Source organism: Acomys russatus, chromosome 9 (assembly GCF_903995435.1).
Source record: "Acomys russatus chromosome 9, mAcoRus1.1, whole genome shotgun sequence".
Taxonomy (NCBI): domain Eukaryota; kingdom Metazoa; phylum Chordata; class Mammalia; order Rodentia; family Muridae; genus Acomys; species Acomys russatus.
The window spans coordinates 2,477,087-2,699,352 of record NC_067145.1 but is presented as its reverse complement, the minus strand read 5'-3'; the positions used below and the strand labels follow the sequence as shown (position 1 = coordinate 2,699,352).

Below are 222,266 nucleotides of genomic sequence, written 5' to 3'. Positions count from 1 at the left end.
CTTGAGTTTGAGGCCAGCCTTGTCTACAAAGTAAGTCTAAGACAGCCAAGGCTACACAGAGAAACTCTATCTTAACAAAACAAAACAAAAACAAAACGAAAAAAAAAAAAAAAGTAGATTCTGTCAAGAAATATAATAATACTCCAAGAATATTTGAACAAAAGTATGCAGATATTAGCATGACTGTACAGTAGTTAAGGAAATGACCAGTTTTTAAGAAATGGAAATCAAAAGTTTGTTGTTGCTGTGATGACTCGATACAGGGTTAAAACTGGACACAGATAAGGTGAGGGAAACCCTCATCTGATGGAGCCGAGGCTCCACGGCCTTGTGATGCCAGTGATTAAACTGTGTCCTGGCTAGTTTTATGTCAACTTAACACAAGGTAGAGGCATCTGGATGCAAGCAGAGTTGATGGCTAAACTCTGTCAAGACAGGGTAAGCAAGTCCTCAACAGTTCCTGCCTCACAAATATGTCTGTTAGATACGTTGGGCCAGAAGGCTGAAGAAGATGCTCCAACATAATAGTGTTTGGTGACTATTCAGGTAGCAAACTGTCTCTGTCATCATCACATTGGAAAGCTACTAGCCTGCCCTCCATATACTCAGGTAATCAAGTTTATTCCTTCTCAAGTCTCTGTTGGAGTTGAAGACCAGGTAGCTTAGTTTTACAATGAAGCTTATTGTTTAGGGATTAAGATGTATTTAGGTCTAGATAGATGTTTTAAGTTGATAATGGCAAGTTGTGATGGAGATTGATTTACACTCAGAATTTTAGACGCACCAAGATAGGAAAGATGTTTTCTTCAAGGCTGTCAAATACAAATAGCCAAAACACTAAGAATGTAGCATTTATTTAATCCCTGATTGTTTCATGGTTATTCTTGCTATAGGTAGTTATTGTATATATGGGTAATATAAATGTACATGTAAAAAATAAAAATAAAATAAAAAAGAAACCAAAATCACAACAAAGAAGGAAAGAAAGAAAGATCCATCGGTAAGGCATTTTCTTAATTAGTGATTGATGCGAGGGCCTAGCCCAATGTGAGTGGAGCCATGGCTGGGATGGTGGTCCTGGATTCTATAAGAAAGCAGGATGAGCAAGCCATGGGGAGCAAGCCAGTAAGCAGCACCCCTACATGACCTCTGCATCAGCTCTTGCCTCCAGGTTCCTGCCCTGCTTGAGTTCCTGTCCTGACTTCCTTCAGTGATGACAGTGCTGTGGAAGGGTGAGCAAGCCGTTTCCTCTCCAAGTTGATTTGGTCATGGCATCTCCTCACAGCAGCAGTAGTAACCCTGACTAAGACACTGAGAAAGTCCTGGAAAACTGAGAATTCTGGTCACCCTAGAAAAACAGCTGGGGGAAGAATGATGAGTGAATTAGAAGATGAAGCTGGTAAGTCAACTTAGGATCCATCCAGAGAGATGAAGGAGAACAAAATTTGAAGGGGCCATTGAGGATAAGTTGGGACATAGTGTTTCTGTAGAAGAACTCTGGGCAAGGAAGATTAAAATAATTTGGAAATTTAAAATAATGGCAAGAAATGAAACTTTGATAGATGGATGAATTGTAACTGGACTCTACAGCAGTTCAAAGGATGGAGCTACTGCCTCAAAGTGAAATATGTATTAAGACAGTGCACAGTGAAATGAGAAAAACCAAACCCTTAGATGCTATTAAAAGCCCCTAAACAGTATTATATTAATATTATATAAGCTATATAGCTATTAGATGATGTTTCTTAAGTACCCATAGATGAAACAAAAGTATAAAAATATGACTATGAAGGCTGGAGGTTACTTTCAAAACAGGCATTTCTCTGAAGAGGGAAGGAGAGACACAACCAAAAAGGAACAAAATGCAGATTTAAGGTTTTTTTTTTTCATTTACTAAGCAAGTGTTGGAGTGCTAGTATGTATTAAGTATAGGAGATGGGAATGGGAAAATCTTATTGTTAAATTAAGTATATATTTAATTTTTATTTATCTATTTTTGAGATAAAGTCTCACTATAAGGCTCCAGGAGACCTGGGACTCAGTTAATCCCCCTTCCACCTTCTCATTACTGGGATAACGGACATGGACTACTTTATTTTGTGGTGTTATATTTAACAGAAGGACACAGAGGCGACAAAGGCCAGGTAGAATTCACATCTGAGAACTAGGGAAGTGATATTGAAGTTACCAAACCAAGAACAAATTCACTTCAGAGCAAATTTAGTGTGTTTCAACCTATGCTCTGAGAGGTAGCCCTTGTTTCACTCCCCCCCCACCGGAAAATACATGAGTGAAAGACACCACTCAAAAATGGAAATGCTCATCCTTGGCTTCAAACTTGCTTCATGCTGCACAGGAATTTCTACTTTTTCACATACTTGGCTTCCTGTAAAATGTAGAGAGTTTGGAGTTCAGTCCTTATGGGAGCCTTCCAGCTCTGATTTGGAACATCATCTTCCAACTGGGCCTCCATTGTAGTTCCTCACGTCACCTGCTGCACTGTCCTAGGAGACATCGCACCTCAGATCCTGTATACTTATCCTGTAACTTGCTGGTATCCAAAATTGGGGGTGGGGGGCATCATTTTGAGAACTGTGAGGAAAAACTGATGATATTTAAACATTAAGTCTATCAAGAAAATTGTCCTTTTGTTTAGGTTTTCAAATTTTGTGGCATATGGGCTTTTGAAGTACGACGTAATGATTCTTTGGATTCCCTCACTGTCTACTGTTACGTCTCTCTTATCATTTCTGATTTTGTTGATTTGAGTACTCTCCCTTTGCCTTTTAGTTAGTTTGGCCAAGGGTTTGTCTATCTTGTGGATTTTCTCCAAGAACCAGGTCTTGGTTTTGTTGATCCTTTGAGTTGTTCTCTTGTTTTAATTGATTGATGTCATCCTTGAGTTTGATGATTTCCAGTCATCTATTCCTCGTTGATGAGTTTGCTTCTTTTTGCTCTAGAACTTTCAGGTGTGTTTTAAGTTTGTAATATGGGATCTCTCCAATTTCTTTTCTTTTCTTTCTTTTTCTTTTCTTTTTTTTTATTTCTTTTTTTTTGTTGTTTTGTTTTTTGTTTTTTTGAGACAAGGTTTCTCTGTGTAGCCTTGGCTGACCTAGACTCGCTTTGTAGACCAGGGTGGTCTAGAACTCACAGCGGTCTACCTTCCTCTGCCTCCTGAGTTCTGGGATTAAAGGCGTGTGCCACCACTCCCGGCTTCCAGTTTCTTTATATAGGAGCTTAGTGCTATGAACTTTCTTCTTAACAGTGCTTTCATTGTGTCCCATAAGTTTGGGTATGTTGTGCCTTCAGTTTCATTGAATTCTAGTAAGTTTTTAATTTCTTTTTTTTTATTTTGTTCCTTACCCAGATATCATTGAGTAGGGAGTATGACTTGGCCCCCAGCACTCACTCTTCAGTGATTCTTGTGGTGCACAATAATAAGAGTAATTTCCATGACCTGAATGATTGTGTTCTTCTAAATCTCATTTGCAGATAGTCTACCTCAAAGCAGTGGTTCTCAACCTGTGGATCTTAGCCCCTCTGCAGGTTGCTTATCAGATCTCCTGCATATCAAATTTACATTACGATTCATAGCAGTGGCCAAATTATAGTTATGAAGTAGCAATGAAATAATTTTATGGCTGGGGTTCACCACAGTATGAAGAACTGTATTAAATGGATGCAGCATCAGGAAGTTTGAGAACTAGCCCTAAAACATGGTATTAAGGGGTAGGGCCTTTGCAAAGTGTTTACATTCCATGACTCCACTCTCATGCATAGGATTATCATGAATAGGTCAAGTGAACTTGTTTGCCTCTTCTATCACATGAGCACACAGTAGGAAGTCAACAGTCTGTGAACTTCATGGGTGCTCTCACCAGAACCCAGTCGTGCTAGCACAACCTCCAGAACCATGAGGTGCAGATTTCTGTGGTTTATAACCATGCTGTAAAAGCATTTTATTAGTGTAGTCAAAATAAACTAGGCAGCCATCAAGGCCCAGTAATCATGGGACTGTGGCCTGTTCCTTAACCACAGCTTGTCAGTCTCCTTTTTCCATCAACCTGGTCTTTGAGTTCAATCCTGCTTTGCATCTTTTTCATCTGTTTTTTTTTTCTTTAACTGGATATCTTTAGCTTGCTTCCCATGCCAAGATCTTTTCACTAAGCCACACCTCATGTTTCTATTTTATGGATTTGGAGCTTTAGAGACTGTTGCAAAGGTTCCAGGGTACAGTCAGAGTAGAGAACCAGCCCTGTCTTAGACCTCAGCTCCAGCTATCTGTCTAAAGAGGCCATCTCCCAGGGGCTGGAGAGATGGCTCAGTGGTTAGGAGCACCGACTGCTCTTCCAAAGGATCTGGGTTTAATTCCCAGAACTCACAGCTGTCTGTAACTCTAGTTCCAAGGGATCTGATACCCCCACCCAGACATATATGTAGGCAAAACAGCAATGCCCATAAAATATAAATAAAATAAATAAATAAATAAATGAGACAGAAAGAGAGACCAGCTCCCTCTGTTTTCTAATTCAGCTCTTGATAGTCTCCTTTAGAGAGTAGAGTGTGGTATGTTGCTGGTTTCTTTCCTTTGTAATTGTTTAATTACAAAGAGCAATGGCTCTCTAGGCATGGTCAGTGAGTTGCCTCTTCAGAGGCAGCAGACCCTACTCTTGGCCTTCCTGGGGATCCTGAGGTGAACCGAAGTCTGAGAGCCAATCAGTGAATGGAGGCTTTGGGAATACAAGACTCAATCTGCATTGTTCACACATTTTTCACTGGCTAGCAGAGCCCAGATGTGGTGACAGGGCCTACCAAGCCTTTGATGGATGGATGAGTGCTAACATACCTCCAACACATGTCTTTAGTTGACACTCACAAGAAGCCAGAAGGCTGAATGCAAAGAGTACAAGAAACCAAGCACCTACCTTTACTTCATTTCTCAAAATCTTCAAAATTTATTCATAAGACATCTTTCTGTGTGCGGTGAGCATTGGAAAAGCTGTGTGCATTATTAGAACATCTGCCTCTATATTTTCCTGTACATTTTATAAATTTGTCATGCCTAAAAATACTTGTCAGGTGAAAAGGTACCATTCTATTATTTCTATTTAGAACTATAAAATTACCTACCCTGTCTAGGGCCAGCTGTTTGAGATCCTTTGCTTCCTCCATTTTCTTTAAAATTCTAGAATCACATTCTGAGGGGCAGCATCAGAGAACACTTTTAGCCTAGCTCTGTAGCTTCACTGAGCTGCTGGAGAGGGTTTGGGCCAAGGGCTTTTGTGAAGCAATGGGGAGACTGAGCCTGCATCCTAGTGCCCCTTGCTAGGTGGGACATAAGCTCAGCCATCGGAAACCCTGACGTACTCACTCTTACCTAGCACTGAGTGCTTCCCTTGTACAATAGTCTGCAGGTCCCTTACCAATAAGTCACTGAGAGAGGACAATGAGAGCTGATGTCCCAGTCACCACTTGGGTCATCATATGTGGTAATATAGCCAAAGAGCTTGGGGAGGGGAGGGATGAGGATAGGAGGTATTTAACTAGTTCATCTCCACTTCTGAATTCTGAGGCAAAGGAACGCAAAGCCAGGAACTCACCCTTTCACTACTCCATCCCAGGGACACCTGAAATGTTTTCCTTGGAGCTAGCACTCTGAAAGCAGGGAAATTCATGGCGGTCATGACTGAAATAAATGTGGCTACTGATTTCTTGTTCAGATAAGAATGATCACCTTTGTAAAGAATGCTCCTTAGCTCAAGGAGACAGACCTGGGCTCAGAAACTCCCCCTGCCCCCAATGGAACTGATTTCTAGAGTATTGCAACATGTAGGAAACCCCAGGCTTTGAAAAGAGGCAGATTTGTGTTCATATCCCAGTTCTAAAACTTAGTGAGCCGTGTGGAGCAAGTCAGTTATTTACTCTCTGAGACTTAGTTCTCTTAGCTATCAAATGCTCAATGGCTGTATTATGGTTAGAGTGAAAACTGTCTCCTATAGCTTATAGGCTTGAACACGTGGTTCTCACTGGTGGAGTGGTTCTGGGCAGTTGTGGCACTTTTAGGAGGTAGGGCCTAGCTAGAGGAAGTGGCTTGCTGGTGTGTTTGTGGGTAGGCCTTATGAGTTATACACCAGTCCCTATTCCAGCCAGGGTTTGCTTCCTGATCAACTGAGTGTGAGCAACAACCACACACTGCTGTTGCCAGTGACAAGAGCTGGTCTTACCACCAAACCCTCTCTACCATAATGGACTACGTCCCTTTAAATGACTGTCCAAAATAAGCCCTTTTCCCCTTAAGTTGTTTCTTAGGACAGTGACAAGGGAAGCAACTAGTGCAGGCAGTCAATGTCTCTAAGAGTTATTACACGGTTTAATAACAGCAACCCTGTCTTACCAGTGTTAACTACCAGTATCACTCTTTCCTTGGGATCCTAGGAAGTGCCTATGTCTTCTTAAGAAACTATGTATTGGGGGTTGCACTGAAGGAGACCAACTTTCGCCAGTGTCTGGTATGTGCCTATGTCATGAGAGCTGCTTTATAATTAATTGCACCTTTCTGTGCTCATCAGTAGGAAAATCCCTGCCAGTGCTGGCATCAGATTGAGAAACAGCCTGGAACTTAAAGATTTTCAAAAAAGCATAAGAATGGAAAACAAAGTTAACCTATAAGGAGTGGTAAATTCACAGTGTGTGTGTGTGTGTGTGTGTGTGTGTGTGTGTGTGTGTGTGTTGGATTATACTATTGCATCTTCAAAGAGAAATTAGAGTCTTCCTGTTATAGTCTGTCAAAGATAATGCTGTGGAGAGATAAAAACGTATAATCTTGATAATCTGCAAAGACATGTGTGTGTGTGTGTGTGTTGTGTGGTGTGTGTGTGTATAGGCATGCACATACAATGTTGTATAGGTGTTACTTGTTATGCCACTGTCAAGAGGCAAACTTTAACTGTATCCTCAAAAAGAAAAAAAGAATTGGTACTGGAAGTCTTAAATAAATGTGTTGTTTTTTCCCCCCACTTGGTCATTTTTTTCTGATAGTTTTGTCCATGGAAAATCATCAATGATATAATGATCTTTTCTGTATCACAGTAAGGCAAAGGGGGAAAATGAAACAAAAACAACTGAAATATCTAATTGTGCTATCTTAAAGGAAGAGAGAGGAAAATAGAAATAAGAGAAAAAAGTAATCTCCATCTCTATGAAAATGATTAAGACAAATTAGGGAATAACACATAAAATGACACTATAACTTGCATAGTAGTCAAATTATTTTAAATGAAAACACAGTGAGGAATAGCTTTATACAGAAAAATATTTATAAAATATGTTTTAAAATTGATGAAATTCTAGAAGAATGTATATACATTTACAGATTGTCCCTTAGGACTATAGACTTCTTTATTGTTTCATTTATATAGATCCCTATATATTTCCAAGGAGCTCTTCAATTAAGAGGTATTACTTTTACAGTGAGCAAATAGCAATTCTGGAGAAACAGCTAGTCAGATAAGTTTCTTTTCCTTCTCCTAACTGTCGCTTTAGACATCTACACCCTGTAGCTCCTTGTAAACCATTGTGTCCTCTTTCAGTTTTGAAGAAGGTATCAGTAGCTAAGAAAAGCTAGTTCGTAAGAATCCTGGGCCCAAACAGCTCGGTGTGGAGACCTGAAGGGTTGGTAAGTGACACCGCAGACATAGCTGCTGGGAGGGCTGTGTGCCACCATTTCCTCAGCCGAGCACTCCCCTCCCCACTGCTGTGACTCTGCAACTCTCACCCTGTCTACCTTCCTGCTCACCCTCTTCTCGGGTGCAAGGTTATGCTCTCTGACCCCTCTACACTCTCTGCTGCAAACACTACCGGATGAATCCTGTACTTTCTTTCCTCCTTACAGCAAATATGGACATTGTAGTATCAGATCCTGTATTCCCAGTGGGCACACCACCAAAGGAAGTAACTGTATCCAGATGAAGGACAGCACATGCCCAGTCTTTGGGCGGTAGGTGGGTATCCAGGCATGGTTATGAGAGTTAGAAAAAAAAAAGTCTTTCTTCCTGAGTCGGGAGCAAAATCCTATCCAGTTTGGGGAGTTGATTTTTTATGGGTAAATAACGGGGAAATCGTGAAGCAGGGTGTTGGTGTTATAGCCTGGCTACATTTTAGGTTAAACTAGTTTTTTGGTACAGCTGGGAACCCTCTCTCTTTTACTGTGCTGCAAATAATGACTTTCAATTAACTTTGGGAGCACAGCCTGTCCCTGAGGTCTGAATATTTGATTTTTGTTTTCTTTGCTTAATGAAAATAGTAAAATGCATTTTCTAACAAAATAATTCCTTCACCAAAATCCCCTATGTTGCCAAATGGCACCCCTAGCCGGTAATGTAACCTAAGGCCGATCACTGGGATCTCTGTCTGACACTAAAGCGCTCACCCAGGAACCGAGACTATGGTACTGTTGTCACGTAGCTCTCTTCAGGGTCAAAGAATTCAACTTTTCTTTCTGTGAGACGGATACCTTCCGCTCTTATGACAGCTAGAATCAGAAAGGGAACTCCTGAAGCCTTGATCGCAAAGGGCATAACAGACAAAGCAGCTTCCTCCAGACAAGGACAGCAGTAGGCAAGTGGCGACTTCACAGGCAGTGAGAACGCGGCTATAAGCCCCCTCTTCCCCAGTACGGAAGATCAGCATGTTTTCTAGAAGACCGGAGAGAGTCATAAAATCTATGACTTACCATGTTTATTGGAAAGAGGTGACCGCCTGGCACTCTGTGACTCTGCAGATGCTGTGACTCCGGCAGCAGTGAGTGTGCAAGTTAGCTGTGAAGAGTGTACTTCCTTCTCTGAGCAGTGCGGTCTAACCAGCCTTCACACTTTGATATGGAAGGCTCTATTTGCATTTTATCTCAGTCCAGGAACAGTGTAGGACTGGCCACAACACAAGAGAAGGAGCAGACGAAGCTTCCAGGTCTCAATCATTAACGCCATGTTTAAAAAGTGTCTCGATACTGAACTCTCAGTGTTACTAACCCGATTTTATTTAAAAGCGTCTATTTTTAACATATGTGCATGTATGTATCTGTTTCTATCTATCTATCTATCTATCTATCTCTATCTATCTATCCATCTATCTATCCATCTATGTATCATCTATCTATCTATCTCTCTATCTCTCTATCGTCTCTTTCTGTCTTCTGCCTACTGATATCCATCTTGTCATCCATATCTATCAATTATCTATCCATATCCATGCACACGAAAATGTTAGTAGTGATAGATTTGATTGGAGGTATAACAAGTCATTCTTGTTTTGTTATACACTCTGTCTTTCAGGTTTTTAAACTTGAATACATACCACTTTAGTGAAAACAACAACAGCAACTATAAAGTTAAAAAGAAGAAAGGGATACAGAACATTTAATCAACAACTTTAACTATATTAGAACCCATGCTGTGGATTTAAATGGCAGCGATAGTCCCTAAACTTATCCTAGACTGTCATTTTTTTTTTTTTCATCCAGAAAGCACAGTAAATGCTAGGCTAAGTGATGGGTTTGGTAATTGTGGAGTTAGTGCCAAACGCTCGCATCTCTCACATTGCGAAGTACAAGCATTCTGAACTAGCTGTAGTTGAGGAGGGTTTAATCTCCATCCCAGTCAGCCACTCTAAATACACGCTGAATTAGCTCTCTTATTTTTGAGTGTAGAGCTTGCTACCAAACTGAGTTCAAGGGCAAAGGCCATTTTGGTGCCACAGCAGAAGAAAGGCGGCTGACTCCTGAGCTCCGGGCTATAGGCTTGTGCTCTTCCGTTAGCTTTTAGGGTGTTGATTTACCCTAGGGTCACCAAGTTTCTTCCCTGGACATTGGGCCAACTTTAGTCACTAACATGTCCATACAAAATAAAGCCTTAAATAGCAATATGTTCCCTGTTATCTCTTTCTTAATGTGGAAATACTTCTAAGGACCAATGAGTGGAAGTATAGATAGCATCACTTCTGGGGCAAGGGAGCAAGGTATGCAGGGACTCCAGGTCCAGGGATGGAGTGGAGGCCGGATCTGCCCTAACATCTTTAGGCATTATAAGGTGGGTGGAGCTTAAGGCGTGCTCCTCATCTAGGAGGGTGGACCGCAACTGGAAACTGCATGGTTTCTTACACCCCATAAAGGGCCAATGGATTTGGGAAGACACTAGGCAGAAAGCAGGCTTTTAGATATGAGACATTTGGCCCCCAAGGACGCTGGGATGGAACCACTGGAAATAATTTGATGGAATGGAGACTACCAGAGGGCAGGCTCTGGTCCTTAGCTAGGCTGCACACCAGGGTCATGTGGAAAGCTTTTAAAACATGTCACTATGCAAACTTCACCTCAGCCTCTTCTAAACCAGGCCCTCATGGGGCGAAACCTGGGCGTCAGGAGTCGTTCAAGGTTCCCAGGGAGGTATTTTCACCACATGGTACAGGATGGCCTAACTCTTAGTCCCACTGTCATCTTTATACCACAAACTGAACAAAAAATCATCTGCTGGCCAGAAATTTAGCAATCACTTGTTTAAAGGGTAGTTAGCTAGACAAGCCTTTGGGTGTGGAACTTTCAGTGCCATTTTAGTCATCTAAATTTTGTTCGGTGCTTATCTCTAAGTGCAGGTTGAGGCAAATTTTTGTTGCTACTGAGGTTTTAAGGAAGGCACTTTGGTGGAGTCAGGAAAGGCAAAGCATTGTATTTTCCAGCTCTAAAAATTTAATGTTTTTATTTTTTTGGAACTTCAGAAGACAATGTGAAGCATTATGCCCTGCAATGATGGTAAATGCAATGATTGTATTTCCTGTGAAGTTAGTTAAATCCATCAGACCCTGAGTGATGTGAGGAATCAGGAAATGCACCAGGGATGTGTGTCAGTGTCATGGTGTCATCTTCAAAAGATAAAGCTGTGTGTTCTCAGCCCGAGCTCTGAAATGATTCCTTTTCCCCCTCAGGGAGGAGTCGGCCAGAGAATGCAAAGTGCTGATAATTTTTCAGACAGTTGGGTGTGTGCTCTCTTTTCCTATTTGCATTGCAGGAAGTAATGTTTTTGCTCAGGCAAAGGGAAAATTAACCAGCCTCTCCAGTGGTCGCCATAGTGACTATGGGGAAATGGTGGGGCACAGAAAGGAAACCAACTGAATGTTAAAGAAAAAGTCAACACACAAGTAGAAGAAAGAGGTGGCAGCGACAAAATTTAATGTTTCACCAATAATGTCATCACAGGAGCAGGGGTGACTGTGCACAGAAGATTGGGGAAGGTTGTAGTTTCTGATAGGGTCTCATCTTTATGACCCTAGGGACTTAAAAATAAACATGAGCATCCAGCTATTCTATGTGCCCAACACCCAACACTAATATGCCTGGATGGAAGATGTGGGTGAGGAGAACAGAGGACGGTGGTTATCACCTCCTCCTGGAAGCCACTGGGTTCTCTCCCTCCCTCCCTCTGTCTCTCGCTGCTACAGTCCAGATAATGCATCTTCAGTGTGTTTATCTTCCTGGCGCTCCAATTGTGTCGTGTGCGCTGGGTTAGGCCGCTCACTAGTTTCTCACCTCCTTCAGTGAGAATTAATTTTCACATGTCTCCTACCCCACCCTCAGATCATAAATTGGTTTTTGTGTTTAAAAGACCTGTTTGAGCTCATAGGTTCTTTTTTGAATCTGATTAAGCAACATACGGCTTTTGCATGTTTGGTTTTTTCTTTTTAAGTTTCTATCTTTTCTTCTTCTTTTTCTTTTCTTTCTTTTTTGTTTTGTTTTTGTTGTTGTTGTTGTTGTTTTGAGACAGAATTTCTCTGTGTAGCCTTGGCTGTCCTGGACTTGCTTTGTAGACCAGGCTTACCTCGAACTCATAGCCATCTACCTGCCTCTGCCTCCTGAGTGCTGGGATCAAGACATGCACGACCACGACCAGTGGCTTTTATATGTTAATAATGCATTCATATACCACCTCAGAAAGCCCATTGTGGGAGATCGCTCAGTTAAAACCGACCTGTACACTGAGATGGTTGCTGCTCTTTGACGATGATTCAAGCCCAGCTGCTGTTAGCTACTGTCTCCTCACCTGCACCCCACGGGCAAGGTCAGCCCAAACCATTAGCTTCTAAGCTTGTGCCTTTTTATTCGCACACATTTTAACTGTGTCAGCAAAGGGCAACTCAGACACTGGAGGTAGATCCATAGAAATTCAAGGGAATTCTAATGCTACCGCTTGACCAGATAGGAAGAGCAAGGAAGAGAGAAAGCCCAAAGAGGTGTGGCTAAGGAGTGGTTAAGGAAGCTGAGGAAGGAAAAGTGGGCACTTCCTTAATTAGGACTATTCTCTTTCACTTTTAGTTTTTAAGATGTGAATTTTTTTTTTCTTTTTTCTTTTTTTAGGAAAGCAAATTGTGTTTGAGAACATTAAGATTCAGGCAACTTGAGAAAATGCAGAGCAGTTAAGAGCGAGTATTGTTTTTTCACAGGACCTGAGTTTGGTTTCCAGTGCCCATGTAGGGGGACTTTTCTGTAGCTAGGTCTTCAGGGGAATCTGGAGCCTCCGACCTACACAGGCACGTACAGTCATGTGCACACACCCACATGTGCACGCATATGTTAATAATTGAAAAAATAAAAAGAAATCTGTTACGGGGCTGGAGATGTGGCTCAGCTGCTAAGGGCAATTGTCTCCCTCTTGCAGAGGACCTGGATTTAGTTCTCAGCTTTCACATGGCCACCCACAACCATCAGCAGCTCCAGCAAGGGGGTCTGGTGCCCTCTTCTGGTCTCCAAGGCACCAGGCATACATGTGGTCCACAGACATACATGCAGACAAAACTCCCATATGCTTAAAATTAAAATGAATAGCTCTAAAAAATCTACTAAGAAAACCAAGGAACTGGAAAAAAGAGCTTTAATGACTTTCAGTGACAAATGAACTCACCCTTTGGTTGAAGCAGTGTTCTTGATATGTTTCAATAGAAAGAGGTAGCTATACTTAAACTGCAGAGGCAGATGGGACAGCTGCCATGCTCACGCAAACCCAGGGGACTGCTACCAAGCTAACGCAGGACTATGGAAAAGCAACCCAGGCTCTAGGGAGCCTTCCGTGTGACCCCAACTAAAGTGGAGAGAAAGACAGAGGTCGCATTCCCACATTCTGCGTTTCCGCCCTTTTATTTCTGATCCATGTCTTTCCCTTTCCTTGTGTAGTTGGGGACTTGAATCTCTGCAGGTCTGTGTGTCCTTTGTTTCTTCCTTCTTCTGACCTTGCTTATATTTCTCAGAAACACAGTCTAAGAGCAATCTCTCTGCCATCATTTGTGTCCTTTACCCAGGTAACGAAAGGAAAGAACCGATAGACACCCTTTGAGCGCTTAGATTCTGTGGTTGCTGACCTGGGAATGGTGATCCGCCCTTCAGTGGGCAGAAGAAAGAAAGGGTGCCCCACAAAGAGTGGATCTTTGCCTTCTTATCCTTTGTCCCTCTTTCCTCCCCCTCTCCTCCCTCCACCCTCCTTCCTCTCTCCGCTCTCGCCATCTTCCTTCTTCTTACTGTCTTTTCTTCTCAAGTTTCTTTGCAACAGGAAGGGTCAGCTACACGAGTTGGAAAATAAGCAGCTATGCCTTGCAATATTTGTTCTCTTAGTCTTATCTTAAAATTTGAAAATGGGAATTTTTAAACATAGCATAAATACCAGAGCTCATATCTTGTGCACTTTTAAAAGAATGTCATTACAAGTTTGTTTAAAATAGTAAATTTTTTAAAAGTCTAGATTTTACTTTTTTTTCCTTAAGACCCCCCACCCCCTCTGTCCCATACACACTGCTGTATCTTGGAGACACTCCATTTCTCCATGTAGGCTCCACCAGACAGAAAGCATCTCTGCATACAGAACCATTCAACCTGCTGGTAATGTACCCATTCATGGGTGGAACCTGCTGACACTCTTCCTGGTGATCAGAAGGGGAATATTTCTAGAATTAATCAGGTGGTGCATTTTGGAAGGCAGCTGTGTTTACCTCTATACCACCAAGGCATTCTCTTTAAGACATTTTAAAGTTATTTATGTGTATCAGTGTTCTGTCCTCATGTATGCCCATGTACCATGTGTGGTCAGTGCCCACAGAGGCTAGAAAAGGGCATCGGAACCCTGTACCTGGAGTTTCAAACATGTGGCCCCTAGGAATCCAACCCAGTTCCTCCGGAAGGGAGGGCAGTGTTCTTGGTTGCTGAGCGATGTCTTTACCCCTAACACTACTGCGTTCTCATAGAGTGTTTGGGAAGTCAGTGGTTTTATGTACTATTACTAGGGGAAGCTATAGTGTGTCTTTGGAAACAAGTTTATTAGAACCTGATTTTCAAGCAATTCAATGTCATGCTGACTGTCTTTTCTTTAGTCAGCTATTGAGTTACTAACTTTAGTATGTTAAATGTTTTGGGGGAAAATCATTAAATCAATGAAAGATAATGGGAAGATTTGATATCTCTATGCAAAAGAGAGGCCTGGAGCCTGATATTATATCTGATAAAACTAAATTATACAAATATCTAAATATCATAACTAATAAAGCTATAAACTTAGGATAGTGTGATAACACTGACTTTTGGGTCTCATAATTTCTTGGATCTTTGGGTCTAATTTCTTGGATATGACATCATATCTCAGTCAACTAAAGAAGAAATATATAAAACTAATTTGTTGGTATTAGAGGCATTTTGTCCATCAGAGGACGTGATCAAGAGATTAAAAGGAGAACTCCAGAATGGGAGATAACATTTGTAAATCAAATTCCCAACAAGGGATTAGTATCCATACTATATAAAGAACTTCTATAAGAAACCAATACAACAAACTACCAGATTCAAAATAGGCACAGGAGATAAATGTATTTTTGTCCAGTAATACACATGAAAAGATGCTCAGTACCACTAATAGTTAGGAAAATTCAAATTAATACCACTGTGAGATAATACTTCCTACTCATGAGGATGCCTATTATTTTAAAAGAACAGAAAGTAACAAGAGTTGATAAGATATTGAGAAATTGAAACAAGTGGTCATTTACCAAGACTGTAAAATGACTATCTTTCATTTTATATTTTACATTTACATTCATATTACCAATACTATAAAATACAACTATTATGGAACAGCCTATGCATTCCTCAGCAAACATAATGTAGATTGACCTATGATCCAGGAACAACACTTCTCCTGGATATACAAGAGGAATTGATTGTTTATATAGGCTTGGAGACAGGTCTCATATATTATGGATTAGTCACTTATTACATAGGTGAAGATGACCTTGAATTCTAATCCTCTTGCCTCCACTCCCTATTTCTGGTTTTTCAGGGGGATGCTACCACAGCTGGTTTTATGAAGTACTGGGGATTGAACTCAGGGCCTCATTCATGCTAGGCAAGCACTTTACCAACTGAGCTATTATCTCAGCCCCTAAAAGTGGAGTTAAAAGCAGAGACTTAATGAGATAATTATACACTCAAAGGCCAGAGGAGTATTGTTGAACTGTGAAAGCAATCCAGGCGTCCATCATGAAGGAATGGAGAAATAAAGTGCATATATATCATATTATCTCACCCCAAATACATTTACAAGCGTGAGTGTTATGACACGGATCTATAGTCATAGCCCTTGACAGGGTAAAGGCAGAAGGATTGAGAATTCATGGTAAGCACTGGCTGGGTGACACTGTCACAAAACCAAAATAAACCCAGTTACAAGCTGACACAGAGATGAACCTTGACACATTATGCTAAGTGAAATAAGCCACATGCAAAAGAACCAATGTTCTGATGTCCCATCTATAAGCGATGCCTAACATAGGCAAATTCCTAGAAACAGAAAAGAGAAGAGTGGGAACCAGAGCTGGCAAAGTGAAGGTTGGAGTCATTGCTTAACAGGTATATGGCTTCAGCTAGAGATGAAAACAAAACAAAACAAAACAAAACAAACAAAAACGTTCAGGAGATGTTGTACTTTGGCGTAAATGTACTTAATGCCATTGAACTGCACACTTACAAATACTTAAAATAGATTTACTTTAAATTTCTGGACATCTAAAAATCCATTTAATTTTAGACAGCATCTTTGAATGTAACCCAGGCTGCCCTCAAACACGTGTTCCCTCTTCCTATAATTTTTCTTGGATTATAGGTATGTGCCACCATGCACAGGCAAAAAAACTGAATGCTATCTATATTTGGCCACAAATATTATTTATTTATTTTTAACTAAAACATCTACTTGCTATGAATGCTTGTTTGACACAAATTCATAAAATGAGAACTAATTCTGAATGTGAAAATAATACCAGGTGGTGGGGGGATGTGGGAGATGGTGGGAGACGAGGACAGAGGCTTTGTGGGATGGATAGGAGCACCACAGAGAGGGGCAGAGGGAGCTTGTTTTCTCTTTCTACCACTTGAGGCCAGAGTACGCTCCGCTGTCACCAGCCATGGCATCTGCCTATCCCTTGATCTTGTCACCAGCCTCCCATACAAGCAAGAAGCAAAGCACATTTCTATTATCATAAGCAAACACTGGTTAGTGTTTGTTGTTACAGAAGCCAAAAGAGACTAAGACAGTGGTGACAAAAGAAACACAGTCACCAAACCTATTGTTTAGAGGGAAGTTACTAAGGTGTTCTGCCATGTACTACTTTTCCAATTTCCAGATTGAATCTTTTTGTTTGTCTAATATCTGAAATGCTACGTTTATAAGGGTTTTGACTGATAGCCTTGCATAATGACAATAGAAACATTATTGTAGGCTGCCTTTCTATTAGGTGCAAAGATCTTAAGTGTGTGACCTCAATGAACTTGCACATCAATTCCGTGAAGGATGTATTATTGTTCCTGAGAATTCTTAGGGCTTACAGACTTAGCAATTTGTCCGTTGTCAAGCAGCCACACTATTCCTTTCTCTTAGAGCATTTTTGCTGTTCCTACCTGGATAATATGTATTTGGTATAAGATTTGGGGGCTGGGGAGTGGAGAGATAGACGTTAACTACCCTGTGGAAATATGCGTGCATGAAAAAAAATCATTAAAAACAAATGGAAACATGTTTGACTCACCATTTTAAGTTCTCTCTCATAGGTAGCTAATTAGGACAAACTCGGGAGCGTATGGTATTAGGAAATGCCTGTGGAGGACAATGGTACAAGATGGGGGTGCACATACTTTCCCAAATCCAGACTCTTGATAGTCAACAGGCTTCTCATAATTCTCAGTGATAAGAAATGAATAAACAGCGTGAAAGGGGCAAAGCGTAAAGACTCAAGAAGGCTCTGGTCTGTCCTCAGCCCGCCAAGCCCAGGAAACATGATCACTCATCTAATTTCCTTGAGTCCTTTTGCTAAGGCCTCCTTCAATGGTGATTCAGAGTGAGGGGTTTTACTGTGCAGTGTGAACTCCAGAGGGCAATGATCCTCACAAATGTCTTTCCCAGAATGATGGTGTATCCCTTCCGTGGGCAAGCGGGATGATGCAGCCACATTGCTCTCCATTGCATGGACAAAGGGAAAACTGGTTTTCCTAAACAGACCAACGAAGAGACTGCTTCTTGCCCAGCAGGTCATTCTCACTCTACTATCTGGCTGTCCTCCCTCCTTTAGATTTAGAGACTTCCTGCTTTGCTTGCATCACTGTTGGCTTGTTTCTGATGTCTCAAGAGTGCACCCTGCTGGAAAAGTACCTTGCCAGACAGTCCACAGTTGAATTTGAGGTTAGAGGATTGGGCCATCAATAATGAAACTGGGGGTGAGTGTGTAGCTCAGCAGAGGGTACTTGCTAAGTATATAGATAGCTCTAGGGGGAGACAGACAGAGAGAAGGAGGGAAGAGAGAATGTGTGAGGAGAGGAGAGGAGGGGAGAGAAAGCACGAATATGAACGTGAATGAGAGTGGAACAGACCTAGACAATCCCCATAGTTACCATTTCTTTCTGGACTGTGCGAGGTTGGATCAAGTTTCCTTCTTTTCTGTTTGTGACAGGTGAGAGCTTGTCGGAGGCTCTAGCAGGAATGGGACCTCAGCTGCTCCCATCCAGTCCTCCTCTATCTTGGCAAAGTGGTCCCCCTTCCTCCCTTTTGACTAAACTTCAGAGGGTCACACATGGCGCGGTGAGGGGTCAACGGACACCCAGCCAGCCAGATATCTGAATCCACTGTGATGATAGTGGAGTGACAGAGATGGCAGCCAGACCATCCTTACACTCTCAGTTTGACATTTACAATTCAGACTCATTAAAAGAGGTCATAGCAGTTCCTCTAGTTACTTCCCTCTGCCCAGAGGGTCTGAACCTAAAGAACAGAGATCAGAATTTATGTGATTCAGAAAATTAAATTCTTTTTGATTAACACAGAGTCTGGCTACAAAATACAGGACCTCTTTTGAGCTCACTGAACAAACTTAAGTACCAAGGAGCCTGGTAGGTTGACTATTGTCCCTACGTCAAACTTAGTATTTTGTATTACAATGCGTCTCACAGCCAGTGTTACTTTTGTTTACTGTTAAACATCTTGAGAATTAATTTTAAATTTCACATTTGAAATTATTCGCCTGTGAATAATTTATGCACTCAGTAATCATATACATTTTTGAGAATTTCTATGACCTGAAAGAAATCTAAACTTATGTTTCCCTTTTCATTTCTGATTTTGTAATTAAAACAGCATGATACTGGCACAGCAACAGGATGATTGATCAATGGAATCAAATCAAAGACCCAGAAATAAATCCACACACATATGGACACTTGATCTTTTATAAAGAAGTAAAATCCATTCAGTGGGAAAAGGATAGCATCTTCAACAAATGATGCTGGCCTAACTGGATGTCTACATGTAGAAAAATGCAAGTAGACACTTATTTACACCATGCACAAAACTCAAGTCCAAGTGGATTGAAGACCTCAACATAAAACCAGAGACACTAAATCTGTTAGAAGAAAAAGTAGGGAAGAGCCCTGGACTCATTGGCACAGAAGACAACTTCCTGAACAGAACTCCAACAGCCCAGGCCTTAAGGTCAACAATTAATAAATGGGATCTCATGAGGCTGAGAAACTTCTGTAAGGCAGAAAATACTGTCAACAGAACAAAGCAACAGCCTACAGACTGGGAAAAGATCTTCACCAACCCTACATCTGACAAAGGTCAAATATCCAAAATATATAAAGAGCTCAAGAAATTAAACACCACCAAACCAAATAACCCAATTAAGAAATGGGGATCAGAATTAAACAGAGAATTCTCAACAGAGGATTATCGAATGGCTGAGAAACACTTAAAGAAATGCTTAACGTCTTTAGTCATCAGAGAAATACAAATCAAAACAACTCTGAGATTCCACCTTACACCAATCAGAATGGCTAAGATCACAAACTCAAGTGATAGCACATGCTGGCGAGGATGTAGAGAAAGGGAACACTCCTTCATTGCTGGTGGGAGTGCAAACTTGTACAACTACTATGGAAATCAGTCTGGTGCTTTCTCAGAAAACTGGGAATGGGGCTTCCTCAAGACCCAGCTATTGCACTCCTTGGAATATACCCAAAAGATACTCCACCACACAACAAGGTGATATGCTCCACCATGTTCTTAGCAGCCTTGTTCATAATAGCCAGAACCTGGAAACAACCTAAATGTCCTTCAGTGGAAGACTGGATAAAGTAACTGTGGTACATTTACACTATGAAATACTACTCAGCTATTAAAAACAAGGAAATCCTGAAATTTATGGGCAAAAGAATGGAACTAGAAATGATCATCCTCAGCGAGTTAACCCAGACCCAGAAACACTCAAATGGTATATACTTACTTATAGTTGGACACTAGGCCAAAAGGGATGTTCCATGAATGTCTTCACTTACCAGGAGATTGAGATAGATGCAGAGACTTCCTATTAGACTCTAAGTGAGGGGAATATAGGAGAATGGGGAAATAGAAGGATCTAGAGGGCCCTAGAAACCCATAAGAAGAACATCATGATGGGCAGATATGAAGCCAGGGGGGTCTGCTCAACATATGCATAAACCAAGGACAATTCATACAGTAAACATTGAACCTCTATTCAGATCTAGCCAATGGACAGGACATTCCCCACAGTTGCATGAGAGCGGGGAGTGACTCTGACATGAACTCTGGTACCCCATATTTGACTACTTCCCCTTGGTGGGGAGGCATGGTGGCACTCAGAGAAAGGATAAGCAGGCTACCAGGATGAGACTTGATAGGCTGCGACCATATGGTGAGGGAGGAGGTCCCCTTCTGTCACAGACCTAGGGGAGGGGAATAGGATGAAAGATGGAGGGAGGGAGGAATGGGAGGATAAAAGTGAGGGGATAACAATTGAGATGTAATCTGAATAAATTAATAAAAAATAAATCTAAACATAAATGAATGAAGTATTTAATAGTAAGAATAGTAGTGAAATGGCACACTATATGATATTTATATTTAATTGTGTTATAACTAATTTGGATTTTTGCATTTTCCTTTTAGTACTTTGGACATCCCTTCTCTATATCTTTATTGTCTCCCATTCTTTCTATCTCTTTCTGGCTCCCCTTTCTTTCCCCACATTACCTTTTTTAAAAATTTCTTTTAGACACATTCAAAATCAAAAGTTCTCAGGGCTGAGGAGATGGTTCAGCTTATAAAAGCATTTTTTTGTGTAAGCACAAGGACCTGAGTTTGAACCTCTGGAGGCCATGTGAAAGCTTGGTGTGCGTGTCTATGGTTCCAGAGCTCTTATGGAGATATGAGGAGGCAGACACAGAAGAATCCCTGAAACTCCAGGACCAGCTAGCCTGGTGCATGAATAGAAACCAACAAAGTAGCACAACAGCAAAGTGACCCTAGGTTAAGTGGAAGGCAAGAACCAGCACTATGGTTGTTTCCTGCCTTCTGCAACTGTGTGTACACGTGCATGTTCAGTTTCTCTCCCTTTCTCCCATCCTCCTTTCCTCCCTCCCTTCTTCCTTTCCTTTTTCTCCCCCTCTCTCTGTCAGTCTCTTTTACACACACACACACACACACACACACACACACACACACACACACACACTCACTCACACACACCTAAGACCCCACTGCCATCTAATGGGAAGACTACAGGCAATTTTAATCGGCTCCTTCTGCAGGCAGCCTTACCTTTCACAGCTCAGAAGTCTCACCAACTCAAAATTAAAACTGGATGAAATTCCTGGAGTTTGTGCAAAACAGAGGCCATTTGACAAGATTTAACTTAACAGTATTTGGTATTCATACTGCAGCCCTTCTTCCCAGACACGTAGAGTTACGTTGGACATCAAAGCCTACTAAGAGCAAACACTGTGCATGTGGTAGGTGTTTGGCATCTGCCAAATGAGTGCATGCTCATATAAACGAACAAGCAAATGAAACAACTACGTAAATAAGAGCTAAATTACATGGTACAGACTTGGTAATGCGACTGGTGGAATATATTAATCATATGAAGCCACTTGGCAATTACTTAAAGCCCTTTAGAACAACATTCTGTTTTTAATTTAATGTTGTTTTATTAGCAAGAGATTGGCATTGCCTGTGGGAAAAAGCAGTCCTGGCATGTCTCACTGCTGACTCTTCATTAGAGAATAAAAAATGGAAGCATTATAGGCATTAAAGAAGGGGGAAAGTCACTGTAGACCTAAAAGAGGGAGAACTTCAGAGGTTGGTAGGATTTCCATGAAGCAAGCTTCTTTCCACTTGGCGGTGAGGATTTCCTCCAGGGTAGGATGCTAAGTTGGAAAGTCCTGGGATTTTGTCCTTTTTTTTCCTTCCATGTGAACTTGGGTCTGATTTATTTCCTAAGGAAAACAGAAGGATGTCAAGTCTTCATGTTGACTAGGAGTCCATCTTTGCACCCGTATTCTCATGCGTATGTTCTTCCCCTGTTATCTGTGTCAGAATGAAGTACGGGGTCCATGCACTGGGCTATAGCATCGTCTGAGACACAAGTATGAGGCACGTTTACAGACAAGAAGAAGATGTTTGTGTTGTGTTGGGAGAATCAAGGTAATGGATGCTCAAATGACCAAGGGAAAGTGTAGAGTGTGCATATGCAGCGAACTCATTCCTAAGGAAATTAGAAAGCTTTCACCAGAGAGGTTAAGTGGCTTGGAGTCAGAATTGAATGTTTATATCCCACCTATAGATTAGAATGACTAGGAGACTAAAAGAAGAAAGGGGACAATAAAAGCACAAAGGAAGGTAAGGGAGAGGGAGGGAAGGAGAAAAACAGTAACTAGAATTTGCTTTTGTAATATTTCTGTTTGAATAATATATAGAGATAGATGATGTTAAAATGACACATGATGGCTGATTTGTTAGCTTTCAGTACTCAGTAAATAGTAGTTGTATTTAGACCACATGTGGAGTTTGCTAGAAAGTTCCATATGAACTAATCAAGGAATATTTTTGCCTTTAGTAATAGTAAAATAAGTTCATCTCACCTTAAAGATACCGTTTACTGATTTCACAGGCGATTCCCTTAAATGTGAGTGGGCAGGAACAGAGGCACTGCCCATCCAGAAGAACCGCTGTTCCTCCATTTTGACAAGGATGGCATTTTCTAACACTGAATTCATTGATATAGTCTTCAACAGCTCTTTCCAAATTCTGTTTCTTTACGTATGCATCTTTTATTTTTAAAGGAACCAGATTATATATAGGGGATAGCTGCAAGAAAGAAAATGTTCAGTCTTAGGTCTTTTCTACAGAGGAATTTGTGGAACACCCATCACTCAATCACTGGCTCACCAATTTATTTGTTAAGGGGAAGCTTATTGAATGGTTGTTGCCAGATACAGTGTTAGCCTTTGAGGTTACACTAGTGATCAGAAGTATTCATGATGCATGCTGTCATGCAGGTTACAGTTAAAAATAAAAAGAACAAAAGAGGGCATATGTTATCAAAAATACCATCAAGCAAGTAAAAAGCCTAAAGTGGGAGAAGGTATTTGCAATACCTTTAAGAAAGAATGGCATTCTTCACAGTTGAGTGGAGAGTGGGGTCTGACTTTCACACGTACTCTGGTGCCCCATATTTGACCACGTCCCCTGGATGGAGAGGCCTGGTGGCACTCAGAGGAAGGATAGCAGGCTGCCAAGAAGAGACTTGATTCCCTATGAGCATATACAGGGGGAAGAGGTCCCCCTCAGTCACAGTCATAGGGGAGGGGAGTAAGGGGAAAATGGGAGGGAGGGAGGAATGGGAGGATACAAGGGATGGGATAACCATTGAGATGTAATGTGAATAAATTAATAACATATATTTTTCTAAAAAAGAAAGAAAGAATGGACTCACATCTGGAATGTGTCAGGAACTACTAAGGCATAACAAGTTTGTACTAAGATAGTTTTGGCTAAGTAGTACCTTAACTCTTATTTCAGCTCTGATCTGTTTATTTAGAAGAAAGAGTCCTCTTTCCAGTGCTGCCACACTAGCACAAGCAGTGTAAGCATATGGTAGAGTTATTTTGGATTTTGAGAAAAGATATTTATCTTGTTTTGCCTTCAAAAGAAAGTCAAGGCCAGATCATCTAAGATACAAGAATAGAGGGCCATAGAAGAAACAGTTTGGATAAAACTATCTAAACAGTGTTCAAAGAGATAAAGATGAAGGACGCACAGGTGGTGACAGTTTCAACGAAGCCTAAATCCTGGCATCACAACTACCACAGGCAGACAGAGGAGAGCTCCAGTGTACCCGCCTCAAGCCTTCTTGCACAGCTCATCTGTTTATGACCAACTTTGTCTTCTATTAAGTAAGAAAAAGTTTTGAGTCTTTCTCCTATATTCACTAGCTTTCTTGTCATTGTAGATATATTTAAGTGGACACAGTTTATCAGGAAACTTTCTAAAATACCAATCTTAATATTCATCACATTTATATCTTTTCCAAACATACAAAATAACAGTGTGTACCAAATGTGGTTTCGTAATAGAATGATAATTACTTTTTGCCCCTATACAAGAGAGTTAGACACAACTTACACTCAGTCACTATGGCTATAGCCTACAGAGTACTAACATCTGTCAGTAACATCCAGGGCGTGTCTGCTAAGAATTACATAGCAGAACAAAATGGCAGATTTGTTCACCACTCATTATTACCTCAGGGCACTCAAGAAAGTCTGAATGTAGATTATTCATTTACTCAGTGTTAAGTGATTAAGAGTGGTGGTAGGAAATGAAAAAGGGAAAAAGAAAAGCCGAGAACAGAAAAGGTGAGGAGGCACAAGTGATACCAGGGAATAAAGTTCAAGCTAGAAGAAGAATGCGTCTATTTGCTCAAGGTGTACCACAAGCCTGGCTACATCTCTTAGTTCATTAAATAGCACACGAAGGAATTTATCAATCCCAGGCATATGAGAAAATACACCTGATTTCCAGGAGAAACAAAATGAGATTAAAGACTAATATCCCCCCAGGAGTTCCCATAAAGGGAACATTGTATTACATAACATCCTTTTGGAAAATGAAGCAGGCTTACGTAACCTTGCTTCTTATAATGTCAAAGCAAAACCTTACAGGAAGCAAGTGCATTAAATTACAGCTTTACTCCTCTAGCTGCTGTTGCCTCGCCAGAGGTTGTAAGCTTCATCTCTCTCTCTAATAAACTGCAGTAGATGTAGCTTCTCTCTGCTGACATTTTAAGGATTTGGTTTTTAACAGTGGCTATAAGAGGGAGAAGCAAAGTTCAAGTGTTTTGTGGAGACAATATGTAGGATATTTGTGTCAGTATACACGCAAGCTGAAAGTGGAATTAACATCTTTTCCTGAAAATTGAAGACTAAGACCAAAGTAAATGCTCAGACAATAGGCCAGCCTATATCCTCTATATGGAGAAAGGCCAAGAGCAAGCTATTGGGCTATTGAAAGCCACAGGCTCTATGCAATATAGTTCTGCCATGGTCGCTGTAGTGTAGGAAACAAAGTTACATCTCTACCATCATAATCATAAATTGGTTTACTTAGTATAATGTGACATCATGGTTGGTCTTCCAAGATGAGCCTGGCAACTTAAGTATGTAGGCCACTGACTGATTTAATTTGCTGCAGAGGATTAAACACCAATGGGATGGAAGAGTATAGCGAGTCTTTGTATGGATACACACAACGATAACTATTTTAGTATTAAGAGCATCCCTATTGTTTGACATGTTGTCTACAGAGAATCAAATCCTCCTGCTCCTCACTAAAAGGACAACCAGTGATTACAGACTGTAATTAGTAACCAATGACCCAAAGGTCCATTTCCACAAAATTTATGAAAGCAAAACTACTTAGATTCTATTTCAAGGTCAAACTTGCTATTGTTTGTGTGTGTGTGTGTGTGTGTGTGTGCACGTGTGTGTGTGTGTGTGTGTGTGTGTGTGTGTTTTGTGGCACTGGATGTTGAACCTGCGTACTTCTCTATGCTAGGCAAATGAAGAGCCATTTTCTATCTTTGAGACATGATCTCATTACGTCGCTCAGACTGACTTTAAACTTGTCATCCTTCCACCAGGTGTGGTGGCACATGCCCTCAATCCCCGCCCTTGTGAGGCAAAGGCAGGTGGATCGCTGTGAGTTCAAGGCCAGCCTGGTCTACAAAGTGAGTCTAGGACAGCCAAGGCTACAGAGAAACTCTGTCTTGAAGAAAAAAAAAAAAAGACCAAAACAAAACAAAACAAAATAAAACAAAAAACAAAAAACAAAACTTGTCATCTTCCTGAACAGATGGGATTACAGGTAGGTGTTACTTTACTGTGCTTGAAGGTCAAATTTAACTGTATCTAATTTCTTTTTAGGGACTTAAAAACATGGAAAATAAATAAAAAATGAACCATTTCTTCTTCTTAAAATGTTCTCTATAAGAAAATATATTTACAAAGAGGTACTTGGCACAGTACAGCTGCCATTTCCTTAGGCAGGTAGGACATTGATGCAAATTAACTAGGCTTTCAATTTATGGACTATGAAATGTAGACAACTAGAGTGGACAGATTCTTTACTAATCGAAAGATCTGAACAGTGAACAGGATATGCTATGATGTGCTGGACTTAGCCAGATGGACTGTGCTGGCTGCTGATGAGTTCTTTGAGGATTCTAGTAAATGCCGTGGGGACATCGCACCAGAGCCTTTATTCCTGCGGATGTAAAATGACAGCTCTGAAACATGTCGCACTGTTTACAACCTCCCAGACACCAGCCTTGGATCCCTTTGTAAAGGGCAAACTGAACTTGGTTTACTGAGCTGAGAGAACAAGCCAGCTTAGATGTTGTCTGCCTGCGTTTTCAATTCTTTCTTTATTTAAAATCTTCAGACATAAATTTTATTTAAATAAAATTTATATTTAACAAATGGGCTTCCTTTGATTTTCTCTTCTTTTTCTTTTATTTATTTTGTTTGTTTGTTTTTTGAGACAGGGTTTCTCTGTGTAGCCTTGGCTATCTTGGACTTGCTTTGTAGACCAGGCTGGCCTCGGACTCACAGTGATCTGCCTGCCTCTGCCTCCTGAATGCTGGGATTAAAGGCATGCGCTACCACCACCTGGCGATTTTCACTTTCTTATACAAGCAATTTTTTTTTCACTTTTATTACATCTAATTTGGGGGAAATACCTTCACTTTTGTTTTTCTAGTTGGACCCAGGGATTAATACAAGGTAAGGTAATGCTCTGCCACTGACCTATATCATCTCTCTCTCTCTCATCTATCTATCTATCTATCTATCTATCTATCTATCTATCTATCTATATTCTTTCTTCCTCTTCCTCCCCTCCCTCCACCTCTATTTTCAACTTTGAGACAGAATTCCTCCAAGTTGCCCAGGCAAGCCTTGATCTTGAGGCCTTCCTACCTTAACCTTCCAAGCAGCTAGAGCTACAGTCTGGGCTACTACACCTTTTGTGAAGTTATGTGTGCATGTCTGCTAAAGGCTTTATTTCTATAACCAAAATGCAGAATTGGTTGCAATTTTCAGTTTCTGAGTTTTTCCTTCCTATAAAGAGATAGTTTGCCAGGTTTGAGTTTGGGTGGCTTTAATTAACTCTTTAAAGACAATAAAATAGAGCAAGGAAGTAGAATTCTACAAAAACTAGTACTATAAAAAGCATTTCTAAAATGTAATAGAGCTGACATTGTGAGCAAAGATAAATTTGACTGGAGAAAATAAACCATAAGACATGCATGGAAAGCTGCTAACTATACAAGCAATGGAATTAGTACTTTCTACTAATACTGGGGTGGGGGTGGGGTGGGGAAGCAATGAATAGCATACATCTTTTTGGTAAGTGGAAATGGTAATTACATCTTTATAATGGTAACACATAGTCTCCAACCCCTTCATGAGGAAACAGAAGATTGCAGACTCTCAGGGTTTCTTAGATTGAACATTATTATAATTACAGAAAAATAGGGGGCAGGCCAAGGGATCCACACCTGTATTCCTAGCACTTGGAAGGCTATGGCAGAAGTTTGCTGAGCTTTCAAGACCAGACCAGGCTACAGAGTTAGACCCAGACTACTCAGAAGGCTGAGGCAGGAAGATCATTGAAGTTTAGGAGTTAAAGATTAACTGTGCCATAAGGAAGAGAGAGGAGCTGGATTCTCAGAGGACAAGAATTACTTGTCTTTGTGTTTTATGTTTGTCAAGGCATTATGGACATCCTTTTCATAATGACTCTTGAATGAGGGTCTCCTGAGTGGTAGGTGATGCATGATACCCAGCCAAAGGCTGACCGAAGAGAAGTATTCTTGGTGCCTGCTTTGTGCCACCCTGCACTATACACTCTTTATGCACAATCTTAATACATCCTCAAGAGCACATGGAGCTCTGAAGAATTTAGTGTTGTAGAAATCACATGTTGTAGTGAGAGACAGACGGCAGCAGGAGCTTATTCAGCTTGTCTGAAACTACGCCATGCCTTTCTTTTATGCCATTCTTCTTTTTGAGAAAGCCATGAGAGAGTATTTAAATACTGACACCTCTCTCTTATAAAGGCAACAATTATCTGAACCTACTCAGATGTGTAATTAGAAAATGGCAGCATCTTCGATCTTAAAAGAAACATTCCTTACTTTTTGACTAATGAGAGCTGGAGCATCATTCAAGGATGTTGCCCAGTTGACAAAGTCATCCACATCAATTGTCTTGGCTCCTCTGAGAAGCTTTTCTTTCAGGAGAATTGCGTGTTTACTGGTTCCTCCTCTTATGAATGAAATGACGTCATCTATGATGTTATCACTGGTGATGTTTACTGGAAAAACAAGGAAGACTTGAAGAAAAAAGCATTTGCAACTCTGTGGTCAGTTATTTGGATGGCATTTGATAAATGTGTTCTAATCTTTTTAGGATAGCTTGGTGTATTTGTTGAACTTTAATTGTAAATATTACAAAAATCTCTGCGCCATAATCTATGAGGGCAATTTTTCTCAATAGTCAGTTATAGAGTTCTATTTCTTTAAAAAAAAAATAACGATGGTAGATAGATTGATAACTTATATCTCATCATATAAGTTCAAGTACATATAGGGAAATTAACATGACTTTGAAGGAATTATATACATTTTTATAAACTTAATTTCATTATTATACTGTGTATAATGAGCTTGAAATTGTCTTGATAGTGAACTGTTGTTTATCCTTCATCATTTATACAAATGAAAAATCTTAAATGGTGTGGTGGAATAGCCGCCTGTGGTGGTGCAGTGAACCTAATGGTATAAGACTGTGCTCCTTCATTAGTTGCGGTCATATCTACAAGTGAACAGAACTCAAACAGCGTCCAGCTCCTGCTTCTACAGCTCCTTTCCTATCAGTTGGCTCTTTGCAGATGATCAGAGGCATTTTTTTAAAATTTAAAATAAAAAGCTTAATCAAAATTTAAATAAAAATAATTTCAAGTGTTTCTACTTAGAAGAAGATATGATGTCTCCAGCAGACCTTAATTCTTGTAAAACTGCTAGACATTAACGAGACAAGGTTATGCTTGTAACAGGCATCTTATGTTCCAAAAAGGCATTGCAGTGGTTGGGCACTAAAGGAAGATTTGCTGATGAGCCCATGCTGAAAATAGAGCTGAGAAGACAATTTAGGTATTATTCATTGTCATGGACACAAGAGCCTACATTAGCTTATATCAAACCTTGTGAAAATTAAGGAGAAAAAGAAATTGGTGCTGAAGACAATTTTTCATGGGTGACTGGTTTTCTATCATTCCCACAAAATATACACAGACAAGTGTGGTAATGCCAGCAGCCCCTAGAGCCATGTGCCTCCCTTGCACAGCAGTGGCACTGACAGGTATGTGTCTGTGGGCTGCTCTTGCTCATAGTGGCCAAAGGAAAGAATAGTTCTTAATAAGTGATTTTGACATTTCTAATTGGAGATGGTAACAGGGTATGAGAAGCAATACTCTTAGCTATTGGCTAGTAGCTCTGCCTTCCTCCATCTAACCAATCATCCCACACTTACCAGTTTTACCACCACCGGTCTTTGTGCAATCATTTTTATTAACATTTGCTGTGAGTGATGGTCCATCTAAGATGCTTTGTATAGGGGTGGTTAGAGATACATCCAGTTTAAAGCCAAGACAATGCTTTACATCATTCAGGTCAATACCTGTGTTATAGATTCATATGAAGATTATTTGATATTATCTGTTAATATCACAAATTCTAACCTTGCCATGTACATTCCTAGACATCATTATTGACTCAAAGGTAACGTCATGTCTTCCCTGTCTTGTCTTTTTATTGGAATCTAGTGGCATCCTTTTACTTGGCTTGTCAACTTGGTAGCAAAGGACATATTACATTTACCAGTTGCTTGAAAAGGATGCAGGTCAGCCTAGGTGGTTATAGTAAAATCCTTTGTGATACACAAGGAAGACAGCAGCAGCTAACATGCACGGAATGTTATATGCCTGAAATCATTCTAAACATCTTGTATGATTTAGCTAATTTAATTCATACATTAATCTTATGAAGTATCACTCATTTTCATTTGAGTCTACACAAACACAAACTAACATCCAATTTTTTTGGACAGATGGTTTGAATATATAGCAACTTCATTTCCCCTGATACTATGAATGCTTACAAATAAGAATTTTGGAAGTCAACTAACTCTGGCATATGCCTACCTAAACAGTTATATCCTGAAATTTCTTGAATGTCTATATTATTGTATATATATTACATATGCAACATATTTAATATTTCTCAACAGTTCCTTTGTTTTAAAGGTAAACAGACCTGACTTTACTGAGTCCTTTAGCTTTTGTTCATACTTCTTTTTGATGTTACCTCATACATACACACATATACATGCTATTATTTGTTATGAATTCCACCATGTTTTGTTTCTAACAGAAAGGAAAACCATGTTTAATGTAGAATTTAATTCATCCAACATGTATTTCTTGCACACTTGTGGGAACAACAGAATAATTATCTGCTGCCATTTCCAGTGAGAAGGGAAGTGAGAGGATTTAAAGAATAAAATAAAATGAAAAAGAAGACAATGACAGAAAGAATTCTAGAATCTTACACCCACCCTTAAGAAGTAAAAGGTCTAGAATTCTAAAATTGAGGTGGAAAATGGATGACTCCAATGAGCCTATTTTCTACCTCAGGGGTGGACACTTCCATATGTAAATGACCTAAAATGAGGTACAGAGATGCAGTTTTCTCTTCAAAGGCACTGGGACTAGCCCCAGGACTATTATCTAAGGCCAGAAGGTATATTGGTTTAAGTAGGTAGCTCTGAGTTTCTCAGAACCGAGGATCTCCTTTGTAGAGCTTTGATTCAAAGACACATCTGGGCTGATGGCTTCTCTGTGTTCTGATCACCCTGGCTGAGCCTTCCCTCAGGTGGTTCCTTTCATGTTCCTCATTCTGTGATTCGCTTTGACTCAGCCTACCAAGTGGAGCTCACAGAGACCTCCCTGTGCTGTGAGTACAGCCCTGAGCAACACAGTGGGCCAAACACCTCCATATTGCATGCCCCTAGGGAGGCCTGTATATGCTCAATACCAGACTGAGGTAGCAAGAGCAGTTGGCTCTGGCCATGTCATCTGTTCATACAGGAAATGTTTATTAATACAGGGAGAGTGTTGAGTTTAGGATCACCATTACTTCCCACTCTCCATTTGAAACTGAGGCCTTGACACACACAGGAGCCATGAAAGTGTATCTTAGCAATACATTCCTGTCCAACAGGGAGACCCAAGTATTGTGAGGATGGAGAGGAGATATGCTGGCATCTGTGACATATTGTAACTAGTCATAATCACTCAATGGACCACATGGTTATTTTTAATTATTTAATTGTTTAATTTATTAATGTTTTTGTTCTTTGAGATGAGTTGCTCTACATAGTCCTGACTGTCCTGGAACTCTCTTTGTAGACCAGTCTGGCTTAGAACTCATAGAGATCTTCCTGCCTCTCTATCTCACAAGTGCTGAAACCAAAGGCATGCACCACCATGTCCGACTATAGTTATGATTTATTAACACAGTCATTTTGAGTTTACTTTATTATTTTTATAAAACACAGTCTTTCTGTGATATCCAGGCTGGCCTCAAACCCCTGGTCTTTAGCAAGCCTTTTACCTTAGCTTTTTAAGTAGCTGAAATTACAGGCACATATTGCTGTACCTGACTGCTCTGCTTTATTCCTAAAAGGACTCGATGAATCTTTTGGCCCAAAGCATCTCTTAACTTGAGAGGATGCCTGGATGAATCACTATGTTACCTTTGACGCATGGTTTTGGTTGTAACAAAGTCTTATTCAATATGGTCTCAACTGAACTATCCTCATAATATTTGAATGATGACCGCATGAGACAAAATTAATTTTTCAATCTTGTTTTAACACATTGTATTTATACTAAAATACTGATTCTTCCTTTCTCTCAAAGACAACATTTAGAACAATTCGTTCCCACCAACACTGAAGAATACTTTGAAAGATAGTCATCATACATAAATTGAACTAGTCTGAGGAGTAAGAGGCAGGTTATGTAAATTATTTCTTATACCTTATTCTACATCTTAAATAAAAATGTCTTAGAAGCTGTATTCCCATTACCAGCCATTCCATTATAATATGATGGTACATTTCTTTGTAATACTATTGGGTAGTTTGGGAGCAAATGAGCTTATTCAAAGTGTAAATCAATGAACTGTTTGATAGACTGTTAGATGCCAAAGTGCAAAACAGAATTATCTCAAGAGAGCAGATTATTAGGTTATTTCATTCTAAGAGTTTACTAAAAGAGGGGAATAAAAGCAGCAGTACTCAATCATAACCACATTTGTAGCTAGAATTCATTTTCAGGCATACCTTTCTCTTTCATGGAAGCTTTATCCAAGACATAGATAATTTCGTAGAGTCCTCCCAGAGACCCAGAGCTACTGTAGTGAGTCCCATACGTTTCCAAAAATCCAAAATATTCTCCCTTTTCATAGGAAACTGGCAGAGCTTTTATGTCATCCAGGAAAGTTGTTGTCACTACAACGTCTCGATTTCTCATCACAAATCTACCTAGATGAACCATGCCTTTCACATGCAGAAACACTTTTTCCTTTGTGGAAGAAGAGAAACATGACTTTTATCACTAATCCATTTCTAAAGACTAGATAGCTGTCTTTATTTGCTGTTATATTTATTGTTTTTGGCAGACACCCTCTGCTGAGCTTTCAGCTGCACAAAAGATTTTTTTGTTGGCTTGATTCTAGAAAGTACTCTAAGTATCTAGGAAGATGACTAGCCATATGGTCAGTATACAACTAAGAAAGCAAGGAGTGAGCTAAAAGGTTCCAACTCTGTGGGGATGTGTATATCACGGCAATGTGTGGACTCATACAAACTAACTGTACAGTTGAGTACAATATAAATATTGAGAGTGGATTGTTACTTTTATTAATGCAGATGAAGCATCTAAGCAGATGATGATGTATCAGGAAAGGAAGAGTAAGTAAGCATTTGATCAATATCCTACCAATGCCTAAAATAATATTTATTTAAAGGTGGTGAAATGAACTCTGAAATCCACATTAAACATTAAAAACAAATGGAATTCTTTAAAGTCTCAGTCTGAAAATGCAATTCCAAAGTAAGCAAACCAATTTTGTGTGCAACGTGTATAAGCACACAGCACCATTGCTTCAGAGACAGGCTCTACTGTGAGCACATAGACATCGCCCTGAGGGGCCATTCAATAAATAAGCAAAATCCCCCAGATTAATTCTTCATTGAATTAATAATCATGGTGACTGTTAAATGGGATGCTCTGACATAAAAGTCAAGTAGGATGCTCTGAACCCTTAGAACACATAGTTCTAGCCAGTAAAACCCAATGTCGGACTCACTGACTACTGCCAGCATCTGAGAATTCCCTGTCCTTGGCAGTCTGCTTCCTGTTCACAATATCTCTGTGAAATTTTGCTGTGTTTTACTTTCATTTCCTATTACCTCAGAGAGAGGCTTGGGTAGTTTGAAATAGTCCCATCATACTCTTTATATGAATTATCCTGTTCTTACCGTCTTTGAAAAGTATGTCGACAATCGTTGAAAATTTTCATTCTTGAAATATGAAAATTGAAACTTAGCTGAAGTGTCCCTAGGCTTTGAAGAGTTTTTGTCTGGGAAAATGTCATTAGCTCCTTTTACAGGTGTTTCAGTGACTGTAAGTTTTAGAGATAAATCTGCATTAAAATTTGAGGTCTTCTCCTTGATGATGCTTTTGAATATTTGAATCTGTTCTTCATAATTCTCAGTTCTGAAACTTTTATCAGCCTTGGTCTAAAAGGGCATAGTAAAAAGAAGAGCTGTTAAAAACAAACCAAAATCATGCAGCGATTTGAAAAGCAGCAGAAGCAAGGAGTTTAAGATAAAGGTGCTGGAGTCGGATTTCTTGGGTTCAAGCACAGTGTCTGTATTTTAATGTCATTTCCACTGCTGTGATAAAATATCCTAACAAAAGCAACTTTAGGGGAGAAAAGATGCATTCGGCTCAGGACTCAATCACTTTGGAGAAGTGAAGGCAGGAATCTGAAGTAGCTGACCTCATCACTTCCATAGTTAAGAGCAGAGAGAGGGAGAGAGAGAGAGAGAGAGAGAGAGAGAGAGAGAGAGAGAGAGAGAGAGAGAGAGAGAGAGAGAGAGAGAGAGAAGGAGGGAGAGGGAGAGGGAGAGGGAGACCCAATGTATACTTGTGCTCAGTTTTCGTCCTCTACTATAACATAGTTTAGGCCCTAAGCCCTGGGAATGGTGCTACCTGATTTTAGGCTGTGTCTTTCCACATCAGTTAACACAGTCCAGGCAATCCCCTGCAGACATGCTTGGGGGAGATTCTAGATTGTGTCAAGTGAACAATTAATTACAACTGAGCATCACAACCCCTCCTATTTTAACAGGTCACATGGACAGATCAAATTTAAGCTATAGCCTTCTAGCTCTTGTCTGCAAAATTTATGTTTATATAGTAACATAAGATACAGTCTAACTTTATAAAAATCCTTAGCCTTTAAAAATTCAGACATCTTAAGGGGTCTGACTTTCACACGTACTCTGGTGCCTCATATTTGACCACGTCCCCTAAATGGGGAAACCTGGGGCCACTCAGAGGAAGGATAGCAGGCTACCAAGAAGAGACTTGATACCTTATGAGCATATACAGGGGGAGGAAGTCCCCCTCAGTCACAGTCATAGGGGAGGGGAGTAAGGGAAAAATGGGAAGGAGGGAGGAATGGGAGGATACAAGTGAGGGGATAACCATTGAGATGTAATATGAATAAATTAATTTAAAAATGTTTAAAAAGAGTTCAAAATCTCTTAACTCTAAGTGCCTATGGGGAGGAAAAACAAGCCACATTCTTCCAACATATAATGGCACAGAACAAACGAACTGGGATGCAAAACAATCACATCCAAATCTGTTCCTCAAAGATTCAACAGGGAAAAGTAGCAATTCCTCTACCTCTGTATTCAGCATCTGAGATCTGTGATATAATCAGGGCCCTAATAGGCTTTAGAAGCCCTATTCCTCCATACCTGTAGCATTACGGTTTGTCTCCTAGGCTTAGATTATATCCATTTCACATCTGCAGCTTTTCTTAGGAGATGCCCTATGGTACCAGATTTTAAATATCCTGCTGTCTCTATTGCAATAGAGGTTTCACTTTTCTAATCTCTTCCAGTGGTGTGTCAGGGCCTCTCTGCAGGACTCTAACCCTGCCACACAGTACCTGCTCTTCATGACTCCCTCAGTTTTGCATGGCTCATGGATCAAAACCACTACCATGTAAATGGTATTTACAACACTGCCCAGTTAGGGGCCAGCCCTTTAGATCTACCCTGGCTCCTCTTGGACCACAGCTCTATGCATTTTTGAGTGCTGACCAGATGGAAACACTCTTCTGTTGTTCCGGTGTAGCGCCGAGGGCCTCTCCTCAATGGCAGTACCAATCTGAATACTCTAGTACCTTGATGGCTCCACCATCAAACGAATCAGTCCATTATTTTTATAGTCATTTTCACTCAGGATCTCAAGTCACAATGAGAATGAAGATCTATTTTTGGTCAAAATACCAGACAACTGGCCTCTAGCTCAGTTCCCAAGAGAGTCTTTTTTCTCAAAAACATCACATCATGCCTCTCCTGCCCACACTCTTAGCATTACTGTCTTCCCAGCTCCCATCAGAGTGACCCACTATTCTCCACTACCAGCTTTTCTACCAAACTCTTCCACATAATCCAGTCATAAAATAGTTCAGGTAGCATAAGAAGTGCATATGTTCATCACAACAATGATCTCACTTCTTCAGAACCAATGTTATTTTTAGAATAGTAATAATAAAATATAAGACAAATACATTATAAATAAATAATACATTTAAAACATATTATTTAGTACTAATATACTTATAATATAATGTTTATAATTAAAAATTAACACATTTAAAGAGATGGTGAATAATTTTATATATTATAGAATACTTTCATATATTATAAATAAATATAGAATAATAGAAAAGAATAAAATCTACTTTTATTTCTATTGCTGTGATAAAATACACAGACAAAACCAACTTTAAGGTTGTAGTTTAGCATTGCAAGGAGGCTAAGGCAGGCATTTGAAGCAGCTTGCCATATCCACAGTCAAGAGTGAAGAGAGAGTGAATATGAAAGTATGTATGCTTACTGCTCATTTTATTTTCGGTGCTGATAAACAGTTCAGCATCCAAACCCAGGAGCAGATAAAACTCACTTTTAGGTTGGGGTACCATAATTAACATAATTATGACAGTCTCCCACAGACATGCCAAAGACCAGCTTGTTCTAGACAATCCCTCATTGGGACTCTTTGTCAGATGGTTCTACATTGTGTGAAGTTCATTATTTTTTTTAAAACTTTTTTATTATTAATTTATTCTGATTACATCTCAATTGTAATCCCCTTAATTTTCTCCTCCCATTCCTCCCTCCCTCCCTCCCTTTTTCATACTATTCCCCTCCCCTAGGTCTGTGACAGAAGGGGACCTCCTCTGCCTCCATGTGGTCACAGCCTATGAAGTCTCATCTTGGTAGCTGGCCTATTCTTTCTCTGAGTACCACTAGGCCTTCCTACCATGGGGAAGGGGTCAAAGATGGGACACCAGAGTTCATGTCAGAGTCTATCTTTGCTCTCTACACAATTATGGAGAAGACACTGTTCATTGGCTAGATCTAAGTAGGGGTTCAATGTTTACTGCATGTATTGTCCTTAGTCAGTGCAGTAGTTTGAGCAGATGCCCCTGGGCCCAGATCCACCCATCATGATGTTCTTCTTGTAGGTTTCTAGGACCCTCTGGATCCTTCTCTTCCCCATTCTCCCATACTTCTTTCACCTAGAGTCCCAAGAGGAGGTCCCCAAATCTATCCCCATCTCCTGGTAAGTGGAGACTTTCATGGGACATCCCTTTTGGGCTAGTATCCAACTATAAGTAAATATATACCATGTGATTCTTTCTGAGTCTGGGTTAACTCACTCAGTATGATTATTTTTAGATCCATCCATTTGCCCATAAATTTCAGGAACTCCTTGTTTTTTTTTAATAGCTGAGTAGTATTCCATAGTGTAAATATACCACAGTTTCTTTATCCATTCTTCAACTGAGGGGCATTTAGCTTGTTTCCAGGTCCTGACTATTAGGAATAAGGCTGCTATGAACATGGTTGAGCAAATTTTCTTGTTGTGTGCTGGAGCATCTTCTGGGTATATTCCAAGGAGTGGAATAGCTGGGTCTTGAGGAAGTCCTATTCCCAGTTTTCTGAGAAAGTGCCAGATAGATTTCCAAAGCGATTGTACTAGTTTGCACTCCCACCAGCAATGAAAATGTGTCCCCTTTCTCCACATCCTTGCCAGCATGTGCTGTCACTTGAGCTATGATCTTAGCCATTCTGATGGGTCTAAGATGGAATCTCAGAGTTGTTTTGATTTGTATTTCTCTGATGATTAAAGATGTTGAGCATTTCTTTAAGTGTTTCTCAGCCATTCGATATTCCTCTGTTGAGAATTCTCTTTTTAATTCTGAGCCCCATTTCTTAATTGGGTTATTTGGTTTGGTGGTGTTTAATTTCTTGAGTTCTTTATATATTTTGGATATTAGACTCTTTGGACAATAGCATGAATTGGATCCAGTAGCTTATACTGTGTAGCTATTCTGAGCGGGGAACATAAAGTTATTATAACCACATAGAAAGAGTAAAATGGATATAGTTATCTTTAAAACAAGTCTTAATGGTAAAATGCTCAACACAAAGATATCTCATTGTTGAGTTATCCAACTGATTTAGGACAAAATTCACTGCACTCATTCTGAGTCATCCTAACAACCACCATCAAATCATTTTTCTCTTTTCCAAAACTCATGTTTCTTTTTTCTTAAAAAAAGAAAATTCTAGGAGGAGGATCCAAGATGGCGGCGAGCAGTGTGGACCATGTTTGGAAGCTCTAGTGAACAATTCAGGGAATTGCACAGATTTCTGAGCCAGGAACACCAAGGTCCCCACACCATGGCAGCAGGAGTGCTCTATGGTTCGGAGGGACCAGGGTGCGGAAGACCTGCGTGCCCCTGTACACAGGAGGAGCGTGGATTTTCTAGGATAGGAGCAGCAGCAGCGGCACCAGCGGCACCAGCATCAGCAGTGGTGGCGGCTGAGGTTTGCAGCTCAGAGCCTTCCAGTGGAGGCGATTGGTGTGGTGTCCAGTGGGAGTTGCTGCTGGAGAGGGGACTCTGGACAGGATTAGGGTCACGTGGTGCCGTGAGACCCAAACTGGACTTGGCGGACAGTTCAGCCCCAGAGTCCCGGGTTCAGCTCAGTGTGCCGTGCCATGGAGACGCTGGCTCAGCTCAGCAAGGAATTCTGCCCAAGGCACTAACTCTGCACAGCCACAGCTCCCCTGCTGTGATGCAGGCTGGGCGGAGCGCTCAGTTCCACCGGAGGCGCTAGCTCAGCTCAGCGAGCAGTTCTGCCCTAGAAACTAGCTCAGCTCAGCGGGCAGTTCTGGGGTGCTGATGCAGGCTGAGGTCAGCACACAGATTCAGCCCAGAGGCCCTAGCTGGACTTGCCAGGCAGATTGGGCCCAGAGACTCTAGCTGAGTTGTGTGCACAGGCTCAGCAGCCCCAAGACTCTGGCTGGACTATCCACGCAGATTAGGCCCGGGGTCCCGGGCTGATCTCAGCACGCAGTGTAAGTTCAGAGTCCCTGGCTGAGTTCGGTGCACAAATCCGACCTGGAGACTCTGGTGGAGCTCAGCGTGCAGTTTGGGGCCAGAGTCTCTAACTGTGCTTGGCAGACAGTTTGGGCCCAGAGACTCTAGCTGAGCTTTTGGCACAGTCCCAGCTCTAAGACTCTGGTTGGACACAGTGTGCAGTTTGAATCCAGAATTCCTGGCTGAGCTAGGCGGACGGTTCGGACCCTGAGTCAATAACTGACCACAGCACGCACTTTGGAACAAAAGCCCCTAGCTGAGCTTGGTGCGCAGTCCCAGCGCAAAAATTCTGGCAGGACCCGGTATGCATTTTGGTCCAGAATCCCTAGCTGAGCTCGGCAGACGGTTCAGGCCCTGAGAATCTAGCTGAGCTTGACGCGTGGTTCAGGCCCAGTATCCCTGGCTGGACTTGGCAGGGGACACAGAAGGCTGTGGACACCTTGGCCTGACCCAACGCTCATTCAGAGATCCAGAACGATTGCAGGACCCACAGCACAGGGGAGCTGAGGATCACTGGCTGTGAGAGCCCAAAACACACACAAAAAAACCAAAACAACATGGCATCTCCAGTTTCCAGCTATCCCAAAGAAAACAACCGAGAGAACTTGAACACAATGGAAACACAAGAAAATGACCTCAAATCCTTGGTAATGAGGATGATAATGGAGGAAATAATAAAATTCGTAATCAAATGCAGGAAGATGCAGGCAAACAAGTGAGAGACATAAAAGAAGCACAAAGAGTGGAACTGGAAAAATTGCAGGAAAATGCAAACAACCAGATGAAAGAAATAAATAAAATGGTTCAAGCTCTGAAGACCTATAAAGTGGCAATGGAAGAAACTAAGGAATGTACAAAAAATCAGATGAAAGAAATAAAAAAAATCACTTCAAGATCTTAAGATGAAAATGGATTCAATGATAAACACACAGACAGAAGAAAAATGAGAACATGAGACCTCAGAGAAGAAGGCGAGCAACACAGAGGTGAGCTTTTCTAACAGAATCCAAGAGATGGAAGAACGAATTTCAGGTCTAGAAGATACAATCACAGATCTTGAAGCAACCATTAAAGAAAATGCCAAATCTGGAAGACTCCTGACACAAAACATCCAAGAGATTAAGGACATCATGAAAAGAAGAATTCTGAGGATAATAGGCATTGAAGAAAGAGAAGATATCAGACTCCAAGGCCCAGAAACTATTCTCAACAAAATCATAGAAGAAAATTTCCCCAATCTAAAGAAAGAGATGCTTATAAACATACAAGAGGCCTACAGAACACCAAATAGAATTGACCAGAAAAGAAAAACTGCCCGTCAAATAATAATCAAAACACAAAACATACAGAACAAAGAAAAAATATTAAAAGCTGCAACGGAAATGGGCCAAATAACATTTAATGGCAAACCTATCAGAATTACACCTGACTTCTCAGCAGAGACCATAAAAGCCAGAAGGGCCTGGACAGAGATCCTGCAAACCCTAAGAGACCACAGATGCCAGGCCAGACTAATTTACCCAGCAAAACTATCAATAACCATTGATGGAAAAACAAAATATTCCATGACAAAAACAATTTCAAACAGTACCTATCCACAAATCCAGCTTTACAGAAGGTACTAGAAGGAAAATTCCATCCCAAAGGATCAAGCTACAACCAAAACTACCCAGTAAATAGATAACTATCCCATGGCAAAAACACAACTACACAAACGCTCGACTGGAAACAACATCAAAATTAAGACTCTTAACAGTCACTGGTCATTAATATCTCTCAACATCAATGGTCTCAATTCTCCAATAAAAAGACACAGACTAACTGAATGGGTGCATAAACAAGATCCAACATTCTTCTGCATTCAAGAAACACATCTCACCCATAATGATAGGCATTACCTCAGGGTAAAAGGTTGGAAAAAATATTCCAAGCAAATGGTCACAAGAAGCAAGCAGGCATAGCCATTTTAATATCGAACAAAATAGACTTTCAACCAAAATTAATAAAAAGGGATGAGGAAGGACACTTCATACTCATCAAAGGTAAAGTCAACCAAGATGACATCACAATTCTGAACATCTATGCTCCCAATACAAGGGCACCCACATTTGTAAAAGATCTGTTAAAAAAGCTTAAACCACACATCGATCCCCACACAATAATAGTGGGAGACTTCAACACCCCACTCTCACTGAAGGATAAGTCATTGAAACAGAAACTAAGCCGAGAAATAACATCATTAACCAATGCCATGGGTCAAATGGATCTAACAGATATCTATAGAACCTTTCACCCAAACAAGAAAGAATATACCTTCTTCTCTGCACCCCATGGAACCTTCTCAAAAATTGATCACATTGTAGGTCACAAAGCAAGCCTCAACAGATACAAGAGGATTGAAATAATACCTTGTAACCTATCAGATCACCATGCTCTTAGGCTGCAATTCAACAACAACAGAAATAACCAAAAGGCTACACATACGTGGAAACTAAACAACTCTCTGCTAAATGACACCTGGGTCAGGGAAGAAATAAAGAAAGAAATCAAGGAGTTTCTGAAATTCAATGAAAATGAAGGAACAACATACCCAAATTTGTGGGACACATTGAAAGCAGTGCTAAGAGGAAAATTCATAGCACTAAGGGCCTTTAACAAGAAATTGGAACCATCACACATAAGCATCTTAATGACACAACTGGAAGCCCTAGAAAAAAAAAAGAAGCAGAAACACCCAAAAGGAGTAGACTTCTGGAAATAATCAAACTCAGGGCTGAAATTAACAAATTAGAAACTAAGAACAGTCCAAAGAATCAACAAAACCAAGAGCTGGTTCTTTGAGAAAATCAACAAGATAGACAGACCATTAGCCAAACTAACTAAAAGGCAGAGAGACAGTATTGAAATCAATAAAATCAGAAATGAAAAGAGAGACATAACAACAGACGCTGAAGAAATACAAAGAATCATAAGATCCTACTTTGAAGGCATATATGCCACAAAATTTGAAAATCTAAGGGAAATGGACGATTTTCTTGATCAATTTAACTTGCCAAAGTTGAGTGAAGAACAGATAAACAAGCTAAACAGTCCCATTTCCCCTACAGAAATAGAAGCAATCATTGATCGTCTCCCAACTAAAAAAAGCCCAGGGCCAGATGGTTTCATTGCAGAATTCTACCAGACCTTCAAGGGTGAGCTAATACCGATACTCTTCAAGCTACTCCAAAAGATAGAAATGGATGGAACATTACCAAATTCATTCTATGAGGCCATAGTCTCATTGATACCTAATCCTCACAAAGACTCAACAAAGAAAGAGAATTTCAGACCAATTTCTCTTATGAACATCGAAACAAAAATACTAAATAAAATACTTGCAAAACGAATACAAGAACACATCAAAGATATCATCATAACCAAGTAGGCTTCACTCCAGGCATGCAGGGATGGCTTAATATATGGAAATCCATCCATGTAATCCACAATATAAACAAACTGAAAATAAAAAACCACATGATCATCTCTTTAGATGCAGAGAAAGCATTTGATAAAATCCAACACCCATTCATGTTTAAAGTTTTAGAGAGATCGGGGATACAAGGCACTTTCCTCAACATAATAAAGGCTATATATAGCAAGACAATAGCCAAAATCAAAGTAAATGGTGAGATACTCAAGGAAATTCCTCTAAAATCGGGAACAAGGCAAGGCTGCCCATTCTCTCCATATCTCTTCAATATAGTACTCGAAGTTCTAGCCAGAGCAATAAGACAACAAAAGGAGATCAAGGGTATCCAAATGGGAAAGGAGGAAGTCAAATTATCCCTATTTGCAGATGATATGATAGTGTACATAAGTGACCCTCAAAATTCCACCAGAGAACTCCTACAGCTCATAAACACCTTCCGCAAATTGGCTGGATACAAAATTAACTCAAAAAAGTCTGTAGCCTTCCTAAAACAAATGACAAGCTTGCAGAGGAAGAAATTAGGAAAGCCACAATCTTCACATTAGCCACAAGCAATATAAAATATTTAGGAGTTACTCTAACTAAGCAAGTGAAGGACTTGTTTGAAAAAATATTTCAAAACTCTGAAGAAAGAGATTGAAGATGACCTGAGAAGATGGAATGATCTTCCTTGCTCATGGATCGGGAGAATTAACATAGTAAAAATGGCCATCCTACCAAAAGCAATCTACAGATTCAATGCAATCCCTATCAAAATACCTACACAATTTTTTAAAGACATTGAAAGTTCAATTCTGAACTTCATATGGAAAAACAAAAAACCCAGAATAGCTAAAACAATCTTGTACAATAAAAGGTGCTCTGGAGGAATCTCCATACCTGATCTCAAACTGTACTATAAAGCAATAGTAATTAAAACAGCATGGTACTGGCACAGCAACAGGCTAGTTGATCAGTGGAATAGAATCGAAGACCCAGATATGAATCCACACACATATGGCCACTTGATTTTTGACAAAGAAGCCAAATCCATTCAATGGACAAAGGATAACATCTTCAACAAATGGTGCTGGTCTAACTGGAGGTCTATGTGTAAAAAAATGCAACTGGACCCATATTTGTCACCTTGCACAAAACTCAACTCCAAGTGGATTAAAGACCTCAACATAAAACCAGAGACACTAAGTCACTTAGAAGAAAAAGTGGGGAAGAGCCTGGAACATATTGGCACAGGAGACAACTTCCTGAACAGAACACCAATGGCCCAGGCCTCAATGTCAGCCATTAATGAATGGGACCTCATGAGGCTGAAAGCTTCTGTAAGGCAGGAGACACTGTCAAGAGAACAAAGTGACAGCCTACAGACTGGTCAAAGATCTTCACCAACCCTACATCTGACAAAAGTCTAATATCCAAAATATATAAAGAGCTCAAGAAATTAAACACCACCAAACCAAGTAACCCAATTGAGAAATGGGGCTTGGAACTAAACAGAATTCTCAACAGAGGAATATCAAATGGCTGAGAACTACTTAAAGAAATGCTCAACATCTCTGGTCATCAGAGAAATGCAAATCAAAACACCTCTGAGATTCCATCTTACACCCATCAGAATGGCTAAGATAAAAAATTCAAGGACACCACATGCTGGCAAGGATGTGGGGAGAGAGGAACACTCCTTCATTGCTGGTGGGAATGCAAACTAGTACAGCCACTTTGGAAATCTATCTGGTGCTATCTCAGAAACATGGGAATAGGGCTTCCTCAAGACCCAGCTATTCCACTCCTTGGAATATACCCAGAAGATGCTCCAGCACACAACAAGAAAATTTGCTCAACCATGTTCATAGCAGCCTTATTCATAATAGCCAGAACATGGAAATAGCCTAAGTGTCCCTCAGTAGAAGAATGGATAAAGAAACTATGGTACATATACACTATGGAATACTATTCAGCTATTAAAAACAAGGAATTCCCGAAATTTGTGGATAAATGGATTGAGCTAGAAATGATCATAATGAGTGAGTTAACCCAGAAGCAGAAAGAATCAAATGGTATATACTCACTTATATCTGCATACTAGCCCAAGGGGCATGTCCCACAAAAGCCTTCACTTACCAGGAAACTGGGACAGAGGGGAGGACATCCTACTGGGACTCTAGATGAGAGAAGCATGGAAGAATAGCAAAGTAGAAGGATCCAGAGGGTCCTAGAAACCTATAAGTAGAACATTATGATAGGCAGATTTCGGCCCAGGGGTCCCACTCAAACTAAGGCAGCAGCCAAGGACAATACAGGCGGTAAACTTTAAACCCCTACCCAGATCTAGCCAATGGTCAGAACATTCTCCACAGTTGAGTGGAGAGTGGGATATGACTTTCTCACATATTCTGGTGCCTCACATTTGACCATGTCCCCTGGAGGGGGAGACCTTCTGGCACTCAGAGGAAGGACAGCAGGTTGCCAAGAAGAGACTTGATACCCTATGAGCATATACAGTGGGAGGTAATCCCTCGCAGGAACAGTCATAGGGGAGGGGCGTAAGGGGAAAATGGGAGGGAGGGAAGAATGGGAGGACACAAGGGATGTGATAACCATTGAGACAAGAATAAATTAATAAAAAAATACCAAAAAAAAATTCTAATTTTTTTTGCCTGAACATAGTCCAAGGGAAACTTATATCAATAAAAATAGGAATGTAGCATTTTTTAATGTTTAGAAAGTATTGAAAAACTATTTTACTTTAATTTTAAATCACCCATGCATGTTTCTCCTGTTGTAATTGATGATGAAATAGAACCTCAGTGGAGAGCTATAAGAAGCCAGGGTCAACCTGCTTTATACTCTGACTACCACAGTTTCCATACTTAATAAACTGTCTGTGTATGGAAGGCACTCAAAGAAAATGGACTAAATTCAATATGTAGAAGTAATAATAGCTAAAGCTAATAACTGGCAATTATTGTTTATTCTGTGCCAGAGGTGGTTGAAAGTGTTTTTTGTACAAGTGCAGAGTGTTGGAGGTTGGTCTGATGTATTTTGATGCTAATTGCTGCTTGTTGTCTCTGTGACCCACATGTACCTTGCCTAAGAGCCTAACCTGTTTGACCAATAAAAGGCCATCACATCTGGCCAGCCCAAATGGGATAGGTGTGGCTAAGGTTCCATGGCTTGGGAAGACAGAAGGAATCTTGGGATGAGAGAGACTGGAGAGGAGAGGAGAAGAAGCTGTGTCATAGGTTAGATGGAGGAGAAGCACATGGCCTGTGTGGATGGGGATTTGGCCCAGATGAAGAACATTAACAAGCATATGGGATTATGGATGGGAGGTAGCTTGACAGAAATTGTTAGAAGCAGATGGCATGGGATACCTGCCCCACTATGGGAAGTAGTTTAGGGGATTAATCTCTGCCCTGTCCCAGGTAAACTAAGGCTATTTTACAATATAACAGGTGTCTGTGTCTTGATTGATTGCTACAGGTTAGAAAATACTGCCATAATAATAATCATAGATTATTAGGCCATGCTGGTGATTTAACCACAACAGCAGAGGAGTGATGTCAGGAAGATGGCGGAATAAAACACTCCAGCACTGGTCCCCTTGCAGAAACACTAATTTGAACAACTTTCCATGTGTATAAATACTTTCACAAGAGCTAAAAAAAACACCATGTGAGATATTTCCCTAGCTAAATGCAGCATATCAATAGGAAGATATGCATGGAAGGAGGACAGTGCTGCCACTCGCTCAAACTCTAGGAGCATACTATGGAGTGGCCCTCTGCAGCAAGGGAGAAGCATAAAGAGAGTGCTAGACTTTGCCTAGGACTGCTCAAGACATAGCAGAAATCAGAGGCCTAATACCCCAGACTCTTACTGAGTAATTGTGCACTGGGCCTCCAGGCAAATGCATGACTCTGGGTCCTAAACTGGATCCTCATAGCTCCAAATGCCAGCTCTTACCTAACAGCCCTACAACATAGATCTTTTCTTGGAAACCTAGCCTATTAGACTGTCCTGATGCTGATTCCTCTAGTCCCAGACTCCAGAGTGAATGTAAGGATCTAGATGGCAGACTTTCCTCATATAAAAGGCACCACTTATATAGCTCAGGTCCAGGTAAGTTACTTCTGATACAAGACCTGATATAACCTAACACAGCATGCATTGCAGCCTTGAACACAAGCACCAATTGGTTCCAGCTAATATAGGGCCCTACTTTGTATAGGCCAGACCACCAGATGGTGTCAGGATATTAACAAAACACTTTAAACTCAGACCCTGGGCTTTTGCCAGGTTTTAAGCAGTGGCACTGCCAGCTTGATTTATATGCCTTCAAACTTCATGCCCATCACTGTATCATGCTGGCCTCTGCAGCTTTATCTTTAGGCTGCCATCTATGGGCAAAGCAACCATCCATTTTCCATCACTATGTTTGTGCTCAGAGCTTCTAGATCCAAGCTCACCCCATGTCCTCAAGTATTAGGTCAGCACCATCAGACTGTCTTCAGTTTTGACCCTTGTGCACAGGGCGCTGATCCCTCCCAGAACTATACTGGACCTAGTCTGGCCCATATAGATTGAGGACCCAGATATACTTCTATGACCTAGGCTTCAGGTTTGTCTCAAAAACAAGCTTAATACAGTCTGAAAAAAAATCCATGATCAAAACTTGCAGTTTGACACATAAATAAAAACCATAAAAATGTTTACTTTTTATGAGATTGAGGCTAAATTATTAGCATTGTAAAGAAAACAAAGCTTGTTATAACTATAAGAGATTTTAGGAAGCAAGCCTCCTGGTGAGTGAGTCATGGTGATTACAAAGCAAAAATCTATAGCGAAAACACAAAATGTAAAATAAAGAGCCAAAATGTCACTATGAAACAAGCAAGCAAGCAAGCAAACAAACAAACCCATCTAATTCAAAAGAAAGCAAGAAAGGAAGAAAAGAATAAGGAATCTACAAAACAGTAAGAAAACAGTGACATGGCAGAGGTCAGTCCTTATCTACCAATAATTACCTTGAAAGTAAATGGATTGCATTGTCCAATTGAGAGACGGAGGGTGGCTGAATAGCTAAGAACCACAGGCCTGAGCACATGCTGATTGCGGGACACTCATCTCCCCTCTAAAGATGCCCACTGATTGAAAGAAAGGATGTACTGCGTACAAACGGAGACAAAAAAGGAACAAAGGTAGCCAAACTTGTATCAGATAAAATAGAGTTGAAAAGAACTGAACTGTGTGAAGAGATAAAGAAAGCCATTGTACGATGGTAAGATGATTAATTTTTTAACAAGATCCACATGCGTATGTGGCCAAACGTCAGAGAACCTAAAGACAGGAAGCAAGTGTTGGCATGTTCTGAAATCTCCTTTTCTCTTTCTTTGCCTTTGTTGTGTATTTCTCTGTGTGATCTCAGGCCCTTTTGAGAATTCAGTCATCATCTGAGTAAACACCACTTTCAGGGATCCTCCTTGCCTTCAGATGAATACTATCTACTCCTTGTGTGATAGCTATGTACCCATCACAGAAATTCTCGAACTCAAAACGACCAAAAGTCAATCGTTCTCCTTTTAGAACTCATTCCTGCTTTAATGGAGTTCTCATGTCTCTCATCCTCAGATCTGTTTTGATGCTGCACCGTTCACTGAGGAGGGATCTCCTAACTTTCTTCATGCAAAGGAATAATAGAATGATTAACAATAAGTTATCTTATTAATATGTATTAATATTTTTAAAAAGCTGGCATCTTTAATGAAGGCAAGAAGCTTTAATGAAATGAACATTTGTTAGATGAAAATAAATGTTTCATTTATTAGGTGTTGTTCCCTCATTTTACAATTTGTAGCACTTTTAGTCCCTCCAAAATATTATGATCACTTTATTTCATAAAAAATCACTGAGATTTAAGACGAGTTGCCCAGTAAGTGAAGGAATTTATCAACTTCTACCCAGGGTGTCTTAATTCATAATTAGGCAATCATCCTCACTCTTTCCTCAGTCCATGTACCATGATCTTAATGCTTATGCTGGGCTTTACCTCATCTGGTCATAGTCTGTGTCCATTGCAGACCCAGACACACCTTTTGTTTTCTGCTTCTTGGATCCTATCTTTCCATCTCTGTGCTCATCTCCCTTTGAAACTCAGCTTCATAAAGCATAAACATCTAAACCACTGTGCTGTCCCCCGTGGCTTCCTCACCATCTTTAGCATCAATTACCTCAACATACTCAAAATGGCATCCATTCCTTCACGATTTGACCCTGCTTCTAACTCCAAATTGGAACCCATAAGAGTTCATTTTTAGGTCATAATCTTATTAGAACAACTTTTTTATATGGAGAGTCTACATTACTTAGGAAATAGCAGTATAAAACAAAGAAATGAACACAAATGCAATTATTTACCAAAATTTCTGAATGGACTTAAATGACCAGTAGGAAATGTAACTGAAATGCTCATCAGGCCTCTGTTAGCTTGTCTCTCTCAACTATAAGGACAGTTTGTCATCTAACAAATGTTCATTTGATTAAAGTTTCTTGCCTTCATTAAAGATCCCAGCTTTTTAAAAATATTAATACATATTAATAAGATAACTTATTGTTAATCATTCCATTATCCATTTGCATGAAGAAACACTCCATGACACCTTTACCAGATTTCTGTGCCTTTTTATTTTGGGTTGCTCTTTAATACTCCCAAGTTGAGGAAAACTAGAGGCTGAAAGACAATAAGATTATCAATAGATAATTTAGATGAGACATCGAAATAGATAGCCTTTTCGATGATAAAAGCTGGAGTTATAACATTACAATTTGATGATTGATTAACTACTGTGCACTTTGAAGTGGGTCTATAAAGGAAGTCCTGGAAATACATTCAGGATTTAAGCTCAATGATAAGGAAGATGCTTCCTCCTCACCAACAGAGAGCCACAGCAGGTGTCACTTTTAGGTCTGTTGACTGTGTGATGACTGCAGACAATGGGAGTCCCAGTTATCTAGGTCAGAGGAAGATATGAACTAGAAACAGCATTTGTGGCCATCACAACTAAATGAATGGTGAACTTAGAGGACAGAAAGCCATTGGCCATTCAGGGACGGGGCAGGGGGTGGGAGTGTGAAATGAGAGTGCACTGAAGCAATCAGAAAACCTGGAACACCAAGAAGTAAAGATGGTCTGAAATAAAGATGGTTCCAAAGAAAACTGAGCTGGATTTGGAGAGGGTTGGGAGGTGACTGGCAACAAGATGGCAGAGAACTTCATGCAGGATTTCTAATGGTTCTGGGACAAAGGGATGGTAATAACCAGAGTGTGCTTTGTCGAAGCTTGTCTATCTCCCGAGTCATACATGTTCACAGAGACCCAGGTTTGCTCAGTACAAAACCTCATTTGGGTATACCAAGTATTCATTTCAACTACAAGGAGGGAGCCAAAGAAAAGCATGCTGAAAGGATCTGTCCTGCAACTACAATCACATACCACCTGCCTCATTTTCACAGATGCTCTTGCACCTCTTCTAAGTTATAAAAGAGGCCACTGCACACCATCAACCTATCATGTAACCACTAATGAAGTTTCCAGCTTTGGGTAGGTCTTTCACTAATTACGCTCTGAAAGTAATCAAAACAAGTGTGTGCCAATAACCCTCAGAGGGATTTACAAGTTAGGATTCCTTTATCACCATGAGGTAAGCAGTGTTATTTCTATTTTCTACATGAGGAAACTGAGCCACATAATAAGTACTTTACCAAAGATCTCATAGCTCTGGGGCCAAGGTAGGGTTGCTCCCCATGAGGCATGGGGTTTCGAACCACAGAAAATCTGAGACAAGAAATATCAAGTGAGGGAAGATGAATAGGAATAAGATGTTACAGCCAGAATAATTCTTTCAATAACAAAAGATAGTAATTTATTGACAAAATTAAAAAATTAAAAAAAATTAAAAAAAAAAACCTGAAAAGTTTTTAAAATGAACTCATATAGGTTTGTGAGACTCATCAGTAGTAATGGTGTTTGCTACCAAGGCAGATGACTTGAATTTCATCCCTGAGACCCACATGGTAGAAAAAGACAACTGACCCCTGAAAGTTGTCCTCTGAATTCAATATGAGTTCTACACTGCCACTCACAATAAATAAATAAAATGTCATTTAAAAAATCATTCATCAGACAGAAACCTGTAGGTATGCACTCTACACATACAGCTGGTAATGGGCAATAAGAAAACTTAGGTTTTGTACTGAATGTGGCAGATGTTTTATTTTACCGAGCATTTGAAACTGAAGAAAAAGTAAGTTAAACTAGAGATTTCCACTCATAAAAATTCATGTTTACTCATGTGCAAGACGGCAAGCTTGGCTACTTACTTTCTAAGACCATAACAGCTTTGTCTAAGGTGGCCACCAGCACTTACAGTACCCAGGTAACACTGGAGCTTAGTGAGACCTCAACTCTGAGCTCTCTTGCCTGATTGGTCCCAAATAAGAACTCATGCCTACATCTCTGCCTACTTTTTTGAGTTTGACGGAAAAACTCATTTGGAGGTACTAATCCCATGCAAACTAATAAAAAGTGATTTGTAGATTTTATTTATTCCACATTGTGTGAACACAGATTAGTCTTGCAACAGAAAACTTAATGTATTTAATTATGGGACACTGTTCCAAATATCCCAGTGGTGGAAGTAATTTACAGGGCAGAAACTGTGCTTTTCTCCTAAAGTCTAAAATGCACTGAAATGGCTCTCTTTCTTCCTCTCTCTCCCTATCTCTCTGTCAGTCTCTGTCTCTCTGTCTGTTTCTATGTCTCTGCCTGTCTATCTCTGTCAGTCTCTGTCTTTCTGTCTCTTTCTGTCTCTCTCTGTCTCTCTGTCTCTCTCTCTCTCTGTCCCTCTCTGTCTCTGTGGTACCCCCTCCCCCTTTCCTTCTTTCCCCATGCTCACTTAATTAATCTCATAGAATCTAAAGAAATATACTGAAATGTTGAGCCTTATATCTTTTTAGGGCATGACAGTAGTAGAAGGAACTCTCTAGAACTGAAGGAAGAAAACATAACAGACCAGTTCAAGGGACACCTGATAAGTGATAATTTTTTATCACTTTGATCACCCATAAAATCTGCTCTAATTTTAATTTTCTTAGTCATTTCAGCACTCTGGCTGATTCTTTTTATAGGATATAGATGTTTTTCCAATTTTTTTGGTCACTAACAGGTATATGCAGTTAGGACTGATGAGAGACACTGTGTGTTTCTGAAGAGCTCTAAGATCCATTTCTTCATAAGCGCCATGTTCACTGTAACTTTGTGCTACATTGACTCACTGACTCTACTATTAAATTCATCAAAGCATCTTTCAGGCAAAACAGAACGACACATTTTCTCCTGAGGTGACTTACTTCAAAGGCCAGAAAAGCTACATTCCAGGGTTTGCGATAGTATGTCAAAGTGTTTCCATCCCGTATCCGGTCACAGAGTCCATTGTAGAACTCATTGTCAAAAGGTGTGCTCAGGGGATCCATCCCTAGAACGTTGATCCTGAGAAGAAGCAGAATGGAGTCATGTGGGTAAATGCCATTGTTAATGCAAGGCAGTCTCCTGGAGTGGAGAGAGTGGGACAGCTTCGGTTCATGTCACTGTCATGCAACACTTGTGGGGTTTAATCAGGAGCAGAAGTGGGGACGTTTGCTTAGTCAGTGTTTTGGCAGAAAGCTTGCCTTAGGAGTGTCTTGTAAACCCTTTGGCACCTAGGGCACTGTTAAGAGCACAGAAAAGAAAGGAAGTAAGTGGGGCACATGGGACCATCTGGCTCCTGAAGTCTTAGTGCTAAGGCTGTACCTCTACCTCACGTCCATGAGTAAAACCAAATGCCAAGGCTGTAATACCAACTATTTGAATTATTTGAGAGCAGAACACCCAGGGGGCAGTATAATTACATGCATGCAATTTTTCATCTATGAATCAACATCCAGGGCTCTTTTTCTCTCTCATTCTCTTTCTTTCTTTTTTACTTTTATATTTATTAATTTCTTCCTATTACATCTCAATAGTTATCCCATCCCTTGTATCCTTCCATTCCTCTCTCATTTTCTTAAGCTTTCCTCCAGCTGTCTCACTGCTTGTCTAGAATCTCACTCCTCCCCCAGGATTATATTATTCTTGTTAGACTTTCCAAGATGAGCATACAAAAAAAAAAAAAAAAAAAAAAAAATCAGAGCCTAAGCAAGATATTCTCAAAAGTTCTATGCACCTCCACTGTCAGCAAGAAATTTTTATCTGACAAACTTTAATTCATAGACAGAAATACCCTTTAGCTGATACACAAAAGTTACATTCGACTTCCAGCCTTAAAAACAATGTCTACATTAGAAACCCTTAGCTCTTTGTGAGGTTCACCTTTGCTGGTCTGAGGAATGCGGTCATTGCTATGTAGGCGGTATGCACAATAGATGGCTCTGAGCCCAGGATGCCAACATGGAAATTTGTTCCATACACCTACAACTCCCCAAGCACAAACTCTGTCCATTGTTCTAGATCACATACCTAACTCCAATTAACAAGATTATAAATCTGTATTTTGGATTCAGGAGTAATTTGTTGGAGTGTGGATGGCTTACCATAAGCCTATTGCTGATGCAAAACAAAACAAAAATAAAATAAAACCAGGAATATTACCAACAGGTAGATTTTGAAAACTTAAAAATCATAGCATATTTTAACTCAATATGAAGCTCCCAAGAAAGCAACATCATGGCTCTGTAGTGGAAGGACAGCCCCAGCATTTCACCAAACCAAAGTGGAAAGCAGTGCCAACCCAGCCATTGCAGCTCAAAAGCAGAGCTGCCTGTCAAGCCCTGGCTTGTAATAGTCACTTCTTGTCTTCATTCACTGAAGGTTGGATACAATTCTTCCACCTTGAAATCTTGCAGCAGTGGAAAGAATGGATAATGTGTTTGTGTCTTAAACAGAGCTTCAACTACATGTTGTGTGATGGTGAACCTTTTCTTACAATGTAGATGCACCTGCATTAAAGAGACTCCTTCAGTGAATGATGAAATTGACCTTCCTTTCTAATGATTATCTTTTGGGGGACTAATTACTATATCTATATGTTTATAATAATCGGGGGTCATGTGATATGGATATAGTTAATACACAATTGACTTCCAGAAAAATTGCTTGGAAGTTGGGGGTAGGGCATATAATTATATATTTAAAATTTTGTTTGGAAAGAATGTATTGTGTCAAATAAGTAGTATAAATGAATGCTGTATAAGGCCCATGTTATACAAGGAAGAGATCATATGGGACAATTCTAAAAGGAGTTCAAGAAGAAAATGTTTGGTTTGGGTTTTGACAGGGTGTGCAAACTAGGGTGGTTCTGGAAGCACAGGAGGCATGGTGTGGGCAAGATCCTACACGTGGCACACTTTAGGGGTAGTGTTCTTACTTGTGAACCCTCTAAAGGAATTTGTTTAGCTATGCCCTCCTAAACATTTTTAGTGAGGCTTAAAAAGTTGCAAAAGATATAATTTCCCATCAGGCTATGAATAGTTATTAAAATATAATTACTGTCTACACTGAAAATTAACTCTATTATATATAAATGGCATAGTGATTGTACATATCATTTTCCTAAAGAATTTTAACTGAAAATAAAATACAGTTTAATTTATACTGAATAATCTTGTTGGTCACTTTTTCATGCTATGTTGCACCAAAAGATATTAACTGAATATTTTAAACATTAAATATCCTTGAGTATAGAGTGTAAGTATTAAAACTCATTGTAAGTGGTATATAAGTATGCAAAAAATTTTAAGTCGTTACCAAATCAAGCAAAATTGTCTTAGAAAGCTATTCCAGTGAAATTAACTCAGCTTCTTTCAAATTAATATATAAATGTCTTCATCTGTGGATAAATGTTACTTAGTGCTAATAAGATTCAGGGCTCAATGCTAATATTACTTTTACTTCTCATTTTATAAATGTAAATGATGATAAATTTATTCATATAAGTAGATAAGAGTCAAGGTGTTTTGATATTGTAATGTCACTCAATTGTTGGTCTTACCTATCAAAGAGATTGCACGTAAAATAGTCTTTTATTAAAAATTATTTATAGTTCATTAACTTGTTATTGATCATAGTTAGTTTAAAAATGGAGACTATTTTATTCCTAAGGCATCAGGGTATAACTGAGCCCTAAGATCTGGAATCGGATCTTGAGTTTTCCACCCTGTAGGATTAGTGAGGTGGATGAGAGGCTATTTGGCTTTTGGAAGATCCAGGTAGATAATAAGTGGTGTGGGAAAGCTTCTAGAAGCCTGGTGGCATGTACTCCAGTCGATAGATTATTTGCTTTACAAGAATGAAGCCATGCCAGTCTCTAGCATCACATACAGCCTGGCACAGTGGCACAAACAGTGATCTTAAGCTACATAGCAAGTTCATATCTTAAAACATAGTGCTGAACTTAAAAATGCAAAAAATAGTGGCCGGAGAGATGGCTCAGAGGTTAAGAGGTCCTGAGTTCAATTCCCAGCAACCATGTATTGGCTCATAACCATCTATCATGTGATCTGATGCCCTCCTCTGGCCTGCATGTGTGCATGCAGGCAGAGCACTGTGTACATAATAATAAATAAATCTAAATAAATGCAAGAAAGGATGAAGCAGTTGCATATTCACACTTACCAATTTTATAAAACAAAAAACAAACAACCAAGTACATAATGGAGGTTAAGTCTCATTGTTAGATAAGTTATATAATTAATATCAGAAGAACGTATTACCTTACAGCTTACTTGACACTCCCGTGGAAGGATCTTGTGTGCCCTTTGCTATACACAACCTACTTTGAAGGATACTGTTTAACAGAATATCACATTGACCAGTTGGCTGGACCCATCTGGAAAGCTACAGAAGCCAATAAAGTCTAAAGCACCACTAAGGAAGAAATGTTTCAAAACCTTTTGACTTGATTCCACTCCTACAGAGACAGCCAGTCTAGTCTAAAATGAGCCAATATTTTTCTGCCAAGAAACATAAAAAGTGCTCATGAATAGAAAAGTCATCACCTGGGAAATTTTAAGAAAAACGTGTTCTTTGGCAGTGTTTAGAGATGGCTACTTCCACAGCTGCCCCAGAGCCACAGGCAGCTCCAGTTCCCCAGGTGAACTGACAAGAAAGCTCCCTTCACAGAAGTGGAGTTATGCTTAGATCACAAAGAAGTAATTTCTTACATATTGTACATCATTTACAGCTGGGTTTGATTTGTGCTTTCTCAATGAATGCAAGATGGGTTGGAGGACTTCCCCGAACATTTGTGGAGGATCTCAGATGCCTACAAGACAAAAGTCTGAACCATTGGTAATACAATGGAATTCTGCCAGAGTAGCAACTTATATGAAAGAGTCCTTCAAATGTATAAAGATTAATTAATGACATCACGTCCCTGTGACTTGCCCACATAGAAAGTGTGAGTGTATAAAACAGTAGATTGGATCCATTGGGGTTTCCCAGACTGAACTGTGGAGAAGCAGTTCCTAAGCATGTTGCTCTGACTTGCGACTTTGTTCCTGTGGTTGTCTCAGTGAGGAACTCACCCGCAGGCTGAGGAGGCATGGCCTTGTTGGAGGAAGCATGACACTGGGGTCAGGGTTAGAGGTTATACAGCATCTCCTTATTTCCACCTCTCTCTGTGTGTGTTTCTTTCTTGAGGTCGATTATAATCTCTCAGCTTCCTGCTTCTCCCACTATACTCGCCTGATGCTATGTCTTCTCGCCTCTTACTGTGGAAGTGTAAACCCAAATAAATTCCTAATATTTTTATCATAGCTACAGAAAAGTAACTACTACAACCCCCGTCACCTTTATTTCACATATAGTCTGAATCTATGTGAGAATAATGGAGGCTTATTATAAATATCTAAAGTGCATAGAATTGAAGTTTATAATAATAGAACAGCATATTAGCTTAGAACTTCTAGATATTAATGGTTGATTAGCCAATTCAAAGCATTCTACTGTTTATATATCTGTAATCTTTCTACCTATACATATATAATATATAGATTTTATTATATTGTTATAACCTGTTTAAAATGTAGCTTCCCTATTAACACCAGCTTTTATCTTTAGCATAATATAAGCCATTTTGTGTTTTTGTTTTTTTGAGACAGGGTTTCTCTGTGTAACAGCCTTGGCTGTCCTGGAACAGGGCTGGCCTTGAACTCACAATGATATGCCTGCCTCTGCCTCCTGAGTGCTGAAGTTAAAGGTACATGAGCCACCACACCCAGCGCCATTTTGTTTTTAAGTCTCCATTTTGATCATAAAGTGAAATTAAGTTCAGGTTCTTGGGCTCTGCCTGCCTGGGAGCTTGAACAACCTTTTACTTACTGCTTACTTACAATATTGAACATTCCGGTTGAATTAATGATATTTTTCTACTTAAACAAAGCCACAATGCCCTACTATGTTCCTTTCCCCCAGAACAATGGGAAACTACAAAGTCCCCAACTCTATATCCTAGTAAATCAGCCTTAAATGCTTTGTCCAGCTATCTGGACGCAATGTATTTGGAACAAAATCAATTCTTCTTGTGGTTAGCTAATCAAAATTCTGTAATGCTGCCCTCCACCTGGTTACTTGATTATGGTTTTTCTTATAAGGGGCCTGCCTTAGAGACAGGCTGGTGTCACAGTCAAGCTCCTGAGTCCTTTCTGTGGCCATGATTGCAGTCAGCCTTGTCTTGTGGGTGTACATTAACTCAATAAACCATCAACATCTCACTGAGATTGGTACTGGAGTACCCTGTGTGGCAATTCTTATACTCCAAATATATTAATATATAACTTATAATAATATTATATAATATGATAGAATATATATACATAAACACACACACACACACACACACACACATATATATGAGAGGAGAGAGATGGAGTCTTGCTGCACAGTCAAGGTTGCCTTTGAACACATGATTCTCGTGCCTTAGCCTCCCAAGTATTAAATTTATAGGAATAATAATAAATAGCTACTTAAGGAGTTTCATCTTTTATTGCATTTATTTATTTATTTGTGTATGTGATACAGTTATCATGGAGCAAGCTTGGAGGTCAGAAGACAACCTGCAGAAGTTGAGTCCCAGGACTCACACCTAGGATGTCATCCATGGTGGCTAGTGTCTTTACCCACTGAGCCATCTGATTGGTCCACAGACTATCATTTTGCAAGCTTATTTTTCACCTTGCACACAGGAAATTGACTCTAGGGCTTGAAGAAGTGTAAGGAAGTGCAGGGGTGTTGGGAAGGAGAGGGTAAAGTGGCAGTGTGGAGAAAATATGGCCTTATGTGATACAGAGAAACTTGGGTTTAGTTCTCCAAAACACTCAACAAATGGCTTAAATTATTTCACTTAGTTCTTTTTTACAAAGTGAATATAGAATCTCCCCTGACAAGGTCAAAGGATCATTATGACAATCTCTAGGAACAGAATGTATGAAAAATTCAAGACATTATATAAATGACAGTAGTAGCTTTTATAAATAAAGACTAAATTTGTTAGGGGTTTTGCTTGTAATAGTAGGAAGTTCAATAAAACTGTCGATAGACTGATTCGGAAAGGCCCTGCCTTGCTTTCCATTCCTGCAGCTTGTCTTTCCTGTAGCTGGGCCCCTCCTCAGCCTCTATGGCTCAGCCTTGTGATGTTCCCCATGTCTGCAGCTGACCTTTTCCATAGCTGGGCCCCTCCTCAGCCTCCACAGCTCAGCGCTAGGATGTTCCCCAGCACCACCCCGCAGTGTAGGAAAGGCAAGTTCTCTAGGATGCTTTCTTAGGAGACTTGCTTGCAAATGCCAAGTTACAAATTTTTCTTTTCTCTGAACAAAGGAAACCAATAAATTATGAATGACTGTTTTTTTTTTTCAGTTAAGTAGGCCAACATTTCTGTATTCTTCCCCCTGTAGACAACTATAAATTTGCATTGAGTGAGAATAAATAACATATGTGATTCTCTGTTTCAAGTTCTTTCATTGAGATTAGATATAAAAAATTTTTCCCCCTGAGGAAAGATGCAGACAGGGCTTAGGATAATTTGAGCTCATAGCAATCTGGTTAGAAAGGTTTTGGACAGCCCTGTACTGTTAACTGCAATTTACTGAGATTCCTAGCCTAAGACAATCCATTTGATTCACAAAGAACACAGCTTTTAAGCTAAGGGCCAAAGGCACTATGGGTAATAATTGAAAGCCATTTGGGTAAGATTTTATGAAGTGAATAAATGGTGTGTGGAACATTTTTTCTTGTGCCTGACTCTTGCTTTCCTAGTAGTTTGCTCTTACATTCATTAAATGGATGTTGCCTCTGACCTCAGAGAGAAGACACCTTTACTTTCAGCCAGATCCAATATGGAGGAACCAGTCCTCAGTGCAGGGCTTTTTGGCCTCAGCACCACTGACAGTGTGGGGCTGTGAGCAGCAGGATACTCAACATCAACATTACTAGCCTCTAACAGCTAGTGGCAAAGCACCCTCCACCTTTGTCCTCTGCAAGTACTGACAATTCAGGTGTTCTTTAGAGATTCCTAAATATTTTCTATAAGAGAGTCACTGTAGCCAAGAAATTCTGTCCTTCTAGTTTCTCTATTAGCTTTGTTCTTACTGCTTCTGCTGTCTGTTTTCTTCTCTATGTCTTCAATCCAATTCTGGACTTCCGTTCCTAAATTTCATCCTAGCAACTTAGTTTCCACCTTACCTGGTATTACCTGTGTTTCAGAAGGCCCCTAGAAATAGTTTTTTTTACTCATTAAATAATTATCTTGTTTATCTACCTATGAAGAATTTATTGAGCATTGATTGTGAGTCTAGAATGAAACCATAAGAATAAAGAAACTCATCATACAATAGACGGTGAAATAGAACCATTTACTTCTGGCAGTGCTTTGCAAGATGTGAGAACAATTGTATCTCTGTCAGGGAAAAACTTACCCAGTTCAAGATAGTTAAATAAACTAAGCAGTGAATGTCCCTGGAATGCCTTGCAACTGGAATGGAACAGAACAGGACCTCTGATTTGTCATCTTCCCAATTCCTGGAGCACAGATATCCCCAGAATTCTCTATGCTTTCAATCGTTCTAAGTTCAAACTCCTAGACTGACTTCAGTGTTCCCAGTCCAAAGTCCCTTCATTTTGTGTGGAGGATGAGATGTCTGTTAGCTCTCTACAATGAGACCCCCAAACCCTTTCACCCTCTGGCATCATAACCTAGTTTTTTAATCTTATTTCTTCTAGCCCAACTCCAGAATTATTGAATCTCCTCAAAACTTATAATCAGGTATTGGTTCAAGAAACATTCTAGTGGAAGACAGCCATCCCAGGAATTCAGATGCTTTAGTGGAAATGACGCACCTGCTATGGGCCATTTAGTTCTAAACATTAATGTGTCACATCTGTTGCTGTGGTCTTCCTGACATTTGTACATGAGCTGCACTGTCCCCTACTGATGGCATTGAACATGCAACAGACCCTTGCTGAGGCCATCCATACATAATAACTTAATATTCCAAGGGCCTTAAATGTCACCCCCCCCAAAGAATACAAACCAAAGTTTCCATCATCTGTGCCCTTCACATAAGTCCTTCCATGTATCTTTGTCATGGTGACAGAGTTGGAGGCCATTTCCACCTGGAAAGATTCACGTGAAATACAAACCCAAAGCCTGCTGTCCTTCCCAGCTCAGATTCTTCAACCACTCGGCCACGGCATGGGGGTCGTGGATCACTGTCACAGTCATCCTCATCTGAAAAATCTCCACAGTCATTGTCACCATTACACAGGAGTCGCCTCTTTATGCATCTGCCTGCAGCCAAAACCAGGGAACACACTATGTGTAATTATAAGGTTTCTCTTTTGCTGAAGTCAGCAAAGGCACTTTAACATTGGAAATGAGTGCGAGGCAGCCTCAACTTCTTCCTAGAGACTATTTAGCTAGACCTTGTTGGGGAGCCGTTACACTTGGAATTATGTCTATCTATGGAGATGTGTTTATTTATTTTCACTCACAAGTCTACATAGAATACCACAGAGAGAAACTGGGATCTCAGATTACCTGTTCCACATTGGAAGTCACTCCCACAGCCTTCCTGTGCTTCCTTACACACCTCAGTGGGTTCACAATGTTGTCTCTCTCCCAGAGCATCAACACAGCTTTTCCCATGAAACTGTCCAAAGGCTTCAATGCTTCTGGAGCGAAACTGTAAACAATCAATCAATCAACCAATCAATCAATCAAACAACAACAAAAACATCTGAAAATATTATATTTCCCAATGCAAAAGTGGATTATGATCTTCCCAATGCTATGACCCCTTTAGTACAGTTCCTCATGCTGTGGTGAACCCCAAACATAAAATTATTTCTGTTGCTACTTCATAACTGTAATTTTGCTACTGCTATGAATCACAACGTAAGCATCTGTGCTTTCAGCTGACCTTAGGCGATCCCCCTGAAAGGGTTGTTTGACAACCCTCCCTGAAAGGGATTGCTACCCACAGGTTGAGAACTTCTGGAATAAGGCAACACTTACATCACTTCAGGCCTCATACCCAAAGGGTCCATGATTTTAAGAGGGAGATGGGAGAAACCGCCATTGACAGTATTATTGTACTTTGCTTTCTAGATTGTGGAGTCTTACACACATGAAGTAATACAAAACCTTACCCAGTCCACTGTTCAACATGCAGGTCTCCTGATCAGATCAGCCACATTCATTTCAATGATTACCTCTTTCTAGGTGGGAATTTGTTTCTGAGGGGTCCCCGCCTCATAGCCATTTCCCTGAAGATATCAGTTTTTAATTGAGAAGCTGGGGTGGATGGAGTCAAATACTTACGCTTTGTTTGAGGCAAGGATCACATTGTGACCATTCACTCCAGTGGCTCAATCTACAGTCTATGGGTAACACGGAGTCTGTTTTTTGTGTTGGCTCTTGGCTATAATGAAGATTAAAAGGTATCAGTTTAAAATGACCATCATGTACACTCTTTCCAAGAAGCCTTCCAAAACCAATTTTACATATTCACTACTTTTCCCTTCTTAAATCATACTGCTTATCCATATACATAACACATATATACATGCATACTTACATGTATATGTGTGTGTATGTTTGTGAATGTGTCTGGGTGTATATGCATATGCATGTGTGTGTGCATGTAGTTGAGGCAAGAAATCTTCAGATGTCTTCTTCAGTAATTCTCTATTTTATTATTTTGAGACAGGGTCTCTCGTCAGTTCTGGAACTCATAGACTTAGCTGAACTGGGTAGCCAGCCAACTCTGCAGATCTACTTGTTCTTATCCCCTCCCCTCCTCAAGTTGACTTACAGATGCACCCTACCATAACTCGCCATAAGTAGTAGCCTGGGGATTTGAACTCAGGTCTTCATGTATATATTTACTTTACCAATTGATTCATCTCTCCAGCCCACTCCATATTCTTTACTGTGTCTTCCATGTACACAGTGTCTTGTATTTCCAATTCATCCTTTTGTTTAATTCTAACTTCTCAACAATAGCAGTAATGATGTTGGTGAGAACGCCAACAAGGTGTCCTGACAAGCATTTCAGACTGACTCATCTTTTTTCCAAGTATGTGATGGACTCATTGGGCCAGGAACTCTTGTGTCACTTTCTTTGTGCCTCTCACCTCATGAGAGGCTGGCAAAGCCTGGAGTGGCCTGGCTCTCTTGCAAACTTAATCCATCCAGCCCAGCCACCCCTGCAGCAAACAACCCATAAATCACCCCTCCCCCATCGAATCCCATGCTTATGTTCTAAAATAGATGCTTTTCTGCTTCACAGTTCACTTCGAGAATTGTTCATGATCTTTTTGAGTCTTAGCATCATGTGTTTTAGCACTTACAGCTTCCCCTTCATGACCAGGCACAGTGCTTGGCCTTTTCTCAGGCACTCTAGTCTTGAACTGTTGCTGTTTCCTTGGTTTACTATTTGTGTCTCTTCTTGTCACAGCCCCACCTTGAGTACTTAACCCACTAAATGATAAGAAAGAGACACAGCAAAACAAACAGAAGCTATGCCGTAAGAGTCCTACAGACATTTTACCTCTGCTTTCCTACTCTGGCCTTCTATCAAGATTCTAACATTAGGAAGAGGTTCAGGTAGGGTCATTCTCTCCATAAGAGTGTTCTAGAGCTCAACTCCAAATCTGAAGCTGATTCCCTGGGGGTCTTTTCCATTTTAAAGTCCTCTTCATAGAGCCGGGCGTGGTGGCGCACGCCTTTAATCCCAGCACTCGGGAGGCAGAGGCAGGCAGATCACTGTGAGTTTGAGGCCAGCCTGGTCTACAAAACGAGTCTAGGACAACCAAGGCTACACAGAGAAACCCTGTCTCAAAAAACAAAACAAACAAACAAACAAACAAACAAAAGACAGATTCCTCTTCATAATCATTTACCTACAATTGTAATACAACATATTACATTAAATAAGCCAATGAACAGGCAAGCCACCCTCTCCACACTCCTCAGTTTCTGTCAGCTATTTCATCTCTCTCACACCCTTAATGCTAACTAACACATTTTTTAAGAGTGCAATAAATACCTTTTTCTCTCTCTCTCTCTTTCTCAATAAGTCTCGTATTCTTCAGACAACCATTCTTCTTGAGCCATTTCAAAATCTTTCATGTTTTCTCTCCCTGCAAATTTCTTGAAAGGTAGCCTGCACTCTCATCTATCTCCTTACCTCTCAACCATTTTCCAATTCACGTGCCCCATGCATCCTGGCCTTGCTCATCAGTGATGACTGTCATGTGGCTCACTCACTTCCAGTCCTTATCTTATTGGCTTCCTCTTGCCGTCTACTACAGTTGGCCTTGTTGCTTTTTAAGACAGTTATTCCTTTTATTCTATTTTTAATCCCTTGGCAGTCTCATAGTCATCCATGATGGTGTGTAGTCATCTCAACCCCATTCTTCTCTCTCTTATCCACCGCCCCACCGCAGAAACTCTGCTTCAGAACCAGCCCTCCTTCTGCTTTCGTGTCTTCTTTTGTGTGTGACCCACTCAGTTTAATTAAAGTTGCTTTCATGACTGTGGGTGGGAGGTTACTGTCTGGAATATGAGCAACTTATCACTGGCTACACCACTGAAAAAAATGAGTCTCTTTCCCTCAGAAGCCATTAACTGCCAATAGTCCCCCCAGAGAAGGGCCCTACTCGTCCATAATGATGGGCCCAGTTTTGTTCAGGGACTGTGCAGATAGCCACAGCTGCAGTGGTTCATGTCATGTCATGTCCAAAAGACATATTTTTGCTGGATATCTCCCCATCCTATGGCTCTTCTTCAATGTCCCACAGTCCAGGAAGGGGATGATACAGATGTCCCTTTTATGACCAAATATTCCACCATTTATTTTCCTAGGCTGAGCAGCACTAGACTCCTTTTCTCTGCTATTTTTAATTGCTTTCCTCTCCTCTATAGGATCCTCCTCCTCTGTCGTCCTTCACATGCTGGGTATTCATTGAAGTATTGCCACTGAGGTGCTCCTTCCTTCCCCTCCCCTTTCCTTCCCTCCCCTCCTCCTCCCCTTCCCTCTCTTGTCCTCCCAGATCCATGGTTTGCACATGTGTGCTAATGACACCCAGACAGAGATAAACGTGCTGTCCAGACATCTTTCCTGAAGTTTAAATTTTGGCATCCAATTCTCAATTCTATATCTGTACTTGGACATCTTCGAAGCCCATTGACCTCAATGTTTTCCCAAATGAACTCTTTATTTTTCCTTTTCTTTCAGGGCAGCTCTTTCATTTATGAGTTATCCTAGCCAGAGACTGGGTGTTACTTGTCGAATTCTCTGTTCTCCCTCCTCATCTCTGACATCTATTCGAGCACTGAAACCTGTTGTTGGCAGTCTTGTAAATAATTTTTCAATCCATCTTTACTTTCTAATGTCTTCCAGATGTTCTTCTGGTCTACACTAATATAACATCTCTTCTAGCTGACTTTGTTTGCCTACAGCATCCAGAGGGATCATTTAGAAAAGCAAATTTAATGTTATCCTGCCCCTACTGAAAATTCTTCAATAGTTAGAAAGCCTACATATGTGACGAGCCTCAAGTTTTCCAATATGGTGTGGAGAATGGCTCCCAGAGATGTTTAAAATCCTTGGACTCTATGAATATGTTATTTACACAGCAAAAGAAACTTTGCAGGCACAATTCTTTGCTTTTTAGTGGACTCCTTCTAATCACAGGATATCTTATAAGAAGACTTGTTCACTGAGGAATAAAGAAAAAAGAAATAGGAGAAACCCAAGGCTTAAAAGGAGACTCCATCCATTACTGCTGGCTCGGAAAAAAAATGGAAGAGTAGGGTAATAATTAACATTAAAGTACTTTTGAGAAAGTCATATGGAAATCTGGGCATGGTGGCGCACACCTTTAATCCCAGCACTAGGGAAGCAGAGGCAGGCAGATATCTATGAATTCGAGGCTAGCCTGGTCTACAAAATGAGTCCAGGATAGCCAAGGCTACACAGAGAAACCCTGTCTCAAAATCAAAAACAAAACAAAACAAAAGTCATATGGAAACCTACTACTGTAGGCACTTCCTAAAATATATGCATATATCAAAGGAGTTTAAGTGGAGCTACCCTATAATACAGAGACACTGTCTCAACTAGGGTATCATATACTCTCAAACGAAGCAGTCAGTACCAGAAGACTTACATCTTTTGATTTGTTACCCAATAGGATCTTGTAGGTGCCCCGCCTCAACAAATTACAGGCTATGTCTGAAACTCTTGGTCATGCTTTACAACTTGAAAGTAAGACCCTATGACAGAAAACATTACATGCTTATGTCATACAGCATGGAGGAATCTAGCTGGTACTCAACTGGTAGCTTCATCTTTAGTGGCTAGCTATGAATCCCTGGAAGGTGTTTTGTACACAACTGAAGGAGAAAAGTAATCCTCTGTATCACTAAGTTATGAACATTGTGAGCTACAATAATGACTCACCTGGTCAGATAGTGCAATAGTGGTATAAATGTTATGGGAGTAACCAGCCACTTTCAAAACTTGGATTTAAGGCCAACCCATACTATCTAGGATTAGCCCTCACTTTCAATATAGGTTAAAAAATATGTAACACATGTGCCAAAAACTCCTAGCAGAATGTCTTTTTCTATAAGCTGAAGTGTTAATGTATTTTTTTGTTTGTTTTTGTTTTTTGTTTGGTTTTCAAGACAGGGGTTCTCTGTGTAGCCTTGGATGTCAAAGACTCACTTTGTAGACCAGGTTCTGTCTCCAGAGTTCTGGGATTAAAGGCGTTCCCCACGCCCAGCGTGTTGGTGTATATTAAAGTTGCCTAGCTGAGGCATTCTCTGCTCGAAATTTTCCATTAAAGCATCTTTGGCATTGAAGGGTCTCAACAAGCCATTATAGATACACTCTGTGTTCTATACTGGTTACATTTCATAATCTTTAAATATTAAAAATAGTAATTTGGAGAGTTAATAGATGGTTTAGTGGTTATGAGCAGTTGTTGCTTTTCCAGATGACCTTAGTTCAATTTCCAGCACCCACACAAAGGCTTACAACCATTTGTAATTCCAGTTCCAGGGGATTGGATGCCCTCTTCTGGTCTTAGAGATCATCAGGCATGCATGTGGCACACAGACACACATGTAGGCAAAATAACAATACCTAAAATAAAAATAAATAAATAAATAAACAAATAAATAAATAAATAAATAAAAACTGTGGTGGAGATCTAAATCAATGGTAGAGTGCCCTACTAGCAAGTGCAAGCTTCTGAGTTCAGCTTCCCAACTAAATAAATAAATTTATGTACCTCTATTATATTATTGATTACATCAGTATCCCCAAGGATGAATTATAGCTAGACATGCTTTGAAAAGCTACTCAGGGGATTCTCATGTTCAAGTAATGTTTAAAAATTCTTAGTCATCAGGGAAATGCAAATCAAAACAACTCTGAGCTTCCATGTTACACCCATTAGAATGGCTAAGATCAAAAACTCAAGCGACACCACATGCTGACAAGGATGTAGAGTGAGAGGAACACTCCTTCATTGCTGGTGAGAATGCAAACTAGTACAGCCACTTTGGAAATCTATCTAGTGCTATCTCAGAAAACTGGGAATAGGGCTTCTTCAAGACCCAGCTATTCTACTCCTTGGAATATACCCAGAAGATGCTCCAGCTCACAACAGGGACATATGCTCAACCATGTTCATAGCAGCCTTATTCATAACATCCAGAACATGGAAACAGCCTAAGTGTCCCTCAGTTGAAGAATGGATAAAGAAACTGTGGTACATTTACACTATGGAATACTACTCAGCTATTAAAAACAAGGAATTCCCGAAATTTGTGGACAAATGGATTGAACTAGAAGTGATCATAATGAATGAGTTAACCCAGAAGCAGAAAGAGTCAAATGGTATACACTCACTTATATCTAGACACTAGCCTAAGGGCTTTGTCTCATGAAAGTCTTCACTTACCAGGAAAGTAGGACAGAGGGGAAGACTTCCTTTTGGGACTTTAGGTGAGAGAAGCAAGGGAGAATGGGAAAATAGAAGGATCCAGAGGGTCCTAGAAACCTACAAGAAGAACTTTATGACAGGCAGATCTGGGCCCAGAGGTCCTGCGCAAACTACGGCACCAGCCAAGAACACTAAGTCCAGTAAACTTCGAAGCCCTACCCAGATCTAGCCAATGGACAGGACATTCTCCACAGATGAGTGGAGAGTGGGGACTGACTTTCACATGAACTCTGGTGCCCCATATTTGACCACATCCCCTGGATATGGAGGCCTGGTGGCACTCAGAGGAGGGATAGCAGGCTACCAAGAAGAGACTTGATACCCTATGAACATATACATGGGGAGGAGATCCCCCTCAGTCACAGTCATAGGGAAGGGGAGGGGAGGGAGGGAGAAATGGGAGGATACAAGGGATGGGATAACCATTGAGATGTAATATGAATAAATTAATAAAATATATTAAAAAAAATAAAAATCCTTCTTGTCAATATCTGATGAAATCCATGGTAACAAGAGTGTGGAATAAATATAAGTGTGGGAGTGCTCATTGTTGTCAGCACAATCCAGACTTGGCTTAAACATGTCACTGAACTGATCATCACTGGTTTCAGAAATTATATTTTTACAACCCCATGATCCATTTCAATATCTTGTTGCCGGAAACTTGACAATAAGTTCCCATCTCTCCATTACTCACTTAGGTGACCATGTTGACACTTTGTTCAAGCATTTCCCCAAGGGTGATTCCTTCTTTGGTTTCTGAAACCACCTTATAGACCAGAGAGCCCTTTATCTCCTAACTGGAAATGTGGAATATTAGAGAGTCATGCTTAGGAGTTCAAACCCACTGAAATACTCCAAAGGGAGTATTAGCTCTTTACTGGGTAAAACTAGATCCTAAGCAACAACTGGGGGTGAGGAGAAGTTCTTTCATCTGCCCACACATTGGTGACTAAACCCTGCTGCAGTGATCCTGGCCTTGCTTGTATGCAGTCTCAAATGCTCTTTGCATTACTAGCCCCTTGTTAACTATGTCTGCACTTATTCATTTCCTTCTTAACATCTTCCTTAAGGACTCTTTCTGCTTTAACAGTTTAACTCACAGTTTGGACTTAGTACAAAACACTCAGTCTTTACATTTGATCTTTTATTGCCCTCCTGGACTGTGATTTGAATTCATTCCTTAAATAACATATCCTACCCTCAGAAGAAGACGTTTGAAGATCACATGCTTTTCCTGGGTACTGGCTTTACAGCCCTCTCTAGAGCTTAGACTCTGTGTACTAATTTGCTTGGGTCACTCAAACAGTAGAAACCTAATTTCCCCCCACAGTTCTAGATAGGGGAAATGTGAGAGCAGGTGTAGTAGGGCTGGTCTCTGAGGTATCATTCACTGTCTTGGAGATGGTCATATAATTTCCTTCTTCCCTTCCCTTTCTCCAAACTGTTCCATACATTCCTTCTTGCTCCCTTTTAAACTCATGGCCTCTTTTGGTAATTGTTAGATATACATATGTATATACATGTATATTCCTAAATACGGAAATACATGCAACCTTCTGAGTCTATGTAAGGTTACTTGTATGTATGTTTTCAGGGATGACCATTTGGTTTAGGGCAGACAGTGTGCTCTTCCCTGATGAAGAGTATTTCTCCCACTCTCAGCACTCTCTAGTTGCCCACAGTTCTTTGTGCAGGTTTAAGGTCTCACAAGCTCTCCCCCATGCACGTCAGCGTGTCTATTGGTGTCCTTGTTTAGGCAACCATGTTGGTGAGAGTGGATGGGTGTTGCTTCTGATGTCCTTTTTTTAAAAAATTATTTTGTTTTTGTACATATACATTTATATTATTACACATATACACTAGATTACCTATGGCAAGAAGAACCATGACACAATCAGGAATTATATAAATGTTACATTCTTAGTGTTTAGGCTATTTGTATTTGACAGCCTTGAAGAAGACATCTTTCTTATCTTGGTGCATCTAAAATTCTGAATGTAAATCAATCTCCACCACATATTGTCGTTATCAACTTAGAATGCCTATCTAGACCTAAAAACATCTTAACCCCTAGACAATTAAGCTTCATTGTAAAACTAAGGTACCTGGTCATGCTGGCGAGGATGTGGAGAAAAGGGAACACTCCTCCGTTGCTGGTGGGAGTGCAAATTTGTACAGCCACTTTGGAAATAAATCTGGTCATTTCTCAGGATATTGGTAATAACTCTACCTCAGGACCCAGCCATACCACTCTTGGGAATATATGCAAACGACGTTCCATCATACAACAAGGACATTTGCTCAACAATGTTCATAGCAGCTTCTGATGTTCTTAAGAGACACAGTATCTCAGCAAACTGTCAGTTTTGCTCTTACACTTTTTCTGCCCCTGGTATACAATGGTCCCTGAACCTAAAGTTTGAGAGTTGTATTGCAGTTGTATCCTTTGGGACTGGATTCCCTATATCTTTATGTGGTCTTCCCTCCATCTGTGTTCAAATTTACTCTTTTTATTTTGTTTCCTTTTGTTTTTTGAGACAAGGTTTCTCAGTGTGTAGTTCTGGCTGCCCTGAAATTCACTTTGTAGATCAGGCTGGCCTTGTAATTATATTTTAAAATGCAACATATATAGTCACATAGGGAAATTTTGAGCATTAATCAGGGCTTCAACATTTTGATTTTATGTTAACACAATTCAGCTTATAAGTGTCAAGTTGTTTTAATGAAACAACAACAACAAAAATATTTAAACTTCAAGTTATTGTTCTTACTTTTCATTTCTCATACATCAAGTTTTTAGACAAACATCTATTATTTATTTATTTATTTGCTTATAGAGAGAGTATTGCCACAGTGTGCATATGGAGGTCGGAGGATTCTGTGGTTGGGTCAGTTGTCTTCTTTCATCATGTGGATACTGGTGAACCCACTCAGGTTATCAAGTTTAGTGTCAAGTGCCTTTACCTGCTTATCCATGGCAGGCTTTATTTTGCTATTTTCTTAGCTCATTTTCACATAAGCATTTTATTTTGACTTTGAATAATAAGTGGCATTTATTATGATTTACAGAAGGGAAACAAATGAAGAACTGCACCACTTATTCCAAGCCAAACTCTCACTGGCTTAGAATGCACTTGGCTAGTGCCATTTGCTCTCGTCTCTTTGCTTGTTTCCTCTGACAACACAAATCATCTTTGAAATAAGCTGAGCAGTCACAGCTTGTTTCATCATTTCTGGATGGAACAGCTTCGTTTTTAGACATTTTGAAATAGTGAGCTAGTAAGAACACAATTTATTTTTTGCATAGCTACCCAGATAAAATACATCAATTGGACAACCTAATTCTTGCCTGAATCTACAGCAACTCAATGATGTCAAACGGGGCAAAAACAAACTGATTTTTGTCTTGGTCCCTGGTTATTTTGTCCTCACTGTGTCAGGTGTCTGGCTATCCCATTGCACAGTAAAAGCAGGATTCTGAGGAATTAGTCGGGGAGACTAAAAGGTTATGTAAACAGTGTTGTTGAATAAGCACGCTGCATAAATATTAGGACAGGCAACCAGTGACCTCAAATAACTCTGCCTCTTTTCAGCCCTCTGAGCCCAGCACTACCTCGGCAGCCCTTTTGACTGGCTCAGCAGATTATCCTTTGTAGCTTGAGCACTGAGTGTGCACAGCACTCACCACCTGCCTGTCATCCAGCTGAGCTATGAGGTTGAGCTCAGAGCCATGTTTGCCTAGAATTTTCTAGGCTCTCAAAAGAAATGTGCTTATCAAGGACAGCACATCTCCAAGTGTTTCAATCTCAGCTGGATCAAAGGAATGCCCATCAGCACAGCAGGGGATCTAACTGTGAGCCAGAAATGTATTTAAGGAAGATCTGCATTCTTTTCCCTCCAGGAAGAGACATTTCCAGAAAAAGAAAACCACTGTAAGCTGTTCACATTCCAAACAGTGTGCTTGCCCCAAGCAGGAAGAGATACGAGGAATTTTTAGCTGTGGTTGGTACCTGAGAATATGAATTTATTTGCAAATAGGATCTGGGTAATGGTGATTGAGTTAAAATGGAATCATCAAAGTGGGCCCTAATCCAGTATGCCTGGTGTCCATATAAAAAGAGAAATCTGGGCCGGGAGAGATGGCTCAGAGCTTAAGAGCACTGTCTGCTCTTCTAGAGGTCCTGAGTTCAATTCCCAGCAACCATGTGGTGGCTCACAACCATCTATAGTGATATCTGATGTCCCTCTCTGGTGTGCAGGTGTACATGTAGGAAGAACACAGTATGTGTAATAAATAAATAAGTCATAAATAATAATAAAAAAAAACAAGAGAAATCTGGAGGATGGGGAAATGACTTGTTGGTAAAATGCTTGTTGTGCAAACATGAAGACCTAAATTTGGCCCCCCAGAACTTATGTAAAAAGGCTTATTTGAATCCTGGCACAGTGGTGGTGCACACTTGTAATCCCAGCACTTGGGAGGCAGAGGAATGAGGATCTCTGTGAGTTCGAGGCCAGCCTGGTCTACAAATTGAGTCCAGGACAGTCAAGGCTACATAGAGAAACCCTGTTTTGAAAAACCAAAAAAGAGCCGGGTGTGGTGGCACACGCCTTTAATCCCAGCACTCGGGAGGCAGAGGCAGGCGGATCGCTGTGAGTTCGAGGCCAACCTGGTCTACAAAGTGAGTCCAGGATGGCCAAGGCTACACAGAGAAACCCTGTCTCGAAAAACCAAAAAAAGAAAAAAGAAAAAGGAAAAGAAAAACCAAAAAAGATGACTGGGTGGCATGTGTGGAGGGAGGGAAGAAGGGAAGGAGGGAAGGAGGAAGGGAGGGAGGGAGGGAGGGAGAGAGAGAAAGAGAGAGAGAGAGAGAGAGAGAGAGAGAGAGAGAGAGAGGTACGTTTTGGGGACCGACCATATATATAGCTCAGAGACAGAACTAGAAAGCCAAAATATGTGCAAGATTGGAGGCCACCACCAGAAACTAAGGCCCTAGAACAGTGGCAGAGTGATCTTGGCCACAAGAACCAACCACAACCAGTGTGTTATAGAACCAGGAACTAAGGCACAGAGGTGTTGAGCTATTCATTCCACCCTGCACAGCTGATAGACAATAGTGGCTTGATGTGCGCTGTGGATGTGTATGCTTAGAAACCCTTCCAAACATTACTGCTGTTGTTTAAGTAAATGGTCTCCTGTAGCTACTGAGGTCTCTGAAGCCTCCATCTGTCATATATAGTACAGAGTGTTCCAAGTGGGGGCATTCTGGCACAGGCTGAAGGGCACAGCTGCGAGAGTGCCTGGTACTCAGCAGAACTGGGGAGCGTAACTGCCAGATCTGGGGCCAGCCAGGGGTCTGCCTGTTCCTGCCTGGAACAACTGAGTATGGCCAGACCCAGGAAGGTATGAACTTCAAAGCAATTGTGGCTTTCCCATGCCTTTCAGTTTTAAGCCATGGTCCAGAAATGTAGTTGTTTAATTAAAAAAAAAAAAAAAAGCAAAAACAAAACAAACCTAAGAAAGGGTCAAGTTAAGTACAACTTAGAGGCACTGGACACAGGTCAAGGTTAATGCAGACAGAGGAGCAGTGTCGAGGCCTGTGTTGGCATTCGGGGTATTTCTCTTCTCATGCCTCATGCCGTCAGCATCTCTGGCAGTCCTAGGTGCTTTTATTGTCTTGTTGACTTATTTGCTGGATCTGTTTGGTGTCATTCTCTGTTCTGTACTGCTGTCACAGAATGCCTGATGCGTACAGGAGAGTCTCAGATTTGTAGGATCTGCCTGACTCTGCCTCCCAGAGTGCTGGGATTAAAGGCATGTGCTACTATACCCAGCTGGGAGTTTTACTCTAGTCACAATTCTGATGACTATAAATTGCAAGCAGCATGGCCCAGGCATCTGGAGAAGATTCCTGTGGTTGTATCATAACATGGTCACTAAAAGGAAAATGGGAAGTCCCTGTGTGCTGAGGGGCCACATGGGTGAGTAAGGAAACAAGGGCTGGCGGAAGAGCTTGGCTCGACAGGCCTGTTAGCAGCCACTCCCGCTAGGTTTGGCCATTCCTCAGAGATAGTCCATTCCGGACTGTGGAATCCGGAGACCTTGTGCTCCCTGAGGGCTTCACCACCTCCTTCTGCTGCCATGCATGGGGAGGAACTTCCAGCACACGGAGTCTCGAGCACACCCTCACATCATATGTAAGCCGCAGCTTAAGGTTTGGCAACCCCAAGTGGGATTAGGTGAGAAGGAAGTGAACGGCCGAGCAGGAAGCATAGGCATTGGATGTGCACTTGGCAATTCTCAGGTAGAACACTTAGACCCTAAGACCCGGGACACAAAATGTGGGGCACAACATGGGATGCCATAGAGGAGAAGGCAAATGATTAACCTTTGCTTAATGTGGGGGGGCCAAAGGGCCATACAACCAACAGTTAAAAAGTATTATGTGGAGGGACCAAAGGGCATACAGCCAACAGTTAAAAAGTATTAGGTTTTGAGATAAAGGACAGAAAGATTAACTTCCTTCACTGTAAACTTCTCAGACCCTAGACACTGATCAACACTGATCTACACAAACTGGCAACAACCAGTTTTGTTTCCTAGTTCTAAATATTTAAACAGAATATCTTAGTCCCAACATTTGAGTTCCATCTTTAGAACAAAGCCCGAGGAATATCAGCAGGCTTCTGTAGCAAACCAGCAGATAACAGCCTGGCTTTGTTTGATCGCTTCTATGGAAAGTTTAAATCCTGGGCGTTTTATATATCACCATTTAGCTTAAACTTTATTTTTCCTGCTTTGCTGTTAAGAACTAAACCCTAAAACAACAGATTCCACAGTACAATTGCAGAGATAAACAGCCAAGCCATGCACTCACCTGGGAGTGGGTCCTGGGCCCGCATTGATTTCCCAGGCAAAGACTGCAATTGCTAAGGTGATGATCCCACCTGGAGACATGCTGCTCCCCCAAGGCTGCCCCGGAGTCTTGCAAAGCATTTGTTTGCAGCCAGAGGACAGGGAACAGTTATTGCTTGCATATGCTCAGGGTTTTGTTTGTGTGTGATGGTTTGTGCTACCTACGTGTCAAAGTCCAACCAATGGAGTGTCATTTATTGTAATTCCTGACTACTATTTTTCCTTATTGACAAGGTGTCCTTGTGCAATAAACTAAAACAAAACAAAACAAAAAAATGTGAAAGTGGGTAAAAATTAGGAGCAGTGCTGTGTAAAGATAAAACAAACAAACAAACAAACAAACAAATCAATCAAACAAAATCCCAGCAGTAATTCTTTTGGGAGACTCTCCAAGGGAAGATAGCATAATTTGTGGATGAGGCTTATAAATTATTCTCATAAAGACAGGCTCAAAATAACTACAGAAATGGCATAATGAAAGATAAGGCTTACAGCTGGGCCGGGTGGTGCATGCCTGTAATCTCAGCACTTGGGGAGGTAGAGGCAGGTGGAACTCTGTGAGTTTGAGGCCAGCCAAAGCCAGCTTTTATTTATTTGTTTATTTATTTTGTAAATTTTACACACCTCTTTCTTATGTGCATAGTGGATGCTTCTGAAAAATACAATGTAAGCTCCACAAGACTAACAATAGCCACCAAAAGGATTTGGCCAGGCTGTATCAGAAGCATACACTAAAAGGATAGAATTTTCCTCTGCTACAAAAAAAAGATTGCTTGCTTGACATCTCCATATCCGGGGCTGTGGAGAGGGAGAGGTTTCCGAGAACGCTGGTTGCACAGAAGAGTGACCTGGGATGTTGCAAACATGTAAGTCCGTCAGTCTCTATGTTACTCAGATTTAACAAATATGGTGTCACAAATCTTTCTAATGTGTGGCCAGGGTTGGGACTGAGAATACACAATGAGAGAGAGAGAGAGAGAGAGAGAGAGAGAGAGAGAGAGAGAGAGAGAGAGATACAGAGACATACAGAGAGACAGAGACAGAGAGACAGAGAGAGACAGAAAGACAGAGAGAGAGACAGAGAGACAGAGAGACAGAGACAGAGACAGAGACCGAGATGGAGATGGAGACAGAGAGACAGACAGAGAGATCTGATAAGGTTTTGTGGGTAATGTGACTTTAAAAATGCCTCATGACACCATTCTTATCTTTTGTTTTGTTTGTTTGGGGAAGGGTGTGATAAGGCAGTCCAGACTGGTCTGAAACTTGCTGCAGCCCTTTTGCCTAAACCCAATTGCTAAAATTACAGGTACAAACCCATACCCAGCTGTTCCTAACACTTTTGTCTTCTTGAGACAGATTTGTCTCAAGCCTGCTCACTGCATAGCCGAGGGTGACCTTGAATTCCTGACTAGTCTATATCCTTTTCCAAGGGCTGCGATTGTGAGTGCACCACTGTGCGTGGCTTAAGAGACATTCGTAGATAAGTATTAATTGCAAATGAGCAAATCCTTTTTTTCCTAGACTCACTTTGTAGACCAGGCTGGCCTAGAACTCATAGGGATCCACCTGCCTCTGCCTTTCAAGTGCTGGGATTAAAGGCGTGCGCCGCCGCCACCATGCCAGCAATAATCTCCATGTTTCCTTGATACTTCATCCTTTTCACACGGAGAGCTTGAGAACTGATTCAACTAATTTCACTGATATATAAGCTTACCATGGAGCCCATGTGCTTGCCTGACTTGTAAGCCATGGAAAATTGTCAAGTAATAAGATGATTCTTACAGGTGCCATGCTTGCAGCCATGTCATTAAATGAATCCATGCCATAAACCTTATCTAATGACAGGTGGGTGGCATCTGGACTCAGTCCAGACCTGTCAGCTATGCCATAGTGCATGGGGGACCCTTGTGTGGTCTCTGTGGACACCCACAGGATGTCTTTAGACCTCAGGACATGAAATATGGTAGCATAGTATACTGTTTTATGCTAATGAGATGATGCTAGCTGATTAGACAGTGAGCCTTACATTTGGTCTTGGTTAATTTGGTTTGAATGGGAGGATATTCTAAGTTGCTATTTTATTTTATCATCAGCAATGTGAGTAAAATGTAGTAACAATCTATAAATGGATGATATATACTATATAATGTATACACTATATGAATAACATGGGTTTTTTCCCCCCGAGACAGGGTTCCTCTGTGTAGCCTTGACTGTCCTGAACTCACTTTGTGACCAGGCTGGCCTCAAACTCACAGAGATCCACCTGCCTCTGCCTCCCAAGTGCTGGAATTACAGGCATGAGATGCTATACCAGTAATAACATGACTTTTGTTTTTTACAGTACCTTTAACTCTGACATCTGTCATACACCAAACATATTTTGAAGTGAGGCATGTGCTTTGTGTGTATCTTGGAGAAAGGGAAGGTTAGGACGAATTAAACTGGAGGAGCAAAATTGCTATCTTTAATGGTATAACACGTAATAACAACCAGAGATGAAAATGGGAAGTTTATAATAAGCTGGCTTATCCGAATATGCACATAAATGTAATTCTCAATGGATCTATCGCAGAGCTGAAGAAATGCTGGATTTGGAGGTTCTACCATCTGCTCAGTCTCACCCTGGGATTTGCACTTAGTGTGTGAGGCTTTTCCACTACCCTACAAGTTCAATACTTTAAGTAGCTCACGCTATTCTCACAGACCATGGCACTGTGAAGATGCCTATACAGTCTGCTCCCTCTAGTACAAGGCTTCAGTGGGAAGGCAGCACACTGGCTTCCCTCTCCATTTCTAGGAGTTTTCGCCCTGAAGAAAGCCTCATGGTCTTCTATCAGCTCAGTGGGGGAGATTTCCTTTTCTTTTCTTTTCTCTTTTAAATCCCTTTATTCACATTTTCTTGGGAACTCTGTGTTACCTGAACTATACTTTCACATAACAGTATAACATTTTTCCCCATTTGGAATGCAAGAGCAACACGGATAGTCTCTGAGCTGCCTGAAGAGTTGGTTTTGTTTGTTTGTTTTTCTTAATATGATGTGTTCAGGATCATTTCCATTTGACCCTTTTAAAGGTATGGGACAGCTTTGTTTATTTTCCCCCTGAAGTCCTTTTCTTGGTAATCATGAGCTCGCTTGAGTGTCCTGGCATCTGACGTTGGAGGTCCCTAGTCCCTCCTATAGCTTCTCCCTGAGCTGCTCAGGACCACCACAGAATCTTTGCAGCACATGCCCTGGGGCGAGAGGACCTGAGGTTACCATCAAGTTCAGGTCTTAAGTGTGTGCCTGTGCACTGCCATTCTCAATACCTGACAAATGTAACGCACCTGTGAATGACATCAACAGATGACAGAATGACTAGAGAGCCACAGAGCTACATTTTGTATATTAACGTCCCTCAAGTGTGATGATCAAGAACTGTGTTTGGCTGTGCTGCCGCCAGCTCTTCCTCCCTGAGCATCACACAGATGTGCACACTTCAGTGAGCTGCTCTCTCTTCCCACTGCTTGCTTTATTTTCTCTTAAAACATCTATTCTTAAGACTAGGCCAACCTTCAGATGAAGGCTTCTCAGAGCGTGGCACGTTGAACCCCCATTACCAGAACCTGCTTCTCATTTTAAAGGTTTTTTTTTTTAAAGGTTCTTATTTTACATGTAGACTCCTAGAAGTGGCAAATTGACTATGCACATACACTGTGTGTGTGTGTGTGTGTGTGTGTGTGTGTGTGTGTGTAAATTACTTTCCTGCTTGATAATCCTGGCCCTGAGGTCAAGAAACCTATTACTCCTACTTTCTCTAAGTCTTTCCCTTCCTGTAGCCTGCTCATTCCCAATGCAGGCCATGAACTGACACCCAGATCCCAGGGTTTTTATCCTTTCATCAAAAACAGATATCCTCTCCAGCTTCTAGCTTGGTCATTTCCTAACATTTATGTCCTAAACCAATCTCTTGGTTCTGTGAAGGAAGCAGGCAGGAGGCAGATGGCATGTCGACCCTTCTGTTCTCTTCCTTCCCTTCCCTATCAGCTCCTGTGTCCAACACTCTCATTTCCCCTGACTGTAAATGGGAATTTCTGTGGTGCTCAGTAAATATAAGGGGCTGGGGTACTTAGGCATATTCTAAGCGTATCTGTGACTCTACTCCAGCCCAGCTGGGTCACCCTTTGCTCTATTCCTCTCTTTAAAACAGCAACAACAGCCGGGCATGGTGGCGCACGCCTTTAATCCTAGCAGTGGGGAGGCAGAGGCAGGCGGATCGCTGTGAGTTCGAGGCCAAGCTGGTCTACACAGTGAGTCCAGGATATCCAAGGCTTACACAGAGAGACCCTGTCTCAAAACAAAACACAAAAAAACCTAAAACAGCAACAACAACAAACTAGAATAATAACTGAAGTCAACCATTGTAAATATGACTAAAAAGAGGTCTGTTAGAAAGCTACACAAATACCACCACAAGGAAAACAGTCATGAAGAATTTTATAACTTGTGTTCTGTTTATTTATTGGGTCCCTTTAACTATTACAACCTTCTTAGGTTACTGAGAAGCCCACTTTGTGTATTCTGTAGACACCAGCCTAATGACCTCAGGATAAGGTAGTACTTTGTAATTAGGCATATTACTCCAGCAAAGCAAGGGAAAACAGGCTGGGGTACTCATGAAGTAAGATGACAAGTGGCTGGCCTTGGTCCATCGGCATCAATGTAATGAGAACATGTTAAAAGATCTATTGCGGATATGTAGCTTTGTTCACATCCATGTGTGTCATATAAACTTGGAACATACGTTCTAGTTATTTTGAGGAGAAAAGAGTTAGTTAAAAACATGCCATTTCCCAGAAAGCATTGGGTGCTTTGTTGTTAAGCAATCTCTTTAAATGGCGATAGCTTAAATATTTACCGGGGAATTCGTGGGCAATTCCCATCTTTCAGTAGAGGACTTTGTTTTGAACCAATTCCAGGCATGGAGGTCAGAGTCCTCACTCATCAGGTAATTCCAGGTCAACCACATTCCTGAGTTAGCTGTGTCCAGTTCCTTCCTGCCTTGCTTTCAGCACAGGAGGACAGAGCACTGCTGCTTGGTTTGATGAAGAGTCTGACATTGTGGGAGAAGAGTCCCCACTACAAGTTTTGCCACAAAATACCCATTAGAAAAAGTCCCTAAACTGGGCACATGCCTTTAATCTCAGCACTCAGGGAGGCAGAGGCAGGTGAATCTCTGTGAATTCGAGGCTAGCCTGGTCTACAAAGTAAGTCCAGGCCATCCAAGACTGCACAGAGAAACCCTATCTTGGGGGTAAAAAAGGAAAAGGAAAAGTCCCTAAGCCGCTAGAGCAACTGCAGCCATTTTAAAACCTGGTTGTCAATGTCATATGAGCTGTAACGGCTACAGATTCACCTCACTGGATTATGGACCAGCAGAAAGGAGCTATTTTTCATAACTAGTATAGCATTTCCCCAATGAAAAGTTATCATTTAAAAAAAGTCAGCAGATTCTTTTTTTGTGGCGACTTTATAGAAGAACTCTTAGGTTTTTCTGTTAATGCTCAACTCTTTGCTTAGACACATTTGATGCTTAAATGAAGCTCTTGGGTTTTTACAAAATATCAGACTCTTCAGCTAGGTCTAAACACCACGTCTACTAAAGAGTGTACGGATAGATTGCGCATCCCTTTTTGTCCGACAGTGGTTCTTACTGCATTGAACGAGTGTCTTCTTGTACAGAAGCAATGCTTAATCCCCAGCATGTGCTTACTTATCAAGCCACACGAAAAGAGTACGGGTTCAGATAACTCAACACACAGCAGGACACCCATGTACAGCAGATCACCTGGGCAGTGTGTCCTTGCCAGCAGCCTCCAGCTCCCGCCCCCCTCTTTCTCCACGTTCCACCTCTCTGTTGTCAGAAAGATACCAATTGTTTTCAGTTAAGGCTATGTGTTGGGGGGAGGGGGGCGGGGAAGGCATAAGAACCAAACATCCCATAATAGTAGGTACCAAAAGATGGTTCCTTCCCAGTGTCTCACTCTTCAGAGTTGTATTTCCCAAAATCTGCCTTAGGAGTTGCTCCAGGCCTTTGTGGAGATGAGAGCCTTGAAGTTGAACCAGGGCACCCTGAGTAAGAGTTTCTTCAGCTGATCACCGACCTGCCTGCCTGACACTGCAGGTCTTCTATATGGCTAGCACCCACCCAGGCTAACCCCTACATGTGTGGCTTGATGTGGCCAAAGATGACTTGGTAACAGAGAAGCAAAGAACAAAAGGCATGGACAAATACAGCACAGCGGACATCATGCATGGAGCATGTCAACCAACTCCATTAAATGCACAGGACGGGAACGCGTGTTGGTGTGGGAGGGGATGGCATTGAAAGAGACTGGATTGTTTGCTTGTGTGTCTACATCACAGATTTCTACTTTCTCTTATCGTTGTGACAACCCAAAATGTGGGTAACTGGCAGCTTCTCACCTTCTAACTGGTGTGCTTAGGGGTTAAATATAGAATAAGCTAACCGTGACAGGAGATTTTTGTCATTCCAGTTTATTGAGTGAGTAAATTCATAGCTTTATTCGCATACAGGAAAGTGTGCAGGAAGATGAACACGTACAAAACAGTCGTGTGGCTGATCATAACTTTCAAAAATTCCACTATCTAGAGATGGCTACCTCCATCTTAGCACATCTTTAGGTACTTGGAATTTTAAAGCGTGAGTTCAAGTCTGTGTTTACAGTGACTGAGTAGGAAATCAGACAGGAAAAAAAAAACCCAGACGTTATAGATATTAACTACCAGCATTAAACAGAAACCCACAGGACTTCAGCTTGGACTACTTGGGGCTAATAATCAATAGAGGCTCCCAGGACAGCTTCTTGTTTAAAACCTGAGCAGTCATCCCCTTCCAGTGAAAGGTCAGATTGTACCAACACCCACAAGAACCTGAGCATCAAGGGTCAAGAGAGAACATTTAAAACAACAACAACAACAACAACAACAAAGCCTCAGCATGAATCAACAAAAAGACTGGAAATGAAAATGCACTTCATAGGGGTCTAAGGTTCTGAGGAAAATATCGCAGGCAGACTTTCAATGATAACCCCAGACATTTGCCCCTCGTTCTCATGTATTATTGCCTTAATAACTGTGATTGTAGCTTCAAGAAAGTTTTCCAGTTACTTGATAAAGAGCTAGCATGACCTCTGGTAAGGGCCCAGTGTGTTTGGCACAGTCACATTTAGCTTCAGAATGTAGTCTTTCATTGCTGAGCCAAGTTCTGATCCTCTTGTGTTAAACTACTCTATGGAACTTCAGTTTACAAGAAGAGCCCTCTCATCCAGAGTGAAGATGAAGATGGCACACCTTCCGGCGTCTGGCCACTGGACTAACAGTGACTGGAGGAGGTGTGAGCACTTCAGATCTGTGAATCATTTAATGCTTCTTGCTCCCATGAAAATCTGTTCCTGGTACAAGAGAGGTTTTATTTACATTAACCCAGCAGCAAAAAGGACTGAAAGAGAATGAGAGGGAGAGATAAGCAATGCTTTCCTCTCATTTACAATAGCCAGCAGGAGATTAAAAATGGAATAGCCTAGGTTCTGGGAGAAATCATCAGAATGAAGAGAAATCATACCTTTTCAGTAATGCACAAATAATCATCTTTATTGAGAAAAAAAATCACATGAAATAAAATTAGGATCTTCAAGGAAAAATCAGGCGATAAGGTCACTAGGGTCAAACAGCTCCATAATGTCTGGAATGAAAGCAATTTGAGGTCCCAGGGAGAAATTAATTGTTTTATATTAGCTTTGAATAATGCCTCATGTTTTGAGTTAGAATTTTCTCCTCTTCAAGTCAAGTGTAAGTACCTCTCGGTGTAGGACTGGTAAATGATGCCATCAGCTAAGAAATGATCATCTTGAAATGGCCCTTGTGTGTATGTGAAAAGTCAGTCTTTGCTCTTTTTTTTTTTTTTCTGAGTGGGGCTGGGAAGCAAGGTGCCTTGCTTTCTTATTAATAGAATATTCATGTTTATGATGTACACCAGGAACCCCAGACAACATCGACCTATGAGGATTTGGACATTTACTCAGAGCAGTGTGATATGCAGGGTTAAAGTGACTGCACCTCCCTGCTGGAGGGTAGAAGGGAGAGTATTCCAGAGGATTCTAGGGGTACAGCAGACAAGGATTTGGTAGGGAAGCTACTTCATTTATATTTGGGCTAGAGAGTTTAGGAGCTTAATTTACGTAAAGCCATAGTTTCAGTTTAGTCTAGACAGAAAGTGAAAGGCATTTTACAAGTACAAGAGGCAAAGACAAGTAAGGCAACGGCTAATACGTCAAGGCTGGAACAAGGACAGAGGTCAGCATGTTTCTGGCTATCAGCTTGTCCTTGACTAAAGCCAGTCTTGTTGTTCATCTGGACAGTCAGCATTGCAACTTCCTAGGGAAACAAGAAGAAGAATGGTTAGAATATTTGGGTTGAGTATCAGTGCTTTACATACTAAAGCACTATTTTAAATGCTAGTGATAGTATATCATAGGACTAATGTGAAGATTGAACAAAACGGTAACGTACGCCAGATGTGGTAGAGCGCGCTGATGCCCTAAACATTCAGAAAGCCGAGGAAAGAGAAAAATGAGCTCAAAGCCGGCCAAAACTACATTATAAAACCAAGTTAGTGTGACCTACAGGGCAAGGCTCTGTACCAAACACACCTGTGTCTTTAAGGAATCATCTGCATCAGGGTAACCCACCCTAGATATGGGATGGGAAGCCTTGGGGTGGGATCCCAAATTAGCTAAAAAGGAGACAGCAAGCTGAGAGGCAACTCGTAACTCATAACTGGCTGAGGAAGCAATGCCACAAGCTGGTGTGTGCCATGGCTCTCTGCACCACGATGGGCTTGGAGCATGAGCCCTTCTCTTTGAGTTGCTGCACGTTGCTGCAGCAACATGGCAAGTAAATAACCCGGCACCCAATCTATTGATTTTACAGGTTATTGTTATTGGTTTTGGCTGCTAACCTCTGTGTTTAACGTAGCAATGACATTTCAGGAATTTCTGTCTAAGGGGAAAAAAAAGCTGGTTGGTACTAAGTTTTAATTCTTGGTTTCAGAAATCCTCAGGGAATTTTGAAATGCATTCTCCATGTGTAATGGGAAATAAATCTTATAATGTATTTATGTGAGGAATTTATCTACTATAGATGAATCAAGACAGAGATTAGCCATGCTTGGATGAGGGAATATTGGAATAAAATGGGTTTGGAATCATTTCTCTTCTTTTACTATTCTATCCCTTCCAGCTATGCCTTCTCTAACTAGAACACAATTGGTGTCATATTATTGTTGAAAATAACATATTACTTGACATTCTGGCAGAGATTCAGCTTTCCTAGAAAAAGCTGACTTCACCAGAGATGGAGCGTCCAAGCCTTTGACTCATTTTGAACTTTTGCTGCTTCTCAAGGTCACATTTACAGCTGTCACTGGTATGAGAGTTAACACATCCCACCACAGAGACCAACTTGAGACACCCTTGAAGATGACAGAGAAGTGTATTGTCATCTGCTTAGGTGATTATCTATGGACACTTCCCCTTCAACAGGAATCTTTTTGTTGTTGTTTAAGCATGTCTGGGAATGGAGCTGGGAGAGGGCTCCATTCATGAAGCCCTGGGTGTGATCTCCAGGACTTCAGAAACCTGGCTTTAATGGTGCATGCCTGTAATCTGGCACTGGCTGTGATCTCCAGGACTTCAGAAACCTGGCTTTAATGGTGCATGCCTGTAATCCAGCACTTAGAAGGTGGAGGCCAGAGGATCAGAACAAGGTCATTGTTCTCTACAGACAGTTTCAGGCCAACCAGAGACACATGAATCCTTGCCATAAAAGTGGAAAAACAAACAAAAAATCTAAAAGATTAAAAATACATGTTCTATTGAATTTATTTCCATATAGAACTGAAGTTTCAAATTGTTTGTAAAAATTATATTTCTAAATGCTCAGCTTCATTGTTATTAAATTGTCAGAGTATTGATTTCCATATCTGTTACTCTTAAATTACTTAGTTAAATCACATACTTAGCTTCTTTCCAATTCTGAAAATAAAATCTCACCCTTTGCCCTCTACATCTCCCTTTCTCACCATCCACCCACTGCAAGACAGTGTTAGTAGTTTCTTCCACTTACAGAAGCTAGGCGAAAGGATTTCCGAAAGGGCTCCTGTAGGCATCAGAAGATGCAGGCTGAGAAACCACCTGAGAGATGAAGCCAACACAACAACATTATTATAACTATCAGAATGACAGACAATGGAACCTCAGCTTCCAATCAGACATTGTACACTGTTCGTTCAAAGTCAAGGCTCAGGAGAATTGCCTTCGTCTCCCTCAACTTGGAAGAACTGTTTTGATGAACTATACAACTGTTGATGGGAGATTTAGAATTTTAATCTTCAAAGGTCTTTAAGAGAATATCTTGATTCAGCGTCTCCCATCATGTTCTCATAAGGTAGACTAAGTAAAATACAAAGGAGGCTTTTGATGGTCTTACTCCTCAAGTTTAGGGGGTAATAATGGTTGTGAAATACAAGCCCAGCTTGATTGGATGTTTACTCTGTGAAGTTTCCTAAAGAACACATCATAGGAAAATGGGCATTCTCATCAGAGTTACTGCATAAGGGAGGTAGACTGCGGAAGCGACAGGGACTTGTGGCATGTGCTGCTAGGGTTTGATACTCACGGAGGGCTGTGGTGAGCTGAAGCACCCTTTAGAGAAAGGGTTCTCGAGGGAACTATCAGCAGACTTGGTACCCAAGGGGGCACCTTGCCTGGGAGCTGGCTTTGGTGGTTCTGCAAAGCAAAGAACCCAAGCAGTTAGTACACAGGCTTTGCTTACACAGATCATGTTTCCTGGCTGGCTTAGCTTTAAAACTTAATTCTTTACAGCCGTGAAATAAAAATCACCACATATACCAGGACTCTACCCATCCATCACAGAATATATATATGTAAAATCTGAAATGGAAGACACTCAGAAGTGCTTGCCTGTAGCCGTGGAATGCGGGCTAGATTATCATTTAGCTCTCTTCAAATGTCACAATCCGTCTGATTTCTAGCTCTTGGCGGCTCTCTCAAGAACTATCACTAGAGGGCAGCATCGGGCCAGTCCTTGGGATTGGCTGAGGTAAATGGTTAGGTTACCCCCAAAGGCTTGAATACCAGAAGAAACAGGAGATAGAGTATTCCTGGACATAGAAGGTTCCTCTGAGTGCCCCATGGGACTGTATGACAGCTGAAACATTAGTTGGCAGATAATTGAGCAAACTCACCATTAATCTTGCTCAGCAGTTGATTGGCATCGAAATCATCATGGTCTACATGCTCCTGAGGAATGCCAACTTTACTGTTGAAGTAACTGGAGAAGGCACTTGAAGTCCCAGCGGGAGGTGTCTCTCCCTTCCTCGTGGGTAGGACAGGCGGCTGCCGCAGCTGGAAGTCCTTAAACATCTCCTTCACTTCCTTGACTTCTTTGTCCCCAAGAGGATCTAAGCCAGTGAAAGCGTCACTGGGGATGTCCTTTAGTGGGCCATTCCTGGGAGGTGGTTGAGGAGGTGTGGCCAAAGCGGACAGCATAGGAGAGGACTGAGTGGACATGGAAGGAGGTGGAAAGATGTTACTTTGAAAAGGATTCCCCAGAGGGCTTGTGGTTGACCAAGCGTTGGGGGCCACAGATGGGGTGGGACACCAAACTGCAGGGGCTGGAGAGGAAGCTGGGGTTGCAAATGATGAAGGCTGATTCCAAACTTGAACTGCTGGGGTTGTACTAAAAACGACTGGCTGACCAAAACCTGAAGGCTGGCCGCTTATTATGGCTCCTGGGACCACAGCTGTAGGAGGACTAAAGACAACAGGTGTCCAAGGCCCTGCCTGGGGAGGTGTCACTGGAACGCCACCTGAAGGAAGAGGGATAAAGGCGTTATCAAGAGACGAGCTTGAAGAGGAATCTTTTATTTTATTTGTATGAATTTTATGAATAATATGTTTAATAGTGACATTTTCAAACATCTATAACAGACGTTGGCTGTATTCATCCCTTTGGCAAGGATTCTTGAAAAAAGCATGGCTTTCTGGGTGTATTTCTAGAGCATTCCCAAGGCAAAAGCTAACTCAAAAATAATGGCCTCCAGAAATTAACTCATCAACACTGTTTAGCTAGCCTTCAAATGCTTGTTGTATAGTCTTTCTACTATATTTTTTAATGACCTCATTAGAAGAATAATATACCCCATAAATTCCTAATCATGAATAAATGAATGCTTATCAAACATGAATTAATGTACCTTCAATACCCTGAGTGCAATTTGCCAATAACAAGAGCTGATTTGTCAAGTGGACAGACTTAAACATGCAAATCACAATGATTATCAAGTAGTTAGATAAGATAGCCCACAAAAGTTAATTAATTATGAGAATCCAGTTTGCATTTAACAGTTGGCTCCTGCTGAGGACTTATGGAATCCAGCTACCATGAATGAACATGAAGCCTCAAAAAGCATCTCTCCTATTTCAAAGTTCCCCTGCCTTTTAACGCTGCCAAAGTTGATACAGTTATATAAAGGGAAGATAAAATTTAGTTGAGGCCAACATAGGTTTAGATTTTTACATGTAAAAATTGGAGGAAAGGCTATTATCCTGGGAAGGCTGCTTCCAATAAAAGAGCTTCCTGCCATGTGTCACTCATTAAACTTTGCCAGAAATTTGGGCAGAGCAGTTACAAGAAAGGTGATGGAGATAAAACAACAGGAAGCAGAGCCCCTTCCTGGGTAACTGTGGCCTGAGTCAGGGAAGATTATCTCCAGGGCCTGCCTCCTTGCCGTATTCTTCAGGGTGAGTTACCCCAGGAGAACCCAGCCCTCCCATCCTCTGTTCCTTAAACATTCTCTGTTCTTTCTTCCTAAGTGCATTAATGAAGCAGTAAAACATCACCACTGAGCAAGACCAAAAGCACAAACCATCCTGCAAAACCCAAGTCCTGCCTCACCCTCATCCATGGATGATGCTGTTTTGCTCTTGAAACCCACTTGTTCTGAGGGTGAGAGCATGGAATCCTTTCATCACCCATTTTAGCTGATTCAATCAGGAAAAGGCTCCAAGCTTAGAATAGGAAAGGTTGGTTGCTGTTGGTTTGCTTTTCTTCCAGGATGAGAAGGACTTTGAAGTGGGGTTCAGAGGCCAACACAGGGATATCTCTCTTGATCTTTTGGCATTGATGATTTTATTATCATCAATGCTGGCTCATCAATGCTGGCATCTGGCCAGGAAGCATTTGTTCCACTCACATAAAATGGGTACCTTACTTGACCAGCATGCCTATTTCTCAGTGACGGAACTGAATCAAGAGCACAATCACAGTCCATGCTTATAGGGACAAAATGCACCTCGGCCATGACCCAGCACTTTATTCTCTCATTTTGACCTCTCCCCAGCAAGGCACAAAAAGCTACTACTTGCACAACAGTAAGCTAATTCACACACCAACTTCAAAGACACAAAGATCCAGGACTTATTGGCATTATGGAGTACAGTCATAAAAACCAAGACATGGATTCTCTTAGATTTTCTAATATAAGTCTTAAAAGTGGGTTTAGTTTGAACAAAGCTATTGACAACTGTTTCAAAACAAATTAATGTTGTGAATGAAAGGGTCATTTACTAAAAATTTCAACCATTAAGATATGCATAAATAAATAAGCAAGCCAGGCAGTGGTGGTGCATGACAGAAATTGGGAGGCAGAAACAATTGGATCTCTGGGAGTTCAAGGCCAGCCTGGTCTACAGAGTGAGTTCTTGGACAGACATGGTTACACAGAGAAACCCTGTCGAAGAATAAGAATAAGAATAAGAATAAGAATAAGAAGAAGAAGAAGAAGAAGAAGAAGAAGAAGAAGAAGAAGAAGAAGAAGAAAGGATGTACCCACTGTTCATCCTTCATTCTGAACTACTTGTCTTTCTGCTTAACTGTAGCCATAGGTAATATTGATTGGAGTGCTATTTTGAATAAAAGAAAATATTACATTTGTCAAGAAGTAAAGGCTTGGCACCCTGCATTTGTGCCAGCCTTCATCCCCTCCTCCCAGCCTCTCCTCATTATATTTTTAAGACATTTATGGCCCATCTGGGGAAAGTAGGGGCAAGGACGGAGGAAAAAGAATGAGCGTAAAGCTTTAATTTTACTACCTTCTAAAGCTAGATCAAAACACAGGGTACAAGTCAGAGCCGGGGACTCAGCTTCCTGTGACGCCTTCTCCCCAGCCCCCAGATCTCCAGAGGAGACAGTCCCCCAGCTGGGTCCAGCGGAAGCCAGACCTACACCCTTCCATGCTTCGGCTGAGGATCCCTGCCAATGGACAGGGGCTACACTGTGGGGCTCAGTTTGAGTTCCATGTCCAAACTTGGAAGAATCATCAGTATTCTGCAGTTGTACACCCCAAGGCCTCAACAGGGGCACCTCGCCAAAAAGCTTCACTTCGTCTGAATAAATTAACAGTTATAGGGTCCAGCTGTATCTTCAGGCAGACTTGTTAAATATTGGCTGTAAGAATTCTTCAAGGCATTCATCTTAGACTATGGAGCCCCAGGATGTGATCTAGTCACAGGCCCTGAATGCAAGTTCTCTGCCTTTCTGGGAAGGGAAGACACCAGATGCCTCACTGTGTGCACAGGCTGGACAAAGCAATGTGCTCCCAAAGGCATAATGTATTTAAAGAGAGTCACTTGGTGCTATAGCATCCATAAGAAGCCCAGACTCTACTGGCTTGTCACTTTCATTCTCAGTAGTGTAACAGTTTTCTTATTCCTACTCCAGTCATGTTCAGACAGACTTATGGTGGCAGAAACAAAGTACTCTCCTTTGCAGAGAGACAGCAAAGGAGAGAACAAAGGAAATAAAGGAAGGAAAAAATATCTTGGTGACTGATTCTGTAGAGTGTAAGGAAAGCCATGATGTCCATTCAACTCTTACCAGAGGGCCCTAGAGTCCTTCTTGATCTGTGGTCCCAGACCTCCCAAGCCAGACTCTATGAGTTTGTACAGGTGCCAAGAAGCAAGCAAACACAGGGACTCCCCAGCAGGAGAGCAAAGACTATTGTTGGGGTTTCTGAAAACTGAACTACGGAGCCTGAGAAGAACAAGAGACCGTGGAGGAAGAGGAAGAGAACCATCCCTCAATCAATGTCCCTTCACTGTCATCCTGCAGCAGAGGCTCAGTGGATGCGGCAAGCAAGAAATACGTTTTAATACCAGCACATCCCTTTGTCTAATACATTCCTTCTAGCTTTATTTTGATTTAAATTTTTTAGTATTTACCTTTTAGCTCTACTCAGATGCTTTTCTAGAAAAATTATTTATTATGAATTGCTAAGGTACCAGTATTGAAAACCAAATCAGGATGTGTGCCTATTCCCTGCCTACTCAGACCTAGAGACAGAGAGGCCAGAACTTAGACCTCCCTTCACTTTATGGCTTAGCCTTGCTTCAGGCGTAACCTACACCCACCTTGGCATTCATGAGCAGGTCTGAGAGGATCTGGACCCCCATCTATCCTGGCAAACAGCATGCAAAGCATGCACACTCCTACTTTTACTATGCAGACAGCACACAAGGCTCTCTCGACTCATCTCTTTCTCACCATCCTTTACAACTGTCTTCTGAAAGTCTTTGCCAGCTGTTTAGGGACATACAGTACTGAAAATGGACATCTTGCCATGCGGCAGGTCAGAGAGCGGAACTTCAGTTACAAGGCCGATGTCAGAGGAGTGCGGTCTGCGCAGGAGTAAAGATGAGAGCAGTGTTGCTTGAGGTCTCCCATCTTATGCCCACCAACGTAGAGAGTGTCTTCCTCCTGAGCCATCACTAGGAATGACAGTAGTAGACAGTAGTAGAGCCCAACCCTAGGAACTTACCTAGACCTGCAAGGGGCCCCACTGGGGCAGGGGCACTTGTTTTGAAGAGATCCAAAGGGTTGGTCTGTGGGGCTGCAGGTTGTCCTGTGGGAGATGTTTGACCTGGAGGTTCTGAGGCAAAGATGTCTGATGCAAGCAAGTCATTTGCTGAAGACTGACAAGGTGGGGAAGGACGGAGAACGGTTACTTAGCAAGGAGGCAAATGCAGCTTCCATCTGTCTCCTACTCTTTACTCCCAAACTAAAGAAAATGTTCTATTACTATTGGCAAATGATTAATTCTACCAAAGTAATTAAAAGACCAAAGGCAAAGTGTGGGGTGGCGTTGGGATGGGGGATAAAAGACACGGATGGCTGCAGTGGACAGACTAATGGATACCACCTTGGATTTGCAAAAGAAAATCTTTTTTTTCTTTATTTCTTTCTTTTCATTTTATCTTTTTGTGTCAGTCTGGTCTCCTTATTGGCTAAAACGTGAAGCTGGGAAAGAAAGGGCAACATAAGCATCCTCAGTGATTTCAGTCATTCCATTAGATCTGAATCCAATTCCATGGAGACAATACCACTTTCATCATTAGGTGAATCTGCACATTTCTATGAGAGCTTTAAAAAAAATCTCCTACAGATGCTGCACTTGGAGTCACTTTTGAATGAAGTTGGTAATAGTGGTTGGTTAAGTTTCTACGTCAATGGGTTATTAAATCAACATTTATGTTTAAAAGAGGAGACAGACTTGAGAATTTTATACCACCACCATGGACATCAGCGATGACGGGTGTGCAGGACATGTGTTAGTGTGGGGACAGGTTCCCAGGGAATCACAAGGACTCTCACCCGCCCATCCCGGAACACGACAATCAGACTTACCAGAGGTACAGAAGCATAGCAGCATTAACAATGGAGAAAAAAAACAACAACTCGTGTTTAGTTTAGTATTAAGTGACAAGACATGCAAATGGAAAGCAGATGTGACAAGCACAGCTGAGAAGCTTAGGAAAAATGTTGCCTGGGAGGAGGACATATTCCTGGAGGATCGATGAGCCTTATCCCACCTTCTATTTACAGCCACACAGGAAACTTTTTTTCCCTTTTTTTTTTTTTTTTTTAAAGCGGCAAGGAAGCGAGCTTGCGTTACACCACCCTTTGGTACCGAGCATGCACTCTGCTAATGGATATGTGCAAAAGACCATTCACCTTAGCAGTTCTTCTGCCTCTTCCTGGTTTGGTACTTTGTGGAGGTGGGATAATGGCTATGGAGTCATGCGTTGAGGACTGGACAGAGCTTTCCAAGTCCTGCTTGACGCCATTCGGTACCGATAGTCCTTTGGGAGGGCCTCCCACAAAAGGGTTCGGGGAAGATTTGATATGGAAGCCGTTCTGTTCTCTTTCAGATACCCCATTTTGAGTTCTCACTGCTTGCTGGGTTTGCGAACTTGGATTGGGCCACGGGCCTGCCTGAGCTTCCTGTTTGCCAGTCCGGTTAGAGATCTGGTCAAATTGTTGGCCAAAGTAATCAGTACCACCGTTCAGGGGCCCTTTACTCAGAGGAGTAGACAAGCTACTCAAATTCGCTTTCTTCTGATCTGGAGATGTGAGAGAATCAAACGAAGAGGGTGCCGATTGGTCTGGCTGTGCAAAAGGATCATCACGGAAAGGGTCAGGATTAGGGGTGGGAAAGAAGTTGAGATTGGCAGAAAAGGCATTCTCAGGCAAGAAGGATGCCTGAGGCTTTGGTCGAGGGAGAGAACAGGAGGTGACGCCATTTTTTAAGAATGGATTTTCTCTTAAAGAGTTCTGATTGGTGTCGATTTCAGAGTTTAGATCCACTAACAGGATATCTTTGCTTTCCTAGCACATTTGGGGGAAAAAAGAGAGAAAGAGAGAGAAAGTGTTAGTCCATGTTATAACTTCAAATGAGAAAACTACATCAAAATGACAAGGATTACCAGGATTCCTATTAGAATTTGGGACTATTACCATCTCCTATGAACTCCCTGAATATTTACTAGCTGTGAATTTATGAGCTGTAAGTTTCCATGGGTCTGCTCTGCCTTTGGTGTAATCCTGTTAAATTGATGTTCTCCTTAGTTCATACCTTTAAGTAGGCTGGGTTCATTATCTGCATCGGTTAACTGATACCTTTGAATTAAAACTCACTCTAAATGATTATCTGAGTACACTGTTGGGACTTATGAACTGACTTCACAAACCTGGTCCAGCTTCCTACCTGAGAAACGGACAGTCCATAGTCCTTTAGGTTGTACTTCTAGAAGTCTCTGGCATTGCCTCTCCAATAAGCACATTCATTGGTTAAGACTCATATGTACCATGTGTGTGTATGTGTATGGTGCTGGAGACAGCACCCGGGCCTTCGGATACACTAGGGAGGTAGTCTATCCTAGAATCCCCCTTTTTATCTTAGTCTATAGGTCTGACTCTTCTAACAGACAAAGATCTTACTAAAGGCACTAGTCAAGTTGGATTTCTCATCTTTACTATCCTCAGGCCTTCTTGGACATACCTTTTGTTGTGTGTGTTCTTCTGAACATGACACTCAAAATAGAGATCACATCTCGCCAATCACATGTCAACCTCATGTTGTTCTAACCAATCACGTGCTGACCTCAATGTACAGATCCTACTTCCTTTGTTGTCGTAGTGGCCCTACCTACTTAGCAATAAAGTCAGCTAGTAACTAAGAAAAAAAATGTGGATCTACGGTGTAATCTTCAAAGCTTGCAAAATGCATAACTGTTCTACTTCCATTTCTTCCCTATTACATGAGAAAAATATAGGTGTTAATTGTTTGGTTTCTTCATTTGTCTTATGAAAATCATTAGCATCAAAGCTGCCAATTTAATCAGTTAGACATTTTTATTCCAATTTATAACTAATTATGACTTACCCTAGGAAAGATCTTTTTGACTGACTTTGATGCATTAAGCACTTAACTATGTCAGTCATAGAGTATAAACAATAAACACCGTCTAGCCAGAGAGGAAGCTAAAGTAGACCTCTAGCACTAAACTGGGTGGAGTACTATTTTGATCACAAGGACAAGAACAACTTAAAAGAAATATGAACTTCTCAAATTAATAAGGACAAAGGAGGTTCAAAAGTCTCTGACTTTTAATGAAAAGAAAAAATTTTGTTTCTCTTTTGTGATCATAGAAGAGGCAACAAAACCATATTCTCTCTTTTTACTTTGTTTACTGGAAAATATAAAATCATTTTTTTTTTTGTTTTTGTTTTTTAAAGCTTCGTTTTCTTTTTATAATTAAAGGAATTCATCACAAGAAAGAACTTAAATTTAAGAGCTTTTAATCAAACAAATGAACCAGGAGCCTTCTCAATGAAGGGATCTTTAAGCAATCAAAAGGTGGGAACAAGATGCATTCCGGAAGCTTGATTTCAGTATTTATTTGTTTGTAATGAGCCACCTCTGGGTTAGCACAGTTGGGTGTTCACAGCTGGCAGAGTTGTCCCTTCCAAACACTTCAGAAGAAGTTCGTAGGACACCAAACAGGAGCCATAACGTTAGACTTCTGAATAGTTACCCTACGAGCAAAATGTATAAGGCTCTCCTCAGGTTAGGGTTGCTGCCATTCCAAGCAAAGAGTCTAACTAAAAGACCACAGTGGATGGATAGAAGACCTTCTCCTACTTTTGTGGTCAGAGTTCCATCAGGGCTTTGTTGGACTGTCTGGAGTGCCAGTACTCTACATGGCCAGCACTTGAGCATCTTCAGACAGCTGGGAAAGTGAACCAAGTTGCTTCACCAAGGGGACGGAACAGCAACGGGAGACACAAGGCAAGATTTTAAAACTGATATCTGCAACTCTTTGGGTAGCTAGCCTCCCAGAAATGGTTACGAACTCCGGCCTCAACCCTATTGTTGGCTTCCTGCCATTCCTTATGTGCATTAAAATCAGCTTCCTTAGATCAACTTTTGGAATGCCGCATGGTAGAACACCACTAGATTTTACCCTAGCTACTGTCTATTGCTCTATGTACTTCAATGACTCAGGTCAAATTCAGATTTTTCATTATGCTTTTCTTACTGATATTTCTATTTTACTTTTACCTGTGTGTACCCCGTGCCATCTTATGGAGGTATCCACACATTATTTAATCTTTGGACTCTAATCTAATTTTTTCATGCCAGGGTTAATCTCTGAGATGCTGGATTATTTCCTGTAGTTAAAGATCACACCCTGCCTACCTTTCTACTCTCCCTTCCTCATGTCTTTCCTGTCTCTGTGTCACTGTAGCTTTCTTTCCCCTTTCTCTTTATTTCTTAAACAGCATGAAACAAAACACCCCAGTAATTTTACAAAAAGGTGACATTCTCAGGGACACCAACACATTATTGAAGGTCATAAAAGGTTTGTTCATCAATTTGGGAGAGGGTATAGGCACTCAGGTTGGCTGAGAGTCTAAGTAATTTATATTTCTTTTTTCCACACTTCATGTTTTCCAGAGCAGTTGTAAGCATGGAAAAAAATCTGAAGCTTGCTAGTTCAACCAGTCAGAGGAACATCTATTTTGTGATCTCTGTGTAGTCAGTGTGAAAGAACAGGTTGTCAAAATCTAACCAGCACATAGTTAGCCTTGCTAGCCCTAAAGAAAAATACTTAACCAGTTATTATCTACTTTGATTAAATTTATTGTTTTAATTTATTTTTAAACTAAAATTTGAGTTTCTACTAATAAGACATTTTTACTTGGTAAGAAATTGATTATCCTTGCTGTTTTTTTTTTTTTTTTTTTTGTATGGCAGGGAGCTTCAGAAATCCACAAAAGCCAATTAACAATAAGTGCCTTCTTGCTTCTTCTCTGCAATTCCACCCATGTCTTGACAATTTTTCTCTCATGACATGACTGTTTCAATGTGGCACTTGGGAAGAAGACTGAACAGATAGAAATTTCCTTCAAGAAGGGACCTACTAGTAAAGACTTGCCAAGACTGTCGAGGAACCAAAACGAGCTCAGAACTACATCAGCTAACCTAATATGTCAAAAATCTTACCCTGAAAACAGTAGGAAGCATTATAAAGACAGAAAAGTCCGTCACAGACATAGGGGAGGGGAGTAGGGGGGGAAGCGGGAGGGAGGGAGGAATGGGAGGATACAAGGGATGGGCTAACAATTGAGGTGTACTATGAATAAATTAATTTTAAAAAAGAGATATTAAAAAAAAAAGACAGAAAAGTCCTACAGACAAAAGGGTAGGAAAGGACTCCCTATTTGAAAGACTACCCAGTAGCTCTAATTCCTCAGTTGCAGGCTCTGTAAAGACTTTAAGATGTCACCACACAGTGTGATGCCCACATAGGTGCAACGGAGAAGAAAATACATAATCCAGGTTTCAGTTGACTTGTGGGTTTATGCTGCGAGGTTCTGCCTGCCTGCCTGCCTTCTCTGCAGGACTCTGGGGAGTGAGAACCTTACCGATCTCTCTCTGACTCACTTCAGTCCCTGAGATCTGCTGAACATCACAAAGACTTTCTTAATAACTTCTGATTGCCTTAGCCAGACATGTCCCCCGTTATTGTATACGTACTGGTTCTCTGCTTGTACTGGTTTTTGCCTTCTCATCCCTGATGCTCAAGTCTAGAAACCCCGTTCCCTAGAAGTATTATGTAAATTTGCATAGTAGGTGAACATACTCTAATTAGCATCATTTAATTGGCTTTCCCACTAGTCCTAACACGCTCCCTGCTAGACAGAATGGTTGGTGATAGCACTAGTGTGTGTCTTGATTGAAGCTACACCTTGTCAATAGCAGGTGATCAGCAAACTAGGAAATAAGTAACAGGAGCTGATGGAAGTCATTCAAAATGGCGTGACTATTTCTGGGCAAGGCTTGTTTTATAGATCTGAGGAATAAGTGACAGATTCATTGATACTGAGAAGGCTTGTTATATAATAATGCTTTATAACAACAAGCAATCTTCTAAAATGAAGAGACTTCCGTTAATCATGAAATGACCCTTAGTTAACTCTTAATGTCAAACTCATTCTGCTATATTGGAAAAAAAAAAAAGAAAAAAGAAAAGAAAAGGAAAACTGAAGAAGCTAAGACAATTTAAGACTTATCATTTAACAAGCATACTTCCTTCAAGTAAACTTATGCCAAGAATTATTATTCAGCCCCTCTTCTTATGCCAAGTAATTACCAAGAAGGAATACATTGATTGGCTAGCAACACAGATTTAATCTCTATGCTATACTAATATATAATGGTAGGTTCCTATGGTCACTTAAGATTTGAATGATTTTTCTAGCAGCCCCTTCTATTTCATGAGGAAAAATCAAGACATTCCAAGTTTCCATGAAAAGCTCAAGCTTTCTGGTTAATTGTAAATTTGGATTATAGATGTTATTTCAATTACATTGCAAATTTAAAAACAAAACACTTACTGTTGGACTATTTAGGTCAGGAGGTGTAGACATGTCCCCAAACAAATCCATCTGGTCAACACCCTTAAAAAAGTATTTGGATTAGATTCAGATGTGTCTACTAATAACAATTACTTTGTCTATCATTGTAATTGTTTGTGTCCTAAACTATAGGAAATTGATGTTATGGTTGTAGTTGATTTCATACGTATTTGATATTAAGCTACTAATGTCAGGAGGTGTAGGCTTGTCCCCAAGTGTATCGCTCTGGTCAGCACCTTAAAGAAGAAATACTATACTAGAATCTAGTGACCTACTAAAAAGACTATGTTGTAGGCTAATATACATATTAAATGGATGTATAGAAAAATAGTGTCCCAAATGAATTTTGCTATGCATTCAATATAGGTCTAGTATTAGTAACATCTACAGGAGGTAGAAGCCCATGTTCAAATGAGGAATAATCACAAAACATCACAGACATACCAGCTTCAGCTTGTTGGCTTGATCATCAAGGGTCATCAGAGCCTCAGTCCCATTCTGAAAAACAAAAGGAAAATATTAAAGGGCTTAGTTGAGGAAGTATTCCCATAAAATTTATTTTCCTGCCTGGCTATTCCCATTAAGTGGTTACAACTTGATCTCTAATAATTTAACTATTTATCTTCCATGAAAAGATTGGTCCCTAGCCCAGAGGATCAAGTCAGGAGGCTTCCATCACTTGCAAAAAGGCTCTTGCAGATAGCAAACATAGCTTCCACACATCACCCTCATCCCAAGAAGTAAAGAGACAGCATTACCTCTTCTGCTTTGTTGTTGGCTTCTTCAACCTGAAAAGAAAGATGCAGATTTCATGAATTTGGTAAGAAAGTTGATAAGGAAACAAATACTGCCAGATTCATAGGCAAGGGGACAAAGTCTTGTATATTTTGCTGTGTGTTCCCCTCCCCCCTGTAATATAGATACTGGTTTTGAACACTTTGAAGATTTAAGTTAGGTTGCTGTGGTCCTTTGAATAGGAATCCCCTCCATAAACTCATATGTGTAAAGCTTGGTCCATAGGGAGAGGTAGTATTAGGAAATGTGGCTTTCTTAGAGGAAGTGTGTCACTAGGGAATGGGTTTGAGGTCTCATATATTCTCAAGACTGGCCAGTGTAACACAGTCTCCTGCTGCTGTCTGCAGACCAAGATGTAGAATTCTCAGCTTCTTCTCCAGGACATCTCTGCCTGCTTGCCACCATGCTTCCCACCATGATCATAATGGACTAAATTTCTAAAACTGTGAGTCAGCCCCAGTGGAATGTTTCCCTTTATAAGAGTTGCCGTGGTCATGGCGTCTCTTCACAGCAACAGAAACCCTAACTAAGAGAGTGCTTTGTCAAGTTAAGTCTTGTAACTACTATGAATCTTGTAAGGAGCCAGAGACTGAAAATCAGATATTCCTAACACAAAATCCCACCATTGCCTGCTAAGAACAATAGACAATTCTATACTTGAAAGCAGAGACGTCCAGGTCTTCAGATGTGGCATTCAACTTTACACATGGCCCTGAGGAAAGTTTTAAGTCCAGTATAACTTCTATCAAGCAGCACTTGCCTTTTTCTTTTCTTCTTCCTTTTTCTTTACATTATAGATTACTTGAAAAAGGTCTTTAAGATCGACGACTAATGGCTCAGCCTGGAATAGCAGAAAGTATTAACAGCATTTGTTCTCATCCTCTTTCCTGGCCCCTAATCAGTTCTCATTAATATTTTTTTTCCACTTGAGATCATTTACAACCCTTCCCTGGCTTATAGAAAATTTCTGCTTTCATAACTTAAGGACACAGGGTTAATAAATGTTTCATTAATGTTAAGGACATAGTTATCACAATAGGGCTTTTTCAAGTATTCAAACAAAACAAGAGGTTCCATGACAATTTCTGGAATTTCTTCAAGGTTTCTGGGAATAATTCAATACAGCTCTAAATTCATTAGTAGCACAATTAGAAAGTCTGTCCTCACAATTCTTTTGCTACACGCATATGAGTATCAGTGACAGTTTAAAATGACATTTAGACTTGATACCCTATGAGCATACACAGGGGGAGGAGGTCCCCCTCAGGAACAGTCATAGGGGAGGGGAATAAGGGGAAAATGGGAGGGAGGGAAGAATGGGAGGATACAAGGGATGGGATAACTATTGAGATGTAACAAGAATAAATTAATAAAAAATTAAAAAGAAAAAAAAATGACTCTTAGCCCTAATGTATTCTCTGAATGATGATTGGCCCAAAGAACCAGTGTTAGCCTAACAGATTGTTTTCAGTAAATCTTGTTCAATAACAAACACTTCTATTCTCAATAGAGGACCAGTCCTTAGGAGTACTATGTTTTAGAGCTTACCTGTTGTCCTGTTTTTATGGCAAAAAATTGATGCTGGCCTTCTCCTCCACACACATAACCAAATGCTCGATTGTCTGTCACATCACGGGCAATGAAGGAGATCTTATTTACTGGATGTTCATGCTCTATTACCTTAAAAGGGAACATAAAAAGGACAGCACTGAGTAATATAGAATGTACTTGTTGGTTACCACAGCTATCAGAAACATATGTAAGGCATTTACAAAGAGTGTAAAGCCTTTAAAAAAAGACTGTTAGCCTTTGTTCAAAGCTAGATCAATTTATTTTTGCTAGAAAGGGCTCCAAGAAGAGGGATATCTGAGAGTGATGTGGCCTTTACACTCCCTGGGAGTTTCAGGCAGGGCATTAGTTTATCCTACAACTTCAAGACCAGCTCAGGCAACACAAGAAGACAGTATCGCAAAAGCAGCTGACCAAGTGAACAATCTACTGAGCACAAATATCCAAGTCAGAGCTGCTCCCTGAAATAAAAGAACAGGAAGAAAGTAAATAAGTAAGGAGATAGAAGCTGAAAAGAAGGAAAGGGGAATATAGAAATATAGAGGGAGGATAGAATAAAAGGTAGATTATTGAATCTACTCCTCATTCCAAGGCCTTAATTGCTACTCACAAATAAGGCTATTTTTAAATTCAGTGGTATTGAATTTTGTATATCGATGCAAATAATGGTCATGTCAAAAACTAGTCTAATTTTATCACAAGAATATATATTCTAGGTCTAATAGATATGATTCTATAGCTATGTAAGGCTAACTAGTTAGATATGGTCTTTAAAAGCCTCAGAGACCTACAGAATATGGCATTTAAAGATGTTTTTATTATTTTAAAGATTATTTGACAACATGACAAGTTAACTGCTGACAACACCCAGCCTGCCTCAAAGAAGATGATGAGCATCAAAATCAAAAAACCTTCTTATGGAGTTGGCTTCAAATGTGGCAAACCAGCCACTGGATAAAATGTCCTCGTTTCTGCCACAGACAGGATTCTGCCTAAAAACAGACAAATTTAGATGCAGGCAAAGTCAACGGCCAAACTCTGCCAAGACAGGCTCAATAGTTTCTGCCTTGCATGTATGTCTGTCAGATATATTGGGCCAGAAGGCTGACGATGATGCTCCAGTGTTATAGAGAGTGTTGGGTGACTGCTCAGACAGTAAACTGTCTCAGTCATTTTTTCATTTTGGAAGCTGCTAACCTGTACTTTTGGTGAACTCAGGTATTTAAGTTTTATTTCTTCTCAAATCTCTGATGGGGTTGAAGACCAGATAGTTTAGTCTTTCAATTAAGCGAGTCTAGGACAGCTAATGCTAGACAGAGAGACCCTGGTCTCAAAAAACAAACAAACAAACAAACAAAGTTTTTAGATCAAGATAGATGTTTTAAGTTAATAGAGATGAGATATGGTAGATATTGATCTTCATTCAGAAATTTAGACCTAACAATATAGGAAAGATGTTTACTTCAAGTTTGCCTAATACAAATAGCCAAATCACTATGAATGTAACATTTATACAATTCCTGATTGTCTCATGGTTCTTCTTGCTGTATGTAGTTTATTTTATTCATGTGTAATAATATAAATGTATACATTAAAAAGAAACATAATAAAAAATTTTAAAACAAACAAACAAAAAAAACCCCAAACCCTTAAGTAAGCCTATCTTCCTAAGTACACACTTAAACGAGCAGCCTAAGTTGGTGGATTATCCATAGGACCCTTAGACAATAACCAAACAAGCATCCTATATTTTATTAAAGTGACTGAATGCAGAAAATCCTAGAGCTGTGAAATGCTGCCATAAACATTTTCAACCTGACCTAGAAGGACCTTGTCATTAGAAGTCAAATGTTACAGAGACTCTACTGGGTCATTTCTTCTGATGTTCCCTGTCTCTCTTGAACCTTCCAGCCTGCATCATGGCTCATCTCTTCAAAGATGGCAAAATTTGTAGGTGGCAAAATGTATCTTGAATTTTATTGTTAAATGCCAAAGATCACTGAAAAGATAAGTCACATGATACTTCTGAATGGTAGAGTCTAATCTGACAGCTGCCCTTTAGTCTACAAGACACTCAGATTTGTCAAACGAAGCTTTTTTGTAAAACAAAATTATGTTACATGGTTTCGTATACATGTTGTAAATTTATATTTATCATTTTACGTGTGAAATTAACTTGCCAAAAGGAACATATTTGGAGGGGAAAGAAATGATGCTTATGAGAGAATCCTGTTACTATTCTCTGGAGGACTTGAGACTAAAAGTTGTCAAGAACTAAAGGACCATGATAAAAACGACGATGCCTGAGGACCTATGGACCAGCAAGCTGAGTGGCCAGTTACCATGGTGCCCAGGCCCTTAGTCTTGCAGGCAGATTTTGCATATTAGATAACAGGTACCTTGTGAAAGGCATGAATAGACATCTTATCATAGCATCTTGCTATGAACAGTGTTTTGTAGCAGAGCTACAAATGACACTTTAAGTGAACAAATCCTATGGTGTTTTATAAAATAAAAGGAAAAAAGTGCTGCAGAAGACTTGAAATACCATAGCTTTGGGGTACTGGTCAGAATAAAGTAATCAAAGAATAAAGAAGCAACACTGATTTTATGTGAGAACAATTGTCAACACAAAGAAAAAAAGAAAGGAAAAGAAATCTGAAATGACAGCCAAGAAAATTACACCTGCCGGTTGGCAAGGATGGGGAGAGAGATGAAAACCATTCTAGAGGCTGTGAACTAGCTGTCAAATCCACTCATGATCGATACATTGAAGTACTTTAGGTACTAAGAGCAACCTAATTCAGGCTGAAGTTGGAAATAAAAACCATGCCGCAGTGGTGGCCCCTGAGTGGTTAGGGGCTTCTTCACATTATTTATAGGAAATGAGGTTCAACATAGGATGCCTGGACTCCTCTTTTTGTATTGTCTATTTGGGAGAAGTCGCCCATGATATTATTCTTTTCCCCACATTGAGGAAGAAAAGGACATTTCCCACTGGAAATCAACTATGGTCAGACTCAGGTGGGCAACAACTGCTAGCAAGTACAAATTCTTACCCCAGTTTTCTCATCAATAATCTTTATGCCAGACAGGGAAATGTTGACCCAGATCCTTTGCTTATGTTGTCCCTGAGACCGACCAGCTGCTGCCATTCCCTGGTGAGATTGGGAAAAATAAGAGAAATGCATTTTAAAGTATCCTATAATAGTTCTGATTACAAAACTTCAAAAGACGAACTGCTTTGTTTTCATCTTGGATGGTGTCTGTGAAAGGATTAAGCACTTTTCATCAAGGGTAATAGGATGGAGAATATGTAACATGTATAAGCTCACAAATTTAATGTATTTCTCTCTCTCTCTCTCTCTCTCTCTCTCTCTCTCTCTCTCTCTCTCTCTCTGTCATACACACACGCACACACACACGATGGCTCAGCTAAACTTTGTATTGCTTAATTAGGTCCACATAATAGCATAGTAGACAAATTTCAAATTCTGAAACAGGGGGTCTGGGAAGATGGCTCAGTTGGTAAAGTGTTTGTCATTCAAGCAAGAAGACTCAAGTCTGACCCCCAAGAACCCACATAAAAAGCTGGATGCTGTGGCCTATGCCAGTAATCTCAGTGCTACAGAGGCTGAGATGGTAGTATCCTGGGCCTTGTGGCCAGCCAGTTTAGCTAAATTGGTAAGATCTAGGTTCAATGAGCTATTCTGTCTCAAAAAGTAGGTAGAAGCCAATTAAGGAAGGCACTCATTGCCAACCTCTGGCCACATTCATGTGCATACACACACAGTAACAAATTCAACACACTGGATGGCCATAGCTAAGGACCATCAGTTTTCCAACTAGAGTCCTGTATTTTACCTGCATACTTTCTCAGTTAATGGGTGTTCTGTGACTTCTTTTAAGATTTTCATTACTTTGGAATATGCACATGTGTGAGGTATACATGTGCACAGAGGCCAGAGGATGCTGCTGAGTATCTTTCTTGATTGCTCTCTACTTTATATACTAAGGTAGGGTCTCTCATGTGAGCATGAGCTCACTGATTCTTTAGTCTAGTCCCACTGCCATCGGAATACTGTGCCTGCCTCTGGAGTACTGGGTTTGCAGGTGGACTATCACTCTTACCCAACATTTTTAGTGGGTGATGGAGATCTAAAATCTGCTCTATGCACTTGTAAGGCAAGAATCTTACCCATTGAACCATTGTTCTAATCCCTATTCTGTGTCTTCCATGCAGAAGGAGACATATTTACACAACTGCCCACAGCTTTTAAAAATCATTTAATGATGGAGAATTTAGAGGTGGGCTTTGTTCATCTTTGTGTTTGGTTTACCCAGATGAAAAGGCATCCATCCAGGACAGCCAAGGCTACACAGAGAAACCCTGTCTCAATGCCCCTCCCAAATGAAACAACAACAACAACAACAAAAGGGAAGGCATCCAGACTCTTGCTATCCTCGGTTAAAGAGGAATTCTAGAAGTGGACTCAAAAGACGCAGAGTAATGATGGCTTCTCTGAAAAGAATTGGCAGGCACTATGTGAATAGAAAAGCTTTTCCAATGCTGGAGATATGGCTTGATAGGCACTAATAGAATTCCCTCTTTTAGACATTTGGATGAAAGAGACAATGATTTCTTTCCCTCCTTACCTTGAGCTTCATCATAGAGTCCTGGCTCATTTTGTCTCCTCTTGCATCAGGAACATCGTCAATACCAATTAGCTTGGCCTTGTATTTCACACCATCGCCTTTGAACCTGGCCAACAGATACTCATCTGTCTTCTCAGAACCTAAGAAATAAAAAGAAACGCAGGGCAAAGCTTTTACTTAAGAGTCACCCATAGGTATGAGCATATGTGCTCAATATCCCTCCCAAATTGAATATCATAAATCTCAATTATATTGCAATTCAGCAGATATGGGATTTTCACTGTCATTCTTTTGAGCAAAATCATGTTCCATAATATTGAATATAGAATTGATATTAAAAGGCATAAAGCAACAAACAAGAAAAAAAATCCCACTTCCTCAAGACACAAAATGAAGATGAGAAATTCATGAGAACACATGAATTGGGCATTGGGAAAATTCTTCATCAGAGCCTTTTTAAAAAAAATGTTTTGAGTGAAGTTTTATAAATGGTATATTTATGTCTAATGGGGTCGGGGGGAAGGCCACCAAACACTTTTCTGGTATTTTGAACCACAAATGAAATGAGGGTAAATCTTTATGGCTGTAAGTGGAAAATTATCCCTTCTTTGTGTTTTCTTTCCTCCTCTCCAAAGCCTATGCTTCCATTTCTAGTAAGGAATTGAAGGAAAAGCCAAAGTGAAAAGGAAGGACATGACACCTTCTCTGGCTCTGGTGGACTAAGGACTAAGCACTCTCAAGCAGTGCTTGAAGCCAAAAGAAAAGTATGGAATACAACTTAAAATTTGACTTTTCAAAAATGGTAGTGTTAGTTAAACAAAGTGTTAAGTAGATCACTGCAGGATAACTAAACAATAGTTATGGTTGTATAATTAATGATACATTTAAACAAAATCACTATTAAAAACACATAATTAAATCAAATGCTGTGACAACTTCCTAACTGGACCTAAGTTGGCACAGCCAGAGATGCAGAAACCCGAGACTAAACTTATGTGGTACCCAAAAAGGAGCCATTTGCCCACACCTTTCTTCTTTTCCTTCTTTGATGGCACTTTTGGTGCAGCCTGTTGGTCAGGCTGACCATTGGTTGTGCTTGTCTCTACTTCGTTAGACATGACAAGAAGGTAAGCCGAAAACCCAGCAGCAGACACTCAGTGACACCAGGCAATCCCCGATGGGCAGGTCTCAAATGAACATAACCCACGACACACACCTGTGGGTAGAGGAGAGGTACAGTGATGAAAAAAATGTAACAAACCCAACTCCACACCAGCAATATCCACAGGGGCCAGTTTAATGCCTTTATATGCCTACTAATTTTGTGTGGTTGCCAACCTGAACTCTGAAAGCAGGGTTGCTCCCTTTGAAGCTCCCAGAATGGGAAAAGATTGTTTGGTAAATTTTTCTTCAAGTGCTTGACTTCTGGTAGCATTTAATGATTACCCAGCTTGGCAAGTTGTCTTAGAACTTTGGCATATGAATCTATAACCAAAGATAGGGATCACAAACTGGTTAGGTTTCATAGCAAAATAGGAACATACCTGCTGAACTCGATGAGATTGTAAATGATGTCTGAAGGTGGATGCTAAGAGTTTCATTTATTCACAGAACTGCTTAGACAGGCAGGTGTGCTATATAGGGTATAGAGGAAGCCTTGAGAACTGCCTTGTATTCCCAGCACTCCCCAAAGTGAGAAAGAGTAATTATTTTACTGATAGATTTTAATGTCTATTACTAGGATTCTCCATATGAGCCCCAGTGTTGTATAAGCACCATACTTTAAATACCTCCATAGGTGTGTTAGCGTGTGCTAATGCATGTGCGTGCGTGTGTGTGTGTGCGTGTGTGTGTGTGTGTGTGTGTGTGTGTGTGTGTGTGTGTGTGTGTGTGTGTGTGTAGGGGCACTAGTGCTGGGAATCAACTTAATATGCAACATAAGCCAGACTCAGAAAGGAAATCACTGCATGTTCCCTCTCATACATGGCTATGACATATTAGTAGAATGGAGACTTCTTTGGAGAAGGAAGAGAGGGGGAAACAACAGAAGGAAATGTGAGGGGAGAATGAGAGAATATCACATACTTCCCTCATATGAGGGGTCTACATTTCAATATGTACAGGTATAGAGTATTTGTGTGTATATACACATATGTGTGTACATGGCATGCATATATTGCATGAAAATATGAGGAATAGCTAGAAGAGGAAGGGAGTAGCTGATAAGACAGGAGAAGCTTGTGTGTGGGGGGAGGTAGTAGGAGTAAATATGAGCAAAGTACGTGACCTATATGTATAAAAATGTCATAATGAGGCTCCTGGTTTCATATGCTACTTGAAAAATTGGGAATATAAACAAATGACTCCTGCTCTTTTCAATCGATCAGAGAATTTAGGGGTGTCTCTTGTACAATTCACTGAGTATTAACTAGTGCCTTTACTCAGCACTAGTAGCTTCCAAACAGTTGTTCCATGGGCTCTTATAACACCTCCCCGTGTATTACAGTAGAGAAAAGCAGCCATTGCAAGCACACAGGGGAAAACTAATGTTTCAAAAGGTTCTTTTACCACACAATATTCTGTTTCTACACACTCTAGAGCAGCTTGAGGGGGTGAGCATTCTAAAACTGTAGCCCAGAGGCAGAAAAGACACATTATTTGTTCTAGAAATTTACTGTAGAACTGTCTCTGGACTGGGTTATTCCCTTGCTCCAGAAGTCTTCTTCATGCGGTGCTGTCCCCCGTGTGTGAACACAATGGGCCAAACCCACCACATCGGAACACATCCTGTGCTGTAGACATGGAAGATAAAGAATAAGTCTTGATTCTTTTTCTTATTTAACTCTTTAAAATCCTCAAAAGCCCCATATTGTAGCATTAATTCACCTTCCCAAGGAAACCCAAGGCACAAAGGTTTCACTACCTGTCAAATGACAAACCCAGATTCTACCCCACACAGTATGGGTCAGTGTCAGAATTCCTTGACATCCCATTGACGAATCGTAGAAGTCACATTATTGCTACAAAGGGTGTTGTGTTGTATGCAAGTGGCCCATCAACGTGTGTCTAAGGCTCAGTGCCCCCAGTGTTTGCAATGAGATGGGGTTGTGATGGATTTGGGAAGGTATCTAAGTCCAGTGACACGTGCCGAGACTCACAAAGCAGATATGAATATGAATCCAAAAGAAGAGCTTGATTTGAAGTGTCTATCAACTGAGGAAAGCTGAGGGACAGCTAGAAGCATGGGCACAGCACAGATCTCACCTCAAAGCTTCTGTAAGCATTGAAACATGTCACATCCTGATTTTGAACAAGGACCACAGCAGTAAATTTCTCTTGCACTAAGACACTCAGCCACTTGTAATAATTTGATAAAGCGGACACAAGCAGTGCATTTGTCACCTATATTTTGTGTGCCATCATTGGTTTCTGTGGTTCTTGGTAATGTGATAAATAACGTCTGTTAGTCATATTCAACACCCTTCAGATCTCAAAGCTAGTGTCTTCTTCGCCTCAGAGGATTTACTACAAATCAAGTGAGTAGATGCTTGCTGGTGGTAACAGCACTGAGGGAAAGCCAAGCTCCTGTGCAGCGGGTGCACTGATTCTCATTCTCGCACATGCTCCCCTTTTCTCCAATGAGTCCCCAACCTTGTTCAGACATCATCTTACAAATAAAGAAAATATTTTTTTGTGCAAGCCAGTCATCATATGATTACTTTCTTGTGATTCTTTCAAGAATTAACTTGCAAAACTATAAGATTGCTACTTTGTGTCTTTTCCCATTTTCTGTCATCCTCAAAAGACTTCATCTCAACTCTCCTCTCAGAGTTATTTTGCTAATGATCTTGACACATCCAATTCCTTTGCTTTCTTTCTTTAAAAAAAAAAAAAAGATTTATTTTTTAATATTATGTATGAGCGCTCTGTCTGCATGTACACCTGCACTCCAGAAGAGGGCATCAGATCCCAGTATATAGATGGTTATGAGCCACCATGCAGTTGCTGGGAATTGAACTCAGGACCTCTGGAAGATCAGACAGTGTTCTTAACCACTGAGCCATCTCTCCAACCACCTTACTTTGCTTTCTATCCATTTGAGTTATCCTACCACATGCACCACATATCTATGCCTTTCTTGGCGCTCTGCATCCCAGACTGTGTTTACTGAATGAGATTGCCACAGGATTTTTAATGATCATAGATCTACTTCATGTTCATGTGTCAAATCCTCTGGGCTACAGTCTTCTTGAGGGGAGAAGATTCATTTGGCATGTGGGAGCCATTCATATGGATGGTAGCCTGGGATGTTGGAGCAGTGCAAATTTTCTTTCTTGTTTATTATGTGTGTGAATTTGTGTGTGTTACCAATTTTTAATTTCTCACAACTCTCTGCCTTTCCTGTAATAAATGTAGTTTTTGGTTTCAGGGATGCAATGAGAAACTTTGTAGGGTGCGGTGACTAAATTCTAAAAGGGAGTTAATATAGCTCAAGGATACAAACTGTCTTCCAGGAACAGATGTGATGCCTGTTTGGACGTCAGAGCTTTCTATTGTGTGATGAGGTGAGAACCTCTTCCTTTGTATGAAGCGTAGGTTCATCTTGCAGGATGGAAACGCCTGTTCTAGTGCAAGGAAGAAGTTAAAACACATGTAGAAACATCCGTGTGGATGATGACTGGGTAAAGGGGTAGCCTGAACCAGTTATTAAAGTGCCTCAGCTTCAAAACCTCCCTCTTGCATCAAACTTTGCAATGTGTGCCTCAGATCTCTACCAATACTTCTACTTTCCCAGAAGCTTGCACATGAGCTCAGCCAATTGGATATGCTAGCAGGAGACTGACAAGCTGAAAACTGGAGCAAATCTAGCTTTTCTCCCTTCTTGGACTCGCACAGCTAGCTTCATTGTGTTCATCTCGGGTGCACCAGCCTTCGCTTTCCTCTCCAGCTTTGGGGTCTCAGGTACTCAGAGCATAGGGGTTTCAGCACTAGCTGTGCATCCCTCCTTCTCAGAGGTCTGAGAGCTCATGTCTGCTCATTTTCTAGTCACCTTAGGGTAGCATCACAGCACTAGGGTACCATCTGCTTTCTGAAATTTGCTTACTCAGTGAGATTTGGTGTGTCCTGCCTTCATCATTTCAATTATTCAGAAACAACTTTACACTTATCATATACTTAACATTAAGTTCTGTTAATGTGGCTGATGTGGGCTGGACAACATACCATAGATACATTAAGTTTTCTTGATTTCATGCTTCAATAATGATGATTTGAGGATATCTTAAATGTGACCAAGAAGAGTTTACTCATACTTATGCACTTAAAAAGTGTATTGTTGGGCTGGAGAGATGGCGTAGAGGTTAAATGCATTGGCTGCTCTTCCAAAAGTCCTGAGTTCAATTCCCAGCAAGCACATGGTGGCTCACAACCATCTATAATGAGCTCTGGTGCCCTCTTTGGTGTGCAGGTGTACATGCAGGCGAAACACCATATGCATAATAAGTGAATACTAAGAATGTTCCCCAGAATAGAACTCATGTTCTGTTTATAGGAGGCACCTAGAGCACCTGTGGATTATCCCTTCAAAGCTCCCTTGCTCAGGTCAATGTGGCATTGAGTTCAACCATGCTCATACGGACAGCAGAGGCATAAGAGATGCAAACTAGGTGGATTTACTGACTGAGAAAATATCATGGATATCAGAGTTTATTGCCCATCTCAGAAGCTTCCTGTCACATCCTCCAACAGGATATTGTTTTGACAGGAAAAGATTTAGCTAACCTAAAGATTTCTTTTTAAGACTTAGCTTACTCAAGCAGGGCATGGTGCCGCATACCTTTAATCCCAGCACTAGGGAGGCAGAGGCTGGTAGATCACTGTGAGTTTGGGGCCAGCCTGGTCTACAAAGTGAGTCCAGGACAGCCGAGGCTACACAGAGAAACCTTGTCTTGAAAAACAAAAAACAAACAAACAAAAAAAATAAAACAAACAAGACTTAACTTATTCAATATAGCAGTTTTGACTCCAAAGCTTTGGTATTGTAAGGGATCTGTGAAGTGTTGCAAAATACCCTGGTGCACCTACGAAAGAAGAGATGGCAGCTTGGCATGAGGTTTAGTCATAACATACAGACATACCAGGTTATAGCTCAAGGCCAGTGACCATGTCAAGGGTGGGCTTCCTGAGTCAAATTAGAAAGGGCTGAAGCTGAGTGCAGCTACTTGGCTATGAACTTTTATAAACAATTCTTTCTCTTCAGAGACCAAAGACAACTATTTGTGGGGAGCAGATATGGAAGACTGAATTTACATATACCAGGAACGTGCTCCACTGATATTTCACCCCTGCTCTCTTGTTCTTTTTTACTGTTCATTAAGTCGCCCCAGCTGGCTTTGAACACACTGTGGGCTTTGTCACTGCCTGCTTCAGCTTTCCAAGGGTTGGGTCACAGGCTTAGGCCACAGCTTAAATAAGGCAGAACTTGGATGCCATTGCTCTACTTCTGAAGGTATTTGGCTTCCTTTGGTTGTGTATCATTTAGAGATAGTTAGAGTAACCAAAGGGGAAAATAGGGACGAAAAGCTTTATTATAAATTTCTGAAAGGAAATGGATGTATATGTTGAGTGACACATATAGTCTTTCATTTACAGCATTATTCCATGGCTCTTGTGATCAAGTAAGAAAGAAATTATCTAGGATTCCCACATAATTGTAAGTAACAGGCAAGGATTGCAGATGAAATCTCAAACGTATATGCAAGGGTCATATTCGAGAGTGTTTTTTCTCTCTAGTTTTTTCTAGTTTTCTTCATGAGAAGATTGAAAAGAAAAGTAAGATCATATGTCTTGAAAAAATGTTTGAAGAATCTAAAGTTAGCCTATATCCTGAGCTCCTTAAGGCATCAAGCAAAACAGAAAATGGTAAGAAGGAAGATTAGCTTCCACTTGAGGGAGGACATCTAAGTTGAATTTTGGACTTCAAACACATCTCCCTGAAGGCATGTACAAATGGCCTCCTTGCATGACACAGTCAGATGATTCTGGAGCTTGCAACATCTTTCTTGGTTTCTGAGAAGCTCTAAGAAATATGCAGCGGAAGGATGCATGACTCATCTTTGAATGACCATGTCGTTTGCACTAACAAGAGTCAGCTATAGTTTGTTTTGTCCTTAAAGTGACTCAGAATTTTGCAACCTGGAAAAGCCAGCACAGTGGGCAATAGTTAGCCTAGGCTTCATCATGGCAAAAGCATCTAACTGGTACCTTCTCAGGGTTGCCTGCCCTTCCTTTCCATCAGTAGGGCTTGTGCTGCTGTCTCAATGGTACTCTCTAATGATTGGGATGTTCCAAAGTGACATTGTGACACAACTTCATCCATCTTCTGACCTTCATCTCTAACCCACCTTCTTACTTTAATTACACAGAACTGGCAGGACTTTGTTTAGTAGGTCAAGATGCTAGAGTAACTTTAAGTTAAGGACTTGATAGTAGCCCTATTCCACACAGGGTAGAGAATCTTATTTCAAAGCTCAGGGTAATATGGTATAAACACCTAATACAGTCAGCATTCCATATGCAAACATTATACCTTGGTTTGTTTAAAAAAAAATGTTGATCACAAATACCCAGAAAAAAAATCATCTGTACTGAATATCTATAGACATTTTTAAAAATTAATATTTCCTAGATAAAACTGTATAAAAATGATTTGCCTAGCAGTTACATTATATTAGGTATTATGAGTTCTCTAGAGATGACTTGAAATATACTAGAGAAACATTATGGATGATTTCAAGTTAACCATGTACATAGGGTTTTGGGTTTTTTGTTTGTTGGTTTTTGTTTTTTTGGTTTTTTCAAGACAGGGTTACTCTGTGTAGCCTTGGCTGTCCTAGTCTCACTTTGTAGACCAGGCTGCCCTTGAACTCACAGCGATCTGCCAGCCTCTGCCTCCCGAGTGCTGGGATTAAAGGTGTGCACCACCATGCCCAGCGTACATAGAGTTTTGAATATCAAAGAATGTTTGGAATTGTGGAGGAGAGGGAGAATCCTGGGATCAAGCCACTGTGGGCACAGGGAAATGTCTATACACCAAGATCTTAAAACCTTTATCCTGAAAACTGTATGAAAAATGCCTGTGTTTTAGGAACAGTAAATATAGTCAACAACACAAAACTCGTAGCCATGATAAGCTGTTGTGCCCCAAACTGAGTTTGTTTTCCTCCTTATATGGGTTTCTCTTTTGTCATTTGTTCTCAAATCCCACCAACCATTAACCTGTAGTTTCCAAAATTCAGAATCCCAAGGACTTTTAACATATCTATTACAATTTTTACAGAGAGCTCCACGAAGTAGGCATGGTGATGGGAATTAAAGAGACTCAAGAAGAAAGTGGTGTAAACACCTTTGCTTTATGTGGATCACAAAGATGGCTCAGGGAAAGGTGCTTTCTTAGAAAATCTGATGACCTAAATCCAATTGCTGGAACCCACATAAAAGTAGAAGGAGAAAAACAACTCCATGGAGTTGTTCTTTGACTGTCACACGCTATTTGGCACTCATTTAACCAACCAAACACACATATCACACACACACACACACACACACACACACACACACACACACACACACACACACATGCACGCACATACACACACACCCAAAGGTCTTTGCATCTTCTTGACTTGGGTAATTACATTATGTTAATGTTCACTCAAAAAGTGTCCTGGGAAGACATAAATACTGACTGCTGTAGGGACCTCACACCTGGGTAATATCCGACTCAGGCCCTTCTGTGCAGGTTATGCATTTGCAGTGAGCATGCACCCTGGGAGCTGATGGTACAAGACAGAGTCAGAATCTGAAGCCCTGAACTAAGAAGCGTCTCCCTATCATTAGAAGCATGTCAAACTAAAGATAAGAGTTTCCCAGACAGTCAACTTGGGGTAGAGGAGAGAAGGCACTTCAGTTCAGAGTTTGACATTGAAAGTTTCATCTACCCGGGGATCTGTTTCTCAGCTGAAGCACAAGGCTTACTGTGAGCTACATGGTGAGCACCAGGCCAGCCAGAGGTATAGAAGAGTCTAGAAAAACTAGTAAGTGAACTCAAAACAGCAAGCCAAGGCTTAACAAATGCAGTGCTTGTTAAGCCACAGCCCAGTGTCCAGTGGGCTGTATTGTTCAATATTGCATGGTGGCCAGCGCAGCTTTTCCACAGCAGGTGGTTCAGGGATTAATAACTTGAAATACGGAGAGAAGCACTTTAGTTAGTCACACAGGTGACAAGGTGAGAGGCTGTACCAAAGTGCCAGGCAGCCATCTCCCACCTCACTCTGGGGTAAGAGCCTACAAATTTATGTTCTCATGGAATACCCTTAGAAAACTGGGGGCAAAGAAAATGGAACAGTAAAAGCTGCTGGCACACAGCTAGTAACAGGAAGAAACTAGTTCCCAGAATGAGACACTATCGGACTATTCCTAGGATGTATATGTGTCTGTTTCTAAAAAAAATTTTTTTTAAGCAAACTGTGCAAAGCAAGTTATATGAGGTCTCTACCAAGAATGATCTTTGGGACTTGGGGGTGTAATGGAGCTCAGCCAGAGAGTGCTGCTAGTGTGCAAGTTCCTAAGTTTCACCCCTGCCCCAAACTCAACCAAACCAACCACACCAATTAGCAGGCACAACAAGAAAATCAAAACAAAACAAAACAAAGCAGCAGCAACAAAACACCAAGAAAACCACTTAGCTAATAACTGTTTTTTAGTCTTCTCTGAAGCAAAAGAAAAAAGTTTAAGGGCTGTGCACCATCTCCATTTCAGCGTCACTGGATTGTTTCCACCTCCCACCCAAGCAGCAGAAATCATATTTGGTCAAACCGGCCTTTGGATCTGACTGTTTTGGCTAGGTCTGAGACACATCTCACAGATCAAAGACTTGAAATTTAGTTCTTAGTTCCGTACATTCTCTGCTTTGTAGTACCTTGGCCTTTTTTCTTCTCCCTTCTCCTCCTCATCAGCATGATAAAAAGTCCGAGTTTTGAAAATGGTTAATGTTTCATGTTTTTGAGTCATTTTGACCTTTCCTGACTTTGCGCCCACCCCTAGCCCTTTTCATTTTAAAACCAGTTTGTATTAGCAGTATCTCCCTTTGGAGCTGGAGGAAGTAATCATCACAACTGGTATTTGAGGGGGTTAATTTTTAGAGGAGCTTTGTGTGCCCATATTAAGGCTCTTTCTGTAGACTAGCCATGCTACCCAGATCACAAGGAGCAAGCGCCTGAGGTGCATTTACAGCGTAGACCAAAGTCTCAAGTTTATTGTTAGTTTTCAGCCATATTTTTAGTCAATTGTTTCAGCACACTGACTATTGTTTGCACATTCAACCTCTTACCTGTATTAGCATGGAGAAACCAGAACAAGCAGTTTTGCCGCCACAGATGGCTCTAGTCCTTAGGGAAACCCAGCTACAGTTAGGATGCCTACCTGAATAAAGCCAAGTGAGGAGAGCTGCTACAGGTACTGAGGTTCTAAGCAAGAGAGAGGGTGGCAGTTGAACAGACCCCTGGTTTTTTGACTCATGAGGAATGATTTTAGTATGGACACGAGGCTTAAGTTGGATGTTAGAAAGTCTATCCACAGCCAGGTGACGTGGCCCTGCCTGTAATCTTAGCACTTGGTGAAATGAACTGGATCGCTTTAAGTTTGAAGCCAACCTGAGCTATACATATAATGGGAGACTTTGTCTCAAAAGACAAAACAAAGCAAAACAAAACACCCAACAGCCCAACATGCAAACATGAATCTTAGCTTCAATATCCTGGTCAATCGTTGTGGGAGAAGCAACATTCTACCACTCCCAAGTATGACCTCCTGTAGCTTAGGTGAAACAGGAAAACCGGAATCCAGCCTTGTCCTGTAATTCAATTCTACAAGGAGAAGGAAGTGGCATTGAAATTTTGGCTTATGGTAATCAGAGAGCTTCAAAAATCACCTTTGTCTTTGCTTTGCATTGTTAGCACTGGTTGTTCGGGCTCAGATCTTGCTGGGTTGTCCCTACACCAAGGCTGTGGGCCATGAACTCTACAAGTTTCTACTGAAAGTATTGTGGGGCTCTATCCAGTGACTCGTAAGCTGGACCAGAGCTCTACATTTGCAATTATTGGACACACATTTCTTTAACAATGCAGTGTTTATTTCCCTATGTGCCTTCATCTCCTTTTGCATTGTATATCAGAAGCTATGCCAGAAGAGCGGTCAGTAAGGTTCCCACTGTAACTTGGAGCTTAAGGGCATAGAACTGAGACTGCTCTTAAGTCATGCCATTCCTTATTGGCTCTTGTCTTCCATGTCTTTGATTTAGACATATGCAAACTCACTCATGGGACAAACCCTGAGTGATTCCATTGAATTCCAAGGAAAGGATGGAAGGAAGAATATTGTGATTCTGGGAGAAAGGAGAACATGGCTTCCTGGGGAGGTGAGGGCTTGACACAGACTACTCTTTCTTCCATATTTTGAACTTTGCAGCTCAAAGGTGCCTGGGAACTTGAAGAGCAAGTTTGTACCTTGAACCAAAGCATTTCTGGGAAGAGGCCAATGGATTAAAGTCATCTGACTCAGGTAGGGGATGGAGAAGGAAGAGCTCCTTTGGGGTAGGTAGTGAACAGTGAAGAGCTGGCTCAAAATGTGAGGCTTCTCTCTAACAACAGTGAAATGAGACTTTACTACTTTGGGTCTCTGATATAGTCACTGATGGGTAAAAAGCACAGAAAGTCCATGAGAGTGTGTGTCAGAATGCTCCCGAGTCCTTCTCCTACCCCAGGTGAAGCTGTTGGAAGACCAGCAACAGCATACGTATCACTGTCACTTGAGAACTTTCTTCAGGGAATAAGAACTTAGCCAAGTAACTTGTAGTTGATAGCTGTGATAGGATTCGAAACACTATGCTACAGTAACTGCAATAGAAGTAAGCACCAGCCAGATTTGAAAGGGAAGACTCTAAAAAGTAAAACCATTTGCTGGGCATAGTGGTGTACACCTTTACCCAGCACTTGGAAGGCAGAGGCAGGTGGATCTGCAAAAGTTTGAGGGTATCCTGGTCTATAATGTGAGTTCTAGGACAGGCAGGGCTCTTACACGAGAAACCCTATCTCACAAACAAAAAGAGACCTGGGAGCGGGTGGTGCACACCTGGACTCCCAGCACTCAGGAGGCAGAGGCAGGTGCATCTCTGAGTCTACAAAGCAATTCCAAGCCAAGCCAAGCCAAGCCAAGACACAGAGAATCCCTGTCTCAAAAAACTGAGGTGGGGGTTGGGGGGTAGGGGTGGAGAAAGAACACAATTAGAATAGGTGAGTTAAATAAGCCAACTTAAAAATAAAATATTAAATCAATATAGAACAATTCTATTTTGTGGTGCATACCTATAATTCAAAATCTTGGGAGGCTGAGACAGGGATTCTTTTGAATTTGAAGCCAGCCTGGGCTACATAGTGAAACTCCATCTCAACTTAAAACACCACCACCACCAAAAACTTGAATAGAACATCTCCAGTTTGCATTATCAGATGGTGATACTACGTTTCTTTCTCATCCTAAATCTTGATAGAAAGTTTTCTAAAGAATGCGCAATTTACATGAACAGTTTTAATGTTTTCTGACTTCAAAAAAATGTAACTACTGACATAGGCATTTCTAGAATCTATCATGGAGCTTTTGGGCAGTAATTTGAATAGAAGTCTCATGGATTAGATAGAAAACCTCAGTGAACACATAAAACACACTCGCAATTTGGCATCTAAGTGTCACAAGTATATTATGCTTGAACTTTGCTAGACTTCTCTTTGCAACAATGACTACTACAGGAAACCACAGCCAATCAAAATGCAGATTTGTGGACCTCAGGCCCAATAGACGCATGTACAAAACACTCCCACATGTAAAGCTCAGGAAACATTGATGAAGAGGGGGTGGAAAGAAAGATTGTAAGGGCTGAAAACTCAGGAAGACTGTGTGTCGGAGTAACACCAGAAGGTACTCCATAGTCTCACCAACATGGCAGCCACAGGCCAAGCTTGAGTTGAACAAGGAGGACACCAAGAGACATGCCAAACTGCAGGGATGAGGCAGCCCATGAGGACATGCCAAACTGCAGGGGTGAGGCAGCCCATGAGGACATGCCAAACTGCAGGGGTGAAGGCAACCCATGAAGCCATGCCAAACTTCAGGGGTGAGGCAGCCCATGAGGACATGCCAAACTGCAGGGGTGAAGGCAACCCATGAACCCATGAACCCATGCCAAACTTCAGGGGTGAGGCAGCCCATGAGGACATGCCAAACTGCAGGGGTGAAGGCAACCCATGAGGACATGCCAAACTGCAAGGGTCAGGGTAGCCCATGAGGACATGCCAAGCTTCAGTGGTGAGGCAGCCCAGGAGCACATGCCAAACTGCAGGAGTGAGGGCAGCCCATGAGGACATGCCAAACTGCAGGGGTAAGGCAGCCCATGAGGACAAGCCAAACTGCATGGGTGAGAGCAGCCCATGAGGCCTCACCCTGCACAAAAAACTACAGGCAACCAAGCAAAGCTGGAAGTTGGAGAAATAAGTTTTCCACAGCTAAGAGTGCACCAATTTGTTCTCCAATGCCAAATGATCAGCTCAGAAAACACACGTATTAAGTACCATTATATTGACTCAATAGGTTATATTTAGGAATATATATGCGCTTATGAATACATATATGGGTACAATGACAATTGATGAAAAAAGATGCCATAAATTTGAAGGAGAGTGGATGGGGTATATGGAAGAAGGAAAGGGAGTTAAATTACAATCTTAAAAATTAAAAAACAAAACAAAACAAAACTTAAGAGTCAGACTCTGGCACACAATGATAGGATTTCTGGGAGTAAATAAAAGTATTCATTTTTTTTTCTCGCAATCCTCTCACAGAACAAACATTTTATTGTGTCTGTGGCTATCCTTCCTTGGGTGAGAAGCTTCTACCAAAGCTCACTCTCCTAGCTCTCAGCTAGCTTTTAAATAAAATCATATTAAAGAACTTAGCAGTTTGTTTTCAAGGCCATCCTAGGTGTATTTGTCTCTTCCAACTGGGAACCAGCCCTTCTGTGAGGCCCAACACACACATTCAATACTCACCCCTCTGGACGGTCTCCTGTGATGAGTGCGCACACAATCCTAGGCAAAACATTTCACTCTTTATTTAAGTACCATTAGTCACTTTGGAATTCTACACGATGTTAAAGAAAGCATGCTATTTATAAGGATCTGTATTTGAAACCTTAGGTTATAAATGCTGAGCCCCACACAACAGCAGAATTACGTTATGATCTTATAACCACATGAGGGTGCTTTACAAGAGGAGCAACCATAGGCTTTCCTCTTCCACAAGCCAGTGCAAGAAATAAGTGCCTTGTATTTGGTTTCTTTCTGGCCAAATGATACATAAACTCCAGTGAGATTTCTCTTCCCGGGCAGAGCCCCACATGCACATAATCCAGAAAGCCAGTGCTTAAGTGCAGCTCCACCTTTATGCAACTCAAGTTTCAAACACATGCTGAGTTTTTAAGAGTTTAAAGGCAGAAGGATCCAGCTGCCTTGTCACATCAGTGCAGAACCCTCGGACTGGGATGTGTGCAACAATTTTTCAGAATCCGTGGCACTAACTCAGGTGCCGCCTACATTTCCATGTCCACACCAGACTTCTGGAAGAAGGCAGCATTAAGCTTCCATAGACTCAACCCAAGACTGTTCAGTGCAGTGATTCTGACATGCTGTCTCTGGATTCTAGGTGGCCTTCCTGGGAGAATATGCCCTTTGTTTTGATGCCCAATCTACCCTTAGGGTTGGCAATAACCTTCCATGAGAAACTTACTTACTGGCCCTTATTTCCTTATTTGACACAATCCATTCTAGCTGGGTAAGAGCTTGCCAACAAGGCAACAAGGCATCTGATTTTGTCTAAAGCAGGTCTGTTGCTTTTATATAAAGTGAAATATAAAGAGGTAATTAAAAAAAATATCTAGGAGCTGGGGGGTGTTGGTGTACACTTTCAGTTCCAGCTTCTTTGGGGGCCAAGACCAGGGGATTATTTGAGCCCAAAAGTTGGAGATCAGCTTGGGCAATAAAGAGATTTCATCTCAATGAAGCAAAGCAAAACAAAAATAGCAAAAGACTTTCTATTGTCTGAGTGTTACATTTACAGAGGAACAAAGGAGCTAAGAACCAATCTGCTCTCCTGCTATATTAACATTAGTGTTCTAGCATACTGAAAGTTAGGAAACTTCCACATTACCATCCAAATGCCTGGGAGAACTCTCCCTAAAGAAGTAAGAATGCACAGGCTCATCTGATACCTCACGACTCCTGACCAGATCACGTGGGTCTCTAGATAAGAAATGCAGGATGATAGAAGCTTGTCTGATACAGAAACTTGTTTCTTGAGGTAATATACTATTGTACCCCAGTCTTGAAATATTAAAATGTGTGATCTAAAAATGCCTTGAAATAACTAACCTATCTACATTCAAATTGTGCTTATGATTATTTAAAAAAACAAAACAAAACAAAAAACCAAACCAACCAACCAAACAACAACAATAACAACAAAAGTCCACACAATAAACTGCTGCCGATTGAGTACAAGATGAAATAAAGGTGGCATATAAGCACAATTGCCAAGCATGGAAAGATAACTCAAGGGATTCTATGAAGGAGTAATTTCAGGATAGAGCCATTTCTGTGATGTCCTAATCATTAAAACAATGTGCTTCATCTAAAATAGCCTTCAGGGGCTCAAATTCTATGTCACCTAAGGCAAATTGATTGCATAATCTCGACAAGAAAGAGGGAAGTGGATGGAAGTGTTTCAGAGAACTAAGACTTCCCAGGAAGGGAAGGCAGAGCTCATTGGCTTTCTTCTCTGATTGTAAATTTCTAAGAATCTTAAGAATTATCTTATTCTCTACAGGTTTCAAAAAGCTTGCTCCAGAATTAAAAAATGAACTTTTAAAATACTTATATGTATTTATATATTACATACATATTATATATGTTATATATGACCTAACAAATGACTTAATATGTTTATTCATATGTGTTCTAGCAGCATAATTATTCCAGGGCTAAGAAGAGAAGAGAAATATTTAAGCCAGTTGTGTAAAAACAACCATCTGCTGAGTAGTTTCGTATATACCTTTCTTTAATCCCAGCACTTGGAAGACAGAAGCAGGCAAATCCCTGAGCTCCAGGCTAGCCAGGGCTACACAAGTGAGACTCTCTAAACAAAATAAAACAAGCAAAATAACCAAATCAATTATAGGACAGACAGACACACACACACACACAGGATATCTTGGTTATATCACTAGACAAGAGTTCAGCAGCTCAAGTGTTAAATATTTCCTGTGTGCTTATTTGTTTGTTTGTTTGTTCCTTTTAAAGAAAAGCCCTTGATATGATATCAACCAAAAAGCATTAAAAAGCCTAGAAAAATGTGATCTTTTTTCCTTCCTATTCATCTAGATAGCTTTCTACAGATTGAGGTGACTAGTGTAGACCAGGCTAGCCTGGAACTTGGCAGAGATGTACCTACCTCTGCCTTCCAAGTGCTGGGATTAAAGGTGTGTGCCACTACACCCAGTGTGATTGTGTCTTAGCTTTACTAATATGAATAAATACCCACAAATCATGTGGTTTCTTATAAACCTTATCCTGCTGGCCTTTTAGATCCTATAGTGTCAAGGGATTGCTACTTCACAAAGTGTTTAACATGCTTGAAATAGTAAATGTGTGTATTAAATCTCTTTGCCATTTTCTGCACTTATGCCTGTTTTATTTGAAAAACACTACCAACTATCAACTCCAAAGTTTCAAAGTCTTACTCTAACAGGGGAGTGCAAACAGAGCCCTATAGGTTGTATAACAGTTTCTAGTTACCAAGGATTAACTACAGATTGCGTTGCATATTTTTCCTCGTATGTTAAGCTATTATTTACAAACCTTTCTAGCATTCACGTCTTTTACATGGTGAGAGCTTGACTTTTGGGCAAAAAGAATAGTTAAAATCCCAAGAAGCTGGGCTTGATGGCACACTCCTTTACCCATAGCACTGGGAAACCGAGACAGGACCTCTGTGAAGCAAGCCTTGTTTATACAATGAGTTCCAGGACAGGCAGGAATATGTATTGAGACCCTGTCTACACACACACACACACACACACACACACACACACACACACACACACACACACACACTCCTGACTTAACCCTGAGTGCCTTTCTACAATAATCAGATGGGATGGAGTGATTCTTTCTCCGGGCTGTTGAACGCTTACTTTTCTGACCTGGTTTGTTACCTTTTTAGGATCCCAGGGAGTAACCATGTGGGGTGGGGGTGGGGGTGGGTTACTTAGTATATAGTTCCAGCACGAGATGAACTGATAAGAACAGCTGTTTATTAATGGCCACTTTTGCTGGGCTTCACCTGAGGCTCTTGGCCATTGATGATGCAGATTCACCTGTTTACATTGAACTAAAAGGGCTTCTGGTTAGAGCACACAGAGCGCAACTTCAGTGAGTCACATTTAATGGCGGTTTCCTTCGTTAGTAAAAAGTGCAGTGTTTAAACAAATGCTCATTAGTCTGAATGCTCTGTCAGAGTACTCTCCTCTGCTCTTTGAATTTCTAATGACCTGTTGCAGGAGTCCATACCTGTTAAGCAAATGACACCTCCATATTTACCAAAAACATGAAGAATCAGATGGACTCATGGACTAGACTGGGGTTCCACTTGTAGCCTTTCTTCACGGTCCCTCTTAACCTCATCAGTCCAAAGTGACTTGAGTTGATACTGCAAGCACTAAGGGAAGTCTCTCCATGACAGTAACTGATTGGACTCATATTTTGTAGGCACTTTTAGCATCAAAGAATGCAATTCCACGATTTGTTTCCTTAGCTGAACTTCATAGCCCTACTCAAAGAGAGAAGTCCTTTTTGAAAGCCATTATTAAGTTCCTAATCCAATCTTTATTAAAAAGGCTCAAAGTTGTAGACAAGAAAGTTAAGGCAGATCCTCAAAGGTGATGGAACGCTCCCAAACTCCACAGAGACTTTGAGGGGAATACTGAAGCTTTAGTGAATGTTTACAGTCACTGTGTTAGCTAATGTCTTCTGTAGGCAACGTTTTGTAACATGGAAATAATTAGGACCACCAGTTAAAAAAATAGATTGCAAAAGCTGGCTTGCAAGAATTAAGCATCTTTGTTTCTGATGCTTTTACCTAAACCTTTGCTGTGGAGCAGCACAGGTAATGGAAAGGATTAAGTCCTGCCTCCTCCCCCCTTTTAAGCTGGGTGCAATTTGAACAGGCCAGACAATCTATTTGGGAAAGAAAAACTCTTAGCAAGGGATAGAAACTAGGATACAGGACTGGTGCTCACGATGGCAAGGGAAAGGTTGAGAGTCAGGTCAAGTTGGATTACGATGAGTTTACAGCACTCTGTTTTGTCTAGACAGTACTGGGGAGACTTTGAGGTTGAGTGATGGCGTCAAGGTTGAGGTAGTGACAAATCTGAGTACATGCAAGAAGGCATCAAAGAGTCTGATAGCTTTGTAGTATGAAAGCTGCATGGACTTGCCACTTTGAGTGATTCAACGCTGCCAGTTTCTTTTATTTAAAATACTTGACTAATCTTCTGAAAACAAAGCCTTTTACTCAAAAGGTTAAGGTCTAATAATCTCAAATGTCAGATTCAGGGTTATCCATTCTAGACAGGCAATGATGCCAGTGACCCTCAGACTTCAAATAAACTGTGTCCTAAATGTGGCGTTCATAAAAGTCAAAGGCTGTTATATATTTATTCTACAATCTATCATATCTTTAAAAAGAAGTCCCCTTAATATCTATTTTATCAGTGAAATGACATTTTGAGTTGTCAACTTAGAAAACAAAACAAAGACATCTTTTGTCAAAGGCAGTGACTGACTAAAATAACCTGAATACTGTGAATTATTTGAAGTAGTGTCATGTTTTCCCATTTAGTATTTCTTATAGAATCATGGAAAATCTAGAAACATCACTACCGAGAAAAGGCTGGTAAGGAAGGGTAGGCCACTTCTAATTCTTATACAGTTAGAGTGTGACTTTGGGTGGTGTGCGCTTCTGTTTATAAAGCTAAACATTTTGGCGATGTGTTAATAGATCAGATAGCAATACTTAAAATACAGGTAGAGCTTGGAGCATTGCAGTGATGGAGCATGTGCCTAGTGTCTCGGGTCTCGCATGCATGGAGGGCTGGCCTTAATCTGTAGCGTCCAACAAAGAAACTTAGATAAGTCTCTCAGGACTCAGTAACATCCATCAAGAGCATCCGAATGAGTCTAGAGCTGTTCCCACAGCCAGCCTGATGCCTATGGAAAGGTGCTGGGGAAAAAAAAATCTCCTCGTAAATTAAAATTTCAGGCTGGGCTTGATAGTGCATACCTGTAATCCCAGCATTCAGGGAGGCAAAGACCGGCAGATCTCTGTGAGTTCAAGGCCATCCTGGTCTACAGAGTGAGTCCCAGGCCAGCCAGGGCTATACAAAGAGAGAAAACCTGTCTTGAAATTTTAACAGTAAGGTTTTTTTTTTTTAACTGATTTTGTCCTGATTTATTTGTGTGTGTGTGTTTGTGTGTGTGTGTGTGTGCGTGTGTGCATGTCTTTCAACATGCGTGTGTAAATGCCTGTGAAGGCCAGAAGACACATAGGATCGACTCCTAGTAGCTAGAGTTACAGGTGTTTGCGTTGCTGGATGTGGCTGCCAGGGTCTGGACTTCAGCTGAATAAACAAGCATCTTAATCGCTGAGCAGTAAGTTTTGAATCAAATAATTAAACTCTGAAAATTTGCTTTGATGGTGGGATTTTGAAGGTGGTTAGGCTATGACCTAGTCTTGGTCTCCAGCTATGCACTTGGGCACACTGGGATCAGTATAGAGAGTAATGAGTCGGCAGTTTAATGCCATCAGCATTTTAGAAAGGCTAGTGAAAACTGCACCCTAAGTCACAATCCAGCTGCACAAGCACATTTTAAAAATTAAGTTTCTCACTGGGTGTGGTGGCTCATGTCTACCAGTCCAGCTAAGCCAGGAGAAGGTGAGCTTGAACTATACATAGTAAGTTTCAGGCCATCCTGAGCTATAGCACCCAGACTCTATCTCAAAAATGCAAAGCAAGAGCTGGGCGTGGTGGCTCACACCTTTAATCCCAGCACTCGGGAGGCAGAGGCAGGCGGATCGCTGTGAGTTCCAGGCCAGCCTGGTCTACAAAGCAAGTCCAGGACAGCCAAGGCTACATAGAGAAACCCTATCTCGGAAAAAAAAAAAAAAAAAAAAAAAAAGCAAAGCAAAACAAAACAAGATAAACAGATTTAAGTTTCACTCATTTGGGCAGAAATTTTTTCTAACAAGTCAAAGCAATTATCAGCCCTGATCTTCAGGTCACCTGTATCCTCAGTTTTGGATTAGCTGTTTAATAAACAGTTTGGTGGACATATGTGAGTGCGGAAACAAAGGAAGGAGGAAAAGCTATCCTTGGAGTGGAATGTCAGACTGAAACCACGAAGGGTGATTGTTATTAGCCAGGCGGTTGCTTACATGCACCAGGGAAAGTGGGCTTTCAGTGGTGATGAACATGCCAATCACAGGCGTTAAACCAAAGACTTGGGAACACCACGTCATCTGGAGAACTTTTGTAACACCTTGTCTGTCTCTCTTAGGACCTGGGCTCATGAAGATAATGCTCCTTATAAATTACTTTCCACTTAAAACAGGGTTCAGAAATTTTTAACTTACTACTAATCGATAAAGGGAAGCTGAAAAATTCCCTTTTTGCTCAACCTATAGCAAATTACCAGTAAGTCATGAGAGTGGCTTGAATTAGTTAAACACCTGATTACTGTTTATTGGACACCTACTATGTGCCAAGTGCTGCAGTGTGCTGTGTATACAATGACAAAGGAGGCATTGTCTTTCCTCTTAAGGTACCTGTACCACAGGATGAGAAAGTGTTGATTAAAGTTGATATTAAGTATTTTCCAGGAGATGTTTCTAGCTAGCATGAAAATCTTTGCTATCAACATTTAGTAAGGAAAAAAAAAATCAGGCAGGGCGTGGTGGCACAGGTCCTTAATCCCAGCCCTTGGGAGGCAGAGGCAGGTGGATCTCTGTGAGTTCAAGGCCAGCCTGGTCTACAAAGTGAATCTGGGACAACCAGGACTATTATACAGAGAAACCCTGTCTCAAAAAAAAAATCAAATTTAGTATTATTTCAAAACATTCTGTATGAACAATGGTATGAGACCACCTTAATGTATAGATATCTCTCCAACAATTAAAAAAAAATCTTCTGTAGTCATACTGCAATCTCAAGGAATGCCTTTATGGTAATGACCTCTGGAAGGGAAGATTAATTGCACAAGGCAGTGTCATTATAGAGTATCAGTGGTGTTTTCTTTTTTTGTTTTTGTTTTTGTTTTTGTTTTTCGAGACAGGGTTTCTCTGTGTAACCTTGACTGTCCTGGACTCACTTTTGTAGACCAGGTCTGCTTCTGCCTTCCAAGTGCTGGCATTAAAAGCGTGCACCACCATCCCACCCCACCCCGCGGCTGGTGGTGTTTTCTGTAAAGTTAACTTAAAATCCAAAGTTATGACTCATCCGTAGCTTTATAAACACCAGAAAGAACTGTTACATTCATCTGGGAACCCATTGCACCAATGGAGAAGTGTGAATGACTCAAAGGAGATGTCAGTGTCTACATCTTAGTACCAAACATGTTATTGAATCCAAAAATCTCAAGAAAGTCATTCTCAGGTGAGGCAAAGCCCTGAGCTTAGAATAAATGAACACAGCTATCATGAAAATGTAAGTATTTCTTTCTTCTGTCTCCATTCCCTCAAGCTAGCCTTGGTTAACGCATTAGCCTCCTGTTACCACAATCTTATCAAGAAAGCAGGCTACACTGGTGCCTCTTAGGAGCTACCACTGATGCTGGCTGCAGGAAGCCTCCATATCCAGACTGCATTCATTACTCCATAGTGTTCTCACACCAAAAGCTGAGCACTAGCCTCACTGGGAAGAGACTTACTACAATTTACTCTGTACCTGCATGTACCTACAGAACCTGCAAGACTACTGCCTGTAGCTTGGAATGAAGCTGAGAGTTCATCCTAAGTTGTTCACATAGCTACTTTGTCTGGCAACATTCTGAGCCACTGCTTTTCACAGCTGTCCTATAGTCTCCTGTTTCTCATTCCCCCACTTTTCTTATTCTTTACTGAGTTGCAGCATTTCTCCCCAGCCTTGCCTCATTGTGGCATTAGTTCCTACATGCATCTGGATCGTGATGTGTTGTGCTTTACCCATTCTACACAGATACTATGCTAATGATTAAATACTTTTCATCCTTTCAAATAATTCCAATGGTGGCCCAACTTTTATGGAGGTATTATGTGCCGGCTAGTGCCTTCTTGACTTTGTATCGATCAAGCATCACTCTCAATACCTACACTCATGCTCAAGCTGAGCTTCAAAGCCCTTAACCAGGCTGCAGACATATGTATTCTTAGCTACAGCCTCTCTACACAAGCCATTCTTTTCTGTTTCCACTAACAGAGTAATGGATGGACCATGATGCTGATGCTGATGTCCTGCATCCCTGATTGTCTTCTCCAACTTAGGTTCCAATCTGCCATTCAGCATCTATCCAAGGTGGATGGTCTCCAAGATGTATGGTCTCCAAGGTGTATGTATCCAAGGTGTCTATTGGTCTCTTACTGTGTCGTGTTTTTCACAGTGACCATGACCTAGTGTTGTTCTCTGACTCATGTAGAATTCTTTCCTCAGCTTAATAAAGCTTTTGAGATGAGGGTATTAGTTACCCTACTTTTCTAGCTTTTATATAGTCTGGTAAAGGGCATAGTACTTTAAAACATTAAAACTAATGCATAGATGAAAGGTGGTAATGCTTACTCATAATTTCAGCACTAGAGGTTGGGGGTGGAGGGAGGTCAAGGGCTGGAGGATTTGGTGAATTTGAACCCAGTTCATATTATACAGTGAAGTGGAGACACAAGAACCTGTCTCAAACAGATCAAAACAAATGTATTACAGCAATACCTATTTCCCCTTTGTTTCTTAATATTAAATCAGGCAGACCTTCACCCTACTTTGCTGGTAGGATTTTCTTCAACTGCTAAGCAACACCATTCCCCCCCCCCCCCCGCCGCCATATTCATCTTGCTTAGACTGGTTGAATTTTCTGAGTCAACATGTTTTTCTACTAAAGTGAAGAGATCCTCTTAGCAAATAAAGACCTGGCTTCCATGAGCGCTGTACTCCATGTTTTCCGTCTGCACATTCTCATCTCTTAGCTCTACACCTGTACTCTTTTGGTCAGAGTGGCCAGCGTTATTTGAGCATACCTTGTTCTTTCCCACCTACATGACTCCATGTGTCCTACAAAATCTTTTCTCCTTTTACTTTTGCATATTTGACTTCCTTTAGTCCCTTAAAGGCCAATGTCATTATTACATCTACTGATTTTTTGTCTTCATTTAGACCCCTGTAAATATCCTACACCACTCAACTGAAACAATATTCTGTCAACTGATTATAATTTCCTCTAAATTTCTTTTACTTTCTCAGGAAAGGATTTCACTATGTTGTCCAGGCTGGTCTTGAACTTAAGGTCTTGTTGCCTCGGCTTTCTTAGTGCTGAAACCATAGGCATGTGCCACCATGTGGGCATTTTCTCTATATTTCTTCCACACACCTCCACCTCCTCTTCCTCCTCCTCCTCTTCCTCCTCCTTCTGAAACAGAGTCTCTTTACACAGCCCTGGCTGTCCTAGAACTCACTATGTAGACCAGGCTGGCCTCAAACTCACAGAGATCTTCCTGCCTCTGCCTCCCAGTGCTCAAATTAAAGGCATGCGCCTTCACACCCAGATAAATTTCTTGCAGATGGTAATTAGCATGCGTCTGCTAGAATGCATGAGGTAAATAGCTGCATCCAATTTTGAATTTCAACCAATGTTTGGTTATTATATCTCTGGACAGCTAAATAAATCAGAACTGCATTCCCTCAACAGATTTTTCAGTCAACTAATTAAACATGTCTGCATCAAGTTATACTTCAGAAGGTGATTTGGATACTAAGTAAAATTATCATTCCAATTTAAGTCTGTCTGTCTGTCTGTCTGCCTCTTTCTCTCTCTCTCTCTCCCTCTCTCATCTATCTATCTATTTTCTGAAGAATCCTACCTTTAATTCAACCTTTATCCTGGCGGAAATCATTATTGAGCATAATTAAGTACTGATGGATGAGCCCTGTTATCAGCTATTCATTTGGTTTCTACTTCAAAAATGGGGTTACATTCATAGTGTTTAATTTTGGAGGGGATGGGGGAACAAACAAATATGAAGATAACAATAGCAACAAAGTCAGCACCAATATGGCTAAGGCACAGCTAAGACTTTACATTAAAGCACAGATGTTGGAAAGACATAGTGAGTATATTCACTGTGATTTCTGATCCCGACTCAAAGGACAGTGAATAACTCCCACTGTCTTCACAACCCAAAGCCAGATGGGTCCAGCATTCTTCTCTGAACTACTCAATGCCCCAGTCATAGTTGCAAATGCATCTAGCTTACTTCTACAATACTAAAAGATAACATACAAGCTTATTAACATCTGAATTATGTATCATAGAAACCAAAATAGACTTTGGTCCTAAACAGAACAGTTAAAATGTAAAAATGGGATGTGATGATGAATAGCTATGTTAGCCCTTGTAAGCTGAGGCAGAAGGACAGATAAGAAGTTTGTTGTCAACTTGGGCTACTCAGTGAGATTCTGTCTCATAAAAGAAAGTAGGGAGAGAAAGAAGGGAGGGAGGGAGGAAGAAATGGAGGAAAGGAGGAAGAAAGGAGAGATGAAGAGGGGAGGGAGAGAAAGGAAAAAGAAAAATGAGGTTATGTAAGAGAGCAGCTATGCCCAGAATAAGAAGGAAAGTGTTACTTTTTCATGTTCCACATCTTTAGGTATAGATCAACTCTAGACTTTAAACAACTCTGTTGTTCTGACCAGACCAAAGTGGAGCCGGGAAAGTTAACATTTGTTGGTATCTACCAGTTTATGAAATACTGCCATGTTCTACTGCTTGGCCCCCATATTTAATGGTCTTAAAATACAAAGGAAAGCTGTCCTAGTTCTCAGCCTCAATGTGTTAACTATCAGAATTTAGTTTACCTAAAATTCACCAACAATGAGAATAAAACCATTTCTCAAACATCAGCTCAACTACTGTGCTGACAATGGCAGTTCCCAAAGAGTCGCTTGTCTGCGTCACTAGCCACTCAAGAACTTTCCATTTCCCTTTAGTTGTAACTTTAAGTCAACTCATTTTACTGAGAGGAAAAATAAAACTCAAATGGTATACCTCTTGTGTTATGGGAAAGCTGGTTTGTGGACATGGACATTTGGAGTTCAGAGCACATGCTCTGAACCACTAACCCTGCCCATCTCAGAACCGGTGTTCTGTAAGCTACTTCTGGATGACACGTCTCTACACTACAGTCCAAGGTGGGATCTCTACCCATGGGCTCATCATTGTTAAAATTGTTTTGGAAGGTGAATGCGGCAACTAAGGCTCACGGACACTGAACAGCCTTCTTTTTTTAAAGCTGGGATTCAAATCCAGGACTTCATAATGCTCTGTAGGAGCCCTACTACAGAGCCACATGCTCGGCTATTCCATTTCAGGTTGGCAGAACTCTAGATTTGGTATGGTTGGCCTCACCTGATGCAGGCTTCTTCTTAACTGCTACTCACTGGGGTTGATGTTTCTCCACTGCCCACTCAGCACCAGGTATCACAAAGATTCTTCATAAATATTTAGAGAAATATTAAAACTCAATTCATCTTCAGGATCTGATGTGGAACAAGCTGGTCACACTGGAGCTAAGAAATGGAGACATCTTTTTTTTTTTTTTCTGAGATGGTAAGTAGCCCATGCTGGCCTCAAACTCGGTGTATAATGCTGATGCTCTTTAACTCCTGGTCATCACACCCCCACTTCCCCAATGCTAGGATGCCCTATGGTGTGACCCACACTTAGTTAAGCAGTCAGGACTGAACCTAGGGCCTTGTTGCATTCTGGGTAAGGACTTTAACAACTGAGCTATATCCACAGCTCAGATTTTCTTTTTAAATTACAAGGTATGTATAATGAAAGCTAAATCAAAGAATGGATCTATCCTTCCTAAAACACACAGCTCTTGAAAACCCAAGCATAGTAGATTTATTTACAGTGGAGGCACTTCTCTGCACTTCTGCATGAGATAGAGAGAACAAATGTAAAAGTTATATGGGGTAGAGTAAACCATCTGGTCTAATGGCAATAATGTAGTGTGCTGGAGTCTTTTAAAAAATATATTGGCTGAGACGGTATCCTAATAAGTGGGAATTAATTATATTCTTTAAAACACCTCAGCCTAGGTGGAAGGATTTGGGAGCGAGGCAATGTGGTAAGGCTAAGGTTTTCCTCGGATCAAGAAAGCTATGCTGGGATCGTGGGTAAAATGCTATATGCACTTTCTCATCTTTTCGCAACCCGAGAGGCAGCTAAACACAATTATATTTAAATACCTTTGCTCTATTATTTCTATGACTATAGGAGGTGAAGTATGTTTCTATACTTCCCACTAGATGACGGAATCATAAAACTGAGTTACAAAAGTTGCTCAAATAAGAGGTTTGTAGAATACAGCTGGATGAGGCTTTCTGCCAGCTTGGTCCCATAACTCCGGAGTGGACACCACACTCTGAGAACCTGTCCCAGAAGGGTCCCCTCCAGCTGTGAAACACACACTCCAAGGGTCTACTCTTGAAAGGGTGACTTCATTTCTTACAAATCAGCTTACAACTGGCAGTTTACATGCCCTCTGAAGATCTGAGTGTATTTCAGCCTAACGTGTTACATCACTAAAGTAAGACAGACTAGACTAGCTTTTATCAAGAGAAACATCTATCGCTGAGTTTCTTTCAGGCCTAACAGCATTTTAACTGCATTTTCTTCCTTTCCTGTAGTGTTGGGGGTTGAATCCAGGGTTTTATATACATAGGCATATGTTCCACACTTGCAACACACCCTTAGCTCTTAACAGTTTTCTAGAACTAACACTGTAGAATTCTTACTTCCTTTTTTCCCCTCACCCTTTACTCCGACGTTTCTCAAAAATCTGAGCCGGTCGCCACACTTTTCTGCTTCCAAGTAACTTCCCTAGTACTGAACCTTAAATTGGCATGTCCCATTTCTGAGAATTCTTACCAGCTTACCTCAGCCAAAAGTCACTTGCCCCCAGCTAGTTGGTGCAGGTTGGAAGAAGAGACAGAAATTGCCAAGCCAACTTTTGTACTGATGCAATAACTGAAATTTTTATGCTGTCGAGTTTTGCTATCTAGATGATGTAAGGGCTAGCGAAGATTACAAAGTTTATACTGGAATTAAAATAAGTTTGAGGGTAATGGGAGGGCCATAGGAGTAGAAAGGGATTCTATTTCACTTAGTAACTTACATTTTTAGACCAAGAAGCAATTTGTTCTGATTCTGTTTGGCCTAGAGAAGTCAGGGTGGTGGTAGAAAGATGCAGGAAGGGGAATCACCATGGCAACCTGCCCAGCTATGTGGACCACGATGGTATTGGGGCCCCAATGTCCTGGCCTAGTCACCAGCTTAGTCAGGGTGGTCCTTCCATTTCCCACTTCCTTGGCTAGAATGCTGACTTCAGGAAAAGAATCGCTCTTTCTCCGTGGGGAGTCTGAGAAAGTGTGGGGATGATTTAAATGAGAGCAGAGGTCATTCTGACCAAACCAAATAGCAGGCTTCCAGGCTGAGAGCGTGAACACAGCAAATGCACAGACTTCCTTAGTATTGAGTACTTGAATCATTAACACTGTTCAGATAGTGGGGGATATTCTGTTTTGATTAAGAAATTCTTCATTTGCCTCCAGTGTCCACAAAGATAGTTAATTCAGTTGTTCAAGAGGCAGAAACAAACAGAAAAGCAAATAAAGTAAAGTACTGTAACGACGTAGATTCACTTATCTTTCTAGTAATCCTAAACACTATTGTTCTTCCCTAGATAAGAAAACAGAATTACTGAAAGGTTATTCTGTGTTCCCAAGGTCACTTTACTAGCTGTTGTGAGGATGCTTTCAACTCTCCCTAACTGCTCAGTGTTGGCAGAAGGAGGGACAGTGGCTGGCATATGAGTGCACGAGCTGTTAAGCCTTTAAGATGTCCAGCACTGCCAGGCGGTGATGGCACACGCCTTTAATCCTAGCACTTGGAGGCAGAGGCAGGCAGATCACTGTACATTTGAGGCCAGCCTGGTCTACAAAGTGAGTCCAGGACAACCAAGGCTACACAGAGAAACCCTGTCTCGAAAAAACAAACAAAAAACAAAACAAAACACTGAAAAACCAGGATGTCCAGCATCGTTTGTACCCCCCAATCAGAAGATTGTTTGGATTATGTCTCTAACAGGAGGTCTGGTCATTGCTTCCCTCACATTGACACGATGAACCCACTAGGTTAATGTAGGCTTCCCTTAAACACACTTGTCTGACATGAACACTGTGCCATCTAAATGGGACTTGGGCCAACCTGTGCAATTCAGAAATAGTACTTCAACTTTATAACAATTGCAACTCCAAAGAGAAAGACAAAAACAAAACAAAACCCACGCCCTGCTACTCAGGTGCTTCATATTGCCGACCTGGTTTCCGTTCTAATTCTGTCCAGTTTAGGAAGACTTACATGGTAGGTCAGTTACCTAACCCCTCCAGGCCTGGTGCAAGTCTTCCAGCTGGGGCAATTTATTCCCATAGTGAACTCCCTTCAGCAGCCTTGTCACACATTCCAGCATCCTAGCTTTGTCTTCATGAAAAGGAATGACCAATTTCCCCAGTGGAGAGGAGACGACATAGAAACACACCGTGCAAGCCAGCAGCATGAGAAGCAGAGGCAGGTGGATCTCTGTGAGTTTCAGGCCAGCCTGGTCTACAAAGTGAGTCCAGGTCGGCCAGGGCTGTTACACAGAGAAACCCTGTCTTGAAAAAATATATAAAAAGAAAAAAAGAAAAGAAAGAAAGAGAGAGAAAGAAAGAAAGACACGGTGCTTTCAAGTTAGCTTGATCAAAGTCGTGGTAGGCTTAGGTACGCTAGGAGCAACTTCCTCATGGTCTCACCAGGAGCACAGTTTCCCACAAAGTTTCCTGATGGCCACCAGCCACCCAGCAAGCCATGCTTTCCTGCTCTCTTAGGTAACAGCGAACCAGAGCAGCTGGTCAGTAACTCCCATAGGCCCTTACAGCATCCTATGCCAGCAAGTATCTTAAAAGCATTTCCCCTCAGCCCCAACAAGTGGACTGAACCCCATCTGACCCATGGAGGAAGACAAGGAATGGGTCCGATGTCAGGAATTTACACTAACAAGTCTTTAGCAGAAATGCAGACTCTGAGCTGGGTGTGGTGGCGCTTGCCTGGAATTTTCAGGACTTGGAGGCCTGAGGCTGGGAATTCAATGTTAACCTGGGAAGAGATATGCCTTGGGACTGTGTCTCAAAACATCAAAAGACAAAAAAGGAAAGAAGGATGCAAAAAGCAAAAACAGAAACCGAACCAACCAACAACCAACCAAACAAACAAAAGAGCCCGCTGACCTCTGGATTTTGTTCTTCCCAAATCAGCAAGGCCTATAAAAAACAGTGCTGTGGTTATATTTCAAGCCTCCTTTACATTCTCAGGTGGAGATAGATGGTATGGTGTCAGCATCGCCAGCTCTATAAATACATGTGTGCTAGAGGGCAAAGGTGGGAAACATTCCTCCCATTCCTGCACAATCTCTCTCTCTCTCTCTCTCTCTCTCTCTCTCTCTCTCTCTCTCTCTCTCTCTCTCTCTCTCTCTCTCTCTCTCCCCTCCCCCACCCCCATAGTTAGCTAGGTGTCGTAGCCTCTACCTACAACCCTAGCACTCATGAGGCAGAGTCGCGAGGATGATGGATTTAAATCTAGACTGAGATACAAAGTAATGCCATGTAGTCAGGGATTTAGGGAAGCGGCTCAGTGGCTAGCGGAGCATGCGCAATGTCCTGCGGCCTTTCTCCAGGACTTCAGGTGAAGGGGGATGCATACTGGCCTAGGAAGAGACAGTTTCTAGGGTAATGATTAGACAAAAGGGCTTGAGTTGGCAGTAGGGAAAGAAGGGTCTGTTACTAGTATAAAACAGGGCAAGAATCCAGTGAGCTTAAGGCAAAGTGCCTAAGAACACGGAGTAAGTGGTCTGTGTCTCTCACACACGTGTTGAGAAAGATCACTGTGCCTCTTTGGCACTTTCTCAAAGGGTCTTGCTTGTCTCGCCTGCCTTCTGAGTTGCATTCACCATTGCATGGCTCTTGCCAGATACCTAGTTGGTCTCCACAGGAAAGCACGAATCCCCAACAAGTCTGGATTCTCAAGCAACTGAACTCCTTTTCAGTGCTGCTTTTGCCTTGCCTCAGTTCAAGGGAGTGGGGAGAGGTAGTGACCCGGGTGGATGGGGGCACCTAGCTAGAGTAGGGCAGCCCGATGTAGGACCAGAGAGCTCTGTGACAAGTCCCAAATCCTGTCTAGCCCCTCCTTTCTGAACGGTCAGGCAGTACTTCTGTGTGCAGTCTCCAGGCCTCAAGACTGTAAGAAGGCTAGATTGTCCATCCCATCACAGCTGTCCCAGGAGCCTTGTCAGCTATCTCCGAGGCTTGTTGTTGGCAAATTTTCTGCCATTATTTAGGTTCAAATTGCTCCGTCCCCCTCCACGCTCCTGCTTTGCCTGATTAGGGCCAGAAATTTTCCCATCAAGTCACTTTATAGAGCAACAGCAACATTTACTATTCATGAGGTTGCCCCTCCGTAATTTTTAAATCTTTCCATGTGTCTGGAGGCTCATTTCTGCACTTCTAGGTTTACAGAGTGGCTCCCTTCATTCCAAACACAGGCTAAGAAGAAAGAGGAAAGAGTGGGTGGGTGGGGGGTTGCCGGGGTTGAGATAGCGTCCAGATTGTTTAAGTGTTTTTAATTCAGTTAAATTTCCCTTTGGATTCAAGCAGCTTCTATCTGAAACCGACTACGGAGCTAGAGTTCGGCATTAAGTGAAGAAGGAAAAAAGTCAGGAAGAAATAACACATTCAGCTCTATACTGCAAGGAAAACCGCCGTATTGACAGCGGATCCATCCAAGGTTTTAACACACTTTTCGTCCCTTTTCTCCAATTCTTACTTAATCCTTCCAACTCGTTTACAACAGTCCAGAAAAACAGCATTTAAACGTTCCGGGATTTAAAGTCGCTTGGGCAGATCCTTGCCTAGAAATGCCGGTGTAAGACAAAGTTCACATTTTTAATGCCCAGTGCTGTCAGTCAGCAGAAAATAGCTCCTTGGAGGCACAAACCGTCTCCAGCCTTTGTCACAGGGCAAAACTGGACACCCTTCAGGAGTTAATTAGGTGGTCAGCAGCCATCCAGCGGCGTCTTCCTTGGGATGTCCCCAAAGCCCTTAAGCACTCAGGCGCCCCCCCCCCCCCACCACACACAAGCACATACACGGAGGGGCTTGTTAAATGTCACAGGATGGGAGTCTGGGAGTCCGACCCCAAAGGTAAAATGCATTCTTTGGAAGCATTCCACAGATGTCAGGCCACAAAACCGGGGCTTTCCCCCCTAGTACACTGATTTGTAAGACTCCCTATGGCCCAAGATCTGCAGCCAAGACAGGGTGGGAAGAGAGGAGCCAGCAAAGGAGTGAAGGAGGTCGCGAAAAAATGGAACCCAAGGGAAGGAGGATGGTAGAGCTACTCACGGACTGGCTAGAGCTTCTGCGGAGCCAGCATGACTTCCCTGCGCCCGGAGCCTCTAGGCTACAGCGCAGAGGACGCGGTGGGCCTCACTTAAATAGCCGCCGGCCGGGAGCCTCGGAGCCGCGCGGCCACTCCCGGAGAGAGAGATATGGTTCTAATCAGATGCTGGCAGCTGAGGACTCCTCAGGAATGTGGCGGGATGTTTTTGCTGCCTGGGCTTGGTAACTCCCCCTCAACGTGTCTAAGGAGTCTTCCAAACTTAACTGTTTATTAACTCGAGCGGCAGCCAAGGAGACCGGCACCTCCTGCGCTCCGTGAGCCCGGCCAGTTGGGGGCGATCGCTGAGATCCGGAGAAAGGATCTTTAGCACACAGCCTGCTCCACGAACCCCACACCACCTCGGGCCAGGAAGGGTGCACATAAGGACAGGAAAAGGGAAACTCTAGAGGAAAGGGGTGGGAATCGTTTCACAAATCCGTTCCCTGGATTGCTACTTCAAGTGGCATGGCACGCGAACTCATCCTACATCGCCTGGGCCTTTGGAACAAAGAGATGCCTTTTATTCCTGACTTTCCCTGTGTGGGAAAGTGGGTCCCAGGTCTGGTCTGATCTGCCCTTCCTAAAGCTGAGCATGTGTCTGGATTACCTTTAAAGAAACCACTATTCTTTAACTGAAAACGTGATGTGCTTAAACAGGAGGAAAGCTTATCTGTGCCCATGTAAAAAGATGCACTTCATATTGACATTTAAAACCATGCCTGACTCTCTCTGTTAAAGCGGCCTAAATAAAACAAGTGTCTGTATAATCATCTAGGTGATCGTCATTTGTGATATAGACACCTTATATGCTGGATTTTTGTTCACTGCATGCCCGGCCACATGTAGATAACATTTCTATCCCGTCATGAAAATCTTGAAATATGAGAAGAGATGTTGAAAGTGTCGCCACCAATGTTCAGCTGTGGATGGCTTGGCAGGGCAGGCCTCCCGAGTCATATAGAGTCTTGTGATTTCTTTTCTGCATATTTTAAAGTCAGGGGCAATTGTCAAACAGTCACAGAAAGAGCGGTGCTTTTTAAGGACTTAGGAAATTACACTTTGGGAAGGGCCTTCTCCTCTCCCTCCCTCCCCTTTCTCCTTCCCCTCCCCTTCCTCCTCTTCCTCCTTCTCCTCTGCTTTCTTGTTTTATTTGGCCCCTTTCTTTATTATTACTCCTCCTCTTGTCTGATTTTCCTTTTGTTCTTTCTCTCTCTCTCATCTCTCTTCCCCCCCCCCTCCTTCATCCCTCCTCCTCCAACCCTTGGAAGCAGAATGTATCGACTATGAAAAGGACAAATTGTAACTTGCATGGAATGGGCTATTGATTTTATTGAGTAAGCAACACAATGGATTTGCATGTTACCCCTGAGCACCAAGGGTTCGAATTGGGCTTATGGCACACCAAGGATGTATTTTGTGGTCCATGCCTAGCCCCAGCTGCAAAGCCACTGTGTAATTTGAGGTAGCTCAATGTGAGTGGCATTTTCTGCTTGCAAGTAGGTCAGGCTTGGAGCGGCCCTAGTGCAGGGAGAGCAAGGGGCACAGAGCAGCCCAGCTGGTTAGCATGCTGCCCCTCCTGATCTGTGCATCCCCTCCACACCTGGGCATGCAGAGCAGAGGGGGTAATGTTGTCATCTTTCACTATTCCTCTGAGATAATTTTCTGATTGAAAAAAAAAAAAAGGTCTTTCTGTTCATGACAAGAGGTCTACTCTTCAATTCTGTAAAGACTTAAGACATAGATGAGAACTTTCGTTCTGTTGCCTCTGAGAACGTCACACTTTGTTTCTAAAATCCAGACGTCTAGAGGAATAGTTTCACTTCAAAAGACTCAAAAATGTGTGTGTGTGTGTGTGAGAGAGAGAGAGAGAGAGAGAGAGAGGTTCATTCAAGCAAACAGGTCTTTAAACTTTAAACAATGTATTATTTCTCAACTTGGAAGTGGCCACTCATGCTTATATCTCTATCTACATAGTTCAAAGATATGTCCTCACCGAAAGGGAAGGATTTGCCTTAGAAACCAGGGAAAGAAAATGATTTCATCTGCTGTGAACTGCAGTGTGGAGAGAAGAGGTGGGCCCACATAGCTCATTTGTGAGCAGTGGGCTCAAAGTGGCCGCTTAAAAAGGACACCCTTGTTTTATACAGAAATCTAAAGAGCCCCCAGTGGGGAGTGCTGGTTTGAAGTGTATTTTTATATCTCTAGGGCGCTGATATTGGTCTTGGCAGAAGCTCAATGTCCTGCTCACATTATGTAGGAAAAAAATAAAAAGAAATAAAAATAAATTTAACTCTTTTTATCCCAGGAGGTGCTTCTTCCTGCCATGTCTAAGTTGTTAGCTTTTTAGTAAGTCTAAAATGAACATCTCCACATAAGAAAGCACACACAGAGCCCAACCAGATGTTCATCTGTGGAAAGCATGCTTTTTTCCCTTCTATCACCACCAGAATTTGTTTAGAAAATTAAGGTAGAAAAAAAATTAAAATCAGTGTTTGGAAAAACATGGTTGCCACATAACAATTGTTGTTTGCACAAAACTTGTCTGTGGTGGGGTGGGGTGGAATCTGGACTGTGCTCCCAGCCTAGAAAGGGGTAGTTAATCCCGTGACAGCTTGCTGAAGAATGCATGGTTTATTATTAAAGTAATCTCTTAAGATTTTTCTGGAATGTGCTTCCACAGCAGCTCTGCCTATGCAGGCTATCCTATGTATGTCTTTGCTGCCATGATTAAACTGTCGGTTCTCAGCTCAAACGTCTAGCTCTTTCTCTCGCACACCCTGCTCCTGCCCTGTCCTCCGCTGCTTAGACTTTCCATAAAGTGCCCATTTTGAGTCTTGCTATTTTTCATGAGCTGTAAATTGTTCTCTGGAATTGGCCTCAAGGAAACTGTACACTTCAGTGCTTGCTGAACACATAGAGATGCTTGAACCAAACACAGCAAGCTTGGCCAGATGGGCTATGTCTACAGCCTCTGGAGACTGAGGCAGGAGGATAATTTAATCCAAGAGGGGAAATATCAAACAAGAATTGAGATTTATCTGTTAAGATTCCCCCATTCCTCTTTTCCATATAATTAAAAAAAAAAAAATAAAGTCTGTCAAAGAGGAAGGGGAAGAAAAGAAGAAAAAGGGCTGCGGCTTCCACAGAGCATCCTTTGCTCTTTACTGAAGCTATATAGTTAACACTGCAGAAAAAAGATCCCATCGGATTCCGTTGCTGACAGGGATGCAGGGATGGCCAAATATTGGGAGTTTGTCTTTGGTTTTGTCATTCATTCGCTCATTCATTTACCTATGCATCCATCTCCTCTCTCTCCCTCCTCTGTCTCTCTCTCTGTCTGTCTCTCTCTCTCTCTCTCTCTCTCTCTCTCTCTCTCTCTCTCTCTGGCTCCCCTCATGCTCCTTTCAATCTCTCTGTCTCTGTGTGTGTGTCTCTCAGATAATATTTTCTGAAATTTGAAAGGTGCATTATTTTTGTTTGTTTTGCTGGTTTCTCTCATTGATTTTCTTCCTAACATACCTGACAATGCCACAAAATTCAATATTTTTTTTTTGCATGTGACATATAGCAATACTGAAATTCTGATGTAGAACACTAGAATACTTGGGGAAATTGGAACACCATAAAATGAAGGGCATTTACAATTTGGTATTGGGCCAGCAAGATGGAGCTGTGTGCAAAGTCTGACACCTGAAGTTCCATCCCGAGGGCCCCATGATAAGGAAGAACTGACTCCCAAAAGTTGTCATTTGGGTTCCACACACATATGCAAATGCACACACACATATACATGCAGAAATGAAATTCAGTATATTATACATTTCTATAACCAGCCACACTTTGCTACCTATATACTTGTAGATAATTTGAGTAATACAGTTGAAGAGTACTTTAATATAAACTATTACTCAAAAATATTTAGCAAGCTGAATTATCAAAAGTAAAAATATATTTATCATCACAAATAAAATAATGAAATACATATAGTCTTGCAAGAATATTGATACCAACCACTTAGCCAGGTCTTAACCCTATGAGAAGAGCTTGTGCTCTAGACATAAAATAAATACAATATACAAGGGTGCTAATTGCTTTATTGTTCATAGAAATCGGGAGCTGAAAACAAAGTATGTCTGTCAGCAAGAAGGAATTAAGTTGTGATTCATACACATGTAATTATTTGCACCCTTTTAGAGGAACACATTGAGCTGGGTGTGGTGAGACACTACTTTAATCCCAGCACACAGGAGGCAGAGGCAGGGGGATTGCTGTGAGCTTGGGGCCAGCCTGGTCTACAGAGTTCTAGGATAGCCAGGGCTATTACACAGAGAAACCCTGTCTTGGAAAACCATAAATAAATAAATAAATAAATAAATAAATAAATAAATAAATGTAAGGGAATAGAACCTAGCCAGAGATATAGGTTACCAGAACTCTGATGGAGGGGGAAGTAAGTTGTGAGGAGAGAAACACATGAGAGCCAGGCATGAAAGGCAAAGAAACAAAAGTTGTTCACAGACAGAGATGCATTGGTGCATCCAATGAAATGGTATAAGTGCAGGTTTGCACAATCTGTAAAAATATATGATATGATTTTATCATGAGAAAAAAGGAGAGATTCGGGAGACATTCCCCTGAAAAGATCCAAGTGAAGGTACAGTCCTAGCTCTTTCAAACGTGACTGTGAGAAACGGGAAGATAGCTCAGTGGATGTGAGTGTGTGTTCTGTAACGGGAGGACCTGAGTTCAAATCTCTGGTATCCACAAAACAAACCAACAAAAGCAGGCTTGCACCACTGTGCATGTCGTTATTGGAGCCCTGGGAAGAGAAACAGGTAGATCCCAATGGCTCTTTGGCCAGAAGCCTAACTGAACCAGAGTTTACAGTTCTCTAGGTCTGCCCATGGCTCACACACCCTCAGACACAAATACATCCATCTTACATACACCACACACACACATACACCCTAACACCACACACTCGGAGTCTTCATTACTATTCCTTAGAGTGAGCAGACTTCAGTAGTCACAGGCTTGGGGATGCCAGGTGTCTGAAGTGCCTGGAATCTCTTTGTTCAATAAGACTTTGGTGTGGTTCTGCTGGTACGGTGGTCTTGGGAGCAACACATTGAGAAACACTATATTTTGCCCCATGAGGTCAAGAGGAAATTGATTTTGTTGTTCTCTGTGGGATGAGAACAGTGGAGAAAGAGAGAAGATTCCCATAGTTGAGAGGCAGGTCTCCCCCCTCCCACCCCAAAATAGGGTTTCTCTGTGGGATAACCTGGACTAGGCCAGGCTGACCTGGAACTAACTGTGATCCACCTGCCTCTGCCTCCTGAGTACTGGGATTAAAGGTGTGTGCCACCATGCCCAGCAGGCAGGTTTTCTTTTCTCTTTGGTTCTAGATTCTAGAATGATAAAAGTGAAACAAATAATACAGAAAAAAAAAAAGTAAAACCAACACTTTTACTAAAAAGCTATTTATTATTAGAAATTATGGCTGGGTGGTGGTGTCACATACCTTTAATCCAGCACTCAGGAGGTAGGGGCAGGTGGATCTCTGAATTTGAGGCCAGTCTGGTCTGTAGATCAAATTTCAGGACAGTCATGCTACACAGAGAAACCTTGTCTCAAATGAATGAATGAATGAATGAATGAATGGAGACATTTCCACCACTACTACCATACATCCATCATTATGAAGCCATGTGCTTTTATATCTAGGAACTGACTGTAGTGGCTTCTTTAAGGCCGACCTGAGGCAGATGATCCTGAAGTGGTGAGGATTACTTCAACAAAGTGGGTTCAGAGAGGGGGAGGGGGTATGTGCATGTAAATTTTGCTGGAATGGGACTATTAAAAAAAAAAAAAAAAAAAAAGGAAAGGTGGAAAGTAGACAGATAAACATTGAAGGCTAGCCTCCTTTTCTTCTATTGCACCTGTGAAGAGCAGAGCCAGATAGTGGACAGCCATTTAGTTTAATCCAACAAATTTGACTAAGCCCAGCTAGGCACATGTGATACGCTAAGCAGCCTGGACTACCAGAGTCACTTCAGTTCTGAAACATGATAGCCACTTTTGAATCTAGAACCAATGCCACATGATGTCATCATTCAAAGACTCAGAAGACACTTTTATTATTATTATTATTATTATTATTATTATTATTATTATTATTATTATTTCTGAGAAAGGGTCTCTCTATGCTACCAGAATGGGGCTCAAACTCCTGGACTCAAGTGATCTCCTGCCTTCCTGCCTTGGGGCTGAGGTGCACACTATTGATCCCAGCTAAAAGACGTTCCCACCCTTTAGACAGGGTCTCTAATATATATTCCTAGCTGGCTGGTTGGGAACTCATTATATGGATGAGACTAGAGTCAAACTTAAGGCATTCTTTCTGTTCCCTTCTCTCAGGTGCTGTAATGACAGGGGCATGCCACCAACACTCAGCGAAAAGTCACTTCAGAATCAGAGAGTGGAAATAATCTACCTTTTGTACACCAGAGTAATGTAGCTCCCTCAAAGTTCAGAAGCATAGGTGTGTGCTCACCCTTCTGAAGAAAAGTACATTGGGGCTGGAGAGATGGCTCAGAGGTTAAGAGCACTGTCTGCTCTTCCAGAGGTCCTGAGTTCAATTCCCAGCAATCACATGGTGGCTCACAACCATCTATAATGTGATCAAATGGCCTCTCCTAGCATGCAGGTGTACATGCAGGCAGAGCACTGCATAAATAAATAAATCTAAAAAAAAAAATTTTTTGTAGTTTTTACTAGGTCATCAAAGGACCTCCTGCTATAAAATAAAGTTGAATTCCACAGAACTGTAGGTTTACAGCCACTCCTCATTCTTTCTGCCCTTTGTTAATGGAAGATTTCTATCTGGGTCTTTTATTCCTATCTAATCTATATCCTTGTAACGTCATGGTCAAACAGGTTAGCCCACGTGTTCTTGTTCCTGAGCACAAACAGACACCTCAGTTTGCTTTTTTTTTCACAGAGGTAAAGCCAGAGCCAGAATTCAATCCAAGTCCTTGACTAATCTAGACATATTCTGCTCCAACTGTCAGGTACAAACCATAATTCTAGTGGTCAGTAGAAGATGTCAGAGTTCACAGGACCCTGGGCTTTCCTATCCATGTGTAGAAGAAGAGAATTTTCTGTCATGAAAAGGCCATTTCCAAGTGGAAGGGTGTCCACAGCAGAGCCAGGGGACCCTGAGAGGACCCTCATGGCAGTGACAACTGCCAAGAGTGTCCCATTGCAGCTAGGTCATAACAGCATGGGCCGGCAGAAGGAGACTGACTCAGGCCTGTGCAGCCGGTTGAGAGAGAGCTGTGCAAAGCTCCTCCTGAAGGCTTGCCATGAAAAGTGGATCCCATCCCCCCTTTAGCTCACAGACAGAGACATGTACCCTGTTAACAAATGTCTCCCTGAAAAACTGTGTCTTCCTAGAAGCTCAGAATGTTCTTTCTTTGGAGATGTGACTGATGAGAAGGAAGTCAAGCGCTCTATGCCATAAAGAAGTCTCTCCTGGGTTGTATGCTGTTCTTTGGCTAGAATATCTTGCTGTCTTGCTACATTGTGTTTTGAATTTAGTGTATTTCTAGACACAATTTGCTGAGGTGTGAATCCCAGCTCCATGGATCAGCAACCTTACATCACTTGAGGAGTAGCCCTGACTTCTAAAAAGACAAGCTTTGAAGGCCCTTCCCTGAGTGCTATCAGATTAGATCAGCCAAGGTGTCTAAAGGGTTAACAGAAGTCCTCAGCACCTAGCTCTAAGCTGGTGACAAGGCAAAGGTTTCCAAACATTTAAAACCATCAAGGACATTTGAAAATAAGCTTGTCCCCCAAACCCAGAAATTTCATTTCTCAAACAGCCTCAGGAGAAATCCCATTCATTTTCCTAGAAATATGTTTAAGAATTCTACCAAGGAATGATGGCACATTCTTGTAATTCCTGTACCAGGGGGTGGAGGCAGGAAGATCAGGAGGAATTCAAGGCCAGCCTGCATTACGAGATGCTCTGTCTCAGTCAACTTAAAAAGGCAAAAGGCCAGAACAGCATGAGTGTGGTAACAGGGAATAGAAACGAGTTGTGGTGCTGTGGTGCGCAACCATTGGAGACACCCTCACTAGAGCAGCGGTGGTATAGGTGGATGCCCTGAGCTGTTTGCATTGGCACTGATGAGGTGAGCAGACAGATCTACCTACAAAGGGAGATGAGGCCTGATTCCATTTGCATGTGGTTTAAAATACAAAAACCAATAACAGCAATTCTGATATTCATATACTCTACATAAAATGGAGTTGATCAATAAAATCCTGAAAGAATCCGGGTAGAGGTGGGATTGGTGGCTGGTAGAATTTGGAACGGAGAGAGACACACACAGTGAGACAGAGAACATTCGTTGCTTGATTTGAAAATCTGACTTCTAGTAGGTTTAGAATATAGGCCTGCAGTTGGGTGTGGTGGTGCACGCCTTTAATCCGAGTACTTGGGAGGCAGATCGCTGTGAGTTCGCGGCCAGCCTGGTCTACAAAGCAAGCCCAGGGCAACCAAGGCTAACACAGAGAGACCCTGTCTAGAAAAACCAAAAACGAACAAACAAAAAACAAAAAACAACAACAACAACAAAAAAGAATATAGGCCTGCTGTGTTCTTTTCTTCTGGGGGTATATGTGTGCATGTGTTTTTGAATGCAGGGTCTCTGTGTCATGCCTGAGCCATGCAGTGTGTCACTGAGCTATCCCACTACCTCCCAGCTCTTCCCTTGTCTCTACTCGGCATATAGTCAAGCCACAGTGACTCCTGCTTCATGCTTTTTTAAAAGATGACTTCTATGAGACATTGATCCAAAGTCTAGATTCCCCTGCCAGGTTAGAGGAAGCCCAGGGGTAAAGGGAGCAGGCTGAGTGACCTCACTCCAGCTGAACCCAGCGTGTGGCACAGTCTACAGAACAAATGACTGCTTCTCCAGCCACTTGAGGGGAGGAGAGAGGAGGCAAAAATATGTAATTTTGTGACTTGTAGATTTTAACCACTTGCTAAGAGGTATTTTTGAGAAGGCAAAATTGAAATATAAGTATTTGTGAATGAAATGTGATCTATCCGATTCCACCCCTATTCTGGGACTGAACTCCTGGCTTTGCTAGACAAGTTCTCTACCACTGAGTTAAATTTCTAAATCCTAAACCTTGAATTTTCTTTAAAAGATCTCAGCCCACTACCACGATCTAAAGGAAACAGAAGAAAGGGAAAAAAAAAAAAAAAAAAGGAAAACAAAACACACTCAAGACTGGCAAAGCTAAACCATTGGCATTTGTGGATTGGATTCAACAGAGTTCTGTTTTTTGTTAGTAACTGAAGTGTTCTGTACTAGGAAGTCAAGACTGTGCTCCCACGGTTTCGCATGGAGTCCGATCTTTCTCGCCTTCATTTGGTCCTTGTCATTTTTCATCTGCCGGCTGCCGCTAGGTTATCAGCTGGACGGTAGAGAGAATCCTATAGCCCCATTCTGTAGACCTGTGTTTGCATTCTTTTCCCGGTTCTTCGCCGGTGGAGTTTGACCGTGTGTGGAGGAGCACCTCCTGGGGTCAAGGATGAATAGGGTGGTATTAATCATTCAACATCAGGTCTTATCTGAACGTGCAGGCTAAGCCCCTGGGGCGCCCCTATGCTCCTGAAGTCCCTTGTTCCTCTGGGTTACTGATTTAGGTTTGAAGTCAGGTGATTTGCGAAATGACCCGGGCTTTCCTGTCTGGTTTTCGCCCCAGGGAGTGCGGAGAACAAATAGGTCCAAAGTCTGTTGCTTTCTGGGCCTTAGGAAGCGGCAGGCGGGCTTCGCTGTCATGTGCTTGTCTGATCAGACATTCCAGAGTCTGTTTTTCGCCTTTCTGGCTTCGGGAAGTCAGGACACCTCTGTATAGTTTCAAGAAGACTGGCTTTCAGAGTGTCTTGAGTCGTCGGGGTTCTGCACTTTGACCTTGCCGTGGACATTTGATGGGACCTTTCTTTAGTCTCTTGCTGCATAAATGTCAGAAGCACCTGTTTGGCAGGGTAGCAACAGGAAGCAGATAGAACTTGGCAACATTTTGTTTAAAATGACTTTGTTTCTCTATATAGCTCTGGATGTCCTGGAACTCGCTCTGTAGACCTGGCTGGCCCCGAACTCACAAAACTCTATCTGCTTCTGTCTCCTGAGTTCTGAGATTAAAGGTATTTTTCACCGCTGCCCAGCAGACAATGTTTATCTTGATAACAAGGACACCAATTTTGAATTATCCATGTATAATTTTAGTTTAATGAGCTCTACCCTTACTCAGGTTTGATTCTTGTATCTATCTTGCAATTAGGTCATTATGTCCTTATCCAGCAGATGATGAAGTTCGGTCTCGGGCATAGGAGAACTTTTTGCAAAGCAGTATGTGCATTACGAGTGAAAGTGCTAACATTATAACATCATTCTGTGACTCATTGCCCTACCTGTCATCTTTCTAGCTTATGAGTTGTGACCTGAGAAACATTTTATAGAGGAAGAATCTGGGCACAGTAGCACACAACTGCAGTTCTAGCTGGGAACCTGAGGTAGAGGAATTGGGAATTTGAGGCCAGCCTGGCCAATGTATCGAATTGCTAACTCTTGTAGCTAATGTGAGCTACAACAGATACCTGGGTCAAACAAACAAACAAATATCCGGGTCAAACAAACAAACAAACAAACCAAAAAACCTAAATATCCAGACAATCCAATTTTTAAAAATTTTTTTTGAGATTCTAATTACATCATCCCCCCTTCCCTCCAAATCTACCCATGAGCCACCACACACACACACACACACACACACACACACACACACACACCTACACACACAGACAAGTACACACATATACACACACATACAAACACATACACACAGATATGCACACACACATATACACATGCACACACATACACACAGATATGCACACACACATATACACACACATGCACACACTACACATAGACATGCACACACACATACACATACACATATGCACACACATACACACATATACACACATGCACACACATACACATAGACATGCACACACACATACACACACACACACAGACACACATACACACACACACATTCTGCTCAGTCCATATAATGTTGCTGTACTTATATGTCTTTGGGGATGGGATGACCATTAGGTAGTAGATAACTAGCTGTTTTGCTCTTCCAGTTTCTCCAGTTCTCAAAACTCCTCAGCTGCCTGCAGCTTTTTGTGTAGGGTTGAGGTGGCCTGAGCTTTCCTCTTTCCACATTAGCGTGTTTATTGGTGTTTTGCATGTTCAGGTGGCCATGCAAGTAAGACTTCATGGGTGTAGTTTCTGGTGTTCTTACAGAAAATTCCTTCTTCCTCTGGCTCTTAACACTCTTTTTTTGCACAACTGAAAGCCACAGCTGATGGAAGAGTTGTGGAACTCAGCCCAAGCTGCTATATCTACAGCACAATCCTGTGCCTAAGGCTCGGGGATCATTGCAGAAAAGGGAAAAGGAAACTATCCAGAGGAACAATTCAGCTTCTAAAAAAGGTGGAATGTTACCCTTTCTAATTTCCAATTATCTGCAATGTGGTCATTTGCTAGGACGGGATTTGGCTGTGTTTTTTTTTCTCTGAATGTATAATCTCTAAGAATTATGATGAAAAACTGTTTTATGCTATAATGTAAAATATAAATATATATTTTGCTGAGATGTTTTAATTGGGCCAGTAAATATCATCATCATCATCATCATCATCATCATCAACATATAGTTACAGTATATACTCTATGCTATACAACATATACTATGACTTAGCTCTCTTTGTTTCTAGAATTTTCTCTTCTTAAGCGAATTGATTCTTTGCAATCTAAAGGAGGCCCCTTCTGACTTAGCTGCCTTGATGTTTGCTTAGCATAAGTCTTGCAGTGGTATTAGGCCAGTGCAGCTGTGCCCTGTGGAAAGACTTGTCCAGAAGAGACTCGGAGGAACGTTAGTGTTGCATGGCCATCTGCTGCTTCTTAGCTGAGGAAAGGGAGCAGTTGCAGCTCTGCTGAGTGACACAGAGAGATGCAGCCTTCCATCCCAGCAAAGAGGACGTTGTGAGGGAATGGAGGTAAGAAGGTGGTTTACAGAAAAATAAAACAGGGTATAAAGCAAGTGGAAATCTTACCCTTTGCATCAGAAAACTTTCAGTGCTGACATACTCTGTTTTTGGAGAATTTGTGTGATTCATTTTTAGTCTCCAGGCTGCACTGTAATATACATCTGAGCTCAGTAAAAACTATCAACAATCATGTTTTTTTTTTTAAACAAAAAAGGCAGAATAATGTTCATTACTTAACTGAATGGATATTTTAAAAAATACAATCTAAGATGCTCAAGAGAAAAATACTAGTGAGGAAATAAAGTCGTAGGATCATTCATCCATTGTAAGGGAGGTGACAGTTTTAGTTTCCTCATTTTCAAACAGTCATTTCCCATTTCTGAAGAAGCCACACGGGACTGGGGGTAGCTTATCTGTTGTCTAGTACTGGCACACCACACAGCCTGTCCTGTGCAAAGGACAAATCTTCAATCTCACATCTTTAGTTTAGTGTCACATTAACATTTGTCTGATTTTCAAAATGCCTGTTTTATATATCATAACAAAAGAAGCAAACCCACTCACGATGAGGGTATCGTATAAAAGCCCTTTGTGTTCTTCGGAGGAGATGGCTCAGCAGGTAAGAGTTTGGATGCCTGGAACCCATGTAAATGCTGGGAAGTCACCATGGCCCACATGTTATCCCAGCATAGAGCAAACAGAGATGGCACTACCAGGACAAAATGGATAGCTAGAGGGGTTAAACGTGGGAGCTATAGGCTCAAATGAGAGAACTTGCCTCAACAACCGATGGACAATGATAAAAAGACACCCAGCTTCAGCCTCTGCCTCCCACTTGCACACATGTGCAGTTGCACCCACATACACACAGGTATGCATACTATACACACACACACATGCACTAAACTTCTGTTTTAAAACAGCTGATGCTATTATATGTTTTCTGTTGTGCAAATGAGAATTAGGTTGTCTTGGAGGTTTGCTTTCAATTGACTGGTGAAAGGTAGCCTAGGACCTCACACATGCTAGGTCAGTGCTTTACCATGGAGCAACATGCCCAGCCTCTGAGTGAAAGATCACACATTTTACAGAACTTTGTATAGTTAATAATTTGTTGTTGTTGTTGTTGTTTTTAAGACAGGGTCTTACTATGTAGCCCTGGCTGCCTTGGAATTTACTATGCAACCAGGCTAGCCTTGAACTCACAGAAGTCTCCCTGCCTCTGCCTCCTGAGTTCTGGGATTAAATGCAAATGCCAGTACTCCTGGCATAATTCATGACTTTTAACTACTCATATTGGAAACGTAGAGACCCATGCTAGTTATTTGATTGATTGTATGTTATATTTGTGGAGTTGGAATAGATACAGCCCAAAACACCTGGCAATGTGAAACTGAGAGATTATAATCTGCTTAATAATAATCTTAGATAATTAGTTTAAGTGGGATTTTTTTTTTGCTTTTCTTTTTCTCTTTTCTTTTTTTCCTCCTGTTTTTCAAGATAGGGCTGTCCTGGACTCGCTTTGTAGACCAGGCTGGCCTCTGACTTACAGGGATCCACCTGCCTCTGCCTCCCTGAGTGCCGTGATTACAGGCATGTTCCACCGTGCCTGGCTAGTTTAAGTGTTTTACAACTAGATAATATGGGCCGGGCGTGGTGGCGCACGCCTTTAATCCCAGCACTCAGGAGGCAGAGGCAGGGGGATCGCTGTGAGTTCGAGGCCAGCCTGGTCTACAAAGGAAGTCCAGGATGGCCAAGGCTACACAGAGAAACCCTGTCTCGAAAAACCAAAAAAAAAAAAAAAAAACCCCAAAAAACAACTAGATAATATGAATAGTTTAAAAAGAGCTCCTTATGTATGTTTATCAAATAATTAAACTCAGTAGTTACTGAACTATACTATTGTACTATCTCAGATGTGTTTGTAGGCATCCACCTTATCCACCTTTACTTGTCAGCAATAGACAGACCCAGCTACTGGATCATATGCCAATGACAATAGATATCTAATTCAACATGAGACATGTTTACACAGAAAAGAGTGTCTCTTTTAAAGTACACATACATATATGAAAACAGAATAGACATTTTTATCTTTCTAATATCCTTAGAAGTCCTCATAAAAATCTCTCTTAGCAAAATTCCCAATGCTCATCATTTGTGTTTCCCTTTCTCTCCGTTTTAACAGAATTTTCCAGCAAGAAAACTAGTTTTTTTCTCAAAATTGTTCACTTTTTGTTACTCCATACTATATAAAGTTGATTTAATGAAGCAAGAAACAGTTCATTCTTGGGGATACTTTTTGAAACTCCTAAGCACTAGCTTCGATCTACAGAAAAGGAATGGCTTTTCCTTCAGCTTTACGCATTTGGGGAGGTAGGCTCAGCCAGGCAAAGAATATACCCCCCCCCCCCGCGCCCTGCCCCTCATCCCCCGCCCCCACCGCACTGCAGCTAACTCGCTGCTAAAACTGCAAACACTAATGACGGTCTGGAAGGTGACACTCTACAGAACTACCTCAGTCACTCTGAGTAAGACTTGGAACAACATTTATACAACATTAACTTTGGGGAAAAGCAGGAGGGCTGGGCATTGAACAATGCTGCCTCTATTAGAAACAAGCCCAAAATGAGGTGGAAATCATAGCTGTTTTCATTTCTCTTCCTCTGTGCTCTCAAGTGGGTGGGTGGGTGGGGGCGGGGTAGGGGAGAGAGAGAGAGAGAGAGAGAGAGAGAGAGAGAGAGAGAGACAGACAGACAGACAGACAGACAGACAGGCAGGCAGACAGGCAGGCAGACAGACAGACAGTGCGCACTTACTGAGCAAGAAAACTGAATCGAGCAGCACTCATGTGGACATATGTCAAGAATGCTGCATGCATATGCGTGTGTTTATGAGAGCATGGGTATGCGCATGCTGGGTTCTAGCTAGGGAGGATTCGCTCTGTCTCCACAGTTTCTGCACCAGCTTGAAGCCAAATAATATTTAATCACTTCCATAAAAATGCCCAAATTATAAAAACATGCATGAAAACGGCAGCAATAAGAAGAAACATGCCAGGTATGTTATAGCTGACCACAAACGTCACTCACAATACAAGCAAGTGGCCTAGCCAGGAATTTTCCAATTTATTTTTTTTGGGGGGGGGGGAGTTGGGGGTAGTTAACTCCCATACAGAGAGCTTCAAACTTGATGAGGAAAACAACCCATTAGTGTGTTGACCCATTCTATTGATTTATCCCCCAAATAAAGACTGTTTCTTGAGTTAAAATACAAGTCCACAAAGGCTGCTGATGAGACAGCAGCGCGCATGCAAATAATAAGTCAGCCTGCAGACCCCTTTCACAGAAAAGAAAGACTTCTACATTCTGTAGAGGGGACCAGCACTGCTCTCCTGACCTGGCCCAACTGGCCCTGGCTTTGAAAAATGTTTCCACAGCAGACTCCGTAAACCTCCCTCTCCTTTCAGTGTTTTTAGAGGATGACAGAGTTTGTCCAGCAGGAAATACTGGAATAGGTATGGTAAGATTTCCATTTCCCCATCACCGTCTGGGACAGCATTACTGTGACTGCCATGCGTGGTTACTGAATCCCTCTAAGAAGGCTTTGGGGGCGTTAAACTGCCAACTGGTTTAGCCTGAGTTACATTTGGAGAAAGTTAAAATGGGTAGAGGCTGCATAAATTGCAGATTTTTTAAAAAGTGGTTTAAATAGAGACAGTTTATTAGGAAAGAAAAAAGGCACCCCCAAGCTGCTGCAAAGCCTTCTCTTGGAATCTTAAAGCACCCGCCAGCAGGCTGGGGATATAGCTCAGTGACAGACTGCTTGCCTACTCTGTGTGAGGCACTGTATTTGATCTTCAGAACTACCGGAAGCAAAAGCAAAACAAATAAACGAAGGAATGAAACAACAACAAAAGTAAGAAAAGGCAAACTCAGGGCTCCTCTAGTCAAGCCCCGCCCCCATCCCATGCTCACATTACATGTGTAGTGTTTCTCCAGGCCCCAAGCTCTGAAGAAGGCTTTCCTCAAAGGCAATTTCCTGAAGCTTTTTTTGCTGTATCATTCAGGTTCAATAACTTTTCTGTTTGATCCTCATTAGAGGTGACACACTACGGAATCCAGACTCTGCTAACTAGCTAGAGGTGTGAGCACATGGTTGAGGCTTAGAAGCAAGGAAGTAACCAAACCTGGGTTTCAGTTGCTGTGCTCTGAACATGGATAGAAACCATGCATTTCTCTGGTCTCCCTGGGGATTCCTCAGGGTTGGCAACTTACAATTTACCCTGATAATGATATACATAAATACATACACACAAATGCCCATGTACATATGGATCCAGTGAACTTAATGCTTAATGTATCTTAAAATACAAATATATATTGACATGTGTGACGCTACTCTGGTAAACAAGACACAAACATACAGAAGTGATACCAGAAGATTATCATACAAATGTTATTGAACCCTAATATTTATGATGCCTATTTAAGCAAAGCTACTACATACAGTTGAATATATTAGGGGCTGGAGAAATGGCTCAGAGGTCTCTCTCTCTCTCTCTCTCTTATGTGTATGTGTGTGTGTTTGTATAGACACCAGAGGTTGCTGTTGGTTTTTCTTCAATTACACTGTTTCTGGCATTCATTTATTACTTGTTATCTATCTATCTAGTTAGTTAGTTAGTTAGTTTTGTGCCGTCCTGGAACTTGCTCTATAAGACCAGGCTGGCCTTGAGCTCAGAGATTTCCTTGCCTCTGCCTCTCGAGTGACGGGATTAAAGGCATACACCACCACTGCCCATATTTTTGTATTGTTAAATTAATTCTTCGAGAATTTTATACAATGTCCTTTGTCCTGCCTGGCGGTCTTGTTGGGGATAGTCCTGTTAGGGTTCGTTTATAGAGTTCACAAGGAAAACAGTAGAATTCAATTTGAATGTAAAAACACTGGACCTCACTTACCCAAGCCACTCCAAGTGCAAAGGTCTCCAACCTTAACTGTCACTTCTGTTGTGTGCTGTGACAGATACAACAGGTAAACAACACATTCTCCTGAGCTAAGAGTGGAAATGTTAGTCCCTAAGACCTGTTGGATACTAAGATTCTATAAATGAAGCTTTTGTTGCTTTGTTAAACACACTTTGGAAAAACTGAGCAAAGTGGGATGGGGGCATTTCATAGGTTCTAGTTTTTCTCATATATAGCTATTCCATGTTGGCCTATGACTATTGATTTTTACTAATGCAACCAATATAAAATTACTGAAAAGTAAAGACTAAATGTTACTTAAGAACCGCAGATACTCCTGACTTTTCCGATGGCTGTTACTGTAGAGAATTCGTCTTTACATCTCTCAATCTGCTTACATCGTGTTTATTAACTTATGGTTCCTATAATATGTTCAATTCATGTATGAGCTCAGAGGATTCTTTGAGCTAAAAAAATGAAAATTTAAATTGCAAATACAACACTTAGTGAAAGAAGGAAGATTGAAGTCATGTGCTTGTTTCATTCAAGCCCTAAGCCCTTTATCTTTCGCCTTTCAACTCTATCACAAACTGAGCCAGTCTGTTAGAATAAGGGGCCTCCGTAGCCTGCAGCCTGCCTTGCTCAGTTACAAACAGAGCAGGAATTGCCTCCACTGCTCCCACTCTTCAAAGGAGACAAGCTTTCACTAAACTTATTAACTGAATGAAAGACTTTCAACCCAGAAGGCAAGAGAAGAGGATTGAGGCTTCAGCAGGTAATCTACCTGAGTGCACCACTAAATGCTGGACCATGGGTGACGGCATAGCCATCACTTTATCAGGGCAAAGGAATCAAGAGCTCACATCATGTAGGGAGCACAGTGGAAGCAGTTCATTATGGAAAACCACAGAAAGCGCTAGAGTGGTGGACACAAGGGGTGAGGCCAGCGAGTACATTACAGTCCATGGAGATGTAATTCAGATGATCTGGTCTTTCCAAGTGCCCGATGCTCACCATGAAAGGAGCGGTAACATCTGCATTACTCTGATTTATCCTGCTATTACCACCAGAGGCAAGGACTTTATTATTAACTAAATAACTGGAGAAAATGATTAGAGGTCCAAAAATATAAAATATAATAAAAGGTCAAGGGAATACAGAAAACCTACTACAAGAGAATTTTTAGGATTAGTGTAGTTTGACATCATTGCTTCTTTTTCTAAGCTCCTTTCTCTCTTCAGGTACAGAAAAACCACATCCAGGAAGATGTTCCTAATAGAAGAGATAAGAGGATTATTTTCATATTTTAAATTAGAATACATCATACTTTTGATGACAACTATAGAATTTTCATGTGAGATAAGGTCTCACTCCGTAGCTAGCCCAGGCTGGCTTCCAATTCATGATCTTTGCGTCTCAGGCTCCCACGCCCTGAGATACTGTGGTGCCCCTTCATACCCACCTCTGCATAGATTTTTAACCGATAGTCTCTTTGTCCTTAGTGGTGCATAAAATAGTGTCTCTCAGAACTATGAGAGTCTTAGAGTCACCGAATCATGGCACATGTTAAGTAAACAGATACAATGCCTATACTACATGAAGGGACAGAATTGGACTGGAGTCCTGAATGAGAGTTATTCCAAGTGTGTCAGGCAATGACTCTCAGAGGGATGGAAGATTTAAACTTTTCCTTTGACCAGGAGATAAAGGAGGGAAACATTCTGGAGGAAGAGCGGGGGCAGTGGAGGCAATTCCTGCTCTCTCTGCTAACTGAGCAAGGCAGGCTGCAGACCACTGAGGCCGCTCACTCTAACAGATTCACCTAGCTTATGATAAGGTTGAAAGGCAAACGCGAATGTGACCGATTGTTCGGTTGTATTAATATAACCCATCTGAGCGAGGGTTCACAAGCCACCATGCCAGAAGGAGGAAAAAAATACTGAGGAGAAAAAACGAGGACTCTTGTTCCAGGATGTGTCACCAGTCAGTTAAGAGCAATTGGAAAGTGGGAGCCCTCCGTATTCTTATAGACCACAAAGCCAAAACCAAAACCTAAATTAGGCACTGTTGGATAAAACTCCTGATTTTGCAAAGCCCAGTTCCAAACCGGCCAAGGCTGATACAGTCAAGTAAGGGTCAATATTTACAATCTTTTTTTAAAAAGCGCTGCAGAATGCTCAGTTCAAAGGAAAAGAAATTGCTGCTGATTATTAGAGAGAGGCAGCATGGTGGTGCACTCTTTTAATCCCAGCACATGGGGGGCAGAGGCAGGTGGATTGCTATGAGTTCCAGGTCAGCCTGGTCTACAAAGCAAGTCCAGGACAGTCAAGGTTACACAGAGAAACACTGTCTCAAAACACCAAAAATGAAAAAGCACTTTTTGGGGGGTGGGGGAATTTGTGAGAAAACCCAGAGTGAGCATCTATAAATAAAAGCATTTCGGGTTCTGACTTCTGTGGTCTACATGAGACACAACAGCAAGTGGACGGCTCAGCCCTAAATAGAATTTAACTAATATTCTGACCGCATGCATGTCTCTGCTCAGACCTCTTTCATTAAGATCTCAAATTTTAAATTGAATCTTAGTTATGAATATTAATTTTCTTTATCTTGCATTTTCTCTGGAATTATTAAGTTCTAAGTGGACAGCCAAGAGAGACTCTTAAAAAAAAATCAAGAAAACAGAGAAGTAAACAAGCTACCTTAAAAACACGGGTTCTAGAAATATCTGAGACATAATCCCTTCTAATACTGAGTAAACTGATCTTTGAGATTAAACTACTCCTTCCCAGAAACCGAGTCAGGTGCTTCCTGCTAAGAAAATCCCATCTAAGTACACGGGAAGCTCGTGGTGCTTGCTCAGAGATAATTCGTTAATATATAAGCAAGTCGTTAAGGATGAGCTAGTACTCCTCTTGTGGGATGAAAGCCAGGGCTTTGCACACACTAGGCACACACCTGACCTCTGGACCACTCTGCCCTCCTCTAAGCAGCCATAATGTCTGTCCTACTGCTGTAAGGGGAAACTCTCATTCTTAAATGATGCATTTGTTTTTATCCTTCACTGTGAATTTGTATATGCTTTTATTATCAGAGAAGTTTCCTTTACAATGGAGAGATGAAAAATAGGAATGCTCTCATTTACAACCGGAGAGCAAGAAATGGGATACCTGCGGGCCTTCCTCATGGCTAAGCCTCACTATGCAATTTGGTGTCAGAAATGCTACTAATACCCAGGTGGGTCCGTCTAATTAGGACTTGGTCTTTCACACGTACTCAGCTTGAGACTTTGCCAGTGGATGTAAGTCCAGGTGGTTCTCGGTTCTCGGCTGCCTGCTCCATCAGATCAGCACTCCTGAGGGCTCCCTAACAGTGGCATTGTTCTGAGCAGCCACGAAGAGTAGTGTGTGAGCTGGGGCTTTAAGCAGACAACATGCGGCCACAAATTCAGTGTCCTTGTGCACAGATGGGCATTGTAGCTGTGAACTAATCTTTTTGTTTAGTGAAGGAAGTGTTTCATGAAGGGATGATGGGATGACATATATTTATTAATGGCTCTCATATTGAGTAGCAAAATCTGGCAGTTACTGTGAATGAAACACATTGTCATGATTTTATGGAGCCCTTTGACATGCAGAGCCCGTGCCTCTATTGAGGCAGCCTAGGAAACTTCAGTTCTTACCGGATTCCTGGGACAAAAGTCTCACAAAGTTTTCCTTGTTATTTTCAAGACTTTGCATTTTTCTTAATGCATGGAATAAATTGTCTTGGGAAAAATACCATTCTTTTCAGGAGAAATTTTTTTTTTTTTTGAGATATTCTGGAAATGAGACTTGAGCCTTTCAAGAAAGCTTATAGAACTTACAATTATATCAAGTTGTTGTTTTTTTTTTTTAAACAAAAGTGGTAGTTAAATTGCATAATGGACATTTTCTGGTGACAAACACATTTTCAAAAATTAGCATCAGTGAGGATGTGGACACTTTAGTTTTTTTATGCATCTGTAGCTACACAGGAGTGTGGGCCTATGTACACATGTTCACGGAGACCAGAGGACAACCTTGGTGTCAACCCCCAGAAATACCATCAATTTCATTTATGACAGGGTCCCTAAGGGCTGGAAGTATGGCTGAAGTCTCTCATAGGCCAGTGCTCACCGGTTATGCTAGAGTGGCTGGCCACTGAACTCCCCGATCCTCCTCCCAAATGCTAGGATTACAAGTGTGTGCCGCCATAGTTGGGTATCGGGGTTCAGATTCAAGTCCTCATCTCCTTTTCCTGTGTACAGTGGAAATGTATTATTATTTAAGTTTTAATTAACACAATTTAAGCTTTTTGTATGATTACATAGAAGTACTTTGTTCTTTCCTGTGGTATAAGGATTCTTATCTTTTTTGGTTGTTTATATTGCATTTCTTACAAAGTAGCCACATTTTAGAGTTTTTTGTTTGTTTGTTTGTTTGTTTTTTGAGACAGGGTTTCTCTGTGTAGCCTTGGCTGCCCTGGACTCACTTCTTAGACCAGGTTGGCCTTGAACTCACAGCGATCCATCCCTAGTGCTGGATTAAAGGTGTGCGCCACCACGTCCAGCTAGTAGCTGGCTTGTTGTTGTTGTTGTTGTTGTTTTTTTTTTTTATGTAAAACTTTCTCTTAGTGTGCTTACATGTGTGTGTGTGTGTGTGTGTGTGCTTAAATATCAGGAATCTTTTCTCTATCACTCTCCACTTCTTTCTCTTCTTTTTACACAGAGCTCAGACTAGCCCAGATTGAGGAGCCCAGATGGCCAGTGAGCTCCAGGGATTATCTGTCTCTGTTCTCCCAGCATTAGGATCCCAGGCTTTTACATAGTTACTGGGGATTAGGCTCCCATGTCAGATGCTTTACTGAGCCATCTTCCTATCCTGTGAGAACCTCCTTAAAAACGTATTTTTTGTATGGTATGGTGGTATAGTCCTTTAATGCCATCATTCAGAAGGCAGACCTCTATAATTTTAAAGCCGGCGTGATGTACCTTGATTTCCAGGCCAACGAAGGATACACAGTGAGACACTGCCTCAAAAATGAAAGTATATTTCTTTTTAAAAAAATATTTATTTATTTATTATTATGTATACAATGCTCTCCCTGCATGTGCACCTGCAGGCCAGAAGAGGGCATCAGATCTCGTTATAGATGGTTGTGAGCCACCATGTGGTTGCTGGGAATTGAACTCAGGACCTCTGGAAGAGCAGTCAGTGCTCTTAACCGCTGAGCCATCTCTCCAGCCCCAAAATTATATTTCTTAATGCTGCTGAGTGTGTATTGAGGTTTTTCCCCCCTATAGTGCTGGATTAGCACTCGGAGGCCCTGCACATGCACAGTACAGGTGGTCGCTGCTGCATGTCAGTGTGGTTGTTTCTAAAGGATCTTCTCCTTTGTCATAATCTTTTTGTTCTGAAAGTAACCTTTCCTATAGAAAATATTAGTCATTTATTTTGCTTAAAAGTTTAACAAGTGATTTATTAAGGCTCAACAATTTTAGAAAGTTCTTAGTTAAGATTTTTAAGCTTGGGTCTGCAGAGATGGCTCAGAGCTTAAGAGTACTGGCTGCTCTTCCCAGAACCTACATGGTGGCTCACAATCATCTATAATGAGATCTGGTGCCCTCTTCCGGCGTGCAGGTGTACATGCAGGCAAAACACTGCATACATAATAAATAAGTCTTTAAAAATATACTTTAAAATTTAGCATTCCCACTGCTATGATTTGAATAAACTGTCCCAACAGTGGTCTATTGTCAATTGAGAGGAGGTGGGACATTTAGGAGGCACTGCCTAATAAAGTTAAAGCATCCAACTTATCTTGAATGTGGATATTGGCATCCTGGCCTTTGTTTCCCCCCACCCCTCTCTTTCGTTCTCTCTCCATAAAGTCATAAAGTGAACAAGGCTACTCAACCCTGCACTCCTACCATGGTTCACTGTGATACCAAAAATCCAGATTATCAGGCCAAGTGATGTGGAATTGAGACCCCAGAAGCCATGAGCCCAAACAAACTTCCTCCTTTTTAGGATGTGTGGGGTGGCTTTGTTTTGAGACAGAAGATGACCTTGAAATCCCCATTTCCCCAACCTCACCTTCCAAGTGCTGCAATTACAGGCATGTATCACCACGTCCAGCTAAAAGCATCAATTTTTCCCCTGTAATGCTGGGATTAGAGGTCAGGGCACTGCACATACTACACAGACCCAGTGTCACTGAGACACAGACCCTGCTTGAAGCTGACATCTCATGTATTTTTCTGTGACAGAAAGCTAACATGCCTATCCCACTAAGCCCAAATAATTTAAATAATTCCTTTTAGGAGAGACTGCAATGCTAGATAAGAGGCCTCTCACCTGGCTGTTGCTGTCTTTGTAAACCTAAGTCATTTTTTTTTCAAATTAATTGCCCCCATCTTGCCCTTATTTTTAATCTGTCTTTCCATCTGTCTTTCTGTCTCTGTCTGTCTCTGTCTGTCTGTCTGTCTGTCTGTCTGTCTGTCTGTCTCTCTCTCTCTCTCTCTCTCTCTCTCTCTGTCTGTCTGTGTGTGTGTGTGTGTGTGTGTGTGTGTAAATGCTTGCCCTAACTCAGGTATGGAGGTCAGAGGACAGCTTGTAGAGTCAAGTTTCTCCTTCTGTCATGTAGGTCCTGGGGATGGGATCCTGTTCCTCAGGCATGGCAGCAAGAGTCATTACTCACTGAGTCATCTCATTGGCCCCCTGATTAATTATATAGCCACTCTTATGAGACATTTCAACATTTAAATTACATTTGTGTATGTCGTGAAGTAAATCACTTCATGTTTTAACATTAACTTAGTAAATTTGCTATTTAATTTATTAAAGATGTTATTGCTATCATTCTGAATTTTTGTGTATAATTGTGCCCGTGTGTGGCTATGTGCACAATGAGAGCTGGTGGCACTAGATGTCTCTCGGAACTAGAATCACAGGCACTTGTGAGTCACTCAGTGTGGGGTCCTCTACAAGAGCAATACCAGCTCTTAATGTCTGAGTATCTCTCCAGCTCTCAACTTTTTTCTCCCCTGTTTTTCGAGGCAGGCTTTCTCTGTGTAGCCTTGGCTGTCCTGGACTCTCTTTGTAGACCAGGCTGGCCTCTAACTCACAGTGATCCACCTGCCTCTGCCTCCAGAGTGCTGAGTTTAAAGGTGTGCACCGCCATCACTGCCTGGCTCAACTTCTTTTAAAGTGTGTAGTTGTTTAACTTAAAACTTCCCTAGCCGGGCATGGTGGCATGCATCTGTAATCCTGGCACTCAGAAAACATCACTGTGAGGCCAGCCTGGACTACAGAGTAAGATCCTGTGTAAAAACAACAAATATAGAACAAAACCCAAAACCTCTCCTCAAATCTTAATATTAAAACCTTTTTATTTTTTATTTTTTGCTTGTTTGTTTCTGAGGATCAAACCTAAGGCCTTGCACAAACTGAACTATGGAGAATGCCTTGCCCATACAATAATAGGTCATTAAAAAAATCTTCTCAAAAGTGCATGAATATAAATCATAGTGAAGCTTAAACCTCTTTACTAGTCCAATGTTTTTAAAACAGTTTATAAGTTAATACCACAGTTATGTTAAATTTTCATTTTTCACTTATATTGGAATCACCAAGTTCATCTTTCATCTTAATAAATGAGCCACATTTCCTTAGACACTATGGACTTAATTCTTATATGGGTGTATCACTAGGACCATCAGTAGGATTATTTGGATTATCCTAGACATTTTTGATATCTAACTCTAAGTTTTGGGAGGGGGGTTGACAAACACCTAGCTAGTAAAGGAATGTTATTATCCGACATCATTTTGAAATACCCTCTCAGCTTCCATGAGTTGCGTAACAGGTAGACGTTCAATTCAGATTGCCACGGAACTCCATAGGACGCACAGCACAGGACTTGAGAGCCTGTAACACAGCCTCCTAACTGGACGCCTGTCATTTCCTCCTCTCAGCACTGGTGGACAGCACCCAGGGTCTGACGGGCCGGCTTTGTGCCTCTCACCTGGGAGACTTTTTTGTCTTTTTAAGAAAATATTTCTTATCATACTGCAAAGTTCGAAAAACGTGGTAACCTTTCACTGTAATTCTTCTGGGTATTTCCAAACTTTGGTGTTTTTTTTTTTTTTTTTTTCCCATTCTATCAGTAGAACATCTATTTTTTTTTTCCTGGTTGCTTTTTATTTCTCCCCCTCCCCAACCCCTTCTCCTTTCTTTCTTTAGTTCTTTCTTTTTAAAAACTGATTAAATCATTTTATTCTGTATTTTAAAAAATCATTTCTTTTATTTTTGCAGTTACAATATAATGAAATCATTTCCTCCTTTCCTCCCTCCCATACTCTTATTCTTACTCTCAAATTCATCATCATCATCATCATCCCCTCCCCCCCCTTTCTCTCTCCCTCTCTGCTTTTTGAGACAAGGTTTCTCTGTGTATCCTTGGCTGTCCTGGACTCACTTTGTAGACCAGGCTGGCACAGCAATCCGCCTGCCTCTGCCTCCCGAGTGCTAGGATTAAAGGCATGCGCCACCATGCCCGGCTCATCATCTCTTTTTAAATCAACTGTTGATACATATTTATTATATGTATAGTAATAAATATATAAGCATACCCTGATCAGTCTGAGTAATGTTTAGTTCCAGGTTCCCAGGGCTGAGCACTTGGCATTAGATAACCACTTGCTGTGTCCTCCCTGTTCTCAGCAGTCCTTAGTTGCCTATAGTTCTTTGTCTAGGATTAAGGCTTTTCTTATCCACTTTAGCATATTTATTACGATGCTTGTTCAGCTCATGCTTAGGCAGCCAGGATTAGCTTTCATGGTAACAGAAGGTGCAGTGAAATCTCCCTACGGAGTGAAGCCATCACTAGTCCTAGTCTGCTATGATGCCTATGGACCACAATAATAACAAACATGTCACCATAATCCTCAGGGTGCAACAGTGGCATGCATACCTTGGCAGTAACCAACAGCTCTATAATTGGATTTAAGACTCATTCAACAAGAGGGAAAGTATGTCTGGTACTGGAAACCTTGTCAGCTATACAGGACCGGTGGACGTCATGGATCCCGGAGAGCCTACAACTACCACTTTACTAGGGCAATATAATTTCTAACTACATTCTACATGTTATTCTTATTCCTACAGAAACACGTAGTCCTCACCCCTTATCAAGGAAATTTCTCTTTGCAGGAGATGGAGATCATTACAGAAAAACCATAGCCAATCAAAATGCAGAGTTGTTGTGCCCAGACTCAGTGGATAGAAAACAAACACTCGTGCACCTATGACCCAGGAAACCCTGTGGAAGGGTGAAAGGGAATTGTACCAGCCAGATGTACCAGCCACAGCATACTTAGGGAGTATGCTGTGAGATTGTGTCTTTTAGTAATATCAGAAGCTATACTCAGAAAGTGTCTCCTGGAATTCCTTTATTGTTATAATCAGTACTTCAGAGGACATCTCACAGCCAAAATCAATGTTTCAGTCTTGGTTGTTATTTGTATTTGTCCTAATCCCGTGGGCTCATCACTTGTGATCTGATTAAAAGACCTCATGTAGCTTGTTTAATGTGGTTATGAATTGAAGGTCACTCCATATCATATGCATATATTCTAGTGTACTCATGAGGACATTTATCCAAGAATTCCCATTGAAACATCAGATTAAAAGGCTTCAAATAAGCCTGATTATACAGAAAAAAAAAACTGTCTCTAAACAAAAACTGCAACGTAAAGGCCTATCAATATAGAACACTTTTTGTTATCTGTTAAAAAGTTACAATGTTTAAGAATACTTAGGACCCATGTCTGACACTGTTTTGGTTGCTAAGAACCTGAGACGAGATGGGTCAAGTCCCTATGGGAAAACCAAATACTGCTCTTATGTCAGAAGAACAGAGCAACAAAATGACTTCTAACAACATTGTCTTACACCTATATAGATCAGTGTCTTGCTCAGCCATCATCAGTGAAGCTTTCACTTGCAGTAGATGAGCATTAACATAGAGACCTACAACTAGACAATGTACAGAGAGTCCTAAATGGGATGTTCTCATCCAGCCCCTCCTGTCAGGGATCAGGGAGCCATGCAGAAGAGGAGGTGGAAAGACTGTAAGAGCCAGAGGGGATATGACTGCAAGGAAACGCAGCAGGATTAATGTATGTATGCACCCACAGAGACTGTTGTAGCATGCGCAGACCGTCCAGAGATTCAAGCCATGTGGGGTTCCAGCATGAGAGGGGGTAGAGGAGTATGTGGACACTAGCTCTGTAGCCAAAACCTATCTCCAATTGACATCTGCTTGCAAAAGAAAGATTACATTTCTCCAATGGAATCTCACTGGGTATGTTAACCAAACTGTGAAGGGTAGACCACATGCCTGGCAGTGGATGGGCAACACAAAACAAACCCAATGGCATTTTTGTAGACCTTTTGCCTCATATTGATTTGGGCCTTTTTTTTTTTTCTTAGCGGTCTTTGGCTTTTATATTATGGTCCTCAATTTTGTGTTTTATGGTGTGTGTGTGTGTGTGTGTGTGTGTGTGTGTGTGTGTGTGTGTGTAATTTCTGGTTTGTTTTCTAGAAAAAATGAAAGGGTATGGAGGATTTGGGAAGGGGAAGAGATGGGAAAGGTCTGGGAGAAGTTGAAAAAGAGAAAACCATGATCAGAATATATTCTATGGAAAAAAGTTCCAATAAAAAAATTTAAAAACATTAACTTAGGATTCAACATCACATCTCAAAGGACCAAGAAGCACATGTTTTTAGTGTCTGACACTCCAGCTTCAGGCAAATCCAACATCACACTGTTGTGGTTTTCCATGATCCTCAAACTAACAATCTCAACTCACTCTGCTGTACAAGAAAGAAATATGCTTGGATAGAAACAGAACTATCCTGGTAATTAATTGCTCCTCTACCAGTATAGTCATGTAATCATAGTGTGATGTGACTTTGGAAACTCTACGGTATTTGGGAATAGATATATGTGTCCTCTTGCTTTACTTAGGTAACTAGAATTTATATTACTGTACATATACTTGAAAATATGGATTACTAGCTGGGCGTGGTGGCTCACACCTTTAATCCCAGCATTCAGGAGGCAGAGGCAGGCTGATCACTGTGAGTTCGAGGTCAGCCTGGTCTACAAAGCAAGTCTAGGACATCCAGGACTGTTACACAGAGAAGCTCTGTCTTGAAAAACCTAAAAAAAAAATATGGAATACTAAATTGGGCATGGTGGTGCATGCCTTTAATCTCAGCACTCAGGAGGCGGAGGCTGGAAGAGCTCTGCGAATTTGAAGCCAGCCTGGTCTACAAAGCAAGTCCAGGACAGTCAGGGCTGTTACACAGAGAAACTCTTTTTCAAAAAGTCAGTCATAGGGGAAGGGAGTAAGGGGAAAATGGGAAGGAGGGACGGGATAACAATTGAGATGTAATATGAATAAATTAATAAAATACATAAAATAATTTACTGAGTCAGTCAGCATGATGTCCACCATTAGAAATTTGTTATTAGGAAAAGAAACATTTGCTTGTTTTAGTAATAACATGCTGGCATTTTTGAAAGATAAAGTCTCACTATGTTGCCCAGGATATTGGAATTCTCCATCTCCCATATCTCTCATTCTTCTTTGTGCTGGCTCCCTAACAGCACTTTATTTTATAGGCTATAGCATGTCAGTACTGGAAACACTTTTGAAGTTAATGTTGAGCATGCTCATTGAGAGTGTGGTTGGACACAGGGGTTATGTGACACATTTCAGATCTCCTGAGCAGTGTGGAGCTGGGCAGGGAGGATGCTGGAGCCTCAAAGCTAGGGCAAAGCTATCTACTGTTATCCTGGTCTTACCGAGGATGAAGACACACTCCAAAAGTAGTTGCCAAGTTCAACTTATCCTGCTTTCATAACCATGGAGTATTTACATGAAAACAGCAACTTTTCTTTAAAAAAAAAAAAAAAAAAAAAAAAAAAAAAAAAAAAAAAAAAACAACAGCAGCAACAAAAACAGCTTGTGACCCTGGAACACATTAGGTAGGATTCTGGAAGCTCACTCTTAAGAACTTGGTTTCAATGAACAAATGCCTGGGAGCCACTTTCCCCCAAGATGAGGCAACACTGCTGGATAATGTTCACTATAGAAGAGAGTCGAAGCCAGTGAAATGCTAAGTAAATGCTTTTATAGAATATCCATAACTTCTGATTGGATAGAAGACCCACAGTTTGAATACAATTCACAACATTCTTGAAACCATAAAGAGTCAGGAGTCACTAATTCTCTCTACGCACACACAAAGGCTAGAAGCATTTTCCTGCCGAAGGGCTTGCCATCACAGGTGGAGCCTGCTTACATGCCACTGCTGGACCCAGAGCATTGCATTCACAATCCAGATAAGGCTCAATTCTTTTCCCAACCTAAAGCAATTGCAATGATGAACGATAGAGGTCTCAGCAAGGATAATGAAGGACACTGATATTTGAAAGCTATAAGCATATGTGTACATCTCTATACATATCAATAACTTTTTTCCTGATTTCACCCCATGGCATTAATGTTTTCTTTGTTTCATGGTTAAAGTCTGGCTTTGTAGCACAGACTGGTTTCAAACTCCTGATTTCCCAGCCTCTGCTTCTCAGGAGTTAGGATCATCCTTATGCTCTATGGTGCCCTGGTAAAATAGTCACTATTAAGGCTTTTGTAACCCAAATGACTGTGGGAATCAAGTCTCTCTAATGTTTAAATACACCTGATTCCATTCTTCATGACACATTTGTACCTTTTCTCTAGTAAATTCGGGGGTTGAGTTGGGGGCCACATGGAGCCCACACTTTCCTTCCCTGCTGTGTTTCTGTCATGTGTTCGCCTTGCCTGCCATTCTAAGCTTGGGTAAAGTCAAGTACTTTGCAATTTTCTGAAAACATTGCCACAGTCGGTTAGTTGGTTTCCCTGTGGGTCAAGGAGGGGAGCACAGTAAAATCACTGCAGAGACTTTAAATCAGCAAGGCAGCATCTGTTCAGTAACTATGGCTGGGCTGTCCCACCGATGGACCCTCCTGGAGTAACCACGGCTGGGCTGTCCCACCAATAGACCCTCCTGGAACCCTGCGATCCAGGCTCCACTTCCTGCCCTGTTTCTTTGCTCCCTTCTTCCTTCTCCACTTCCTTCCCTATTTTTTTCTCTTCCCTATTCTAAACACTTGGTGACTGTCAGCTTTTTGTGAGGAACAACTTACTTAATAGTTAACAAAGTGATCATTTTCTACACTGCGTTTTGGGGCTTAAATCTCATTTACCCACTCAGAGCCAATTTCCCAAGTGCTTTTTCTGCAAAGGTTGGGTGTATCTTTCAGAGCAACCACACTTGCAGCTAAATTATTAAAAAATTATGTTTCTTTTAAAAAATTACTCTACACTTAATTTTCCTTTTGTATAGCCAAGTAAGATGCTTTCAAAATCTATTTTCCCCTGAATCGGATCTATCTACCTTCTAATGATGTAATAAGTGCATCCTTATTTGTAATTGGAGCATGCTTTGAATTTTCTCAAATGGCTTCTTCCTGTTTTTTTTTTTTTTCCAGTTTTCAAAATTGAAATTTCCTTTGCAAAAATACAGTTGGCCTCAGGATCTGTTGGAAAGCTAACCTCTCTCTTGCTCATCTCTAAACTTACTAAGCTATCGGGTTTTTTGTTTTGTGTTTCACTTATCAAGATAGGAAAGAAATAAGTGAAACAAAGAGTCTTCTCTTGGCTTTCAAAGCTATTGTCCACTCCTGACAGTTCTTTTCAACCGAAAGAAGGCAGCTGCTAAGCACACCATGACCCATGCAGTCCACGTTGCTTCTACACACTGACTGTTTGATTTGCAATAAACTGTTCTTTATAAATGTGTCTTTAGAATAGACTTTTAGTTTCTATTAATGGGGCAGACATTTTATTCACTGAATGTATAAAAAATATGGTTAAAAAAACATTTTGAGGCATACTGAGTTGTTTCACATGCCCCAGGAATTCACAGCCAGCAGCTGATGGTTCTGTAGATCTCTCCAGAAGGCATGGCAGCATGGAAGACTCCTGTGGACAACTTGAGGCATGGAAAGTGTAATTAGAGCAAACTTGAAAACCCTTGGAAGGCTGTGGGTATAGATTAGTGGCACAGTGCTTACCAAGAATAGGCAAGGCCTTGGGCTCAATTGCCAGCACCATAAAACAAAACAAAACAAACAAATAAACAAACAAGAAAGAACAAGATGTCAAGAGGCAGGTGGATCTCTGTGAGTTTGAGGCCAGCTGGGTCTACAGAGCAAGTTCTAGCACAGCCAAAACTATTCTGAAAAACAGTGTGTCACAAACAAAAAGCAAAAACAAAACAACAACAACAACAACAACAAAACAACAAGAAAAACAAAACCCCAATTAAAAAAAAAAAAAGCTGGCCATGGTGGTACATGCTTTTACTCCAAGCACTTGGGAGACAAATGCAGGTGGATTTCTGTGAGTTTGAGGCCAGTCTGATCTACAAAAAGAGTCCAGCATAGCAAGGTTATACAGAAAACCTTGTCTTGAAAAACCAAAGCAAAGCAAAGCAAAGCAAAGCAAAGCAAAGCAAAACAACAACAACAAAACAAAAAACAAAAAACAAAACAAAACAAAACAAAAAACCAAAAAACAAACAAACAAACAAACAAACAAAAAACCCAAGCTGCTTCACTGGGAATGGGCATGAGGACCTCTTTGATGGCTATGATATTATAATATAAAAAGTTTCCAAGGTGGCCTACATGAGACAAGATCGTTGTGGAGTTCAAACTCTAGAGTCCAGAAAAACAACCTCAAGTTTGACCAACTAAATCCAAACAATTTATATTGCAATCGGTGGATGATCCTTACAGAATCCCTGGGAAGTTACACTCCAAGGAATTCTCATCATTAGATGTAGAGGGAATGGGAGATCATTTGGTAAAACTGTAATTCAGAGTCAGTTGGTATCTCTTCATTCATTTCAGACCATGTACCAACTGTGGCTTGTTTCTTGGGAAAACACGACTCCTCAGGAAAATGGTTTCCAGTTAGTGCAGCTTAACTTAGGCCATATAAAATGGCAAAGCCCATGCAGGCACTCTGTCTTGCATTCTAAACTATTTGAAATGCTGTCTGCACATATCAGATTAATTGTGTGGAGCTAGCCAATGGCTTCAAACAAGATTTTTAAACACACATACACATAAAATGTTTCTGCTTGATCTTTAAAATGTTTACTTTTGAAAAAACGTGGCTATGGTTAATGACATCCTTTCAAGACTTCATTCTTGTTATAGGCAGTGCCATTCATACCCATAGTTTAAATATCCATTTACATACTAATGATTCCCGAGTGAATATCACCAGGTCAAGCTTCTACATTAGACTTTGGACTCTTCTAAGAACAGCTCCTCCTGCAATGAGGTTAATTTGAGCAGAATCCAGCCAAGCATGGGCCCACCACACTCAACCTAAGGTAGCACCCTTGGCCAGACACCTATCCCATCATTCTGTTTTCACTGCAGCAGTAGCATCGTGTGGTTTCTTTTTTGTCTTATTTTATTTTATTCTATTAATTTTTGAGATAGAGTCTTAATATATAGTCTAAGATGGCTGTCAATTTATAGTACCCCTGTCTCATTCTTCTGAGTACTGGGATTCAAGTGTATGAATGTGGGGTGCCTGTGTGTGTGTGTGTGTGTGTGTGTTTATGTGTGTATGTGTTATGTAAGTGTATATATATATATATATATATATATATATATATATATATGTAATAACTAACTATATATGTATGCTATTATGCTATAACTGAATCCAGGAAATACCTGGGAAGTTTTAAATGTCCAATAAATTATTATTAAATGAATATAAGGAGGAAATATTTTTTCTATTAGATTTCATTATGAAAGATACGTAAATTACTGCTTTAACAGTTTTCCAATATGCACTCATTGTAACTATAAATAAAAGCCGAGCTCTTCATGAAATTAGCAGCTGGGACACATTCCCTATGGAGTCTCCACTTCAGATAGTAGGCCGAGTCACAGGGGAGGGGGCGTGCCTCCTGTTACATTGTTTTCTGAAAAGGCAATTGTAATACTTATTAGATGAATACCTGTTGATTCAGTCTTACAGTTGTGTTTTTATTTCCTCAGCCCACATTTTTCTTTAATAATAACCTTACTGAAACAGTATAATATGTTTTTAAACAGTTTTGAATGTTTTTGGCACATATGGCAGTGAACTGCAGTCTCAGTGCTCTGGAGGTTGAAGGGGGAGATTGAGTGAAGGTCAGCCTGGGCTACATAGTGAGACGTTGTCCTATAACCAACCCCCAAAATGTATTACAGAGTTGTTTTAATGATGAGTGAATGCTTCTACCATCAACAAAAGTTATGAAAGACTTAAATACCTGAACACTCATACTGAGAATATTTATGATTTTTCAGTGTAGGGGAATTATAACCCAGGGTCTCTCACATGCTCTGGTATTGAGAAACGTTCTTTGGTGCACATTAATAATGCTTAATCAATGTAAGCAAGCATAAACAATATAGCAGGAGAATTATGTAATGTAGGCTTTTTTAGAGTATCTCCATCCAGACTATGTATTTATAACACCACTAGCAAGAGAACAGGAGAGTATTGAAGTTGTAGTTTGGGGTTCTTCATCTATTTTCAGGTCACAGACATGGAATTTACATAGAGGAAGAAGTTCCTCTAATAATGACAGCATCAAAGACCAAAAAGAATTCTAACTAAAAAATCTAGTCTTAATTTGGCTCAAGGTGACCACCAACTTATTGAATTAAGACAGAACTCCATCTATTGTTGAAGGCTTTTGGGACAGTTGTTTTTTTTTTTTTTTCCAGTACTGGGAATTGAATCTTGGTCCTTACACATGCTGGGCAAATACTTTGATGCAGACTATCTGATGAAACCTGCCGGATCTCAGTTAGCTCAGCACTCGGCAAGTTGAACATATTCAGTGAATTATTATTAAACAATACAAAGAGGAAACTTTTCTCCTATAGGGTAACAGCAAAAAGCCACTGGTTTTATCCTGGTAGTTTTTTTTTTCCTTTTTTTTCTTTTTCACTAGTAGATAGCATATTCACTGAATTTTCAGGTTTGCCAAGTACCTAGGAGACCGAAAACATTCTATGGTTTCATGGCTCTCAAGGAGATTCTTTTCCTCCAAAAATGGTTATAACTAAACATTAGTGTAGTGGGGTCTCCTACACTTGGTACCGCCATTCATACAGGGGCACATAGACACCCCCAACACATGGTCATATGATAATAATACCGATGCAATGTTTGAATCTATTTTTACCAGGAAAACAACTATGTGAGGAGTGAGGACAAGTTAAATTTACACGACATTAGAAATATTAAGATGTAAAGACATTAATGGTGATAGCCACCAGACTTTTAGTAGATACCAAACGCCTATATGTCATGATGCAGTTGTGTTTCTCAGTAATCCTGTGGGGTTGGTACTAGAATCTTCACATTCAGAAACTGAAGAAGAAAGATGATGTACTGTACTCCAGTTTCTCCAAGAGTGTGTAGTTGATAAGCTTCAGTCTTTATGTTCACTCTATGAAGCTTCTAAATCTAGCTTTTTGTGGTGAGAGGAAGGGAACTTTAATACTTAATAGGAAGTGCCCAGGAAATGGCACATGGTGGCTCAGGTTTCAGTTCTCACTATGAGAAGAAGTGACTACTGCTTGCCACAGCAGACAGAAAACCACTCTTTCCCAAAGGAAGCACAGCTGCTCATGAGAAGGCACAGCAAAGCCGTCATCAGCATTTGAGGGACCTGCAGAACTTTGGGAAATCAACTTAGAGAAAGGATGCTTTGAACTAGCAGGGCCTTGAGCAGCAACATAGACCCACAAATAAGGACTGAGAAAAAGGAAATGGACATTCCAGCCCAAAGCAGACACCACGGTAGTTAGACCAGTGCATCCTTGTGAAAGAGCATCATATGGGATCAAACCTCCTCCTATAGCCCAAAGGGACTCAGGTCAAGGGCTGAGTGTAGATGTAGCCATTCTCCACAATCCACGAGTTTCTAGTAAAAGATCTTCTTATATATTAATTATATATATAATATAATATAATATAATATAATATAATATAATATATATTATTATACATTAATTAATTCTGAGGTGGATGTGCTACATGAATACTCACTGTGATTTTTTACCTCTCCAGTGTTTCTGTGGTTTATCTGCATCCTGCTGCAGATACATATGTGTTAATATCAGCATCTGCTTTCATACTAAAAATGGAAGTGTTGTTATTTTCTCAGGTTGTCAATAAACACATTTTAGTGAATATAAGCACACATACATTTACATACCCATTTCTCCTCATCATTGCCCTTTTCACCCCTAGTGACCTTGTATGATTGTCTAAATCTTTCTATGATGTCACTGGGTCCCACCACAGTGACTGTATATTGCTTTTCATTTATCTATTAATTTTTAGATAAAAAATCGAACCCACACTTGTTTCTGTTGCTTCTACCAGGAATGACCTCCTTCCTATGCCAAATGAATTCAAATTCAGTAAACTCATTTTTGAGGCTGGAGTCCAGCACAGTTCCCTGAGATGGTGTCCGTTCGTCACCCATCTCAGTTTCCCCTTGGAGGTCACACTCACGACGCTTTTCCGTCACGCCCATGCTAGCCTACACGCTGATGTGGGGCATGTATGAGTCTGCTAACTGACTCTTAAACTTTTCGCCCTTATTCAACCTCTAGAGCAATGTCTGACATAACACTAACTCTCAATGCACAGTTGTCTGCAAAATAATCAAGTGAAAGCCCTTAATTGTTTCCCTTCAGACTCCCTGACGTCAATAACTACATTATTGTTAAACAGCATTTCCCCTCCTGCATTCCGGATGGACCTGCGTGGCACATAGTATACCAGGGAGCGGGCTCCTCTTAAATCCACTGCCTTTCAGCAAATCCTCTTCTCTCTAGGTGCTGTTTAATCTAAGTCGCTTAAGCGTTTCTGATTTCAAAATACAGACCATTTCATAGGAAGAGGAGCGAAAGAAGAGGCTCTCGACTGTAGAAGCACGCAGCTGCAGACGTGCTGATTACTCACATGGAGTTGACAGTCACGTGGGTTTACACATCTGTGTTCAGAATTTGGGCAGGCAGCAGTTGTGGAGATTTAACTTGTTAAATCCAATATTCATGCAGTGTTTTTGATGTACCTTAGGCCAAAGCTGAAGTTTCCTAAACCTTCGATTTGTACTTCTTTGAATGAGTACTTCAGTGGTGCGAATAAGAGGAACAATTATTGTTTAAAAAGTACTTTCTAGGCCAGCCTGGTCTACAGAGTGAGTTCCACAGGACAGACAAGGCTACAAAGAGAAACCAGGCCTCAAAAAACAAAAACAAAAAAGTACTTTTTAATGTTTTAAAAGATTTATAAAATAAAGTGTGTTACGTCAAGAAAAATTTTCAAATTGCATTTTTAATAATCATGCTGTATTGAAAAAGAAAAAAAAAAAAAGCAGCGAGAGGCCAGATGATTTCTATAAGACTTTTATTTTTACTTGTGCATATGTTCTTAGTGAAATTTTCAAACTCAACCCTTGCATGTAGGTCAGGATGACGCAGCTAGAGAAGGGGAGGGATTTGGGGAGGGAAGGAGCCGGGCTTGGATTCCTAACCTTTCCAGCTCTGTGTGACCTAAGGAACCCTTTTTTCTGCTGGGGGGGGGGGGGGGGATGGGGCATTGTGTCAGCATTACAGCAGTCTTGGATCTCACAGGGGATTTCCAAATGTCTCTCCACCCCAGCTCATACACCACAATGTCGGTTGACAGGGGCGACCAAACCAAAAGAGCAGAATAACAATTTGTTGAATTGAAATGGACCCAGTTTGCTTCAGGTGTCAGCTGAGCGCCAACGAAAACGGAAACTATTCATTCTTTAAGGAAAGCCTTTCCAGCTTTCCTGGAAACCTGCGGGCCTTTCTAGCTCAGACCTAGCGTAGGGGTGATAAGTTAAAAAGAGCACGTCCTGAAGTGTTTGAGCTCAGATGCGTGGGTGAAATAACCCCACTGTCAACCGTGTTTAAAGTAGCTGGTGCTCTGATGGCGCAGTGTCCCTCCGCACTCGAAGATTCCCAGTGTGAAACAGCTGGCCAGTGGCACCTAAGTCTATGCTGCACCAAGACATGAATATTCTCTGTATTCAAACCATCCTTCCCAGGAGAACTCGACCACAGAACCTTTGAACATAAACTGAGAAGTGATATTGTTTACAAAGACAGGAGAAGGTAGCAGCCAGCACACATAATATATCCAAGTTCTGAAAACCTAGATCTGTCTTAGATAATTTGCCACTGAGGGATTAAGTGAGATATTTACATGTAAAATTAAACACTTTGAATAAGGTTTAAGAATAAAAAAGTCAGTGTGGCGATTAAGGAAGAAAATCAATCACTCCAGGAAGTAGTGTTCTGAAACACTGTAGGGTTCCTCTCTACAGAGTCACCTTTTAGTATGTGAGAAATTTATCTAACTTAGTTCATGTTGATGAATAAGAAATAAATATTTGGTTACATTTTATTTTATTATTTTTATGAGCGTGTATGTAGGCACACATAATGGCACACACATAGAGGTCAGTGGGCAACTTTGAGAATTGGTTCTCTTCTTCTGCACTATGAGCCCCCGGATTTGAACTCAGATCCTCAAGCATTGAGGCCAGGGCCTTGACCCACTGAGCCAGCCATCTTGCCTGCCAAAGAAGGAAATGCTTTCAATAAATTAATGAAAGTGGGTGTTTGATAAACACAAAGCTATGATATGTGAAAGAATATGGGGACAACAAATGTTTTACTCTCAGCTGAATAAAGATGGGATTGGTGCTACACACCTGTGATCAAGGCATGTGGGCATCTGAAGCAGAAGGATTATGAACTCAAGACCTCCTGGACTACATAGGAAGAAGCTGCCCCACACCAGGGGCGGAGGTCAATGTCTGATGAGTCTACACAAAGCATGTAACTTTCATTGTAGGCATTTGGGACTAACATCTACACTCCACTCACCTTACAGATATTTGTTTATGCCAATTACAATGCTGGGGTCTAAAAACCAAACTGAGAGAAAACCCTTGTATTCACCAAGCATACACACATACTTGTACCTACGCATAAACATATATATGTATGTGTATACATATATTAGGTCTCAGTACATTTCTCATATATATGTATACACATACATATGAGAAATGTACTGAGACCTAATAACCACAGTAAGTGTCCTCTTGTGCCCACAGCAAGCCCTGTGAAAGGTGAGAGACTTCTTTTTTGATTTCTACTCCAGACATTGAAATTAAAAACCACAGACATAGCAGGGTGAGGTGGCGCATGCCTGTGATCCCAGCACTCTGGGAGGCAGAGGCAGGCTGATCTCTGTGAGTTCAAGGCCAGGTGGTCTACAAAGCAAATCCAGGACAGCTAAGGCTATACAGAAAAACCTTGTCTGGAAACAAACAAACAAACAAAAGAAGCGAACCAAAAAAGAACTACACACACTGTTCTCATTGTTTTTCACCAGCTCTTGGCATAGTCTTACCCAGGGGAGTTACTTAACCGATGCTTGTTGAATTAATTGAATTAGTGAATAAGCTAAGGAATGGGCACGGTGTCGAGGGGACTGGCCTAGAAATGGTTATTGGGGAAGGGGACCCCCAAATAAGGCTGAATTCTGAAGGATGATTCTAGATCAAAGGGGGAAGAAAGCTATGCCAGAGGATGCATGTGCACGGAGAAGAAGTGTGGTCCATCTTGAGACACACGGGCAGGCTTGGGAGTGGAAAGAGAGGAACAGAACAAGGTCATTTGTAGGATGGCACGGAGACCTCAGCAGGAGCATGACTGGTCTTCTGGTAGAGAACCCAGGGTTCTATTTTAGGACCAATGGGAGTCCAGGGAGCAGAGTAGGTTCTCCTGGAGGGAAAGCTCGAGTGATCAGGTCTGTTTGAAATTAGAGCTAAGACAGGGAAAATGGGGCAATGGAGAGAGTGGAGAAGGATGGAAAGCCACTCTGGGGTACAGGAAGAGGTTTTGCCCTGGGGCAGCAGCCATGGTGGACAGAATGCTAGAAGAGCAGAGCATACATAGCAAGACACAGGGAAGTCTCAGATAGAAGATGCAGCGTTTATGGCTTCTACAGGACAAATGGTGCCCTAGCCATGGAGCTAAAAAACACAAGACCTGGATGGTATAGGAGCCCATGTCCCCACTTAGGCATGTTGTAGAAGGTATGGTGTGTGAAGCCAACTAGGGCTCAACCAAAAGCACCAGAAACTGTCCGTTTGCCTTTATTTGTTTTCCACTTCAGGCACGACTACTACTCACTCATGTTAGCCAAAGTGCAATCACTGCTCCCTGAGGACACTAATCAGCCTGTGTCCCTGAATGAAGGGACGGGGACGACAGTGCCATGCTAGGAGTGCGAAACAGTGTTAGGAGTTGCCAGGCCTTTCCTATAAAGAGATAAAATTGCATAGAACACAATAATCTTTTAACATAATTTCTTTTTAGAAAGACAACAAGCATTTTCATCAACTCTTAAGAGCTTCTGAAAGTTTCATTCCAAACAAAACAAAACAACAAAACAAAAACTGAATCCAAGGACAGAAAGAGCCAGAGGACCAACAAAGATATATTTATAAGTTCAATTGTGATATCCCCTCTAGTTTGCAGAAGTAAAATCTGAAAAACTAAGAGGAGAAAGAGTCCAATACAGTGCCACACACCTGCAGTTCCTCCAACTACGCAGGAGACCACGGCATGGCAATCCCAGTGGAGGGATTCAGAATCAGTATACTGAAACACACACACAACCACTACTCCAAAAATAAACAAATAAAGTAAACAAACAAACTAATAAGAATATATACACTTGGCACTAATTGTTAACCCTCGGAGTCTTTGATACACAAATAAAAATTTGTTTCTTTGTGTTAAAACAAACAAACAAACAAACAAACAAGTAGAAAGCCTGGCATGGTAGTACCTGCCTTTTATCTTAGCACTTGGGAGGCAGAGGGAGACAGGTTTCTTGGAGTTCGAAGTTGGATTCGTCTACAAACTGAGTCCAGGACAGCCAGGCTATGTTACATAGAGAAACCCTGTCTCAAAAAACAAAAACCAAAACCAGAAAAACAAAAACAAAATAAACAAAAGCAGAAAGTAATGCAGACCATGCAGGAAAGAAAGAACGATGTTGTACACTTGACGGTTTAGAGTTTCAATTCCCAAACTCCAGTGTTCCCATGAATCACCTGGGGCTAGTCAGGGGCAGACTAAAGTCCAGCAGGTATAGGTCTGGATAAAGTTTCAGTCTGTATCCCCAAGAATCTCTGGATGATGGTGTGCTGTGTGGGCTACAGAGGCATTAGATTATCCTGCCTTCAGGGGTCTGATGAGCACTGAGTTCAAATGAGAACTGTTCATTAAATAATCTTAATTAAGTGACAGTATCACTAAGTGTTGATTCCTCTGTTCTAGTTTTCTTCTTCTTCTTCTTCTTCTTCTTCTTCTTCTTCTTCTTCTTCTTCTTCTTCTTCTTTTTCTCCTTCTTCTTCTTCTTCTTCTTCTTCTTCTTCTTCTTCTTCTTCTTCTTCTTCTTCTTCTTCTTCTTCTTCTTCTTCTCCTTCTTCTTCTTCTTCTTCTTCTTCTTCTTCTTCTTCTTCTTCTTCTTCTTCTTCTTCTTCTTCTCCTCCTCCTCCTCCTCCTCCTCCTCCTCCTCCTCCTCCTCCTCCTTCTTCTTCTTCTTCTTCTTCTTCTTCTTCGGTTTTTTGAGACAGGGTTTCTGTGTGTAACAGCCCTGGCTGTCCTGGACTGTCTTTGTAGACCATGCTGGACTCGAACTCACAGAGATCTGCCTGCTTCTGCCTCCCTGAGTGCTGGGATTAAAGGCGTGTGCCACCACTGCCTGACTCATTTGGGTACTCCTGTTATTTTAAAGCCACAACGTTCGTTCCTTGTCTTTCCTGAGCTGGACTTTCACCTAGCACCCGTCTTGGACAGTGTGCTTTGGAGAAGCCCATAGATAAAGCACCTCTTCCTCCATGGCTTTGTCTCCTGGAAGAAAGTTGTGAAATGCAGAAGTAGAAACAGCGCTCAGCAGAATTCACAACTTGTGCTTGTGGTTTATTTATATTGGTGGCAGATGTGCCTTCCTTCACGAGCTTCTTAGAACTGGAGAGATGCATAGAGGGTGTCATCAGATCTCACTCATGCATAGCCTGGGCAGCTGAAGTCTGGACAGAGTTAGTTAATTATTTGCCCAGAGTTGGATCATAAATAATTAAAAAATAAGTATTAAATGATGTTGTATACATGAATAGTACTATTTACTGTGAATCTGCCAGACAATATGCCTTCTTAGTATGTGGTACGTGGTATGCTTACTCTTAGAGGGGTCTCAGACTTAAGGAACGCACGTGGCTGGTTCCTGGGTGACAGAGTCCCAGGATATAAACATTCTTGTTCTAAAGGTTAGGCTCTTCTCACCAAGCAGGTCTTTGTTTCCATAATGTGAGCTCCCCATGATAAGCAGGAAGGAGAAATTCAGTTTCATCCTTGACTAAAAATCAGTTCGAGCAAGTCTTGAAGTCATTACATTACAGAAGATATCTTTAAAGAGAAAAGCCTGGATATTTTTGTTTTGTTTTTAAGTTATGTCAGAAGTTGCTGATGCAAAGCAGGGGAAAACCTTCAAGCCCTGTCAGAGAACAGTACCTTAGTGATGGTGCTTCAAAATAAGCCAGTAGGCAGAGTCTCCCTCCCCTGCCTCAAAATAATTATTTGCATAATCTAAGCTATGTTCTTTCGAATAACCTCACTACTGGTTTTGTTTGTTTGTTTTGTTTTGTTTTTCCAGAAAGCAGACTAAGTTGCTCCTATAGTTTAGAATCCAGTTTGCAGGCTGACTAGGTGCTAATGGGTTAATATGATGTGGTGAGACTGGTGGGTCACACTGTCTGGCTGCAAGGCATGCTTGGCCACTGGGATAAGCAGTGGTATCAATCCTCAGTCAGGCAGATTTGCATAGGATCTGAGAGAGTTATGCTCAGATATGGATACTGTAGGAGAAAATTCTAAACAGCTGCAGAGGACTAGGCTGTGTCTGTACTATTGCTCATCTAGAGTAAAGGGTAAGATTATGAGGATAGGGACAATCATTTAATGATGTCTCATTTCTAATTAATTACTCAAGTTAAGTCTCCTGTAAGCTTGAAGAACTATTAGCTGAAATTCTGTCTGCTGACAATAACTTAACATAAAGACTCTCTGAGCTGTTATGATACTTATTTTCAGCTCCAATTTCCTAGAATCTAATCATGTAACACACTGTATTTTTATTTCATGGTTGTCTTGTCTTTCTGTATTGGTGATGGTGATGGTTCTGACAATGCTGTGGATCGAACCCAGGGCCCAGTACATGCCTGACAGCAAGCAGCTCTACCAACGAGTCATACTTGAATCATTATACATAGGAATTGAACACATTTACAGGCTCAGTGTGAATTTTGACTATAGTCAAATAAAGATCCTATTGTAAGATTCTTCTGTCTCTCCCCATATTTGTTTTCCTTTTTTTCTCCTGAATTCTAACTTGGTGCTATAAAATGAATGTATCTAGAATGCAGAGGCAATCTCATTCAACCACTTCCTCATTTTCACACATTACTCTCTGGAGCACAAACTCAGTTTTAGGAGATTGTCAAGGTTTGTGTCTAGCGTCTTTTCCTCTTTGACCTTATTGGTTCTGACCGTCATTTTCTCTGAAATGTTTCCATTGGTGACATTTCTTTTTGAGCTGTGATCATACTCAATATTTGATTAAAATTCACAGTAGAGTTATTTTAGATGGTTTTGGTTGATGTGCAAAGATTTTTATCACACATTCAGGCCCAATCTTCTGTGAAAGTTTTTCAGACTAGAAAAATCTGAATATTTACTTGCGATAGATGAAACTTATGTTCCTTTTTAATTTAATTTAATTATTTTTCCTTTTTTTTTTTTAAAGCTGGGCTTATCTCGGTTGCTCAGGCCTATTCTGGAATGCAATCCTTTAGCCTCTGTGTCTCAACTGTTAGAAAGTGGTGTGTACCACCATGCCCTGTGGCTAGGAACTGTTGATTCAGTGCTTGTCCTAGACTGATTGATAAGGCCAAGGACCTGGTGAGGTATTTATGAACCTAGTTTTAAAAACACCTACTATCTTCTCAGTCCTAAGACAAGCAGATCTGGTAGTGTTGACTTTAGAAATACTAATAAACTCTCAAAAATACCTTGAAATCCTCAGAGACTGTGTACTCTCAGCAGTGCTGTTCTATAAGAGCTCATTCCATTGTAAGGTAACCTTGGAACAACACAAGGCAAGTGTCGATCCACACCCAAGTCCCAGAGTTTCAAGCTCTATCAGCCTGACAGAAGACAGGTAGGAAGTTGAGTTATCTTCCAGTAGAGGAGCCTCTGTCTGAACAGGAAGTGTGTTTGGTCTCAGAAGGATGAGAGGGAAAAAATGCAGAGAGGGAACATTTCTAGTTTTTCCATTATACGGGAAGAGGATCAAGAGGCCTACAAAACCGCAAGAGCAAAATACAGCTGGCCAGTGGAAACAGACAGTTGGAAACCAGGAAGTCACTCTCTGCTCTAGAACTGGTTGTGTGAATTGGACCCTTCTCTAAGGAGAAGTGTGACCTAATGGATTGCAAAAGGAAAAACTCAGAAACATTGGTCGTAGAACGAGAAGAGTCGGGTGATAAGTAATGGTATAGTTAAGAACCTTACTTGCAATCCAGTTCAGTTTGAAAGTCCAATCATTTAAGCTCGGCAATGTGTGTGTGCCTATAATCCTAGCAATCAGGAGGCTGAGACAGGAGGCTCCTGAGTTTAAGGCTAGCCTGAGCTACATAATGAGACCCACTCTGCAACATACACTCCACCTCATGACCCACACACAATATCCTTTGCTCTTTTCTTTTGAGTTGACATTGTGTGAGTATATCAAGCAACGAATTCCAAATCTCATCAAAGCATATCTTCATCAAAGCAACCTCACTGTTTTGTAAATTTAACCAGGGAAAACCATTTAGAAATCAAACTTGAATTGTTTTGCATCAAGCACTGTCAAAATAATATTTTCAATAAAGATGAAATCACCTTGGTTCCCAGTAGTCTGACCTAGTTAAGGCTTCAGCTTAGTAAACCAACATTCTGTTGAAGGGACCCCAGGGACCCCAAAATCCCTCAATGACCCCAGGTGCTTGACTAGACCAACTCCATGACGGGCTTAAGGTTTTCACTCTGCCTAACTAGGCCAAGTTTCTAACAATTCCTAAAAAAAATGCACCAGTTATGGACGGCTCCTGGACAGCTAATCAGCTTAAAGAAAAAAACGACTAGAAACCATGTTTTTATTACTTCACGGCCTTGGTAAAGAACACAGCTGGCCCCATCCAATCCAATTAAAGGCCAACTCCTGAGTAAGAGCCAAAACTTCAGTGACTCAAAAATCCCATAACCAAATCCCCTCATACACACTCTGACTCAATTCTGTCGTCACAGATCCCTCCAACTGTCTATAAATTGAGCCTGTGTGCTCATTTTGGGGTTGCCCTCTAGAGAGAGGCTACCCTAGCATGCTAGAATAAAAACGCTCTTTGTTTTCGCATACTGCCTTGCGGTCGATCTTCAGCAGATAACCCGGACCCTAACAATATGTATCAAAAACTATTTCTAGGACTCTGGATCATCAGAAGTGCTTTTCCTTAAGAGAGCCTTAGAGATAGAGATTCCCATCCCTAATAACCATATCACCTCTACCACCAGTTGACTCATGTACCCATTCCTGCCCATGATGACCCATTAAGTCTAAGCCTCTCTGTACCTAGGAGGTTGCTTTCTATGGCATTGATCAGGCATGCTTCGCATCCTTTGGTCAAGGGCACCAAGCTGGGCCATGCATGCCACTGGTTCCTCATCCTGACTGCCTATGAGATCATTTATATTCATCACTGTACCAGTGTTACGTATTTGGTTTCTGGAAATTTTGATTTAGCTGATCTGTGACATATGCTCTCTATATAGTAAATTCTTTTTTTTTAATTTTTTATTAATTTATTCTTATTACATCTCAATAGTTATCCCATCCCTTGTATCCTCCCATTCTTCCCTCCCTCCTGTTTTCCCCTTATTCCCCTCCCCTATGTAGTAAATTCTTTCATGGAGCCAGGATAGAGATCCACAGTCATGACCCAACCAACTCATCCAGTTTCTATTATGAGTTATACTATATTCATTTTAATTTTAAAATTGTGACACCCAACCCTTTACAATTTTATACAGCTGCCAGGTGCAGTGGTGCATGTCAAATCCCCGCAAGCTGATCTCTGTGAGTTTGAGGCCAGCCTAGACTACAAAGTGAGTCCAGGACAGCCAAGGCTACACACAGAAACTTGGTCTCAAAAAACCGAAAGAAAAACATTTTTATACAGCATATTGCCTTCATGATTATTATCCCTAAACTATTATGGATCATATATTTTTAGTATTATGTAAAAATCTGTTGTTGTTGTTGCTTCTATATAGAGAGTCTCTGTGTAGCCCTGGTTGCTCCAGAACTCACTCTGTAGATCAGGTTAGCCTCCACCTCAAAGATTCAACTGTCTCTGCCTCTTGGAGTCCTAAAATTAAAGGTATGTGCCCGCCACACCCAGCATATTTTGGTGTCTGGTTGGTTTGTTTACTTTTTTTTTTTTTTTTTTTTTTTTGATGTTGCCATTTATTAGGGTAATTGCTTAGCTGAAGAACCAAATGCTAAGAGGAATATTTAATATATTGTGCCCAACTCTAGAAATTTAATTTTAAAAATACATTCATGTACCTACGAAATCGACAGTTGGCGTGAGTGAGGAGACCTTATTGGAGTAGATGGGAGAAGCTCTAAAGCCCAAAACACGACTGTGGATAAGAAATAGAAGAAGGCTGTTGCAGGCATCCTAAAAAGGCTGCTGGATGGTCTAGCTCTATCCTGGAGCTTCCCTGTGGTTCCAAGTGAGGTCTGCTGCCTGACTCATTCGATTTGTACTGTCACACTCCCCAGGCACTACCTCAATCAAGGTGACTGAAATGAATGCATGCTCTGCACAGCATTTTTGAGATCATGGGTCTTGTTGACCTGATTACCTAACTTCCCCCAACATTTTCTTTAACTCAACAGAATCAATGCAGATTGCTTTTACACCTTTCTGCTCATGCCTTTGACCAGTGGATCAAGCTCAACACACTAACACAGAGCTCGTATACCATCCTACAAAGGTTGTGTCATCTACATCCTTTACACTTGTCTGGGTCCATGGATATGACTGAATGGAGACTTGAAAATGTATTAATATGGTCATGGTGTTTGACAGGACTTCCAGGATATGATGAGTTTAGAGTGGTGAGGATATTATTGTTAGAAGCTTATGAAAAGTGTGCTGGGAAGAAGGCAATTAGAACAGCGTCTTGACAAACAAAACCTCTGCAAGTGTTTTGGGAAAGGGTGGGTATAGGAAGGGAAGATGGCATGTATTCAATGTTCTAAAAATAGCAGGCTAATTGCTGTAGGAAGAAAAGATAAGATGGAGACATGTTAGTCACAGTTCTTTTTTTGGTTGTTGCATCAAAGCTACCTGATGAATTAATTCCATGTATTGTTAATTTGCATTGATTCCTAGAATTTTAAAAGGCAACCTGTAACTGCCACTGGAAACATTTAAGTCAAAATGCAAACTCCACAACTGTATAGGACTTGGGTTATTAACTTGCATTTGTTTATTTTGTTGTTAGCTAAGAGTCCACCGTACTGTTAAGTTGTCTGTTTTACTCTAGAGTTATGAAATTGACAATTTGTCCATGCCTTGGGTACTTTATCTTGATTCAATTTTTCTTTGCCATTTACATATATAAAATATGCCTGTATATATATATATATACCACACAAATGCACATTTGATGCAATCCTTCTGGTCTGAAAGGGACACTCAATAGTTAACATATTTATTCACATATTTATTTATTTTCAGTCATATGTCATCACTGTTTTACCACCTTGCCTTGTGTCATTTACTCACATGATTATTGATACAGTAGTGATGTCTAGAGCTTACATTTTGTCTGTTTGCTTAAGTAATAAATATCCTGTGGTGTTTGTGAAAGACAATGTGCTGAGGGCTTAATATACCCTAACTTTCTGATCTGCATGAGAATTCCATGAAGAAGGCCTTTTCATTTTATTTTCTAGAAGAGAAAACTGAGGTACAGTTTAAATGTTAACTTGCTAACATCTTGAGCACAGCACACCTGGTGAGGATGGAGTTGGATTTGCAGCTGGCAGACTGACACCAGAGTCATGTTGTTGATTTCTGGCTTATCTTGAGTTATGTTACAAAGCTTTTCTCAGTGGGCAGTTCTTTGGCCTGTGCTTTGACCTAGTGACTCCTGGAAAGTTTCCACTTGACTCATTCCAGGACTGTCATGCAGGACCCAGAAAGGATGCTTGGAACCAAAGTTTTCAGTGGCATGCTTTTGACTTAGTTCCAAATGGATTCCTTTAGATACAGTATAATTTTTTGATTCCCTGATTTTTTTCCCCTCTAGTGGTAGAATACTGGCTCTTCTCCAAATGGAGGCTATGTTTTCTTTCTTATAAAGATATCATATGTTCCTCTCTTAGTCAATTTTGAGATTATTTGTTTCTCTAGTGTCAAATGTTTTATAAAGTATGAGGTCTTGCTGTGTACTTGATTTTTCTTGGCTAACATTTAGCATAATCACTTACACATTAAAGGAGGTAAAAGTTGAATTCATGGTAAAAGCCTTCGGGTACATATTTCAACTAGGATAGACAGGTCCCTTTGTGGCAGGAGTTAAGTTATTTGGCTTATGACCCAAATACGGTGCACAGACTAATGCCCACTGGCCCACAAGACACTTTTCATCACCACTCTTTACTTTCTTGACTATCCACTGACTTTCCCAGTGACTTCCTCTGAGATTTGCCAAGATTCCTAATCTTCCCTCATCAGTTGAGATTGATCCATGCTTTTTGTATTCCATCTTCTGGCTTGGGAGATGTTCATGGGATTTGAGTTAGTGATGACAAGCTTGTCAATAGAAAAACAAACAAACAAGTAATACAAGCAAACACTCCCTCCCCATTGTTTTCTCACATGACCATAGCGACACAAAGCTTGAAGATATCCAGGACATGGTCACATTACCAATCCATGGAAAGCAAGCAAGCATCTCTTGGTAAATGCAGGGAACAGTAATGGTGGAATTGTTGGGGGTTTGTTTTACAAGACATTAGCTATAATTCTGTAAGAACTTGGGAGACCTGCTGGGTTAGAAATAGAGTGTCGTGGTGGGGGGGGGGGATAAGATTCTCTAGATGTGTCCCTCTTTACACACACCCAATGTCGATCTTCCACACAGCAAGGGAAGACACCCCACCCCGACACACACATATACATGCCCCCCCTATATGCCCCCCACCCCACCCCACCCCCACATGTGCCTCTGATGGTCTTCATTCTCTTCAGGAAGATCATCTGCTTCTTCCCCTCTCCCACAGAGAGAAGGCCTATAAGGACAGGTGTTTAATTTCAAATGACAGTTGTAGTGAAGACTTTTTGATGCTCTCATTTGACACAATACCTCAATACCTTCACTTAGAAATAAGTCATCCCTGAGACAGGAGAATTAGGCAGGAGCTTTTTGGTTTTAGTGTCAGTTTCCTGATCTCTAGAGATGCATAAATTAATCAATTCAAATTAAGGGAAGATCACTGTAAGAGCGGAGTCAAGTCCTCCACTGTGTATCATTTCATTCATCCAATTAATCGGACAAATGCCAACCCCCACTTTAATTTATGCTGCAAATGCTTTTGTTTGTTTTTTATATTTATTTTTATACATTTATTTATTACACATGTATAAAACAAACTACATACAGCAGAGAGAACTATGTTACAATCATGAGAATAATGAGTCCTATACATGTTACATTCATGGTGAATTGGCCATCTGCATTCCTCCAGTTTGAAGTAAATGTCTTTCCTGTCTTGTTGGATCTAACTTTCTGAATGAAATTCAATATCTATCCTATCTCAACTCTAACAGCTTAACTTTTTACTGTATGAAAATGCTGTGCAGGTTTCCGGGCCGGAAGGTGCGCCAAGGCAACTTTTCCCCTTCTGATTTGTTATGTTAACAACCTTGTTTTCACAGTCAACTGTTAGAAATTCCATAACAACAGAGCCACTTTAATCCTATGACCCAGTATTTCCGGAACTATCCTGAGTTGAAATAGTTTGCCCCATCATTCTCACTTAGAAAGGCAGACCTGTTAATGCTGTCTTGGCGCACAAGGGCATCATTGGAATCGACATTATCACATCCATCCCAGGAGGGCTCCTGGACCACACACAGAATCCTTCAGGATTTATGCACAAGGTTCTGTAGACTTGTTGATGATGCTCATTGTATCTTAGACACTGAGTTTTGAGAGAAGAGGCACTAAATCAATTTATTGAACCTTAGCCAGTATGTAAGCAACCGTGCTCTTTTCTGCCACACAAACCAAGAAGTTGATTTGGCAAAGATTTCTCTGAAAATGAGCCGTGGTGTGTAGGGGTTGATGACTAAAAAGAAGTTTGACACTGTGCTGTTGTAGTGGGTGTTGATAAAAAGATTTGCAACAGTGGATTAAGTTTGGGTACCGTGCATTGTTCGTCTTTCTGAAAACCAAACATTCTTTCTGGTCTTATATCCATAAGAAGAACCCGAAGAATACACTAACTGGCTCCTTTTCATTGGGGAATATTTGTGAATACCACTATGAGCTACCAAACTATGCTGATTCACTGCCTTGGCCATCCTTGCAAGGCAAACCAAAATAAATGGGACAGCCATTTCTTCCAATTCTGACTGCATAGATTTAAGGACACTGCTGTGCACAGATCTCGCAGCCAGAGGGCTGGGCATCCTGAGGCCGACTCAATTGTTCAATACAACTCACCCTCCAGTGACCCTAGGGCCTGGATGGACCACTCAACTCATCCTTTGACTCAAAGCCTTGGGCTTCTGCCCTCACTGAAAGCAATCCACGGTTGCCCATTCAATCAGCATATCTTTTTTTCTGGTCAAAAGTTTTCTGACATTCAGCTTCAGCTTGAAAAGCTGATGAAAAATTATTCATTTTCTCCATAAATTGATTGCAGGAAACATACAAGTCTCACAAAGGTACTTGTGACCCTACTCTGAGAGAGATCAGCGATGTTAACAACTTAAATTTGCCATGGGTGGCTTGGTGCTCTGTCACTTGGTTTTAAGGTGCCTCCTTTCCCTAATAGAAACTTGAGAGACCTTAAGGTAAGCATAAGAAATAAGGGAGGGGATGGTGGATTTGGCTACCAGAAAAAGAAGAAGGTGAAGACCCAAGAACCTTAAACACATCAATCAGCCAGAAGACCACACCTCAGCCACGTCCCCCACTGAAACAGAACCTTCTACCTGGACCAGTTTCCCCCACCCACGCCCCATGCTCTCCTTATAAAGGAACTTTCATCACCTGACAACCTTCCTGTCTTTACAATATTTGAATATTACATAGTTGCCACTAAACAAATTATGTCATTGTTTTAAAATGATTCTTTTACACCTTCCCCTTCAAGTATGAGGAGACTTTGCAGCATGAACAGCCACACAAACTGCTAACCTGCTCTAAAATGTAACAGATATTGCAGGGATAGGATGGGGGTAGGGGCTGGCAGGTGGTGGTGGGGTGATTTTGGATTGTAAAGTTCTGAGATTCCATCACAGTTCTGCCACTTAAGAAGTTCTAGAACATTCAAAAGAAGTACTTTACATTCTGGTAGCTCAAAATTTAAGTTCTTTAAAACTTAATAATATTAAAAAAATGACAACTTTACTTCATGTTTTTTTTCTGGGGGAAAAAAAACCAAACCAAAACAAACAAACAAACAGACAAACAAAAATGACTCTTAGTTAATATCATTATTTAGAAGTCAGAAAATATTTTACCATGCAAATTCAGTAATGTCTACAGGTCTTACATTGAATGTAGTGAGGTTTTGGACCAACGTGGCAATGAGCTTGGGTGGTGATCAGCTCGTTTTGTTTGCTTTGCTTTGCTTTTTTCATTAACATTGTTTTGCTCAAAACTTTTGAAACTGTTTATTCATGGCAATTTTATACATGTACATAAGGAATTTTACTCTTTTTTTCTCCTATAATCTTTCTCATCCTTCCTCTTTTTTCCCGCTAAAAACCTACCTAACAGCAAGTCTCCCTCCCTACTGTGTGCATATGTTGGTGCGTTGTGTGCATGTCACTAAGTTTAGTTAGGGGTGACTGCATTCTTTGTTGTTGTTGTTGTTTTGTTTGGGACAAGGTTTCATATAGTCCAGGCTAACTTCAGCTTCACTGTGTAGCCAACACTGGCCTTGAACTAGATCTTCCTTCTTCCCCTTTTCAACTGTTGTAATCATCAGGGTGGCCAGCCATGTCCAGACTGTCGTTTCTCTCTCTGTATCTGTGTCTATCTCTGTGTCTCTCTGTCACCCTGTTTCTGTCTGCTTTTCTCTCTCTTCTTAAGCAGAATATTATGCTATAGATGAGGTGCATACCTAGAACACACTGTGTAGCCCAGGTTGGACCTAGAAAATACCATGTAGCCCAGGTTGGACCCTCCTTCCTCAGTCTCCAGAGTGCTGGAGTTGTAGTAATGAGTGGCCATACCTGGCTTGGAAGTCCCGATTTTATATGTTCTTTCTTTTTAGAATTTATGTGGGTATAAGATAATACGTGGATTTGCTATCTTAACACCTTGAGACAAAATGATGCTTATATGCTTCACCCTTTATTGTATGGTTGTTAAAATACATAGTGTCATCCCACTGCCTCTAAACTACCTTCAGACCCAGCAACCACCCATACATTATTAAACTTATAGCACTATTGCCTGTTTTAAGTCAGTGTTTCAGAAGTTTCCTCTTATGCATAAAGAAATGTATAAGTTACACAATGGAATTGCTAAATCTACATTTATTCTAACTTCTTTGGTGATTGTGAAACAGTGTAGGGAATTGAAGAGGGGAGACAAATGTCACAAAGTTAGAAATTGCATAGTTGTTTCCCAAACACTAGATAATATGCAATCGTTTGTTCTAACTGCAACATGTGATCTGCAGAACTGGGGAAATGATTGGTCCACCTTAGCAAGAAGGAAACAGAATCGTGAGGTTTTGGCTATAAATTCTCAGAAGAGCTTGTCTTCAGAGTTCACTGCTTATGAGTGGGTGCTTCCTCTGATCCCTGAGTCATACTGGCAGCTGGACTATTTCTTATTTCACTTATTTCTTCATTTTGCATGTTGCTCACTGATCACCTGCTATGCATTAGACACTTAGACACTGAGCCAGGAACTTTGCTCAGTGGGACAATATTTGTCCAGACTAAGAAAGAGGTTTCTTCTCAGCATACCATGAAAAGCAGTCAGAAGTAAGGCAAACGCCAACGGAATAGATAAATACACTATGTCAAGGAATTAGAGAAAGAGACAAGCTAAGACTGACTCTAGGTGTTTGGGACTGAAATACTAGAAGTGTACAGTGGTCCCTGTTAAGTGCTTTTCTGAATAATACAATCTCTTGTTCCCAGAAAGAGAAGGCCAAACCCAATGGACAGGAAACCCGTTTTGTTTTCTGATCTTGAAATGGGTAGATTTTATTTGGACAAGACTGGTGATGGTATTGACCATTGCTTTTTCTTGAATTGATACACTACCTCAAGAAAAGAAGCCATTCAAGTGAGGTTTCAGCAAGAATCTGGGGCAGCAGTGCTGATCAACACTAACTAAGCATATTTGTAAGTGAAAAGATTTGTCTGCCTACATTGCAGACTTAAGCCATAAATGACACAGTGTGTTCTATATTTGCATGTTGAAAACAACTCTTCTTGGTTGATTTCACCTCCTGGGTTCATCGTCGCTAGCCCATCCCACTCATTACTGGCCCCTCCTCACATTCTGATGCAAACAGTCTGATGTGTTTATGAGGATTGCTGCTGTACTGTGTCTGGTGAAAACCATTGTATTTTACAGCCTCGAAGATGATGTAAGGACTTTTAAAGCAATTTAAAAGTGGTTTGTAAACTCTAAACCATTCATAGTGTTTCCCTACCTACTACTTTAAAAATACTTTTATTAATCTTTAAGGATTGTGTATAATGTATTTGATCTTATTTACTCCCATTCCTCCCTCTAACTTCTCCCAGAGATTCTGTCAACAATTATTGATGTTTTAAGGAAGCTCCGAGACTCAAAAATGTTTATGCAATCATCACCCGGTCAGATCACATGGTCTATTTTTGAACCATAAAGTGTTAAGTGTGGTTTTCAGCTAGTAGAGAAGGAAATACAATGAATTACATTGCAGGGTAGTCCTGCTATTGTAGGCACAGTGAGTTTGCCTGTAAAGTAGCTAGCTCCTGGCTGCCTTGTTATCACTATGTTGCGCAGGCAAGCTTTGAACTCTTGACGGTCTTCTTGCTTCAGTCTCCTCAGTGCTGAGATTCCAGTCAGTGCCACCTTTATGCCAGCTTTATGCCTCTCTTTCTTCTCCCCTCCCCTCCCATCCCCTGCCCTTCCTTCCCCTTTTCTCTGGTCCCCTCCTCTTCTCCTCTCCTCTCTTCCCTTATCATTTCCTTTCTTCCTCCCTGTTTGCTCATCTTCTCCTTTCATCTGTTTCTCTGTCTCCTCTCCTTCCCCTTTCTTCCTCCTTACTTTCTTCCTGCCCTGATGTTTTGCTATGTAGCCTAGCCTGGCCTCAAGTCACTACGTAGCTCCAGCCAGCTTCAAATTCACAACCTATCTGCATCACATCCTGAGTGCTCCGACTATAGGTGTAGGTCACTGTGCCCTGCTCATTTTTAAGCATTTTTTTTTCTTTAAAGCATGTTAGTTAAGGCTCTATTAACATACTGGAGCCGCAGTGCAGTGTTGGAAGAAATGTTTCAGCCCTCTAGTTCCGTAAATATGCCCAAGATCATGCGCCAAGTCTGACAGATTGATGGATGCTCATTGGAGCTCTGTGCTAAGAAATGTGCCGAAGCTGCTTCTGGGGAGAACAGAAAGTTTAGTGTACAAATGAGCAAATGGCTGTGAGAGAAGATGCCACGTGTCTGTGTGCACTACATGCGTTCATCCCAATCTAGCTCTGCCTTCCACTTCAGGGAAACTTACCTGAGGCCTGACAATCTGTCAGGGAGCCTAGGAGTCACCATCTCTGGTCACATCATTCTAGGAGCATAATTCAGACTCTAGGCTGTCTCCACTACCATAAACACTCAGTCTGGCCTGGCTAATAGGTCTGTAATTTGACTAGTCAGGACTTCGAGGCAGGAGGATGGAGAGTTTAAAGCCTGCTAGGCACTGTGTACCTATCTCTTCAAAATTAAAACATCCCCTGCCCTGGGTGTAAGGAGACTCCTAAGACTCAGAAAGCTACAGGAACAATATGCAGGAAGCTTAGTAAGGTACAAGACTCAAGGATCCCCTCCACAAGGTTACAAATTGGAAACACTGGAGAGTGGCAGGACTTGCTTTTAAGTCATCTCCTGTTCTCAGGGGGGCTTTTCGGTGATGCAGCCACCTGTTAGTCACTCTCGCTCCTGTAACTTCTACCCCCTCACTACCCTGTAGAGACCCCAATTTGTTCTCTGGTTCACAAGCTACAAATGGGTAGAACACCTTCATTTGTCTCTTAGTCCTCGGTCAGACCCTATGTAGAATGTTCACATTTCCCCAGAAAAGTCACAGCTGAGCTACAGAGTGAACTCAAGACTAAACAAAGGGAACTGAGACTCTGTCCAAAAAAAAAAAAAAAAAAAATGGTGTCGGGGGGTGTGGGGGGTTGGGGTGTGGCTCTGTAGTAGTACTTACAAAGCCCTAATTTGGGTTTGTAACACCACAAACTTCTTTATGTTCAAAAATCGTGAACATTAAATTCAATAGCTTGCAAACCAGGCCTCTCAACTAATTAATGAAGCCTGAATTAACGAGTTTTTATGACACCGGCAAGGAAAGTTCCTTAGGCTCTTTTAAGAGACGTGTGTGTGTGTGTGTGTGTGTGTGTGTGTGTGTGTGTGTGTGTGTGTATCTATATATCTATATCTATATTTCTTTAAGTTTTTCAAAAACTACCTTGATTTGGCATGAAATAGAGTGAAATAAAAACTTGCTTTTATAAACTACCACGCAGTGGATTTACAGCTGACACAGGGATCTACAAACACTGGCATAGAGGATTTTTTTTCTCTTTCTTCTGAGCAAGCGGTGGAATGTAAAGGAAATGTCTGAGAAACAGCTGGAAATGATTGCTTAGCATTTTCAACAGTGCTGAGAAATACTGTGAATTTGGTGAATCTCTCCAAGAGGCCTGGGACCATATCCCTCAGAAGATATGTCTGGGCCTTGAGCTAAGCTCTTCCCCTGGCCTTTTCTTGGACTGAAGCTCACGGACTGACTTTAATGATGATGTGGACTTCTGACACTTGAAAGGAAATCCTCTCTCGTTTCCTCTCTTGACCGCTTTCTCTCCCTGCTTTACCTGTTTCCTTGTACATTTGAAACATTAATTAATTAGTCAACTTGAGATGGTCTTGCTAGCCCAGGCTTGTTTGGAACTTCTAATCTTATGAGATCCTCCCTTCTGTGCTGGGAATAAATGCTTGTCAGACCTGGCTCCTCCTCAGCTTACAGCAATCATGTCTTCCAGGACATATGTTATGACTTTCATTTTAGCATATTATAATTCATAAATGCAACCACTGATAGAGAGCCATGATTCCATTCTGCACACACAAGAGGAATGTCAGTTAGCTCTCAACGCCTAGTCCTGGGCTAGTCAACTTGGAGAGATTCCCTGGGGAAACAATTCCACAGACAAACACAAGACACCAGCAGCATAAACTGCAGCCCACACATACATAGCTGGTGATGGCTGCCTTTGTCAATGTGATTCCAGTCAGAAAATGTTCTGTAACCATGAGTGGTAGAAATCAGAGAAATGGAGGAATGTCAGGGAAGAAAATCAAGGCTGGATGGAACCTGATAACATTACGGGATTGGTCCAAATATATCACATATACATCATGCCAGTTTTTGTTTGGTTGTCTGTTCTTGCCTTGTTTGCTTATTTTTGTTTTTGTTTTTGTTTTGTTTCGAATCAGGGTTTCTTTGTATAGCCTTGACTGGCCTGTAACTCACTCTGTAGACCAGAATAGACTCCTCTGCATCTGGGGTGCTGGGATTAAAGGGGTGCACCACCATCCCGGCCATGGCAAGGATTTTAATTACAAGATCCCAGCCTCATCACAGAGATCAGGGGAGATGCTCAGTCCCAGCCCCATCCAGATGTGTTAACAATTTACCTTTCACTCTGCACCACAGTAAAAGGATAACGCAGCACTGGAATCATTCAACCACACCAGGCCAGAATAAGGCCAAACCCCAAAACCCGCCCTCGGAGGAGGCATTAGCATAGACGCTTTGATCTCTTCTTTTCTTCGAACACAGTTTTCTGTGCTTTAGGGCAATAAACGACCGGATGAAATATAACATTCTTCTGTCTGCTATACACTTTAGATGTCTTAAGTGTAAGGAAATCATATGGGCTTGCTTTGTTGATAGAAGCAAGAGCTGATATTGGTGCTGTAGCTTACACACCAGGCAACAAGAACACTGTCCAAAATTGCAGCAAGAAGAGTGGGGGAGGAAAGGAAGAGAATGCCTCTCTGGGTCCGCCCACTCCACTCGTCTCCTTGGGACACGTTGCCCAGTGGACCCAGATACTCTATCCAATGGTAAACAGAACAAACAAACAAACAAACCAAAAACAAACCAAACCAACCAATCAAACAAACCACAGGCAGAATGGCAGGAAACTGAGAAAGCAAAGCTGCAGAAGCCTTGCAAGTGTGACACCAGCATTTTCAGCACTCAGGATGGATTCCATGTCCCAGATAATGAGTCTTGTGCTATTTCCTTCTTTTCTTGCAGTTTCAAAACAAAATGTCTTTGTCTCACGGTCTGCCTCAAAGTAGGACGGCTCTTCTTTGTGATAGCACGTATGAAACGTGAGCAAATGACTGTGTGATTATGAAGTGTCAAAGTGCAATGCGAGAAAGCAACTGAGACGCACAATAGAAGTGTTTAAATTGGATGATGAGAAACATGCAGTTGTAAGTACACAGAGGATTAAAGCATCCCTCTGCTTTGGGAATGACTAATTGGGAAGCAAACGTTTTGAATTGCAAGCATGTGACATGTGACACACAGCTTTAGTGCTGTTTGTCCCTTTGCCTGTGTGCCTGCTCTTTTATTTTTACACACATACCACCCGACAGAGATGTCTTTGTCAACGTGTGGTGCTACACCCCAGTAAGCCACATGATAGGATTATATCACTCATATAGGGGAAGCCAGAGACTACAAAATCACCAGTCCATTCTCAGGCCAAAAGTTTTGTAATGAATGATGTCTAGATTTTTTTGGGGGAGGAGGGTAGGGGACTAGTTTATATTTAATATATTATACTCTCCATTGTAAGGAGAAAATAAATAAAAATGAATAAATTAAGTAATAGTGATAATTGATATAGTGAATGTCAAAATATGATATTATGTAGACCAGGCTGGCTTTGAACTCACAGAGCTCCTAGTGCCTCTCCCTCCCAAGTGCTCATATTAAAAGTGTGAGCCGCTATCCCCCACCTCCCCTCAGCTCAGAGGAGGTTCTTAAATGATGCACATTATAGATTGCTCATGGAAATAAATAAAAATAATGAACTAGGGCAGCAGTTCTCAGCCTGTGGGTCGTGACCACTTTGAGGGCCACATCGGATATTCTGCATATCAGATATTTACATCATGAGTCACAGCGGTAGCAAAATTACAGATACAAAGTAGCAATAAAATCATTCCATGGGTCACCACAACAAGAAGGATTGTACTAAAGGGTCCCAGCGTGAGGAAGGTTGAGAACCACTGAACTAGAGTTCTGAATAAGAAGTCAAATGGACATTCCTATGTTGACCTCGAAGAGAACAAGACTCACTTTTCAGGACCCGTTTGGTCCCCTGTGTACTACGTTTGCCAAGGTTAGAGAAGTTACTATGTTGAAATATTTTGCTCTTTAACCATTTTAACAAAGGGGCCTGGGTGACTCTCAATGTACCCGGGAACAAAATGCAGTTTCAATTTCTGAATTTCTTCTCAAAGAAATTAAAAATAAAATTAAACGAAAGGAGGATATTTGACATGCAGCTTGCCTTGTTCTGAACAATAGGCTTGTTTCTTAGGTTAATGATGTTTCCTAATTTTAGAATTTTCCTACATCAAATATTTGGCTCTCAGACCTTTTTTATTTTCAGTCAATAAGGGTTTGCTTTCACAATGCAATTTCAAATCTCACGCTGATGTGCTGGATTTTTTTTTTTCTTTCTTTGCTTTCTCTTAAACATTTTAAGATTATGACATAATAGGTACACTTAGAAAGGATCAGTTGTATCAGTGATTGGCCTAGTGATTAGAAAGTGATTAGAGACTATTGATTATCAAAAATGTCGTGTTTTTATTTAAATACATGGCTCAGTGGTAGCCATTTCTTTGATTTTTTTTTTTTTAGAATAGTTTCATTACTTATGTACACATCCTCAGAGTCAGTGTGCCCCACCCTACGGCTTGAACAATGACAAGGGACCCCACCTTGTAGATGGTCACTTTTGTCTGGTTTCTTTCACTCACTATTGTGAGTCACCCGTGTTTGGGCCTCGAGCTGCTTGATGGCTTTGCTCTGTAGTATCTCGGTGTAAAGACATCAGCTGTTTGAACTATTATGATGAGCCTGCTGGGAGCTTTCATGAGCTTCTCTCTCCTGGGTACATCTCTCAGGCATATGGTGGCTGAGTCATCTGTCACCTTTAGGCCTCAGATGCACTCTGGGAGGCTGCACTCACTCTCACCCACAGTGGCTGGATAGCCTATCTACCTATCTGTCTATAGATGTGTTAACCTATGCATTCTTTTAGTATGGATTTACTTTTCTTTTTTTTTTTTTCTTTCTTTTTGGGCTTCTCTCTGTAGCTCTGGCTGTCCTGGAACTCACTCTGTAGACCAGGCTAGCCTCGCTCTTACAGATATCCACCTGTCTCTGCCTTTTGCATGCTGGGACTAAAGGCATGTGCCACCACCAGCTCCACTACCACCACTGTCACCATCATCACCACCATCCAGCATAATTTGCATTTCTTAGATTACTAAAGGGGTTGGTGATTTTTTACTGTCTAGTGCCAATGTACTTAAACATTTTGGGGGATATATGATGCACCTCTTCAAATCTCTTGACATTTTTGATAAGGCTGTAATTTTAATAATTTGTAGATATTCTTTTTATTGTTTTTTAAACTTAATGCTTTTGCTATGCATATATATTATATTACAATCTAAATAAATATGTAAATATTTTATACACAATAAATATAACTATATGCATCTTTCTTCATTGAACTTTGAAACAGGAATGATGAGACTATTTGAATCAACATAATGACTGACAGGGATTCAAAGAATAAAGAATGTAAAGAATTAGCCAGGTGTGGTGGCACAAGTCTTTAATGCCAGAACTCAAAAGGCAGAGGCTGAGGCAGAGGCAGAGACAGAGGCAGAGGCAGAGGCAGAGGCAGAGGCAGAGGCAGAGGCAGAGGCAGAGGCAGAGGCAGAGGCAGAGGCAGGAGATTTCTGTGAGTTTGAGGCCAGCCTGGTCTACGAAGTGAGTGCAGGACAGCTAGGACTACAAGAGAAATCCTATCTAAAAACAACAACAACAACAACAACAACAAAAACAAAACAAAACAAAACAAAACAAACAAACAAAAAACAAGGGCCGGTCATAGTGGCACACGCCTTTAATCCCAGCACTTGGGAGACAGAGGCAGGTGGATCACTGTGAGTTCATGTTCAGCCTGGTCTACAAAGCAAATGCAGGAGAGCCAAGGCTACACAGAGAAACCCTGTCTGGGAAAACACACACACACACACACACACACACACACACACACACAAACAAACAAACAAAAGAATTATTGGCTGAGAATACAGCCTAATTGTTAGAGTATTTATTCAGCATGCAAACATCCCAAGCACTCTATAAACCGAGCATGCTGGGACACATCTATAGTCTTCTCACTCAGGTGGTAGACACTGGAGGTCTAAAATGTAGACTCATCTATCAGTGCCTACAGAGTGAGCTCAAGACCAGCCAGGAGTTCATGAGCTCCTGTTTGAAAAGCCATGCTGTTATTTATGCCAGTGCTGTTTTGACATCACATTGCCTTCTTTTAACTATCAGACTGTCCATTTGCTGGCAAGTGAAGAGTGTGTGACTCAGAAGGACAGAAGAGGGTTCTAGGCCCTTCAAGGAAACTATTGATCATCAAAAATGTCGTGTTTTTATTTAAATACATGGCTCAGTGGTAGACCATAAGAGTAAAAAAGACTCCAGGTCCATCACAGGTCCTAGCGCTCCCTCAGCCATGTCCTTGTATAACCCCAGTTAGCACAGGCTTCTTTGTGGTAATAGTTCTCTATACCTATTTTTCATAGTAACAATAGCATAATCTCAAGGAGATGACAGAGACTGTAGGTGTCCTTGTTAAACAGGAGCTACCTGAGGAGGAACACTTCTAGCTATTGCCTACAGGGCAGCAGCTTCGTCAGATTCCCTGCCTGCGTGGGCAGGAATCTTAAGTCCAGAAACTTGCACTGGTGCTCTGATCTGGAACGCATCCTGTGTAAATGTCTCCCTCCCCTTCTTCCTGCTGTATTTGTTTCAGCTTTTGGAATCTCTCTTTCTTTTTGAACCTCTGGTGGGATGCAATTGTTAATAGCCAAAATTGCGTCTCGATTTTGCATTCCAAGTTGGATGTCAAATGAGAGTCGGTGGGAAAAAAAGCATACTAAGATAATTTCCTCTTATTCTTTTCAGAAGCCATTTTGTCTTCATGATGCTGTGAATAACGCATTTGCTTTAAATCATTATAAACTATCTCATATGGTTTTGAAAGTGAAAGTCATAAGATACATTTTAAATTCAGTTTTTCTTTAAAGAAAGGAAATGATGTGGCAATGACTAAGCAGTGCTAGAATAGACCTTGACCAAGTAGCAAAGCTGTATCATGTGAAAGAGAAAATTTGCTACTGAGATATAAAAAAATAGGTACAAAATGGGATCGTCAACCAGTGGCCTGAGATCACTGTGACCTTTAGCATTTCCTACATGTCTGGCCTCTGGGCTGGTGTCTTGTAATTTTAGAAGATAAATACAACCGCATTTATGTTTTCTTTATAGTCAAGGATAAATTAGCTTGTAGCTTTCCTTAATGTCTCATTAAAAAGAGACATTATAACGCAAGAATTTTGGTTTCTGGATGTAGCCAAAGTGATCTGTGGATCAGAAATTTCAAAGAGATGCTGGAATCGTCCAAATAAACACTTTAAGTAAGAAGTTAATGCTCATTATACAAGAACTGTGCACGGAATCTTGTGCTTGGTAGTCCCAGAAAGATTAAAGAGGAATAAATGAATGAATAAACAAACAAGCAAATAAATAAAAGGTCTTTTTTGTCTTTAAGTACTTACAACACCTGGCAATGAGTCAGAGAGTGTCTGAAAGTTTAGCCTAGAAATGAACCATCTTTCAGTCATCTTGAAGGAAATGGTGATGTCTAATGTGATAGTTTAGTAGCCTGAACAAAGAAAATAAAACTGGGAAAGAGCAGACGCAGAGAGAGGGAGGGGAGAGAAAAGAGAGAGGATGGAAAAGAGGGGAGAAAGGGAGGAGAAGAGAGGAAGGGGAAGATGAGGGTGAAAAGAAGAGAGAGAAAAGAAGAAGAGACTGCCTTGACTCTTGTGACTTTGGTTGTGCTTGTCCTCAGCTATCATGATGCTCAGATGTACTTCATATGCTTGGCCTCTAGGGGTGATCTCATACGCTTGGGTTTGGGGTGGTGATCTTAAATGGTTGGGTTTAGGGGGTAGTCTCATATGCTTGAGTTCTAGGTGTGGTCTTCTCTTCTAGAAGATTTCCCTGTGGTCCTCCATTGGTCAGTGAGAGAGCAATTTTTATGCAGTAGGAAATGGGGAGTGGCTAATGGCAAGATGTTGTCTCTGGCTAGACTGAATAATTGTCATCACCTCATGACAGCACACTTTTCAGCATCCACTAAAGAGCGATATGAAGTATTTGTAATAGATTCAGTTCAGTAGGATGAAACTGAAGTAAGTGGTTGAAAAATTCAAATTTGATTTAAAATTATCCAGCTGAGGGAAGATACACTGAAATCACAAATTAATACAATTGTCTGCTGATGTTAGAACAAAGCCTAATATTCACAATGAAGGGTGCAGCTTAGCATTTAACATGGAAATGAAGGCTTTAACCAATATTTATGAACTGAAATATAATGTGGTTTTGGCATCTTTAGTTTCATGGTACTTCAATTCAACAGGAATTTCAGAGCCTACCACATTGTATAACTAAAAGTTAATTTCTAAAGATGGTAGCTTTTGCTTGAGAGGGAAAAGGAAAGAAAAGAGAAAGAAATTGTATAATAACTAAGTTACAAATTGAACATTGTAATGAGCAAAAGTGTTAGAAACACATAACATAGTTTTAAACTTTCATGTCTATAAATCAGTTTGAAAAAATAATCCTTTCCCATAGGCAAAGTTCCTAAGTGAAAACTTCTCCAGAAAAGTAAAAAAGAAAAAATTGACCAATCAAACATGATTATTTTATTTTGACTTTACCTTTTAAGTTGTGTGATTATTTAAAACTAGTGTGAGCATAAACTGCTATAGCTTTTTGTAGGGTAAGTTGTCAGTACCAATAAAATCACTGTCTGAACTGGGTTTTCCACTTTTGTTCTGTAGACCAAGGGAAAGTGACACATATGCACAAATCTGTATGTGTGTAATTATGCTCGAAGCATCAGCAGAATAGCAGTTCAAGTGTTCACCAGCAATTGTGCTCATAGCAGGAAGGTCTTAGAAAGATTAGGGAGTTTAACTGTAATGTTTATATTATAGTCTCTTGTTTTGAAGATGTGATTTCACTGTGAAGTCCTAGTTACCCTGGAACTCTCTTTGTAGACCAGGCTGGCCTTGAACTCACAGATACCCACCTGCTTCTGCCTCCCAAGTTCTGGGATTAAAGGCACATGCAGCCCAAGTTTACATCTTTTGAATGTTTGTTTCAGCTTTTCACAAAGTATGCATTTGTTACTCATAGGAATTTTTGGAAGCTACAGTGTTATCTGAAGTTCATTGTTAGGCCCTCAGAAATATCATCGGTTTACAATTATTCATTCACTTATTGTCAGCTTATTTTTCATAGTACCGGAGATGGAGCTCTAGGCTTCTGAACTTTCTCATGGCTGTACAGTAATTAAAGTGATGGCATCCAAACAACAGGATTCCAGAGTGCTACACGGACTCAGTTATCTGAGGAGTCCATATTTTGGAGAAAAGACCTCTATAGTACACTCTAAAACAAAGTCCCTCCAATCCTCCTCAAATGTAAAAGTCAGTCCTCAACAGCACTGGGCTCAGAAGAGTCTGTGAAGACTCTAATTTGGTAAAAGAGAATACATGTATACTTCCACAAGTGATTTTTGACATATGATTAAGTATCCCAAAGTTTATATCAAATATCACTCTGACAGTTACACCGAAATCTTGCAGCAATGCCAGAGACTGAGCAGAATACAGGCAACACAAGGCTGTTTCTTCAGTAAAGACCACTCAGGTATGAAGCATCACCAGATAGCCATGACTCAGTCATCCTCTTCAGTGTTCTAGGGATAACTGGTACAAGTGAAGGGTGGATCAAGGCACTTGCCCATTTTTGAGGCATCTCTCCTGTGCCCCTGGCTTCTCAGCAGTTGGAAATAAATATCTATAAGACCTCTAACTTATCATCTGAGGAAGGATTTAAAAAGAGAGAGAACCAAGGGCTTCTGCCCATACTGTTTAGAGGAATCCCTGGCCTGGATTGTCCACTTTCTATTTCCTATGACTCACAAAATAAAACAATCATAAACATCACACATCTTCCATTCTGTGGAAGAATATGCCAGTAAAGGCATCATGGGACCTACAGTCATAAGAAGACATGGATATTAAGTTTACAGTATCTACTTTGATTGATAGTGAAGATCAGGACCACCAGACTTTAATATCTCAGACATTAACTATGACATACTAAGAACAAGCTGGGGGTTTAAGAATGATTTTCGTGCCTGGGGATTGAGAAATAGAGTACTGTAACTCAAACCAATCATAGAATTACACTCATGCTGTCACCACAGCAAGTAAGTGGAGGGATGTGTTCCAGAACGAAAGAGAGTGAAATGTCAAAAACAATCTCAAGGGAGATTAAATATGAATACATAGGAAGGATCCTAAGTATGAATAATGTATGTTTCTGAGGAAGATATCAGGGTGAGTGCGAGGCAGACATATGCCACAGCGGGGAAAGTGAGTACCCAAGACAAACTTGACTCGGCTTTTACATCCTACTCATCTTCCATCCATGAGTTCAAAGACAAATTCTTGACAGAGCTTCTCCTATTTCTGCTCTCTGGCCTGTGACTCTTCTGGGCTGGAAAGTTGGAGGATGTCTTGGCGGCATTAAAGATGGGAAACCAAACAGAAATACAAACACAGATAGGGATGGAGAGATGGCTCAGCCATTAAGAGCAGGTACTTCTCCTGAAGAGGACCTGGGTTTGGGTTCCTAGAACCCACAGAGTGGTTCACAACTGCTTGCATCTCTAGCCCCAGCTGATTTGACACCATCCTCTGGCCTTCCTAGGCTCTTGCACACATAAATACATGTGCCCATTTGCACACACACACACACACACACACACACACACACACACACACACACACACACCCTCCCCCCTTAAAGCAGAAACTGAGAAGTGAGCTCTCAAAGATGATTTGCTCTAGGCAACAAAACTAGAGTGCAATTAACATATAAAATAATGATTGTGTGCATTTGTGGATGTGTTAATATTAAGCTGAGAGAAGAGAGGGGATCGGTGCATCCATGAAGCTCAAATAATATAGGCCATAATATCAAATTGGGAGGAGGGTATGCAGTCCTGAGTGTGTGACTGATTGAAGGTTTGCAGAGCTGTGATTCCACTTTTTTTTTTTTTTTTCTCATTTTCCTCCCCTGAGAATTCGGGAGACAACTAAAACTTTCTAATATACCATAAAGTGGTGTTATGAGCATGTGAATAAATCTACACACAGAAAAAAAATCACACAAAATTAGATGTTACTGAGAACACAGGGACCATATGTCAATCAGGCCTATCACAAGTTGCAGCAGCAGCACAGTGGATCTTCAAAGGCTGACTTGTCTCTGTTTTGTGGATAAAGCATTATGAAGAAAGAATCATGCACTTGCCTAACTGATTACAATCCTACAGTTCTCAGACTCATCAGATAAAAATCATTGAACACACTTCAATCATGTGGGGTAATAGGAACAGCCACAACAGCAGAAGGTTATTGTAGGATCCACGTTTCCTGCTTTGAAAATAAACTCAGCTTAGCTTCATCATTTATCTTCCATAATGTCTCCAGCATTGCTGGATCAGTATTTACATACCACCGGAGATTATTATCTTGGAATAATATGATGTCCTTGGAGATGTGGTCTTCATTACGTGTTACACTTTTGCGAGTTGGGACACTTTTCATTGGAGCACTCAACATAAGAACAAAAGGATGTTATAGAGAAACTGCTTTAGTCTATTTTGAGGCAAGACTCAAAAGTTTGCTAGGATGTTCCTAGAAAAGTTCTGTAGATGTGAAGCTCTAAGGAAGAGGGAGTAGCACGCTGCTGTTTTTCTGAGGTCACTATTACAAATCCTTCTATTAGACCCCCAAGTCTCCCTAAGCACAGCAAAGCTTTCAAAGAGTTTTTCCTCTTGGCCATGCCTGAGAGAGGACAGTGACATGCCTACCATAACAGCAACCCCCATGATCACTGTCATGACTCCAGCGAGTCCAGGAAATCTCTGGCCTTGGCAGTAAATCATATAGATATTCAAAAAACTCAATAAACAAAATAAATAACATTTAAGTGCCACATTTAAAAAAATCAACATGAAACCCTATGCTAAGTGAAATCTTGTAAGAAGCTGAAAAAAATGGATACATTAAACTTCAAATAAAGATATGCTTGGAATACTGTTTTATGCAGTTGAAGTTGTGTTGCAAAGAACGTGAGTCCACCCAGAAGGACTTCAAACCTAAGAGAGACCAACAGAATTGCTGAAGAAGGCCTGGGAGTTCTCACTGAGCAGCGAAGGGGATTCTGGGTGACTACGGGCACATACAACTCATTTTATTTTTAAAGTGCTGTGCAAGAAAGATTTGTGTCTTTGACTCAGGCACACTCTTTCCTTTTCCACAGTCCAATTGCTAATCTTGGGAGGAGATGTGGGGCACCCCCCCCCCCCGCCGCCTCTGCTTTCAAAGCATATTTCTTTGAAACCAGCAATGCACTCTCTCTGAAGGGCTGAGTGTATACTTAAGTAGACATGAGCTCAGGAGGCAAGATGTTTATTTCAGTAGAAGTACCAGCCCTTAACCACATTTCCCCTAATGTCTGATACATAGGCTGTGGCCAGGGAACGTGGGTGGAACCCTGTTCCTCTTGAGAAGGCACAGTGAGCTCTTCTGGGGGTTGTGACCTTGCCGCACATGTGGTTGCTGCTAAGCTCTGCCTATTTCAATAATATATGGGTGGCTCACTGCCATACCCTGTAGGTCCACTGCCAGGACGTAGAGGGTAGCAACCCTTTCTCCACCCACTTCCAACCCAAAACAACCACGATTTCTCTGGGCATTCAGTCCATTACCTTCTCCCCAAGGATACTAGAGACCGAGAGGCATATGAATCGTGACAAGGCGCATCCCAGGCTGAGGCCTGAACAGACGACGTCTCAGCTGCCTTTCACGTTCTTTCTGTGAGACACTTAAAGCTAATGGCCAGGCTCTGCTTCTCCTCCATTAAATTTAAACATGAGCTATATAGCCCTCCAAGTCAGCAGTTTAGTTTTTGATCAAAGCCAAACCTATGTGTAACTTAGTAGGGCAGTGCATAAGTGTTCTCTCGAATTAATGTCTTCTCTAAAAATAGCCACAGCATTGTGTGTGCCACTTTTTTTTTTCAGTAGCAAATGAATAGATGCCATCTGTACCAATGCCTGCAACACGGGGGCATTCATGTGACCCACACATGTGGTGGAAGCATCTCTATTTGGTGACAGGACACTAAGAAGTCCTTACTTGCTGTTACTTTTTAAAAATAGAATACTTTGTCAATGTATATGAAAACTTATCTAATGTTCTTTCGTTTTTTGTCTAGAAAAACCCACCTCTATCAATATACATTTTCAAAATACAAACATACATGAGGTGTAGTGTGTAAACATGGCTGATTTGAAGGACCATCTCTGAATGGAAACCATCCAAAAGCCATCAGCAGGAGAGAGACTTGACCATCATGGTGCAATCCTTTATAGGATGACTGCTTTTCTGCTTCTATAGGGATGAAGTGTGTCTATACAAACTGACATGGAGAGCTGTTTATAATAAGTAAAGACAAATGAAAATATCTAAATCACATTAGAATGAGCACAAGGCAGGGCTACTATGTCCTTTTTTTCTTAGACAAATACATAAATATTATCAATTGGGCAAATATTTGATGCATATACCTTGACCTAGACTGTAGACCAGTACACAAGAACCAGGCCAATACTGGTTGGGCACCACGTAGTTGAAGTTACTTTGTCCTTATGCTGCCTATGATGTTAAGGCTATACTCTAGAGTTGGCCCATATCCATCCAATGATTGTCCTGTTTCACACAGTGGTGAAATCATAGGAGAAATGTGGTTCAAACACAAAGAATATACTCAAAAATTATGAACGCAAATTTCTAGAGTGCAGATACATGGACATGAAGAAATGAAAGAGCTTTTAGATTTCAATTTAACATGGGTGATTTAAAATTTTTCATAATTAAAGAACAAAAAAGAAATGGCATAGGTTACACCAGTTAAGGGAAGGAACTACATTTGATAAATAACACATTTTAAAAGCAGTTTTTGTCCCCGTCCCCATTTGAAATATTCAAAAACTAGTCACGTTCTCAAACCCAGTTTTTCTTTTTAAACATCTTCTTCTTTCTAGATAAGTAGAAATGATAGACTAGATTAAAACTTCGTATATTTGAAAGACCCAGCTATGCAGTTTCCTAAGCGCCCTGTTTTCTGTTGTTTCACCAGGATAACATCTCATTTTTGTTCAACTTCTAGTACTCACTTTTCATTACTCTCTTGGTTGCACTGACTTTATTTAAGATTACACACAAAGATGTGCCAAATGGCATGACCCATTAAGAAGAATCTAGAGTGTTCCAAGTTTTGAGCCTTGCACCAAGTGTTTTTAGTATCATTTACTGTTTTATGTGTATGCTTGTCAAAAGCAATTATCCCTGATTCAGCAAAGTCCAATGCTTTCTAACAAATGGTCAGAAGGATAAACAATTCATTTACACAGAGGAATTGGTATTTTCAGGCCAGCCTCAAAGGAACATTTCCAAGAGGCCAGAAAAGAATTCAACAGAAAGGAAACAGCAGGAAGACCCTGTGCATCTCTGCAACTCAGCAGTACTGGTTGCCAATACCAACATCATAACAGTTCAGAGCCCAATTTTCCGTATTTTGAAATGGCTTGCAGAGCTTCCACCAAGTGAGTCAATCCGCCATCAAACCTGCCTTTTCTCTTTGTTACTAAACTTTCTATTCTACGGCACCTTGGCTAAAGGGAGCACGTTTATGTTTCTGAGAATAAATCAGAGTGGATGATGGTGACATGTGGAGGAGTCAAACTTTGACTTGCACCCCAATTGTCTGGAGTACCTAAGATGCAGATTTCCCCAGAGTAATCATAGAGTTACCCCAGTGTCTGAGGTTGGGCCTGACAGGTAATCCAACAGCTGCTATTCTGGGGCCCACATTTTGAGAATCACTACGGTGGTGATGGGTTTTGGCTACTAGGACTTTCAATTTATAACTATATACTCACACCTGCCTCTCAAATATGACAGAACCCCAATATTAGTGGCAAGGCCCCTGAATCTGATTAGCCTAAGAAGTGCATGCAAACACCGCTCTTGTAGTGTCTGTGCTCATGAACATGGCACTCACGGGTTCACACCGTCTTTTATATAGATGTTGCTTATTTCCCTGAAAACCTGTCCTTATTTTTTTCTCATTCTACTGAATTAATTGAAGCTAGTAGGTACTTCGGGGCTAAAAAGAGTGACAAATTCTAGATTTCCTGATCCAGCCTCCCGAAAATTGGCTTTTAACATGTTCCGATCTTGTGACACACAGAGAATATGGAGGAAACACAGGTGCTTTGTACTGTTTTATTCTTTCTTTAATTGAATAGGTATCTTTTTAGTCATCAAAGCCAAGTCTAGTTGGTTCTATTTAGAGTTCAACAAAGTCACTGTATTTCTGATAGGTCTCTTCTGGTTCAGCAACTGGGCTGGTTAATTAATAATACTTTTAACTAATTAAAAATGAAAGCTTTACTCCTAAAGCATCCACTGAAACCTTGCCGGGCAAAGTGGAAATGTCTAACTCCCGACTTATTCAGCAAATCTTGTGCCAGACGTGGTGTTAATTGTTTTATGCATACTTGTGTGTTTTCTTTTTATTATGTTATATTGAAATGGGCAGAGGTTTAATTTTCACAGCAGCTTAGTCAAATTGGTTTTTAACTGAATCATACCCATTGGCAGCATTTTCCAGAAAGCTGAGCTTTGCCTCATGAGAAGCCAAAGGCAACTCCAATCACTACTGAACATGTCACGGACATGGAAGGGGGCAGCTCTGTCGCTAAACACACAGGTTACAAGAGCGATAATAATTCATCTTAACCATGAGTTCAGGGGAATGCAAAATCAGAGTACAATATTAATTCTATAATGGTATTTGGTTTTTATGGATGCTTTTGGGACAGTTAAATAGTGTTTGGATCATTTAAGCAATGCCAGGAAAATACAGTTATTGAGATCACATCTATACTAAGATATTCGAAGAACAAAAAAGTTGTTTCCTTAGGCCATAAGTCAGAATATTTGAGTAAGTATTTATAAGAGAAAGGGGTTGGGGGAGGGAGGGAGAGAGGAGAAAACTAGCACACTGGGAATCTCATCACATAATGGGAAGAACGGCTTTCCTAGTTGAAAGCAGGTGCTTTTTGGCCCAGCTCTTGTCCTTAGCTACACAACAGTAACAAATGTTTCAACCTTTCTAAACTCATTGAGTTATCATCTGGGAAAGGGAGCCAATGTATCTTTCAGAGCTCCAGAGTTTTTGTAAAGGTCAGACCTAATCTATATGAAGCACCCCTTCGTGAGAGCTCATATCCGTAAGACTGTAGGTATTTGTAATACCTATTGCGTATATTGCGACTCCACCCTAAGGGTGTGTGAAGCCAAGAAACATTTCCATTTCGCTCTCTATATCTCCAGAATCTTGTCTGATCCTCAGCACAGAGAAGGTAATAAATATGCATATATTAAATGAATGTACCATATATGGTAGCTCACCACACATTTAGTAGGACCGTCCTTATCTGTATTTGAAAATGCACAGCTGGTCATTTCTGCAGACTGGCATAATTTGTTTGCATATGAAACAAGGGCGTTAGAAAGAGACCACTTTCCATGTGAGTGAGACATACGCTCTTTTTGCAAAGAGAAAAATGCACCACCAATTTCACTCAGGAATCTGACAGAGTTGGATGTACACAAACAGGAGGGCAGGATGCTCAGGTGCTGTGAGGCACCCAAGCTGATTAGGAGCTCCTTGATAGCAGTAGCTGGTCAACGCTAAAAATATGAACCAGACAGAACTTCAAGCTAAGGGTTTTTTAAGTATAGTCTGGCAGGAATTCTCTAACCTTTGTATAAGTCTGAGTACTTCCATAGAAAATCATATTAAGCAGTTAAAGATATATGTTGGGAAGAACCTATCTCCATTGTTGCAAGGACCCTGCTGTTTGAGGTTACAGTCCTCCCAGTCCAGATAGCCATTCTGAGCTCAGATTTAGATGGAGGACTCCCTCTCCCCAGCAGGGCCTCCTACTCTCTGTTTGACCACATCTGGAGAGTGTCTTTAGGCATAGATGCCCCAACCACATCTGATATATGATCTCTGACACAATTCCCTGCGAGCTCTCCCCTCCCTGTGCCTATAGGATTATTAGGTACTGTGCTCTCATCTATGTAATAACCATAATGGCAAACACAAACTAAGCATCCTTGGAGTTCCTAGTTCCAACCAGTTATGTACACCTATCTTGGGAGTGCCTATGACTCCCTCAAGGATTATATAACCATTGTTCTCCCTGGAAAAAGTTGAACGAGCTCCCTGAAGTGGCTCCCAGAGGTCATTTCCTTCATGATATTGGCTTTCCAAGCTGTGTGCTATGCTTTCCACTCCTCCTACCTTCATGGGGTGGTGGCCAACAGCTCCCCCAGGGAAAAGGAGACCCACACTCTATGATAAATTTTGGAATATAGTTGATAGCTACCTTCCAAAACTATCCATCCAATCTGATTGACTTTCATGTCAGCCATATCAAGTTATGAAGTCCAGCTTGTCTGCCTTCTAGCTGTGTAAGTTAACCAACCTTTCTGATCCTTGATAGATTCATTAATGCAGTGAGGATAACAATAGAATAGAGATGCCATGTAGGATATGGTGTTACATTTGATACTGCATGGAAAACACCTAACATATGTTCACTATAGATGGCTACGTACAGTGGTTAGAGGTTGGGAAAAAAATGGTCTGACCATGACACACTGGACCGAGCGGCATGGTTGAGCTTAGGAAATGGGTTAACATGTGGATCAATAAAGGAGGATTATTGGTTTCTAACAATAGAAGAGGCAGCCCAAATACATTTTCATATGTATCATTACATGTTAGGACAAACTGGAGAAAATCAATGGAAACTGCCCATGATGTTTAGCCAGATTGGCTGGTATTAACTTATTTTAACTATTATGTAAAGTATGTATATTTTTCATATCTTTCTAATCACAACTTAGGGAAAATGACAAAATATGTTCAGAAGTAGCTGATCCTTTGGGGTTTCAGCAGATCAAGTTCACTGTCACCGTTCATCTTACTGGTGATGTTGCTACTCGTGCCTTTTCCACTTTACCACATCCACAGACAAATTTGGCATTTTCCATTTTGGCTGTATTCCACCTTTAATGATCTTGCATCCTGTCATGACATGCCACAGCATATTCAACAAGCAGAAAAGCAATTGATTTATGCCTTACGAAACAGAGTCCTGGTGAAGCTAATCCATAAAATGGACTAACATTGTCGGCATGCCAAACTTTAACAAACAAAGAAATGAGCATGCGCTGGTGTAAAAGGTAGACCAGTTGGTCTACATTTGGCTCACATATATCACATCCCTACACATGTTTCTGTCACTTCTCACATTATTTGCTCTTCAATCTTGAAGAAAACATTCACAAACACATGTTGATGCAATGTTTATGGTGACATGAAGTGCTGAGACTGCCATGAAACCAATACTCACTTAAAAATCATGTCAAGAACAGCTAGAATTACTTTGCATGCTTGTCACTAATTTCCTTTCGGATTCTTTCGTTGTTGTTGAAATGGTATCTTGCTCCGAGCCCCATATTGGCTTTTCCTATACAAGGTTTACAAGTGTGCACAACCATGCCCAGTGTCTGCACACATTCTAATAAGAATCTGAAGCCAGGAGGTGGTGACACACGCCTTTAATCCCAGCACTCTGGAGGCAGAGGGAGGCAGATCTTGGAGTTTGAAACCAGCTTGGTCTATAGACATAGTCTATAGAACTACACAAAGAAAACCTTGTTTTGGACACCCTCTCCCCTCTCCTAAAAAAACCAAAGAATTTGAAACTAACTTAAATTTGGAGATAGACATATAATGGATTAACATTCAAAATAGTTCTTTTTTTAGCCATCAGAGGCAGCAGATCTCTAGTGAGGGAGTTCTCAGTTCTAAGCCACTTTGTCGAGGACATTAATGGCATGTATAAAATAGTATATGAGGGCTAAGACCTTTATTGCCCCCATAGAGTTTATAACACTGAGCATGATGCTTGCCATCTTGTAGCAGCTCCATGATAAATGGTCAAATGCATCTTACAAACTGGTTCTGATGATGCGTGTGCTTATAGAGTGGTGGCCAGTGAAGTGTGTTTTACGTGAACGCTGCAGAGAGCACCTCTGTCTGAAGCCTTGGGTGATGCTCATCTGAATCTAGAACCGTGCTCATTGTGAGCATCTATTCTGTGCGTCATCTCTGAGATCTACGTCAACACCATGACTGAGCACAGTATGTTAGCCGAGGATGAAGGATTTTAACACAGAGTGCTTTCTGGGAGAAATCGGACTTTCCAAAAGGGTCAAAAAGTTTCTACTGAGCTAGCCAAGGTTCCCTCAGAATTCTGATGCTATTGGAGACTTTTCTCCCCAGTTCCTTTCCTTCCCATTCTCTTTCCAGGGCACCAGGCCTACGTTACCATGGTAATGGATCTTCTTACCTTGTCTTGTTTTCTCTCCCCAACAAATCTCTTGCAGGTGTAATTCTGTTTCAGTGTTGGCTAACGAGAGCACTGACACAACATGGAAATGCATGGCAGATAAGTTGGGGCATGGGAAGTCTGTCTTGTGTGAGGTTTAAATTTAACCTGCTTAATCCAACCCTGAAAATTATTTTCTAGGAATGACTAAGGTGTCTTCGCCATGTCAGCAGAATCATCACCAGTCTCACTCAAGTGTTCTTAGGCCCAGACTTACCCCTTAGAAACACCCTCTCCCATATCTGCCACCAGAAGAAGATTCAAGACGAATAAACCAGGGAAGTGATTTCACTTTGAGAAAAGAAAAAAAAAAAAAAAAAAACAAACAAACTTTTATCACACAACTATTTCATATTTAAAATCCACCTATAGAATTTTGTACAAGTCACACGTATCAACCTTACACATCTGTTTAGAACACAGAGCCCTGTTTTCCTTTGAAGATCCAGGCGTGTAAGCCAAAGCTTATTCTATAAGAAGGCTTACCATCCCCGCCTGGAGTGCTCTGTGGCATGGCGACTATTCATGACTAATATATCATCAAAGTGTTTGTTTGGAATCTGAATGTCTACCTGACTTATCATCCAACCCCACATAGTAATTGATGCCTGTATACAGAGTCTTACAATTCTATCAAACTAGTTATTTAAGAATGGCATTTCTGCAGGCTGAGATCAAGCTGGGTGTGCCGTATAAGCTTGTGGACAAATATATGGGAAGATGAACTCCTGACACAGAGAAATGGAGTCAAATGGAGTTTCTAGTATTAAGGTCAAGACGTTTTCAGCAGACGCAGTTGGTTAATAAAAATGAACAACTGAAATGCAAAAGATGATATTTGTTCTGGAGTTGAAAATGCTTCTTTCCAGCAGGCAAGGGAAGGCCATTACCTCAAAGGCCTGTCTTGCCAGGTCCAAGTTGTTCCCAGGGAGCTCTCGGAAGCCAGCAAGTACAATCATGAACTGGAATAACACTTACTGGAAAGGGAGAGGGAGGCCTCCTGTTGGATGGCTTTGGAGTGATTCACAGCAACAGTTTACAACATTCTCACAGAATTTTAAACTATTCTCTGCCTTGAAAATATGCATGTGTTTTTACATATGGGGAAGAAAAGGACAAAGAAGGAACAGTGGATGGTCCCAGTAATGCATGTGTGTGCATGTGAGTATGTGTGTACGTGTGTGAGCTCACACGTACGCCACCCCCCACATCTCCCACCCCACCGTGTGCCTGACTGGCTTTGTACTTGGTTTAGATCTATGCAGCTCTAGTTTCAGGTGTTAAGGACCCAACACAATTTGCCCTTTTACTCTGCTCTGAAATTCTCCTAGCTGAGTCATGTGAGGGCTCAGGTGCTGACAAGCTGGGTGCTGTCAGGAACTAGGATTACAGGAAGTCCATCCAATTACTGAACTGTGGTCATTCCATGTGTCACAGTAAGGAAATGAAAGTCACTCATTGTACTCATCTCTGCTCCCCATCTCTGGCAGCCTTAACCCTCCTCCTCATTTCTGACTCGATAGTAATTCAATAAGCCAATGTTTCAGCAGAGATGCTTAATGTTACTATACATGCCATATAGTAATCCTGACATTTTATTTTTATATTTAAATTTTTTAGCAATTTAAGGTCTTATTTTAAGGATTGCATCATCACAGGCCCATAGGCATACATAGATCATAAAACCCATGAACATAAAGCAGGTCTTTATTATGCTCCTATGTACTTTTAGGGACATCAAAATCGTGGGTGTGGTAGAACAACGGTAAATCCATCAATCAAATAATGAACAAATCCCACCACCTTCACTGCCACCAAACAGAATTCGCTAATGTCCCCAGCTCAGGGAGCTTTAGGAGTTGATGCTTATCTATATTTTAAAGCACATCTGAGAACAATCTACCATACATCAGCTCTACATTGTGGTCTCTGTTTGGTAAGAATAAGATTTTTTTTACATCCTTTTCTCTTATTATTTTATACCACGACACAAATAGTTTCTTTCTCAATTGTCCACACAGTTTCTTGAGCCCAGCTTGGCCTCCTGCTGGAAGTTCTCCTGCCTTGGTCTTCTGAGTGCCAGGATTACTAGTGTGTGCATCATACACAGCAATGCTGCCTTTTTTCTTTCTCTTTTGAAATGGAGTGCTGGGCCCATCAACCTATATCACCAAGCTACATTCTGAGGGCACAAAAAGCAATTTGTTTATTTTTTAAAATTCTATTTATTATTATTTTGGGGGTGTAAAACGTGTTTGTGTGCACGCACAAGGATGCATGCAACACGGCACATGTTATGAAAGTCAGGGAAGCTGGGCATGGTGGTGCATGCCTTTAATCCCAGCACTTGGGAGGCAGAGGTAGACAGATCTCTGTGAGTTCAAGGCCAGCATGGTATACAAAAGAGAGTCCAGGACAGCCAGGACTGTTACACAGAGAAACCCTGCCTTGAAAAACCTAAAAAGCAAAACCAAAACCAAACCAAACCAAAACAAAAAACAAACAAACAAACAAAAACCAAAAAACCCTTTCAGGCAGAAGTGCCAGTTCTCCCCTTCTGTGGTGTGTCCTGGCCACTGAAGGCAGGCATAATAGTTACATGGGAAACACATTGACCTTTCTCAGCCATCTTGCCAGCCCGCAGGCAACTATTTCTAAGTCTATGTACAATACTTTCTGTGTGTACCTGATCACAGTCACTTTAGCTTCCCTGGGGGTTCTGTGACACTTCTTGTGGCTGCTTTGATATGGTCTTGGCCACAGCCTCTGCCACAGTCTGCAGCTAGTGTTTGGACTTATGTCTGTGCCAAGAAAGCAGTTACTTACCATCCCATCGCTTTTGCTTCCAGTAGCCACTATAATTGGCTTTTTTTTTTTTTTTTTGAGACAGGGTCTCTCTGTGTAGCCTTGACTGTCCTGGACACTCTTTGTAGACCAGGCTGGCCTCAAACTCACAGTGATTCACCTGCATTTACCTCCCAAGTATTGAGATTAAAGGTGTGTTCCACCTCTGCCTGGCTAGTTGGCTATTTTTATATATAAGCTCCTACCTTCTACACATAGCAAAGTCCTACTAAGGAAGAGGGAATGCTGATCTTGTTAGCTTCTTCTTCTACTTAAGAGCTGTGCAATTATGATACAACTGCCAGACTATTTTCCTGTCTCTAAAATCAGAGTTGGATTAAGTAAGCTTATAGTATTGACTTCCACTGTGGTTCTGTACTTTTTAGAGAGCAATAATTTCCTATGCATGTATCAGATTGGGTTGTCTGACTGTCTCACTGCAGCTGTTTTGGCTCAGTTGATTTTCCAATCTGTCTGTTGGCTGCCTGTTTGGGAGATGTGTATCTCAGTGTCTGGGAGGTTATTTGTAGCTACAAGAGGTCAAGAAAGAATGCACAAACCCAGGGGGAAAGGTGGAGCCATGCAAGACGTCAAACGCAAATTGGAAGTATTGGTAAGAGCCACACACACACAGTGCTAAGTCTAAGAGACAAGCCTCTTTAAGATTCAAAGGAATCTCAAGTGCTACACAGAAAACGCGAGGGTGGTCGCATTGGGAGTCTAAATTACTGACAGATACACTCAGACATAAACATCAGAAAGCAAAGTTTATGTATAACCAAAGGGTTTCTAGAAATCATTGGTACTTTGAAGTGGGTGGGGCTTGCAAGAAGGTATCGAAAGAGAATGAGGAGTCTCTCTCTCTCTCTCTCTCTCTCTCTCTCTCTCTCTCTCTCTCTCTCTCTCTCTCCCTCTCTCTCCCCCTCTCTCTCTCCTCCCTCTCTCTCCTCCTCTTCTCTCTACTCTCTCTCTCTCTCTCTCTCTCTCTCCTCTCTCTGTGTGTGTGTGTGTGTGTGTGTGTGTGAGGGGACATGAGTAATCTCCAACTATCATTCTCTGAGATTACAACTGTTGCTTCCTACCATACCGTACCCCACAGGGAATTTCCACCTGCATTCTCGGCTCAGAGACCCGGAGTGAGTCTGGTTAATACACTCAGTGTAATAGAAAGTTTGCTCCATTGATGGGCAGTGCAATGAGACCAGGTTTGCTTTATTTTCAGTATCTAGGATGTGCAAAGTGGATGGCTGACGTGGTTTGAGTGAATTGGGACTGTCCCCCTCCTCATTTCTGTCATGTCTTCTTTGCCCCATGACTAACTTTTGGCCTTATTATCTCAACTTTTATTCCAGCTTTCTAGATCATTGCCAGTTAAATATGGGTAGACTAATACTGCTCTCAACATTGGTCATAAAAATTTCTTTTTGCAGTGGGTAGCAAAATCTTCAAACTGGTCAAAGTACTAAGAATGAGTAATTGTTGCCTGTTTATCCCTAAATGTGACATTTGTAACAAACCCTCCAAGGCTCGGGAAGCATAGTGGAAGAGAGGACGGAAATAACAGGAGGATAGGGAAGAATGCTGTGAAATGCTATATTCTGAACATGAAATGGTCCATTGAACTCATTGGCTCAAAGCAGCTATAATTGTCAATATGAGCCTTTCACAAGGTTAAGCTAGTCAGCACTACAATATGGATGGGAGATGAGCTCATAAGGCTACATCTTTAGTTGAGGGGCTATTGGCAGTTGATGCTGTTCATTGAAGGGAGGTCATATGTCTTTCCAGGTGTGTCTGTTGGTAGGTAGCCCATTCTCTGGTGGGCGGCCCCATATCCATGTGCGTGAAGGCAGCACTGACCAGATTCAGTAAGCTATAAAAAAGAAGAGTATATGAAGGTACAAGTTGTGAAGATACATTATGGGGGTTCAGAGGGAGTGTAGAGAGGAGTTGAGAGTAGATATGATCAAGACACATCAAACACATATATGAAATTCTCAAAAAATAAATAAAAATAGTTTTTAAAAAGAGTTGAGTTTTTTAAACCACAGAGTCACTCAGAAACACTCTCCTGTTTACTGTTTACGTGATTCAAGAAGTCTCCCAGCCCTGAATTCTGTTACATGTGCCACTAGCCAGGTCAGACCTACTTGGTTACCTAAGCTGGCGCAAGGTGGGCATGAGCCTGCCCATCTTGCTTTGACTTATTTCTTATTCCCCTTTAAGACCTATGCCAAGGGTAGAATCTGATGTTCCACACCTTTTTTGTTTCCCATGGCCTCCTCTGTGATCCATATACTAATTATCCAAGTGAGTATTCACAGGTCATACTGTGGGGCGCCTTATACCTGATATCTCTCATCCATGGGCTTTATGGACTATTCGGGAATTACAATCTTAGAAGCTCAAACAACACTCTCAAGCTTTAGAACACACAGATACTGCCATAAACACTGCTGAAAAATTCCAGGTAGGCTACAACTTTTTTAGCTATCAGTGGTTGTCTTTGTCATGGGTTCTATTGCTGTGAAGAGACACCATGACCACAGCTACTTTTATAATGGAAGGCATGTAACTAGGACTGGCTTACATGATCAGAGGTTAAACTCATTATCAGCATGGCAGGAAGCATGGTGGCATGCAGGCAGACGGGGTGTTGGAGAGGTAGCTGAGAGTCCTACAGCACAGAAGCAGAGGAGGAGAGAGAGAGTCCCTGGACCTGGCTTGAACTTCGGAAACCTCAAAGCCCATTCCCACTGACACACCTCCTCCAACAAGGACACGCCTCCTAATAGTGCCACTTCCTGGTGACCTAGCATTCAAATCTATGAGCCTATGGAGGTCATTTCAATCACCACAGCGGTCTATGGGAAGTCTGTAGGTAATATGAAGTTAAGAACACACTGAAATGATCAGTTACCAGTTATGTACACATGTACAAGTAATATGCACTTCATATTCATGTTTAAACTTTTAAAGTATTTCAGAAAAATACCTGATGAATCATTCAAAATGTCTTCCAGCATTAGCTCTGCAAATGTGGGATATGTAAATGATCATAGGTAATTGTTGGCATTAATGTCCCTGGCCCACCATTCAAAAGATTCTATAAAAAAAAAAAATAAGAAATTCTATTAGGTGATAGAACATTTAGATTCTTCATACAAGCATGAGAAAGACTGATTTCTCATGGAATGAGCCTTACAGAGGAGAGTTTGGCTCATGACCCTTGTTCTAACACCAGGGTTGTTCCATTTTGCTATTGGAGGCTAATTAGTTCTCTAGGAGTGAACTTGGACATCTCCTCCTTGTGACACAGCTGCAAGTCCTCTCCAGGGGCCCTGGAAGGCTCTGGCATATCAGTGCCAATTTCTGTGTTTGGTTGATATGTGAAAGAATATCTCCAAGAAAAATAAGGCAAGTCCAGAGAAGGAGTGTGAGTAGGGATGAGTGGGAAGCTGCAAGAGGTACTAAAAGTATGGAGAAGGTCAGGAGCCTCCTAGGTCAAGAGCCTCCTAGGTCAAGAGCCTCCTAGGTCAAGAGCCTCCTAGGTCACTTTCGCCTTTCTGTGTTTCTTTCTTTCATTGGTTCGTTCTTTCTTTCAAAAATAGTGTTCTGAACTAACTGATTCTGCCAAAACAGCTGCCCCAGAGTCCTCTCCCATTTATGGTAAAATGGCAATGAGGGAAAATTGTGATGGCTATTTCCCAAAGAACATCTTTTCTTGGAAACATAAGTCCATGCAAACAAACTGCCGGGAGGCCAGCTAGAAACTAGAGAAAGAAAAGTTCCTATATGGGATGAAAGAGCATTCTTTGTCAGGTCTGCTGGACACATATCCAACTCATCTTCCAGGGTAGATGCTTCATCATTTCTATTCACTTGCCTGAGGTTTGGATTATTGGTTGATGCAAGACACCCACATGGACACTTTCCTTAGCAAATGCTTAGGGCACCCACATGATTTCAGCACAGGCAGGCTAGGCAGGCCCAAGCTGAAGATTATTGTTTGTTTGCTTGTTTGTTTTGCTAGACATGTTTTCTCTCCGGTAGCCAGGTAGCGCTGGTTGTATTAGAACTCACTCTGTAAACCAGGCTGACTTCAAACCCAAAGATCTGCCTGCCGCTGCCTCCTAAGTGCTGGGATTAAAGGTGTGCATCACCACCGCTCAGCTGGTTTATTTTTATTTTGTGCTGCATTGGCCTTCCATAGCCACAGAGCCCTTTCTTAGCAGTTGCAGTCTTTGGGACAAGTGTTATTGTCATCCTCTTTTGCTTCTCCCATTACTCTTTGATTCTCCATGTATGTATGCTCTCTTAATGGCTGTGTCCTCTGGTCTTTGATTCTCCATGTATGTATGCTCTCATAACGGTTGTGTCCTCTGGTCCTGTGGTTTCTATGTGAAGATCTTACTGTGTGTCTTGCCTTGCTGAAAGCTGTATCTATAAACCTTCACACCTTTTGTTCCCCATGGCATCAGGTGGCCTTTCCGGTTGAAGGCAGTCAGTCCCTGAAGCCTTTGAACAGTGTCCTAACTGAGGCTCACTTAACTTCGTGTGGAGTCAACATGAAGACTTCCTGGTGATACACCACTGGTATACCACAACAAATCAAACTTCCCCTCGGAATGTGGCATCTGTCGAGAGAAAGACACCATGTGCAAGACTGTATCCCGAGCTCACTGCCAGCTTGCAATCCACTTCCAGAGAGGGCACAGATGGATGGGTGGGTATATGAGAGCTGATGGGTTGGGCTCTGATCAGCAAGTGTACGGAATTTAAAGTCAAGAGGCCAACAAATTATTGTCGGCTCTACCAGGGACAAGGTCATTTTCTCTAGGACTCAATTGTATGTTAGCAAAGTTAAAGAATCAAACTAGGTCTGGAAGCCTGGGGCAGGCTTCTTTATTGTTTTGTGGGTCTCATTATGTAGCCCTGGCTGACATGGAACTCATAGTACAGACCACGCTGGCCTCACACTCAGAGAGATCCACCTGTCTATGCCTCCTGAGTGCTAGGATTAAAGGTGTGTGCCACCACGCCCTGAGAGACACCTGGCTATAGGCTTGGATTATGGGAAATAAAGAGTGATTTCCTTTTAAATTCCTTCTGATAAACTGGGCATGGTGGTACACGCTTGTAGTCCCAGCATTTGGGAAGGCAGAAGCAAGGTGGATCTCTGTGAGTTTAAGGCCAGCCTAGTCTACAAAGTGAGTCCAGGATAGCCAGGGTGATACAGGGAAACCTTGTCTTGAAAAACAAAACAAACAAACAAACAAACAATATATATATATATATATATATATATATATATATATATATATATATATATATATATATACACACACACACACATACATACGTACACACATACATACATACATACACACATATAAACAGGTAGGACAAGTACAAGTCTTTACGTTCTGCAATAACTTGACTGGAATAAAAACTATATTTAAACTTTGTTTTAAAACTTTATATCTTGAGCTGAGTATGGTGACATATGCCCAAATCTCAGAACTTAGGAGACGGAAGTGATGAGTCTGAGGCCAGCCTGGACTACAAAGCAAATCAGTGTGCACTAGTAGCACGATCATGTCCCAAAGTGTATTTTCAGGCAGATTTGTAAACATTCTTTCATTTATTGTGACTTACTCTGAAGATAAAACATTACTGAAACCAAAAGCTTAATTTAAATGCATACCAAGAAAAAAAACCATGGCATATATTATACAAATTGTCAATATGGTATGAGAAATTTAAAATTAAGCAATACTGACTAAATGAACTCTAAAGACTTTTTTTCCCACCACATTTCTGTAATTTTGCAATATTTTTAAGAGACACCAAGGCAATTTCTCGATGACTAAATATGCCAAGTTATTTATTCTAAGTTTTCTGTGATGTGGGTAGAAAGAAAAAAAGAACAGGTAAAGAGATAGATTAACACATACGTGGATAACAAATTCAGAGATGCACAAGTGTATGGTTACTGCCAGTGCATACTAGTGAAAAGAATTATCACAGATTCAGAAAAAAGATGAACAAGATGTCTCCACCCTCCTTCAAATAGGAAGCAACCCTTTCTTAAATCTGGATTTCCGTTAGCCCCAGGGAAAAGTGACTGTTTTTCTTAGGTTTTAATTTTTGCATGTTTTTTTTTTAATTTAAACACATTTTTGTTTTAAATAAAGCTTCACCATGTTGAGCTGGCTGTCTCCTAAATCTCAATTCTCCTGTCTCAAAATCCTGGGCATTGGGAAGAATTCCTAAGTTTTAACCTGTAGAGGAACTAATATAGCCTTGTGTGAAATGGAGATGTTTCCTGGGGATTTGGCAGAATATGGCGTCACCTCAGAAGAGCAGTTCAATGCTCCTCTCTGGAGAGTGAAAGTTGTAGCTTGGAACTGAAGAGATGGCTTGTAGGGGAAAAATTAATGCCATATCCTATATGTAATTTATATTCTGCATTTAATACCGTGTTCTGTATGAGAACTTGTCTCCAAGTGACTTCACTTCTTCCTGCGTTGCGGGAATGACCACGCACTGGCCTAAACTAGACCTGTTAGCAGTTTCCAGAAACTCCACTGGAGCTATTAGCTGAGATAAAACAACTTCCCTGGAGACTCAGTCTCCACCCAGCCTGCCCAAGACTGTGAAGTTTCCACAGCCTCACCTATCCCACCCCTCCAAGAACTGTGACCAAAATCTGCCCCTCCTAAGAATACAAAAACCCAAAAATTCTTCTGCTCTGGTCGCCTCACTTCTGTGTGAGGGTGGACCCCAGCGCGCTGGAATAAACCTCTTGGTTTAGTATCCACCCGGTGTCCGTCTCTCTCATTTGGTGCTTCCCAGTATAGAGTCCCTGGATCAGAGTCTTACAGGCTCTGTAGTAAAGAGCACTGGCTCCTTTTCCACAGGTCCTGAGTGGCTCACAACCAGCAATAATGCAATTCCATGCCCTTTTCTGGTGTTTAGACACAGATGCCGACAAAGAACTTATACATAAATTACACAAACAAACGTACAACAGCATAATAGGTGTAGTTTTCCCCAGATTGACCGCTCTTGAGTATTGGGAACCAGATTAAGGCTCTTACATTAAGATTGGAAGTCCTGAACTGGATGTGGGATCTCCACCTGAAATCCTAGTGTGAAGACGTAGAGCCAAAAGGATCAAGAGTTCAGGCTAACCTGGGTTACCTAGTGAGATCCTGTTCTAAAAGGAGGTTTTCCATAGTTTTAGTAGCCTCTGCATCCTCCGCAGTGGCCTGGGTTAGTGTGTGGAAAGGGACCACAGTGGGAGCCTCTTGGGAGGGGGGGTCCCGGTCTGCAGACGTCAAGGTACTCTAAGAAGGCTGGGAAAGCAGGGGCACACGTAAGGTTCTCTTCTTGGATGTCTGTGAGCCTTTAAACGCTGAGACTAACTGAACTTAATTTTTCCTCAGCCTAGATGTTTGGGACACTGAAAATGTATTTTAAAGAAAAAGCTATAGTGCACCATGTGTAGAGAAGTAAATTCACTTCGTTGAGAAATATGGGAATCTAGAATGACACAGGTTCTTTTTCTGACTACCATGTATACATGTAATGCATAAGTGCATGTAAATTAAATGTGACTTTATATAATGTGTACAATTAGACATCATAATATAATAAACAACACAGACATTTTACATTAACATACATAAATACTTGTGCCAGAGGCATAATGACTTTGGAGAAGAATAGATGATTTATTCTACATCTACCTGGGAATCATATGACCATGATACATTGATGAGACATTATTAACATATGTCATGAATATTGTAATCTTCCCCTTATTTATTATTATTTTTTATTAACTAATTAATTAATGAACTGTGGATTTATTTTGAGATAGGGTCTCACTGTGCAGGTTTGCCTGGCCTCAAACTCAATATGAAACCATGCTAGCCTTGAACTTGTGGTGATCCTCCTGCCTCTGCACTCTGAGTATTGAGATTGCAAATGCACATCACCACACCAAGCCCTTGTCACCACCTTATTAGCCTGAGTTTAATGAAGCCCAACTTGGTGGTGTGTTCTCATGGATTAGGCCATTCCTGTGCTGACCTTGAAGTTTTGTGCACAACCCTTGAATATGCCTGCAAGTTGTACTTTGTAATTACTTTTCAAGAGTTTCTCACAGCATCTTGCAAAATGCCATACAAACATATTTTTAGAAAAGAGATGAATAGATAGATGGATGAGTGAATAAATTATTTTTCTCCATACATAACATTTTTCCATCCTATAAAAATTTGATGTTTAAAAAATTTTTTTGATGTTTAGATTTTGGCTTCGTGAAGTGTAAAACTATGATGAACATAGCAGTGTATTGAACCATATTATGTAATTACCTCTCATAGAAAGACCAGGACATTTAAAAATGTGTCATTTTTACACACACAACCTGAATGCAAGTGTGGTAGTGCAGGAGAAAACTTCCAAGAGCAGTGTCTAGCCAGAAGGAAGATGGAAAATAAACTCTATGATACTACAGTCTGGTCATTGGGATTTGGAGCTAGACAGTGTCTTATTCTTCCTTTGTGTTTAGAGATGAAATAGGAACATCTAGAGTTTCCAAGAAGAGTCCACAGTTATTTCTATGAGAAGTCTAGTCTGAGGGAGACATTCATTGAATGGATTCTTTTACCCAGTTCTTGCCTGGTTTCTATTAAATGTTCTAGTCTTGATAAAAAAGAAGAAGAAGAAATGAAAAGAAGGAGGAGGAGAGACAGAGAGAGAGAGACAGAGAGAAACAGAGGGAGACAGAGAGAGACAGAGAGGGATGAGTTCATGCTTTAATTATTCAAGGTGATTTTTTTGCCAGACACTCTAAACCCCACCATCAAATAAAAAATATATAAAATGTTTCCTCGTCTCTATTTAATCTTGAGACCTACTGTATGTTCCATTTGTGCTGCCTATTCTAGGAGCAATAGAAAGTACTGATGGATTACAAATGGCTATGGAAGCTCAGAAATTAATTGTCAAATTTGAGAATATTGTGATTTGCCTTGGTTTTCCCATCAAATGAATTTTATTTGATGGGAAGTGATTGCTTCTGGGCCACTAATTCAGTTAGTGTTTCTTATGTTCTGACAGTACCTCCTATTGCATTAGAAGGGTTGAGGTAAGGCTAAAGTGAACAGTGATACCACCATTTAAATTCTTCTGATCAATTTCCATCCAGTGTCTCCTGGTCCTCAAGTCCTTGAATGCCAACCCACCTTACTTCTCATTCCCTCATCTGCCTTTCTGGCTAGAGTTTCCTCAGATGAATGTGTCCTGGAAAGTAGTGGTTTTGACTGAAAACAAATGAAGAATAAAGAATAGTTATAAATGAAAGAATTCTAGACTTTCCTGTGGGAAGCAACACTCCTCCAATATCCTGGGATAATGTTTGAAATTAACCTCTCTCAGCCATTCTCCCCATCTGCAAAGGAGAAATTGTAATGCTTTTCTTCTGGGGCTGTTTTGAGACTCAAAGAAAAGGCAGAACGCCAAATGCAATCATGCTGACTTTCACAAATAAAGGCCATTGTGTTTCTGAAAGGATTCCTAATCTCTAACTTTTCTCTTAAACTCATCTTCCTATTACTGATGATCACTTTTCTTCTTCTTCTTCTTCTTCTTCTTCTTCTTCTTCTTCTTCTTCTTCTTCTTCTTCTTCTTCTTCTTCTTTTCTCTCTCTCTCTCTCTCTCTCTCTCTCTCTCTCTCTCTCTCTCTATCTCTCTGTGTTTGTGTTGGGGGGGGATATGTTTTTTGACACAGGGTTTCTTTGTATAGCTCTGACTGCCCTGGAGTTTGCACTGTACTCCAGGCTGGCCTCAAACTCACAGAGATCCTCCTGCCTCTGCCTCCCTAGTGCTGGGATTAATGGCATGTCATATGCCACCACCACCACCTGGTTGATGATCATTCTTCAAAGGTGCTGGGATCCAAATGGACAAATCATATGGTGAAAGGAGCTAGTAAGAAAGAGGCCAATGGCTATGGGTGGGTGATAGAGGTTCTGATATGGGTTT

General features: G+C 41.1%; 2 protein-coding genes across 2 annotated transcripts; both read right to left on the bottom strand.

Moving 5' to 3' along the window:
- Positions 1-21,534: 21,534 nt before the first annotated feature.
- Positions 21,535-73,930, bottom strand: C9 (complement C9). The gene is made up of 11 exons (XM_051150933.1): positions 73,763-73,930; positions 61,183-61,282; positions 60,400-60,544; positions 60,003-60,150; positions 51,683-51,821; positions 33,590-33,850; positions 32,390-32,630; positions 29,516-29,662; positions 28,120-28,298; positions 22,505-22,730; positions 21,535-21,859 (listed from the first exon to the last, which is right to left on the bottom strand). The coding sequence occupies exons 1-10, from the start codon at positions 73,879-73,881 to the stop codon at positions 22,506-22,508; spliced, it is 1,704 nt and encodes a 567-aa protein (XP_051006890.1). The 5' UTR covers positions 73,882-73,930; the 3' UTR covers positions 21,535-21,859; position 22,505.
- A 7,915-nt stretch (positions 73,931-81,845) lies between these two features.
- Positions 81,846-135,474, bottom strand: Dab2 (DAB adaptor protein 2). Its single transcript, XM_051150931.1, has 15 exons — positions 135,184-135,474; positions 104,254-104,442; positions 103,227-103,366; positions 101,630-101,728; positions 98,550-98,681; positions 97,762-97,842; positions 96,965-96,994; positions 96,651-96,704; positions 96,186-96,248; positions 90,957-91,610; positions 89,764-89,917; positions 85,132-85,755; positions 84,543-84,652; positions 83,991-84,058; positions 81,846-82,241 (listed from the first exon to the last, which is right to left on the bottom strand). Exons 2-14 carry the CDS (start codon positions 104,342-104,344, stop codon positions 83,996-83,998), a joined length of 2,295 nt encoding a protein of 764 aa, XP_051006888.1. The 5' UTR covers positions 104,345-104,442; positions 135,184-135,474; the 3' UTR covers positions 81,846-82,241; positions 83,991-83,995.
- Between the last annotated feature and the right edge of the window lie 86,792 nt (positions 135,475-222,266).

What these genes read in the sequence shown, in the direction of transcription:
- C9 (XM_051150933.1), bottom strand. Translation starts at nt 73,881, where the DNA reads ATGCTTTGCAAGACTCCGGGGCAGCCTTGGGGGAGCAGCATGTCTCCA. An exon ending in GGCCCAGGACCCACTCCCAG is followed by an intron (nt 61,283 to 73,762) that starts GTGAGTGCATGG and finishes TCTTCATTATAG; the next exon opens with CCAAGAGCCAACACAAAAAA. An exon ending in CGACATACTTTTCAAAGACG is followed by an intron (nt 32,631 to 33,589) that starts GTAAGAACAGGA and finishes TCTTCCACAAAG; the next exon opens with GAAAAAGTGTTTCTGCATGT.
- Dab2 (XM_051150931.1), bottom strand. Translation starts at nt 104,344, where the DNA reads ATGTCTAACGAAGTAGAGACAAGCACAACCAATGGTCAGCCTGACCAA. An exon ending in AAAGAAGGAAAAGAAGAAAG is followed by an intron (nt 103,367 to 104,253) that starts GTGTGGGCAAAT and finishes TTTATTTCTTAG; the next exon opens with GTTCTGAGAAGACAGATGAG. An exon ending in GAGGCAGAAGAACTGCTAAG is followed by an intron (nt 89,918 to 90,956) that starts GTGAATGGTCTT and finishes CCACCTTGTCAG; the next exon opens with TCTTCAGCAAATGACTTGCT.